Here is a 288,358-nt window from a genome sequence, read left to right as displayed (position 1 = left end):
ACACAGAGAGGGAATCTGTTTAGTTTGTAGGTTTTGAATTGCAGTGTTGGGAACAAACTGCAGAATTGCAAGGTGAAAAATATTTCCATTCAAGCTTTAAAAAGATTCTTAGGGAATGGTCTAGAAAGTAGTAATGGAACGGAACGCTTACTTCAAAAACATTAGCTGGTCACATGTTGTATGCAGCTGAACATGAAATCCTTGTTAGGAATATATTGTCTATTGCTGAGGGAAAATGAGTTTGATACTGCGATCATCAATAATATTAAACAGAAGAGAAAAGTCATATTATAGAAAGTGTAGTTCTGTTACCTCATTCTAAAACAATTACTTCAAGTCCTTTACTCCTTCAAGCCATAGAATTTCTGCTTGCTTTGAAGATTTATGTTTGTGTTGAAGAAGTATTTTCAAATACAGAAAGGAGAGATTTTAAAAGAAAACCAAAAAAACTACACTGAAGTTACTAGCCTACAAGAATACTCTCCTGTTGTAATGAATTTACCCAAACGTTAAGAAACTGTGTATATTAAATGTGTGTATGCCAAGATAATGAGCTTCTAGCTAGCAGGCATTTTTTGACTTTACGTTTGTGTTGTTATTTTGGGACTTTTCCACTGGTTTTTTTTTTCCTGCATCAGAGAACAGACTGTAACACTAAATCATTTTTTGTCGTAATACAATATTACTTGTCATGTTACTTGAAGTCATGGCTTTCTTTTGCTTTGTGCAGGTCCTTTCTACAACCTGCTGGATAACTGTAGTCTTGGAAGGGAAGTTAATGCAAAAAGTAACATATTTTTTGTGGGTGGGTGGGTTTTGGTGGCTTTTTTTGGTTTGGGGTGGGCTCCCCCCACCCCCCAACATAATCAACATAATGTCCCGATTTCTTATTGAAGTCTCTGTTAGAAGCATTGGGTTTTTTGTCAGGGACCAATAGCTGAAATATTTAGTAAAAAGAGATGTAAGTGGAGTCTTGCGATCTCCTGTGAACATGAAACACAGGCCTTTATTAGCTATGCTTATTGGTTCATTCTCCTGAAGGCAATTTTAAGTCTTTTCTGTACCATTTTTCTTATGTAGGGTAAGAAAGTAGTTCCATGCAGGCATGATTGGCACCAGACTGGAGGAGAAGTGACTATTTCTGTATATGCTAAAAATTCTGTTCCTGACCTGAGCTATGTAGAAGCAAATAGCACAATGGTGAGTATCTACCTTAAGATTCTTTTTTTTAATTCTTATAGCACCTTGAAGTCAGGAAAATCTGGCTTCTACTTTCTTTACAAGGCAGAGTTAGCATAAGAATCTCTTTTGAGTAACAGCTTTTTCTTGGCATTTGTGTTTGTTCAAGCATGTATAGTTTTTTCTTTCCCTTCTGTTTGGACATCTGTGCTTTAATATTCCATTTTTAAAAGCTGCAATATAATATGTAAAATAATATCTTTAATTTGACTTTTGAAATTAAAACCCAAGTGTGATGGATTTGCATCACCATATGTGTAAATAAGTATAGATTCATAACTTAATTGTATTTGGCTTAATGTAATTTAATATGGTTCTTCATGGTATGCAGTTTCACAGCTTCTAATATTAAAAAAAGTGTTGCAATGCTTCTCTGATTTCTTAATTACGCATTTAGAGAATATGATACAGCTTCCAGGATGTGTACATGGCCACTATTGACTATGATACTATATGAGAATCTGTTAGAATAGTTTTTCACTCCTATGCCTAAGAGACAATTTGATCTCTTTGCTCATTGCAGGTTCTAAGTCTTAGCATGGTATATTTTGCTTTAAAATACTTGAGGTGTCAAATGTTTTATTAGCCTGACAAAATTTTCTGTTGTTTTTCCTGTGAAGTTAAATATCCATATTGTATTTGAAGGAGAAAAGGAATTTCATCGCAGTGTGAAACTATGGGGAGTAAGTATAAGAATAATTTTTCTGCTCTTAAAAGAAACAAAACACAAACCCTCAGCTACTTCTCTTTCAATGTAGTTTGGTTTTCCTCATTATTCTGTTTTTTGAAAGAAATTTGCTTGCATGTCATTGAGTAATAACACTTAAATCTGAATCTAATACCCCAAATGATCAGGTTGATGCTACTTTGAGCAGCATGAGCGTGTGACTTCCTGAGGTCCTTTTTGATCCCAACAGCATGATAGTGGTGTTGCAGAAAACCCTTGACACTATATAGTTGCATGCTTATGTACGTGTTAGACCAATGTATAGGTTACACATGCTCATAGCTTGGGAATGGGAGAGGGGTGACTTTTCTAGGTAACAGGGGAAGCTCCATCTACCTAAACGTCTACTGAAATTTAGTGATAAGGTACTCTAATTTAATTCCCAAATATCTAGCAGTCTGTTTCTTAAATTGAAGTGGGAAATCTCTTTTTTGTTACAGGTAATCGACGTAAAGAGGAGTTACGTGAACATGACGGCTACAAAGATTGAGCTTACTATGAGAAAAGCAGAGCCCCTATTATGGGCAAGTCTTGAATTACCAGTATCCAGCACACAACAGAAAAAAGAGAATGCAGATCAATAGCGATTCCAAGAGACAAGTTCTTTCCCATTATGAAGTGGTGACTTGCTACTGTAATCAAATATTTAACTTTTATATAGATTCCCTTTTTTTTTTTTTTGTTAATGCTAGATCATATGCTCCATTCTACAAAGAAATTTGACGCACAGTAAGCGGGGGTGTAATCTTGAAGGGCAATAGCTATTTCTGCTCTTGCTCCCATGAGTGTATTTCTGCTAGTTGCAGTGTCTCCATGGGAATTTAGGGTAGAAGAACTATTGCCCTTGGCTTACAACCTTACCTACCACGCAATGACTGTCCAAACAGACGTGTTCTCAGTCAACGGTCTGTGTTAATTTTTCAAGTGTTCAGTTTAGGCTGGACTAAAACGTAGGTGTTTTTTTCTACTGGCTAGCACATGTTAAATTCAGCACTGTTCATTATGAAGTATACAGTAATACAGACACCAAAATCTGAGTTTATGAAGTGATTAGCATGCAATTCTACATCTAGAATAAAAAGGTACATAAACATAAATATGAAAGGACACTTGTAGACTTGCATTTTTGTCTTCTGAAAGTAAGGTTTGTTTCAATACCTGTTGGCTGTGGAGGGATGGAATAAGTGATATTTTGCTAAGGATTTCAGTACTTGCTGGTTGGTAACAAGGGATTTATGGGTTTTTATATTCCTGTACCTTCGGTTATTTGAATTGTTAAACATAAAAGTGAATGGACAGTGATATGGCCGAATAACTTGGAATCTCAGCAGTGGAGAATATACAAACAGCAGACTAATGTAAAATTACCAAGGTGCTGTATATATTTGACAGTCTTTAGAATGTATATTCTGTCCTATTTTACAACATTTAAAATTATGTGTCTCTTTTTTTTTAAAGTTGGTGGATGTGTGTAGTAGGAGAAGCCAGTGCACACTGTAGGTGTCTCAGGAAAATTATTTCCATGTGAATATGCATAGCTCTTGTTTCTGAGGGTGGTTATCTAAGAACTAAATTTATCTACAGGACAAATCTTAGAAACAAAAAGCTTTAAAACATCTCAAATTTTAATTGTACCTTTGAATTAAAATATTTTTAAAAATACTATGTCTTTTGAAGAGATGAAGCAATTAATTAGAAATCAAGACCTTACTTTTGTTTTCAGTTCTCCATCAGTGAAGATTGGTGGCTGAAAACAGGATAGTTTTAAAGATGAGACTTTCATCCAAACAGCAACACATGCAGTAATGTTGCTTTCTCTTTCTGCTTGAAGTAGTTTCTTAGTTTTGAGTTGCAGCTGAAAGGAAAACAGTTTTTGCATACAAGGCACGCAGAGTGTACATGGTTATTTGTTGTGCCAAAACTTTTATGTGTAAACAAGCAGTCCTTTGGACTGTTGAAATGTGGATGCTCATCTACTTACCTTGGTAGACCTGGAATGATGCCAAGAGAAACACAGAACCTAGTAAAGGCATTCTGAAGTTAAAAGATGGATTTCTAAGAATCTTACTGTTTTTCAGCAGGTGTAATTTCACTTGAGCTGAGAGTTCTGTCTTTAGCAGTACTTGAAATCCTACTTCATGCTTAAAGTAGTTGGAAATACATTACCAAAGAAACCCATCCGCAGACATCTAGAAAGTAATACCAGTGCTGTATTTACAGAACGTTCTTTGGTGCTTCTTTACCATCATTTCAAGATCCTGTTTCCTCATTGACTTGGAAGGAGTGTGGTTGCTTACTCCATTGGGCCTCTATTAAAAATTCCAGCTTTAATTTCTGCCTGAAAGATTCTGTTAGTCTCTAATAATGCCACCTTTTTTTTTTCTTTTTTTTTTTTCCTAAATAAATTTGAAAATTTCAGGTGCTGTGAAGTGATGGGGTACAAGCTTACAAAAATGTATGCCTGCAAATCATCCTCTAAAAATGGAACAGATGTTCCCTGATGTGTTCTGAACCACCCAGTGGAGCTTCTATTAGTGTAATACCAAGAAGAATTACTTTAGTGGGTAAAAAATTCTAGATAGCTGTAGTTACTAGCATGCCATCTGTGGGTTTGTATGCAGAACTCTGATCTTGGACAGCAAAATGAGCAGCATTTAAACGCCAGGATAAAGTTCTTATTTAACAAGCCAGTTCAAACATGTCTATCCATATGGATTTAAAATACCCTAAATAGCTTTTCCATGTTTTTAACATATTTTCAATTTATTTGCATCCTCACATGCACTGAGTTTACATCACATAAAATCAGTTTTAAAGAACTACAAGAGAAATGGAGTTTCCTGGGGAAAGCAGAATTTTGAGTTTTAAGGAAGTCATATTCTCCTTTAGTATACTTGACACTAAACGGAGGGAAATGTGGATGATGGCACCTTCTGCTGTTAATGCTGCAGGGTTTGAGACCCTGTAAGTGTTACACACTTTCAAACTACTTTCTGCTGGTAACTGAGTCAACTTGGCTGAAGTAGAAAAAGCTCCTGTAAATGTGGTCCTCAGTTTTGCTTTTGCTTCATTCCTCCTACTTTTTTTCTGTTGTTTACTTAAGCACAAAATTAAAGATACTTCAGGCGTTCCATAATAACTTACCCCATCAGTGTCTATAAAACCATTTTTAAAATTCACCTGTTCAAAAGAAGTAAGCAAACAAACAAAAAAAAAAAGCCCAGGTTTGATCAGGCAAGGAGGTATAGTTTTTACAAAGAATAGCCTACTTTTCTGTGGCCTGTGATGTTTTTCAAAATAAAAGGATAAACTTTCAGATGGTGTAGGCTGCTGTAAGTCTCTTGTTTAACTACATTAATTCTTAGCAGCTTTTTATAACCATATGTCTGCATCCATCATCAAGCTGCAAAAGCTGTGTCGCTTACTGCATCGGAGTGTTTGCAGCAGTTGCTCAGAACAGGCTTCAGCACACCGGGGTTTGATCCTGGCATTTTATGAAATGACATTTTGACATGGACCGTGGTAGCTGACACTTCGATGGAATATTGGCCATAACATTTACTAGTAAATGTGGGCAGAAGGTGAAACTAGCTGTAGTGTACCAAGCCAGTCACAATACTTTCTCAACAGCAAGATTTGAAAACTAAGTAAAGTGATTTTTGATTGCACAGGCTTTCACCTGTCTAATAATAGTGAAACTAAATTGCAAACAAGTACATACCGGTACACTTGCTGTTAAATTTACCCATGTTTCGTGTTTTCAGAAGTTGTGCTGTATTTACCAAGTTGGTTAACTTGATACAGTCTAGCTATATTTTTATAATTAACGAGTCTCTAAAAGCTGTAGTGTTATTTTGGTATGGGTTTACATGTGACACATGCAGACAGCGTATTATGTGTCTCAGAACTGACTGTCCAGCTGCGTGTGGAACTTTTCCTTCACAATCTGTTTTTCATATGAAAAGTTGCATGGTTATGCAAGTTTGTGACAGAAATCTTAATCTTTTCCCTCATGTATAAGCCCGTGTTCCTACCTAGCATTGCATATTATACCTGTAGCAACATTTCTTGGAGGAGTTGGAATTTATTTTTAATGTTAATGTACTGTTAAGCACTGGGCTTGTTTAGCTACTGTGATTCTTACAGGGCACCGATGTAACTTAACAAAAAAAATCTTCCATGCAATGAACTTCTGGAACATGTATGTTATCAAGTCACCATTTCAGTACTTTAGAGATTAGTTCTACTGGGAATTTTGCCTTGAAGAAAAAATCTACTTATTCTACGCAACGATGCATTTTTTGCTTGCATTCTTTAAACATGGCGTGAGTATTGGTTAAATGCTGTACCTGTTAATCACTGGTCCTTCCCAACTGCTACTAAATTTCTTTTATCTCTGTTCAGGAACAAGATCCTTTTTAATGCAATGAGTTACGTGTTTGGAACGCTGGGTTTAAGGCAGTAATAATTTTGCCATTATAAGAGTCTTGAACTGCAGTTGAAGAGGGGAGATGTCTTTTTGCATGGTTTGGTTCTGCGCGTTCATAAAACTTATATGCGGAAATTAATCTCATGTCTCCACGCTCTAGGGTTTTTTTCTAAATGTATTCAATAAAATTCTTCGTACATGCTGGTTGCATTTGGTGGAGTTTTTTACTTCTCTTGTTATGGGAGAGAACTTCCCTTTGGATGTGCAACACGGTTGTGAAAATCACAGACTGGTTTGGGTTGGAGGGGATGTTAATGATCACGTAGTCCCAAGCTCCTGCCATGGGCAGGGACCTTCCACCGGCCCAGGCTGCTCCCAGCCCCGTCCAGCCTGGCCTTGAGCCCTGCCAGGGATGGGGCACCCACAGCTGCTCTGGGCAGCCTGGGCCAGTGTCTCACAGTGAAGAATTTACTTAATATCTGATGTAAATCTACCCTATTTTAGCTTAAAACCATTACCCTTCATCCTGGCACAACAGGCTCTACTAAGAACTCTGTCCCCGTCATTCTTATAAGTCCCCTTAAAGGGCTGGCAGCTGCTCTAAGGTCTCTCTGGAGCCTTCTCCAGGCTGAACAACCCCGACTGTCCTTATAGCAGAGGGGCTCCAGCCTCTGATGATCTTTGTGGCCTCCTCTGGGCTTGCTCCAACGGGTCCGTGCCCTTCACACGTTGGGGTCGCAGAGCCAGATGCAGCACCGCAGGGGGTCTCGCCAGAGCGGAGCAGAGGGGCAGAATTGCCTCCCCCCACCTGCCGGCCCAGCACAGGCTATGGCTGGCTTTCGAGGCTGCAAGTGCACTTCCAAATGCGACGTAAGTGGGCATCTTCCGCGGGGCAGCCTGTGTATGAGGGAAACTGTGGCCAAGCAGGTTTTTTCCCCACCCTTTGCCTGTTGCTGGCAGACCCGGCAGCCCAGTCACGGTACATCAGTGTTGCAGCAATTGGGGTAAGTGTGGCTGCTTAGCTGGCGCCTGGCTCGTTCACCGAAATCGTTCTGCCCGAGAATTTTGACCTGTCACAAACTTACTGGAACAGCAGTAATGCCAAATACAATGTTTAGGCTGTTCCTAAGATTTAAGATTCCTCTGCTGCTTTTTTCCTATTTTCTTGGTAAAAAGGCAAAAGATACCTGTCAAAACCTCTGGCCTCCCACAACAGAAAGAAAACGGATTCACTTCTTGGGGCCTGATATTTTCCACAGTAATATAAAGCTTGGGTAGGTGTTTTAACCAAATATAACCAAAGCACTGTAACAAGCATTATAAACTAATCCACAGTTACTGTGCCAAATGACTGTTGGTCAAGCAAATCCAGCTTCTCCGAGTTTGCAAAACGAAGGGCGGGTGTTGGGGTTGGGGTGTTAGCAGCAGGGAGGACGGATGGGCAAGGAGCGCGGTTCTTAAGATTGCTCTGTCGGCAGCACAGATTTCAACCTGTGTTCGTAAAGTCAACCTTTTTCTGTTCAACTGCTGAACATTTTGTTTTCCTGACACAGCGTCGGTGTGACCAGGAGCGAAGAACTGTGTGCGACCGCTGTCATCTGTGCATTTGCAGTCAGTCCTGTGAACCTGAAAGGAAAGGGGCTGTAGGAACACCAGGAATCTGGGTGTACGAGAAGGGCATTAACGTCTTTTTATTTAGCTTCATTGATCAACCTATATGATGACTAATTCTGACCATCCAGAAAGTACAGGGTTTTTTGCAGCCAGTGTGCTTCTGTGTGAGCATCCTCCTGAATAAAATATTTTTGTTACCTACTGGAAACAAGTATTTGAAAACTTTGTTTGTTTTTAAATATTAATAAAAGCTGTGTTGCAACAGAAATAATTCAAAGCCAGCTAGAAGCAGAGCTGTTACCTTACAACAATCTGTGAAATATTTTTAGTTCAAAAACCTTGTTCTCTGAAATATGTTTTAAATTTATGAGAACTTTTGATACTGCAATATTACTGCTGAAATCAATGCTTGGGAGAAAACTAACCTAATGAGCTTCTAGCCTAACATGCTTAACCTATTTTGTTCTTCCTTTATTGAAAATCAGGCTCATGCATAAGAGACAGAGTTGACACTGTGCTGTTCTAGTCCCCAGGGGACTTAATTTATTTTTTTTTAAGGGCATGCCTTGTAATCAGGTTACGTTGTTGTATACATAAACATTAACCTGAACTTTAAATGTTTTGCCTTCATCTGTGAAAGCAGTTAACATTTGGAGCACCTACTCATGAGCAAAGCCTACAACAAAACTGTTCAGTTCAGACTTATTCTTTAATTGTATCTCTGCAAATCAGAAGCCTGTTGGCACTCCTGTTAGAAAATTTTTGTATTTCAATGGATTTATAACATAAACGGAGTGCTTAATCTTTCCAAGAGCAGCTAACAGCTGTAAAGAAGATAAAGCTGGTAAAATGGAGTGGAGGATATTAAAGTGTAGTTGAAAATAAATTTTTAAGGGAAAGGTTTTCATATGTTTATATAAAAATGAAATAGTTCATAAAGAACATGCTAAGATGGAAGGTTCATACAAAGAAATTACTCCAACTGTGAATCAGCCAAAGCACTGAAAGTTTACAAATCCCAGTATTTTATAATTTTTTTCCCATATCTTTATAAAGGTTCACCTTGTTGCTGTGTGCTATGTGAACACAGTGGCATTGTTATTTCTTCTCAAGAATATTTTACTTTAGAACACAGGCAATGAAGCTTATTCCATTTATTATTGAGCCGTTATATTGATGCGTGTCCTGGTTTCTGCTGGGACACAGTTAATTTTCTTCTTAGGAGCTGGTGCAGTGCTGAGGTTTGGATTTGGTGCTAGAACAGTGTTAGTAGCACAGATGGTTTTGGCTGTTGCTGGGTGGTGTTTGTACAAAGTCAAGGGCTTTTCAGTTTCTTGGGCCCTACAGGCAAGAGGGTCATGGGGAGCTGGGAGGGGACACGGCCAGGCCAGCTGACCTGAACTAGCCGAAGGGGCAGTCCATACTACTGAACGTCATGCTGAGTATATAAGGCAGGGGAAGAAGGAGGGAGGGGGGACATTCAGCATTATGGTGTTTGTCTTCCCAAGTCCCCGCTGCGCGTGACGGAGCCCGGCTGCCCTGGGGATGGCCGAACCCCTGCCTGCCCGTGGGAAGCGGTGGGTGAATCCCTTGGGTTGTCTTTGTTTGCATGCACAGCTTTTGCTTTACCTATTAAACTGTCTTTATCTCAGCCCACGAGTTTTCTTACTTAATCTTCCAATCCTCTCCCCCTTCCCACTGCCGGGAGGGAGTGAGCAACTGGCTGCATGGGGCTTGGTCACTGGCAGGACGGGGTTAAACCATGACGATGCACATTGCCTGAAGATCACAGTGTGGTTGAGACTTGTACAATCAAAAGTAGCCAAAAACTTCAACATGGTTGAGTGGCGGTACCGAAATGCTGAATGCACAATTCTTAAGCTAAAGCACGTGTCATTTTAATGAGGTTTTGCAGTTCACATTTTCATTATATAATGCACATATGTTTTATCTTAAACTGTCCCATGGAGGTACTTAAGTAAACAACTTTTCAGGGGTATGTTGCGATCTGCAGTGTTCTATGTCCTCATTTTCCCTCTATACATTGTAGGAATTCTTTACTGAAACTGTTAAGTATAGTTGTCTGCAGAACAAGCAGTAATCGTGAAAGACCTGACAGGTTTTGCCAGAGCTCCTCCATATTCTGGCAATTATGTTTTAGTAGAAATCAGGGTATAATACTGCCAGAGTCCTGCTGTTACACTCTGAATCCTATATAAATATTCAGTTCTCGGGCAGATTATCATTTATCAGACTGCAGATAATAAGAATGATGGTTATTTGCAAAACCAAAGTTCAATCAGGCTGAATTATGTGAACTAGCATGGTTTGGAGATGTAGAAAGAAAAGCTAGGTCTGTTTTATCCATTTCTCAGATTTGCCAGTACTAGGTACTAAGTATGTATACAACTATATATAAGTAGCTGTCCTTAATGATTGTTCTTTCAAAAACTTGGCATCTTCCCCACGTAGTCCCTGAGTACCGATCTCTGCTGACAGCTCAGTAAATACAGTATTGCCACGGGTAGTAGCAGGGCACAAGCTTTGTTCCGGCTCTGCAGGGTCTCCTGACTTGCCACGTTCACATTTTCTGAACTTCGCTTTGCCTCCCTAGAGCTTTATTTTAGCTTGTTTGGCTGTTACAAATTTTGTCATGACCGGGTGGCTATTGCCTTACTTGTTTTACCTTTGTATCTCACTTTATAGTTGTACATTATAACCGTATTTTGTCTATAGATACTAGTAACAAGCAGTTTTTCTGTGCAGAACATATTTATGAATCAGGTGGCAGAGGAATAGGAGCCTGATAGAAGCAGAGGCCTTGAAAACTGGGGTGTGGGATATGGTATAGAGGACCACGGGTGTGGGAGATTTAGAGAAGGGGCACGGGATGATGCTGGAGACCCCAGGAAGAGAAAGAGCTCATCATCATTTTGACTGCTCTGTTACTGAAATGTTTGTTTGTAATAGTATTTGTTGGGTTTTTTTTTTTTCTTTTTCTGTAATAAATAGAGACTAAACAGTCTTTGATTACACAGTTGAGATGTCAGGTGTTCTAAAAATTGACTTGCCTTTACTTATGAGGTGTGTTTCTTTCTGCCCGTGATAAGACAGGTGGGAAGTTTGTGTTTTACTCCGCCGCCATGGCAATGGGTGATGCCACGCAAGTGCCTGCACTCCTGCAGAGCTCCTGGGGCTCATCCTGCCCGAGCTGTGGGCTGACAATGATGGTTTAGTGCCAGAGCATGCGAGCTTGGGTGGAAAGAGTATGGAAACGTGGCTGGGGAGACAGAGAGAGCTGAGGAAGCAAAAGCAGTGCTTCAGGAGGGGGTTGTTGGTTCCAGGAATATCTGAAGGGCCTAGAGATCCCAGAGGGAGCTAAACCTTTCAGTGCTCTGTTTGCAGCTGACTGTGTTTCCCCAGCCCGGCGTTCTGCTGCTCGTGGGTTACGTAAGGGTGTGTTGTCACAACAGCCGCTGTGTCCAGCAACGGTGGCTTGGGTTTCCTTCTAAACGTACAGCCAAGTTTAGAGATAATGTGGATGACAGCATCAGGAATGCGTCAGCAGCTCACTGTCAGCCAGCTAGCAAAGCACATCTGGGGAAGGTGCCGTGTAAACACAGCAAGTCTATTCTTATCTCACAACCTCCTGTGAAATACTTTTCCCATTATCACCGCTCCCGTTCTTTCCCTTTATGGAAGGTTGTGACATGTTTGCAGTTTACTTGAACCAGGTCCAGCCTCTGCTGCATGAGGCGCCTAACAGAACAGTCCTCCTCCTCCAGAAGATGGATGTGCCTTACCGATTGGGTTGAAGAACAATAGCTCGTCCATTTTCCTGGGTGAGGAAGATGTTTAGAGGTGTAGGATCCATCAGGGCAAACACTGTGCTGACGCTGCCCAGAGCTGCCTTGATTTCACAAATTCTACCGGACACCAGCAGGTACGGAAGCAATCCATGGGACAGACAGCTCCTAAACCGTTTAGGCTTTCTGAGCCCCTTCTGCTGGCACTGATTAACAGAAGTAACTGCTGAATTTGACCAAGGGCTCAACTCTAATACACCATAGACCTGCAGCTAAATCACAGGTTGAACGGTAGCCATTCTTGCTTTACCGGAGCTACTTTTAGTCTCAGTGGCGTATTGAACCAGTCTTTTGCCTTAAAAAACAGGCTGCTCGCTAAATTCAGCTCCTGCTGGTTTCTTTAGGGACAGTTTCTGTGTAGCAGGTGTTGCTTATTGAGGAATGTGGCACTTTGCTTCAGCACAGAAAGGAACAGTATAGCAGAAGCAAGATGTCTGTATTTCATTTAATTAGTGTTGTCTTCTCTGCTTTGCTGTAGGGAAGTCCATGACATCCACCATCATGCAGCAATTTTAATGGCTCTCTTAACTGTATGCTAAAGTCTCATGAATGAAAACAGAGGAATTTAGAGTTAGAGGGAGGAAAAACAGGCCACGCTGACTATATCCCGATCCTACCAGCTGCGGAGAGGAGGGCCCCAGCTGCTTTTGATGCTGTGTCACGAGGAGATTCCAGCTTTGCCTCCTTGAAGGTTTCTACAGCATTGCCTAGGAGGTGCAGAAAGTCCTCGGTGGCTTTCAGTATCTTCCAGAATCTCATCCGGCTCCTGTTTTCCTTAGGAATAACGTGGGGTCACTGAAGTAGCTCTTCTCTGCCGATGCTGCAGAGCACCTCTTACCCTTTGAGTGACACCACCGGGGGACTATTTCTGCTTTCAAGCAATTTTGTTTTTTTAAAAAGACCCATGGTTGACATTTATTTATTATCTTGGCTTAAAGAGGTGAATAAGCAGCCTTTTAAAGATATCTTTATTAATTGTCATGGCTTTCAATCAAGCTTGCATGAATACAGGACCACCAGCAGCCCTTAAGGGGCTGCCTGTTCAGTGGAAACCACCACAATGGGAGGGTGCCGAGTACTGCCCTTCCCAGTAATCTCTCCATGACACATGCTTAAAGCAAGGAATGAAGCAGGTATGTTTTAATCCCTTCATGCATACATATGCTTTAATTCCCAGATGCTTTAGGGCCTTCTGAATGAAAAGTTGCATCTGGATCATTAGGCATGAGCACTCCTTGCATGCTTCTGATCCTTTTTTAATCCGTTTCACCTTTCACAAGCAGCTGTAGCAACGAGCTTCACCATCTAGTTACATGTAGTGTGAGTAATGCCTTTGTTTTAAACCTGTTGCGTGGTATTTTATTAGGCAGCACAGGCAGGAACAGCAATAGTTCCTCCACACAAGGAACGTGTTTCAGGTCACTGAGGGCTGCTGGCCAGGTGTTCAGGTCCTCTTCTGCTGCAAAACACTATGCACAGAGTTCACATTCTCTTGGTCTTTATGAAAATGCAGAGATTATTTTATAGGTTATCTATAGAAGGACAAAATAATAGAAATCAAGTCTGTGGAAAAGACGGCATACAGCACCAGTACTGGCTGTGATCATCTGCCTAATGGGCTGAATTGACTGACTGCTTTAGGAACTTTCTCCTGCAATGTATTTTCCTTAATAAAGATACACTGAGTTACACAGTGTGTTTTATTTTTATGACTACTGCAAAAGAATGACATTTTAGATCAGCTGCAGCAATTTAAAAGTTTGACCTGGACCTGACAAATTGCTTTGGCTGAACCATAAAAATAGACAAATCCAAATGCCCTGTTTTAACTGAACTGTATAGTTACTGAGAAGATTTATTAAACTTCTTCAGCTGGCATACTTGTACTTCAGTCATCGGGATACTGCGATAGAGAAATTTTAATTTCATTGCTCCACAAAAGCAGCCCCTCGATGCATGAGTCACCTTTGGGAAGCGTTGCTAAATTACAGGGTGTTGAGAGAAGCACTGGCAACACCTAATCCCAAACACTGAATCTTCAAAGGTTTTGAATTACTTTGAGGTTTTATTAAGCTTAAGATTTGCAGAGCTGTTTTTAGGTGTTGCTATTTCTATTGATTGATTGATTGAAAAACACAGCAGAATAACTATTTTAAGTTACTTCCATTTTTTGGTGCAAATGAATGAATTTTGTAACTGGATTGGGTTTATCACTTACTCTGTGGAGAACAGAGCATGTAGGTTATCTCCACATTCTTGCCATCACTAAACTGACCAAGTGTTACAGCTTGTTTTCTAAAGGCAAATTAAAATTAAAAATAAAGGTATTTCAGCCATAAGACAATGTGAAAGCAACTTCCTTTCTTTGGCACTTTGCCTTTGAAAACAATTTTCTAAAGGAAAATTAGCAAGCCAAATATCCAAGTGGTTTTTGGTTCATCCAAGTTTAATTTTGCCAAATTTTTTTTTTTTCAGCCCCAGTCTAGGCATAAGGGACTGTTTCTCCCAGATGTATGATTCACAAATTGCTTCAGCCAGGCTGAGTGAATGAGCTGTGCAAACGGAATTATGGAAGGACAGAGCAGGGGATCCGGAGTTACTCATTGGTAGAGCAGAGACTGAAAAATCCCCCCACACTTTGAAATTATGAGTAGGCAGAGCTACACAAATACAGCACCCTTTGGGCTGGGAGACAGCAGCAGCTGCTTGGTCGCCCATCTATAGAAAAGGAGATACTACTGACTGAAGCGGGGAAGGCAATCTCAGCTCTGAGTAACTGCTGCTTTCAGTACCAAGAATATAGGATTTTATGGAAATCAACTAGTATAAGCCATTTATAAGTGGTTTGGTTTCCTTATATGTAAGGATTTGGATATCTCTTTCCCTCGGGCAGAACTTTATCGGGAGGAACGGAAATAATTTAAGCTATTTTGTATCCTTCTTAGGATGTAGTGGGTCATGATGAATTGTACATTCATACAGTTATCAATTAAGTTGAGAAGAACAAAGCAATCTATGCCAGCTGTGCATTCAGCCTGATGTGAGCTGTAATTTATTCTTACAGCTTCAAACTGCACACAAAACAAGAAGAGATATCTTTTGCAGCAGCAAGGTAATGGCACAGAACTTCAAAGGCTAACTACCACCAAAAAAGTATGTTTACTGGTGAAACATTTGTTCACTGGTTTATACTATTAAAGAGATTTCTGTAAATGCAGGAGGAAGCACACTTTGTCAGATATTTCCCTTTTACGTGAAATTCCTTTTTTGTCTTACCCTCTGATGATCCTATGGCAGAGAACACTGACAGATCCAAAGCTGACTGCTGTTCACAAGGAAAAAGGCACTAGTGGCTTTTTTCCACCATCCAAATATCCTAACCCTCCCCTGGGGCACATGCAGTTACGGCCCATTGCAGTTAACAGATAGTTATGATGGAGCAGGAGGAGTGGGGGATTCAGGAAAAGCGAAGAAAAACCAGTGTTGTTATGTACCAGTCACTGTTCCCAAGGTACCGCATCCTTCAGAAACACCTTAAGCTACAGATGTGGAGGTGAACAACTTCATAACTTTGAGTGGCCCCAGTTAGGCAGAAGTTAAGAGAACAACAAAAATCTAGTCACTGTTCTGGTGTCCTTGGCATTGATGAATTATGTCTCTTACGTGCATGCTGACCAGGTCAGTTAAGCACTACTTTTTCCAACAGAAGAGGTAAAGCATGGACTGTGCAAAAAGCAATCCAATAGTGACTTATAAACGCAACATCCGTAGTTACACAGTCCTTTCTCTTTCAGAGAGGCTTGTTGGAAGTGATGCCAATGAAAGCCTCTCTTCTTGGTGGCATACACCCCCCCAAACAACTTCCCAAAGGACTGAACTATAGTAATTTGTTGTTCCCTTGTCTGAATTCAAGGCATTTCAGCTGAGAACAGCTCCTGTAGCCTAGCAATTGTCTTGTTCCTCTAATTCTGTCATTTTTAGTACCACATCTGTTCTATTCCCCATAAAACAAAAAGAATTTTATTCCCACAACCTGGTGCAATTTAAAGTTGTGAGAAAATCTGTAATATATTTTACATAAGAGAAGAAATTGGTTATTATCAGCTCCCACAAACTGGAAGGTGATTCAATAAAATTCTAGCAATTTTATTAGTTGTAAAGCATGTAGATGAGAAATACATTTAAGGGGAAAATGAAGCAAGAATCACATTTTTTACAAATTAACATTTTGTAGAATTATTCTTCTCATGCATTTCAGTTTCTCTTTGAATGTAAAAGCAGTTCCTGATGGGAAACTTTCTGCAGGTCTTACCTGAAGACAGAATAACCTCAAGCCCCATGCCCTCATGGGGACAATGTCCTCCAGCTCCCTCAGCTGGAAAGAAGGCATCTGCATGGAAGAGATCTCGCAAGAAAAAATAGGAACAAAAGTGCCACAAGGAGCAAGGATGTCAGCTTTTGGTTATTCCCCCTGAAATCTTTAATTTCCAAAGTGTAAATAAAGGAGTGCACAGTGACTTTTAGAGGGATGGACACTCACTCCCCAAGAAAATGCTTTTGGATTTCTGCATATAAGCAGCTGTTTTCTCTGATTATCAAGAATGGTTAGTAGTACTTTGGCAATCAGCAGGAGGGACAGTATTTTTTTTTTTTTCAGGAAAAGAAAGCAAATCTGTGTAATGAGCATTCACCAGTCCTGCAGGATAGATTCTGAAATACAGAGATGCCTTTGAATATCCTGTATTATAGAAGTAGTTATCAGAACAAGAAAAATGCACATGCTGAGAAGTGTATTTTTTCTCTTGAAAAATGTGCCGTTGATCACTGCTCCAGACAAGAATTACAGGTAGCTTGGCAAATAACTTGTTTTTAATTGGACATCTAAAATAATAGGTCCTCAAAATTGGTTGATCTTTCAGAAAACTCTAATTGGGAACTGATTCTTCCTTCTCTTCACCATCCCCCCCCCAAAAAAAAAAAAAAAAAATCTGCTTCCACTTAGGATTGTTCTTAAACCTACAGCTTTGTCAGTATCAGAGAAGCAGTAATTTCTAACTCAGGAGTTCTCTGGTACACGGAGCTCCTGCTCACCCTGCCAGCACGCTTACGTGCATTCAGAAGGTTGGCAAAGCAGCTACAGTAGGCAGTCAGGAGAGACTGGCTCACTGTAGTAGCCTGACTACACTGCGCTTCAGACTTTGCTGTTTGAGCTTTTGGAAGCCATCACCCTATGCTACTTCTTTCAGTGTCCCTGCTGCTGCCTGCACAGTGAAGGCTGCGATGGAAATCTGCCTCTTGACGTCTTCCCAGGCTTCACGCCGATCCGCTTTGCTTTCAATATCAAACATGGCATCGTAGATCCCCGGGAAGGACTCTCCAGCATACTTGTTGTGACTGCTCGGGGCAAAGATAATATGTCTGGGGGGAAAGAAGGAACGTATAATTGTACTAAATAAAAGTAACCATTAACAGAGTGTGTGTGTGTGGGGGGGGGGTGTTCATTGTAGGGAACGGTATGTGTGCTACATAAACCATCCATGAATCTCATCAAGATCAAAACTTAATAAATACACAGGAAATCTAGCTGGACCTGTCTTTAAAAAAAAAAGGAGAAAGCAGCCCCAATGGCAAAATCTGTGGGAAAGGGCACAGATTTAGGACAGATAGACTTCTCCTTGGGAAGAGATGACACATTTGTCTAATTAGGAATGAAACCTTGTTCAAATTTTGAAAATGGGAGCTCAACAAATCTGTTGAACTAATGCGACAGTGCGGAACAGGGTATAAAACTAGTTATGGCCGTACAATGAGAAGTGGAACAGAAACCTCAAATCCCCCCTAGGCAGCTGGATGATGGTCAGCAGGTCTGGGAAAGAAATGTAAAAAGAGGGGGTGTGGGGGGTGGGGGGAGGGGCGAGTCTATGGGAGAACTCTTGAGAAAAGCATGAATTCTTCAGAGAAGAAGTGATCATATTGCATATTGGAACCGAACTGTGCAAAATTATCAATTTTATTTTAGGTATGTTTTTTTTCTTAAACAATGAATAGTTGCAGATCTGCTTTTAAATTTATTTTGTTCACATGAAGTAGCAAAGCACATTGGTAGGATGTGAAAGAGTCCTCCCAAATAAAAATAAACATTAAAACGATGTTAATAAATGGAAGCAAGTAAAAAAAAAATAACAATTAAAAATCCAGACAGCTCTAAATGATATCTAACACCCAACAAGAAGAACTGTAGAAAACAACCATTTCATTCTTCCAAAAGTGTGAACAACAGTTTATCCTAGGAGGATGAAAGTGTGATTCCCGATTCTACCTGCCTGAGGGACTTCTGGCTTGGTGTGAAAGCCATCAGTCAGTGAGTCGGATATATCCATTTGTTGGCAAAAGGGGGATACGAGCGTAAAGTGAGGTAGTCACACCTGACACTGGAAGCTAGCCTCTTGTCAAGTGTTACTAATAAATGCACCGGGTTTCTATAAAGGGTATGGTGGTGCAGCAAACATTGCCCTTCTCCAGGCCTATGTGCTTGTAGAAAGAATATTTCAGGAATAACTAGCTAATGATTTAAGCCAATAGGAGCATCCATGGAAGCAGCCAAAGCTGGGACAGATGGGACTGCAGCGCAGTTCATGGGCCTTTATCTGTCCTGTGCTCAAAGGACTCTCTCCAAGCTCACTCTTCTAGACTTCTTTCTTCCTCTGACTCTCACTACACATCTGTTCTCATCCTCTTCTGCTTTTTACTTTACCCTCGTTTCTCCGTTCTTTTCAGTACAATTGATTCACCACTCAACCCTCACTTTGTACAAGTTCAAAAGAGCAAGTGGTGAGCAGAAGTAGTACTACACACCTGCAAGTGAAAGTCACAGAGCATAATGGCTAATAAAAAGAGTGACAGACCCAAGAAGAGGAATTAGGCACCACAAGACTGGTGCAGCCAAGTTCTCCTTGGGGGTTATAAACAAAGTCTGCTACTCACTGGATTGTGCCTAAAAGAACCTTTCGAGCTGTAATTCCTATATGAGGCCTATAGAGCAGTTCAACTGACCAGTCAGTGAGGCTGGGGTTCACCTGCAAAAATACAGTGCCTTAGACAGCTGGTCAAGAAACTTGTTCCCTCACCTGTAAAACTTCCTTCCTGGTAAGCCAAGAGGATCAATGAAAGCTCTTTCTAGAAACATCAGCTGATCGTTCATGATTCGCACTGCAACTGGACTGCAGAAAACGGAGACAGACATTTCACACAATGAGGCAACATGACTTCACAGTTTTATTTGAACACTTTTTCTCTTCTTTGGACAGAAAAAAAAAAAAAAGAGAAAAAGATGTTCTATGGTTTGAAAAAGGATGAGGATTTGCAAATGGAGATATTTAATACGTTGTATTAATGCATTGGGATTTCAGTCTTAGAAAACTCAACTACAAGATTTCATACCATGCCAAATAAAATGGGAGACTTTCTGAGACTGTCAGATACTTGCTTAGTATTAAATGGCACTAGACACATCCCACTTAACAGGTGGGAGAGGAAGGCTGAGATTTGGTCAAGATGAAGATAGCCAGATTTTGGTGTCCACCCGTAAGCCAAGTGTTGCCCACAAGCCAAGTATCCAAACTCCTGCTCTAGTCTATGCAGTAACATACTAAGGATGGGATTCAGTTGCCTGAACATCTGGTACCGCACTAGGTGCCTAAGGAGCACCTAGTGCCTCCAGCCGCTGCACTCAGAGGGCATGGGAGTCCCATAGGCCCTTAGGTTTGCAAGCATCATACGGATATCTTAGATAATCCGAAGCATTACCCTGTCTCCTTGAGGTGTGCTGAAAGTACAGATTCTGGCATCACCCACACCACTCAAGTGTAGGTATCTAAACACAGACCTCAGTCCAACTTTTAACTTTCACTGCTACTTACCTTTCTATGTATTACAATAATTTTAATGATAATCTGGTACTAGTAATAAGCTTTAGAACTGATACTATTTATCATGAGAAGCAAATTCATCTTGGCAGATATTGCCTGTCTCAGAGTTCAAGGGCTCTGTTCTACACTAATCAGAGAGACTCCTTGTGTAGTGACTGGAAAGAAAGAAGTGCCACCCTAGCTACCTAAAGCAGATATACATATATATATATATATAAATTTATTTATTTATTTATTTATTTATTTATTTATTTTCAGACTTACTCATTCTTGTCAACTTGTTCAAGTCTCCTGTGAAATTCAGCAGCAGCTTTTGAGAAGTTCACCACTGCGGAAAAAAGAGGATCTAGAAAAGGAAGGACTCTGTGAACAACTTCAGAGTATCTATTGAGCCAAATATACCATTCAGTTGCCCAGTGGGAGAAAAACTACTTTTGTTTTGCTTATATAATTGTGTTAATTTTGTTGTGTTTCCATAATTCATTAGTTTCCCTAGTGCAGACTTTAAAGAGCTTCACTACTAGCAGGAATAGACAAAGACCTTGTGCAATGAGGCCAACAATAAAGCAGAATGCTTGATAAAGCTTTCATAAGTATGCATCTTCCCTCCGCCTGGCAAGGAAAAGACTGGCTCGCACTGCAGATGGAGAACTCTGCAGTTTCCTTTTTTTACCAAAGGGACGCACTGCAGCACTTAGGTATAAAAAGCCTGACTTACATCAAAACTACCAGCTCTTCCAGCAGGCTGTGGAAGAACAGCAGGATTTCCCTCTTGGAACGTTACATCCTATTCATACCATAACAGAAGAGTGTGATGTGTATGTGGAATAGTATTAGGTAAGGCATAAAAGACACAGCTGTCAGGGGACACAGGGATAGACCAGGTAGACTAAGGCAGCCAAGTCCTGTGCCGGCGCCACGCGTGCACTAGTCACAGCATCACAGGTGTCTCTGCCACGACCCTGCGTGCATCCCGCAGAGCTGACACTCACATCCCGGGATTTTGCCTGCTATGCCTGACTGTGTGCAGGCAGGCTGGCGGGTCAGTCGGTTGCTTTTTCCTGCTCTGTTCCTGGCAGTACAGCCAAGCCGTGTGGAATAACTTAGCCAAAGAAGCAGCAGGCTTTTCTTTGTAATGACAATTTCAGCTGTGACGATTTTCCTGCGGAAGGGTCTAATTTAATACAGGCCTGGGAAAAGTATCAATTTATGCAAGTAAATGTAGAATAAGTAACAAAGAAGAACTTTGGGCCTTACCGAAATCAACTCAATTATAAAAAGGAAGGTTTACAACTTGCACATTTTGCCTACAAGTTTCAGAAAACTTTATGTAAACCAGAGTATCCTCTCTTTGACCATACAGGAATAAAGGCATAAGATTAGGTCATCTCCAAAATCCAGTCCTCTGTTGGCAACTACGGCCCTTGACTGTTTATAAATTTATCACACTATTTTAGTGTAATAGGCTTTCTGTAGATTTATCACATTATTTATTGACAGGCTTTCTGTTCCCAGAACTATTGAAAGCTGCTCTGCAGTCTCATTTGCTCTTCTGTTTCTAGCCGACACTTGCTGGTTTTTGTAATAATATTTCTGTTTAGTTTATGTAATTAGAAGCACAGATTTTATGTACGCAAGCTGTTTACAGACTGCAGTATAGGCAGACCCACATCACCTTGTCAGGGTCAGAATTTACGCCTGACCACGATGGTGGCAATAGTTACAAGTTTACCAGAGGACAGAGTTCTGCCCTGCTGACATCATGGCTATATCATGGCAACAGATTGTATTTCAGAATCAGTAGGAGGGGATTTAAGACAAAAAAGAAAGATAATCTGAAAATACGTAAGAGAATTTGCGCTTATGTTCACTGGCTATTTAGTGTTGTTAGTGTTGGTTATTTTAGAAAATAACACAACATTTCTTTTTTTTCTTTTTTTTTTTTTTTTTTTCCCCTGCAAACCTTAGCTCCTGGTATCATATGACTAAAAGTACGTATTTTATGAAAAAAGGTTTCCAGCCTTCATTTTTGCAGAACAGCTGAAAATGTGAATCCAAAGGCAAATAAAAACCTTAATCTATTATTGAAGGACAATGATTTATTCAGGGTTAATTAACAATTTTCTGACATGCAGTGTTGTTCAAGAGGCAATTCTATGAAAATGCTGAGTGAAATTAATTTGAGTCATAGAATCATAGAATGGCTTGGGTTGGATGGGACCTTAAAGCTCATCTAGTTCTAACCCACCTGCCATGGGCAGGGACATCTTCCACTTCACAGTATTGTAAAAACTGCCTATATATTTTAATGTACTCTGGTAAAATAGAATAAACAAAAATTAAAAATTATAGTTTTATTTAAAAATAATTTTAAACTAATCAGGTATCAAAGAAGAGCCATGAAAATAATGAAAAGATAGAAAACCATGCCTTGTAAAAAACTGGTCAAAATGACACCTCTAAAAAGTTATTAAGGAGAGAGTTAAGTGACATTTGGGGGGGGGGGGAAAGAAAAAAAAAAGATTGCTTCTAGAATCAAGGAACAAAAATAGCTGTATCGGTCAGAAGGTAGTTTGAGCAACTTCTAATCTGAAATGAGAAAGAAACTCAAACAATGAAAATAAATGATTTAACAGAAACTTTGGTAGATGTTCTACTACTGCAAAAAAAAAAAAATCCAGATTTGATGTTTCCTTACAAGATGTGCTGCAGTAAACACAGGAACATATTGTAATAAATCCTTGTGTCACGCAAAATCTCAGACCAAATGATCCATCACACAAGGCTTCCTCTGTCTTGAGTGGCCTTTTTACAAAAAACAATGTCTTTTCAAAATAGTCAAAAATTTTTCACCTAACTCATTACATGAAGTTTTAAACATCAGTTTTCATTTTCCCCAAAGGAAGAATCAGTTTGAGTTGCTTCTAATGTTTCACGCAAACCAAAGAGTACTGCATTGCCAAAAAAATAGTCTATATCTCTGAACCATAGGTCCATCAGATAGCAAGTGAATTAGGACTGAGTAAAAATCCTCCTTGGTACAGAAACACAAGGGAGGAATGAGGCAAGAAATAAAAAAGGAGGGAGATGGAGAGAAAGAAAAATTACTGTGGAAGCTCCCCTAGCCTGGGCTGCAGAGCATCCTGCTGCTTCAGGCTGTTTATATGCTTCATTGCAAGGTGTTCAGCTGCTCAGCAAACGGATATATTTATGCAGAGGAGTTAGACAAGTGCTCCTGTGGACTAAAAGTGGTAACCAGGCACTGAGACAGATGGTAAGCAAGTTTTCCAGGGTCAGATGAAGTCTTTGGCTGAGGAAGAAGGAGCACCTGTGTCTTTCAAGTTCTAGGCAGTTCCCACAAACATTTAACTTGTCTTCTTTTTTAAGCAGGAAAGTGAGAAGCAGGCTGATGTATCTCTTTATTCTGCATTTGAGGTGCATGACTGTTCATGAGCCCTGTAATAATGCTCATCATTAATAATATGCATGAAAATTTTTATAACCCTCTAATCTACACATGAGGTTAATGTGCGTCTACAATGTGTTAAGTCTGTGTTATGTTTAGGAAGAAAAACCCTTCTTTATCATGATGGTAGAATTGAAACACCTAAGGAAGGAATTAGGTTTCAAAACTGTAACAGATATAACGTGCCTCTGCATGATTCTAATTAATGCACTTAAGAAATAGTCTTGTGGTTATTACTCACCAAATGATACTTTGTAAGATTTCAGCTGTTCTTCATGTTTCTTGGCCAATTTATAAATTCTATTACTGTATTCTTTTAAGGCTTCTCCATAATCTCTACAGTCGAATGGAATGACCTGGGAATCTGCCAGTTCATAAACCAGTTTGCCTCGTAACTGGGCAATTGTTAGCTGTTTCTTGAAGGTGGGGTCATAAAATTTTTCCACTAACTCAAAGGTCTCATATACAGTGTGATAAACAGGATAATTGCTGAATTTGTCTGCTTTCTGAAAAAGAGCAAGCAAATTTGTCAGTGCCCCATATGCTAACAGCAGTTAAGGGATGTATTGATCATCAACAACTATGATGTTTTGGACAGTTTCCAAGTCAAAAATGCTAATTGCTACAAAACACAATTTACTATCCTTCCATTTTTGTCTGTTCATTTTAAGAAATGAAACCAACTTGAATCCATGGACTGCTGCGCAAGGTTGGGTGGGCTTCCTTCCTTCTATCTACACAGACCTGCCCTCCGTTCCATTGTACAGAGATCGCCTTCACTAAAAATTAAAACAATTTGGGGTTTGGGATTGCAGTTCTCAATCACGGCCCCTTTTTATCTTGTGTAGTTATTTCTGAACACAATCAGGGAAAATCTGGATATTGAGCGACCTGTTAGTAGCATGGTGGAATTACATATACACCTCCAATCAGATTCTATAAATACCTTTTTGTGAACTTGACAGCCTATAGAATATACACATCACTGTAACAAGTTTTATTCTCCAGACATTTAGGTTTCTTCCTCAATTAATAAATGACACTTATATAGAAAACATTCAAAGATTCTTTGAAGCTTTTTTTTATTAATAATGAATAAATGCTTTTAAAAGATGACTGCTCAACACTATCCAACTTCTTCAAGTAATCTGGAAGACTTACCCTGTTCTTGGTGTAACGGACTCTGCCTGCTGCAATTCCCAGTCGTTGAAAGTACGCTTCAAAATCACTGCCTGATCCCAGCTTGTTTATTCTACATGTACAAAAGACAACATCTTAGTGAGAGCACTTACTATACAGTATGGTAGTAATGTATGTCAAATGGAGATTTTTCAAAGAAATGGGGGTCAGTTCTTCTGGAGGGCACATGAGGGACACCAGTAAGATAAAGAGACTAGATGAACGGCAAGCTTAATTACTCTAATTTTATTCCACCACATTAATTCAGTGTCTAATAATGCTAGGAAGATCTTTTAAAGGTAGCAATTCTGATTATGAGACTGACCACATTTAAAAAAAATAAAAGTACACATTATGCACAAGCGCCATACAATTGTATCAGACATGCCTCTGCAATCTTAAAACATTAATCATTTATTTCCAAACTAATATGACTTGGGCAGCAATATGTGTAAAGACAGATGTGTTTATATCCTTAGCATATTCCACAGCAGAATCAAAGGCTGATGAATAATTTCCAATGCAGGAGCCACAACTAGTTACTTACAAGTAAATACTGCCATCTGCTGGGTAGGTGTGGAGAGACAGAGGAAAAGAAAATTTAATTATAAAGACAGATGTAATATTCTAAGTATTTTCAAATATTTATTTAAATTTTATATTAAGTTCCAGGTTTATCTGTCAAGCCTGCTGAATAATTGGTGTTTCTCAACTAAAAAAAAAAAAAAAAGAAAAAAGTTTCTTCTGTTCCACCAAAAGTTCTGTTAGTATAAATATCGACAAAGAACTACTTGTGTCAACTGACAAAGATTAGATCCGGTAGCTTTTTCAAGAGGAAGAAATCCCAAGGAGTCTAATGAATCTAGAAACTCATTTTAGCAGGGCCTGAAAGCCAGGGCAGCACAAGCAGAATATTTTGATCTGATCACACCAAGGGGCAGTCCTGTTTACCTTACGTGAGGAATGCCACATTGCGCATAAGATTTAGCCCCGTGAGTCATAGGTTCAAAGAGTGTTTTGGCATTTTAATACCTTCACACATGAAGTCTTAATACCCTCAGTTATAGATTTGTAATGTATTACATTTACATCCATTGTATACACAAAGAATAAGAGAACCACTCCAGGCAGTTTTTTTCACATGAGCATTTGCTTATCCTTACAATTTCGATATTATCTCATCAAGTAGGGTGACTAAACTACCCTGCTCTTTTTTGATTGCTTTCCAAATTGCTTTTCTACTAATAAAAGGCCTTTAAAAAGTGTGAGGTTTCATTTTATAGCACACTTAGATGTCACCATTATTAAAAAAAAAAAAAGTAATAGATTTTTTTATTTTATTTTACTTTAAAAGATATTGCTACAGAGTCACCTTGTACTAAAAGGCTTTGTATTGCTGTCATCAATAGCACATCTTGAAAAATTCTGGAGAGTAGCCATGCCATGATATGATTAAAATATCAGGAAAGAAAAAACAGACTAACAACTTACCTGGGATAGCTATTATTTTCAGTTGAAGGATCTTTCTCAAGCCAACTCTCATAAAGAGACTTATTTTCATAACCCTCATCAGAGCTTAAAATCTGGAAAGGAAAATATTATAATCTCATTGGAAGTAACCTTAACTCAATTAATTATCAAACGAGACCTTTACAGCTATCTGCATCATTCTTAATCTACAGCATTGCTGCATGCAGGGATGTACACATGCACTATTTACATTCGTTACATACATTTATGGGTCCCAACCACAGAAAGCATCTCAAAGGCACTTGTCTGGAACTAACCACGGACAGTGGGGAAGAGCAGGTTAAAAGTTCAATGACACTAGCTGGAGGTCATCCACTTCTGGGAAAAGTGGATCCCAGTGATTTCTAGGACTTCTTACCACCCGATAGCACTGTGCATGTACACACACACATAACAACACAGAGCTACTCCAGTAGCCAGGATGCCCCAGTTGCTTTCCTTCCAGCAGGCAAGGGGAGATGACAGCCCAAACCCTGTGGAGGTTTGCCCTGTGCAGCAGCAATATTGTCTCAACAGACTAAGCTTGAAATTTGACTGCTTTCTCTATAGGAAGGGTACGAAAGCATTGTGCTAGAAGGAAGGGTCAAAACCCATCATTAACTATATTACAGCAATGCCAAGGGGACTCAAACAGGACTGGACAATCATTGTGCAAGACACCATACGCACAGATGTAGGCCCCACCCTTCCATTAAAAAAAATTGAAAAGCTATATAACCAGGATGGAAAAAGTATTAGCACAGTCATCATACAGCCAGAAAAACTATGAAAGAGTATAAAATTAATTGACCCAAGCTCGTAGAAAATCTGTGGCAGAGGTAAAAATAGATCAAGACTCTGGCCCTGGTCTCCATCTACACTTAAACAAACTTTAATAGACATGGTCCTTTAAATATATGATCGGTCATGACGTGCAGAGGTTTGGGATTTTTTTTCCCCAAAGAATACAAAGCATAAATGTTCATGGCTACATACATGGTCCCGCAGTATTGTTGAGACTTAATTTCTGCATTGAAAAATATACAGACTCCAAATTGAAAATCCAGAGTTCTGACCTCTGAGATTATGTCAGCAACTAGCAGAAAAATAACAAATTGTGAAGCAATTGCTTGACTGCTGTAATTTTTAGGGCACTGGGGTCAAATTCTAGGGCTAAATTGGAAATGGCACATTGATAAGAGCAAGTTGAACTCTGACATATGGGAATAGAAGCGCTCCATGCTCTGGCAGAGATGTTATTCTGACAGCTCTGGTCATGTTAAAACCATTGGCCAGCTTTTTCATACACCGTTGAGAGCCTAGTAAAACATACTATTTGCCCTGACTCAGATCCAAACGCAGAATCTGCACAAGCTTGCTGCTACCTCAAGGGAAGATGCGGAGTCCTTTAAGTATAAATACAAAGAAGTGATGATCAGAATGGAGGAATTGGAAATGATCCATTGCAGACACCAGCTGGTGGTGACCAATTGTCTAAAGCCTAGTAGTAGAGAGAGGCCAAAAAAGACTTGTCGGCAGCTAAATGTCCCATCTGTATGCTAAGGACCACACCTGAATGCAGAACTCCTTGAAAGACAACACTACATGTATACGCTAATTTATTTTTGGTGAGGAGTGGCTCACTGAAAATAAGAAGAGTAAAGAGATCTTGGGATGTTGGATAGTTGGATGTTGGACTCTTTAACATGAACAGAAATAATTTTACTTTGGACATACATAATCACCCACAGCTGCACTAACCTTCTCTCACATACTGGGCTTCCTGCATGAAACTCAATCCCATGCAAAAGCCTAATACAAAGCATACGGAACATTTTAGTACCATTTGTGCTGTTTCCAAGAATTAACTAGGACTCCTGAGGTGGATAGGACTTCTCACTATGCCTGTTCCAGAAAATAACAACCACAATATGCAAAGATTTAATTGGTTGAGCCTTTGATGTGTATATCTAGCTTCCCAATGCAATCCAAAACCAAATGCATTCCAGTTGAAATAGCAAAACTAAGAATATAATCACTCTGCCTTGGTCCTTCCAGCCCTTACAGAAATCAGGTGGGTTTTTTTCAGATTAGTGGAAAGGACACAACTGATTACCAAAGGTACAGAATGTAGTCTTTGGTTATCTTTATAAGAGGCTACCTAAATGCAAGTGAATTAAGAAAAAAAAAAAAACAAAAACAAAGAAACAAATAAAAAACCCCACCTAAGCAGATCCCTCTGCAAAGCAGAGCTTCCCTGTTCTAGCTATTGCTTTAGTTTCTCTCCCTCTTTTCCTGATCCAATTCACTAGAATTTTTAGAGACCTGGAGAATAAAGACACTAAAACCCTTAAATGTATTTTATTCTGTGATGCTAGAAGCAGGGAGCCCAGTAAAAGATGTGCCACATACAGTGTATCAATCATCTGTACACAGGTTTCTATGCCAACAAAAATGGTGTTCTAGCTAGACGTGGTCCTTCAGCAAACACCCATTGGTATCCCTGACTTCTCTCAAAGAGTCCATCAAAACACCTTTTTCCTTGGGAAAATCCCAACAATCTCTAGGAATGATCTTACAGAAAAGTTCAAGAGTGGAAGTGTTTCAGAGAAAGATTTCACAGCCTGTGATTTACGGATCACTTGAGATCACTAGTGACCTCAAGCCCTAGTAAACAAAAGGTGGTTCAGAATGAAAACTATAGTGTTGAATCACTGTAGAAATGGAACCATGATTTTATTTTTCAAAAAGATGAGAGGTGGTTCCAGGTTTAGCTGTAAAAAAAAAAAAAAAAAAGAGGAACACAATCCTCTAGAGAAATGTGGCAAGGAGTACCTCACATTTATTTAGAAAGACTGTGAAAAAAAATGAGTAAAAATTAAAAAAAAGGATTTCAGATGAGATTCTTTGGGCAGAGACAACATGATAAAACTGGGGAAAATGCTCTTTGACTATGTACAGAAAACAGAGAACATCCGAGAAACAGAATGTTGTTGCAGAATCCTACTCTGTGGAACAACAGAAAACAAAAGTAGTTGAGGGTTTTGTCCACAACAAACAGAAGAAAAATGATCTAAGATGTTCCAACAGGAGCCCATGAAACAGTCACACTTTTCACTGACAACTCTCTACCATAAAATCATCTCCTTTATAAATGGAGCTATGAAAAACATAGATGAATGTAATGTACTTCTAGGAGCTTTTTAGTAGGGAGACAGCATGGAATTACGGAATAGTTGTCAGGTTTTCTATTGTTTACATTACGCTTCTATTGTTAAAACTTAAATAATACAATAGGAAAATTTTCAAAAAATCCAGTCTCAAGTACTTTGTATGGTACTTCAATGGAAGTTTTCTACTCAAATCCAGCAATAGTTGAATAGTTGACTGATGATCAAGAGTAAGGTGCTATTTTTAGCCCTGAGTATTTTATATTTTGCAGGAAAACATATCCCTGGGTAAGTGGATTGCTGCAGATAGAAAGTAAATTATTTTATCCAGGGGCCCTGCAGCACTAGGGACATGGCAATTTTTATAGGCAAAATGCCCTTCAGTGTGCAAAGTGTTACAGCTAACGTTTGAACAAGCACAGCTTCTTGCCCAGCGAGGAAGAAAGAGTAAGACAGGAAAAGCTGATAAGAAAATAAAATGTAGAAAGGAAAAGAAAACCATGGGGATAGCATAGATAAACCTCCCCAGATTCAAACCATGCCATTTTCAGTGTTAAAAAAACCCCATGTACTGCGTTTGAAAATAACTTAGGATGAATGCATCTAGTGGGATGGGAGACTAGTAGCTGAAGTCATCCTACCAGTGCCGTTGCAGTGGAGATTTTTACATTGGACCAAGTCACCTGGGTTCCCTTAATATCAAAGGGAAAAACAGTTTGAGAGTCCTGTATGCACAAGAGTAGGCAACCACATTTGGTCAAATGTATCTCATCCCAAAGGTGCCTATTTCTACCCACTGCCTTTAAAGGGAGCCTATGTTGCTTCAGTCAAGACAGAGATATCCTCTGTGAACTGAGGTGAATCCAGATCTGAGGATAGTGACCACGGCTCACACTAGGTGCCTAAGCTGGGTAACTCCTCATGCAGCCAATGAAGTTTCATACTTTAATGGATCACAATCTTTCAGCCTTATAATTAATCCTGAAAGGTGAACGCAATGCAGTCATTGCTAGAGCACTTGTAATCACGCAGATCCATACCGCTGGCAGGCTACAAAACCTGCTTGGTTCTTCAGTCTTTATGACAGTATGTCAGGGGCTCAGGGAGAGAGCTCCGGAAGGGAATTCAGGAGGAACAGACAGAAAGAAAGTGGTAGTTAACCAGTGTGAAAATTAATAGACATTCTTTTGCACATGAAATGGAAATTTAAAATGCAATTTATTTCATTGAATGCTTATCACTTTAGAGAACAGATTTTGCTCAAGTGTTTTATTATCTTGTTGTTATTATTATCATTTTTACTATATATTGAAAATAATATTCCACTTATGCCAGTGACACATTTCAGTCTTTCTAAGAATACTGAAGGACTGGGAGCCTGCACAGTCTACCACTGATGGGATGGTTTGCTATTGATTTTGGTGGAATCAAGATTCTTCCAGCACAGCAATAAGATAAATCCAATATTATTCAGTAATCTGACTTTTTCCAACAAACCTGCAGGTTTACATTCTCAGAAAGTCACAAATAATAGACACTCTTATTCTGTACCTCTTTGGTCAGATTATACACCAGTTTGTAGAGAAGAGGGGTGCAGTCAACTCTTAATGTGTAGTTACCTGAAAATGAAATAAAGACATTCATATTTTCCCTTTTGTGTAGCAGTGGCATTATCTTCTTAATGTATTAAACCCTGCAGTCCTTTTCTTAGACAAACTTCTTGATTCCAAGGCAGGAATTTAGACCTTGCCTCAGAATATATACAGAAATAGGCTACTTGGTCATACTGTATAAGCTACTGCTACTACAGGACAATGTACATTGGTTTTCATACATACACAGTAATGTAATTAAGCCTTCCCATAGTTCTAAAATATGCCTAACTAACCCTCATTAGCTACAAGACCCTGTCACTCATACGCTCCCCAAAGCTTGTGTTAAGCAGAAGGCAGTGTAACATCCTACTTTTTGTAGGATGTTGAAAATAAAGCTAGCGCATTCAGGAACTGTGCAGGAGTAAAGACATATTCTCTGCAAGATGTTTTAAAAAGTATTTCAATGCAGCTACTTCTTCTCTTATCATAAAGAGTTCTTTCTCAATGTTTTTGCAGACTGTGTCTGAAAGACAGGTCATCTAAAACACTTGCAAGAGATTTGGCATTTTATATTTTTCAAATAGGAAGCAACAAGGATGCAATGTTTTCATCTACTGTCTCGTAAACCTCTCCTTTTGCCACCATGCCATGGCTTCTACACTTTACACCCATGAAGTTTCCACACTGCCGGCAGGTTATGTTGAGCTAGGTAAGTATCTCATACCAAAGTTATCAGTTACAGCAGCAAAAGTCCCACCGGAAAGAAAGTATCGCCACTTTTGAGGCAGGCAGGAGTATAAACGCGTCTTCCCTACAGACTACAGCCACCAGGTAGCAGCTGGGCAAACACCTCTGCCCTCAAATACAGGTAACAACAAAGAGGGGAAAAGGGATGACAAGGCTGGAACATCATAAAACTTAAGATAGCAGGTAACACAGTTATTAAGTTTTGATATGGCTTTAGGCCTTTGTGTCATCTTTTGCACACCGTATACTCACATGAGGACTAGACTGACAATCACAGGAAACCCCACAGCGATGGAAAAAACACTAGATAATGTTAACGATGTTTCCAAGGACAGGCTATGTTTAAGAACTGGAAATTAAAGTCACAAAAGTGCTCAAAAGGATGACCTACTGTTGTTCTTTTCATTGCTAAAGGACAATTAACCAAAGTAATTTTCTGTCCAAAACACAGCATAAAAAGTGCCGTGGAGAATGTATGATGATAAACAATCGGCAGAGTATGTGGATGATATGGCTCTACAGGGGACTTTAATGCTCAGTCAGGTGAAAGATCTCCAAGAAACTTAAACCAGTACACTAAATATAGTGTTCTTTTCCTTATTACGTATTTCTTTTCCAGTGGTTTTACTTTCACATTTTCTTTAATGCATAAAGCAAGAGACATGTTTGAATAATCAAGCTTTAGAAGTAAATTGTTAAGGCAGCAGCACCTTGGCTGCAAACCAGCTAAAAAATATGTGTTAGAATCCATGCTGAGAATATGAAGCAGTTCTAAAGCTATTATTTCATTCGTGAAATCTTCCAGGCGTGAAATTCTGCTCTACTTTTTACACAGCATGTAGGCTGCATAATTGAAGGAACAGCTCTAACCCTCCCTATACCCCAACTCCAACCAAGCATTTAGAAACTGGGTTTGGCTTTTCTTTCTTTCCAGTCCTTTCATGACAGACAAAATTTTCAGCTGACAGGAATAGAAAGCGTTCTTAAATATGTCTGTTGATATCCATTTTATTCACACGCTTTAAGCCCATATAATTTGGGTTTAACATGGGAAGAGCAATGCCCTAAATAACTGAGGTTATGACGCAGGACTCCACCGACTGTTATTTTGGCACAGACAACAGCAAATGAAGTCCTTCTGTAATAAAGCTCAGTATAATTTAAGGATTTTGTGATTCAGGTCATAGTGTTGGGCCCAAAGTTCAAAGTCCAGTTTCTAAGCAGCATTCCTGTATGACAGAATCTTCTCATAATCTGAAGGGCATAGGAAATGGAATAACGGTGGATCGGTTATTTTGTGAAACATTCTTCAGTGCATATTTTCTAGAAAAGCCTTGCCATAACACACCCAAAACTCCCTGCATATTTTCCCTGCTCACAGTGATGAACAAAGGTGACCATGTTGGTCCAAAGCACCCAAATGGGTCCCACCCCCACAAAACGTAAGCCTAAGGTCTTGACACAAGTCATCTTAAGATCGTAATAAATTAGTGTCCCAAATACTGTAATTCCACAAGGAAAGAAGCTGGAGTGGCAAGCAGACAAGGAGCAGTCTGACATACATTAAAACTGTAGCTGTAAATTAAAGCTAGTGTAGTTAAGGGAGAGTTTAACATGCAGACCACTCAGTTCATTAGAAGACTAAACTCCTGCAGGGGAGACATTCTGGATGTGAGATACATGGGCTGCAGCTCCATGGATGGATGGTGCTACTTGCAAAAGAAAGACACGTGACAATTTAAACTGTTTTCCCCCTCCCCTTAGCTCTGTATTTGAACATGGCATTACCTATCTTCTGTTTGCCAGCTCTGGATGCAATAAATAATACAAAGTGAGCTATTAAAATTGACATCTGCGAAATAAGGTGAGTTAAAAACAAAGGACGCACCTTCTATAGAAGAATCTGTGTTGATGTAAGCAACCGCCCGTTCCTGGAGGATTCTAGCATTTTCCTGGAGTTGTAAAAGTGTAATTATTCTTTCAATTAGTGACATTTCATCAAGGGCATAAGTGCACTGTTTATTACAGCATTACCTTTAAGAACCCAGTCAGGATAAGTAGCATTATGTAACTTACTAATTATATTAATGTTTGAGGATGGGTCAATGATCTGGGCATCTGAAATTCACTTCAGCTTTCTGGGACTGAATTTGTTGTGGAAAACATCCAAAGAATGTCAGTGCTGCCTGCTGTATCACACAGGAGCAAGGTGGAACAGGAAAATTACCGAGCAGCATCGTAACAGGGTAAATTAAGGTTACACATGTATTTTCACCCTGAACTTGCAGTGCTTTTTAAACATGCAACATGTGACTGTGAGGTCAGCCAGAATTCCTCCACGCTTCTAATCCCTAGTTATTCATGTGAGCTCCAAGCACTGAACTCAACTTTAACAGTGATAAACCAAGTGTTGCTGTCATTTCTGCACTCCTCCATTTCAAAACCAAGTAAGTCAAAGCACTAACATTTCCTATTAAAAAGGATTTGACCGACGGTTTTGAGTCAACCAAGCATTGCTTTCATAGTGAATATATATACACACTTGTTTAATTTTTTGGCAAACTGGTAATTATGTTTGAAATTGATATTCTAATCAGTAAGTGGTACGTTACTAAGTCTTGGCTTTGTGATAGATAGTCTAATTAGATTAGTAATTGTTACTTGATTCATTCAGTTTATACCCTAGCTAATTATTTGTAAGTCACGTGAACTAAAAATTGAATTGGCAATTGATAACTTCATAATGAAATTAAAATCCTTAAACAGCAGAGGAGATTCTGCAAAAGAATCTGGATGGAGGGAGCAAGCCTGTATATGCATACATGAGGCCTTGCATATATGCAAAAGTATATTTGCAACATAAAGAAATTCTTTGATTCATGAGTAATGGAGACCATGTAACAAAAGGATATTGCCACAGTTGCAGAGTCTTTTTGTTACACAGAAGATGGTGAATATTACGGGTTAATTTTCCTCAAGATTTAGCACATGACAGATCTGGCAGCTGCAAAAAACGCGAATGTAAGCTGTGAGGAATGTCTCTAGAGAAACTGAATCTAATTGAGGTGTAAACGAGTAGGAATGCACAACACCAGGATAAAGCAAGAAACCAGTAATATAGAAACTCATTCAAGTTCAAATACGAATTGTGCTCAGGGCTGCCTAATCTACTACAGCTGCCATTTCATGAAATAATGGACAATATAATACCAGATAAGAAATTACTAAACAACAAACACTATAGAACAGCAGTAGCAATATGTGAACAAATCAAACATAAAAGGAACTCTTAATTTATTCATGACTTGCCCAAGAGAAATTGATCTTTTAAGTTTCACTGTTCCATATTCCTCACAGTTAAAACAATTGTTTTTTCTTTACAGCATCTAAATATGTGCACAGATACATAGAAAAAAAAATCACAAATAAAGTTTTATATAGTATACTTTTGTTACCAGTGGCATTCAGGTGGGATGAAACTTTACTGCCAACTCATTAAAATCTTTCAGTAAATGATTTCAAAGATAATTTAAATTATGCTTTCTCGATCCAATGTCCCATAAACCAACAGTAAGATGCAGAGAGTCTATTGCAGCTGGAAGCCAAACACTTTACAGGAGAAAGAACCTAAAGGAACAGAAATCTCAGCTTTGTTACCAGAGGATTCCCTTGGTGTTTGGGAGCGTATTTCTGGTTTTTTCCCTCCTCTGTCATTTTGCCATGTAATTTTGTGGTTTACTAAAATACATGCCAATAAACTAAAAGAAAAAGATTAAAATGTTTTCTTTTATAGATTTTGAAAGCTCTATCCATATATCTAAATATAACCTTGTAAATAAAGTTCTAACAGAAGAACAAGGCAACACATTTTTGTTAAACCATTCAGTACTAATAAATTGCTATAGTTCAGCACAGATGTGTTTCATCTGACATTTTTCTGCCTGCTCTATTTCTAGTTTGGGTTTTACAGACAAAGCAATGAAAACTCTTGTAAGATCTCTATTTTTTACCAGGGCTGAACAAATCCACTTACAGGATTAAAAACTGAATATGCCCAACAGGGAAAGGAAGAGAAAAACATTCAGAACCTCACTTCTGAATTTCCCAACATCCTTCTATAAGGCAGGAATATAGTCAGGGATCCCTCTGCAGAATTAATCGTCCTGCCCCTGAGACTTTACAACACTGGAAGTTTCATGGGGATCTGGAACCATAGACTCACAGATTACCTACCCTTTCGTTTGCCCAGGAGGATTACTTTCCGCACCAAGGGCTTGGTGTGCGTATGGCTCAAAGTTACATGACCTAGGCTTTAGTCTATAGGAACTAAGGAATTTCCCAAATAGAAAGTTAGAAAATAAACCAATTTCGGTTATATAAAATGCTATCATTCCGTTAAATGAACAGATAGATTTCCAAATAGACAGCACTGAGGGTCTATTAGCTTTGAAACAAAGTAGATTTTTAAATCTTGGAAGATATAGTGCGCTTATGTTGTAAGAAGCTGGATAGGTAATTTGTACAAATGAGGGCCTCACAGGACCTGAAGGAGTCTGTTGTGCTCCAATTTTACCTTGAAGCTATTGATTGTAGTGTAGGAATAGATGCCACTGGGTACTGCAGCTGCCTGCAACAGACTTGCAAGTTTTGCTTTTTTTTATTTACCTCAGCCCATTCTGTGGAACCCAATAATCCAAATTCTTCTGCATCCCAACTAGCAAATACAATAGTTCGCTTGGGTCTCCAACCTGCAATCACATAGCTAAACTTGAAAATTCAACTTAGAGTTAGAAAGTCTAGTGAAAGATCACAACAGCTAATTGAAATCACTTTAAAAATAGCACTTAATTGACGTAGCAGTAAAAAAAAAAAAAAAAAAAAAAAAAAAAAAGAGGAACACATTATTGCAGAGGCATTTCTTCTTAATGCAATATTTTCATTCCACACAACTAAGGGGTACTATTATACTGATGACAGACATGAAGAAATAAGTTCAGTCAGCTAAGATGCAATGCTGCATATGCATCTCTTCAATGAATTTGTATCTTTCATAATGAGAAATACAACTTTCTGTAGAGGTGAAAACTGAGTCAATGCAACTGCTTATGTGAACACAGTTCCTCAAAGCTGATGTTTTCCATATCTGTCATTTTATGTGTGTAATAATTAAGTTACCTTCCATCTTCATTTTACCAAAACTCCGTACAACCTCTTGTAGAACAGCTACACCCGTAGTTGGATCGATACCACCAAACACCCAAGAGTCTCTATGACCTCCTAAAATAATATATCTGTCTGGAAACAAACACACAGTATCAATCCTTAATTAAAAATGCATTTAGGTTACCTGTATATACTTTGATTGCATCCCTACTTGTGTCAAATGAAATACGAAATTTAATTCCAGTGCGACAAATTTATTTTTTAAGGTAATCTGCAATCATTTAATTACTCTACTTTAGTATATAAATGAAGACAAGAAATATTTTATATATATATTTCCACTTAAAAGTCTTTCATGTATATGACTAAGTATCAACAATAGTATGTTGAAGTCCCAAATCATCACTATTTTTCTGTACTTTGCATTGTGGTAGTTTTTGCAAAGGCAAAATGTATGAATGATGTAAGGGGAAACCTACTGTAAAATGACAAGCGTTAAAAACAAATTGTCTGACATCTATCATTCTAGCATTCTCACTCAAATATATTCTTGGGAATGCCAACGAAAAACAGTGTGACGGGTGGGACATTTATTAAGGGTTTCTCAGATTCCATATTATCTGACTATCTAAAAAACTAGGAGGTTTTTGCAACATGACAACAAGATCACCCGACACAAAATTAAGAGGGAATTAAAATCATCACACTCATGCTCACCTGGTTCTATGGCTCCTCTGAGGATGCCAATGACATTGTAAATTCGTGTTATTTTATTGTTTGTATGAACATGCATTCTGACTTTTCTGAAACGAAAAGCAGTATGGAGTAACAATTTCTGACTGAGAAGGCAATAAAAAGTTAACATTAATAACTTGTAAGCCAGAAAGTTTGTGTTTCTGTTCTGCTTTGTGTATTAGCACTGATCTAACCTGTTATGCTGTATCAGTACCCCATTTTTTATTTCAGGTTAACCTCCTGACAGAAAGATACCTTAGAAAAAACCCTATGGACCGTACCAATCTATAAACTTTCAAACATTTACAGAATTTATTGAATTGTTATTTATGGGAGTCAATTGGATAACTGTATATTACAGGAGTAAACTGAAAAGCATATACAGTAATTAAAAATACATTTACATTTTGACCAAAATTATAATGCTGGATACACATTTTTTTTACAAAGAATACACTCTGGTTTCCAGAATAATTCCATGTCATAAGATAGAGTTGGAGAGAAGGTCATTAGAAATATTCACACAGGAATAAACTGAAATCTCTGTTTAGGACAGCAGATCTAAGTGACCAGGATCTGTCAATCTTCCATCCCTACCCTGCTGCACACATACTCCACCCCCCCACCCCACCCCCAGTAAAATCTGCTTGTGAAATTTTATCAAAAGGAAGGAAATTCATGTATTAGAAGAGTTAAAAATAATGTAGTATTCAGCCCCTCTTAACCCGCAGAAGAAACAAAGCATCAAGCAATGCTTTTTTGTGTGTTTGGCAAAACCTCAAGCGTTTCACATTTGAAGTTATCTTTTCAGCAGCAAATCTGCATAGTTGTCAAAATCCAAACCTACTTCAGGACAGCTACTGGATTTTTGCCCAGAAAATAACTGACACTGGTGCCTTGAGTATGCATATACTTGCACACTTTCCATGTGCAAGTGACTTTCTAACTAGACTCAGAAGGTTCATTTTGATATGGAGCTACTCTGAGAAAGAAGTGTATGTAGGATTAGCCCACATTTACAAAAACTGTTACTCTATCAAGTGGGAAGATGTTAAAAAGTGCATTCAGAAATATTTCCCATGGATATATTTTGTGGATGAATCATATTGTTTCTTTTCTCACTGTTGCTCTTCAAGACATTCCAAACAGCACCTTAATTATGTCAAATATGCTTTCTTATTTATTTATTCCTACTTTATTCATTTTCAGCTAGTGTTAAAGCAGAGCAGAAAAATGATAAAATTGTATATCAGACATACTCTCATTTTGCGGGAGGCGGAGCAGTGATAATGATACAACATTTTTACACACTGTTCGTTGTGGTCCACTACCAGTCCTCACAGAATAGTATCTCATGTAAACGGAAAGTATTTTTATGTGAAAAAGTGATAGAAAAGTGATCTTTAGCTTTATGTACTGTAGCTTATCAGTTATAAAAAAGGAAGTACGCTATGACAGTCCCTGATCACCAAATGCAATTGTAATGCAGCTTGGTCTGCCGGAGAGCAACTCTTAGTTCTGAAGACTTGGAAAGCTGTATTTCTCTGTTAGAGCTGAAAAAACGTAAACCGTGAACAAACTGGTTGAGCTGGTCAAAGGATAGTTCCTCCCAAACAAATTAGCAAGATGTATGTGCCTTGGGCTCTTCTATCCTGTTATTGCTTTCAACCATGGGGCCTGCCAGCTTTGGGGCACAGTTAATGAACTCCCAAATAATTGCTACACTTCAAAGCTCTAAGTTCATACAAACCCTGGGAGGCTTCCAGTGGAACTTTCCCCTTTTTTTTTTTTTTCTTTTTTTTTTTTTTTAAGGGAAACATATATCCGAAAGAACTACTGAATTGTCAGTCCTTCCCTGTTGGACCGGTACAAGCTGGTTGTCCTATTCCCTTGGTCATCAGAAACAGAAAAGAAAAAACAAACTTGAAGTGAGGAGGGAGTTTTGTGTTAATTCAACAGCATTAAAAAATGCCTACTTAATTCTATATAGCCTTTTAAAAAAGGACCAGTGAAACAAAAGTAAGATTTAAAGTTGGGATGTCAGGGCTGGACCTACACCCTCTGAATCTCTCTAGCTATTGACACTGGGAACACTGAAAAAAACCCATAGTTTTGATAATTTATTTTTAAATTCTAATAATTATCACCAGGTGTTTCCCACTCAGAAGGAAGTGAATTTCTCCAGAATATCTCTAGATGCATTGTTTCACAGTCTTTTTCTTGTTGAGATTTCCACCCCACTCCCCAATATTTTATACATAGGCAAGTGTTAAAACGGACCTTGTAGAAGGGTTGTCTGCAAATCCTGGCCCAATGTTATAAGACACATTGAGACTTCCCTTCCAGCTGCTGTCTGGAGCTGCGGGTCCTCCCATTGCACTGCCAAGTGAAAACCAAGACAAATGGAGTTGACCAGTAGGCTAAAACTTAAATTCCCTTAATGATTACTGCACCTAAACCAAGATGAGTTTACAAACTTCTTAAAAACATATGCTAGAAACATATTGCTTTGAATTTTCCACATTTTCTGAAGCACATGCTACTATAAAAGAACAATAAGTACAAGTAACAGCATGGATTTTGCCATCTTAGTACAAAAAGTTTTGCTGCACGTTTGTGAATACTGACTTCTGGTGAAGAGGACTGATGTATACTCACCGTAATAATACTTCTGCGTCATGATATCCAATGGGATGAACTGGGATTTTGGGAATCCCTACACCTTCATTAACTTTATACCTGAAAGCATACTCTGAGAAACCAGAACAAAACATCAAGTTTGTAGTGCTCTTAGCACCTTTCACCAAACTGGAAATACTTTTGAAGAGTGCAGCCACACAGTAGCCACAAGCATGCATCGTTTTTTTTAATTCTTACATCATTTCTTAGATACTGCTTCTAGGAAACCAAAATGTAATGACAGAACAACTAACCCAATAGTGCATCTGCCCAGCTGTGTAAGAGAAGTCCCCACTTTTGATGCAAGGCTAGATTTGTTGTCCATCCATATTATTACAGCTCCTCAAAGCTGACTGTGAGAAAACCGAGCTGGTGTGTGAGGTGAAGACGGCCCCTGTGCAGCCTGCTGGCAAGCTGCAGAAGACATCCACAGATGCATTTACCTATGTTGAAGACAGTTAGTGTCCCTCTGAACCTGTTGGGTCAGACACACGCAATCTATGCTGGCTTTTTTCAGTAGGTTGTTGTCTTACGCACCCAAAAACCATCACACAAACCAGTAAGCTTTCCAGAAGCACCCCTGTATCCCCATCCCATCAGCAGACAGGACTGGTAGGCATCTTAGTTCAGACTGAGTTCAGGATGCCTACAAGCAGAAGACAAGCACATAGTGCCAAGTTTCAAAATACTCCAGGCTACTGTTATTTTTACTATTTTATATATTTTATATATATATATATAAAAGAAAAGAAATTTTACTCCCTGTAAAGACAAATTTAAACTGTTTTTCTGCTTGGAATTTAGGGTCAACAAGGAAACATACCTTCAAGCAAAGCTGTTACTCCTCTTTGATGGTAGACTACAATTTAGTTTAAACTGGTCCTCTTGGGAAACACAGATATTTAAAAATGGCTATAAATTCTTGCCATTTTCTGCTGCTTCACAGTCTGTAAACCTACATGTCCTGCTTTTCTAGAAGTTACAAGGCTGGGATCATACAAAGAGATTTTCCTAAACACTTACTTTCCCTGCCTAACTCAAAAGCAACCGATTGAAAGGACATACAGGTAGAATTTAGTCTGCAATAGGAAAATTAACTCCTGCTAAAAATAACTCTAATCAGCTCTTTGCTTTACATCTTTACTGAAAATAAATTATTTTCTAGTGCCACAATAATTTTCAGCACCAGTTTATAAATTACTTGATGGCCCAGGGTACAGATCTTCCACTCACCTTTTGCAGGATAACCTGGTGTTAAAGGGTCCCCAGCTCCATTCAGGTTTAACACATTTCCACGCTGGGCTCCTCCACCTGGAAGGTTCCAGCCATTTGGATAAGCCTCTACTCCTGGGGCACAGTAGTCAGCAGGGTCTGAATAAAGTATGATCCCTTTGGCTCCTGCTAATATGGCATTTTTAACCTGTGAAATTATTTGCCTTTAAGAAATGTCTTTTTGGGGTTTTTATCTTTTTGTCTTTTTTAATGTGGTAATAAATCTGAATGTTGCAATTTACTCCCATGAGGATATAGCTTTAGAAGCTGTGTATGTGGCAGGGTGAAAATGACCACAGACTCAGCAGAAGAACAAACCACAGTGAAGCACAGTATGTTCGTTATTGGTGTCACACCTTTACTCATAGCACAAGACTGAAATAAAGCACAGGACATAAAACTGAGGCACAAAAACTGATCACTACCCTCACCGTCCCACTATCACCAATTTTGTCAGAGTTGTTATCTAATGTCAGAAAAGTTAGTCACTCAGTCTGTTTGCATCAGACTCCTTGACTAATATTTCTTCCAAATATTGCAGTTCTATGGATACAAAGTGTTAAAAGCTTTGGCCTTACAAACTACTCAGTTCCCTAAAGGAATCTCTTGCAAGAACTGCCCAAGGAGTTTGCAGTCATCTCAGGCTCAGGAGATTAATAAATTCATCTGGTTTTATTGTTTTGGAAGTTATTCTTAGAAGGCAGTCACAACGGATATATTGCAGGCTTCCTTCTGCTCCTGTGCTCCAGCTTACAGCCCCCATTAACTCCTGCCAGCACTACCAGGAGCAGTCTCTGATCCACAGAGGAAAAAATAAAACACGATCCTTACTTTGTTTCCTCGGAAGATCTTCCCATATCTGGCAATGACAATCTTTCCTGTGCAGTTAATTCCCATGTCACGCTCCAGCTTAAAAAAATCTTCGATACGGCCATAATTCACATACACGAGATCTGCCTGCACAGGAAAGAGAAGCAGTTCATGGCAGCTGGTCATTCAACAAACAAAATATCTGCTTTCAGAAATACACAGTTTTGTTCACTATGTATGATATAGTTGTTGTTTTGCATTTCTACAAATGAAATTCAGTGCCCATAAAAACAATAGCAAAAGATATCCCTAATATTCTACAGCAAGCGCAGCTCACACTGCTGACATTTCTGTATTATCCTGCATTTAACATCAGCCTTATAAACGGGTTGGAAATTAAACCAACATACTTCGCTACACTGACAAACTCCTGTGCCCGTGAAAAAATAGTGGTATTCCTTGCATACACAAACACTGCAATGAATGCAACATCGCCCTGACTTGTTCCTCCATCATGAATTACCACATTAAGTGAGGGATTTTTGTAGCCTTTGAAGATACGCACTTAATCCAAAATGTCTCCTGAATTTATTTATATATTACTATTTGTACCTAAGACTTAAACAGGCCCTCTCCATATGATCAAGTAATGTGGAGTAATCTGAGATGTATCCAGAATTTTCCATAAAGATAAAAACTTTTCATTTATTATATGATTCAGAGTTCTAGAAATCTGAGAAAGCTTTTTTTTGTAATAGGAGACTTCTAACCTTCACACGGTATGTGGCCTAGCTGTCCTTAAGTGGTCTCTTATACTAATGGTTAATTAAAACTATTACAACAAATATTTTGAGAAGTTGGAGCAATCTACCCCAGCAAGTGTTTTGCAGAATATGACTTCAGCTAATAATAACCTTACCTAATTTTTTTTTTCTTACCTCTGGCACTCCTTGTGCTGAAAAAGCATTATAGGGTGGTAGTATATCAGTAACATTTTCATACCCTTGTGGAGGTTGTTCAGACAATGATGTATTGAAAATCTATCAATAAAGAACAGAAGTCTTTGGTTAAACACTCTACCTCCAGGCACAGGTTTGTAGACTAAGCTTGGCTATTGCAAATGATATGCCAGTTTCCATAAATTGTCAGCAAAAAATACAGTTCTAACTAGCACACGTAAGTTCAAACTAAAAACCAGCTAGAGATGCATAGCTGATTTTTTATAACAGAATGTAGATATGAATACAGAAAGACAGATCGCTCTGTATTTAGACTTCACTCTGTATTCAGAGATGTTCATCAGTCATTGCCTGAACCTAAGCAAAGAAGTAGCTCAAAATTGCCAAGAGGTGGTGGCGATCAAAACACATCTATTTCATCCATGCCATCACAGGTATTTTTTGTGATTACTCCCACCTGCATTATTACTATTCCCTTGACCTCTTTACTAGTTACACTCCTGTTAAACATGCTGCCTTTTATCACAGTCTGTTGTAACACATTACCTCAAGGTTCATGTCCACTCTGTCACCTTGTGAGATTATAGCTGAGAGACTTGGGGGTTTCTGGAAGAATTTCTCCATTCTTTCACCTCTAAGATCATGTCATCCCCGAGCACATACATATTCCTTAGTTTCTACCAGGGCTTTTTATCCCTACCTATGTGCTATAATGCTTCTCTAGCAGTCCCATCTCCTCTCCTTTCTCAGGCTCCCTGTCAGATTTTACATCTACTTCTTTATTCCCCTGGGTGTACAAAATGAAGGAGGTGATTATAAACAAACTGTTCGTTATTACTTCCACCACTAACTTAGGAGACACCATAGGAAGCCAGCAGGATCAGGTGCTTCATACAATGGGTAGTATCTGCGTGGCATTCTTTACCTCAGCATACTGTGGAAGCAAAAATTGCACAGATGTTCGAGCAGGGTTTGGATAGATACTTGGAAGAGAGATCTAATGAGGGCCACTAACAGGTTAAATACTTGGAAAAGAGGTCTAATGAACATTCTTAAACCCTAATTACATCATGCTCAGAGAAGCCCTGAGCTGAAAACAGCTAGACACTGGAAGAATTGCATGCCTTAAAAACATTTCTTTGTTCTTAAACACCGCTGTGCATCCACTTAAGGCTGTTTATGGAATATTGGATATTGGCCTAGGTGTATCCTTAAGCTGAGCCAGTATGGTCATTCTTACATCTTACTGCCTACTGGTGTTAATTGCAGCCTCTCCAAACACCCGCTCTCTACCGTATGAAGCACTGAGATTGCAGCCACTCTGCTCTTCTGCTGCACAGCCAGGAAAACCTTTTCTAAATATGAGTTCCCTTTGCACTGAATTTTTTTCATGCTATAAAGCACATGCTGCAGTGACTGGATGGGAAAACAGAGGAAGGTACTGCTTCTTTAAAGAAGTCTTACGTAAATACAGTTTAATCATTAAGTAGGATCACCTCATTCCCTTGATCATCAATTATTGAGATGTAGTTTGGCTGTTTTTCATTTGGGTACGAAAGAAGCACATCATAATGAACAAGTTCTGCTGAATCCAGTCCAAATTCCTTCCACTGGCCTTGAATTTGCTTGGCAAGAAGAAGATTCTGTTCAGTTCCTGCGAGGTGAGGCAACTTGGTAAACAAGCTAGAATAAAACGGAAAATTGCTAGTAAGCTGCACAAGCAGGGAGGCACAACAGCAAACTAGGATCGGTGTGTACAAAGCTTATCTTCATGCCACATGCACAGACAGTAAGGTCTTATAATTAAAGTCCAAGCTGTATGATGTGATTCTTTATCAGGGTCAATTTATCAGGATAAGCACAAAATGTATCAGAGCAGAGGATCTTTCCTGAGGCCTTAAGATGATTCAGCTGAACCCTTCTGTTTGCATAGCAAGAATAGCCACATCTATGCACAAGCAATGAAAATCAGTGTCAAAGACATTCAGCAAAAGAATATGAATAGTATCCAAGGAGCAGAAATTGATACAGAAAAGCTACACACTCAGAAAGGAGCCCTCCATATAATTCTGGTATCTGATGATGGGCTTGTACATTGTTGGCATAACATGTACTAGTAAGTTTAACTTGAATATAATTATGCCAAATTATCTGCAGTCATGTTCTTTTTTTTTTCTTAATCAGAAGCCTGAATAATAAAAGCCTTATTAAGAAAATTTACATCCAGATGAGATATAGCATATAATGTTGATAAATAGTCAGAAACAATATCCAGACCCTCTGGGCTACCCTACAGAAATCTGTCTACAATTTGTTTGGCCCACAGAACAAATGAGTTATGGTGAATGCTGATCAGTCAGCTGGGTGCTAAGCACCAGCTTCAACTTCCCAACAGGCTACTTTTGAATGTCTGCCCCATGGATATCAGATACCATTAATTACCGTTAATTAGTGGCACCATATACCATGATTAGTACTACTCCACCCTGTCCCTTCTGACTATTTTCAACCCACGGAAGAACTTAAAGGTGGGCACAACATCAGCCTTTTTCAGTCACCAAGGACCTCTTTCAATCACCAGAACTTGTCATAGACAGCAGCCTTGCAATCATAACACCCAGGTCAATCCCACCTGTGCCCCTGGATTGGCACACATCTAGATTCTCTAAGCAAACCACAACCTCCAGCCCTGTGCTATTGTCTTTCCCTCTCTTCAAACCGTGGTGGTATGCACCGTCTGGAAGCAACCTTTGCTGAAGCTGGTTGCCTGTCTTCCTCTCGCACATTAATGCTCTAGAGCATTTTAAATACCTCTTAATTCCTTAAGTACTCTAGTTTAAATAATACATGTGTTATCAGGAAAAATATACAGAACAACACGGGATGCCTTTTTTCAATTTTTCACTTCCAAACAGTTTCATCCTTTCCAGAGGTATGATTCAATGCTAAGGTCCAAGTGCATTTTCTGAGACTCATAGTTTGTTTTCCCCACTTGACAAAAGCAGATTTGGTAGTCTGAAAAAGTAAGAATATGGACCAAAATTCTCAAGTTCACATTTTTTTATGCTTTTAACAAACTGTTTGGATAGTATATTAATATAATTTTTCTGCAGTTCCTGCTTTGTATTTGAATCTAGGAAAAAAACCTGTATGATGCCTTTGGTCCATCATCTAAGCAAGCAGACAAACCACATACCATTAATGCCCGATGGCCAAGAAACTTTAGCATAATTGCAGTGCTATTTCATGCTGTTGTCAATCTCTGTGTTGCCTAGATTTTTACTCAAACATAATCTTCAGGAACCCTCCAAGCTACTGAGAGCAACAAAGACCAAATAAGATAAGGCCTATAACTTAAAAAGCTAATTGATGTTAGAAATGTAACCTTTAGAATAAATGTACAGGAATCAAATTTGTCAGTAATCCTTTGATGTTTTTGATGCAGCTGCTGGCTTACATGCTGAATACCATGTTACTAACCAGAGGTTATATTTGTTTACTTTTTGTGTGAATACATTTGTTCGTCTGTAAAAGATATAAATATGTACAATAATATTTTTTTCATTACTAGTAAAATACACCGGAAAAAAAGAGGCTATTTCTATATCCCTGGCATCTTAAATAGTTTGGAAAAACCACATGGATGCACTAGGAGACAAAAAAGTATATTTAAGACTTAACCAACCACATGCACATGCTGTGCATGAACGGAGCCCTTCATCTTCTGAAATAGAAGACAGGGTATAATGGGATCTCACGCACCCAATTAACAGCACGTTATCCAATGGGGCCACACCAAAGGAATTACCAGTTCTAAGTATACATGCAACCTAGTGCCATGAAAACTATAGCATTTTTAATGCTACATTTTTAATATATTCATTTTCTAATTAGACTGTAGCAAAATCGTCTCAGTCTGAAAGAAAGCAAAGTTATCTGATGTTAGAGCTTCAGACCTTGTGAGGAAAAACCAAACACACTGCATTAAATCAAGACTATGGAAAATCATAACAAAAAAGAATGATAAGCACTGGCAGTCATGCAGCTTGAGGGAAGTACACTTAACAGTACAACTACTCCAAAAAGCTAACTTAAAAACCAGGGAGTGGGGGAACAGACAGGCTGTGTTCCGTCACCTTCTCCCAGATATTCTGTAAAAACCAAATACTTTCAAAGCACTTTAACAGCTCTGCTTTCAGAGGCGTGTTCTTGAAGACGGTGTTATCACTTCCTGACTTTTGTGACTGATAAAATTATTTAAAAACCAAGATGCACAGGGCTTACCGAAGAAATTGCTTGATGTTTTCTGCTTTCATTTCAGCCACAAGTTTCTGTCTCACATTTTGATAGACATCTGTAGTGTTGGGGTCTTTTCCAGCTGGTTTTGTAAACCATCCTGAAACACATTTGAAAAGCTGTCTTCTTAGCAAGAACCCTGGCCCTCACATATTTGAGCCCATGTGCAGCCTGAAGTACAGGACAGTTTCATTAAAACCACGAGATGAACAGGGCTTAAAGCACCCTCTATCAGTATTTTCTGGCTCAAACACAGAAGCAGAAAAGTAAAGTATACTTCATTGACTGAATTGCCTAAAGAATGACATAATTAAAAGACCACACCTTAAAACTCTTGTAAATACTGTCCCCTTTTCAAGGCAGATTCACCTATCATTTATTTTAAAGTACAGTTTAAATTCTCAAATAACTGCTTGCAGTGTGAGGATATTGCTGATACTTTTGATGAAATTCCCTTATTTAATTTATACATATGTTTAAAGATATTTAAAGATATATTCAAAGATAAGATCTCGGATTCAATAGCCACCCTGACAGCATTATAATAGTTATAGATTTGGGGAAGGGTGGGGTTAGCCTTTTTAATAATTAAAAGAATAATGTTAACCAACCCCCCAGTCAGTTTTAAAAAGTTAAAGATTTTTCAGTAGCCATAAATCTAAAAGGAGTCTATCAACAATACAAATTTGTCTTAAAAAAAAACCCCAACAATTCTTTTCATTATTAGAGCTAGAAAATCCCAAACTGGGAAAACTGTCACAATAAAGCCAAGTATATATGCTGTCATATGCATAATATATATGACCTGTTAGACTTAAATGCAACTTTAGTAACACTCTGAACGTAACAGTGATGCTGGATCAGACCAAAGGTCCATCTTGCCTGGAATCCTGTTTTGGAGCATGGCCAAAAGATGAAGTTCAGGGAAATGTGTAAGAATAGCATAGGCACCAGAAATTTGCAGCTCAGGGATCTCCTAAATCAAACTAATGTTTTTTATATTTAATAACCCTCATGGGTTTTTCCTTCATGCTTTAGCCTTAGGTGTGTGCCACAACAGAAGTTTAAAAAGCACAGATGCAGACATGCAATTTTAGAATTAAAATCAAATGCTGCAAGTGACTGCATTAAATAATCTAATACTCTAGTGAAGTTCATGGTACATGATGAAAAATTCAGCAACTCCACTCTTGGATGTCAGTCAAAACTCCTCCTCCTGTACATTCTGCCCTTAATTTCTAAAATAGTAACTGAATAGATGCATTTAAATAGATCTTCAGTAAAAATCAGGAAATACAAATAAAATAAAAATATCTGGAGATTTTGCAACCACGTAAGTCTCAATTTCTTCTATTAAACTTTCCTCTTTGAATGGCTGACTGCCCGTTACGGGATGCTGTCAATTCACCGGGGCTCGTCTTGGGCTGAAGCCCACGGCCATTATATTCCTCACTCCCTAAAGACCAAAATTGCTAGAGAGAACATCTTCGAAAAACAGTAGGATGAATATTTTATAACATCCCTAAAAGCAGTGAAAGCTCCCTGGTGGGGAGTTAATCGCAACAGGGGTTGCACATAAGCATCCATAGAGGGCAAAGGCTGCAGGCTGAACCCCTGTGTCTCTGTACTCACCAGCAAGAAAGCCCAGCAAGAAGCAGCCCAGCAGCCCAGGGCAGCCCAGCCATGCGCGGAGGGTGGCCTTCCTCCTGGCCATACGGGCACCGGTGGCCAGCAGCTTTGCGGGATGTGAGGAGGGATGGCAAGCAGCTGCTTTCCTCCTCCTCCCTCTCCTCCTCCTCCTCCCGCCCTCAGCCCCAGGGCTGACCTTGGCTGCTGTGTCTCTCAGCTCTCGTTCTGCCTAACCAGCCTTAATCTCCAGATGACGATGATTTTCTGAGTGCAATAAAACACTTCTTCATCTCAATCCACAGGACAGTTTGTGTGTAGCTGTATGTGTATCTCTGTAACAAATATGCATCTAGACTGTGCGCCAAGCAATGCATAAATACTAATTTAAAGGTTAATTTCTATTAAGTATCAGAACTTTCCAGTTTTCAAAGTTCCTGTTTTAGGCTTAACCACAATCAGTATTTGTTTCAGTGGAAGTGGCCAAGAGATGAAATGGAGGAAGGGAAAACTTGTTTTCTCTTTACCCAGGAAGCTCTGAATTGCTCCCCTTTGTAATCTGTGGTTACATTAATCCTTGGCAAGTGATGAATACTTAGAGCAGCTCAGGATACAATTTAGATTAGCCAATGGGGACACTTCCAGGCATCCAATTTGCAGCTGGGAATAGTTGCAAAATTATTTTCTATATTTTCTAGCTTTTTACATTTTGGATTACAAGGTTCTTAGGATCAGGTTTTCCTAGACTAATTCAGCCAAATCCATCAGCATCTCATGGGAAAGGACAGAACTTCAGCCTAGGGAATAGTCAAGATAGTTTCATAGAAACATAGAATCTTCGTATTTTGTACAAACTTACCCTGGCCCTGCATGTTGCTCCCTGCTGGTGAGTTCCTGCACAGCCATACAGAAGCCAAAACTGATGCTTCTGGAATGGAGGACCTGCCCATCGTGAAATGAGTTATCTGACTAAAGACAGGAAAGCTTTTCTGGGAGCCTGCCCATGCTCTGAGTTCTTACCACTCACCCGCAAAAGAGTCCAAAGTAGATACATTTTGTGAAAGACATGGCAATGCTTCAAGTATTAAAACTTCCTTAAATACACTAGTTTGAGCTGAAAATATTCAGGAAGAGCTGAAAAGACTGGTTAATGTCCTAATTACTTCACTAAGGCTTTTCAGAGATTAGAGAAGAATTACACCACTTGGGTATCATGCACCAGTCACAGCCACTGTCATGCATATGGCTCGATGTCTTTGTTCAAATGATAAGCACGTCCAGTCCTGTGATCTGTTTTCTGTCATTTCCCAACTGCTCATAAGCCATCACAAATTCTGAACAGCAAGGACTTTTCACACCAACATCTCACTTGACATATACAAACCAGATGGAATTCCACCTACAGAACTTATAAAGAATGAGCATATTGATGTATTATTAGCATTTATATAGAACCACAGGTGTAGGACTGACACATAATAGACAGTAAAGTGACAAGGGCTTTTTGAGATTACTATCTAAATTAGACCTCACATGATGATAACATCAGTGGAGGAAGAAGGTAAGAATAGCAAGAGTGAGAAAGCATGAAATGTATTTATTTCTATGCCTACATATTTTAAAGTGATAAGGGCATCAGCAACGTTGAGGCTGAAATATAGCAGCAACCAAATAGCTTCTACCACTTAAAATACAGCCTTAATACTATTAGTTATTAGTTGTGGCATGTTCTTACATTCCATGGATTGGCCACTGGTCGAAGATATTATGTTCCATTTAAAATCAAGTATAACATAGAGTATAAATCTATGCCTTGAATCACACATTCTCCACAACAGGACAGGGGTGGGAAACAAGATGAAGAAGCTTATGGGTTGAGACAAAGACAGGGACATCACTTGCCAATTACCATCATAGGCAAAACAGACTCGCCTTAGGGAGAAATAATTTAATCTGTTGCAAATTAAAGTTGACTTTGGTAGTGGGAAACAACGACAAAAATTACAGCAGCATCTCCCACACAGCACCTGGTCTTTCCAGCTTAACTTTACTTCTCCACTCCCGGCTCCCCCACGCCGCAGAGCTGCCGTACCCGACGCAGGGATGCAGGAGGCCCCCCGGGACCCGGCCAGATGCCCGAGGGTATCTGCAGCGCTGGGAGCACCGGCACCGCTCCGCGCAGCCGGTGCTGGGTGCCGAGCAGAAACGCCCAGCGCCGGCCGGGAGCCCGCGGGTGCCCCGGAGCTCCGGGCAGGGCGCAGCGGCACGGGGCGGCGCTGGGCTCAGCCCTGCCCTGCGCTGCGCGGCGGCTGCCGGCCACGAGCCCTCCCAGCACCGACGCGGCGCTGCTGCGGAGCCGGCTGTCGGGGTGACGGCCCTGCGCTGCGCAGCCAGCTGTGAGCCAGCTGTGAGCCAGCTGCCAGCCACGGAGCCAGGGCAGCGCCAGCCACCACAGCCGGGACGACGGTAAATCTCCAGCGCAGTTCCAGAGGCCTTAGCGTGCCCACCCGGCTCCGCACTGCCCCCGGCGCAGCGCGCTGCCCTTCCTCGGCTTCGCAGGGCTCGGGCCGCCGGGGAGCCGGGGCGGCGCTGGGCCGGGGCGTTACACACCCGGGTGGCTCCCCCCGCGCTGGCCCCGGGCGGCTGCTCCCTCGTTCGCGCGTGTCGTCCCATGTGTCACGGCCTCAGGCGCAGACGGGGACACAGCTGGCGCGGGCGCTCCTGTCCCCTCCCTGCGCAGCCGCTCAGCCGGAGCGTCCCGCAGCTTTCTGCAGAGCCCTGGTCCGGGGCAGGGAGGCACACGCAGCCCCGGCCGGCCCCGCACCGCGGTCCCGCAGGCAGCTGGGCGCTCGCCGCAGCCGTGGGCAAGGGGGGCCCGCGACACCCACCCCCTGCGGCTGGAACCGGCCTCGACATAAACCTCTGAGCTATGAACCCAGGGGCTGCTTCTGCTGGTTTGGCGGGGAGCGCTGGGAAACCTTTGGGGGCTTTCCTCATGATCCGTGTTTCCTTATTAGATGTATACATACGTGTGTGTATGTGGAGATATAATGTGCAGTATATACACATATATAAATGCACTCATATTTATACACATAAAGTATGTCTGCGTATGAATAAGTATGCATTTATACACGTTCATACACCCACATACATATATATGTACACACAGAAATGTCTCTCTATACGTCTGCATATTGTTCTATATGGGCATTTCCTGATGTAAAGGAAGCGGGGAGCCAGTCAGAGGCTGCCCTGGGATCGTGAGGGTGTGATGGTTTCAGAACGTACTGACTGGTCGGTCGCAGAGCAGTAGGGAAACAGGCGGGGCGCGAGCCAAGAGTCACGTCCTGCGCTCAGTACGATGCGGAAGGACGTCGAGGGCGTTCTGCATGTGTGACACGGGCTCCACACAGACCTCACTGCCAGGTCATGTGCTGCCGCGTGCACAGCCAGGGTGCCTTGTGCTCACTCTCTGGTAATTTTCATCTGAGGCCACCAAAGGAAAACTTTTCATGGTATCTTAGCTGTTCTGTCTCAGAAAACCTCCACTGTCCATGGAATCCCTTACAGATTCACATGCAGATGCAGATGGCCGCTATTCTGAATTTCCTGATTGAAATGTTATCACACGTTGCATCAAAGCCAGGGCACACTTTTACCAAAGATCGTTCCTAAACTGACGTTCCAGAGATGTAAAAAACCCCTCCAACTGTCAGAAATGTGTAAGTCTAAGTCAATGTCAGTAAGACAATACTGACATCCTATTAATAGCTTAGTAACTTCTCAACATCACGGCAGAATCTAAGGTCTACCAAAGTATTTCAACCGATTTGTGTGACAGACGTCTGTGGGTAGACCATGTCATGGGATCGGGCATAGCACGCTTTTAATTCCTATGTAAGGGAATGTGTTTATCTGCTGCCTTACGGTGATTGCTTTCATTATTATTTGAACCAATAAGACCACTAATTACATAATACGATGCCATTAAGCTACACAATTAGAACACAGTCTAGATGAGGCTCTGAGCCTTAAACTTACAGGCAATTTCACATCTATGCAGCTGTTTCCTCTCCCGCTCCGGTTTTCGGAGCCAGACCTGTCCCAGAAATGTCCACAGATACAAAGGACGTGCATAAGACTCATGTTGTGTTACAAAGTCAAGTGGGATATTCTCACATTAATCAGAAAGTGTTGAGAAAAACTATTGATTTACAATAGGAAGAGTATTATAAAAGGCTCTGGCATGACAACTGTTAGTCCTGTTGCAACACGTGTCACTTGGAGTGGCTGAAGTAGCACCAGGACAGGTGCTTAGGGCTCACGGGGTCAGACTGGACTAGGCTGTACGGAAAGCTGCCTTTTCCCGGTCTGTCACCCGAGGATACAAAGTGCAGAGGAGAGACTGTTGACTTCGGTTTGAAGTAAAGTCCTTCCTCGGAGTGGAAACCTGATTCAAATCCAGACAGCTCAAGGTTAAGATCCTCTCATGAGCGATTCTTTTCTGACCTATGAGGCAAATCCACTCAAATCGTATTTTGACCCAGCTTGGTTCTTTAGAACTGTGAAATCAAGTCACGAAATCATACTAGGAATGCCTGATCATGCTGTTTCATTTCCAGCGTGGTCTGTGAAGCTGAGGTCTGTAAGGGCTCTTCCTGAAATCCGTGCAGGCTTTTGCTGCTTGCTCCCGAGCCCTGGATGTGGGGATAAAGAAAAGGCTTTGTTGGCTGTCTGGGTGCCAGGCTGCAGTGATTATGCCTTAAAATGTAGTGAGGAAGCAACTGGCACTGAATCTGGCTCTGGGAGCTCACCTGCAAATCAGTTCTGTGCACACCTGCCTGCAGTGAGGGGCTGCCCAAAGCCTCCCACAGCTTAAATCCTGGTCTGCGGAGAAGAGACCTCCTCAGGTGAGCATGGAGGGAGCAAACAGCTCAGAGGAGTGTGAAGTGGCTGCAAAGGTGCTTTGCTGCACGTAGGCACGTTCCGGGGCAGCACTTGGGTGGGTAAGTGATTATATATAGTATGTAATAAAGGACCTCGCTTGGGGTCTGTGCCTTCGTGTATCACAGATGTCTTGTATTTTTGTGGCACAATGTTGAAGTTTCACAGTCCTAGTATGGCTTGTGAATGTATTTTCCCTGGTTGTTGAGCAATTTTTGAATATTTTACTATATATATGCATATTTTACTACCCAGCCTGTACTAAATACCTTAGCAGATGTGCAGGGATTCTTCACAGGGCACTGAGCATCATTCAAATGATAAGCTAGAGGCAGGTTTTTGTGCCTTTGGACTGCATCCTTTATGACCCGGACTACTACATTTTATGAGTTGTTCTAGAAGCCCTGAATGCATTGCATTAGGTGTCTGCTAAACATATTGGTAAACCAGCACAGAACGGACTGAGCAGGCATGAAAGGTGGGTCACCTCATCCCTTTTAGGTACCTGCAATGCCAGTTCCCCACCTTCTGCAGCAGGCTTCCTACTCCGGAAGTCAGGGGTGAGAAATGTGTGCTTTTTAGGTACAAATCGTTTGACCTGCTTCAGACAGTGATTTAGAATGAGACAAGTTATATCTCAGAAATGTTTTTTTCTTTTTATCTGCTTTTTATAAAGTGAGTCTTGGGTATAATTTGGGTGTTAGGTACAGGAGGGTGACGTTCAGTGAAATGAGTCCCATCCTAGCAGAGTAGGAGCAGTATAAGAAACCCTACGTTGCACACACTGAAGTCTTGTTAACTTATTCTATCCATTTTTCTATTATAGTTTAGATTAACATTTTGCTTTATGCTGAACTAGAGCTGACCTTAATGTATGCTGTTGACCAGAGCAAAATGCTTAATGCCGTTAAAAGAAGTGGCTGCTCAGAGATCCTGGTGAATTCTCTGCATATGCAGTCTTCACAAAATGATGCAGATAAAAATGTTGTGCTGCTGTAGAAGATTTCTACAACAGTCATGAACAAGGTGCAGAAACAATGAGCTACAGTCACAGTTGTGGTGGGTTAACTGTGGCTAAGGACCACAGTCTCCCCAGCTGCTCGCTCACTCCCCTATTCTAAATATTCTAGATTCTAAATATTGAGCAGGTGGAAAAAAGCAGAGATCTTGGGTGCCCTGGACAGATCCATGCACTGATGGAAATGCTTTAGCAGTTTCTTTGTGTTTCCTTGGCTGCCCGATGGCTCAGACATGCCAGAGCAAGAGTGGGAGTTTGATACAAATGGCAGGGCAGTTTGTTACTCGGAAGAGCCCTGGAGTCGCAACATTCCCCTAAAGTGAAGTCCCCTGTAAAAACATCCTCATTCTGACTAGGTTGAGGTGCTGCAGCTATTGGCAAATCTGAGCTGATCTCTTCTCCCTTAAACTCCTTCAGGGCTTGTAAATGAGTGAAATCGTCACTTTCTTTCCTAGTGAATATCTTCATAATCCAGTCCTGCAAACTTAGCCAGTCCTATTTAAATCCATGCTCTTCATCAGGCATAGCAAAGTAATGGACTTCACACAGGTATCGCTTGAGCATGTTACCAAACAACTGTGCCATCACCTGTTCTCAAGGAAGTTGGTTTCTCAGACTGTTGTATTCCTGCTCCAGTATTGAATAAAGCCACATTCTGAAATGTCATAGTTTCATAAATTGGAAATTCTGGGTTCTTTCCAGTCCAAAATTCTTGAAAGATTAATTCTTGTCTCTGAGCCAAGTAAGGGATTACTTACTGCTTCTTCTGTGGACTGCTGGAGTGGGTCCAGAGGAGGGCCACGAAGATGATCGGCGAGATGGAACACCTCTGCTATGAGGACAGGCTGAGCGAGTTGGGAGTTCTCAGCATGGAGAAGAGAAGGCTCCAAGGAGACCTTATTGTGGCCTTTCAGTACTTAAAGGGGGCTTATAAGAAAGATGGAGAGAGTTTTTATTAAGGCCTGTTCTGACAGGACAAGGTAATGGTTTCAAACTAAAAGAGGGCAGGTTCAGGCTAGATATACTGAAGAATTTTTTTACAATGAGGGTGGTGAGACACTGGCACAGGTTGCCCAGAGAGGTAGCAGATGCCCCATCCCTGGGAACATCCAAGGTCAGGCTGGACGGGGCTCTGAGCAACCTGATCTAGTTGAAGATGTCCCTGCTCATGGCAGGAGGGTTGGACTAGATGACCTCTAAAGGTCCCTTCGAACCCAAATTATTCTATTCTATGAATCCGCTTACTATGCTGTGGAGGGCAGTGTTAAGGAGTGACATTACTACACAATAATTTTTGTTGCCCATCTTGGATAATACGTTTTATACATAGACATTTGAAATTGCTTGCTGGTATGTTGCAAAAGTATTCCTGAGCTATCTCATCTACTTTCTTCCTGGGAAGATGAGAAAAACAGCGTATAAAGGCTAAATAAATACCATTCACCCAGGCAAAACAGAAGTTTTGGCTTGATAACAGATTTTACAGATGCTACTTTCTTCCCTTTTGGAAGGGAGAACAGGCTGCAGCCATCCAGATGCTTTTTAAAGAATGTGAGGAGAGAGCAGCTAGAAGTAAATTTTCCAGAAGAAGGGAGCAGGAATAAAGCTGCTTACTCCTACACCCACTTCCATTTTCTTCAGTGCCTGGGCTGGAAGACAGGGTTCTTTTTAGCATTGTTTTGCTGCTCCTTTCTTGTCCCTCTCTTTTTGTTTCTATATCTCCTTTACTTTCTCCCCTTTGCTGGTACTACCAGTTCCAAGATGCGCAGCATAAGGAAGGCAGTATTTATCTTGCATGTTCAGTGTTTCTTCAGTCTTGGGATGTGGCCTAAATAACCCACTATACACATTACTAAATCACAAAGCCTAAGTTGTAGTATCATGTCTTACAAATGCTCCTCAGAATAACTGGAGCCAGAGAAAAATGAGCCCGACGTGGTGAGATCTGACATAGAGCATGCCTGGAATGCAAGTCATATTTGTGAGGAGGTGGAAGAAGCCGCTTCAAATGAAACCTCATGGCACTCTTAGCTGCTACTGAGCATCTCACATAGCAGACAAGGAGAAAACTCAGAGCTGTTATGACAATCAGTATCCCATAAGACTAATTTCTCTTTGAGTCACTCCCTGACCAAATCAAAACCACATCCGCTGCCCACTCTATTCTATTACACGGGGCTTTTCCTGCTAGAACTAAGATATTACCAGTGCAAGACACTGCTAAGGCTGATGCTCTGGTAATACTTGGGTATTTTACTCAATATTGAAAATACTTGCTTTAGTCTAAGTTGAATCAAAGTTAAGGCTTGAGGCTGATGGGAGATAAAACCCACCCTAAATAGTCACAAAAATTATGCAAAACAAACTGTGAAAGGATTACTAGGAAAATGGACTTCTTTTACCCGGTGACAAAACTGCAAAAAAGATTGAAAACACAGACAAACTCGTGAACATGCAGTACTTCTTTCAATTAATATCACTTTCAAAACTAGCAAGAAAACTATCACTTGCTGCGTAGGCCTCATGTTGAGCTTAGGAGTGGTGAGAATTGCTTGTGTTGAGAGCGAAAACAAAAGTAAGATTCAGCTGAAGCTAACAGAACTTGCAGATAGTTACATATATTCTACTTAAAAAATAATACAAAAATTTAAAAAACTCCAAACAAAACCATCCCTGGTAAACTAGAAAAGCTCAAAAAAAAATAATCAAGGAAACACATGCCGAATACAAAACTACAGACATTTGTGTGTTGAATGCATAATTATGCTATGCAGCCAATTAGCAAAACCAGCAACAGTATGTAAAAATGCATAATACGCAGAACAAATGCCAGGGCTTGTAAAGTGTAGGTTGTAGCTGCTCAGCAACTGGGATCCAAAGGTTAGTATCTGCAGCAAAAAATAAATGCTACTGTTCTGCCACTTGACCTAATGTTTGACTAAAGGTTGAACTTGTGCTTTGAGAGATCAAAGGGCTCTGGTTTGTGGGAAAGGCAGCTCTTGCAGGAAAAAAAGGCAACAGGGGAATGCTCAACTGCAATTTCAAATGAGTAGTTTCCTTCTGATTGTGCCAATTGCACAGTCCCCCAGAACTCTCTCACGGCCTCTGCAGTCTATCTGACTGCCAGAATAAAAGGGTAGTACATTTCAGTGCTTTGAATCGAAGTTTCTGTTATCTTTAACTTCAGGAGTCCATTATCAGATTCCAGCTAAACTAAAGTTTACATTGCTGGCAGCTGACAAGTTCAGCTTGTAAACTTTGACCCTTTCTTCTACAAGAGGAATGCACCCAGTGAGGCAGAGAGAGTCAAGGATTGTGCGTTGAACATAAACCAAACGGTATCTTCCAGCATGCGCAAGAAATTTCTGAAGAAGACAGAGCCAGCCTCCTCGGTGATGCACCGCAGGATGCTGAGAAATAGCAGTCGTGAACTGAAACAACAAGTTCTGTCTGGATATAAGGAAAAACTTTTCTATCGTCAAGGCAGTGAAGCAGTGGAATATGTTGCACAGGGAGGTTATGCAGTCTCCATCCTTGGAGATTTTCAAGACCAAACTTGATAAACCTCTGTACAACCTGTTCTGACCTTGGAGCTCACCCTGCTTTGAGTATAAGTTTGGCCTAGAGATCTTCTGAGTTCTTTTCAACCTTATGATCCTCTGATTGTGTGATACTTTTCCATTCCTGCCCTGGGGGAGCTGCTGTCCATCAAGTGCAAGAATACAATTTACTCCAGCTGCAAGAGGTGGCTGCTCTGCTCCACCATGGTATTCCCTGTAGTACAGCAGCACATTTCAAACTGCTTGTACAAGCAGAGATGAGCACAGGTCCCATCCCAAAGATCTTGACTACCAGCCATTGCTCTGCCTTAGCTAAAACAACACTTGAAAGTAAGATCTGTGTTGACAGCATCTTGATTTAGAAATTATGCTGCCAGGTGAACAGATTTTCCAGCCAAAAGAACATGAACATTGCTGGTGTCATAAAAGCAAGGATTAATTTTAATCCAGGTATAGTTTCTACCTTTTCCACACATGGGTATGCTTTCCTTTCATTTGATTTAGACTCTTAGGGCATGAGATGGTGACTGTATTGAGTTCTTTAGAAAACTTCGACAGCATCCATTTGTGATCATATGAAAGGAAGTACTTTATTTAAAAAAAACCAAAACCATTCGTTTTCATTTTACCTCCTGATTCTTTAATGTAATTGCTCAATTTGGATGCTCTCAACAATGCCACACCAGCCAGGCTCCTCCTTCTGCTTACTAAATACTTGTAAAGCTCATCTTGTAATTAAGTCATCTGCTGCTCTATATAAATCAAACACTGGCTGAGTTTGTCTGCAGTAACTGGAAAAGCCAAATCAGTGTTTGCAAGTAGCTGTCTGGAATTAGGACCTTAGTTCTTACAAGTACTAATTACAGCATACTTAGAAAATAAACAAACTGAAAGCTGATTATAGTAAACAACTCTGCTAATGGCCATCTCTAGCTGAAAACATCGGCAGTTACACTAACAACTGGCTCACGTTAGATGATCAATAACCTGTAAATTCAACACACTTGGTTGATTTTGAGGTTTGTTCCTGTTAATAACTGATTTATTTTTTTTTACTTAATTCAACAGTCTTTGTCAGCCAGTTACTAAGGAATAACAGCAAAGCTTGAAAGCCAAACCAGTTAATCTGGTCAACAGCACTTGGGAAGCATTAAAAGTGGGCTTCAACTCACTGTAAAAGTCTAGGGGGAAAATAGACTTTTAATGTTGTTTGAAGTTGTACTTCACTGAAGGAGAATTAGCACACAAACTTTATCTTGACTTCTTGCATAGGAAAGGATTTCGCACTCAGGGCTGAGTTAGGTAATAGCTATGCCCCTGAGATACCCTGGCAGATCTAACAAAAACCACAGATGCTTAAAAAGTAATTATTCCTGTAGACTTCTCATTGTCTGCCTTTCCTTAGAAGACTGCTTCATAGTGTACACCTCCTTGCTCACGTGGCTGGTTCAGACAGTTTTCTGAGCTCTAAGGATCAATGGACTGGAAATGTTTCTCCGTGCAGTTATGAAGTTTGCAAGAACATATAAACACACAGCGCTTTTAATGCCTATTACTTGTTTATTTAACAATTGTTCCCCACTTGTCTGGTAGGAACCAGATGTCTTCATTTGGTGGCACATGTAAATTGGTCTCATTTTGTTCATAAATGTGAAATGTCACCCTTGATTCTTTGTATCATCATGTGAAAGGCCATTTCTCAGTGCATGCACAACTACTATTTCATTTTTTGCTTTTGTTTAGAACTTATAATCCTAGTGACACATATAGGAAATAGACAGTTGCATAGGCATTCATGCATATATTTTGACATATGGCTTGGACAGTTGACTACAAATCATGTAACTTCAGTAATTAGCTACATAGGCTTTGCCCTTTGCTTTCCAGTAATGACACCAGCTACTTCTGCCTGAAATAGTCTTCGAGGAACTGAAGGCTGCAGTGACTATATCTAGACTCCACAGAAGACTAACAATAAGAAATTATTCAGGGAGAAGAATGTTCTTATTAGAATTTCCACAGAAGCTCCTGACGACTAAAAAGCATCTTTATTTTAAATTCAAAAACTGATCAAGAACTTTAGAATCGGCCATAATGTGTCTGAATGCTAGGTGCTGCCACATGTTAACTTAGGGCTTGCAGAATTATATAGCTGTGCTTCTTTTCTCACAGAAATGAAGGAGTCTGAGGTATACTCTTACAAGCACGGACAGCTTAACATGCAATACCTACCACGCTTACCACCCACTGTCTGTCCTCCCCCTTCTCAGCAAGTCCACGACAAAGATGCAAAGATGTCTTAGCAGCTTTTGAAGAACAGGTACAAGTTGCAGCAAAACCAGAACATGTGCTGGTTTGTCATAACAAATTTGCAAATTGTGGGGCCATGAACATCCAAGATGATGCTGGATAAGCTAGGGATAAGAATCACGGTGGCTGTCACAAAAGATGACAGCACCAAGTATTAGACTTCTCAGATTAGAGATCAGAAAAGCTTTATGCTGACAAGCAAGTGGAGAAATACCCCCACTGATGGCAAGGAGCGTAGGGTCTTTGACCTCCAATCATTAAGATAAGAGACTGGGTTAGGGCTTGGAGAAAGAGCCGGACCGAGACCATCTAAAGATACTCTTTTCTTAAAAAATTAAGCAAAGCTCCATTTTATTTAAAAATTCAACTGCTACATGTTGTGGTTTGCACTGAACAAAGATGGGTCACAAAGCAAACTCAAACCTGGGAGAAGGCACTGGACAGTTTAAATCTCACCTTACCAAAACGTCACATAAACCATCATAACCAGCTTTATGGATGCTTCCTCTCTCTGGACTAGTTAGCCTTGACTTTTTTGTATGCAGGGGAACAGAATCAATAGGAGAGAGAGAACTTCTGTCCCTATATCCTTTTACCTGCAGTGGTTAGGAGACAGCCCACCGATATTTTTTTTTAAATGGATGTTGCTGTAGTTTAAGAGTGTAACTATCTCTGCATTTTGTGAGGTCCCGGGCCCTGACATTGTATATTTTCTGCTAGCTGTTGCCAAAAAGGGCCCTAATTAAATTTAAATGAAACAATGCTATGGTTAAACCAGAGATTAAAAAGTTAAATCTTCTGGGCTGAGAGAAGAAGTTGCTGAGGAAGCTTACAGGTCATTTAGGGAAAGAACTCCACAATTTTGGAGTTTGGCACTTCAGTTCATCCTCCTAGGCAACAGAAAAATGCTCTTTTTAAGTCTCCACCTGGTCAACAGAAGCTGTTTATTGCTGCCCCCTTCTGTATGGTAAATTTATCATTCCTTTGATTCTGCAGACAAAATCATCTCGGTTAACCTAACTGATGATTTAAACTAACCTGGCTAATTTTGCCAGAGGTGGATTATAGACCATCATAATAAATTCTCCATTGGCAAAACAAGCGGTGGAGCAGCCAGCAGTGATAAAACAGCAATGTCTCCCATCAGCACAACTAGATTTGGGAGAAGACATCTCCATGGTTTTACTTCAATCACTTTCATAAAAACGTGAAAATAACTGGGCAGTAACTGTGGGTGTAAGAGCATTACCTATTATCTGGTAAACTGGATTATTTTAGAGAAAGAACAAGAGATAAGTAAAATAATGACTTCATTATAGTTACAAGCCTAAAGGGTTTTAATGTGAAGAGTAGAAATATTTATGAATAAATGAGGTCTTATGGAAAATAAAAAAAATCTACCATGACACTGAAAACCATCAGATCATGGGACAGCCTTCTAAAACATGGTGGAAGCCTCAGATAAAATGGCAGATCAAATTACACAAAATATTTGCAAGAAGTCAGTAATCCCCCAGCAGCAGTGGCAGATGAAGGAATCTGGTTTTCTGAGTCCTCTCTGTCTGATCTTGGTTGTTCCGTTGCAGTCTTTTGAGAAGTCGGTTATAAGAGTAAGCCGCACACCAAAATCAGAAATACAGACTCTACAAAGGTTGTAATTAATTGGTATCCTTTCAAACGAAGGACATGATGAATTTTTTTTGCTTCTAATTATCTTCATATTAAAAATACCTTGATATCAACAAGGCATAGCAGGGGTAGATTTTGGATAAAAGAATAAAAGTAGGTCTTCATCTCAGAAGATGTGTTTTGTGAGATGATTATACATCTGACAAGATGCACTGCCTTGTTTTTACTCCAGTGATTAGAAGGTTTCTTGCCTAATTTTATTTGCAAACAGCTGCAAGCCTCAGCACGTGAAGAGAAGAACATCATGGATGAGTATTCTGGGCTGGCTGCCCAAAACTCGTTATGATCATTATACATCCTGCACATGGTATGTAACAATTTTCCCATCTTCATACATGAATTTCTGTGTAAAAGGAGAGCTGAAAGGGCTATTTTGGAATATAATTATGCAACTCCAAGGTAAACAATAAAACGTCAACAACAAAATTAGAAACTGATAGAAACATGAAATTACTTCTGTTTTCCTGATGCACTATGAAGACTGCTACAACAATCAAGCTAGCAAAATTCACAGCTTCACAGCTCTGAAAATAAATCCAGTGGTTAGCAATTCTTAGAATATGAAGCTGAGAGAAAATCTGAAACATTTTTACTTTCACTTCAGATCATATCTAAAGCCTGAGCTGTCTGAATGAAGTACATTACCTTGTCACATTGCTAAATGCATTCCACTTCAGTATATTATTTGCAAAGAATAAGATTTTTTTTTTTTTTTATTATTCTGTATTCTTTGTAATAATCCTCCTAGTGTTTTTAAATACTCGGGTTTTCTGCAAACTGTCATACATAGTCTTCATTGATGATTATGTTGTTGATATTTATGGTACTTCTTTCAGTGTTTCTGCTGCTGCCTGCACAGTGAAGGCTGCAATGGAAATTTGTCTCCTAACTTCTTCCCAGGCTTCATGTTGATCAGCTTTGTTTTTAATGTCAAACATGGCATCATAGATCCCTGGGAATGATTCTCCTGCATACTTGTTGTGACTGCTCGGAGCAAAGATAATATGTCTGTAGGGAAGTTGAGGGGAAAAAAAATAGTATTCTGCATTAGGAAAATAAAACACATTACTTTCTGGATAAAATGAATCTGTTTCTATACCATCTGTTAAATTCTTTACAATGAAGATATACATAAGATTATTGCAGCAATAGTACCTATAATCTATGACGCAAGAAAAGAATATAAACTACATCATTCCATATGAATTCCAGAAATTTATAGCTAAGAAGACTTGAGATAAAGTTGACTAAAGTATTTTCCTTCCCCTCATTTTAGATTAAATGGAAAGGTGGGGGAAAAAAAAAACAGAAAAAAAAAAAAGACAGCTTCGTTTCTCACAGACATGCACAATCTCCAACAGATACAAGCATGCTTTGAGGTAGGAAAGCTGATGCTTTAATAAGAGACTGTTCTCAACAGAGTTTTAATCCCAAACTGTGAGAGGTACAAGGATTGAAGGTCTTAAGTTTTCCTTCCACACTTACTTTTTAGTGGAAGTTTTTAGTGGAAAGATTCCTGGTTTTAATTATGCAGACTGGTAGAAGGACCAAGAAGCTAGACTTCACTTGATTATTCTGCCTCTCAAATATTTACTTCTTGAACTGGATGGGAGGACTGCTGAATTCACTTCGCTGCTGTTGAAGTACTGCCCTCCACACTGTATTTCCTAGCATGACTGTTATGCTATAATTGATCAATTTATAGAAACTTCAATTATACCATATTTCACTTTCAAATATTAGTAACAACTTCCTAAAGATCCTTTACTACTGAAATTACTTAAACTGAGTCCAGGGCCAAACTTTTATATCTGTTTAGAAGACCAGTGAAATCAATGGAAATGCTGATCTGAATAGGCTTCCAACAAGACCTTTCCTCATTCTGTATAGTGTGTCACTGAAGTTTTCCCTAATGTTGTTTGCCCTTTTCAATCTTAATTGTCCTGTTTAATCTACTATTATGTTGGAAAAAATTACTACAATTCCATTTAGACACCTGTAAATTTTCAAGGCATTCTCATAGGGTACTCCAGGCAGAAAGTGAAAAATAAGCCTTTCTTACCTATAGAATGGCCTGCCAGGTAATCCAAGAGGATCAATGAAAGCCCTTTCTAGAAACATGAGCTGATCATTTAGTGATCTGACAGCAAGTAGGCTAAAAAGAAAACAGGAATATGTTAGCTGCAGAGCGTTTGGCCCACTCCCACCCCATGCCCCAATGTGCTCTGGATTTACGAAGGACAGTATATCTAAGATGTTGAACTTAAAGTGCAGCCGACAAAACACAGCCCATGTCAGCTAAACTGCACAACAGAATTATGCTGATCTGTATCATGAGACAGTCTTGTTCATAACCTGAAGGTCTCTTAAAGCTATTTTTAAAGCCCAAGGAATCGTGGCAAAGATGACAGATACTTTCAGCTATTTTATCTCATATTGCATCTCACCCCTTTATCTCCTTTTCATTAGGATGCTTAGGCAGACTGTTCTCTTCTTTTGTACAGCAGTTTCTAAAGCCCCTCTTTTCCACAAAGCCAGCCAGCCGCAAATTACTTGAATGAAATCACACTTGTTTTTATGTAAAACCACAACATCTGAGAAACGGGAACCTTGTGATGCTAGAGTCTTCTTTTGAGTCATCCAAGAATTGTGTTGTTCTGATGGCAGACTGTAAATTCCCTACAGCAGAGACCATCTGTGTCTGTGTGCTTTGAATAGCTCTGAATTTACTCTGATGCTTAACAAATAAATGAATTGCAAAGAGGATTATACTGAATATATGTGGTTTTAGCAGTTTCCATCCAAAATAACTTATTGTAGAGCTTCAAAGGCATTCACCAATAAAAAAATGGTAAAATCTATATCACAGCAAGCATGGAGTAACTCTACTACCATCAATGAAATTGTTTCAAGTTTACATTAGTGTCAAACGAAACCGAAACTGGTTGGTTGCATTAAAGCTTAGACTTAGGCCACCATCATTGAAACCATTTTGAAAATGTCACATACATGTCATAAATTCCATGTTTTACATAAGACTTTATTGTTAACTCATTTATCTTGAGAGTTGCCACCATTAAAAAGATGGCTTTTATGCTCACTTAAGTCTTGCATAAGGGTAAGCATATGGCTAAAATAAATTCTTTGGAAGAAATGTAACATACACATACGTATATACAAAAGGAAGTTTGGTTTGTCATTCTGGGCATGGCCTACAAAGAATAAATCAAGAATTAAGTCAAGTTCAAATTAGGCCTTTTGGCATACATAGGTGGTGCACAGAATTTTTTGAAAGCTCATCAAAAAGCCTGCCACAACTACAATCACGGTGAAGCTTTTTTTTTTTTTTTTTGCATTAAGTGGTACCATTACCTTGAAAACTAGAAAGTTTTCTTTTTTGTTTCCAGAAAAACTGGAAAACAAAGCCCATGAGTCAACACTTGCTCTATGATAATGCAGTGACAAAATCTTAGGACATACCTCTGCTCAGAGGGAGTTACACGCCTGAGCTGCCTCTACTTGTGCTAGCCAGCATTCTAGTCACATCCATGTATCAACCTGGCACTGCTCCTCAACTAAAAGCTGTTAAGAATTGACATTAATTAGCTTGAACACTTTTCAAAGCTAACATGGCTCTGCAGTGTCTCTGATGATCACTAATTCAACATTTCTGTACTTTGTTTCCTAGAGTAACCAGATCCTTCAAGACAAAAGTCTATAAGGACATACAATGAAACAAATGACTGACAGTCATTTGTCACCAAGGTTACTTGGGGGACTAAATACAAGTGAACACTATGCCCTCTGAGCCCAGAGAATTAGATCAAGTATTTGGAAGAAAAAAACCCTTAAACTTACTCATTGGTATCTACTTGTTGCAGTCTCTCATGAAAGCTAGCAGCAACTTCTGTAAAATTCTTCACAGCTGAAAAGAGAGCATCTGGAGGGAGCAGGACAGAAGTATTTAATTTCAGATTCTGAAGGAATAATTTAAAAAATCAAATTCTTCAAATTAAAGTTTTATCTTTCACTGTTATCATGATCTGTCAACTCCCACCGAATGAAAATCAGATGACCCCCTATTCCTACATTAAAAACTATGTAATTCTGTGTGAAAACCTCCCTTGGATACAATAGAAATCACTATTTTTCTGAATATAATTTATGATTTGCTACTTGAAATACCAAAAACTGGAGCATGGATTGCCAGAACCAGACTTTTCAGGTAGGTCTGGGATTTTATAAATCCCAACAACCCGTGTTTTACTGGTTTGTCCCTACACACACAGAGTTTTGAGAAAGCCTGAGTGTGTATATGTGTGTGCACACACACCTGATATCGGTCATTAGCAGACAAGTCCTAAACTGCATACTGTATAATGTTCTCCATAAAATAAAGGCTTCTCAGGCAGGAGGCATACTGTGAATCTCTATAACGTGAAATAAAATTTCACATGCAAGCACACGATCCCTATTGTGGCATAGGGATGAACCATTCCTGCCTAAGCAAGCCCCAAGGAAAACTTCTCATGGTGTTTGCACTTGCCATCATGCGCCTATAAACTGAAAGGCAAAGTTGTGAATGGATGTAAGGAGGATCTTTTTTACCCTGAGGACAGTCAAGTACTGTGACCCAGAGAGGTTCTGTAGTCTCTGTCCTTGGAGGTTTTCAAGACCAGATGGGATAAAGCTCTGAGCAACCTGGTCTGACCTCAGAGCTGACCCTACCTTGTGCAGGTTGACCTAGAGACCTCCTGAGATTCCTTCTAATGTGAATTATCCCTACGATCAGTGTTGGACAGAGAATTATCCAACACCATAAACTGCAAAGCAGTGTGAATTTGGGGGGGACCAAGACAAAGATATCCTGTTGCCAGCATCAGTGAACTGCACACAGGTCAAAAAACATGCAACTGGAAATATTAGATCTATCCAGTGAACTGCACACAGGTCAAAAAACATGCAACTGGAAATATTAGATCTATCTGGCGGTGGCATAGTCTCTACACAGACATACTAGTGACAAAATATTCAGATTTCAAATTATTAGGGGGTGTTGCTCTTGCTTTATTTACTGTTCCTACAGCACAAGGTAAATACCAAGTCATGAGTAAGACACACATTAAGGTAAGGCACCTCTAGCATTTACAGAGGAGTGCAACGAAAGACCGTACGTACCAAAGGACACATTGTACGTTGCCAGTTCCTCTTGATGATTTCTTGACAAATTATAGATGATATGAGCATAGTTGCTCACAGATGATGCATAATCTCTACAGTCGAAAGGAAGCACAACGGAGTTGGCCAATTCAAACACCAGCCCTCCCCGTACCTGAGCTACTGTCAGATGATTCTTGAAAGTGGGATCATAAAACTTCTCCACAATTTCATAGGTTTCATAGACACTGTGGTAAACTGGATAGCTGCTGTATTTTTCTACATTCTGAAACAAAGCGAAATAAAACCATTATTCAGCTGCGGATATTCAGGTTTGCTTGAAAACCTTTGCTATGGGATTCAAGACATTATAAAGTATTCAGGTCATACTAATCCTGTGTAGCAACTACAGACAATTGAATGAGACGAACTGCTCAGTGGTGGCTCTCTTAGACATCAACCTATGATGAGACAAGCGGTCATTTGGAGATGTCTCTCTCCATTGACCATGTACAGAGTCTAAAAAAGACAGTGAAGAACAGACACATAACTTTTAGTTGGTTAAATTAAGGTTAGATTGTTCTTCCTCTCTGCTCGGATCTCAAGAGTAATTTCTGTTTGTGCCGCTGGATATGCCTTTTCAGAGGAAAAGACCACATTGAATAGATTGCTCCCTGAATTAGTCTCATCTCACGGTATGCTCCAGAGTCAAACCCATGGTTTCCACGATACACGAGCCGTTTTGTCAAAGCTTCATAAGTTATTACAAGTCATTCAAACGTCATCATAAGCCACTCATAAGCCTTCATCAACCACAGGTAATTTTGAGCACATCCATTTACCCTAAGCAAAGGTCCTTACGTCTGACTGACACCAAGCTGACCATTCTTATTTATTAAATATTTGTGTTGTAGTAGCACATGGAGTTCTAGTAATGCACTGGGACTCCACTCTGATACATCAAACTGAACTACTCCAAAAAGCTGGCAGTCTAAATGGCTCACTTACAGGTGATACTATTCAGGCAGTTACAGGGGAGAGAAAATTACAAAGACACAAACTTACCCAATTTTTACTGTAACGTGCTCTGCCTGAAGCAATGCCAAGACGTTGAAAAAAGACTTCAAAGTCGTTACCAGAACCCAGTTTATTTATTCTTTTTAGAAGAAAAAGGAAAATACCTTGAGTGACAATACGTAGAGATATAATTTTCATTTGCTTTCAAGTACTGTGGCAATGATTTATTGTGCAGTCATAGTCACTACAGTCTTTCCCTAGTACGCTCTTTTCTGTCAACATACCATGAATTGCCTGTGACCCCTACATTACATGCACCTCATCAGCTGCATTCTCAGAGGAGCAGAGTCATCATTCTTAGTGTCAGAGAAATCAGACTCTCAAGAGAAGAATTTAACTCACTGTCTTTAATCACTGAGAAGACCCAACGCCCTTCCTCCCACTGAACTCTACTATCCCAAGCTTTCAACTCTGAGAAATCACAACAGTACCAGTGTGGCTCCATGGAAGAGAATCAGTCTTCAAGATTCCATAGAGAAACCCTGGTAAACTTGAAGGACAGTGTTGTAGAGTCCTGTTTGGTATGCTCCCCAGCCACCCAAACTTTGAGGCATTCTAGGAGCAAGTGCAAGGGAAAGCTGCTGTGTTAGCATCTTGTGTGCCTGCTGCTAGCTTGCGCGTACTGCCTTTATTTGTCTAAATTTCTATAAACTATGGGAACACTTCACTTTTCATATATAAAGCCTCCTGTACACGCTACAAAGACAGGTTCACCAAACTGTTGTACAATAGCTTATCAGCTGCAATCAAGAAAACTGAAAGTTATACCAGCTGAGAATCATACTTCTTTTAGGCACGTAGATCCAATTTTTCCAGTGGATCTTTCTTTAAAACCCACACTCTACAAGTTATAATAACTTTTGGCATATCATTTATTTTCTTTTCTCACTGACCTGGGGACCTCTTCATATTCTTTTGATGGATTTTTTTTATACCAGCTCTCATAAAGAGATTTGCCTTCAAACCCCTCATCAGGACTTGGTATCTAGAAAAAGTATATTGTAAAAAAAGACAAAGAGTACAATTTTAAATGTTGCCAAGCAACCAATCTACAACATGTCATCACATAAAGCCTATGGCTTTGGGCAATGAATAAGTCACAGTCTTAAGTCTCTCAACCTTTCTGCGTTTCCATTTTAACATTTAAACTGCATAGCAATTTCCAGAGAAATATTTTATTTGTACGTATGTATATATACACACACACACATATATAAACCAGGTAATTTTAGATGAAATAAAACACAGGGAAACGAAAATATTTCAAGTCAATATTTACATTCTGATACTTCTTTATGAGAATTTCAGCTATTTAAATATGCAACACAAACATCCATCACAAAACCAAAACTTTTTGTTTTGCTTTGCAGGAAATTTCAATTTTGTCTCTGTTTAATTAAAACCTGTTTCTCCCTTGGTTTAGTTCTCAAAAGTTATTTTCATGGATGCAACTGTAACCTTAGAAGGGCAAAGTGTACAGTATTGGGCATTTATGTCATCATAGCTGCTACAGAGGTATACAAACCATGATCATCCTAAAGTTCATTCCTACCACTCTGACTACTTTCCAGATGACTAAGCAGGTTAAACAATGTGGGTATTTTTTTATCTTTCCTTTATATTGGTGGTCTGCTGAGGTTTTATTATCTTTAATCTATTATAAATTTTTAATATCTATTATATTATTAATATGTGTATCTACTATCTATGAATTACTCCACAATAGGAATCAAAATAAAATTAACCTATTTGAGTTTTTGTCATGAAGCTAATTGTTCATAGAACGGCATTAACAGCCTTAACACTTTTTGCCACTGATTAAATTTGGTTGGGATCACACAGGACCCGCCTCCTGATCAGCATTCTCTTCAGACATCAGCTACCAACAAGATGTGGTTACATGCAATCATCAGCCTTTGTTGCTACTTCCCAGCTTGAGGAAGGGTTATGCAACCACGTTTACCGGTATTTAGGTCAACAGTTTAATGATGGCTTTTGGTGTCCAAACTCAGATTCTACCGACCTGATTTTCTGACTGTTCTGAACACCTGCACTTAGGACAGGTTACTATGGGAACTGCAGGTGATGAGCTCTCCTACAGTTCAGGACAGAATTATCTTTATCTGGTCACTTAATTTTAACAAAATATTATTTGATGTCTTTCAATTGCCAGAAAATTATTATACTGAATTACTACATTTCCTTTACTGTTGTACCAGTCTAATGACAGCTTTCAAGAGATAAATTATTGACTCTGGAAAAGACAGATGAGTGAATATATAACAGCAGATGAAGACAGATATAATAGATTCATAGAATATATACAGTAGTTGAATGTACATTATATATACGTATATAAAACACAAAAAAGTCTAATTAAATGTTCCATGCTTTAATACAGATGAACAGAAAAAAATCCCAGAAATAAAAAGCCCTCAGTGCCAGCCTCTAAGACCCACTCTCAAAGCAAGGAACATCATACATCTAAGATGGTGAGGCTATTTCCTGAGAAAGGTCCCTACCTTTTTATTTTGTGTGCCACACAAATATGTGTGAAAGCATCATGGTCAGAGCCAGTGAATATCTAACAGGGTACACTGAAGCCGAGCACATTGACTAAACCTGTCATTTCATGCTAAGAACAACGCTGTAGCAAGCGTAATTACTTCCCGTGCCCAAAGGGAGTCAGTCTGCCACTACCACTCTAGTAGTTGGACTGGTCAGCCAGGTTTGTGCTTGTTTCTGTCCTCTGGCTCATGGCATTTTTTTGTTCTTTCGTTCATAGAAGGAATACTTTCACAGGAGGAGCAGAAAAATCCCCTACTCCTGAATACCTAATAATTTAAAGGTATAAGCTTAAAACCCCTTTGCCACTCCTGGGAAAAAGCTCCAATTACTTAGCTATTGACTTTAAAAGGGTACCACAGTCACAGAACAAACAACTGACACCGTATTTTGTACATAGAGCCCCATCCAGTAAGTGAGCACTGAACATGCTGGCTAAAAATTTCAAGCAGTATTACCTCTTTAGTCAGACTGTATACCAGTCTGTACATCAGTGGTGTGCAGTCCACTCGTAGTGTGTAGTTTCCTGAAAAACAGGGAAAACTATTCAAAGAAGCAAATTCTACTCAGCTGAAACCTTGTGCCATTATTTGTTAATAAGAAAGGGAAAAAAAAGCTACACTCTCTACAAGGAACAAGCTGATTCTCCCTAAAGGAGAGTTCTCCTGTGATCTTGTCAGTGCGTTTGTATTGGTTAGGATTCATTACAGCCCAGCTTTTGAAGCAACCCTTAAGAGTTTTTCTTATGTCCTTGTGCTTATTACACACATTATAAAAGGAGAAGCTGACTAAAGTGTTGCCATAAAACTACTGACAGGTGCACACCACTTCTTGTCCCTCCCCATGACTTCCCAAATAATGTAGCTACTGTAATTGACTTCTTCCCTGAAGCAACAGGAATATCTAAAGGATACTTTATGATTCCAGGTCATGGTTTACCCCCATATCTACTCCCAAACTAATAAAACAAAATTATCCCATTGAAGCTTTCGTGGATCTCTGAACTAAAATGCCTCCCAGTCATCTGTATATACCATCACTATTCCTGTAAAAGACAAATCAGAACTATGTACCTTCGATGGAGGAATCTGCATTGATATAAGCCACTCCCCGTGACTGCAATACTTTGGCATTTTCCTATGACAAGGAAAAGAGGAAGAAAATGCTGATAAACATTTTTGTCCTTGGAACTACTTTTTTATCCACAGAAGTAACAGCTGTTTCATGGAAAGACATCATATACTGCAAGGAGCCGTATATTCTTGGTAGTTCAAAAACTTAAAAAAAACTTAACTAAAAAAAAAAGAAACTTAAGAGAAAGGGGGCGGGGGGAGAGAGGGAGGGAAGGAGGGAGGGAAGTGTTGATTTCTAGTACAGATTAATCAAAGACCTGCCACTGTGCGAACTTCTCTTTGAACACTATTGGTTTACCTCAGCCCACTCTGTTGATCCTAACAAGCCAAATTCCTCTGCATCCCAGCTTGCAAATATCACTGTTCTCCTTGGCCTCCATCCTGAAATAAAAGACCATCAAAATTGTATCAGAACTAAAGACTGCTTGTTACATGGCAACTAACATGAAAACAAATGTCATTTTTTTGGGTTTCATCTTTCATCCTGATCTGTGCTGTTTAAGGAACTTTAACACCAACTTCTTCAATAACCTAATCTAATAATGGTTTTCTAATTTTGTAGCAATGTCATTTCTTCAATATTGTGCCAAATAATGTGTTACTTTTCTTCTCTCAGCTTTAATTGCAAGAAGATCTTCTGAACTTTAAAACTCTGGACAAGGAAAAATAACATGCTTGTGCAAAAATTCTTGAAAGAATGCTTTTCTACTCTTTTTGCTGTGTTCAATTTAGTACATATTGCATACCAGTGTCTACTCTGACAGAAAAGTGTTTGGCATGTTTTCCTGTCTGTTAGTGAATTCTTTGACCTGTCCCAAACGCTGGATTTCAAAACCTAAGGAGTTCTCTGTATCTTTGACAGATCACCTTCAAAACAAAGATCTTTCACTTGATTTAAATCCAGGCCAGATGAAACAGGGTCTTATTGTCCTGCCCCTTTATCTCTGCCCAAAATTTTCTTTGAGGCTATTAGAACCTTTTCATTTCTTTCTCCCTTTCTTTTATACCTTTTCTTTCTTTCTTTCTTTTTCCAGCTTGCATTCTGAAGACAGTTACCCCTGGTATCCAATAACTGAGAGGGAATGGAAAGGAAACTAAACATCAGTAAGTTTTAAGTGCAATGGGTAGGGCAAATAAAGCTCTTCTAGTACAGTAACTGAGTTACATCAGAGCTTTTTTTCCACGGGATGTCAGATAGGGAGACACATTTGCTCTGACAGCAACAGAAATTTGGTACAGTTGACATTTGTTCCTATTCTAATGTAACCAGGCATGAGGTATTTTTAACCATTACCTCTGACTATGTTTGCACAGCTCATTCTGCATTACACAGAAATACTTTGTTTATTCTTGTGTCTGTCTCCAAACTACAGTCAAATGCTGAGAAGGCTCTCAATGTTGCCCTCATGAAGCCTCGATCATTCCACCACTGTATCAATCTTACAGGACTACTGAAACATCCAGTTTGTCCAGCCTCAAATACAGTGTAATCAATCGTACCTAAATGTCATATTTATTTCAGTATCCCTGATTTTGTGTTTTGTTTTCCTTTAAGTGTACTTTCTCTTGAGTAGAAGTACCTTACATATACCAAGGTTGCAATCGGAACTAGTCAACAGCTGCAAACAGTGTGCTTATTCCAGAGATCAGTTAGATACATGTGTTTAATTTTAAGCATAAACATAAAATCCCAGAGAAGTCAATGGACACTGCTGAGAGTAGTGGTTTTGGTGTGTTTTATTCTTTCATTACCTTACCTTTCCTTTTCAGTTTTCCAAAGCTCCTCACAATCTCATGAACCACAGCTGCCCCACTCTGAGGATCAATGCCACCAAATACCCATGAGTCACGGTGGCCTCCCAGGATGACGTATCTGTCTAGAGAAATTAATTAAGGAGGTGTACTTAGAAAAAACGTTTTTTTTCTGCCATAGAGAAGTTAATTGTAAGATATTTTTAATTTTCCATGTAAGTATCAGGAAAAAAAGCTTAATAGTTTGTAATACACACGACAGAAAGGCAAAAGCATTTTAAATCTCCAAAGACGTTTTTCTGTATTTTCGGCCAGTGCTAAAGAATTTGTCAAACACAATAACTTGACCCCATAATACTTAAAACTATTATATTTCATACTGTTACTTCTATTCTTAGAAATACTGCAGCTTTCCTCTAAAGATAGGAGCATCTTTCCATATTTTACAATAGCGTGTTCCATGGTAAAACTGATCCACTCATTGTACTTGTACAGCACGCCAACTCACAACATTAAGGTGCGCTGAACGCAGTATTTCTCTGAAAATATATATATATATATATATATGTAGTCAATCAAAAAAAGGGTTGACCAAAGCATGACAGAGATGTGATTAATAAGATCAAAGTCAGGCTAGATCTCTGTGCCACTATAATATGGTTAACAATTGTTTTATCAAGCAACAAGGAACTGCTGAAGTTACAAGTTAAATGATGTTATCATCACTCTAGGAATGTCAATGTATTGGGGTTTTTAGAGTGTAAAATCACACTGGTTACAAGAGACTGTAAGACAGACAAAAAGTCAATAGCAGTGGATATGATGTCTTCAGATGGAATACAAAATCCATTCTTGTGTCAGTAAGGAAGAATATCCACTTAAGAATACTCTTTGAAAGTTACTTGCCTGAAGACAAGTATTTTCATCTTGGTTATGACTCCCCCTTGAAAATCAGCATTTATACTGAAAGTGCTGACATACCCTGAACCATATGAAAGCTGATGCAATAAATATTTCAACACAAATGATCATGCAGTACAGTACTTCAGAGAAAACTATATTCCTTATTTCCCCCCTGTAACTATGAAGTGCATGTAGAGGTCACTGCATGCTCACATTACACTGAAGACAAATGCCTTCACCTGGTTCCACGGTGCCTCTGATGGTACCGATCACATTGAAAATCCTTCTTACTTCATTGTTGCTATGAATGTGCATTTTCACCTTTCTAGTGTATTGGGAAGGAAGACAAAGACAAATTTCACCAGATTATACAATAAAACATCTTGACACCTTTCAAAAGCGCACAATATAAACTGAAAGGAAAGCATTTTGGCCAAATTCACCTTCCATTAAACCAAAGTAAAAAGATTTTAGTGTGGTTTTTTTCCCTGGATTTATACTTGTGCAATTGAGAACAATATTTAACCCTTGAAAGCTATATAGTGTTATTCATGCCAGTAAGTTTTATATTGGCAACAGGCTCAGAACTCCAAATTCAAAGATTTTTTGCTAGCAGCTAGATTTAAATTTGGAAGAATGAAAGAAAAATTAAAACCACCTAATGTCAAAAAGGTGAATAGCTCTTAATCATTTAGAAGTTGGTGCAAATCAGAACTGACTCCAGCAGAGTCAATACTGATGTGGCATCTCTGGCAGCAAAAAATCAGACAGCCCGAGTTGCATCAAGAGACTTTGTTTATCTACAATACAACTGGAGGTGCAACAACTCATCCTCAAGGTTTGTCTGTATATTTTTCAGAAATAATTTTTCATGTGGTATAACTAAGCCATATGGAAAAGGTCAAACAGTTCATATGAAATCAGTACAGTAGCTCAGCCAATATTGAAACACCTGGACTTTAGTCCTAAACTGTAATAACTAAATCAGTTCAAAAATAATCCAAAGCAATAAAAATGATATTGTAGTTCAAGCTTTTTTTTTCTGGAAAACTTGACTTGTAGGTTAATACTGGTTTATATAAGGCAATAGGTAAGATCAGAAGCTGGACCCTCATGAATTTAAAAAAGACAACCAACAAATGCAGTTCTCAAAAAAATAATCAGTCTCATAAAATAGTTTGTCAAAGGTTAGCTGCTTTTCAAATGAAACTGGTTCAAGACTAGCTGGAAATGAAAGCAATTCAGTCATATTCACCCAATCAAGATGTAAATCTACTGAAGCTTTGCACTGAGAGCATTTCAGCCCAGGAAATGGTCATAATCAAAGGAATGATGCAAATAACCCCAAGTACTCTATCCTGGTCAAATTCTATTGCTCTAGTGTTTTTTTTCTCTGATGCCAAGCACTCTTTCCTTATGAAATAAAACTGACCTCGTAGAATAATTTGTTGTGAAACCAGGACCAACGTTGTAAGACACATTCAAATTTCCTTTCCAGCTACTATGTGGCGGTGCATATCCTCCCATATTACTATTATGAAAAATAAAAATAAAAAAAGATTATTAGTTACAGACATCTTACAATAGAGCCAAACACAAACGAGGAACCAAGAATCACTGTTAAGTCCCATGCACACATAGACCACAGTGATAGTCATTGTCTCAGGCAATTTATACTATAAGATTCCACAGGAGAATAATCTTTTTAGCTACATTAATACTAGCAAATTAACATACAGGAATAGTTGTGGGCATTGAGACTATCTTGGAATGGCCTGCAGCTATGTTGGAAAACAGAGTTGGCCCCCAAATGTTTTGTATACAAACTGTCTCTTGTAAAGTGTCCCTGGAACTTTCTACTGCCTTGAACTCTGTTTGCATTTGAATTAGCAGAGAGCGATTTGTACTATTTGAATAGTTTAACAGCATAGCCAGTTGTCTTCCAGTGCCTGTCCCTGGGCACTGTTTAATCTGGTAGCATAGGCAGAGTTGATGTGTTTCAAAGATGCCTAAAACTGGAGAAACGTGATCAGCCCAAGTGACTTTTTCTTGTTCCATTGTCAAAGGTGGGATGTTTTTTCTCAGTTAACACAACTAGAAATGCAGTAAGTCAGTGGGTCACAATAACCCATAATTATCACACATTCTAAAGGATTTACATTTTTTACATGAACTTCTGAGAAACATTAAAAAATATTTAAAAGTATGCTGGATGTTCTGGTTCTTATTAGGCAAAATATATTTATTACAAATGAAAGCATGTCTTTTACTGTAAATGCTTACTTCAGTCAAGCTTTATTACGCAGAACACTTCAGCATGTCTCCAAGTCCTCAGTAAATTTTTCATATAAAAATATGATAGCAGGAATAACTAGAAGTTATGACTCCTCAAGACAAAAGTGAAAAACAGGACCCAGTATTTTTAGAAGATTTAGATTTTATTCATAATTATTAAAAACAAGTTCTAGAATTATTAAAACTTATCGAAAAGAAATATCTAGCTACATCATATTCATACATAGTAATCTGCTCCACCACTACCAGCTGGCAGTGGGAAAAAGAGGGGGTTTTAACTGATACCTTTATCTTTTATCAGCAGTTATACTCATAACACTGATGACTGTAAAGTTTTACAGAGGAGAAAGTTTGAGATGTATTAGTCTGTAAAGTTTGGGAGGAAATAGGAAAAATAATAGAATAGTGTTAATGAACATCAGGTATGCAAAACCACCAAAGACAGTCAAATTTTGCCTCACATAAAAATAAATAGTTTCAGTACTTCAGAAGAAACCGGTATAGAAAACCAATGTAGAACATTTTTTTGACTCTGTATTCAAACAGAGGCATCAGACAGAGCAGAATGACTGCTTGTATGATTTAGATGTAAAGCTCCTATATAAACACCCAAGATTATGTTCACTTACTGCACTAAACACTTACCCATGGTACTGTAGCCAACCCTGGCATTTCCTGCTCTCCCTCTACAGTTGATACAGATGATTGCTGTTACATCTTTAGGGGAATGATACACTTGCCAACTGAATCACATCTTAGTTTTTTTTCAGATAACTTGCTCGATTTGTTGAGATAATTATGAATTTTAATTCCTCTGGCAAGCTGGTAGTCTTCATGTGACTTGTATGTTTAGTAAGCACACTTACTTACTGGTAGGTGACTATTAAATAGCCTATAATACTCCAGAATTTCCACAGTGCCCTTAGATTAGTTCGCTGGCATCATTTCATATTTAAGCGACATAATACACCTGATGAGAGAAAGCACACGCTTTCATTTAACAGGACAGTACAGATACTGTCCCATCAAACATGCACGGCCAGTAATTCCCTGGACAAATGAATGACTTCATTTGTGCTCTTTTTCACAAGACAGGTCTCATGCCACCTTCAAAAATTTTTGCCTTTATTCAAACTGAGAGGCACTTTATAACGTCAGTATTCTTGACTGATCATGATATATTACAAATGATCATTTCCAGATCGCTCTGCGCAGACCTGATATGTAGTAATAGCTAGCATGTTTACCTCCCACAGAGAACCTAATGACAACCAACCATACTATTTCAACAGCTACAGTAGAAGCACAGTGAAAAAGTCTTTTCCCTTTATTTTCAAATACTCTCATAACTTTCAACAAACAGTCTGCTTGAAATTCCTCATGTCTCCCATACACTTACCGCAGTAATGACTCGGCATCATGATAGCCAATGGGATGAACTGGAATTTTTGGGAGACCTACACCACTGGCTTTGTCTAATCGGTAAGTATATTCTGAAAGCAAAAGACAGATATTTTCATATTTAAAACTCTCAGAAGGAATCTGTACAGTTCGTAGCACAGTCCTAACACTGGAGTCAGGGATAATTATTTCACTGTCCTCAAAGTCAGGCTGACATTACTTCAGTGATTTCCTTCTTTATGCTTCATCATGTTTTCAGAGAGACACCAACAAAGGATCTCCCATAGCGTCTGCAGTCAAGCATTTAGAGCCAGCTGGAAATTTTAAAATCTTTTGTTAATTATTTGTGCTGAAATGTTTTTAGAAAGAACTTCAGACTAAGCCACAGATAAAGAACAAGGGCAAAGAGGAAGCCCACAGTCTGATGCTTAGAAAATTCAGCTGGGCACTAAAAGAATTGTGCCAGTTGATAAGAGATGAAGATAAAATCTTACACAGTGGGCTACTGAATATTCTGGTTTGCTGAACAAAATGAAGTCTGGGTTTTGTTTTGACAAAGCTCAAACACAAATAATGTTTGGTTTTTTACAAATGAGAATCTTAATTTTCACAATGTGAACAAAATTTGATGTTTGCAAGCCAGCAGATAAGATATGGAAAAAAATAGTTTCCTCCTTAATAAAACATTCACAGGGGCCCTTATTGAGAGAAGCAGACAGGGATTCACCTATCAGACCACTGACCCTTGCATGAGGAACCAGAAATCTTCCTCATGGTCTGCTCCTACCATGCTGCTGTTGTGAACATGGATCCTCTTCCAGCTCAAGTTGTGCTGGCTAGAGGAAACTTTCCCCATCACTTTGGGATGACTCTTCTTGAGGTGACTGCCTCCCTCAGACATGCTGGCTCAAGTGCTGTCATGAATGGTTCTTAATGCATTTCAGTCAAAATGATCTGGGTTAGGTGCTAAATGGAACAGCTTAGGCAGAGCTCAAATAAGCAGCTGAGGAAGCATGAGGTGAAGGTCATGAACCAGTGGGGAATGGTCATCTTCCCAGGAGCCTCAGCTGCAGCCAGGTGACATGAGTCCCAACATGAAAGATCTCAGCATTGCCAGCATGGGCTCTTGTGCAGTGAAAGCAGCCCAAATCCTGCAGAAAGGAGAACTGCAAAAGCAAAGAAACCCATGAGCTGTGCAGGTTGGCTCCTTGCTGACTTACTGATGAGAAGCAGAAAGAAAAGACCAGGGATTCAGCTGTTGAATATTTCTGTCATGATCTCTGGGCTAACTTGGGTACATCTGTGAAGTTAAGCAGCCCAGGACTGCACTGTGTGGCTCCCTTAACATCCCCTCACTCACTTTCTCTCATGCACCATTTACACAAGCGGCCTACTGATCTGAAGCCCAAAGCTGCCTCCTTTGAGAAACAGGAAGACCAAGAAAAAATGTGTTTTGTTCCAAGGGAAAGAACACCCTCACTAACCCCCACCCCTTTCCTGAAACCAGACCCTCAGAGCATGACTTCTCTAGTGTTACTCACCTTTTGCAGGATAACCTGGTGTGAGAGGATCCCCTGCCCCATTCAGGTTTAACACATTTCCACGCTGGGCTCCTCCACCTGGAAGGTTCCAGCCATTTGGATAGGGATCTGTTCCTGGGGCGCAGTAGTCAGCAGGGTCAGAGAACAGAATAAGACCCTTGGCACCTGCCAATTCAGCATTCTTCACCTGCAAAGCATATCTCTGGTCCCTATCCAGTCCTTTATAGCTTGATACCAGAGTTCAACGAGCAAAAGAAAGTATTATAAATTACAGTGATTACTCCTCAGGGCCTTTTACAGTGCTTGGGCTAAGAAAAGGGCCTATAACTGTCTTGTAACAGAAAATTTCCTGAAAATATATATGCATATATCAGGTTCCATAAGAAATTAAGAGGTTTGCTGCTGCTTAGATTTTTAGTTAGGAGATAACTGCAGTGGCACAGAAAACATCCTTCACAGTATTACTACATAACCTGAGTTTGTATTCTGTCATCCAGATCAAATCAATTGACTATTGAAATGTACACATCATGCGTGGAAAAAACCTTGTCTTTCAGTTAGTCATGTATTTACCTTATTTACCTAAATGATCTTCTGAATGTATCTCAGGGTTCAAACTACACAGGAAGATTATTATTGGAGAGATTGACACTGTCTTCGGCTGTTGACAAGACTAAATTAGAGTGTGTATCTTAGGCTCATTATGGCAGAAGGCCTGAACTGCATACTGTTTCGATTTTAAAAAGTATTCTCATGGTAGACTTTATGATTGTATAATACTGGTTGGTAGAGAGTGAGAGAGAGAAAATATATGTCATTCTGACATCCCAATCACTTTTGCTACTGGATATGACAGTGATGTATAGTGACTGCATGACAACTAATCCTTAACAGTTTTAAATTTGGGTATTTTAATTCAGAAATACCATAGCCTTTTTTTTGGAAACACAGTACTTGCCTTCATGCTCTATGCTATTCTTGCCCACCATTAGAAAGTCGGAAAATGTATGGTTCTCCAGATTTTATACAGGCTACCAAATACTTCAGTATATAAACAGTCATTACAAATATTCCTGTAAGAATTAACATATTGTCCCTTTGTGTCAATGAGGGCATGTAATTTCGAAACCACAGGACAACTGCCTTTCTAGATATTAGTAACTTCGAGGGTTTGTATTTCATTTTTAGAAAAGATTCATAGACAGCAACACTTTCTTCAATTTTTAAGTCTTTCCCATTCAGAGAGTATCTTTAAAAGCAGTAACAATTTTGTAAAAATGACCCAGGATATGAGTTACATGTCACTTTCACTGGGGAAAACTGATTTTTGTACAAGAGCCAAACACAGTTAAAATAGACTGTCTTCTCACATCCTCACTGAGAAAATAACTTGAATGTATGCCTCAAGCATGTACATGATTATGTCCTTTCCTGTCAGGCCATGGATATCTGCAGAAATCTTTAGTTTAAAAATATTTATATGATAGGGACATTGAATAAACAAATACAGAATTTAAAATAACCTCCATATAGTTATAGTCTCTGTCTAGTGTATAGAAACCATTACAAAGAAACACAATATAAGCATCTTAAAGCACAGCTGAACCAACCGGAGAACAGTTTAGTTCAGAGTTAAGAGTGCATTACCCAAGACTATTAGTAATATTTTGGAGCAATTTATAGTATGAAAATTAATATTAAAATATGTATTGTTTTCCAACTTTTTTACCTTTATCCTACAGATGTATTATATACATATCAAACATGTATTTTTTCCCTTCTACTGAAGGGTCATCTTTGAACACAGGTCTAAGAAAACTCAGTTACACTAAGTAATCTCCAGATCATTTTAATTAAGTGTTTCAGTCTCTTGAAATCAACTGAAGGACAGCACAATTAATGTTTTTATATAGAGGCATTACCTTATTTCCTCTGAAGATCTTCCCATATCTGGCAATAACAATCTTGCCTGTACAGTTAATTCCCATTTCACGTTCTAGCTTAAAGAAGTCCTCGGTGCGGCCATAATTCACATACACTAATTCACCCTGATAGAAAGAGGTAGAATTTGAAACAAGAACATAAATTAGCATGTCAAAAGGAGGATGTGATCCAGTAGGAGAATAAGCTGGGAACAATATGCTCTGGGACTGGCTTCAGTATAAATTCTTCTTTGATCATGAGACAAATATATAGGTAAGTGATTTCTAATGAATTTAGACTCCTACCATCCAAAGCTGCCAGACTTTGTCCACAATAGAAAATGTTAAGATATGACTTCTGAATGAGAAACTTAGAGTAAGTGCTCAGAGTATGGCACTTACTTCTTTTCACAGTCTGTTTAAGCTGTAGTCAGTCTTGGACAGCTGGAGGTATTTTGGACTCAGACACCACAGTAAATATCAATTGTATTTTACATAGTAAGATGTCAATGCCCTCTGAAATTCTCAGCGCTTAATTCTTATTCATAATACTGCAGAAGCTTACAGGTGGCTGCCTGTCAAAATAAATACACGTTGCACATGAATAAAGTATTCTTCATGATTTGTTTCAACCGTGCTATTCAATACTGGAGGTGTGATTCATCTTCCTTAATGTCAGCTACCTGAAAATTGTGTGCATTGCCTAAGAAGGTCCAGTAGTGCACTCCATAGCCAGTGAAGAGCTGGAAAATTCCCCGAGAACACCCTTTCTAGGCGAATTCACCCCAAACTTATTGTAAAAACCTATTTTAGGAAGGAATAAATTGCCTTCTGGATATACCTCTCATTGATTATATCTCAAAGACCATTTATTAAGAGTAGATGTCTCTAACAACCCTCAAAGACTGGTTTAGGGAAGATGCCTACAATTTCAGACAACTAAAATCAGATGACAGGAAACTCTTAGTGCATTTCCCCATATTACTAGTCACTTTCACAGAGGTCTTCAATTTAATTTCTAAAAGGCATATGCTTAAACCTCTTATACCAATAAATATCACGGACTAGACATTCAGGTGGTCTCATGTAACAGCATACAGCATGCCCCGATAACACTGTGGTACAGTCATTTTGACTGTAGTGGTTTCATCAGTAATCTGCTTAATTTGCAATTTCTTCTTAAATTCAGCAAAATTAATGCAGTTAGGAAAAATCCATTAAATAAAGGGGACTGTATTTAAATAAGGCGGTTTCACACCTAGTAAGACTGGTCTTCTCTGTTCAGAGAATTAATTCATAAACACAAGGATTATTCTCAGGTAGGCTTTTCTGAATTTATGGAATAGTTTTCCCCCCTCAGTAAAATCAAGTGTAACTACTGAAGTCAAGACAGTTCTTCAAGTCTATTTAGATTAAGCAGAAGGGGAATTTGGTCCCCCATTTTAACATAATTTCTTTAGAATATCTTGTAGAGAATACCTACGCTTGTAGGCTATTGTATTTTTTATGACAAATACAAAAATGTTGTTTTCAATAGTTTGGCTTACTTAAGTGCAGAACTGTAATTATAATAATTAACAGCAACCTGCAGGGTTCTCACATGCAGGGCCCTTGATCTACAATGAAGCGTAAAACATGAGAGTAACATTTTATGTTGAAAACCTGTTCACACTTTACAGGGTTTTTTTAAATAATGTCTTTCATTAAGCAGATGCCATCACATAAAGATAAGAACAGCTCTGATCTTTAGAAGCTCTCATAACTATACCCGATATAAAGTACATAATCTGTACTCATGGCATTTTCTGCGTGTTGTGCAATAATTAAGATTCAATCTCTAGATTTCTGAAACTACATTAAAGGTACTTATTTGAAGATTCTGGCAATATTTAATATATTGCATAGTAAATCAGGCTTTATTAATTAAATTCTTTTAGCATCTCTGAAAAATTTTCATATTTAACTTTCATTAACAGGACTATGAACTACATCAATGTAATAAATTTCTCAGCAGGGCATTGTGACAGTTTTGCGTCATAACTTCCTAGTGATGTAATAAAATCCCTCATGTTTATAAAACTATTACGAAATGCAAGGTTTGAGAATGTAATGTGGATTCATAAAATATCTTGTCTGGGCTCTTTTAGCATAGTTAAAGATCTCAATTACACCTCTCACCTGCGACCATCATTAACTAGATGGAAGTACTTCTGCAGTCACTTAAAAAGGAAGTGAAAAGCAGAATTTTACCATTATTTATGATGCTAAATGTTCAAAACACTACTATTGTCTGACAGAATTTGACTCTGCTACTTTGTCTGCTATCTGCTAAATATTTCTTTTAAAAGAATTGTCTGCTCAAAACTTAACTGTTTTCATCTGATTGTTTACTGGGATTTAGTTAAAACACACCATACAGAAGAAACATAAATTTGCTGTCCATCTTCATGACAGAAGAGGATATATTCCATGTTCCATCTACCGACAACCTGAAATGAGTGGGAACTACTTCTAAATCTTTGTGGGGTCTCACTTCAGCAGGCAAGTAGCTACTATCCCACTCTAGCAGCTACTATCCCACTCTAGCAGTATTTAACCTTCAAAACACAGTCACTGCCACTTATTTTCAAAAAGCAGCTGCAGGAAAAAGTAATATTGCTAGCAGTGCTGAACAGCATTTCCACAACTCCCTAATTATAGCACTCATCCAGAAAATGTGAGCTGTGTTATTGGCCTCTCTCAGTGGAAAGAACGCTGACCATTTCTCCTGTTTCCCAGGCAGGTGGCCTCTTCATGAGACTACAGTTATGCTGGGATGCAGGTACTTTACCGTCTTTTCCCTTCATTGAACTTGGTGCTTTATGCAGGAACCGTTTGCAAAATCAATGAGCAAAAAGAGAACCTATGACTGATGATTGCAGTTTGCAAGTTCCAAAGACCTCTCTCCACAACTTAGTTGTGGTTTTTAATAGAATGGGTTTTAACACAAAATACATAAACAAGCCTGACCCTGAACCCACTGAGTATTCCCGCTGCCGAGCTCCATACATGCTCCCTCCTGTGCTGTTTTGCAGTACAGGTGCAGACAACTGCTCACTGGAGACTATAATTGCTAACACTGCTAGCTAGGTACCTGGAGCTTTTGTTGAAATACTATGTAATAAGGTGAACATAAGCATCACATTTAAAAAAATAAAATCTGTTTTTTAGGTTTGTGGTTTGGTTTTTTTCAGAAACTAAGTTATTGTACTTAATTAAAATAAAATAATTTTCTAAGGAGGAAGCTGCAGCTTCTTAAACTTGTTTTTATTGTTGCCCGTACCCCATCACTTACTACAGCTCTTCACAGACCAAGTAAAGCAAGGAGGTTATTCTGTCTTTCTTTGGGGATATTATGTTACAATACAAAGTCAGAATCCATTTTCCAACTGCAATTCTTGAAACACTCAAAGGTCTCATATCCTAGGGCACAGACTATCTGCCTGATTCTCCAGCTCACTTTGAGTGCCTGAGGCAATTGAATATAAGATACCTTTTGTTTCCTAGACTTGCACAGCTTATTAACAAACTTCAGAAAGTACATGACTAGTAACGCACTGTGTGAGTAAAAGCATTGTTAGCAGGTTTCAAAGTCAGATCAAACTTTAAAGAAGAGATTGGACAAAATGACCTCCAGAGGGCCCTGCCAACCTAAATTATTCCATGTGTAGACAGGAAAGATACTGAGAAAAACAAAAAAACATTTCTAATCTTACAAAATATTAATTGAATCCACTAACAATCACAGGATAGAAGGCTCCTGTTACACAGTCAGCTTTATAAAAGAAAACCCATCAGCTGGTACCAGCAGCACAATATAGAAAGGATTAATGTTAAGATCTGATCACAGCAACACTTTTACTGCCTGCTAGAAATGGTAGCAAAAGCCATTTTCAATCATACTGTACATCGTGTAGTTATACCTGTCAGTGTGAGCCTTGGGCAAGCAGCATTTTGAAAATTAAGATTGTTCATTTGGCCAATAAATGTAACAGTCTTATTTGTTCACCAAGATGGGAAACAATGGTGCACAGTCACAGAAATACCTGGAGAAGCTTATAGCAGCTCAGAACATTGAAGATTTATTATCATAATTTTTAAAGAAAAGGTAAAAATAAAACCCAATTCTGACTCAAACTAAAGAAAAAAAATCAAACATATATGTAAGACTGTTCAATTTGAACATTACTCTATAGCAAAACTCCTAAGAACATCTGAGCTAGGACATTTTTCCTGCTGGTGATATGTCAGGTTTTGAACTAAAGCCTAAGATCCAGGAGTTTCACATTATTCTGTATCACTCTGCTATTTTGTGCTATGCTATGCTACACTATGCTATGGCATTCCATCTTTTCTATTTCTATTATTTCTATTTCTGTCTCTATTTCTATTTCTACCTCTGTTCCTATTTCTAATTCTGTTTCCATTTGTCCCTCCATTTCTTATACTATTCTACTATGTTACCTCAGGCGTTCCTTGGGCTGAATACGCACTGTAGGGTGGCACCACATCTTTTAACAGCCTCATATCCTGGAGGAGGGGGCTCAGATAATGATGTGTTGAAAATCTAACAGGAAAGAAGGAAAGAAAAAAAGTAAATCAGGCAACATGGAAAAGGAGTACTGTCTATTGGGGCACGTTTCACAGGTACTTGCAGTTTAAAGGACTCTAGTTTTAGGACTCTAAACAAGGAGTGGCCGATACTTTAGCAAGCACTGGGCATCCTTTTTAGTATGCAGATTCAATGTGTCATCTTGCAAATCCCATCTCTACCCTTGGCACAGAATCCTGCTTAAATGATCACAGGGTCCCTTAAGGTGGTCTCAGTTCAGCAGATAAGAGCAGGTTAGACCGTAATGGTAAAAAACGCTTGCATTCTGCTCATTCCTGGAGCTTCTATGAGCACTAGAGAAGCTCTGTAATGAACTGATGTTACTTGTGGTAGTACACGTCCAGGCCTAATCTCTAATCTTCAAGAAACTTAATTTAGCACAATCATCAATACCGTATAATGAATCAATGCAAAATAATGATGCTGACGGCAGCTGCTTTCCTAATTTTAAATAACAGAATATTAAAACAATTGTATAACATGAAGTAATTCTCTTACATCATTCTTCTTTAATCCATATGTCAGTGTGCTATATGAACCAGAGTAATTATTAGTATTCCTAGTACATACATTACAAAACAAAGATACAAATTATAAAAGCAAACAAGAATTCCTGATTTCTGTGTGCTTTGGATCAGGCCCAACGCCATTAACAGAGCAGAGGATTGCTTTCCCTCCCAGTCTTCCAAGGTATATGAAGGTGATTTTGTTCCCTGGTGGCAAAAAATGGTGTTTTCTGTACCTCGCTTCCATGCTCGTCAATTACTGAGATGTAGTTGGGCTTAGTGTCATCAGGGTAAGACAGCAAGACATCATAATGAACCAACTGAACAGAATCCAAACCAAACTCCTTCCACTCAGCTTGGACTTGCTGTGCCAGATGCAAATTCTCCTTGCTTCCTGCTAGGTGAGGAAGCCGTGTAAAATTGCTAGAGAAAAAGAAGCAACGAATCAGTATCAAGCATTGCACCTCATAAGCAGAACTCCTCTTAGCCTAGATGGAAATAAACCCCCTAGAGATGACCAGATGTACCCAGGCTAAATAAGGACCTAGACCCCTCTGCATCTATGCTTTTGCCTGTTATATGTAAACTGAGGTAAAGGTTTTCAGTGTGTCCTGAGCTATCACAGATGTTTGCATCTTCCTCACAGCATGGTTTAGCAAGAATGGCACGATCTCATCAGCTATGGGGTCTTGTCCCTTACTCCTTGTCTTCTAAGTGACGTTAGGCCAGTCACTCCTATCCATAATGAGACTGACCTTCCTTGCAAAGGGATAAAAGCATTGAGTGTCATTATTTTTTTGTGTTGAATTTAGAAATGTGCATAATTACCCTGATCTCTACTTTTAATTAACTGGATATTCTCTTTGCATCCCACTATTTTAGCTAATTTTGGCAGAAATACTGATTTATTTAAAAGTTTACTCTGAGTATGTCTTGCTGGCAAATAAGAAAGTGAGTTTACTGTGGCTTACAAACAAGGAACAGAAAAACTCAACAGCTTGTGACTTAAAAGCTATGCAGTGTGAAAAAAAAAAGTGAAAGATACCATAAACAGTAAGCAACCCATTGTCTGAAAAAAAACATTGTCTAGACCATCAAGAAAGTCCAGTGGTAAAGTGAGCTGAAGAAACTCCCAGCTGAATGAGGCTGTCATCATGATGACCTCATCCTGTCATATGACCATGCCATCAACATGCCACAAAAGCATGTGTTGCACCAGCTGGCATTAATGAAGGAAATTGCATCTTCAATAAGGAAGGGGTTTAAGACTGGGAAAAATTTTAATTGTTGACTTCATGTGAGAACAAAGCCATCCAACAAAGCACTTTGAAAGAACTATACACTTAGAATAGAACTGAACAGAACCAGACCATTTCATTTGGAAGTCACCTATAACAATCATTTAGGCCAACTGCCTGCCCAATTCAGGGCTGCCCAAGTTAAAATATGTTATTAAGGGTTTGTCCAAATGCCTCTTAAACACTGACAGGCTTAGGGTATCAATCACCTTGCTAGGAAGCTTGTTCCAGGGTCTGAACACCCTCTCGGTAAAGAAATGCTTCCTCATGTCCAGTCTAAACCTCCCCTGGTGCAGCTGTGAACCATTCCCACACATCCTACCACTGGATACCAGGGAGAAGAAATGAGCACCTCTCTCCCCACTTGCCCTTCTCAGGGAGCTGCAGAAAGCAATGAGATAACCCCTCAGCATCAGCATCCTTCTCTCCAAACTAAACAAGTCCTAAGTCCTTGGCAGCCAAATTCTGCTTGATAAAACCATGTTCTTCTGATAATGTCAACACCTAGTACCAACACCTTACCAAAAGTCCCTGTTACAGTGACAGTACCATTTGCTGGGTGACATACTGAACCATAAGCACAGTTACTGTTAGAGGCAAAGGCTGTTTTCTGTAAGAGCTAAGAATATTTAAGTCTCAAGTTTTCATCAAAATTCGAATTATGCAATAACATTCTCCTGTATTATAACCCCATTTAACTGAATGTTTTTCTTCATTTCCTCCTTTAATTTGTTGACTGTACTGGTAGTTCTGAGCAGTGACTAAATATCTGCCATATTTCACCACAGAACTGGTTGCATGCCAGTAAATGAGGCACAATGTTTCCTGCTGCACAGAGACAGGGAGTTGAGAAGTCAGCAGTCCTTTTACAGAGCTGTTTAACATTTGACTTCGTAGGAGCAAAAACACAGGTTAAGACTTTAAAAAAAAATCCTAAGTCATCAGTTTTCAACGTTTATATAGTCCAGGACATGACTGTTATATAGCAAGGAGAGTGTACTTCCCAACTAAATTATTTGCAATAGTTTATGGTAAGTGCATTTAAAATGGAATCAGTGGGATTGCCACAGTCTTATAAACCAAAAATGGTTTTTAAAGTAATTTAGCTTTGTACTAAGATACAACTTCATGCTATGTAGTCAGGCTGGGAATTTAAGGCAAACCCAAGCTTGTTGATTACTCCTAAAATAACCGATACTTTAACACTTTCTTTCCACAAACTATAATTTTTTATCAAAAAAGTGTGACTTCTAGTCTGTTATTGACTGGAATAAATTAATGCTTTTAACAAATACTATACTTTTCTAAGAGAAAATTAATCTGTTTACAAGATCCCTAAAGCAAACAAGTAACAGTACACCAGCTTCCTTGTAGTTAAAGCTTCTAAGTTACAGAAATTGCAAAATCAATTATAGTATTAAAATGCAATAGATTTTAAAATATATATATATTGTTACCTTGCATTGCTTGAATTTTCAGGAACAAATGCCAGCAACTTCGCTTACATGATTTAATAAATAAATAAAACTATATTTGAGATCACCTAATTTAAAGGGTAGATGAAATGAAAAAAAATATTGGGGAAAATAAATGGTCTTTAAAAAAAGACTCTAAAGGTTTAAGACTATTAGATGTATTATGAACAGTCTAATGTACCATGAGATGACACCAGGTATCTACCATGTCCTAGCTATTCACTGTGAGAGGGACAGAGCTTGGAAACCTATCTTTCTTCGTGGAAGTAAGTACAAGGTTGGAATGGTGACAAATTAACAGAAATTTGGTCTGGTCACAGCATGACAAAGTGTGAAGGGGAAGTAGAAATAAAGTACTAAGGCCTAACCTGTAGGAAGAACTAAAGGCTCAGACACTGGTATGATTTTCTTCTCTTTTACATTGACATGCTCTACTATTTTCCATTTAATCTCTTCTCATTTAAGTTCATTCATACAGCCTAATTTGAAGTGAATGATTTTTCCATAAAAAATAATGTAAGATAACGCTGTTGTAGACTGAAAAGAGAATGGCCGAACTTCCACTTCATTGTACAAGCATTCACTAAATGCTGAGGAAAAGCTTGGCTAATTTTTAATTGGGAGGCATTAAATAAAACCTACGTCTGAGAACCTGCACACCATCCCCTGTCTGGTGGCATCCTTGGGCTGGTTCCTGCTTGAAATATTTTTTTTTTTCTTTTTTGGACTGATTAATCTACACATTGCTTACTAAAGAAACTGCTTGATGTTTTCAGCTTTCATTTCAGCCATAAATGCCGCCTTCATGTCCTCATGAGGACTCGATGTCGTCTTTTCTGCAGGTTTTGCAAACCAACCTGTACAACACACCAAAATACAACAGTAAAAACACCAGTCCAACATTCCCATGACACACACCATTTCTCTTTGGCATCACAAGATTTTCACTGTGTATTTTACAACTGTTTTTCTCTCAGCACAGACAAGCAGCCACAACCTAATGTCAGCCTGCACTGTGATGGCAATGGCAGTCCCCCACACAGTAAGAGAACTCAACTTACCTAGGGAGATATTGAGGGGGATTAAAATACTATGTTTATTCATCACAGTTGTTTTACTGTAGATTCTAAGGAGACTTGACTGTCTCCCTTTAGCACCAGAACATCGTGCTGTCAGTCATGTCAGTCACCTCAGTAATAAGGCAGCAGCTTTACAAAAATGCACAGAAACACAGACACCCTTTGTAAGGAACAGATGTCTTGCAACTCCTTTCTCACTCTCTGGTCTGTCTGGCTCTTCGTCTGGAATCCATCCCTTACCGTGCAGACATTACCAGAGTAAGTGATGAGAGGAACACCTGGCTAGAAAGAAAGTGTTTCTGACATCTGTGGACACGTTCAGCGCAAACGCAGCAGCAGTGACATGGGTAGCGCAAAGGAGAGAAGTGGTGGGGAGCAGAGAGCGGGTAACAAGCTGGCACCGGCACGGCACTGGTCACTGGCACAGTGAAAGGCTCTTTCCACAAGACAGGAATTCAGTCTGGGCTTCCCGATGCCAGGAACCTCAAGTACACACCAAAAGGCATTTCGAAATACAAGTGGCTCTTTTGTTTTCCTTCCTCCCGCATGCCAATCCTGATCCATCTGGGTGGCTGGGGAGAGGAAATCCTGTGTGGCAGCAGCCTGCAGGCCTGCCGGCCAGGGCCGAGGGGGAGACGGGCCATTAAATTAAAGACTTATTTCATCCCTCCTGGAAGAGATGGGACATTAAATCAAAGTCTTATTTCACCCCTCCTGGCGGCGTTGCCCCAGCCCCGCATTTATCTTCCCGCCCCTCCGGTTTGGGCTGGTGCAGCTGCAGCCAGCAGGGTCGAGGGGCCGGTCTCCTGTCCCCTCCTCACAAACCCAGCGCCTCCTCTCACGCCCACAGCGTAACTACTTTATGTAAAAGGAAAGTGAAAGATAAGTCAAAAAGACAAAGGCCCCTTTTCTCTTGCGGAGGAGCTGATCACCCCAGGAGGGGTCGGCGACTGCACCTCCCTGGCACAGAGCCCCGGGCGCTGGAACCCTCCCGCCCCCTCCCGCCCCCGGCCCGGCTCACAGCCGTCTCCCCCGGCTGGAAGGGCCGGGGAGGGCGGGGAGAACCCCGCGATCCGAAGGACGGTTAGCCTGCACCGTACCGATGAGGAACCCGAGGAGGAAGAGCCCCGCCGCTGTTCCCAGCGCCACAGCCCAGAAGCGGCCCCTGGCTGCCCTGGGACTAGCCGGCTCCGCGACGCTGCCGAGCGACGACCACATCGCGGCGGCCCACTCCACCCGCTCGCCCGCTCGAGGTCCGCCGCGCCGCGGCCCGGCCCGGCCCGCCCCGGAGGCGGCGGGAGGCGGGCTCCGGCCACGGCCCGGCCGCCTCACAGGCACCCCCGGCGCCGCCCGTGAGGGCTCCGCTCTCCCCCCCGGCCCCGCCCGGGGACAAGGTCCTCCCGCCAGCACGCCCGGGCGAGGCTGGAGATACCGGAGCCGGCCCGGCTGCCGAAGCCTCTACCCGGGCGCTTGCTGAGGGATGTCAGTCCGTCCAGACGTGCACACCCTCCCGTGTACCTTCCCGCTCTCTCCCCGCATGTCTTAGAGAGCCTGCCATCCCCTAATTATTTTAATTTGCTACAAATGTGCGGTGAGGAGGGAAACGGTGATTGCCGGGGCTGCTACACACGGGGCCGCGCCACCCTCTGCCAGGCACACGCCAGCGGGGCAAACCTGGGGGTGGGGGGGAAAGTTAAACCCCATTATTTTAAGAGATTTGTTTTAAGAAATATTGTATCTCAATACCCAACGCCCTGAAAAGCTATAAAGACGCTTCAGAGAGAAATGTGCCCCTGTGGAGGTGGGTTGACTACCCCACATCTGTCCTCTGTGTTTCTTTCTGTTTTGTGGAGGTGTAATGCCGGAGTGTGGGTGCACCCCGGCTGCTGCTTTGAGGAGAAACCTGAAAATTTGTACACACTTGATTTTGCTGGAGTCTTCTTTTCCACCTCTGGGAAAAGCCTCTCCATTCAGTTTGCTCATGGGGATTTGGGATGAGGGCCATGACCTTTAGGGCCATGACCAGAGAGGAACTGCACATGGAGGGGACCTCCGGGGCTCTGTGTGTATTTTCATCCCCAGAACCTGGCTCAGTTGCCCGCTAGGGAGACAGCTGGTGTTTAAGGCACAATGTCTGTGGTTATTTTGTGTCCATATCCACATACAGTCTGGGCAGCATGTTCTCAACAGACTCTCTACAGGACTGCTCCTAGTGCACCACACTACTTGCTGATGCAGGCAAAATCTCGGATAAATTCCAGACACTGAGCTTTGACCTCACCTGCAGAGCCCGTTGCACTAGGAAATCTTAGTACAAGACCGCTAGATGGGCCCTGTGGCAAGCAGAAGTGTTTGTTGCAAACATCAGTATACCAACGTGGCAGTAGCATGCTGCAAAATCTTTAAGAGACAAAAAACTTCAAATGACTAGACAGATACTAACAAAAACGTCAGTATTTGTGATATTAGTCCTGTCTCCTACATAGACTGGCTTTATTGTGCAAAAGCCCAGCTTTTAATGGTACTTTGAGCAGGGTACTCTGCCACTTGTCAAGTCAAACCCAGATACCTGCCAAGTTGCCCTCAGCATGCTGGCTGTTGTAGATACCATTCTGGAATGCCCAGCTCTCCCCTATAATATACAGGGAACCTGAGTTTGGAAATGAGCACAGTGGAATGTTTTACCTCTACTCAGCAGTCTACTTTCTTTCCCCATTCTGTACCTGGAGGGGCATAATGTGCCCATGTTTGCTACTCCACCACTACTCATTGATGGAAGCTGAAATCAATGTGGTGTTTAAGATAAGTGGGCTGACGAATGGGCATATTTTTTGATATTCCTAAAAAGATTAATATGGACAGCGCACCTTTGGGCATAGAAACTTGGAAGAACTCCTGGATCAGCTTATTTCTGTTTGAAGCACTTGAAAATTAAGTTAATGAAGCACCATGGGACTAGGCACAGAGCAAAAGCATATCTTATCTCTTGATTAATATTCTAGAGGGATTTAATCAATCCCAGTGGTTTATCACCACACTTATTCAAAGTAAAATAAGATGGAAAGAAACAGTGAGGAAACTGAGATGGAAATATAGTCAAAAGTTTGGTGCTCTTTGTTCAGTACTCTGAAACTAACCTGCCCATAGCACTTAGAACTTATGAATTACTGCTTTGAGACATTTTATAGTCTTCCAGTGCGCCTGCAGCTTGGACAGGACATTATGACTCTTAAATACACAATAGCAGCAGCCAAAGGACATAGGAAAGCTTTATTCAAGAGTAGATTACAGTTATGATAAATGCATAAAATGCTATTCTTGTTCCTATACAGAATTGTTTAGGTCACTTTGCAGGCAAAGCCATTTCACTAAACCAAAAATGTTCAATAAACGAAAAGCAGAAAAAGTTAATGCTTCTTTTCTATGCTTTAGTGTAAAATCTTCTACTAATCAAAGTACTATTTTTTTTTTTCTTATTTCTGAGCTGGGAGGAATGTCTGAAATTATTTTTTTTCAATACATTTGCCTGAATAAACAAACTGGGTTTTGATATGCAAATCTTAGGCAATGTTTTGGTTACATATTATCCCTTCACATATAATTTATCATGACAGTTTTCCTTACGTCCAATTGAAACCAATTTCATGTGACTGTTAGGAGCTGTACTTGCAAGGTGTTGAGGAACCCAGTTATGTGTTAAGATGCTGTTCAAACACAGATAGAGTAAGATCAACTCTGTGCTGCTTTCTTTTGATATACCTGCAGGATTGCTCCTTTATTCTTTGCTAGCCCTTCAGCATGTGAAAATGTTGTCACATTAACTTACACAAATAAGGGTTACAAATATTGTGGGGAGGGTTCTTGATGTACCTACTAAATGCATCCTGTGCATTTACTTGTTTGGGATTTGGGAAGTGTGGGGAAAAGTTGTCTCAGTGGCAGTTTCTGCAGTAGCATTTCATTCCTCTGAGTCACAAAGCTAGTTTGATAGGTGATTGGGACAGGAGCTTCCACACTCTTTTGATTAGAGCATAAAGTGAAGAAGGTGAAACCAGTCATGTCATTTAAACCCACTGGAGGAACAGCCAGTTTAACGTGGAGGTAATGTTACTGTAGTGTCTGAGGACAGCTTATATGACTTGTCAAATACAGGTGTATTTACTTATGGCTGCCAGTCTCTGTTACAGTTTTAACTGTGAGAGGGTAGATGCAAAGGATATACTCAAATGCATGGAATTGTACTGTGGAATTGGTGATATGGGCCTGAGAGCCCATGTGTCAGGGTTTGAGAGGAGGCCAACAAGGGGACATTATGTCAGTCATCTGCTACTGGCTGCTCTCTCGAGGTAAGAAAATGGATGAAACCTTTTTCAAACAACTAGAAGCAGTCTCGTGATTATAGGTCCTTCATCACGAGATTGAGTAAGCACTGGAACAAGCTGCCCCAAAATGTGGCATATAAATTTTTGGAACTATTCAAAACACCTGAAGAAAGTCCTGTACAACCTTACCTAACTAGGATGTGAGGTGTTTTGAGCAGCAGTTGGTCTGGATTGACCTCCTAGGATCCCTTCTAACATTTACCTACAATTCTGTGGTTTTAATGGAGAGCTGCTTCTGGATTAACTCGTGGCCTACTTTATAAACGGTAAAGTCTGTGTTTCTCTGTTAGGGATTTGCCATACAGATGATAAAATGAAAAGACTTGCCTAGCTCCCAAGGGTTCTGTAGGATTAAATCATCTATTTTGGAAAAAAAAAAAAAAAAAAGAAATTAATGAGTTCCAATTAAATTTGAAGTGTTTCTGGTATAAGTTATTGTTACATCACGAGTGAATTACATTAGATGTATTGTTGTAAAGTGTCAATGCAAGAGCAGGAAATGAAACCTTGAAGACTTTTCACCTAGAAAATTTTCCTTACACTTTACTCTAGCTTTGTATTTTCAAACTATTCAAAATACCAGCTTCACACTTTTTACTTATATAAGGCATGCAGATGTTTGCTTTGCCCTTTTATATACTCTTCTCATTGTATTTGCAACAGACATTGCATACATAAAACTTTTCCAGGTGTCTAGAAATCATGCTGCTTTTTTCACAAGCTATTACAGTGCTTCTGAAACATCGCATTCTGCAAGGTGCCACATGTGCCTATGTACCTGAAACAAAACTTGAGTTTCTTAATATCTTTCTCCCTGTAGGTGTCTATATAAGAAGTTGGAATGCTGCCTCTGCGCCTACATGAAGCACTGAACAATCATAGAATAGTCTAGTTGGAAGGGACCTTTAGGGGTCACCTAGTCCAACCCCCCTGCAGTGGAACAGGGACATCTTCAACTAGATCAGGTTGCTCAGAGCTTGATCCAATCTGATCTTGTATGTTTCCAGGGATGGGGCATCTACCACCTCTCTGGGCAACCTGTGCCAGTGTTTAACCACCTGCATTGTAAAAAATTTCTTCCTCATATCTAGTCTGAACCTACCCTCCTTTAGTTTAAAACCATTACCCCTTGTCCTGTCAGAACAAGCCCTACTGAAAAGTCTGTCCCCATCTTTCTCATAAGCCCCCTTTAAGGACTGAAAGGCTGCTATAAAAGCCTTCTCTTCTCCAGGCTAAACCACTCTATTTGGCTCAGCCTGTCTTCATGGGAGAGGTGCTCCAGCCCTCTGATCATCTTTGTGGCCTCCTCTGGACTCGCTGCAAAAGGTCCATGACCTTCATATGCTGGGGACCACAGAGCTGAATGCAGCACTGCAGGTGGGATCTCATGAGATCAGAATAGAGGGGCAAAATCACCTCCCAGCACCTCCCTGATTTTAATTTTTGGTAGTTAAGTTTATTACCTTTCCATGTCGAGTCTGTGCCTTGTCCCTATGCAGTGTGCTTAGAGATTTGTGGAGTGATCACTGCAGTGATAACATTCCTTCAGCTGAGGCTCTGGTAACTGTCTGAAAAAGCAGGGGTGGCAGAGATGTTTTCCTACCATAACGGTTCACTCATTTGCCCTTCCTCTCTCTTCTGAGTTCTTTTTGTGTCCTCTTTCCTCCTCTCCCAGCTCTTAAAACTCTGCAAGGAAATCAATTCTTATGCCCTAGTGAAAGTGGTAATGAATTGGCTGTAGTAACTACCTGCCCAGGTGTGCTGTGCTGTTGACTCCCTTCTATCTTTAATGGTGACCGTAGTTACTCTATCAGAAGTAATTATGCTTCTGTCTTCCGGGGCTTGCTAATGAAATGCTGGAACCCTTTAGCTTCTACAGAAGTCATAGTAGTAAATATCCATCTATTTGCAGAAGGAAGTCTAGTTATTCAAATAATATAGCATTTAGGGTAGTGCATTGTAGAAGAAGGTACTGTGAACTAGTGTGAAGGTTCGAAGGATCTGTGCTCCACAGAGAAAGACCTGAGATAATTCTGAATTGTAACAGTCAGCCCCAGTGTTGCAAGATGCAGAAGGATAAAGCTAAATGAAGAAGCCTGCCCTGATTTAACAGCTTGTCATATTGAATGAAGGAGCTTTTGCTTCTGCTCTTGGTTTCACAAGTCAGTTCTCTCCCAGTCGTAGTGCTCACTGGACTGCTCGTGAACTGATTAATTAGGCTTAATCAGTATGGCACAGAAGAGTATTTAGTTCTCTCAAGTTCAGTTTCCATCTGGATTATGGTGTTGAATTGATCTGTGGAGGAGTCAGACAAGCTGCAGATATGGCAAAAGGTAATCCAGGGAGTATCTTCCCCTTTTGTGGCAGCAAAATATTAAATCAAGCTTCTCTGTGTTAATGTCACCGTGAGAAGATAAGTGGCTTGTTATTACTGTAGAATTAACCCCACATGTATGAACTGCTTTGAATGTTTCTATGGATTGAGAACAAGTTTTTATAGAAAGGCAGTTCCTTCTGTGGCTGTTTCCAGCTTTTTCCTTCCCAGGGCATTGATCTTTTGCATGTAGCAAGCACAATTTCTTCTGGCAAAGACTGGGATGTCAATGTGGAAAACAAGCAGAATGGAGTAGATTTAATGGAAATCCATGGAAATCCTTTCAGGTGTTAGGGCATAGTTGATGTTAAAATATGTGCCCTTCTGCTCTGAGAAATCAATAAATGCAATTTAGTCGTGTTGCAACTGCCTTAAGATGAGCATTCTGACCATTTTTGCTTTCCTCCTAGCTGCACTGGAGCGCTCTGAAGCCTACTAATATCCTAGATTTTGCGTGCTACAGGAGAAAAGAATAACAGGGTTTTTTTCTGCGCTTACCCATACAGACTTGAATTGTATTTTCTGTTAAATACCCATCTTTACTGATGCTGAGTGTCAGTTAACCAATTTGTATTCTTTGAATATTACAGAATAGTGGTGTTGGTGTGGTTATCACTGTTGTATATGTTTTGGCGATTTTGTGTGCTCCTAGCTGTTTATTCTTTAAGATCTTCTGTTGCAGCTGGAAGAGTTTTAGTATATGTAGTCAGAAGCAGGGAACCATTTCAATTCTGTCAGTGAATAAGACACAGTGGCTTTAAATTTTAAAAACAAGTTAAAAATAGGCACCACTGTTATGGACATTTGTGTTTGTTGTGTGATTGCATTGTAATGCAAAGTATGAAGCTCATTTTTTAATAGTTTCCTGTTGTGAATTTCATTTTCTCAGAAATGAGAGGCTAATAATTCTCAGTGGGATTTTTTTGTGGTCAGATGTAAGAACTGAATGTTTGCTCCAGAAGTTTACAATGGCTGTTTCAATTTTTGTCCTATTCAGGATAATTCTGTGGTTGGAGATTTCATGCTCTTTTATTTCTTTTATTATATGGAGAAATTAGAGTACTTGCCTTAAACAGCACCGTTTCTCCTGCGTGGTTTGAAGCACTTTATGCAGGGTCCTCTCTGTGTCTGAAGTGGAATCTTTCTAACTTGTCTGAGGTCATTGTAGTAGACAGGAAGGTCTCTGATTTCTCAGCCCTGGGTCCTGACCACAAGACTACAATAACTTCCCTGAATCCAAAGCCTAGAGTATTCCTGAAGTCTACATCTGATTTTCAGATGATGAGCTAATTAGTCCTTGGTCTTTGCAACTGCTGTTAATGGAAAGGCAAATTTGACAAAGTTAGTTATGTACTGTGAACATGTAGAAAAAAATGCTACCAGGGAAATTTCCACTTACTGTATCGTAATTTCTGCTGTCAGTAAAAGTGGCAAGGTTTTTTTCCCCCATTTGTCTGCATATTTCAAGCATTTCCTTGAAGAATATCCCAGTGGCTCAAATGAACTGTCCCTTAAACAGACACCTAAATACTTAGCTGATTTTCTGTACTGCATACAAATCTGTAGTGTTGGCCTGAATTGCAGGCGTGTTACTCTCTAATCTCTTTATAAAGAAACTGCACTGGTGTGAAATTGGAATGATACAGAAGTAAAACACACTCCTGAACTTTGTGTGATCACCATGCGAAGGACAAATTAAAGTACACTCATCCTCCAGATAAACAAAAAAACAAAAAAAAAAAAGCAATTGAGAGAGCAATAAAAGGATATGCAGCTGTAGAAAAAATATGAGCAAAGGACAGAGTTCAGATTAAAGACAGAAGCTGAAGAAAGGCAAGGCAAGAAATAAACAACTCTTTACAATAACTCGTGAAAGTCCTGGAGTGTAAGGGGGAAAATTCTTTCTGCTGCCCTGACCTCTAAAAAGAAGCCATCAGTTCTCTGAAATTCTGTGTGAAAAGGAAGTGCTAACAGCTGTTTCTCCATGTTCAGTCAGTGCATATGATGTTGTTTGAAGCAAGAAATTAACTTCAAGAATTCAGTCACGTTGGTAGTCCTACCCGGCAGTGTAAGCAAAGCCCACTTCTGCTGAACCCTTTTATGTTGAAAATGCATCATTGTAGCTGAGCTTAAAACAAGCACTAAACTAAATTGATTGAAAATAGAGTCTAGCAGATTGCAGGGTGAGTGAAACTGGATCTGTGGGGTCCATTTCTTACCTCAGTCACTACAAGATTAATTACTTCATTTGTAAATGTCTCTCCTTCTTCTTTTGTGAAGAGATACCATAATAATTCATATATCTCTGTGGTTCAGTTAAAATTACACCTATGTCTCAACTTCAAGTATCAAGTCAATGAAATCAGCAATTCTGAGGAGACCTCCCATGTTTATTTTTCCGTTTCTTTGTATGTGAATGGCAGGCATGAGAGGGCAGGTCCCATTCATGTCTTGGTCTGTTTTAATTGCTGAATATCATTATCATGTAAAAGATCTCCTCTCACATGCTTCAGTGGCTATGCAAGAAGGGCAAACCAAACACATTTCCTGCACCTCTGTAGTGGAAGACTGAAGTGAAAGGATGTATGGCAGTAGGTGCGGATGGGGTACTGACGTTGAGCATGTCCTGCCTGAATCTTACTGGTGACACAGACTTTAGCTCTGTTGATGTATTTAGTGTTACAGCCTTTAACTCACAGGTTCTGGCCCTTCAGCAGCTGCTGATGGTCAGTGAAATTGATGCAGAGTTTAGGTTTTGTTGCTAAAAGACTACTAAAGCAAACAAGTTGGTGAAAACTTACTGGATCTTTCTAGGATGCTAAGAAAGACCTGCAAAGGTTGTCTGTATCCTGCAACCAAACCTGTAAATGTGATCATCTGAATAAAATTACATGTTTTCTGTAGAACATACATGACATTTCATATGCTATGTTATTAATTTGTGTTATATGGGCACCTACAGCCTGAGATGGGGCTGGTGCTATGCATACATAGGGATACCTGTGAAATACGGCACTATGACTATACATACTTGACTGCAGGTTTTATATGAGTATTTTACCAAAATGTGTAATCATTTCTTCCTCACCTGAAGAGCTTAGATAAAGACAGTCTGACTTACTATAGCATTTCATTGAGTCCTCAGAGAAATTATGCTTTACATTCTGAACCCACAGGGTGAATCCTTTAGACAGTCCTGCAGAGGAGAGTTAAAAAAGAAATGTTGCCAATAGCAACTTGTTCTTCTGTTGGAACAAGCTGAAGTTATTTGAAAAGACAGCATAGAAATAAGGGAGCTGTGGAGAATGCGTGGAAAGCTTGTATATTGGTATTTTGAAGATATAAGTGACAAGGCCTTAAATTGCAGGGGTTTTGATAGGAAAATGGAAGTGAACATTCTCTCCTACATAGATTTTATAGAATTGCATCCTGACTAACATCACACTTCAGTCACCCGCCTTCCTCACAATGTCTGTATTATCAGTCCCTCTTCTGATAATCTTAGCCTCCTCAATATCAGCTTCCCAGACATGAAAATCAATCACCACCATCTGTTATTCTCTAACAATGTTGTCATATTCTACAGGATCTAGTGATGTGCTGGTACAGGGGTGGTGAGCGAGGCAATGTCTGTAGGGTTGGTGTTCTACTAGGCAAAGGGTGAGGACCACATGAGAATCTCTTGCTCTTCTACATGCAGTTACTTTTAAGTCTTTTTAGAGCTAGTCTGCAGAGAATTAAGTTACATGAGGGAGAGTGCCATAATTGATGATTTCTGGAAGCAAAAGGTAAAAGAGAATAATTAAATTTCTGAGAATTCGCAGATATAGGTAATGAATCTTGGACTTTTACCTACATATTACTAACCCCGAAACAAATGACACCAGTGGTAATGCCCGACCGTTCTTTAAAAATGCTAAGCAAGCACGCTGGAGAGGTGGGAGTATTTCCTTATTTTCCTGTACTATTTAGATGGAGCCACCAGATGGCAACCACAGCCTGCCCACCGATCTGAGCATCTCCACTTCCTATTTATGTAACTTCTATGACCCGAGTTCAGCATCCAACAGAGCCACTTTGCTTTCAAGGAAGTCAGCAAAAAGAAATACAACCGTAAAATTAACATCACGGGTTTGCTGCTTCTGATTTTCACTTGCTTTATGTAAATGCAGCTACAGCATTTGAGAAAGTGAAGAATCAGGCCTGCTACATTCGTGTGTGTGCAAAGATGTGCCTGTGTAATGCATTTAAATCCACAGAGGAAATTAGTTCTTTGACAGCTACATTCTTCTCACAATTCTTTTTCTGTTTGCGTCTGGTTAGGTCAGGTCAGGTCCTCAGCTTGCAGAAAGACACAATGATACATATTTAATCGAGTTATATTAGCCTAAGCTTGTGAAAACAATAGTCCTAGTTTTACAGCATCTGGTGTCATGCAGCCTACCAACTACACTGGCACTCGTTAAATTTCATACATTCAATGTGAGAGACTCTGTTTAACTTTCTTTACCGTCATTCATTCTTTCTCATGCCTTCTTTCTTCCCCCATCATGCCTACTGAGCAAGAGATACAGCAGTACTATAGCTTACTTAGAGTATTCCTCCTATGGGAACCCTGTTAGGAAGCCATATCCTTGTTTCAGCCCAGCCTTCCACTCTTGCATACTAATGTTAAAAAAATACCTCCATTCTTCCACTCTGACATCATCAGTAGCATGAATGTTGAAGCCTGTGTTATGTACCTTGAAAACAGATGCTTAAATTCTTCAGTCAGATGACTGACAGTATTTTGCAGAGATTGAGTTGTGCGGGACTGGACCCTTTGCAAATTTGTCATGGGACAGAACCTTAGAAGAAAACTTAGAATCTAAATACTGTGGGAGAATTATCACCAGGGTAAGTAGGGAGACATCCAAGATCTTTTTCAAGACAGAACTGAGAGAGATCCCAGGTATTCTGGGTTACTGGCACTATAGCATTCACTGAACAAGCAATATCACTTCAGTCTATTGTTTTCCTGAGCTGTTAGAACTGTTTTCAATTTTGGTGTAGTGGCTACTTAATTTAGTAATTATTGTCTAAGGAGGGCACAAGAACAGCAACACAAGAAGCTGCCTTTTCCTGTGAGCTGCTAGATGCGTGCTTTGGATTTGGCTTTTATTTTGCCTGTGTGCAAAGGTTGTTCTGAGCTGGCAGGGACTGGGGAACATACAAAACCCTTGCATTTTTATACCCTTGTTGCTCCAGTGGATAATTTGGGTAGGCAGCTGGGAGGGCCCATAGGTAACAAAGATGTGCACTAACTAAAATGAGGCCTAGTGGCTAAATGATATTTGTTTATTTCCAGAGGGAATCTTGTTATATTAGTGTAGTTTTTCTGGATTTCCTGAATGCAAAGAAGGGTAGCAAATGGCACTCTAAAACTAATTGGACTTTGGCCAGCCTTCAGGGTATTAAACTAAACTGATTGTGGGATTTTTATTTGGTTCCTTAAACACCTTTTATCTTTGAAAGGAAAAAAAAAAAAAAAAGAAAGAAAATAAGCCTTCAAAGGAGGTTTAAATCCAGAGAAAAAGTTGCATGGCTGAGTGGCCGGCAAAAAATGATGCTAAAACTCCACCAAAACTGCTTTGTAATGTGGAACGGTGCATTGTGGGTGGTATGTGTCCTTTCCTCTGTGGAACAAAAATTGAAGCTTTCTCCACAGCTAGGGATTTAGGATGTGATGGTGACTGGGGAATCTTGGGAATCTTGCACTTGTGTAGTCTGAGGAAGTGATAAGCCAAGTAACATAATTTTATTTTATTCAGTCACCGTGTGATGTGGATGAACAAAGAGGGGGGTTTCCTCCTTGCTGCAGAACTACTTTTCTGTAGACATCTAATTACTCTCCAGTATGACATCCTGGCCATCAGCAAGCTCCTGGCTCAGCAGGCTGTAGTGCCACTCTGAGGTTATTCCAGGCTGATGGAAATCAAGTCATGTACAAGCTCAAATGGAAAATTGTATTAAAGTACTAGGATCACAGTGTCTCATAGCAGGACAGTGTGCTCTTTAGCAGGGTCCTGTTGGATTGTAAATCTGTAGTTGAAGTACAGTGCCACAGGCTTTTCTTTTGTTCTGTTTACCTGATGGAAAGGTGCAGCATGGTAGTGGGGTGCACTGGTCAGCTAGTTGCAGCCAACACATTAAATCAATTAGCAGGAAGGAAGCTATGGTGATGTACCTAGGAGGGAGGTGAGAGCCACTTGTATGGGTCCCTTGTATTTCTGCCCTTTCTCTTACACATTGAAGGAGAGTGCAAGAGGCTGAAGCACGGTGCAGTCTTGATTCTGCCAGCAGCTATTTCAGTTTTCTTATCCTTGGTTTTGATCTGAGGACTGGCCTTCAAAAGGGACATGCATGTGAAGTTGATTCCTACGTAGCCACTTGTTTCAGTTCTACCTTAAACAGAAGCGTACAAATTTGAAATGCTACATGGATGAGAAATCGCAGGCCCACTTCTTTCCTTCCCATGTATTTCATTTGCTGGTATCTTTCCTGTTGGGCTTTACCATTGATTGCTTCTTGACCTACTTTATTTCACATGTGTAGACTGGGAAGGATTTCAGCAGTTACTGCTCCTTCTCTTCTGGAAAGAAAAGCTGGCAATACTATTTTTATTTTCATGTTAGAAAAAAAGAATGTTACTCGTGTCCTAAGGCAAGGTCATTTGCCTTCAGTTTAGGGTAATGTGAAAGAATGCTCCTATTAGAACTTTTGCTTTGAATATTAACTGCCAGTGCTTTACTAAAATAAAAGATGCTGCACCCTTATATCTTCAAGATGTTTTGGGTCCAACATGGATACACCCAAGCTTTCTGTTTCCAGTCCTGAAAATCAGGTGGTCAGTCTTGAATAGCTAAGCTACAGTTAATTTCTATTAGTGCTTTTGAGATTTCCTAATGTCTTGGAAAAAAACCCCAAAAACCAAACAACCCCCCCCCCCCCCAAAAAAAAAACAGCAATGCCACACAGCTGAGAGTATAAAACTGACCCTCTCTGCTATGAAACAATATCATGTTTCATAATAAAATAATTGTTTTTATTCAATTTAGTATTGCACTAGACAAGTGGTAAAACCTGACCTCCTAGAATGTATATTGTATAATTTATAGATCTGTAATTGCTGCTATATTATAGACTTCCCTGTGTATCCATCTACTGAAAGTGAAGAAGAACGAACATGTTATATTGCTATTACTTAAGAGGGACATAGACTACAGAGCACTGCAGAAACTGTAAATTACTTGCTAGAGTCCTTTGCTGCAAAACCAGTTACATTTTAAAAATGCATTTGCAATTGTACTGTCTATGGAATATTTATATTATGAAAGATCCTTGAGGTTGCTAAGTGCTTTGGTTGGGGGTGGGAGATATTTTTTTCTGTTGGATAAAGTACTTTTGCAATCTTCTTTACCTGGTATTTTGCTAGGCTGTTGGGATACTTTGTCATTTTGTGAACGGAGTCATTAGTAAGGATGATGCTGTGGTGCTTAGCCAGCCAGTCGCTTTTTACAGGAGAAATGTTTGTGAAGCTTAGTTTGACTGTTGGTCCTTGCCTTGATCCTACTGCTTCAGGAACTGGTTGTGCAAGGACTGTACCCTTGGAACTTTTTCTGTGCTCTGTGCTGCATGGCAACAGAAAAGCTCAGTGGTTATTTTTACCAGCTGTTATACACGAGGAAATTCCATCCTGCATATTTGCTTTTTTAGAGTAGAAACATCTTGAACTTTTATTATTATTACAGAAGATATCTGTTTATATTCCAGTGAGCAATACTGGTACTACTCCTGAGATCACATGAAAATGCCCCTGCCTTTACACTCCCATCAACTGTATCCACTACAATGTATGCTCTTATATCTTTGCCTGCTTCTCATATGCTACACTCGAATGCGTGTTGGGTGGAAGAAGTGTTATCTAACAACTGCAATAGAAACCTGTGTTAAGACTTTAAAAAATGGCTACTTATTGCAAGAATTCAATTTGAGAGAAAGCAAAAGACCTTATCTTTTTGTTGTTTTTGTTGCTGTTGTTCATCTGATTTTGCAGACAGGCATGAGAGTCTACTTATGGAAAATCAGTCTCTGAGCTGTGTGAAGGTTTGTATCTGATATTCTGTCTTTACTCTGGCTCTGACTTGCTATGTTAACTAGAAAATGATCCCCTTTAAAAAAAAAGTGTTATTTTGGGGACTCACTCTTTTATAGAATAAAACACAGACAATTTTGTTCAAGTTTCCGTTTCATTCCCATAAGAATATAAAGCAATCCTCAAATGAAAATCGTTACAGTGAAACAGGTCTTGTTTTTTTCACTCATTTGTACTCTTACAACTATGTAGAGGACAGCAGAGCAAAGGGAGAAAGTGATCAAGCTAGGAAAGAATGACTGCTTCTGCAATCATAGTGATAGCATAGCAATTGTACCTACAAGATTCTTATTGAATAACTGAATTATGCATTGGAACAAAGGGAGGAGGCAGAAAATGTGAGGGGTATAACTGAAAGGGTCTTTTGAACAGCCTAGATCAACAACAGATTGGCTACTCAGATTCACTGCCTTGAATGTCACCCCAGCATAATTCGGAGGGTAGTTTTGTTAAAGGACTGCAGTGTTTTCTGTCTGTGATACCATAATGAAAGCACTGCAGTGTTTCAGACCAATAGTTTGGAGGCTGTGAATGGTGCTATGAGGTTTGTGATGAGCACTGTAATCACATTAGGTTAAGGAATGTTGCGCTGTTGCATATACCTGTTTTCTAATGTGTGTGTCTGGTTTCTAGCAAACCCTAGGGTACCATGAGCCATACACTCCTCTGTGTATGAAATATAAAAGAATTCAGCAGAAGGTGAAAGAGTCTCAAACCAGAATATTGCCCACTACGCTGTGATGTGGCATTCTTTCCTTCTACTACACAGCTCACCCTGTCCCATCTCCACCACTGCCTCTCTCAGAAAACAAAGCTCCCCCTACCTTCACCCTTTTTTTCCTCTTTCTAGCCATCATTCACCTATATACATCACTGTGTCTTAGTTGTCTCTGCAGATTGTTCACAGGTACTCAGACATTTACAAATGAGATTCTATTCTATTTTATGTCAGCAAATCTAGCTAGGCTGTGGCAATTGCATTCCAGTTGCTCTGTGCTCCTGTAAAAGTTTCTGGCATAAAATTTTACATCAGGAAGATGAGAAATTACTCCTTTCCTGGCCACAACTTGTGCCATAGTATTTATAAGAGCTTTGAATAGTCTTATTAATTCTTCAAATGATTCAGGCAGAACTTCCCAATATTTGACTTTTAATTCTGTGTATATTCTTGTACTATCCTTGTCCCCATAAATGTCTGAACTCCTTTCAGTTAAAAAATAAGACTAAAGCCTGATGTCTCTGAGGCTCCCTGTTTTCTGTCCTTGGAGGAATTTCTAGTTGTGTATCCTATGTGTATCCTATCCATTGGACCATTAGGGCAGCCATAGTATTCCTGAATTTAATCTTTCTTCACACACTGCCTTAGTAATGTCTAGTAGTATTGTTGCATTAAAACCTTTTTCTATAATTCCCGCCCCCGCATTCTTGTCTGGATCTGGTCCTTTATTTTTAACAGACAGCTATGAAATTATAAACTTGTCCTCAAAACTGCTGCTTGGTATATCTCCCTTATAAAATTTGCATTGACCTTTGGACATGTATTCTGATGTCATGCTTGCAGAAGACTTTTCCTGGTGATTTTCAGAGCAGCGATATTTGGATAAACGACCTTTTTTTTTGCAATATTTTCAAGTAAGGGTATGAAGACAGATGATGCTTAGTTGCCAGATCGTGTACCTTTGTTTGAGATGAATCAGTTACATGGTTAGATGTCTGTCTTCTTGCATCATGTTTGAATTGTGTTTAGAGACTCGAGTTCCGCTTTTAAACTCAGCAACAAATCTCAAACTGTATTGAGAGTAAAGCTATACCTCTTTGTTTAGGACTTATTTTAGGATAGCTGCCAAAGCCCACAGACAATATAAAGAAATCTTAAGATGGTGTGGTCTGATGCCACAGTAGAAATTCAGGTTCCAAATTTTCTTATCTGTATCACATGCATACATTTTCTTGGATAGTTTTAAAAGAAAATGGTGAAACAGTTTGTTTCATTAAGAATGAAACTTCCCTGTGCAGTGTTTATAGCTCATAAATTGCAGTTCTATGTTCAGATGAGAAAAAAAAAAGTGAAACTACTAAGGAACAAATGAGCAATTCATTTGTAACAGCTTCAAATATAGAATTGCATACTTGGAGTAAAATCAGTTTGCTCTTGACAAACTAAGAAGCCAGGATTTTTTGTGGGATTAGAGCTCTACATTAGAAAATTCACATGTTTTCCTGTAAATTGTAGCCTGTGTGGGGTTATCCTTCCCATTATTAGGGTTCCCTAGGATGTTTTTTCTAAGTTAGATAAGAGTTTGATCAGATTTGATAGCCTTTTTGAAGAGCAGGACTAATGGCATTTACTCTCCAGTATTAATGTGTGTCTCATGAGTAGTTTAAGTTTGAAGATACTGTCACAAAGTCTCCATTATGATTAAAGCTGTCACTAAGTGAAAGCCTGGTCAATCTCAAAAAGATTTTCAAATATAATGTATCATGCTGCCGACATCCTTTTCTTGCAGGACATTTATACTTGTCATTATAGTAGCTGTCTGCAAAGAACAGCAGTAGTGATACCAGTCCTTTGTGAACATTGCAAAGATGTGGTACTTCCTGCTTTTCAGAAAGGGTAGCAAGAGTGGGAAGAAGTTCTTACTACATTGAGTTTGTTTTTTAATTAGCTTTTTTTCTTCTCTGGGTAGTGGGGCACACTGGTTAGTAAGAATTTAGGGACAATAAAGTGCCAGTGTTGCCATGTATAATGAAAAGACCTTTTTGCTGCCAAAATAGGTGTGAAAAATATCAATCAGCTTCCATAAGATGGTTAGACTCTAGATTTACCTGTTGTCTGTATTTCTGCTTCCTTCTGTTATTTTCCTTATTTTGCCTTGGGTGTCATACTAAACAACTACCTTCTTATGCCTCTTTTTAGGTAGCTTCTCTTCACTATTCAGCACAATTTCTACAAAAAGTAAATAGAAATTAGGGGTTGACTCAGTGCTTGAATCTTAAGCCATTTCAACCAGCATTTGCATTCTGTAGCATTTTTCTCTCAGTAGTATCTTAACTAAAAGTATTGGATTTTGTTTACAAATTTGTTAAGCTTGTCTTGGCATCAGATGGTTGGGTTACATTTCCGTAATCGTAATCAAGTGCCATTATCTGTCCTCCTGCATCTCTAGCATTCAGGTATGCACATTGACTCAACAGTGCCAGGAGACAATCAATGATAATGGTTTTGTTCATGAGAGACCAAGTATCTGAGATTTGTTTTCACTCACAGTTTGAAATGGGTGCAGTCCTTTCTGCAGCAATGTCTGTCGCTGAAGGGTATGTCCAGGACTTTGCTGCCAGCTTATTTGAAGTAAGCTGTATAATTTGAAGCAGGAATCCTGGGGCCTGGCCATTCCTTCCTGGGCTTAAAATGGGTGTAAGGGAAAGACTTCAAAACAAGACGACTCTCTGCTGCACATTTGACTGATGGCATCAGACAGAGTGGGTACAAAAAGAATGCCAGTACAAAAGCATTGAGCTTATAGAAGTGCAGAGAGCAGAAATAATGGTAAACTTAGATAAACCCAAGAAAGAGCTGCTTATTGGACTTGAGTATCTGTGTGCGATACACTGTGTACTCTCTCTGTTACTGGAATGCCAAGGAGGCTGTCTTGGTCGTTGTTCTTGTGGGAAAGATAATCCATCGCTGACTTTACCCTTTCTTCCTCTCAGTGTTGAAAAAGGGGCAGGCATCATATCGTGTGTGCATGTATATCTGGCTGAACCTTCCTCTGCAATGACGAACTGGTGGTGAGGCCAACACTGTCAGCGAGGCTTACAGGGCTTTTGGAGTCTTGTGCAGAAATCTTGCATGCACAGAAAGTCACCAGATGTGCTGCACATTCACTTTCACTCACTTGTCCTCAACAGCTGCTGTTAGGGCTGTTTTCTGCTGGGCCCTTTTAACGTGATGGGTCTAGGACTGACATGATCCACGACTGAAAACAGCACTGACAGACTGACTAACTCTGATATCCCAAAGCATCCAGGCTGACTGGAAAAGCTCAATAATCACTGGAGCTCAGAAGCCGTCACCCCAGGTATCTGCTGCAAAATGGCAAACCTGTAAAAATGCATGAAGTAGTTGTTTTACTCTTTGCATTGCTCTTGGAGTTGGTTAGAAGAAAACTTTCACAGTCTCCCAAGATCTCTTTGGAGGAGTGTAGAGGAATGAAGGCAGTGGGCTGATTAGCATTGATAACATGCAGCTGTGGCCTTGCCTCAGCGGCAGTGGGTTGATTGACACAGATGATGTGCAGGTGTAGCTCCTTCTGCTAAATAGTTAAATAGCCCTGAGGAGTGTGGGAGAGGGGGTTGGATGGGAGGAGGAGTGGTGTGGTCTGACCTGGCCTCTGGAGGAAGGAGAAAATAGCATGGACAGTAGAATCTGACTGATGGTAAAAGCCTTGTTGCAGCCTGGTAGTTTGTTTGTGGTACAACAATTGGTGCCTTGTGTGAGGCTGACTGAGTTGGACTCTGGCTACAGCAGCTGGTGCCCAATGTAGCTGAGACAAGTGGGAGAACCTGTGACCCTTACCACTGCAAGGTGAGCCGTTGACAACTAATCAATATGGGTGTATTGCAATATTTGTTGTCCATCTTAACTCAAATTGCAACTGAGGAGGATCCCAGTTCTCCCTTCGATGTACCCACAAGATGAGCAAGCCACTGTCATCAGGCTCCTTTACTTCTCGAAGGTTGGTATGGTGTTTATACAGGATATTAGATACCTTATGTACATACAACTTGGCAGTGCTTGTCAGTTTAGCTGACAGCACTTGAACAAACTGTGTGTATGCATGTGTATTTCCTTATCTGGTCTTCAAAATAATACTTGGGGTTGTCAGCATATCCTTCTGCAATTTTGCAGAAAGCCAATTAACCCCTCGGCACCCCTTTAAAAGGAGCCAGAAATAACTTGTTAATGTTCACTGAAGTGCAACTGCTGTACTCCTGTATCTTAAAATAACATTTTTAAATTCCTGTAGTTAATAGCTTCCTTAGAATGAAACCTTCCTTTAATCAAAATAGCATTACTGAAGCTTTGCAAAGTCATGTGCCCTTTATTTCCTCTCTGGAGCCCTAAAAATGTAAGGTTTTTCCCCCTGGCTAGACCACCTTAGGTAATGAAGCCCTTGGGTATTCCAGGGTGGGAAAGCTAAGCAGGTTTGTATTCTAAAGCTGGTTTCTATAGCTGCATTTAAACATAATATTTATGTCTTTACCCTTTAAGAACACTCATTTCAATAGAGACTTTCAGTCAGGTTTTTAATTTGGCATAGGTTCCTGTGTCATTCAAAGGCATTTTCACAATTTCAGTTTATTTTTTAGAAATACAATACACAAATGCCATCATATGTTATATTATGTACATTCTACTCTTGTGTATCCAATGTGAGAAGATAAACTATTTTCCCATGTTTTTAATTAATTAAACAGCAATAAAAAGAAACTTCTTAAGTTGGTTAGGTGCAATACACCTGTATCTAAACAAAGGGGTCTTAAGGATTTAATTTGCCTCCCAGTATTCTTTTTCTTCAAATATTTGCCAGGATTTTCTTAAGCAACACCAATTAAAATTTCTTTATTATTTTCCCCTTCATAATTTTTTTGCTCAAAGTCTTTTTGACTTAAATCCCTGTTTGTTAACTGAAGCTGTCCAAAGGGAGCCATGCTAGGAGAAGAAAAACCAGAAAACATCCAAAGAAGATTAAAATTAACTTAGCTGAAACCACCTCATAACTTGGCTTGGTTACTAGCTCTCAGCCCAGAGCATTCAGAAATCTGTGCTGCTGTTTCATTCAGTTGGGTATTTACTAAGAGGTGAACTTGGTTGTTTGGGGTTTTTTTGCCTTTTGGCAGTCCAAGAGAACTGGTAATTTATGCAGTTGCCTATCTGAAGTATGTCACTATTCAGAGGTCTTCAGACATCATAAGCCCACATCTGAAAATGAATGAATATCTATGTTGTCTCCATTGCATCTAATTTTTTTTCATGTCAAGGAAGTATGCCTAGTGAATTAACAACAGGCCAGTTGTACTAAATTGACACTATTCCATGTTACTATCTCCTTAGTTGCTTCAGCTGCCTAGCCACTAGTTAAAAGCAAAACTGCGTGATTCCATTTGAATACCTTCAGAGTATGCTGCAGAGCTGCTCTAGAATCTGAGAACTGTTCTTGGCATTCAGAAATCTTTATATTGAAATTGGGGAAAGTATTAGACTGCTGCATCCTCTGACTTAGCTGAGATATTCCTAGCGTCTTGTTTGCGGCAGAATGTAGCCATCTAAAGTGGTTGATCTTTACAACAGGCAGAGATTAATCAGGCAAATAAAAATAAAGAAGAAAATCACAAGTATGATGAGATGCAACTGCAAAATGAGGATGTTAGGTCAATGCTAATTAAGTAATGATTTTTAAAAGGCACATGAGCAATAATTTTAATAAATGCAACATGGTTTTTCTTACCTCTAACACCTGTTTATATTTGTAAATATTTCTTTTGCTAACAATCCTTGTCATCTTACATGTGGGAAACACTGTTGGCTTTTTTGTATATTGTTTGAAGCAGAAAGCAATATATGAAAGAAAGCTGGACAGGAAAATTCCTATTAAAAAAAGATAAAATATTTTAAATACTTTTCTTTCAAAAGATTAGAAAAAGCACATTTATAATTTAGGCAAGAGTGTCTTTGTTGAAATCATAATTTTCAAATTATTATTATTTATTTTTACAAAATCCTTTTTGCCTACTTGAAAATGAAATTGTTCCTAAACCAAAGTCACTAGTTTTAGATAACCAACTGGGGGGGGGGGGGGGGGGAAGAGCAATATAATCTTCTTCAAGCAGAGGAGGGAAGGGAATCCTATTGTACAAACTTTTAATTGACCCTTAGTTTACTCTAGGCAGCAATTACCAAAAGCTGGTGCTCAAGTGTTTTCCTGAGCCCAATTCAGAGCACACTGAAGTCTTTTAAGAGCCGTGGCAGCAAGTGGTAGTGGTGGAGATAGATGAAATGGGATAACTGGAACTTAACTGAAACTTAATTGAATGCCTTTGAAGCATTTCAAGTGATATTCACTACAATATAAATTGCAACGCTGAATCTTGAATTAACTGTCTAATTCTTCAGCACAGACTTTCCTTGTTCCACCTAAATTTACCCTTTTAGTGAATTTTAAGTTGCGTATAAAGAAAAAACAGTAAGCAGCTCTGGCTCAGTGATTTCCTAAATCAGAATTCATTACAGCCAGTGAGTGTAGTCTGAAGAAATACTACTGCATGTTTGTCTTGTTACACTTTTCTGTTTGTAGCTGTTGGAGATAAAATTCTGGACTATAAGGACTCTTGAGTTGACCTGGTATAACTTTTCTTAGGCAGTCTAATTAATTCTCTCATGAATGAAAAATAGGAAGAGGCTATCCACAGTGAGAGCATAATCTCCTTTTTTTGATGCTTTTAAGGACGGGTCACAAATTCATGTGCCTTTTGAGGGGAGAGGGAATGACTAAACAGGGTGACAGGCTCTATACTTCATGATTACAATGTCAAAAGTCAGGAAAATGTGCCAGAAAAGGGAAAGTGTGCTATTAGAAAAAAAAAACATAAACTGAAGTATTTTTCCACTTGTGCCAGTGACATACATCAATAATCCAGCTACTAGTGAAAATGTGATAATGGTAATGCCATTGTGGACTGCATTTGTGTCACAGATGTCCACTGCTCCTGGCCTGTCTCCGTATTAGAGAACAGGGAAGATGTGTTTCCAGGTGAGCTGATAATGCTCTGTCAGGCAGAGAAGCTTTATCATTCACTGAATAAGCAATAATATATTGATCATTCAGGAAACATCTCCTGTTGAGCTGCTTGCCCTGGAAAATCAATCTTTGACTAATTGATGCATTTTGTAGAAGCAGAATCTACAATAAGTCTTAAATCACTTGCATTTCATGTTCTGTACTTTCAGCTGGGTATGGTGTTTTCTTACAGAGCATGCTGAAGTATTTGTTCTCAGTGCACTTTTTAGTGTTAGAAAATTGTACTAAAGCCTTTTTCTTAGGTCTTCAATGACTTCAGATCTTCTAAGTTTCTCAGATTTTCTCAGAGTTGGGAAGAAAGTGGAGCTTAAGTAGGTAAACTTCCACTTTCACCTTACCATGAGAGATGGCTTCCAGTGGTAAAGAGAGAGACTGAGCATTAGGGCAACTTTGAACTTGTATATGTACTGAAACATTTTAATAAGCTATGTAAGGTACTGTAGAATACTTTCTCTTCTGTATTGGAGCACCCTTCTGCCCTTCAGCAAAAATACAGTTTGACTTATGTTGGTAGAGCTGGTGACTGTCCTGCTTTTGATTGATTAATGTTCTTCATAGTAGCTGGTATGGGGCCATGTTTTGGATTTGTGCTGAAAGCAGTGTTGATAACAGAGTTGTTTCCATTATTGCTGAGCAGGGCTTATACAGGGCCAAGGACTTTCCTGCTTCTTATGCTATCACACCAGCAAGTGGGCTGGGGGGGGGGGGGGGGGGGGCGGGGGGCACAAGAAGCTGGGAGGGGTCATAGCTGGGACAGCTGACCCCTACTGACCCAAGGGATGTTCCATACCTTATGGCATCATGTTCAGCATATAGAGCTGGGGGAAGAAGGAGGAAAGGGGAAGCATTTGAGGTGAGATGGCATTTGTCTTCAAGTCCCCGCTGCGCGTGACGGAGCCCGGCTGCCCTGGGGATGGCTGAGCCCCTGCCTGCCCGTGGGAAGAGGTGGGTGAATCCCTTGGGTTGCTTTGCTTGTGTGCGCGGCTTTTGCTTCACCCATCGAACTGTCTTTATCTCAACCCACAACTTTTCTCACTATTACTCTTCTGATTCTCTCCCCCATCCCACTAGAGGGGAGTGAGTGAGCAGCTGTGTGGGGCTGAATTGCCAGCTGGTATTAAACTACAACAGTGGCTGATTGTACTTTACAGTCATCATTCAAGGGTCTAGAGCAAATTGATAATAAGTCACCTGTGAACTAGAAGTATATAATGTATTGCAGCCTTGCTCTTTTCCCAGAACCGATTCAGATGAATCTTGGCAGCTTGGGATTTTCATATCAGATAAGTCCATAAACAGTTATTTAATTTTCTATCAGTTTTCTTTCTCATAAGGCTTTCAGTGGAGTTACATTTGAATTTTGTGCAGCAAAAAATATGGCAAGCAAGATAAGTATAAAAAATAAAATTGGCATAATCAAAATTCTGTGCCCTGACACTGATAGAGTGCTAAAATCCACTTATCACACAACCCCTCCTAGATTTGGTATTTATGTATCAAAATAGAGTCATTAGGTGCAACTCCATAGCTACTTTTTTCTACCCAGTCAATGGGAATGTCTAGAGAATAAAAAATGGCATATATTGGAGAGGCTGCAATTGCGTTTCAGAGCCCTAGAAAAATCTATGACTTAGACATCAAACAATGAATCTTCAACTGAAATGCTTCTTTGTATTATCTGAAAGTGGTAAAGTTGGAAGTACATCAGAACATAGACAGATGTCTAAGTGCCTTCTGAAGCAGACAGGGCTGCCTGAGAATGTTCTCTGAACCTGTCTTAAAGGGAGGACTTGATCACAGAAAACAGTTTGCAAAGGAGCACAGATAAAGAAAAGGACAGTATACATGCAGGTATACCTGAAGTAGGTGTACACGGGATGTATTTAATTTCTGAAAGGTGCCGAGCCAACAGTTCCTTAAAATCTTGTATGGTGGAGGTTCAACCAACTTTGAGAACTTATTCCTGTGCTTCATTGTCCTTATTACTAGGAAGATTTTCTTTTCCATTGTTGAACAAAATCTCTACTGCTGTAATTTAAACCATTAATTAATACTGGTTTTACTCATGGTAGGCATAGAGAGGAGTTTATTCCCTTTCACTTTTTATGGCTTCATATTTGAAAGTCAATACACGTCTCCCTAGCCTTCCCTTTCTAGAGAAAACAGCTCCATATTTTATTTTCTTCTAGTAAATGTTGGTTATCTTTTTATTAGTGCTGATCCATGTATTTTCTGGATTGCCATGAGGAAAATTAAGTGACTTTACATACCAGACATATGAAGAGGTATCCTGGAAGAGATACAGATGGTAGGCAAAAGTCTTTAGTCTGACAGAATGGAATGCTCCCATATTCATGCATATAGAAAACTGAAATGCAGGCATAAGTGAAGCTGTGCTTAATCAGTGCAACCACCTGTCTTTGAACTTCATTAAAATCTGATGCCACAGATAGGGTTGTCAGGCATTCCCAGATGATATATTGAATTCATCATGCAATTGATATATCTGGAGTCAGGTTCTGATGCACCAGACCCTTGTTAAGATGAGACTTGTGTGTTTTAGAAGGTATGAAGTAAAGTATGAAGTAGCTGCAATTTATTTTGAACAAGCTGTTAGCATCAATCAGCTGGATTACCGTGCTTTGGTACACTTGACTGAGGTAGCCATTCTAACACAGAGACATCCCAGGTGGAGTAATTGGTGATATACCAATTTTATTGTTGATTCCCTTACACTTATTAGTTCCCTCACATTTTGGTACTTTTACGAAACAACATGTATTTTGAGTTCAACAGCATAGCCTTCTCCTGGAAAATAAAAGCTTTTTCTGATACCTCTTAGAAACACCTGACATTCTTGTAAATTTACAGAACAAAAGATTCTTAATGCGATGTTGTGTTTGAGAAATACCATTCAATCAAAAGCAATGTTTGTTTGACAAGACAAAGGAGCTAGAACTGTGTTTAACTTTTTTACATTAAATTCTTTTACTGTGTAAACAATGAAGTACTTAAGTTTAAAAGGCTAAGGCAAACGTCACCGAATCATTGTTTTTCATGTAAAATAGCTACAGAAGACAGTTGAGTGTGTATTCTGCCCAAAAGAAGCTATGATGGTATTCAGTAGTTAGCATAACCTCTGTGAAGGATACTTGGTGTGCACAAAACTGAGGTGGAGAAAGGAGAGGTTGAACTGAGGCTGGAAGAAAGAAGCAAATCTAAATTTAGAAATGTGGAGAATGGGTTAGAAGACTGCTTGCTGTAAGCCAGGAAACTGCTTTTGTTTGCCTTCATCCCTTGTGTTTGAGAGGGTTCAGATGCTTATAAACCACCATCAGCAGCAAACATATGCTTTCACCTAGCTTTTCCACAATGTTGTAATCTGCCTGATTTTAAAGAAGCTAACTTAGCTTTTTTTTCTGGGCCAGAAGGCCACCTGAAGAATGAGCTAGTACTCACCTACAATAATGTGGAACAAATAGTTCTTCCAGAACTTTAAACAATGCAAAGACCATTATATCTTTATTACCATAAAGAGCAGGAAAAATTGACATTTAGTTGAATACTTTTGTTAGAACAATAAATGCAAAATGTCTAGGCAGGCTGAAATTCACAGTTACAAAAGTATTTTCTGTAATGATAGCAAAGCTTAGACAGAGGGTCATTTGGCCAGAGGTCAGCATGTCCCAGCTTACATAAAAAAGTGTAAGGATAGCTTATTTTCTTAGTTCAGTATTGTAGCACAAGTAAATGACTAGGTGTGAAAGTATATCTTAATGGCCAAGGTAAGTCACACAAGTCTAATAAAACTGAAGAATTTGTTCTCAGGCAAAAGTTTGGTCCAGAAGTGATGCAAGGTCCTGGACATGCAGCAGAAAGTAAACTAGCTAAAGCATGTCAAAAGCTAAAGATTGAAGAAAGTATCAACTGTCTCTGAGTTGATGGGGGTGAAATCTAAAGAATGCCAAGGACATGAGCCAGCAAACGTGCCCTTGTGGCAAAGAAGGTTGATGGTGTCCTGGGCTGCATTAGACAAAGCATTGCCAGCAGGCTGAGGGAGGTGATCCTCCCCCTTTATTCAGCACTGGTGAGACCACATCTGGAGTAAGTACTACATCCAGTTCTGGGCTCCTCAGTACAGGAGAGAGATAGACATACTGGATAGAGTCCTCTGAAAGACCATGAAGATGATGAAGGGACTGGAGAATCTCTCCTATGAGGAAAGGTTGAAAAAGCTAGACTGTTCAGCCTGGAGAAGGAAAGGCTCAAGGGGATCTCATCAATGTCTATGAATACCTGAAGGGAGGGTGCAAAGAGGATGGAGCCAGGCTCTTTCCAGTGGTGCCCAGCGAGTGGACAAGGGGCAATGGGTACAAACTGAAACACAGGAGGTTTCCTCCAAATATCAGGAAACATGTTTTTACCGTGAGGGTGACTGAACAGCTTGCCCAAGGAGGTTATGAGCTCTCCATTCTTGGAGATATTCAGAAACTGCTTGGATTTGGTCCTGGGCAACCAGATCTAAGTGACACTGGTTGAGCAGAGATGTTGGACCAGATGACATCCAAAGTACTTTCCAACTTCAGCCATTCTGTGATTCTATGACACTTGGAAAATTGAGTTTGCTATGGTGCTGAACATGAGAACAACAGAAGGTGAAAACCAATCATAAGTACAGCTCCATGTCCAGGGAAAAAAAGATTCTACCCTAGGTGTTGTGGTTTAACCAGTTATACCATCACTGAACTATTAAACATAAAGGAAATTGGCAATGCAAAAATTAAGGAAAGTAATTCCTTTAATGCCGGCAGTGTAAAAAAAAAAAAAAAAAAAAAAAAACCAAAAACCCACAAAAATCCAAACCTGTTTATGAAAAGGATCATTATAAATGCAAGGCTGGTTAGCAGAGAGCATCAGAAATATCCAAAGAAAGTCTCTTTCCTGGATTGAAAAACCTACCAATTTAAATGGATAGATTTGGAAGTGCAAGGAAGTAATTAGGTCTGCAGCTCAGTAATAGTATTTGGTTTTTTAAATGCTAAAAGGAGGAGGCAAACTCCAGAGAAACTCTTGGAAAAGGCATTCTGAAAAAATGTGGGAAGGGGGATGTTCAGAGCAGAACTGATCTAAATCAAGTTCATGATCCAAGAACTTGCAGTCACCCAAAAATGGGATGTGACTACTCAAAAATCCAAGAAAGAAGTTTGTGTCATGGAAAAATTGACTTGCATTTTAGCATGGCTAATAACTTTAGAGTCAGTCATATGGCAAGTATCTGCAAATTTGGTCTGCTGAAATTTTGGTCTGCTTTTTGAAAATCTGGCACAGGTTCAAGCAATAGTTTGTAAGCAATTAGCTTCCAGGAACTACTCTACTTCAGGAGAAAGTCATTACAGAAACCCCACTTTCTGTAATTTTTCTGTACCAAAAGAAAAAAGGGATCAAGATGTAGAAGTGAAGAAACAGTGAGAATCATAGTGCTCTGGCTGAATGTTTGAGCAACAACAGTTAGGAAAAAAGATCTGATTATAGAACATAGGTTTTGGCAAAATCTGTACATCTGTTGAACACTGGTAGAAAGGAAAATAGGAGAGGGGAGAGGATGAAGGTGAAGTTCTAAAGGTCTGCAGGGAATTTGTTTTTGTGCAAGGCCATACGATTAAATGAGGGACAGCAAAGCCATCAGGATTTTTGTTTGGGAATTATAGTTTTGACTCAAGGATCTGTGTCAATGCTTCTAGTCCAACATAAAATTGCTAACGGATATCCCAACTCATTAAGCAAACTCAGACTGTATTGGTAAGAACGAGGAATTCTAGGTCACTTAAAAAATACCATGAAGATTTCATTGAGGTTTTAGTCCATAGTTCTGGTTAAGTAAAAGGACAGGAGCACCAGACTCCCCATAGAATTGGATGAAGTAATTTTAAACACTTCTTGACTGTAAAATAGATGATAGCCTGGAGGATCTAGTAGGTCATCGCAATGTCTAACACAGTGTTAAAACTGAGCATCGGGAAATATAAAAAGATATCAAAGATGTTGGGTAGTAATTGTTTTTATAGCAGATAACTTGGAGATTAATTTAGGGCTGCACACCTGTCTGATCTGAGGCTTTATAGTAGTACTCTGGTGGCCTCTTAAAGGTCTAATAACATTGATAGGTCTGAAAGGGGCAGGTCTGACTTATTTGATCTCCTGTGTAAGCAGAATTTTATTGCAAGCCCTTCAGAAATCAGTGTAATGACCTTTGACTCAACACAGTTCAGATCACTAAAGCCAGTATTTCACTGCTAAAAGTGGAAGGATTAATCCACATGCCATTCCGCGCGCCCCCCCCCCCCCCCCCCCCCCCCCCCCCCCCCCCCGCCCCGGGATATTTATCCTAGAACAGTATAAAACTTCTGATAAAAAGTTGATGTATTTGTAGATTGGCAGTGTGTGGAGTTGAAAGTGGACAAAGTGAATCGGAATCCAAATAATAAAACTGGGTTCAGAGTCAGGAGGACAAAGGAAGATAGATACTTTTGCCAACAAAGAGATTTAAGGCTGTATGGAGCACAGCTCTCCATAAGCTGTTGGAATCTCTCAGCTCTCCTATTAAAGAAGGTTTGGACATTTTGAGGCTTTTTTTTTTTTTTTTTTGGGTGGGGTACAGTTTTGTTATTCCTACGGTGCTGCGTGGACTGAGCAAATCACTGCAGCAACTGACTTGATGGTATGTAGCACTTTCAGGTTGAGGTCTGTGCACACTATTTCTGTTTCGGACTAGCTGTGTTTTAAAAACCTTTTCATGTTAGGACAGCACAAGCCCTATTAATTTGGGGGGAAGTCTTGATGCAGGAATATAAATTATTAAAAGAAGCAATTACTTGCAACATTAAGAGTCTAAATTCCATGAGAGAGAACATTGAACCAGATTGATGAATTCCTAGAGTTGATTAATGAGTAGAAATAAACTTTGGTCGTCAGTTTTGTGGGAAGAGCCTTGTGAGTAGAGTCCCTGTAGAATTTTGCAGGGCGATTTGCCAAATGGTTAAGGAAACTGTAAAGCTGCTCTTGCAGCCAAAAGCAAGTGTAGGCACAAGTGTGGTAACTCTGATGCCTTCTTTAAGGCTTAAGTAGAAAAGAAAGGAGTTCATTGTTCAAGAACATGCATACTCAGCATAAGAGTTGTCCCTTGCTTTTTATGCATATTTTGCAGAGGTGTAAGTGGTGTTGGCCTTTTTGCTAAGACACTGATTGCAAGGCTGCCAGCACAGACTACAGTAATAGAAGTTTTGCAGAGGTAAAAATATATGCATATCCCAAGTCTGCTATAATGTAGATGCTTCTGTACTGCTGTTTGTGGAGCTTTGATTTACTAAAAGCAGCTAATACAATGAGTTTGCATATTCTCATGTCAGTTTAGGGTTTCTGATGTTAAAATAGATGAAATTGATTTATGCTTTTACCTGGCTTTTCCTTGCCTCCAACAATCTGCTTGTTTATTTGTATGTTCACGGCCCTGCCTTATTTCTCTTCCTTTTTTTTATATTCAATTTACCTGTTGTGATTTCCCTGGAATCTAGGAAAAACTGATCAGCATTCAGTCTCACACGTAGACCACTCTGTTAGAAAGCATGTTGATGAAGAATAGCCGATGAATTCCCAGCACCAGATGTTCTATCCAACTGCTAACAGTCAAATGAGAACTGTGCAAAAGTATATTGCCGAGTCATCTTTATGATCTAACAATATCTGGTTCATTTGCAGATGCCCTTTGCCTCAGTAGCATTATATTAAATCTGTGCATTGTATTGTAAATGTAACTATTTTGTATTAGGCTGTGGGGAAAAGAGCTGCTTTTGTCAGTAAATCAGTCTACTGCTAGCTGTTGAAAGAAAATGACTGGAAATAAACTCATTTATTTGTGGCTGTTTAGATTCTCAACTTCCAGATAATCCAGAAATTTCAGAGGCTGTTTTCTGCCTAACTGAAGTTTCCCCCTGCACAATTCTTTAAGGAAAAAAAAAAAAAAAACAACACCAAAACCAATCCACAAAAAAATCCCACCAAAACCCAGAAATTAGGTGCACCATTTTGCTTTTGTTGATTTTACTATTCCTGCAGATGCAGTCACAAGTTGTTAATCTCTTGATTGTGAAATTTCATAGTTCAGGAATTCAGAAAGTTATGTTTGTGGAAGATCAGATAGATAGTAGAATGTCAAACTGGACAAAATTTATCTGCAGTGCAGTACTTTGGTAGAGGGATATGAAACTGCCTTGTCCTATGCAATATTACAAAAGGGAAAACAGCATTGCTGTTAAATCTGTTCTTGACTGGCACGTGCACAAGTGATTCCCACTGCTGGCAGTCTGAGGCACCTCAGATTCACAACTTTGTGGTGCAGAATGGAGGATGGAGTAAAGATCCCCAGGTCAGTCCTGGTCTCAACATAGTGTCATCTCAAACATGAATTTTGTTACCCAGTTCATTTCTTCTTAGCTCCCTAGGTCCCATAGCTGATGTTGCCTCCCTTGTATCATTAAAGAAGGGAGCTACATTGGTAGCACTGATGCAGCTGGTACCTTAGACCTAGGCAGTGCAATATCTTCTTCATCAGTGGGGAGAGCAGAGGGAGCTGTAGGACTCCAGAATTGTAGCTGGGGAGCTCTCTCACTCTAATGGGATGTGCATTCCTACAGGTGCAAAAAGAAAGGCTGCTGTGAGGTCTAATAGAAGACGTTACAGCCTCAACAATAAGCTGTTTCTGCTGAGAATGGCAACAACTAAAACATCCCTATTGCAGGCAATCTAAAAGTGACGCTATGTTGTCCTTTCCTTGAAGACAACTGAAAAAAAAAATCTAAAATGAATTCTGCTTCTGTATACAAGAGGCCAGATTAAATTTTTCATCAAAATATGTGGCTTATCCAGGGTCAAATTTTGCTTGTGTTTATCATGATGTAAAGACTTTTTCCAGCAATCTAGAGATTTGCATCCAGAGATCTGATGGAAACACAATGAAATTAAATTCTTACTTGTTCATCTGAGCACTCTGCTTTAATTTGATTCACTCACTAATCTTCTAGATTAGTAGAACACAAGGTACCTCTACAAAGGGACATGCTGCTGCTTACTGCTGAAACAGGATTTTAGTAGTCTGTTTATTATGGGGCTTACTGTGATATCCCTTTTATTTATTTTGTTAGGTCTGTTCAAATACACAGAACTACTAGGGGTACCATAGTCTGTCCACTAAGCACCACCAAAATAATCCAATGAAATCTTGGAAGTCTAACTTCATAACTGGTTACATTGGTGCAATTACACAGGTAAAGTTTCCATCAACTGCAGCGGGAGCTGTATCTATGGGAGTCGATCTGAACAAATTCCAACTATGAGACAGTGAATACTGCTTGGAAAAATGAGCCATATTATCCTCTTTGGGAAGCATAAATGTGGTGTATATACGAGCTGCACTTGTCCAGCAAGCTGATCACTGTTGACACAAACATCTCCTTGTTGGCCATCTGGTTTAACAGCAAAAGAAATGCTCTGCTTAGTCCTGTTCCTCACTGTGTTGAAGTACTTTTTGTTGATGCTGCCTTTCTATTAGCCCAGTCTGGAGCGGTGTGGTTAGAGCAGCTCTCGTTGATGGTTGTTCTTCAGTTCAAACACCAAATAAAAGAGGCTTCTACGTAATTAAGCCTTTCAGCTCTGCAGTGAATATTGAGACTGTAGAGCAGTACTTGACATTGAGGGTTTATATACAGAACTGTGTATGAGATCCAGCTTCTGCCTCATTTAAGGCATTCTTGCGGCAGTGTAAAAGATACTCCTCCCAAAGAATCAATTAAAAATGCACTGCCCTGTCTTGCTCTTAAAGCCCTTACAGACATCTTCATGGTAACATGATGCACTTTCTGCAAATGAATTCACAAACACCACAATGAAAACACAAGGTTTTCTTCTTTGCTTCCCAGAACTGGTATCAATTAGATCACAAGCTCTTTTTACAAGATGAGAGAGAGGAATTTGGGTGTTTACAGTGTTGAATGCCTGTTAATAGCTTTAGAAAGAGCTGTTGTCTAGATGGGTATCTTATTTGCCAGTATTAACCTAAAGGGAAAAGCAGGCTTTATCTCTTAGAAATAACAGAAGGAAGGCAACCCAACGTGATAGAAAAATCCATGAGCTGTTGCTTGGTGCTTTTTAGACAAAGAACTTGGTTGAAATTGAGAACTATTTCTGTACATTTTTCTCCATTGGGTATAATGAGTGTTCTGATTTAGGCACCTTTTTTTCTATAAGCTCCAGTTGTCTTGGTGTGGTTAGGGTCATAGATGGGATTTTCTTTGTTAGTGACGGTGTGACTGACTCCTGTATGCTGTTTCCAGGCTGAGTTTCATATTCTGTGGGGAAGCAGTCTGTCAATCAGCCTGTCCCTCAGCCAGGACCAGGGCTGTCACTCAGTCCAGATCAGCCACCAAGCTCTTAAACAGGGAAGTGGTGTAAAGGATCTCTGCTTTATGCAGTTCTCCTCAGAAAGCATTTTCACAGAAAGCATAGAGATGTGTTAGTGTTGAACACTTTTAAATCCTCATCTAGAGATACAGCTTTGAAACTGGGCAGTGTTTTTATTTGTGCTGCATTCCACTCCCTGCACCTCCCTTTGTAGCAGGAAAGGACTGAGTAGCTTAAATGTGCGAAGATGAATTTGAACACTGTTAATTTTTGGAGCAAATGAATGGCATTATTGAGGGTTTTTTACTATTAGTGGTAGTGCTTTTTCTGTCTTGGGTGATATCACCTGTGGATAAGCATCCCTTTGTTTTGTAGGTGTTAGCACTAGTTCCTGTGTACTCCATTTGCTTTGAAGAATTTTACTCTACTGAGTTATATATCTGAATTAGGATAGCTGACTTAATGCTGGGTTTTTTTGTTTTATTGACTCATCAGACAAGAATAATCTAGACATATTTCCTCATAACTGGCCTATCTGCTCTGTAAAGAAAGGGAATTACTTTAATTATTCTATGTTCCTAAGTAAGTGTTCATAATTTCTTTGTATTTCTTTGGGGCAACCAAATGGACCTCTCCTGTATTGTCCTGAAACACCTCTTCCTATATAAGTTTGTTGTGTAGGTGACAAGAAAGGTTGCAGAACAGAGGACAATACTTTAGGGTTTTCTGAAGTTCTGCTGAGATTTGGGTTTCTTGTAGATTAAAAAATTGTTGCAGTCATGAATTCATTTTTACTTTTCCGTTCTGCTTTTCTTCTTGGCTGATGGCGTGCTTGGTGATTTAAAGTCAGAGGATGGGTGCTTAAGTTTAAAACGAGTGTTTCACAAACCTAAAAAATCTTAATGCAAGCACACTCTTTCTTCAGTGTTCAGCCTCTTCTTTGAGGAGTAATGCTAACAGCTGATTTGTGATACTACAGTCTCTCAGGGCTGAAGAAAACACCTATTACTAGTGTATCAGCAGGGGCTGATGTGAATCAATAGTTCCCCTGCATTGCCTAGATGTTTCTGAGGTGAAAGCACACAGCCAATGCATGGACTAATGTGTTCAGCAGAAGTTGGGGACACGTTCCCTGCACATCTGTTTTGAACACGTGAGTGCTTTGAAATCTGGGCAGCAGTTTGGGGTCATCTCTGCTTTGAGCCCTGTGTGTGTTTGAGTTACTGAAGTGGATGTGAAAGGCTTTCAAGGTGTGTAAGTGTGATTTGGGAGTTCTCTTACTGATAAATTCGATAGCTTGCTTTTGGAAAGCAACTTCATAATGAAACTTTAGTTTTGTGGCTTTTGTTTTTGAAGCATTACTCTAAAATGTCTTCTTTAAGTATCCTCAGAAAAAGAGTTGTTAAACTGCATGAGGATGGAATTAAAGCCTTTCAGGTGTCTGTGACTGATGTTATTGTTAGTATTTTTTAACTTTGGTATCTGCCTGAGTGGCCTTCTCAGAATAGCCATTTCCCTTTGTCATCATTAGAAGTTAGTCTTCTTGCTGTTGCTAAAGACTGGGGTAAGGTTTGTTGGGGTGGTTTTGCTCATTTTTCAAGAGAAAAGATAACGAAAGAGTAAAAAGACAGAGAGCCGGAAATATTGTCTGAAAACAGTATCTTTACTGAAATAACTGCTTCAATAAAGCTGTCTTTTCTCATTTCCAGAATTTAATTTAAATAATAATCCTATGGATAAAGCTGCTCATCTGGAGATTAGGCCAGTTGTCTGAGATGTGGGGAAATCCAGGTCCATACAAGTGCACTGCCTGGTTTAAAGTATGTATTTCCCATCTCCCAGGTGAGTACATTAATTTCATGGAAACACTTCATAACTGAAATTGCCCTTAGTTGCATGGCACTTTTTAATTTCAGCTTCCAAAGAACTTCTCAATGCCAGCCAAGTTTCACAATCCCTGTTGTTCTGGAAGATGCAATTGAAATACAAAGCAGACAGTGTGTCTTGCTGCACTTTACAGGGCGTAGGACTAGAGCCAATGTCTCTTAGAAAGCCAGTTGTCTCCTTAAGTACCCTCAGTTTTCACACAGTTATTTCTATGCACAGCAATATTAACAGGCTCTTAATCTGGAAATTATCTAGTGTATTCAGAATATTATTCATGAACAGGCATGTTAGTAGGGCACATCTTGTTTTGGATTATTTGTTACCTCTCATGGCAATAAGGATACTTGATTTGAAGACAAAATGTATGCATGGAAGATGTTGTGAAATTGCAAGGTCCGTGGGATCTAGTTCTGACTGATGTAATTTGGTTTTGTCTGAGCAGTTATTCCTGTGCCTTGGTTTCAGCTGTTCTGATGAATAAACTGTAAACAAGGTCTGGCTCAATTGGTGCTCTGAGGCTGAAAACAAAATAACTGTATAATGTAAAAAAGTGTCCTCATGAAGAAATTATTATCACAGAGCAAACAATGCCAGAGTTCTGTTCCTAGACTTGTTGTGAGACATTGGGAAACTCAGATGTAATTACTACCCTGCCTCAAAGGAATAACTATGTGAGGATAAGTATATTAAGACTTAAATGATCTGTGATGGTAGAAATGGTTAGCCATGGACTGTCTACATGGAATTTGAAACCAACCTTTTGTCAGCTCTTGAATTTGATTAAACAGATATAACTTTGTTCAGTGTAGAAGTCCCAATTCTAATGTATTTTTCCCTTAAATAGAAGAGACTGTACCTCATGTTTATAGAATAAATCTCAAAAAAAAATGTTCTAAGTTGCTTAGAGATTTAAATGTTAAAATCTGCTTTTTTTAATTACTCTTTTTAAATTGCATTCTTTGGAGCTGACTCCAGACATATTTTTAATGTTTGAGTTTGGCAGTCTTCTACTAGCTGAGTCGTTGTCTAAAGGTAAAATCAAAATAATATTAACTCTTAAACAAGGAAAATGTTTTATATAGCAAAACAAGTTTAAAACTGATGTCTTGCTAAATGCAATAGAAAGAGACTTGGATGTCACTCATTTCTGAAATTTCTCGGCAGAGTTTGAAACCATTTTTTTGACATGGTCATAATTTAACTACTGTGGAATTAGTCCCTGGTGCAAAGCAAGACTATTTTAATATATGGTAAAAAGAGAGATAACTAGTTTTCTTAACCTCATTTATCTCAGTAGTTCCCCAGTCTGAGATGCATCCTGGGGATGGCTTTTTGATTTAAATAATTACTTATTAATATATTTGAATTAACAAGAAAAACTGAGCAACTACTGAATTTCTGGATACAACAGACTGAATGCTAGTTTTAGCTCTGAAGTTCTGGTTATAACATGCTGTCCTGAAAATCAGAGTTCCTCTTTTAGGGGCTGATTTTACTGTTTGGGATATGTAGACTTTTATTCTTCTTGGCTGGGGGATATTCTTGTAGAAATGATGCAAGAAACTACCTGGGTATGACAAAGGGCAAACGTGGCAGTTTCCAGTTTCCTCCTCTAGCAGCCACACGTCCAGTTGCTAGATGTGCTTCTGCTGTTGAGGTTTTGTATGAAGAGCTGTCACCTTTCTTCAGAGAACAGACCCCAGGGGTGACTGGACTTAGGATAGAGCCTCAGTGGAAGCAAAGTTAAGTAAAAGGGAAACACTAGTAGCAAGGGTGAACATTCTTGTCCTTCTAAGATTGCTAAACTGTAGTCTCTGAGGGATTACAGGTTTGCAATGAACGTTGATTAAAAGAAATGGAGACTATAGCTTGGCTCCAACTTCCTGGTTTCTGAAGACACCTATAGATGACATGCTCCATCAAATATTGCAATGTGAATGATGATACCTTTATACATGTGATTTGAGTAATGAACAGAATATGATTCCATGTTGCAGCTCTTCAGTGTTGCTGTAGTCTAAATTAAGAAAAAGTTTGGCTTGCATTCTAAACTCCCATGTATCTTTCAATGAATTGTCAGAGGGCTGGAATCTGTTTAAATGCAACTCACCACTTGGATCATGTGCTTGAGGGGAAAAAAACCTGCCCTGGGCTGTGAACGGCATATCACTCCGAAAGACACCTCCTATCCCCAGAACAATGAGGGAGGTTATGGTTCAGCACAGTGAGATGAAATGAAAGGGCTTACCAGAAGGATTCCCCGCTTTCCAAAGCATACTTGTTTTGCTGAAAAAAGGCTGCCTGAAAACTTCTCTTTTAAAATTTCTACCAGAGGAAGTTGGGTTTTTATCTCCATCGGTGTGTTCTTGCTTTCCAAAGCTGAAAGTCTCTTCCTCTGAAGGCAGAAGTTTGGTTACTTCCCTAGTCTGAGAGAAGAAAGTTATTACCTGAACTGAAATAAACCTGTGCCCATGGATTCACAGTGCTGGGACCATTCCTCGCCGTAGCCGTCTGAAACCCATTAAGTGCCAAGATGATGTGTGCATGTACTGCAAAATCAACAGTGCACCAGAACTAGATGGCTTATTGCTCTAGTAAACAATGTTTAGCTGCTGTCTCAAAATTAGGCTACCGTATATATTAAAGCTCTTCTATAAGTCTTTTAGAAGAACATAAACATCCTTCCTACATGGTGTTTGTTTAGAATAATGAAATCAAAGTACCTGTCTGAATCATGTTTCATACTGATAACATTTGGAAATGTATTTCTTAGCTGAAAGCAATAACGAAGTCTATGCACTACCTAAATCTTAATTAAGCCCAGTGACACCAGACAGAAACAATTGTTTTCATTTAGGCTTTATCAGACTACACGTACTTAACTGATTTATGCTGTGGTAACTGAGGGCAGAATTTGGCCATTTACCTAAGAAAAAGGGAACTTCTCCTTAGAGTGTATACATAATCATATTTTAGGGCAACAGACCAGAGGAAGAACTAACAACTGTGTTCTGAAAGTAGCTGAGATTGTGGAGCTTGGGCACCTGGAATGCATAAACTGAACTTGGGAGTCCAGCAATAAGACTAAAACCACAGAACAGTGTCTCTTGCTGCTTCCCTTCAGTGTTGTTATTTCAGCCCCATGTTACAGAAACACAAATAGTTCCAAGTGGAATTATTATTGTTATAGTTAATATTATCTACCATGTTATAATTTTCAGAAAGCTAAGCACAATAGGGATAACTGGATGACTGCTCAATTTAAAGATAATATATGAAGCTATATGAATGTGGCAATGCTGAATGTAGGTGGTGTCCCCTGATCTTACAGCTGGGTCTTGTAATATGCCTACTTCATATAACATCTGTTTTCTATTATATTAAGTGTATTTTAGCTACCTAACTCCTTATAGTGTTTCCAGTTGTAAAAGTGTTACTTCAGCAAATAAAACAGTTTCAATAGGCACGTCTCTGCTAAGCAATGAATCTTGATCTCTAGGGAACTGGCAACAAGCCTTACCAACACTGACAAAGTTTGAGTAACAAGCTCTGTTTGCAGAGTGCTGAAGATAATTGCTTCCTTTTTCTGGACAAGGACAGCTTGCTTCAGTCCTAGATCTCTTGCTCTGCTTTCTTTTGCACCTGCTGTGTTTTGCTCCCAGTACCCACTTCAGAAGTGCTATTGACTTATAGCAGTGTGACCAGTGATCCTTCTGCAAAGGACAGGGAATGTATAATATTCCAGTTGTTGTTATATATCATAAGTAGTGAACATTGTAAGAAAGTGAAATTGGGACCAAATAATATTAATGGGTAAATATATGGGGTTTTGCACATTCAGTTCAAGTATTACGCACTGATTGCATCTTTTCAGGATAACCTGTCTCATGTCACTGGATGAGTTCTTGATCCGTAGAGGGCAGTGACAGTTTTGTTACTTTTATCAGCTTTATACAGAAAGTTAATGGTTTTATGAAGAGAGCTTATGAATTCCTCTGAAGATGTCTAACACATCCCATCTTGTTTATAACTTTGCTTGCTCTATGTATGGTAGAAAACTTCCTAGTAATTCTAGTGATTTCTAACCTACTTGTGTATGGACAGGACAAACATTGTAGAAATGTCTTTATAACTGTATTTACACATAGGGAGAGCAGAATATGGCTCTCGAGAAAACTTGGATAATATGACAGAAATCCATGTAAATAGGAACGTACCCTCTGTTGCTGTTAGTCTGCTGAACAGTCTGGTACCTTTCCTCAGTCATTAAGTCATCTTTTAACAAGGTGATGAAAGACTTTGATGTTACTGCCTTTTCTTGGCAGCTTAATTAACCAAGAAAACAAAATAGTTAATTACAAGAGATGCATCAGAAGTAAACATCGCTTCATAAATTTTATAACTTCTTCTATTTCCAGTATCGCTTGTGCTTGCATACTGGAATGGTTGGGCGAAAGGCTCTGTGTCTCACGCTAGGATGAGGACTGTACGAGATCAAATGCATTCCTACTAATTTTTAAAATGTATAATCCTAAACTATGTTTGTAATCTGCATTCACACACTATGAAGAAGGACGTACTCTGCACATCCCATACGGTAGCCAATTTAAACTTTGTGTTTAGAACAACTAATAAAGAAAACAGATTTACAACTGTTGACCAGAATTCTTACGGCTGTCTCGGCAATTCCTGTGGTTTCCTCATTTTGCCCTCTCAGGGTTACAGAGGAGGAAAAGCAGACATGGGCAGTGTGTCTGCCACAGATTGCTTTTACTGGGGCTTCTTTCCAGCAAAGAGACAGATGTTTGCGGTGCAAATAGCACCTACCACAATGGGAAGCCTACTCTGTTTGAGGTCTCTCAGCACTCCACAACCCATTTAAATTCTCAGCTCCACTCCATGTCCTTCTAGACTGAGAGGCTGGCCGCCTCTGATGCAAGCTGGGCATTGCCCTTTTTCCCATGGTATGGCAAGTTAATTTCTCATTTGCAAGTGTGCGAGGAGTTATATTTCAAGGAAGAGGCATCGGGGATGAAAGAAATACCATTTATGCTGGGATTGATCCTTGTCTATTTTGGATGCTGAGCATCTTCCACATTGTAAGGCAGTAAAAGGAATGTCAGAGTGGAAACAAATAGCAGGCTGAGAGGAGGTGAGAAGGTGAAGTAGCCAAGCATGTATGTCTTAATATGTATTTTATTTTGCTTGAGAATTCACATCTGTGGTGTAACATGGTGGAATACGACTCATGGACAGCCTTGTTTTTTTTAAGTCTCATGACATATGGCCTAGGGCAGTATTGCTGTTACTTCGCTATGCAAGAATCACAGCCATAAATCACTGTCAAAACAAAAATGGATAAGCAGACATGCTTTGGGATGTTAGCTTTTTAACACTGGGCCCCTTTTAAGACTTGTTTTCTCTGACTTAATTAAAACAACTACTACGGAGCTATTCTATTTTGCCTAAACTTCATTTTCCCTGACACCGAATGCATGACTTCCATGATATGCACTGAAATCCTAGAGATTGAACCAAGAATATCCTATGAAAAAAAAAAAAAAAAAAAGTAAAAATTACAGCTAGAATTAAGGAACCGGTGTTTCAAGTTGGTGCTAGAATTAACATCTGTGTTTGGTGATTCTGGCCCCACAGGGAGTGATCTAATGTGGAATTAGAATTCTGTAAATATTTGGGGGAGAGCATAGATCTTAACAGGCTAAGTATTTTCATGAATTCAGCTGTAGTACTAAGTTCCTGTTCTATTTTAGATCTCAGATATTTGGTTTTGGATCAAGCTTATTTAAAGTCAAACTGTATCAACATCTATCCTTTTATTTCCACATTTGATTAGTGCTAATACAGTTAAAAAAGATTGTTTCCTCAGGTCATGTCAAGCAAAGTTTATGAAAATCTCATGGATCAAATGTTCTGCTGTGAATCTGTCAAAATCCACTGTGTTCTGAGTTGCAGGAAGGACTGACTTTGATCAATGAAAGAAAAGAAAAAGACAAATAGACCATTAATCATTATTGGTTTTGTGCAGTCTTTTTCTTGAGTTCAAGATTCTGTGTCAATCTCATGTCTCCAAGGAGGCACAAATTGCTTGTATGATTGTATGTTGGATTTATTCTTTCTGATATGCTTAGGAAGTTATTAATTATAAAATGTCACTGAAATAAGAACTTTTAAGGGATAAGTGACTGCCTGGCCACTGGATAATCACCACCACCTGTAATATAAATATTTTTACCCCATTTACAAACTTCCGTATATACCATCCCAGGTAAAAAATTGTTTACATACTTGACAGATAAACTAATGTTTAGAAGGTTTATCTAAATTAACTGTATCTCACAAAAGCAGCAAGAGGGTCTACTTGTCCTAAACTCTTTCTCTGTAATCACTATATATTTTTAATGGAACAGGACAGGAAAAGACTGGAAAATGTGAAGAGCTCATGTTATCAGTCACACAGATGGCCTCAGAATATTATGCAGACAAATTACATGCTGCCTGCTCAGGTCAACAGATTGCACATTAAGGATAGATAATCTGATAATGATTTAGGATGCATTTGTGGGCAGAGGGGAGCAGAAGTTCTGGCCAAAGTTGTTCCCACTGACTTGGAATAATACCAGTGGATGACAATTTATCATCTAGAGCCCATGGAACTGAACTGAAGCTAGCTAGCTGGATATGCTACCTCAAGCTACCATGCCAGAAATGGACAGCTGTATAAAAGCCACTGCTAAATTGTACTCTGAGGATGCTCCGTGTTGGCTCTTTTCCATAGTCAGAATTGTGAAGGGCATGCAGTAAGTTTGCTACATCACTGTAAAGTCAGATTTGTACTTACCACTTTTCACATTGACATCTGTTCCTTTTTCTGCAAACTAAATGCTAGTGCTAATGCTGCTTGCATTCCAATCCAGGTGACTGATTTTTGGTTATCTGATGCTAGTGCCAAATGAAATCTTGCCTTTTAAACACAGAAGGCACAAAACAAGGGAGCACACCACTATCTAGCCTTAAAGTCCAGCTCCTGACTTTAATCTGTATGCTTGATATATAGCACTTGAGAAGGCAATTAGTAGTTTGCAATGAGCTAAGTAATAAAATCAGTAAATAACTTCTCTTTGGTTCAGTTATTTTATATTAGTAAATATCCTTATTTCTGGGTTTTTTTTGCTTATTTCATTAAGTGTTATCTCAACTGACAGAGATGGTATTTTATGTTGTGTCTTTCTAATGCTTATAAGACCTTTGCGCTAAAGGTCCATATTTATGCATTACTATTGAATATGAACAGTTATTGAAGTCCTTTTCTGTGTTGAAACTGAAGTATTTAAGTCATAATCCCGGAATGCTTTGCACTGACAGTTTTGCTGCCATCATGGTGTTAGCTGTTGCTGGCAGCATGTAATTCAAAAGACTGATCAAAATAAATTCTGAATGTGTTCCCCAAGCATATACTCTGTACTGGGGACAAAAGGTGGCTTTGAAACTGCATTTCTGTTTGGTAAGCCCTCTTGAAAATATTTCTACAGGTTTTCTGTTTCCTTTTGATTTATATGCTATTACAGAAATGGGATATTATAGGTATATAATTCCTATATTTAGGAATTATAGGAATGCTGCAGTACTGAACTGTGCCAGGATTGATAATGGATCCACGGATGCTTTCTTCCATTTACTAATGACACTAAAATAACTGGATCTGATCAGTTTGGCCTTCTAAGACTTTTGCTCTGTATGCAAAATAACTAATAGTCAGCAATTTCAACTTTTCAGACATTCAGACATTATTTTATTATTCATATAGTGATAATGCTTACAAACCTCTGATTAGATTAGGATCCCTATGGGCTTGGTACTATACTTCTCTGTTAAACTGACAACCTAAATAACAAAAATACAAAAATATCGCCCTCTTACACTGTCTCATCGGTATAATATGATATATTTTAAAATATTTTATATGAAAAAAATTTATAAACGCTATAAATCAAACAACCATTAACATCATAGTCTGGCTGAGAGAATTAAAACAATGACATAAAGAATGAAAGCAAAAAAAGACTTGCTGGCATCCAGGGAGTTGTGACTATCCTGTGTAAAAGATTCACTTGTCTAGACTTACTCTGGGTGTCTGGATCCTCAAAACATCCAATGTAATTTAGATAAGACATCTGAACGAACACAGCTTCTTTTGTTTCTAAGGCTGTGTTCAGATTCTCAGCAGGAGAAATTAGCCTGTATCAAGCTCTGACTTACTATGGCTGGGCAGCCTCCCGCAGGCAAGCTAGCTCGTTTTGTGTACGCGCAGTGGCGGAGTGCAATGTAGATGTGAGGCCGAGACCACAGGAATCCTTGCCTTGAAACTTGTGCCCAGAATCTTGAAAGTCTGGCCACAGAATTAAAAATCATTGGTTCTGTTGTGGTTTCTACCTGCCTGCTGAAGAAGGGTGATGATGGACTTGATAACCAGTGTTAGATGTCTGCAGCTGAGAATTAAGGTGCCTTAGTTTTATGACTAACATGCAATAAAACTGTTACGCTGCAGGAATAAAATCACTTTTGTATACATAGCCTTATCCAAGCTGTTCTTTTCACACATTGTATTGTATTTTTTTCACTACATACAGTAGGTTTAAGAACAGCACAATGTAAGCGCATATATACTTTTTTTTGAAGTAGCACCTATCCTTCTCATTTTAAAAAAAGTATTGATGCTTTTGTTTTTAATATTAAATATAAAGGTAAAAGTTGCAGAGCTCCTTTTAAAGCATGAGCCAAATCAGAAAATCTGTAAGAGAGCCAGGTATGATATTCAGCCAGGAGACACTCTTGGTAGCTTTGGGACTGGGAATTCCTGATACTAAATAGTTTCACATGAATTGTTTCTCTAAAGAAATCCTATCTTTGAGAATAAGGCAGACAGAAGATGACATTTAGGCTGACCTTCCAAGAAAACAAATTTTGTTTTTATTATTTTAACAAGAGCTACAAATGTTTATCTGAACATCTGCTAAATTTACCCTGATTTTAACTTTGTTACAACACATGAATGCTCAGTACATTCATATGAATAAATAATAGGGTTTTTTAAGTAAAAGGGAAGTTTTGACCCATCCTGGGTGGGCAAAGGCTGTAAACCCCTGACCTGTGCTTCATCATATTGTGAATCCAATAAAGTATTACTGTAATGTTAATGGCATGGCCTCACTTTAAAGTGTTAGTGCCTGTAGTTAGGAGTGGTTCGGTTACTTATTTCATACTGGTGTAAAATCTGCAAATTGCGGCACCCTTCAAAAACTGCATGAAAGCTAATCAGTGGCCTGGAGAATCACACAGATGCTTGTAAACATGAGTCATTCTGGGTCATAGTAACTGAAACTATGACTAAATTAATGTCAACTATTTTTTTCCAAAATGTGCCTGTTTAAAAAGGAAAAAACAATTCTGATTGCAGTCACAGCATTCCAGTCACCTTAAAAATAAAATCTCAATCTAAGAATGTGTTAAAATGCTCTTAAGATTCCCACATTTTATATAAACCCGTGCATTAACTAGATGGATTTAGTTCTGCAACCTTGTGAATTATTTTAGTCATAGCAAATGTATTAATGAAATTCAGGTGTCTTAAGGTATTTCTGTGTGTGGGTTCCCTTGGCTGTCCATGGACCTACTGAAAATCACATAGGTCCCAAAGGGAGTGAGTCAGTCTCATAGAAGAGAACCATAGAATGGTCTGTGCCAGGAGAGACCTTTAAGATCATCCAGTCCCACCCCCCTGCCATGGGCAGGGACCTTCCACCAGCCCAGGCTGCTCCCAGCCCCGTCCAGCCTGGCCTTGAGCCCTGCCAGGGATGGGGCATCCACAGCTGCTCTGGGCAGCCTGGGCCAGTGTCTCACCACCCGCACAGTGAAGAATTTCTTCCTAATAGCTAATCTAAATCTCCCCTCTTTCAGTTTAAAACTGTTCCCCCTTGTCCTGTCACTGCCTGCCCTTGTAGAAAGCCCCTCTCCAGCGTCCTTGTCGGCCCCTTTAGGCACTGGCAGCTGCTCTAAGGTCTCCCCGGAGCCTTCTCTGCTCCAGGCTGAACAACCCCAACTCTCCCAGCCTGACTCTATAGGGGAGGGGCTCCAGCCTCTGATCATCTTCGTGGCCTCCTCTGGACTCGCTTCAACAGGTCCATGTCCTTCTCATGTTGGGGACCTCAGAGCTAAACACTAAGGCAAAGCTTGGGACAGCTAATGAAATTACAGCCTTCCATTGTCCTTTGGGCCCTGCCACACAGGGGATGGGGGTCCTAATGGTTTATCTCTGTCACTCTAAATAAATTAAGGTGAATTGGACTCTTAATGCATGAGGCTAATTAGTCATCGGGCCACCTAAGGGGTGGAAGAGGCAATGAAGCTGGAAGCAGTGACCTGGTCAATGATGGCGTTCCTGCTTTCGCCTAATTAGCTGAGAATAATTTACCAGAGCAGCATGGAACTCATTGCTGTACAAGCAAACAGCCTCAGTCTTTGTCCTGCTTCATGGTTGAGACTGTAACCTTGTTGATCTCACAACCATTGTAGCCTAGCGAGTCTGGCAATGGGATTAAAAGTTAGAAATGTGTCCCATAACTTTAAAAAAAATATACTCATCCTGTATTACAAAGTGCATACTAGTAGGCTCAGTGTTGGTTTTGTGGGTTTGAGGGCCGGGGGGTAACTTTGATTTGCCACTGGAAGTTTACAGATTGTATAATTTACAAAAGGGAAAAAAGGGGGGAAACCCAAAAATACACATATGCCTACAATTTCTATAGTTTATGCACAAATGAACTGGAGGTCAAGGTCCCAGTCATTATAGCTGCTTGGTTTATTTATTAAGGGTAAGAGTTCTCTCTTCCATTCTGTCCCAAATGAATTCTGTCTCAGAAGAGTTTCAGATTCCAGAAACCTGTGCAATTAGTGCTCAGCAAAGAGTATGACAACGGTAGGAAAAGGCATAGTGGCAGATTGCCATTTGCCGAGTTGATATATTCCTGCTGAGAATCTGCTGCAAAGACAGATCAACAGCCTGCTGCATTTTCCTATGAGAAAAGACCTCTGCTGATTCCTATGCGAACAGCAGTCTTGCGGTACTTTTCCTGAGTAAGGACTACACTGATTAGGCTGCTTCTGGTTTTTCCCAGTTCAGAGCAAGGGCTGTATAGCAACTGACAAGTGGTGGAGCACCATCTGGGTTGAGGTGGATGCGCAGCATGGAAAGAAAACATACCTGCTGCACCAGAAACAGAGAGGATGCATCCTTACGTTCGCTGAAGGACCTGAGCCATTGCACGCGTAATTGGATAACATCCCATATTTGTTGCTGAAGCTGAAGTTACACTATTATTAACAAGGGTCAGGAAATGTCTTCTTTCTCTCTCCCTGCTAAAAGATAAAAGTACATAATTTTGGGATATGTTTGTTAGCTCCTCCCTTCCAAGGGATTTATGATGGGTTTAGTGGGATGCTAAATGTTTTGATTTATACTCTGGGGTTAATTAAACCTAATTTCAAACACAGGTTTGAAGATGACGGGCCAGATCTCTGAAGGGCACATGCCTTCTGTTCCCTCAGTTAGTGTGAATGCATGTTAATTGACATTTTGGTAATACCTCCTAGATCTGCAGTTTTAAGGTGAAGCATAGAATTGTCTATGCAATGTTGCCTGACAGGCCCTTTCGACTTATCAACTCAATGTGTCTGGAGTGAGAACTTTGGTTTTTTTTCTTTATGGTGCTTAGTGGCTGAACCTTAAAAGTAAGGATTATGGGTGGTAACATCAGAAGAACATTCCATTATTATATAACAAATATAACAGGTTCCAGCTTCAGAGGACTCCAAAAAAACGTGGGAACAAGTAGAAAGAAAATAAAGAATTTCAAGGAAATAGAGTTCGGTTCTCATCAGGCTTCTAAAAGCAAGGCAGATCCTGAGAAGGAACAATTCCTAATTTTTAAATACCACAGGATAACCAATCATAACTCTTAATTTAGAGCTGAAGAAAGGGATTCATATCTTAGTATGCCTGTCCACTGTAGGTTTATTCATCTGATTTGTCAGTATTTGTAGGAGTTTGAATTTCATGGAACAAGATCAGAGGAGGCTTGGATGAGGTAGAATTTTTCCTCCTTTGCTGGGAAATTTTTACTTTACAAATATGATAACAGAGCATGAATATGTCTTGGACCAGAAGAACTGCTGAAGCGATTTTTCCTTCTAGTCCCGTCTAGTAAGTGACTTTGCAATATTAACAACACCCAGTTTTTAATGTAATAACTTTCATTAAATACAAAAAAATTCCAACTTTTGAAATCATGTTCTCTTTCTACTAAGCCAAACAAAGACTGAATGATCAGGAGATGGAAGAGAATATTTTTTTTTTTTTTAATGAACTGGAAATTTTTCTCTTCCCTTCACTTTGCCCTCTCCACTTTGTTGGAAAGGATTGATCAGTATTGAAAAAATGGCAGAATGATCAGGGAAGAAAACTACCCTGCTGAAACTGTATTTTGAAAGAAAGCAAACTTTTCTCCTCCACTTCATATTTTTTTTCCTTAACATTTTACACTGGGAAAACATGGGGAGTTGAAAATTGAGCAAATTGTGAACTCTTTTCCTTCTGAAACATGAATTCCTCCCTTCTTCACCCTTCATCTGCTCTAGTTAATGTGCAAGCTTTCTTGATGCTGTAGTATGATCATGATGGAATGGTCTAAATAGTTATTCGGGACTTTAAACTTAGTCTTATACTTTCCTGTGCAAGTCCTCCAGTCTCACTTCTCAGCTGCTTGTCTCTCTGGAAAGAGGTCTGAGAGAAGTAAGCAGAGGAAAGCATGAGAAATGGCTTCCAGGACCACAGGGTGCCAAGCAAACATACATGGACTTGTTTTTAAAAGTGTTCTTGACTTTTAAGGCCTCATAACTTCTGAAGGTTCCCCCTTGTTTCTGAAAAAGAGTCACATTTACTGGCCTCATCCTCCTTATCTGAAAAATTAATCATTTGTGGGGATGTCTTCTTGGACAGAGGGGATGTTTCATGGATAAGGCTGAGATGGGACAAGGGGAGCTCACTGCTACTGGGCTGGAGGTGCCATTGCTTGTTGCACCCCTCACCAGCTCCCTGAAAATGTGCTCCTGCTGTTCCCTATGTGCTGTCTCAAGAGTTTGCCTCATCGACTAAGCCAGGTCTGTTCTGTAACTCCAACATTTCATGTGGATGGGTGTCTTTTTTGCTGCCTTTAGTGAGCACTACCAGCTCATGGTGAACTCAGGAAAGCGTAAGTACAAAGCAGCACCTGAACACAGAGGAGACAGGAGTCCTGGCTGCTTTTCAGCAATCCCCTAGATTTGACGAGATTAGCTGTAGCATAATTTTTACTTTATAAATTTGCATATTCAAACAACCACTGTGTTTTCTTTAGAACTGAAAGTTTTGGAAGGTGATCAATAGGAGCAGAGATGCATCAGCTAGACCAAATGCAAATGTAATAATGACAAAACTGGACTTTTTCCACAGTCACCTTCACATTTCTTTCATGTTAATTGAGACTTCAACCCTCTTGCCAGTTAACTGAGGTAGAGGAATATGAAGAATCTTGCCCAAGGACACATAGGAAGGAACTAGTAGCTCCCAAGAGTCTCTGCCTTGCAACAGTGAACATCCCTGCTGGAATTAGAGGAAACAACAGTGCTGCTTAATTGAATTGGCATTCTGTGCACCACTCTATTCCCTGGAAACTGCGGAAGTCTAATATCAGTAAAGGCAAAATATTCCTGCTCTCTGATCCAGGATTTTATTTGAACCAGATGCCCTTTTTGGTCCCCAATGAAGTCTTATTCGCTTTGGGAATAACTCCTTGGCATATCAAAAACTGTTTTGAAGGAAATGCTTGGCAGGTCCCAAGAGGAAGCTAAATAAAGAGAGAGAGGGAATGGGAGAGAGGTGATGTTTCAAAGCAAGGCCAGGCTGCCTTGGAAACCTTTTCTACCCTGCAGCTGAAGCCTCCATCATCTGAAATTTGGCATCCTTGGGTGCTGATGGGGTGTTTATTTATTTTTGAGTGGTATTTTATGCTTTACGTTTCAGAAATGTGGAGTACTTTGCAGATTACCCATGAGAAATTGTCTCTTTTCCCAGGCACAGCCCAAGAAGCAGGTTTGTTGTTTTGTTTTCTTTTTTAATATGACTGTTGGCTGTCATTGTTTATCTTTCACTGGCGACCTTTCAGTCCCAGTACTGCCTCCAATCTGCAGTTAGTTAACTGTGAATATATTTAATTAAAGCTGTGTCTCACAGCAGGGGAAGTATTAGCAGTCTGTATATCATTAGGGGTTTTTTGGTTTTATTACTCTTAAAGTGTTTTAGGACTCACTATGAAAATATCATGACATTCCCATCTGCTTTCTCTTGACAGAAGCTGTAGCCAGCTACAAAATGTAGACTTTGTGCAGTTTGTGAGCTAAGAGAAAATTGTTCTCTCATCAACCTTGTCTTAATTGTAAAGCACTGTGACTGTGTTCATGCTTTAGGTTTGTGTCACCATGTTTAGTACTTCCTCATGTATCATACTTTAGTGATTGAAGTTATAGTAACACCTAGGGAGGAATAAACCCAGGCACCAGCAGGGGCTGGGGGTGACCTGCTGGGGGGCAGCTCTGCGGGGAAGGGCCCGGGAGTGCTGGTGGGCAGCAAGGTGCCCGTGGGCCAGCGGTGTGCCCTGTGGCCAAGGGGCCAGTGGGACCCTGGGGGGCACCAGGAGGAGCGTGGTGGCCAGCAGGTCGAGGGAGGGGGTCCTCCCCCTCTGCTCTGCCCTGGTGGGGCCGCACCTGGAGTGCTGGGTCCAGTGCTGGGCTCCCCAGTTCCACAGAGACTGGGAGCTACTGGGGAGGGGCCAGCGGAGGCTACAGAGATGATGAGGGGACCGGAGCATCTCCCTGATGAGGGAAGGCTGGGAGAGCTGGGGCTGTTCAGCCTGGAGAAGACTGAGAGGGGATCTTATCAACACCTACAATTGTCTTAAGGGCGAGTGTCAGGAGGACGGGGCCAGGCTCTTTTCAGTGGTGCCCAGCGACAGGACAAGGGGCAATGGGCACAAACTGCAACACAGGCAGTTCCATCTGTATATGAAGGAAAACTTTACTTTGAAGGTGACAGAGCCCTGGCACAGGCTGCCCAGAGAGGCTGTGGGGTCTCCTGCTTTGGAAACATGCAAAACCCACCTAGATGCAATCCTGTGCAACCTGCTCCAGGTGACCCTGCTTTAGCAGGGGGTTGGACTAGATGATCTCCAGACGTTCTTTCCAGCCCTGACCGTTCTGTGATTCTGTGAACCCCTGTCAATGACTTGTGTCAGCACAGTCAACAGAAAATGGGAAAGAGGGATTATGAAACAGAGAAAAGGCCATATAGAGATTTGGAGGCACCAACCAAAAAACATCAATGTTACCATATAAGCTAACAATGGGAAAAAAAGATTTTATTTGGAGATGTAATTACCTGACAGGACTTCATTTGCTTCCCAGTCGTCTTCCCCCCACCCTTCCAAACACACTCAAGGAATTGCCACTGGTGTTCCCTGCCTGGGAGTTGAACATCTACCTGCTGGTTTAGGCCATACTCTTCCACCTGTAAATCTCAGAATCCTTCAAAACCCAGGTATGCACCCTCGTCATTATAGCCTCTGTCTGTCTTCTGCTGCATTATCAATGAACTTTCATATCAATGAAAATATCAAAGAAAACACTGTTACAATATTTTCACCTTGTACTGACCTTGTAGTAGGACGATAAGAACATAAGCCAGCCCCTACATTTACTGGGGATTTAGAAATGGCATCTAATGTGCTTGCAATTTTAAGAGAAAGTGGCAGAAGTCTAAGATACTGATAGAAATTGTCATTGATATTGATGTTTTAAAACTTTCAATTTATCTAGATGCATTGCTATGCATCAGATTTGTAATAGGCCAACACTGTTAATATACTAAGATAAGTAAGTTTCTTTACAAGTCGTATCTGAATGTAATGGAAATTCAAAATGGTCAAATTGGCGCAAAAATGGAGTACCGCTTTGATAAACCACAGCTTTTTTTTTTTTTTTTTTTTTTGGGGGGGGGGGGGCAGGGGAGTCATAGTCTAATGAAAATAATAAACTCTTCTCCAAGGCTATAGACTTGACATCATAATTAGTGAGAGTCCTAGAGTACTCTAAGGCTAATAAAAACAGTAAAGGAATTCTGTCTGGTGGATGCCTGCAGAAATGTTGGCTATGAAGGGGTCAAAGTCAAGGAATTATTCATGTAGATACACTATTTCCCGGCTCTTTCTCAAGTTTGTGGTGTTCATCCGTTCCCTTTTCAGGGCATCTTTTTGTCAAAGCCATGCAGTGTCTGGGATTAGGGTAGGTACTGCTTTTCAGGACCACCATGACGTTTGAGTGCACCAGCAGGCCTTAATTGTCCTCACTGACCTCACCTTGGGACCTTCACCCCATGCATCCCCTGTGCAGTTCTCCGGGAGCTCTGTTTAAGCTCAGGCTGTGTACTTACGCCTTGCCCGAGCTGTACTTTATGTATACATTTCTAGCCCTGTCTCTTGTCTGGATTTTGGACATATCTTGCTGACTTGCCTCTAGTCTTGTCTCTAGCCTGTCTCTTGCTGCTCTGGACCCCTTATCTACATGCTGGATCAGATTCATCACCTTCTTTTGTCTGGGACTGCTGATGGATCCTGTTATCAGTATCTTGCACTGCTCAGATGTGAGGGACTTGCACCATGCTTCTGCTGTGGCCACCTGCAGCTTCCAGCTCATCCTCCCTTGTGCGGCAGCCCTGCTCTTGCTGCTTCCTGACATGCAAAACATTTGTTTTCCTTCCTGAAGAAATTGTAAGTAGTAGTTTAGGTATTATCTTATGAACTGACAGAACTCAAATTCCATTCAATCAATGTCTTGATTAAATTGGTTATGAAAATTAAAATTGCCAGAACTGAAGTGAAAGCTAATCTCAAGATGCTTAGCATCTAAAGGAGAGAGTGTATGTATGGGGAGAGTGAGATAATTATTCCAGAATTTTGTTACTCAGATTACATTAAACATGAATGTATTAGTGAGGATTATTGTCAAATGGGGTGGGGCGGGGAGATGGGAAAGAGATGTTATATGCAACTTTTAGAGAGGACAAAACAGAATTTGAATGTAGTTGACTGAGACAGAATTTGAATGTAGTTGACCGAGTTGGTTATATGAAAAATTTTGCTGTGTAATTTGAAGAAGTAAATCCTTTACCAATGGGATGGTCTGTGGGAAATGCAGAAAAAGGAACATGAATTTCCCAAGAGCAAAAAATATTCAGTAACACAGCCATTTTTCCTGATAAGATTTCTGGGTTTTGCTAAATAAAGGAGATGCAATAAATTTCCCCTATCTTGCCTTCAGTAAAGAATTTTAAAACAACAAACACAACGTTGTGATGTATTGAACAACATATTTCCACCAGAGAGAAGGAAGTTTTGATGCCATTGACCAGGGCTCTGGAAACCTGTCTGTGATTGTGGTCTCTTCCCAGCAATGAGTCATAACTCACCCTTGATATATACCTGGGATGCAAGACTCCAGACTACCCCAGAGAACATCTCTTGTTTCATGTTTGGCTAAGCAAAGCAGATCTTAAGCGGCCAGGTGATGGTGTTGGGAAGGAACAATTTAGAAAAAGAGAAATTAAATTGATAGAGAATATTGGAACAATTTCAGGATGGATTTCAGAGAACGTAAATACATTTAAGCTGGATAACAGAAGAAAGTATCTAGGTACCTGAAGAATGAAGCTGTATGATGATCATTCAGAAGTAACAGGAGCAGCAGAACTGAAATTAGAATGAAATTTAAGATGAAGCTTAATCAGTTTATGAGATAAACCTCCCTGAATGGTTCCTCAAAGGTCTGATTACACTGACTGAAGATGTTCCTCCCAGTCATGTTGGTTCTTTTCAGTGGACTAAGAATGGATTGATTTTGACAGAGAACAAGACTATTCAGCAGTTCTGACAACTGTCATTTCTACTTTATACTTTATACTTGTATATGGCCTATTGTTTACTACTGTGTCCTTCAATTTCAGACTATTTGATCTTCCTCTGGATAATGAGAAATATTTATGTTATGCTGAATTAGCTGATCCTGTTTGTTGATTAATGAATGACTTATGGAAAAAGAGATCTTCCATTATTGAGTGGTGGTAAGACTGTGTCCACTGTGATATCCAGAAAGTCAACCAATGCAAAATTATGTTCTCTTTTCCAAACAGATGATCATACCTATTTTCACAGATACTTACCTTAAAAATACTTTCCTGACTACCAGCCTCATAGAAAGTTACAACTTCTGTTGCCTTCTTGCAGCATTTGAAGAATTACAGCAGCAATATAGAGCCAGGACAAAGATTTAGAATGAGCAAAATTCTAACTGGCCCAAATGTCTCATTTTAATACACAGGCAAAGAAAAAAAATGAACTTATAATTTTCTGCTAAGGAAAACATCTCTTCAAGTACTAACATGAGCTATGATGAAGAAGTATATCATAAACAAACCATGATGGGACAGTTAAAATTTTTCAAACCATGATTAATGTCCTAAGTAGTTGCAGGTTTTTTTTAATTCAAGGAACTGACATTTCTTTTAAAGCAAAGAAAAAAATATTTTGTTTCTTATTTCCATGAAATGAACCAATTAAGGTCCACAAAAATGAAATAATTTGTTTCACTGTCACCCTAAAAATTAAGGTCAGTGTGTGGTGATATACAGTGGTTTGACTCCTAAGTCTTGTGTGTGAGGAACTTTTACTTATCAGCAGAACTTTCTGCTTTTGAACTACTGCAAAGAAACAAAAAGACATTTGAGATCTTTCTACTTACATTTTTCTGCCTGTACTTGAACTCAACCAACAACCTATTGATCCATAGGATACCACAGAAATATTGCTGCTCACAGAATTCTGCTGATAAGCCCTTAAAAGCAAATATAAAACCTCACACAGTTGCCAAGAATGGACCTATTAAAATGCCCAATATTAACAAACTGAGGTTTCTTTTACTGAAGGGAAAGTAGAACCTAGGTCCTAGTCTCTTGAGCCTGAAAATGGAACAACAGAAAATTGAAGCACAGTAAAGTGCCACATGAACTTCCACGAAAATGTGCATCATAGATCCAAAGCAACATTTTTTGTAAATGCTGAGGATCTTACAGTTCTTCTAGAGCTAGGAAAATATAGCTTGAACTCCCGGGATGACTTAGAGTTAATGATATCTACCAGGGAGAAGATTTATGTTCAGGTCAGTGCAAAAGTCTCCTTTGGTATGTGTGAGGGAGTATCGGGGATTTAGAACACAGGCATTAATGGCCACAGGATTTGCCTGGCAGGGGAGGAGCAGAGGGGCTGGGAGCTGGAGCAGTGGGAGGAAGGCGAATTAACAACCTGCCTCAGGCACTGAAATGCCTCAGTACAGCTCTGCCACCTCTAAACAGAGGTATGATGCCTCCTCTGTAAGAGGAAGAGAAGTGGAAATTATTCCAGCTCACTCCTACACCTTTGCAAGATGAGGGTGAGAGGGTAGCATCTCTGTGAAGGAACTGAGCTGCTTATAAAAGAGAAATTCTTGTAAGGGTGCATCAAGGTGTCTGGCACCCTGCGCTGCTCAGGAGCATATAGGAAGCAACAACCTCCCATTATATAATTAACTAATTATGTTTCTCAGTAGAATTAATTATATTTAAAATTCACTCACGATCATAATTTTTATGTCTCTACATGGTAGCTATGATTTTATTCTATTACAGTTTGAATTATAGCACCGTAAATCTGCTCATTTTTCCACTTCTGAACACTTTTCATCCCTTCATGTCTTCAGCACAGCTGCTATTTCTGAAGCAAAGGCAAAAGGGGAATACAACATTTTCCCTTCTTTCTATGACTTCTCAGAACTGTTTTATTGCCCCATTGGGAAAAACATTTTAGCAAGGCTACACATTATGCATAAATTGTTTTCTGTTTTCTCTGGAGGAGAATGCTTTCTGCTTTATGATCTAGAAGGTGATTCACTGTCATTACTGAGCTTGTGTAACCTAGAAACCTTATGTGCAACATAAACCTCTGCCATTACATGCAGCATCTCATGGCTGAAGGCTAGTTTTCACTATTAGAGATGAGGATGTGATGAATGAGGTACTTAAAACTCTCAAGGGGTGGGGTGGGGGAGAATCAAAATGTATTAGCTAGTTATGCAAGTGCATTGAGAATTTGTCAAAGAATCTTTCAGTCACAATATGCAGCCCTTTTACCTTCACCTCAGCTACTATCTTCCTGTGAGCATATACCCTTAGTGCAAGACAAAAGAGATTTGGTTGCACAAGCATCCGTGTACATGGGAAACATCACTTAGACATTTGAAACCAAACTGAATTTCATTTGAACTGCGGTAATCTAGAGAAATATGAATGAGTTAAATTAAATTGATTTGGATTAGACTTTGGATTAGGCAACAAAATTTAGCTCAAAGCTTACAAATCTTTTCCCTAAATTACTATAATTTTTTTCGCATGTAAAAGGCTACCAAGACGAAATCATTTATATGCCACACAGTGTTGTCTTGATTTAAAAAATCCTCACAACCCAGAATCCCCAAATAAACACCTCTGAACTGAAATAACTTTTCATTTGTTCCTTTAACAGAAAATATTATTTGCAAACCTAAAATATTTTGGGGAAATAAGTTCTGCTATGGTGTTCTGTCAGAACATTGGAGAGAGCTTATCTCTGTGTTGTGACCCCATGCTTCACTGCAACATGGAGAAAGATGTAGCCCCATTGCGGTCTGGAACCCCTGTGGTTTTCATTTCCTTTAAAAAAGGAGAATTCTGTGTCCCAGCTTGGTGGAGAAATAACTTTGTGCTGGAATCAATGCGTGTGAGCAGATGACATAGTTCTGGATGTGCATAACTACAGCCAAGAAGTCTGTTTCAGCTAGCACATCGTATGGCCTTCTCCCAGCTTGCTAGAAGGGTAGTCCTGGTTAGCCTGAGAAGGTTTTTATCGGGAAGCAGGTGAGGGATACAGCTTGTTTGCTGAAACTTAAGAAACAACTAAGAGGAAAACAGATAAGTTAAGGCTTGGACCAATGTGGCAAAATTGACTCTTGTCAAGAGAAATAGTCAATAAAGCTGAATGCTGTGTGGAGCTTTGTGGGCTTGGGATACTCATCTCAGCATGCTGGAGGACAGGAACGAAGTGTATGAACAACATAAGATGAATCTGCAGAGACACCCTCACCAGAAAATAACTTTTAGATTAGCACTTTTTTATTTTAGTTTAATTTTTAAAGCAGATTTTTCCTTTGTTCTCCTTAGAAGAGAAAGTCAAAGCAATATTCTTGTTAAATGTGTCTTAAGAAGAATACAGGCATTCAGGAGAGAATTTATTTGCTCTGAATTGTTCATAACTTTCCCTACTGCAAAAAATATCTTGGATAATTTATCTTACTGCTTACAGTGCATATGATGATATATTCCTTTATGATGTTAATCATAATTCCTCCTTAATATTTCTATGGGAGAACTAACCTTCTGGTCTCCTTTAATTTTGGTGCATTTTAAACTTCCAAAATATCCACTGTATTCATATGGAGGAAAAGGAACTGCATTACCCCTCTTAATGCTAAACTTGAGTTCTCCAAAGTGTTGCTGGAGCAGATTCATGGCCAGCTCACTTCTTACAACCAGCCGACTCAGGCAAAAATAGGATGAGGTCATCTCTTTCGAGTGTCTGAACATTTTATGCTGTGCTACTGTCCTGAGCACATCTTCTTTTCCCTGAGGTTCATGTGCATCTCTTTCCAGACAGGCAAATATTTTTAAAAAACCAAAACAACGAACAACAACAAAGAAAAAAACCCAAACCACCCCCCCACCACCACCCCCCCCACCCCCCCCACCCCCAACTCTTAAAAGCTGGTCTAGCAAATCAAAAACAGAGAATCTTGCCAGGAAAAAAAAAAAATCTTCATTATTCAGTCTCTGTTTATCTCAGTTGGAATGACTGATGACTGTTTTTCTTCTGCTCTTTGGCTGTTTCCTCTTTTCAAACTTGAGTTTAAAAACTTCATAACAATGTTTAAACTTCAAGTAATAATACTATCCAAACATCCTAAATCTTGGAGTGCAAATACTCAAGATACTTAGCTTAGTCTTCAAAATTGCTCACTGGGCAAGTTTATTAACTTGCTAAGAGTGTCTCCAGGAAAGCAATGATACTAGTTATGTTTGATACATCGATAAATTTTAATTGTTTGAAGACTAGTTAAGAAACTACACTCATATGTGCGTAAGCGCAGCATATATTGAATGATAAAAATATTCTTATTTTTCTTTAAGAAAACAGAAAGCATCTGATTTTTCCTCATGGTGGTGTTGGCCCAGTGCTTCTGAACAGGTTATTATGGCTCAAAACATCCTCAAATGAACACACATGCAGTTTTCAAATAAGATGCAAGTTGGAGGACAGGTCAGTCATACCAGTAGGTTTCTACAGATTGATATGAAGTGTACCTATGAATAATTTGCTTCTTAATAAAGTTATAGGAAATGCCAAGGGAAAAGGTCATATACCTATGATGAGGAAGTATCTCCTGGAAAAGTGATTCTGAGATAGGAGCTGGGACACGATCCATAGCAAATCAAGTGCAAACTTCAAGTGTGGCAGTGTAGCTGAAGGTAAACACTGTGTTTGGATCTAACATGACAGGAACTTCAGTTAGAATAAAGAGGTGTTTTAGCCATGGGCAGAAGAGAGAAGACTACTGGAATATTTTTTCTAGATCTGGTTACTCTCTTCAAACAGAAGTATCAAGCAATTCATAAGCATTCTGAAAAGAAGTGAGAGATTTTAAACTTGGTTTCAGGTGTGATAACTGAGCCTAATTAGTTTACAAATAGAAATATTGCAAAGCTGATAAAGGTACCTTTTGAATATACCAACAGAAAAAAAGAAATCCAACAGGATTGATCTAGGAGAACAAGTTGTGCCCAAGATCCAGTCTTTAGAAATTGATGACATATCAATTCAGATTGAGAATGGAGTGAAACACTTGAACAGGGATGTTAATAAGCTACTAAGAACTATTACCAATGGCTGTGGAAGATTATTTATTTATTTATTTATCACTTAAGTGTTTAAATGAAAGTGGGTATAAGAAATTGGCTTTGGCATTAAGTATTTATTCTATATGCTTGCTGTAGGAATTGCTGGATGAAGTCTTTTAATCTGTGATACTCTGAAAGTAGGGCAGAATGGCCTTAATTGTACATTGCTTTTAAAATGCTGGTTTTTGAGAAGTAGTTGCTGTTGAAATCCCCACTCTTGTACATCAGGTTTGACAGAATTTCTCAGCTGCATCTCTGTAAACCATTATTGGCCAACAATGAATGGCATCTTCTGTTGGAGACTGTGATTCAAGCCCTCTCCCAATCAAAAGCAAAGAATTCCAATACTTCACAGCAAGTCCTAAAAGAACGGAGCTAGCTGTGGAAGTAGACTGGGAAAAGACCATTGAAACCCAGCTCTTTGAAGAATGTGAAGATACAAAAAATTTTAGAAGAGATGTTTCCTCAGAAACATGTTGTTGGGGAAAAAAAACAACCCAAAACAAAAAACCTACGCATAATGATTTCTAGAAATCCCTGTTGATGCTGAGGGTACTGATATGTAGCCAGTATCATTATCCACTAAATTTTTCTGAGTGTAAAGTACTTTACAACATCTTAAGGTGAGCATTATGGACACAGCAATTGGTGATTCTTTTATGGCTAGTAAAGAAGGGAACAACTTACTCTCTTCTTCCTCCTAGGTCTCCCTTAATGAATCCTTTTTTAAAAAAATGTTTTCACTTGCCCTCTGCATGTCCTGGCTCTATTCCTGTCACTTGTGCATTGACCATTTCCTCTGTCACTGCAATAAACATGTGGCACACAGTGGAGATCCCGTGAAGCAGAGGGAGAGTACACCTACAGCAATATGTTATCGCAATTGCTTGCCCCCCAAAAAAGTAAGATGTCTTTTATTGGTAAGATTCACCTGAATTCGTTTTAACTAGAGCTCAAAATGCAAACAGTTTGATTTGTAGCAGAGCAAGAGATTCAGTTCTTGACTGTGAAATTATAAACACCATTTCAAAAGAAAACCTCAGAAGTAAGAAGGCGTAAGCTGCAGAAACATGTTGCTGATGTCTTGTCCCACCTGGCACTTGGTGCAGACTTGGACTTGCAGGTTTCCATCTCCAGGAGCCTCTGCACATGAGTGTTATAAGAAGGCACTAAATGCAAATGAGAATTCAGAGCAGTTCCAAGGAACGCACAGTTCTTTCTCCGTAACAATGGAGTCTTATTATACAATGACTTCTATTAACCTTATTCTTTGGGAGGACAAACCCACTCTTTTATTCTGGATCTGAACTGCATTTTGAAATGCAATTAGGCTTGGTTGTGTTGCTTTCTACCTCAGGATGACTTTCCTGTTATGAAGTCAATTGCATTATAATCTGATCTGATTTTTTCCCATCCAAATGTGATTTGCCTTGTGAAACTTTGTATGGCTTCAGAACAACTGAAGATAACATAAATATTTATCCGTAGATTTTGATAATCTTTCAATCCTTGACATGTCTCTGGCTTTGCAAGAAGGACCCTCGTTCCAAGTTACCGATATAAAATCCAAGGCAGTCTTTAGGGTGGCTTCGCTGTAGTGTTTCAAGGTTTTCTCCTCCTGCCTGCAACTTTTGGTTGATTTTAGGGGCCAAGCCTGATGACTCGCTCTACGAACTTCTGCAGCACCCTGATCCTTGTTTTTATGCTTTCTGTGGATTGTTTGTTATGTTTGAATGTTTTACAGAATTAAACTTAATAAAATCCCATTTAATAAAGACAAGGACTGGGAGTTCTTCGTCTCCTTATTCCCATTTCTCATTTTTTAAAATGTTGTTTACCATTTTCCTTTGGGTTTTAGCAGCTTCACATTCTTTCAGATGACCTTTCTTCTATTTGTCTTCAGATGTGGCTAAAACCAGCTCTGTTGAGATAATTAAATCATATCCATTTTCCTCTCTTTCCCAGTCCATGTTTAGTTATCTTCTGTGCAGCTATGTGATTGGAGCTGTCATTCTGCAGCTTCTTCCAAGCTGGGAGTAACATTTCTCTTCTCACTATTTGCTCACATATTATTTCTTCAGCCTCTTTCATGAGATCCCCAAAGTACCATCCTTCTTCAATAATGTCTCTTTTCACAGTTTGTTTCTGCATTCACATACTTTTTGATGCTGCTTATTATTGCTAAGGCTTCCTTTTCTTTAGATTTTTGTTAGTTTCTCCTCCTGTTAGGACACACTGTACCATCCACTAAGTAGGATTCTTGATGGGATTTGACAGGTAGCTAAGTGGCTCAGTACCATCCAAAATATTTGTAACTTAGGTCACATCTTTTAAGGATTCCAAATCAGCTTAGTTTCATCACCTGCAGCTCTTTGATGTTACTTAAATGTTGATGCATATCTTTTCTAATTTAGTCAACATTTTAAAAAAAGGAAAAACCCCAAGCTTTTATTTTCTGTTGTTCATTTTGTTTCATAAATTTGAGCTAAAGTGTGACATTATTCTTCTGTATTTTCTGTAAAGTTTTTCTCTGCATATTTACTACAACCTTTACACATTATCGTATTTTTTCTTGGTTTTATTCAAGCTTTAATTGGTCCTATTCTGACTAAACCTGACAATTGTCTTAGTTGATTATACAAATCTGTTGGCACTTCTAAAATTCTTTGTTTCTTCAGTGTAAACCTTTATTCCTTACATATATTTGAATTACAGAGTCCAGAAGCAATGTCAGGCCTCTGTTGAACCAATGCTACACAGTGTCCACCTCTTTCCAAAAGGTTATAGTACTACTCAGAGAGCAACAGAGAAGGCAACCAATGTGATTTGAGTTTGAGAAATAACTTATAGCAGAACTGAGAGGTATTGTCCAGAAAGAAACATACCTTTGGGGAGGAGAAGACATTCAGGTCTTCAAAATCCTGAGTGCTTTGATAAAAATCAGTACAGAACAATTGCACTTCTAAAAGAATAAGCAGGAAATGTCAGATGAAACTGGTAGGTAAGTGGTCTTAAGCAGGTGAAGAAAATACTCGTTGATCTAGAGTTCAGCCGTAGAATTTCTTAGCAGTGGAGGTAGTGGTCACTGAAAGTCTACATGGTTCTTAAAGTGATGGACAATCAACGGAAGGAAAAACACCTTAAGGATTAAAATAAAAAAAAAGACTGACTCTCAGGAACTCCCTGGACCATGAATAGTGAGATGCTGGGTGAGTATTCCGCAGAGACATCCCTAAGACTCTTGCTGACTTCTTCTATTTTTTTCTTAGGCATCTGACCCTGGCCACTCTCAGAGACAGGGCAGCATATAAGGCCATTTGCCTGACCTGGAATGGATATTGCATGCTAAAGCATTCTTTTCAGGCTTTTATAATCCGAACTTGGATGCTTGGAATACAATAAATAATAATACAAATTACTTGTTGTCTTTCTGCATTTTGGCTCACTTAACATTGCACAGAGACTGGAGCCTCCAGGACAGTCAACTTTGAAAACTGGAATGGGTTTGCCGTGCTAGAGAGATGTATCTGTTATGTTTAGTCTACAGAAATAAATGTACTTGTGGGCTACAGAGCACATAGTCCCTACAGCAATTCCCTTGTGAACTGAATCTGCCTGTATGTTGCATAGCCTAGAGAACTATTTTGAAAAACTGGAGGCAAAGCAAAGGTAGTAAGTCCCAGTCCAAACTTTCTTCCCCAAACTGCTGTTTAACTAATACTTGACACATGCCTGGCAAGATGGCCAGAACTGCAAATTCTTTCTCAATCTGTGTGGGAAAAAAATATCTTCTATCATCCTGCTTTGTTTATTTAGCACTGACAAGGCACAAAGATGAGAAGGGCTATTGGTCTTGTAAAGCTTGTAGTGTAACAAGTGGAAAGCCAACATAATCGGAGATCAGGAGAGGGAAAATGGAAGGATGTAAGAATCAGTAAGCATTTTAGGGGACAACCACTCTAGTTTCTTACCTGTAAAATGAGGACATGTCACAAGGCTACGTGCAAATTTGTGAAAGTTAGAGACACTTATTTTCTGCAGTAATGCACACAATAAAAAAGTTCCTTAGGAAGCAGAGTATCCAGTGTGCAATGCAATGTGAAGAAGTGTGAGGCCACACACTGGATGGAGAGGATTAAAAAAAAAAAGAAATAAAGAAATAAAAAGAAAATTCCAAAATGCAAGATGGTTCATTTGTTAAGCACCCTCCATCAAAGGGTCTAACTTAATAAGAACCCCAAACAACAAGAGCTATTAAAAGTAGACACAGTCTTCTGGAGACAAAAAAACCAGCCTGATTAACACATCTTGTCCTACAGTGGGTCTTAGTCAATGGTCAATGTGAAAGGATGGCATGTTCTTTTGGTTGGTTTCTGGATTTATTTTGGTTCAGTGTCCCATCCCTGCCCCCCCCCCCCCCAATGGACGGGATTTTTTATTCTTTTTTTCCCCTTTTTAATTCTCTTAACTAGTCAGTCTGGTACCATATTTTTAGGGATATGTACAGTCTGTCCTCTACAACCTTGTGAGGTTTCTGAAGTCTTTTTGGACCTTGTCATGCAAATGTCTGTTCCCTGGAGCTGTCCCCAAACTGCATATTTTGTTGGTGCTGTGTTAGTTTGCTCAGTCTTTGTGGTTATGGTTCTGGATGCTGAACATATGTGCATGGCCCTAATTACCACAGTTCTGACTCTCCTTCCCTGCACAATAAGATGATATCTCCATTTTATCTGAGCTCAGTCACTTATTCATGCTCTTTCAGATGCATCATTTTAACACTGGCAATTCTCAAGCATCTTAAAGGTTGTGCTTCTACCCAGGCCTAGGTATCTCGTTCCCAGCAGGAATCAAGCTGTCCATTACATAATCTCCTCTGAAAATTGTAATGACAGCTGGGCTACATCTAGTAGGTTTTGTCAAAACTCTTTATCAAACTGGGGACTTTGAAAAATGCTATTGGATTTTTTTTCCCCCTTTCAAATACAGAGTAAGATGATACCTGTTTTCATTCAGTATTCTGATGGTGCAAGCATACAAGCAAGATGCTGAAAGATTTAATGGTGAAAGTACTCCTCAATCACAGGAAATTAAACTCACCCTACACGCTATGTGGGAGGGTACTCTAACTACCAGGCTGTCAGGCAGGCTGGGCTGGAGGCAATGTCTTCCCTCTGGTGATGTTGTGACACTTGGCTCTTCTACAGAAAGACTGTAGGATTTTGTAGGGTAGAAGACAGGTCTCTGAGCAGAGGAGGAAAATCTAGCAACCTCATTTCCAGTCTTTGCTCTAAAGTCTTTGATGTCTAAAACATCTGACTCGTAAAACAGAGTTAGAGGGTTGAAAAAAAAATGTTGTCTTATAGTCAAAGTAGGTGCTTATTTTTGAACTGCCTTTGACTGCTACATTAGTGAGACAGAGAACCAGTGTATTAATCTCACCAAAAGCCCCCCCGTCACCTGTTTATCTAGGTTTCTATGGCTCTGATCTCATTAGGATTAGCGAAAACAGTAGTACTTCCTGCATTACGTGAATACTGAAAGATCAAGGTTCTACCACTGATCTCCTTTTACAGACAGGATGCGAATGTACTGCAGCTTGTTCCTGCCACCAGTGCAAAGTTTTTGACACTGAAACTGTCTTTCTTCATATGGAAAATTCCTCTTTATTTTTATCAACCACTGTGGTGAATTGCTCCTTTTCACTGACACATCAAACATAAAATACTCGGGCTATGAAGTACCTTGGTGCTTATTACTTCTCATCTGCTATTACAGTGTCAATCACCAGCTTTATTCAGCCAGTACTGTTGACTTTCCTGGTCCAATTAGTAAATTCAACAGCAAACATAAACTGGGCTTTTCCCATTTTGCCTTCCTTGCTAAAAGAAGCTTGCTGTAAAACTCTTGAAAGCCATTTCACTAACCTCCTTCAAATCCTCCAGTATCATGCTTACAAAAAAACTTGACCATGCTGGTGGGCTTGTATCACCTATTATAGTTATTAATGTCCTTGATATTAATTGCCTTGACTTTAGTCCATCTTCTTGTGTGTTTTCTATCTTTGGAAAGTCACAGTCAAGGATGATGTTAGCCACTGATGGTGATATTCTTAACGTAAGTGGTTACTTAGATATATAACAAACACTTATGTCATTCTCCTCATGTATCCACTCATTGAGAATCTTTCTTTTAAGTGTGTTTTTTAGACATAGACTCATCAATCTTGGTGTAAACTAGTGATGCCTTTTTAGATACAATATTGTCAGACCTTTTCCATATTATGTTAGCATGATCATCTCTGGAATGAACGCAATTCAAAAGCAAACTTTTCAGCCCCCAGGCTAGGTTACCCCAAGGAACTGGCATGTCTACTAAGTTTGTTGTGCTGTTCAGAGTTACTTCAGATTTGTTCATTGAAATAACAGGAAGACAATTTTAAAAGTAACAAACAGGTTAAATAACAAACAACTCTAAAAGCTGTATTACAAAATGGTTTTGGTTTCCTTTCTTTCTTTATGTGGCATGATACAGGCACTCATTATACGTCAGTTTATGGCTCCTTCATGTTTCTTTCATTTAAGTGGTTTGATAATCAAAGCATGAGAAATGTCCAGCTAAATTAGAATTGCACTGAGCATATCTGACACTACTTTAAAATATGACTGTCTAGGCTAGCTTAAAAAACAGAAGGGCAACATTTGTGATTAGAAATGCTATATAACACCAATACTTTGTCAATTATTCTTGCTGTCAGAAATTCGACGTGCTATATGAGTTGTGTGAACTAATGCGCAGCAGTATTTCAAATCAAGTATTTGTGTTATTGTAAAAAAATTCTACAACTCTGCACAGGTAAGGTCACTCTTGCTGCCTTTGTTCCTGAAGAAGGCAGACTGAGTGAGGAAGCACTGTTTCTCAGGATGCACGGCTATTTGCTTCCTTTGAACAATGGGGTTTCTAAATTCCAGTTCTTCATTTCTACAGCAAAGACAAATAATACAGCTTAATGGGAAACCTAAAGTGAAATGTTATCTTGGCATTCAGTAGGCAATTGTGAATTCTAGAATTTAGCAATTATATGGAACAACAGGTAAACAAAACATTCCCCAGTGAGAATGACAGTTTCTCTGTGGTAGGTACAGATTCTTTGATGAGAACAATTATATTCCGAAGCACTGTGAGTTCTTTATTTAAAAATATAAAGTGTATATATTTTTATAGCTACAGCAGTCATAAAAAGGCAATAGATACAAAAAGTGTTCCTATTAAGTACTTAAAATTTAAAATAATGATGCTTACAAATAATGTGGGGCATAAAACAAATGGATAAAAATAAAAAATGCTATCAGGATCTTTAAGATGCATTTTCCAATCTATCATTGCAATGTTCTCTTTGGTTTTGGCTATAACAAAGAGATGTTACTTTCAGTAAATATATATTTGTGTTTATACATACGTGCGCACATGTACTGTGGATTTTTATTAAAAGAGGTTGACATTTAGGATTGTGGCTATACAAACAGCACTCATATGATGCACAGGTTTGCCTGGAAGATGGGACGAACTGTTGTATCTCTCCTGTATTAGCACTGCTCAGTGAGTGATGCCTATTTTTGTGTCCTGGGAGATGTGGTGACCACCCAGGTGCTCAGCACTCCCATCCAGGTATGACTGTCACCCTTGCAGTATATCTTACCTGAGACCTGGCTGATTGATGCATAAACAGATGATGACTGCAACATGCTAGTGGAATTACTGCACTCTGCTAAAAGGATAAATATTTGTATTAGTGCAACAGATGATACTGTTTAATCTTCTATGAGATACACATATATTTATATATTTAGTAATCCTACTAAACCTCTTAGAAACGGTTCGATAGGTTTTGAGGTGACTCTGCCTGTGCACTCTTCCCCTTCTTATTTCTTGCTTCCTTCTCTGCCCAAACTTGCTAAGACACCAAAATGTTCCTTGAGAACTTGATCTCAAGGTAAAGGCTGCAGAAGGTTGCTGGACTCTCCGTTCCTCATCCACTTTCCTAATATGCAGGACCATCCCCGCTCTGCAAGCATCTACCTTCTTCACTCGCCTTTTGAGGTTGCTAATCTCAAATGCTCAGCAGCACCCCTCTAGGGAGCATTATTCCTCAGGGAGAAGGGATGTGTGGTTTCCTTCTAGTGCAATCTCCTTCCAGTTGCAGGATAAGGAATTTTGTGCAGATACCAGAGGGGACTGCAAGGAGATATAGATGTAGCACGGGCAGTTGGTACAGAAGTAGAACATAGGCTGGAAGTCATGGATTCTGCAGTAGACTTGGAATATATCTATGCTGGTACTACTGCTACAACAATATTACTTTATTGCCCACCACTGAGTTTTTTTAGAGGTTGTTAAAAGAAAGGAAAAGGGAGGGGAGAGGTCTGTTTCACAGAAAATATTGGTATTTTTAATCACAATGAAAACTATCTTCAAATTTGTTCCAAAGTGGAAATTATAAAAGTCTTGTTTTGGAAAAAAAAATAATGGCGGGTTTATTTTTTATAGTTAAATTTTGTAATGCCTTGTTAACATTTATCACATCTTCTTGAAAAATATCATAGCATGTCAGAAGAAACACTGTAAAATTCTGTGTCTGAAATTACAATAGTCATTGAATACTAATAAAAATATCTGATTTTCTGAATCCATCTGCTTCTACTGCAATAGTGTGGCATGTCACACAAAAGAAGGTAACCATCTGGTGAACTAATTTAAGGAGCAGCTTTTCTCAAGAAGTTGTGTTATCTTGTTAATGTGCTGCTCAGCAGCAATGCTAGGAGCTGGGACTGCAACTGTGAATTTATACTTTCTGTTCGTGTTCTCCCATTTGTGGCAGAGTCCAGATATAACTTGTGCTCTTATTCCTTTTTGCTGCCCAAATTTTGCATCATTTAGTGCTCTGGATGAGAGTTTCAATGCATATCCACACCCTAGCCACCCCTGGAAACTGGTGGTAGGAAAACACAGGTCTAAATCTCCTTGGCCTGAGGACAAAACACCTAGGTTCAATGTCAGATGCCACTCAATGATAGGGTCTAGATCTAACGATCATCATCAGTGACCTGGGATTTGCTCAATTGTTTTCTTACTTCACTACCACCATGAACTATGTTTTGGTTTCTTGGGATGAATTGAACATATGATTCAAAAAAACCCCTTCATGAAGGACCTATTTCCAAAAAGGAGCTGAAATGTTTTCAGACCTCAACCATTATAAATTGATCAAGTTGATGTATGTCTGGAAATTTTAGATGGGTACCAAAATCCTCAGTTTCCCTCAAGAGAACATGTCTTGGTACGAGAAGATGTATCCAGGTCAGTGTAGATGACAGGTAGCGCTACTACTGGTAGAGAAACCTGATGAGAATGTACCTGTGATTTCCTTTACTAACGTGTAGCAAAACAAGGGAAAGAGAGAAATGTTGAGAATGAAAGTGAGCAGCAACCAGCTAATATAAACAGTTTTCTGCTGAACTAGTTTTTTCCTATCAAAAGCATTAATTCTTGTCAAATAAAATCTTACGGATTTACATACTTTAAAATGCCAGTACCATAGTATTTCAGCACTCTCCTTGTAGATGCTGGGGAATGTTATCTGATGAAAAACTCTGGCATTGAACTGAAAAATTTATTTCCTTTGGGAAGAAATTTAATTACAGAAAAATGTTTTTCATTTTCGCAGAGAGTTGACTATATCTTTTTTGTTTATTTCTTTTTGTCTCTGTTGTCAGTCAGTTACCTTTACTGGCACAAAAATGTAAATGCATTTCATTCCTGGCAAGCATATTTCACCTTCCCCTACTGTCTCTTAATCAAATAGAAAAAATTGCTTTGTATTAAATTATTGAAAAATTATGCTGTTTACTGACCTTTGGTTTTTAAACATCTTTATAAATCTTTCCACTCTAAAGTCCTTAAAATTAATTAATATTAACTGTTTAGTTGATACTGTAATTCACATTTTTGGCTTCCAAAGTACATGATGATAGCTTAAATTCCACTGAGGGTATAGGGTAATGAAAAGAACATCCAAAAATCTGCTCAAGATTACTTGGTATATCATTCATTATTAAAATGATTTAATGTGCTTCAAACTGTGTATGTGAGGGATTTTTTTTTTTAAATAACATTTAAGGATTGAACCTGCTTATAGGCCACTAATTACCAAGTAATGAGGAGTTACTGCTGTAATTCCAAAGGCCTAGCATAATTAAAAATAGATGTTATTAATCTATTCTAGTTTATAAAGTGTTCATAATACTATAAACATAAAAGGATGGGTTATGATAGAATTCTTACTTCAGGGAACATTTTTTTCAAGTTAGTTATATCTTATATATTTTCCCTGAGATTAAAATTTGAATTACTGAACAATTCATTTTGAATGTACATGAATTGAAGAAACTTTGTCATTATCTTCTACAGTATTCCTTTATTTTTTAATCACTGGGGCTAGACAAGGAAAAAATGTTTGAAGAAAACATGTATGAAGAAACAAAGCACTTCCTGATACAATAAATATTTGCAAAAATGTTTGTTCATAAAGAATGTACACTTATATTTTCCTAACAAGGGACCTAGTAAAAAGAAGATTGTCTTTGTATGTGCTCCATGCTTTTTTCATCAGCTACAGATCTTGGTACTTTTATTCAAGGTGTCTCTGCTTCTGTGTTTCTTCCATTTATTTGTTTTGGGTTTAGCTTGCAATACTTTCATATGCAAATGTAAACTTTGCTCTTCTAAATTGCTGTGTAGCAAACCCTGCCCTGTAATAAATTCAGCCTTGGCACACTTGCCTTTCAGAGCAATAACATGCTCTTTTCTGAGGATATTTCTTTTCAACAACCTTTTTCATTGACGGATTTCAGCGACTTCTTCTTATGCTTCTCTTCAATGAGAGAAAACCAGTGAGTTTGGTTATAGTCCTTAGTTTCAGTGAGGCTTAACATAATCCACTGTGGCACTGTTCTCAGGAGGAAGCCTTTGGCAAGCATATATTGGACCTGCAATATAGAAAGGTGACTGCAGCATATTTTTCAGAGTCACCACATAAATAAGGAAAAAGAGAACAGTGCTGTCATAAAACATGGCTGGGGAATACTAAACCATTGTGGAAATAATTTACTTACTGTGCAGCTGAGAGGTATGACTGCCATGCAAGAATATTTATTCCTTAGTTGCAGAATTGGTCTCACAAAAATTCAAGACCCACCTGTCATGATGCTGTTCATTGGTTCAGTTTAAGCAGTCTCACCAGAAACTGTGTTTCATTAATTTGCAAGGTCTTGTGGAATGCTTGTGGCACCAGAGGAATAAAGAACATTCACTTTAATATGTGTCCTTATTATACAATGAGGAGACCTTCAGATTCTCCCAGAAGACTGTCTAGTAAGAAAGCCCAAAATAGTTTCAGATAACTAAAACCTGTCCTAACTTTCTACCTAGATATTTTGCAAAAGAATCCCAAGGTCTGAAAAAAAGTCATAGCATCACTTAGTAAGCATATCTATCTATGCAAGCAAATCATAAACCTCTAGATATTCAATAACAATTACATGTGTTATTAAAACTGTACATACATATAAAATCAAGGTTTTCCAGCCAGCGGCGTTTTGTGTCACGCAGTTACATAACGGCCATCTCTAATAAAACTGGTTCTGCTTACTCAATACTGAGGGGAGAACAAGGAGAAATATATATATATTGTGTTCCCAGTCTAACTGGCATAATTCCATGCATTTCAGTAATGTAGCTTCTCATTTACTCCTGTGCAAGATTAAACAAAGCGCTTACATACGTGGTGAAAGCCCTTTCTGAGTAAAGAAATCCCTGAACTGTAAGCAAAGTTAGACCAGACCTCAGTGCTTGAGTTTTTATTCAAGTTAAATGTGTGCCTAAGACCTTTACTGGATGAGAGCCTAATTGAATAAAATAAAGGATTTGAGTCTATCCCCAATAATCTTCTCCATCATGTTCACAATCTTTCTTCTCTAAACTATCTTGCCTGATACTGTTTACCTTGTCTTAGCACTAAATGCAACATGAGCCGCAGAAAGTTCTACATGTTGTTGGGCTTTATCAAGCTGAACAGGGGGTGGGGATCCTCTAACATTGTGAGATTGCCTCTGTAGGTCACAGGAAGCAAGGAACAGGAGTTAAATTTGCAGTGCAGTTAATTGCCAAGTAAGAATATTAAGTATTACTTCTACAAAAATAGTTGAATCCTGGAGCATGGCCCCATAAATGTGACAATAATAGGCACATTCTCAACAGTGTTCAAGAGGATTTTCATTAAGAGAAAGAAACATTGTGTTCAGTATTAAATTGAAAATAAACCATCAGAAATAACTTTGCAATTCTGACCCCAAAAACTGCCACTAAAAACGGAGGGAGTGGTGAAATCAGGACGGCGTCTGACTGTTGGGAGCCCTGGGGGGCAGTCCCCAGCTGTTGTAATGATTGGTGGAAGGTGTGTTTGGACTGGAAAACATTTTCTGAAACTTTAATCATTTAACAGTCTTCCACTTACTCTGGAAGATATTATACAATCCTTTTCATAAAACAATAGAGCTCTAGCATTTAACAAGTGGTTTTTTCCCCACTACTCTTAATGGAAAGCTGTTCCAGCACTTCATTGCACCTCATCTAGTTTCCAGGCTAATTGTAATCATGAACAGGGTATAAATATTTATCCACGTACTGGTGTTCCCCTTTATTTAACGAGTGGTAGAGTACTTTGCCTCATTAGCGTTTGCATTTTTACTGCCAACTGTAGTTGCTTGTTCTGACTGAATCTCAGACCATCATTTCTCTCCAATCTAAGCAGATCTTGCTTTTTCACCATACTTGTATTACTCCTCAGCTCCCCAGCAAGTGCAGCTGTATGGCACACTCAGCTTTTTTGCCTTAAGTTTATACTACTGGTCTGGCAGGTTCCAGTCATTCCTTATGTGTTGAGGTGTTTTTTTTTATTATTATTTTTAATTTATTTTCTTTTTATTTCTTTTTTTATTACTTTTTTCTTTCTTTTTTTTTTTTTTCTTTTTTAAATTGGTGCTGTTACAACCCTTCCTCTTCATGTGAGCATTTGGACATTTTCATACCTCTGGCAACAGCATGTATTGCACTTCAGATTCCCTATCTGTACAGACAGCAAGATTCGTCTTGGAGGCAGCCTAAAGGCATCCTTCAGGAGGCAAATTTTTTTAAGACAATGTCATTAGAGGAGAAGCATCTGAATAGCTCTTTTTTTGCATTCCCATGGGAATTCCTTTCTCAAATGTGGAGACAGCAGCGATCTTCCACGAAGTAGTCTACCTGAGTGATTTGAGCAAGTTTTACAAAGACAAATGTAACCCCAGATTAAATAAGAGTAGTAAAGTTGGCTGAGGGACTTTTATAAGAGGATTCTGATGTGTGACAACGTGAATAGACAAAGAACGAACTCTTCCTCAGCTAGGAATTTATAGTATCTGGGATATCTGGCCAAAATATGGTAACTTTTAATCTTGCTGTATCGAAAGTTCTTTCCTGATTTAACTTTTTTCTTTCTTATCATGGATAAAAGTCGGCTTTACTTCTCAGAGCTCCTTTGCTAGCTTTGTGCCCTCCTTTGCCCTTGCCTTTCCAATTTTTTTTCCTGCCCCACTAACTGTGTAGTAAGAGCACAAACAGCAGTTTGGTAGAATTAACACGGAAGAACGTGCCAATCTTGGATCTGCAGTCTTGATGCTTGTAACTTTACACTCTTTGGAGGAAATTTTTTTTCCAAGAATTGGAAAATTATGACTGTTTACTCAATGTTGATATTTATGATGCTTACATAAGTATGTTGTTGGATGTTGTACTGTAATCATTAAGAGTTTCTGTAAACTATGTTCTGTAAACTATCAGAACTGTAGTTTGTACTGTAGTTGTTTAAAATTTTTCAGTGAACAGCGACTGATGGGTTCTCAATGAGCCTGCTGGGAAACCTGGATATTGCAGATTATTTGGTACTGACCTTTGTGTCCTGGCACCACATCAGGATGCCCTGGCACAATGTTAGCATGCTGTACGTCACTGTGGGATGCAAGCTACTGGAGGTGTAAAAGACAGTTTTATTTCTTGTCTTCAGTTATTGCTGTGCACTCGTAACCAGCTCTCCCCTTCTATCTGAGAAATGACTGTGCTGATATGAAGCATTTCTTGCCCACTTTTTACTTATTTCATGGATAATTCCAAAACTCAGTTATTAACAATCCCACTAAAGCTCTGGCCTCCCTTTGAAGGATATAACTTTTTTATTTTATTAAGTACATATCACAAGGGATTGTTATTCAGTGGTAGTGTATTAGTGTGGTTGTTCAGTAACATTTTTTTCCACACCAGCTCTGTTCAATAGCTTTTATTCATGGTCTGGAAGCACCAAAAAATTTCAGTGCAGTGCTGTAGCTAAACTGGCAAGCACATTATCTTTGCCTCAGTCTTCACTGGCCAGTGCTCCAGCCACACCACCCGAGCTGCAGAAGGCAAAGGCAGGGACTGGGAGAATGAAGAACTGGCCACTGTAAGAAGATCAGGTTAGAGACCACCTAAGGAACCTGAAGGTGCAAAGATCCATGGGACCTGATGAGATGCATTCACAGGTCCTGAGAGAACTGGTGAAGTAAGTGGATAAGCCACTATCCATCACATTTGAGAAGTTCTGGAAGTCTGGTGAAGTTTCCACTGACTGGAAAAGGGGAAACATAACTTCTAGTTTTAAAAAGGGAAAAAAAGTTACTCCAAGGGAACTAAAGGCCAGACAGTGTCGCCTTGGTGCCCGGCAAAATCATGGAGCAGATCCTCCTGGAAACCATGCTAAGACACATGGAAAATAAGGAGGTGATTGGTGACAGCCAGCATGGGTTCACTAAGGGCAAATGGTGCCTGAAAATTTTGGTGGCCTCCTATGATGGGGTTACAGCACTGGTGGATGAGGGAAGAGCAACTGACTTCATCGAAGTGGTCTTGTGCAAAGCATCAGATGCTGTTCTGCGTGACATCCTTGTCTCCAAACTGGAGAGACATGGATTTGACAGATGGACCACTCAGTGGATAAAGAATTGGCTGGATGGTCACAAACAGTTGCGGTCAACAGCTCAATGTCCAAGTGGAGACCAGTGATGAGTGGTGTTCCTCAGGGGTCCGTACTGGGACCGGTACTGCTCAACATCTTTGTCAGCAACATGGACACTGGGATCGAGTGCACCCTCAGCAAGTTTTCTAATGACACCAGGCTGTGTGGTGCAGTCAACACACTGGAGGGAAGGGATGCCATCCAGAGGGACCTTGACAGGCTTGAGAGGTGGGTCTGTGTGAACCTCATGGAATTCCACAAGGCCAAGTGCAAGGTCCTGCACATGGGACAGGGCAGCCCCAAGCACAAATACAGGTTGGGTAGAGAATGGATTGAGAGCAGCCCCAAGGAGAAGGACTTGGGGGTGTTGGTGGGCAAGAAGCTCAATATGACCTGGCAACATGCACTTGCAGCCCAGAAAGCCAACTGAATCCTGGGCTGCATCAAAAGCAGCGTGTCCAGCAGGATGAGGGAGGTGATTCTGCCCATCCCTCTACTCTGCTCTCATAAGAACCCACCTGGAGTACTGTGTCCAGCTCTGGGACCCCCGGCATCAGAAGGACATGGACCTATTGGAGCAGGTCCAGAGGAAACCACAAAGACGATCAGAAGCTGGAGCCCCTCTCCTATGGAGACAGGCTGGGTGAGTTGGGGTTGTTCAGCCTGGAGCAGAGAAGGCTCCGGGGAGACCTTATAGCAGCTGCCAGTGCCTAAAGGGGCCGACAAGGACGCTGGAGAGGGGCTTTTTAAAGGGCAGGCAGTGACAGGACAAGGGGGAACAGTTTTAAACTGAAAGAGGGTGGGTTTGGATCAGATATTAGGAAGAAATTTACTGTGAGTGTGGTGAGACCCAGCCCAGGCTGCCCAGAGCAGCTGTGGGTGCCCCATCCCTGGCAGGGCTCAAGGCCAGGCTGGACGGGGCTGGGAGCAGCCTGGGCTGGTGGAAGGTCCCTGCCCATGGCAGGGGGGTGGGGACTAGGTGATCTCTATGGTCTTTTCTGACCCAAACCATTCTATGATAATATGATACAAGCTGAGGAGTATCCCATGATGTATTAAGATACTTGCGCTCTTACCTATACCAGTGAGCCTGGTTTTGGACTGTTGTGTGAAAAGAAGGGGGTTCCTCTTCAGAAAGGAAGATGAAATATCTACTAAAATCCCTCCACCTCTGGAAACATTGTCTTGGAGGGAATAACTAAGAACTAAATGCACAGCCTATTCAATTAACCAGAAAAAAAAAGGTAAAAAGGTGACTTTATAGTAAGTTACTTGAAACGGAAGAGGGATTTCTGAGGATAGACTAATTTACATGTAACAGCAAACTACATGATAATGCCAGTGCTCCCAAAATGGTTTTAGTCCTGTTTGGTCTAAAAATAATAATAATAAAAAAGCAAAGAATTATGAATTAAGGGATCACTTAGCTTGGTAGGTTTTGTGTTTATTTCCTTCTTCAAAGGTTTTAAAATAAAGTTAACAAACTTTTGTTGTTTGTTTTTTTTTTTTTAAAAGATCTGTTCAAGCTGAAACAGAGTTGATTGGCCAAATACAGAAATAATTGGTTGAGAATCTCTGGAATGCCAGTTTGGGGGAATATAATAGTTCCTTTGACTTCTACATTAAATGCAATATACATTTTAAGCCCTGTACTATTCTCATACCTGGTCTCCACTCATAGAAAAATCAAGGAAAGGCCCACAAATTCAGTGGAAGATGGATTGGACCTAAAACTTTTTAGAAGGTGCAGGATGCTGTGTGTTAATCATCCATAGATATGTAGTTTAATTCTGTAATAAGTGTTCAAGAAAGTCTTACAAACATTGGAAAAATAAATATAACTGGCATTTCTCTCAAATTGTCACGGAATGCACTCCAGCTGTATTTATTATACACATTTTCCCCATGTGCTATGTGCTTGCATTCTTTCGTGATGAACGATGGTGCCGTGTGTTGGAGTTGTCATGATATCTTTCTTGTTCCAATCAGGGATGTGTAGGAGGTTATTTGAGGACAAAATACTGTAGGACCTCCTGTCATATTTTTGAAGTTGTAGCATGGGACTGAGCAGTGGCTGAATGGCTTGGTTTAGGAGAGAGTTTGTTTGAATTGAATCAAAACACAGCCTATTAATGCTGCCAGGGCACTTGTGTCTTGCTGCCCATTTTGCTGCATCTACAAGATTCGAGGATCAGATCCCCATCTGCTGTTGTCTGACTTTTCATTTTGAAGTCTTTGGGCATAAATTCTACTTTTCTGGAAAGGTAAAGTGTGGGCCTGGGCCATGTCTGATATTCTTAGACACTACAGCAGAGTAAATAATGCATTATCGTGAATCATTGCAGCTTCACTGAAATTAATAAACTTGGCTGTCACCCAAATCTGGAGAAGCATTTCACCCTAGGGAGGCCTCCGACTCCATCAGGGAGCATACAAGAAAGCAAGTTGATCTTGTGGTATGCAGCAAATGTAAAGATCCAGTTTCAAAAAAGGAAAGAAATGACACAAGATGTAATGCCATAAAAACCATATGCCATTACATAGGATATTACTCACAAGGCGCAGATCTTAAGTGACATACATTTTGATTGTCATTTTACTCTAATGTTGTGACTACACACTAGAGTTATAGGAAAAATGATAAAGGCAAATGACATGTAGCTTAAGTCTAATGTTCTAAGAAACATAGGAAGTTAATCTGTGGGGAAACCTTTCTGATTCTGGTTTCTCCTGTGATTGCAGTTTTCTCCTGAACATTCTGAATTCAAAATTTGTTCCACATTTTTTCTTCCAATGGAAACAAAAAATGAACTAGCATCCCAAAATCTCCTTTTCCTAGATGATCTTTTCCATCCACCTAAGATGCATTCCTTAGATGCATGCTGCTGCCACTTGGCCAGCATCCCTTTCTGATTTTCTTTGACCTCTCTCTTGCATTCCTGGCTGCACAGTGGCTCACTTGGAGATTGTTTCCTTCTTCAACCCCGGTGAAAGGCAGTGGTTAGGAAACTTTCCTGGGATGTGAATACAATGGCTGCAGTTCTTTGAGAAAGGTCCAGCTCTCCCACTATTGGGCAAGTGCTCTAATCATACTTGGCTGTTATGCAGAAACCACACTTTTCCCATTCTCTGTAATGAAATTGGTGCCAACATTTCCTTCTCTTCCCAAGACCTCAGTGTTAAGGGTTGGTACTCTAAGAAGTCATGCTGGATCAATCCCCTTAGGGATGCACGCAGAATTTAAGGGCCCATCTGCCTAAATCTAGATTGCAACAGAGCAGATCAAGGGCCTGGATCACTCCCCAGACTGGAAGGACACAGTGTTGTGCTCACAATATGTGCAGTCACTGCAGGAACTTGCAGGATGATTACGATATGCTGAGAGGGAGACAGCTAGGAGTTTAGGTGATTTTACTCTGGATCAATCCCAGGTATGTGAGGAAAATTTCAGTACCAGATATCTTTTAAGCTACACCTGTAACGTTAACTACAACACTCAGCCAAGTGTTGTGAAGTACCTGAATAAGCTCTGGGAGAGTAGATCTGAACATAGTGGATGCTGACGTGAAGTAGACTTCAAAGGTAAGTGTGCGGTCAGGATGACTTTGCTGATGCAACAGAAGCAACCTTAGCAGATCAGTCTCTTTAGAGGGACTGCCTGCCTTGACATTGCTCTGAACAGCTGGTAGGACAAAGCACAGAGGTCATCATAATTGGAGGATGGATGCTCACAAAGCAGGGGAGACATGAGCTGGTTCTCAAATGATGTTTGAGATCATGTTATAATTTCTCTAATTATTCAGGTTATAACTAGCATCTATGGCCATTCTGAGTCCTCTCACCAATAAGTTTTAAACACGTGCTCATATAAACCATCTGGAATGGTTTAAAACAAAGAAGGAAGACAGAAAACTTCCAGAGATCCCTGGGAAGGCATGATTTAGCCACCTGCAAACTCAACCTTTTCTATGGAGGAAGAAAAACTTGTATTGGTTGTTTCCAGGGAGAAAGAAAAAGGGGGTGTTTTCCACAAAAACACTCCTTGCTCTGTACCTAGATATGATGTAGGATCCAATGTTGACTGAAGCATGACTCATATACTCCACATGCATTGCAGCACTTGGTAAGTGGGCAGTGAAGTACCGTTTCTGGCTCATGAGTCATCAGCTTCATGTGAGTGGGCAGTAAAATCCTGCATAAGCTGATTTTTCAGAGACATTTCTAAGGGTATTTTGAAGTATAGCATATGGCACGGGCAAATTATTTTGGTTTTGTTTGTGCTTGCTGCAGCTTCAGCTTTGGCCAAGGCCCCACATTATTAGGCCTGACATATCCTACAAGTTTTATTTTCTGTCATTCCAGCTTTGACATGCCTGTCTAAAGAAGTTTCATCATCTGGTTCTCTGTAAGCAGTTTCCATTTCTCTTTACAATCCAACAGAAACGAGCAAGTGAATGGAAATAGCAAACAAGATAAATAAAATGTACTATTTCTTCTGCTGTTAGAGCTGCTTTGGCATGAAACTATGGTTCTGGTGAGTCCTAAATTTGAACTATGTATGTTCCCTTTCACTATTCTCCTTTTAATGTCATTTGATGATATGAAATAGCTGTAATCCTCTGTCCTGCTGGTCCAAAAGTTTACCTGGCATGTCATACAACTGCAGAAATCCTGCCACTTTCTCAGACAGGGCTCTCACTGCAGCCACAATAACCCCAACCAAGTTTCACAGGAGCCATGCCCTACTTCTACTCTTTATGTGTAGGGCCACATATGGGTCAGATACTCCCTCCATCTTTAACTGCAGAAAGATGGTACGTCGCTTCATCCCAGTTTTCTCCGGACCCTTGGTACGTGGCTCATGAGGAACAAGAAAAATGCCAACTTTCAAGTTGTAAGAGAAAGACAGCCAGCTCAAGCTGCATTGGATGAGACTGCTCGGCACTGCTCCTTGGACTTGGCAACTCCTGGAAAAACAGCCTTGCTCTGCTGCCAGTTATCATTGCTGCTGCTATCTCCAGGATCAGCCCTGTGTACCACGATGCCTGGGTTGGAGTGGAAGCTCCCCTGGTGACTCATGAGGGTGTTGTATGTAAAAGCTGCTAGCAACAAGGGGGTTGTTAAAGCCATTCCTTAATATGAAAGTCAGCACCCGGGGCAACTTCCCCTCCAAAAAAAACTCACCCCAAAACCCAACACGAAGCCCGCCACAAAAAGCAGCCTGGTTGCAAAGCATAGCAATCGGGAGTGGGGACGTGGTGGATGCAGAGGTGCCCACAGCATCCCTCCCTGTGCCTGCGGTACGGTAGCACCCGCCGTGCCCGCACACTGGGCACCGGCGCCTGCCAGCAGGGACACCTGACGGGGCTGGAGCAACCTTGGAACATGCCCGCCTGGCCCTTCCCAGCTTTCGAGGACCTCACGTACAGCCCCGACGGTAGTTCCTCGGACAGCCTCTTTGTTTGCCCCCGGATCGCAGCACAGTTGCGCGCACGGCGGCTCCCCCGCTCCTCCTGCTCGCATTGCAGCCGGGGCGGGGGGCACGGGGCAACCCCACGGACGGGACCCTCCGTGGGCAAACGCGCTTTGCAAGACGGGGGCGGGGCGGGGGGGGGATGCGCAGCCGGCCGCACCGCTCGGCGGCGGAGGCCCCGGCGATCCCGAGCCCCTCACTGGGGTGGCTCCAGCCGAGCCCCCGGGGCAGCGCCGCGCACAAAGCGCGGCCGGCGGCAGACAAAGGGGCAGCGCCCGGTGGCCGCAGCGGGGCCGGGGGGGGCCGGAGCGCGGCGCGGCGGGGCCGGAGCGCAACGCCCCGGCGGCCGGAAGACAGGGCGGGGGGTGAGGGGTGGGGAGAGGGGAGGACCGGCTCAGCCCAGCTGAAAAGGAGGGCTCGGCCGCCCCCCTACCCCCCCGGGTCCTGCCCCGCAGGCGTCCGGCACCATGGCTCTGTCCTGGAGGAGCTGGCTGGCCAACGAGGGGAGCAAACACCTCTTTCTGGTGAGGGGGCTGCCCCCCGCGGGGAAAGGGGGGGGTCCCGGCCGCGGGGCTGACCTGCGGGGAAGGCTGGGGAGGGGGGCGCGGGGGTGCTGGCCCGGCGGGGGCACCGGGGAGCCCCGGGGGGCGGGGGGGCGCGGGCAGGGATGCGCGGCCGCGGTGGCTGGGATGCGCGCCCCGCGGTGCGGCTGGCCCCGGTACCCGCCCGTGCCGTGGCCCGGGGACGGGGCAGGCGGCCGTGTCCTGCTGCGGCTCGGCACGCGCTCTGCCGGCCTCCGCTCTTTGTTGGAGCCTCTGCGGGAAAGTTTGGGGGAGAAGATGAGGCTTCTTGGAGGTCAAGTTCTTCCTGCCTTTGTCTTTGTCTCTTTGTTGCTGGTGAGTCCTTAACCGCGGTACCTAACTGCAGATTTGGGGTAGCGTTTCCCATGCAGAGGGTTGCCCAGCTCTCTGCACTCTTGGGTCACAAAGGTAAAGTTTTGTGAAGTTCAGTGAAAGTGAAAATCTCTCCCATAGAGGCTGTTGCTTTTAATATATTAAAACGTTCCATGCTTCGAGTTTCTTTCCCCGTTCCATTTACATGTTTATGAAACTGCAGGCATGTGGGTTTTATGAATGAAAGAAATTACCACTGAAAAGTTTGCACATGTAACTTTCACTTACAATCTCTTGTTTCTGTTTCATTTTAGGTTTTCTGGCTCTTCCTCAATGTATGGCTCTTCTGGAAAACCTTTCTGCTCTATAATCAAGGGCTGCAGTATTATTATCTGCATCAGATGTTAGGGGTGAGTGACCCAGACAGTACTTTTTGCCCTGGAAACTGGGATGCTGGGAGATGGGAGGGGGGCAGAACGCATTTGCTAATCAGGGATGACACAAACTGCCTGTTAACTCTGCAAAGTGGGGAAAGATCAAGTCGGAAATTACTGGGATAGCGTTGACAGTTGTTTAGGAGTAGAAAGTGAACAGTGTTGAGAAGAAAAAAGAGCCAGTCAAGTGTGGGACAGCTATTCTTCCCCCTCTGCTCTCCTCCTCCCGGTGTTCCCAGCTGCAGGCAGGCTCACAGGAACAGAAACATGCTCAACAGATGACTGGAGCTCAACTTTGTTGTCATAAAAATGTTAGCCAAGCTTATGGGCTTGTGGTGGCAAATTATTTCTAATCTTGTTTTTGTGATACGTATTTGCTGAAGGAATTCCTTTGATAATTCTTAGTTCTTTTCAATCTTTGGCACCCTCACAGATCCTCCATTCTGTGTAAATCATTGTAATCTATGTAGTTTCAGTTTTGTTTTCTAATAATAAAGTTTTTGCAATATGAATGGTTTGATGAAGATTTGGCTGTTTTGATTTAGCAAGGGTAGCATCCACCACTACCAGAAGGACCCAGAAAGATAATTTGGGGAAGTGAGATACTGGTCTGTCTTGTGAAGTTACCCAGAGCTATGCCATTGCAGTTGTTGGAAATGATTTCTGTGCAAAGGGATAGATTAAGGCTTAACGGCTTTCTGGAGGATGCTTTAGGGTTGCTCAGAATTTGAGAACCCAGGAAAAAGTAGGTGAATAACATGATGCTTTGTAACACTGTGTCTTACTCAGGAATGGATTCCAATGGGAAGTTGACATGGGGTTAAAGCACAGATGATGCACACCCTAACCTGTTGTAGAGCCTCTGAGTTTTATCTTTGGTAGATCCAGGATATATTCTTTTATATGACTGATATCATTGACATAGCCAGCCAGTTCCATAAACTTTTGTGAACTTGGTTGAAAGTAACTTGACCTGATACAGGTGGGTTTTTTTCTTTTCTTTTTATGGCTGACTCAGATGTGTTCAAGGAATGAATCTTAGCAAAGGTAGTGCAAAAAGAAGGGAATGAAAATACTTAAATTGTTCACGATGATGTCAGGAAAAAGCATGAAAACATTTTTAATTATACCATAATCTCTAATGGCTTTGTAGCCCAGTGCATCCATTTGAAAACTGTTTGTTCCTGACAGAGCAAGTGGGTTGTTCATAAAGCAAATGTTCTTGGTCAACATGTTTGGCCAGATTGTCAGCTGGTATCAATCAGCAAAATTCCTCTCAATTCAGAAGACTCATCTGCCTTCTGCCAGCTCATTGTCTGGGGTGTTCTTACACTTCAAAATGAAAGTCACATACAAAATAACACAATGTGTGTCTAGGACCTGTGAGATTATTCAAGCAACAGATTCCTTGTGCTGATCAGGAGACGAGGACCAGAAAGCCATGTGTTTGAGTTTGCCTAGCTGTGTCTGCAACTGTGAAATACCAAAGAAGTTTATAAAGACTTTCTACAATGAGGTGGCAAGTGAAGAGCTAAGTCTTAAGGATACTTTTGGTCAAAGTTCTGAAACTAATTTCAAAAGTTTGAAAATATTAAAGACTGTAAAACATTCTTGCAATTCACTTTTTACAGTTTGCCTAAATATCATCCCTATACCCCCAAGTTAGCTTTCTCCCTTCTCTATAGTATATTTGTATATGTGTATATTTATACACATGTACAGATTATTTTGCAGGGGTTGGGAAAGCTGAACCCAATTTTAGTTTCCTCAGGAAACAAAGTAAGCATATCCATGCTAGAGCTGCTGTTACCTTCCATGGGGATTTTTGCTCCTCTTCTGTACTGGTTTGTGTAGCCACTGGTCCATGGCCCATCAGCGCAGCCAGTCTCCTCGCTGTTCTGTTTGTGGGTGAGTGGCTTGCAGAGTCTCTGTGTACCATTTCTTGATGTTTGAAGATTTTGAGATTTAGATTAAAATTCTTCATTTATAATTCAACAGTTGATTATTTTTTTTAGTCTTAACAATTTTACAGGTGCTTGCATGGTAATTGATTCCTTTTTCCAGCAAGTTAACAAAAAATGGCAAGAAGGAATGGCATTTTTCCAATAAAAAAACATTCTCTTTTTATTAGTGAGGTCTGCTAAGGAGTTTTTTTTTCTCTCTTTGTATGCTATGATAGCCGAAAATTCTCTTAAGAACTGTACTTGCAGCACTGAAAGATTTACCACAGGTAATTTTATTGTTTACTGAGTAACAGGATGGAGAACAAGAAGAATTGCTGTGTGAAATCAGATTGTGATATGAAATAAGATCTTGGGCTGAATAGCCTGCATATATTCAATATTGCCGTGTTCTCATGCCATGTATTTTCTTTCTGATGTGAAGAAGGAGAAAGAATGAGGTTAGTCTCTCATTCAGTGGTCACTGAGGTGGTTCACCTTCCTCCAGCCTTCTAGAGAAGAAGGAGGCTCAATTTTATGCTTTTCCAATTGCATCCACTGCAATGTTAAGCAAGATACTAAGCATAGGATTTAAAATTTATTTAGGTTCCCAACTGCCGCTCAGTCTTTCCATGACAATCTTTCTGATCCTTAATGCTGTAACTGTAAAAAGACACTAAGACCATGGTGGTGTCCTGGAAGTACAAAGAGAATAAACAAGTCAAAGGTACTGATGTGCTAGGAGGAGGTTAATTAGCCTATTCTATGCTATAAAATGTAGTGGGTAAATTTATGTTGTGTCAAATGTCACTGCTTTGCTCAGTTTGAGTCTTGTTGATGAGACTACAAACTCTTCACTGTGGAATCTCCATTCCTGGAGATTTTCAAAAAGTAATTGAGCAAAACCCTGAGCAAACTTAGTCTGAGTTTGGTGTTGAACCTGTTTAGAGCAGGAGGTTGGAACAGAGACATCCCAAGGTCCATTCCAACCAGAATAATTCTGTGATTATACGATTCTTGTGGTGTAAGGTCAACCAGAACCTGGTGGATGTAAACCACTTCCCAGTACTTTTGCTTTGATGAACCATCCGTTTAGATACTTAATTGCTTGTAACACTACAATCATACTCTTACTGCATGAATGCATTCATTGCCACTGGTTCAGCGACATAATTCAGATAAAAAATCTTAGTTTTTCATAATTTAGAATCATAGAATCATTTAATTTGGAAAAGACCTTTAAGATCATCAAGTCTCAAAATAACATTTAATGAATGTTAAATTGTGGCATTGCATTGCAAGAAGAAGATAAGCCTTGGAAACACTGAACAGGCATGAATTTCTTATAAAAGGAATCTTCTCATCTTTATGTTCATGACAGATACTACAAGATGTAGTAGGCATGAATTAACAGAAAGGAAGATTCATAAATCAGGTGATGTGACTCCAAAATATTCATTGTTGGAGGATTTGTGTCTGCTCGGTCAGAGAAATTGTACAGGTGATTAATTTCTTTGTAGACTTCAAGATTTCTCCCTCCAGATTAGCTTGGGTGTATTTTTTTCAACAAACTTGCTTGTGTCTTACTGAGAAATTCAGTCCGAAATTCAGTACCGGCCTTATTATAGAACTCAAATCTTGCTTTTAAAAGCGTTAAATGAAATACCTGTTTCTTGTTGCTTGAGTTCCCCATGAACAGAAAGAGCACCGGGCTCATTTTGTCACAGCATAAAAGGTCTCTCTTTCCCTATTCCTTCTCTAGTCCCTGCTCAAATTAATGCAGTCACATGGATGCTAATGCAAGAGATAAACTGGGTTTCAGACCAAAATGAAGAAAATGCATTCTCAGAAGGATCTCTTTGGGAAAAGATTGAATAACTGGAAACGGGACTGAAAAGAAGTGCTGCCTCACTTATCTATAGAGTTGCTGCTTACGGTGCGGTACTGTGCATCAGTATTATGTCATCTTTATTCACTACTTGGAATATGTTCCAGATGTTCCAGTAAGTTGCATATCTCTTCTGGCTAGTAATGATAGAGATTTTACTAATTGAGGCCAAATTTTGCTTTCATTGATCCTTAGACAACCGCACTGCCGTCTGCTTCCCACACAAATAAGCATTGGAGGGAGTTGTGTATCTTGACCCTTTATTTTCCTTAATTCAGCGTGGTTTTGCTATTTAATTGTCTTGTAACCGGGCAATTTGGGATCTGCTCTTTAGAGTGTTACATGTAGCAAAAATGTCTAATAATAGATTTATGTTGCTATGGAAGCTATACATATCTATACCTATGTGCAAGATCCCCTAATGAAGACTGAGGGTGTTAATCCACAAGACCTTACCTTGATAGTCCCCTTGAATTTGCAAGTAAATCTCTCCTTGCATTCGCTTTACCTCATTCTAGGTTTTTGATGTGCCAAAACTGTTTTTCCTTCAACCTTTTGGCCTTCCTGGACAACCTACAGTTCAGCATCACTGAGTTTGTTGTCAGTTATAAGCCAATGAAGATCTAAGGCTTTGCACCATATAGCTCTTCTGTTTTGTTCCTTTCTCTTTCTTTCTTGTTTGTTCTTTCTTTCTTTCTCTTTTTCTTTTTCTTTCTTTCTTGCTCTTTTTCTTTCTTTCTCTCTTTCTTTTCCTTTCTCTTTCTGTCTTTTTCACTTTCTTTCTCTCTCTCTGTGTCTCTCTCTTCCTTCCTTTTTTTTTCTCTCTGTCTTTTTCTTTCTCTTCCTTCCTTCCTTCCTTGCTTCCTTGCTTCCTTCCTTCCTTCCTCCCTCCTTCCCTCCCTCTCTCCCTCGCTTCCTCTCCCCCTCTCTCCATCTGTCTCTCTCCCTTTCTTTCTAGCTCAAATGGCTGTAATCCTGTGGAGGACATCTACGTTATCACTAATTATGGGAGAACTTCCACCTCTGAGAAGTTCTTGTGAAACTGTCCGTACTGGAGGCTCAATTAGTAGAGGTACATCTGAAAAGATTAACTGAAATTTTTACTACCGTATCATGTAGGCTTGTGTTAAAAAGTGTCATCTTGTTGTCATTGCTCCTTGTTCTAAAGATGATCACGGCATAATACTCTGTGTAGAGCAGAACTGAATTGCAGCCAAAATGTTTCTTCGGCATGTTATTAATTATATTATGTATTATTGCATGCTTCCCATGGTAGTCCAACAATGGCAGGTCTTAAAATAAAAATAGCTGCATTACACTGCAGAAGACTGGTTTTACAGACCATATTGCCTACTGCGTTGTGATAAGGGGAAATAATTCAGCATAAAGGAAGCCCTTAATAGCAGACATTGCATCACTTCTGTGTAACTGTGACTCAGATGTGACAATAAACAACTTCCTGATCTGGCCATGAGTTGCACTGTGCTGTGAATCTCTTGGGGGGACTTGGGTACCCTTAATCCCTTGGTTCATGACCAAGTTTGTGAAGGTTAGGTCATGCTGCATCTTGCAGGATTAACCATTCAAGCTCTTGTTGCTTGTTAATATATAAAATACTGACACTTTGTGATGTTGTTACAGAAGGATGCTCTGGAACACTCAAATCTGGAAGATAACTTCAGTTTCCTTCCAGTCTGTGCAAGTATCATTCTGTGTGGTACAAAATGAAACCTGTATCTCAGAAACACTGACAAAAGTATTTTTTAAAATTGTATTTCCTGGGGTCAGGATTCTAACAGATTAAATTAACTGTTAGTAGATTAATAAAGAAGAACATTTGGTCTGAAACCTTTTAAGTGAATATGCTTTGGAGATTATCAAGAAGTTGGAAGCTAATATTGAATTCCAGGTTAAGATCGTTGCGTTCTTCAGACTGAGCGATTGATTTAAGCAAAAGGAAAGTACACCTAACACAAAGGTACTGTGTATAAAATGAGAACATGACATGACTATGTGGACAGAAAGAGAGGGAAAACCTTCAAGGAATGCCTCTTTGGTGAGTTTCAAGTCACCAGTGAGAATATTGATTCTCAGTAGTGCAGGGAAGATACCCAGCACCTCATGAAAGAGCTAAAACTTGTTGTTTCTCCCTTTCTGTAATATCATACCCAACTTGTGATTCATATATTGAAGCAGAAGACTGATGTTGAATTAGCATAGAGAATTGGGCTGCTGATAAATCCTCTTGTAGAGAATTGCTGGGGTTTGTCGTGTTTTTTTCATAATGCTTAATATATTTTGTCAAACATGATTCATAAATGTCACACCATTGAGTCTTAATTTTTAAAGGGTTGCAGTACATGAGGTTGGGATTTACAGAGTCCTGCCTTGAAACCTTCCATCTTCAGGAAGAAAATCAAGTCAAACTTTTGTAGAAGTTTTCACATGTGTCAATGCTACCCTTGCATTTTCCTTCCTTTCAGCTCCTTCAGGGTTTGGTTTTTTTTTTTTTGTTTTTTTTTTTTTTTTTTAAAGATATATATTCCCAGAAAGATTTGGCAGGCCTAGGGGGCATAATTACTAATCTGTACAATTGAGATCTGGCCTTCATCTTAGATTATCTGTGCTCTGTTGCTCAAAACAATGAGTACTCTATGAAGAAAAGGAAGTCAGGTCAAAAGGATGCACACTGTGCGGCACGGTTTGTCCCACTACAAAAATATGTTAAGCTGCTCCAGTACTGATCTGAGGAGGTGGTCTGTGACCTGTGTCTACAGAGCAGCATGTGGCTTATGAGTCTTCCCACAACCTTTCAAGTTGCCCTGAACCATGGAAGATTGAAGAAGTTTAAGGAAAGGCCTCCAGAGAGAGCATCAAGTGTGGTGTCTCTACTGCGCCATGACCTGCTTAGGATTCTTGCTTGTAGGTGGGGAGGTTTTGAGAAACAGGTTCACATCACTTAGGTGTGCAAGTATTTATGGTATTCCAGTTTTTTTCCTACAGGGTGTGCTTAAAAGATGAGGTAGAACAGTATTTATTGAAGCGTTCCTGCATTCTGCTGTCCCGTATGTTTTGGAGCCATATGTAGAATATTAGATTTCTGTGCACAGCAGTTGCAGGTAACGTTCATCTCTGTATTTATAACTGATGAACTGTGGTGAATTTTGTAGTACACAGTAAGTTACGAGCCCTCAACGTAATACTGAAGTAATTTACCTAACTACAGAGAAGCTAATTTCCCCTGCTTTGCTGCCAGCAACACACAAAACATCTAATGAGAACTGACTTTTTGCTCCTCTGTCCTACTTTGCACGTTGTATGAGCACCAGGAGTCCATCCTGATTTCTGTGGAACTGTGCATCTGACAGGGATAGCTGGAGAACTTACCTTCCCGCTATAGCTCTGGAACCCTTTCCTGCTGCTTTGGAGAAGGAAAATATGTTGGTTGCTTTGTACTTGTCTGGAGGGAAAATCTACACTACTTTTTAGGATCCAAGTTTGTAATGAGACCGGTTCCCTACTATCCCTGCCACAGGTTTCCTCTGTGAATTTGATTAATCCTTTAGTTTTTCTATGCCTCTTTGCCCCTCCATGAAATGTGGTAACAGCGTGTGTGGTACTGGGTAGGCAGAGCATAGAAGGGGGTTGGCAGGTGCTCAGATTTGATAGCAGCAGAAGTGGATAGAAGAGAGTGTCCAGCAGAGATTTTGGGGGTGTTTTTTCCTCTCTGATTCTACAGAAGTTTCACATGCTACTAACATGAAATAACACATTATGTTTTGTTTTTTTTTTTTTCCCTGAAAACAATAATAATCTTATGAAGAAAAGAGGACTATATTTCTCTCATTTCTTAGCTACTTAATAAGAATATATATTCCCTTCTAGAACCAGTGAGTTGCCTTGGAGCAAAAGTCATCTTTTATTGTACTATTGTTTAAAAATCCAACAATGCACTGTGTTCATTTGTTACTATGCCACCCAGGCAATGTGAGGAAGTCAAGAAAGAGACCACTTGAAAACCATTTGGAAAGGATTAGTTTCATGGGGATATTTTTAGCCTTTGCATATATGTTAAGAGTGAACTTAGTACTCTGTTATTCTTCTGGGTCATGCATGAATTATGATTCTAAGCATTGCTAAATGTATTGCGTTACCATTGTTTTCAAACTGGTCATGGACTTCTTGCAGCAAACATTGCCCAAATTGATTTCTTCAGTATAAAATCTTAAATGAATCATTGGTGGAAATATTTCAATTGCATTTTCCTCGAAGTGCACTCCATATTTGAAGAAGTTGTTTCCTGCTCTTTCTCTCTCTGGTTATTTTTTTTTCCCTTTGTGCAGATGCTGATAAAACGGAATTAGAATTAATGTAAGGGCATTCTTCAGTAGCAATTGCATTATGAATGAATATTTACTATTTGTTAAATAGTGGCATGGAAAAACACAATGAAAGGTTAGTAGGGTAGCTGCTTCTGCTGATTATCACTGTTTTGTATTTTTTGTACCAGTTGAATTGCTTGGCATTTTACTTATTTCTTACCACAAATTATTTCATTTATTTAATACCATACAGTGTAGAATTAATTCTGTTCTAGACTCTTCGAAACTAGACTGCTTTATTCAAGTTTTGTAGGAAGAATAGTTGTTCCTGATAAAGGAATTCTTGGGTAACTGATATCATGCCTGGTTTATGTTTAAACTCAAAGACAACATAAATTCTTGAGGAAGTAATGATGCATCATGTTTTTGGATTGCTTATTAATTGTATTGGAATTTCTTTCAGCTGTTGGGTGTTAGTCAAGAGCTACAAAACTGATTCAATTTACTTGTGGGTTTTGTGTAACATTAATTGTAGATAATTCTTGGGTTTTTCAAGTCATGCTCATTTAATCAATGAAATACTGTAGCAAATCAGCAAGCTGTAATAAAAATGTTTAGATGTGTTTAATGATTATGTTTTTGAAGTTATTGCTTTTATGAGGTGTATAGCTAATTTTTAGCTTCCCTTTAGAGGAATAATAATTACTGAAAATAGAGACGGTCTTGTATATTCAAATGGCACATTACAGAGACATTTTACTTGCCATTAAATCCATTAATCTAAGGGTATTGCCATTTTATCCGATAGCCCAACAATATTTATGATGTTCTGAAGTAACTTTAAGCTACTGTGGACAAGGATAGATAGAGAAGTACCTATTTTGGTTGTTGACATACGTGTTTTTTAATAATACTTTGAAGTGGAAAGTGACATCAGCTTTCAGTAAGATCACAGCTGAGTTGCTGAGGTTGCGTCCATTGTAGCTGGTGCTCAGTTGTAGTCTTCGCACTTGGGCTCTGGACCAGTTGTGAGAGTCTGGAGTGAGGAGGAGAGCACGATCTAATGTCGGAAGAACATGACTTGTGAGGGAGAAGTAGCAAGAATAATCTCTTATAGTGCTTGTGAACAGAGTGTGGGGTAACAGCTGAAACGGAAGCAAGGGAGGTTTTATGTAAGGAAAAAAAGAACTAGCAGTGCCTTAGAAGAAGTAGTGGAGGAGGTCTGGAGGGTGGGAAAGAACTAAGTGATGTGGTTCATTCCACTCTTGTTTTCTGTAATTCGGTAGGTTAGAGATGCCTGTGTTGTAAGTGCCCCTCCCTTTTGTGAGGTCTGCTGGCAGGATGTTTGCCAGGAATCCCACATTTACATGGCAGGGGACAAGTCAGAGTGCATTTTGTCAGGTAATTGCCCGGGCAGCTTCTGAGAGAAGGTGATGTCTGGTGAGGAGGCCCCTGGCACTCAGGTCTAAGTAGGTAATGTAAAGCAGGCAGAAGAGGAACGGGGTTTAGGGGGAGGGCTTGATGCTTCAGGTATATTGAACATCTTTACCTTCTGTTTGCCTTCTGGTTTTGAGCCCAGATGTACTGCAGAGAAGGTGGGTGTTACTGTGAGAGCTGGCAGTTTTGATGTTTTATAGTACTTAGAAGCTCGTGTCACGCTGTTGTGCTTGTGATCTTGCTAGACATGCTGAAGTTCAATTATTTTGTTTACTTTATTTTTACTAGTTTATATATTCATCCATTTCTGCGACATGTAGATACGTCTGTAAAAACAACTAATAACAGTTAGAGATTGTGAAACTACAAGGCTTTCGTGAAACTACAAGGCCTTTCTAATAATTTTGGTAAAAAAAATGTTTCCAAATAAATAAATAAATAAACCCTTTGTTTCTCTCCATAGCTTTCTTGATAAGCTATGAATATGTGTTGCACTGTTGAAGGTTTTTTTTGACTGAGAAATAACAAATATTCTGGTTTTGACCTAAAGTATCATTTTGAAAAAGTAATAAATCTTCAGTAATTTATATTAGATAATTTGTACCTGTTCAAATAATTCATATAGCTCTGCAGTATTTGAGTTATCTTATAGTATTATAATTTTTTTTATTATTTTTTTCAGGAGTTTAAAAACTTGGGCTTTAGAGAACATTGTAAGAAATATCCTTCTAGAAATCTGTTGACAGTCTAAAAGCCTCCTTTATGTAAGCTAGTAAAATGGTAATTCAGCCTAATAACTAGGAGAACAATGGCATTTTGCTAACTTTTAAAAAAATCATAAATGAATGAGAGAATATAATAAGATTTGAAAATACAGGGTTATGACATTAATGTGTGCTTTGTTCATTTATTTGACAAGTGTTTTTGTTCTAATTATGTAAGTTCCAAATATACCAGTAAAAGCGTTAATGAAATTAGATTTCGTTATAGTTCTCAGCTACTGAGTATTTAACTGAAGAAAAGCTACTTTTCTTTAGGTCAAAATATGGCACTGCATAGTGTGAATGGGTGAGGAGTTCCGTGCAGTTCTGTAAAAGCCCTTGAAACAATATTATCATTTCAATGTGATTGAATCAGTATAATTTTTTTAACATTCTTTCCTGGCTTGTTTACTAGAAAATCATTACACTTTACCTGAGTGGCTGTCCAGTGTCTTTACAGTATTTATCCCTCTTTCTTATTTAATTATGTCTGTTGAAGCTTTTGCGTAGTTTCGTGGTGGACACTTACTGTTGTCTCTGATACTTTGTTCTCTGTGGCTTTGATCACTAATGAGGATGTTGGTTCTTTCGGTAGAAGGGTGTCATTTGCTGGCATTATTGCTGACAGATTTAATATTGAATAATTTTTGATGCAACGGTGAGAGCTGTTTCCCTTGGAGAACAGGCTAGCAAGCTGTGTGTACAGTGGTTTTTCCAGTACATGTAAAACATCATGAAGGCCTGATGTTAAGAGAGCATGGGAACTGCTTAGTTTGACAGCAAAGAAAAGGAGGTTGAATACTGACACCTGAATCATTAGAGTGTCTTTTCTCCCTGTAATCTAACTCTTGCTATATTTGTTCAGCTAGGATTGTGTGTTAGCAGAGCTTCAGCATCTGTCCTCAATTTCAACTGCTGCCTGGTCCTTCTACCAATGTGCCGTGTTCTCCTGGCCTTCCTGCGAGGATCTCAGAAGGTAAGAACTGTTGTCAAAACACAGCAGTTGAGAAGGAGAGGGCCCTAGTCTCTGTTTAGTCTAAAAATAACAGGAAAAACCCTGTTATACCCCTGTTCATTATACAGTATGTGCCTGCATGGTGCAAGTATCGGGCGTTCAGCCTAGATTCATGACTCCTTTGAAGGCAATGCCTTGGTTGGAATTGGTTTCCTTGGACCTGTTGTGAGGAAGGTTTCTTCAACGCATTTTTGAAGGACAGGACGTTGCGGTGGGACTGTAACCAGATGAAGTCTCCTCCTTCCTTCCCAACTCTAATATAAAAGATGTCTGTGTCCTCTCTACTGCTTCCTGGTAGAATCCAATAGAGCAAAAAGAACTTTGTCTCTGCATGACCAAAAATGTCCTGCTAGAGGTGGCAGGACTTTAAATAAAAATACCCAATGGGATACATTCGTTATCGTGGGAGAAAAAACATTCTGGCAAAGCTAGGAGGGTTTCTTTTCTGTACCAGTAGTCAGTAAATAGTTTAGCTTGTTTGTGATTTGCCTGTTGCTTATACAGAAATATAAGTAAAGCTTTGAGGAACATCTGTGTGTTCTAGATGGTTGCAGATCGAACCTGTGAGTTCTGTTCATCATGTGACAGTACCTATGAGATTTGATGCATGTGTGTATGCAAGTGTATGGAAATAGATGTACACATATATGTATGCAAATACATCTTTCCCTCTGATCCTGCTCACTAAAGAGCCAGTGATACCTACAACTATTAGTGCTGGAACTCCTAAGTTTTAAGGCCAGGAGGGACATTACTTTATGTGCTCTTGACATCCATGTAATACAGACCCAACTGTAATTTCTTCATTAAGACCACAAAACTTGTTCATTGACATAATCCTGTAGTTTTTAAATTTAGGTACTTCGCTTGCAAGGGTGTTAAACCTAGTAAAAGCTAGAGCTGCTATTACATCAGCTCAGTTGCTGTTATATTTTTTTCATTTGCTTTGTTTTGGAAGAGCAATTGCTTAAATTATTCTCTTAATAGGTTGCCAGCAGGAAAACCAGAAGGCTGCTAGATAAAAGTAAAACTTTCCATGTGACGTGCGGGTTTACAATATGCGTCTTTTCAGGTGAGACCTCGCTCTGCTGAGCAGTAGCTTGTTTTGGAAACATATTGAAGCAGTAGTTTGTGGTTTTTCTTGTACAGTACATTTGGAGGTAGTCTTGCTCTGTGCTTCTGCATCTTAAATCGTGAATACTTTCTCAGATGTGTGTGGGGTTTTGTTTATTCTTCCTTTAAACACATGCGCTTACATTCTAATGCCAAACCTTTCCTTAAAATTCCACTGTCTAAAAGGACAGGTATATGAGATAAGTTCAAAATCTGACATTACAAGTGATCCCTTACTGTGCCTGAGCAATTTGAGCAAAGAAGCAGGGTGCTACAGGCTTACTTGCAGAACAGGGAGCAGTAGAGACAAATAGCAATCACCAATTTGGTGAAGAAGAAATATTCTTGAATGGACACCTTGGAATGTTGTCTCCCAGCTGAAGCATTGCAGTATGGAAATGATTGCTGTAGTGTTAATAAATACTAAAATGCATACAACGTTCTGCCATGAATATCTATAACCTGATTTACTTCAGAAAAAGAATTCCTTAGTCCCTGATGCATCTCATACAGGTGATGTGATTACAGCTTGGCATCTGGGTAGCCAGTTTTCTTTACTTCAGGATGACGTCTACCTCTTGTTTACGGATCTCAGCTTTACTCTCTTTTTTTTAGTCTTACATGTTGCTGCTCATCTGGTGAATGCTCTTAATTTCTCTGAGAACTACAGTGAAGAGTTTCTGGCACTAAATGCAGCAAACTATCGCGGTGAGGTGAGCCAGCTGTCCTTTCATATTTTACTTTTGAGGATATAATTTAAATATATGATTATTTGTATATTCAGTTCAGTTGTATGATCCATTGTACAATCTATACGGTGCAGCTGTTTTGTGCACTGAAAACTCACCATCATGTGGATTGCTGTGGATTTTACTTCTTTTTCTGGACAAAGCATGTATTAAGCACTTTCTGTTCAAGCCAGCAGGATTCAGTCCTGTTGGATTATGAGGTGGAGAATACGGTTGTCCTTTCACCTTGCACCTTGTTCTCCTGCTTCTCTTCTGCGTCTCTCTGTTCCTTGGATGGGCCTGGTTCAGACACTTCTGCTGCCGTTTGGGAAAATACATTTTGCATTTTCACTATTTAGAATATAGTGCTATGTGATGTATACTGGGGATTTGGGGACAGTGAGATTTGAGATTGATTTTGCATTTTTAAACTGCAGTAGAAACTGCAGTATATATATGCTAAGAGTGGAATTAGTTATCTGCATGAACTGCACTGGAAGCTGAATTTTACTTATGAAATACTTCATTTCCATGACTCCTCTGACCGTGACGCAGATATCTTGCAGGCACATCAGAGTCATGGACCCCTCTCCAGGTGCTTCCTTGTGCATTTGGCGCTGGAGAGATATTTGCAGATTTCAGGAGTAAGACCAGAGTCCGGGACTTCTTCTTTGGGCTACAATCAAGTTCTCTCTTGTTTATATTCATTCTAGTCTCAAGTCTGCATTTCTTTTCTACCAGCTTCATTAGGAAAGATTTAGAATGACCCTATCCCATCTGCATCCTTTCCTGGAAAAAGGAAAGCTTGACTCAGCCCAGGCGCATAAGGACCAACAACCAAGGTCTTCCACTCCCTGGGTGAATGATCTAATCACCAAGCTATCTATGGCAGACAAACATGCCAACACCAGCTATTGTGCTGATGGTCTGGGCTGAACTCTAGTGTCTGCATGTGTTAGGAGTGGTCTGATAGACTTAACCTCCTCAGGAACATTAGCAGGAGCTTGCCTCAGGCAAGAATGTGCCAGGGTGTGCGTGGCAGCCTGTAGTAAGCAGCCTTAGGAATTTTGCAATAGCAAATGGCAATAATAACAAGTTTTTACTAACTCTAGGATCAAAATTTCCCAGATTTTAGGTAGCTCTTGAAACTTTGTGCTTCAATTCCACTTAAACCTTTTTTTTTTAATTGTGGTGGGCAGTCTGGATGCTACTGTCATCTTCTGTATGTGGGTATCACACATCTGGATGCAGACAAGGTCAAGGAGAGGGACACTTCATTTTGCCTGACCTGTATGAAAATTGCTCACCTCCCCTCACTGCATTTACTGCAAGTTGTTTTTTTTTTTAAATTATCCCCAGTGAAGACGTGTCACAAGGTGTAGGGCTCGGGAGGTGGGAAGCAGTTTCCTGTGAGGCTGACATATCCCCTCTTCCTTTCATGTGTGGTGAAGGACACAGGAACATCTGTTTTTATATTGGCAGCTCCTTTGTGTCCAGTCCTGCTTCACTAGAGTCCACTGGGTGATCTAACTGGCAGAAAATGCTCACTGCTTGTCTTTCATTTAAATTAAAAATCTCTCTTTCTTCTGCTGCCTTCTGACCTCCCAAAGGTATGAGGTAACTGAGTAAAATTAAGCTTTCAAAAAAATAATCATCTGTAAAATTATCTGGATCCTAGTTTTTCATAACAGATCAGAATTGTCTTCCCGGGGGGAATGCAAATTCTAAAGGTTTTGTTCATGTTGAATTGCAGTCAGTGTAAACTGTTACCAGCTACCAAATCCATCCCTGCATCCAGATTTAGGGATTGCTTATGCCTTCAAGTGTGTGAGCTTTATGAGCTACTTATTACTATTACATTATTCATATAGATATAAAATCATGTTATGTTTTTTTTGTTTGTTTGTTTTTTTGTTTTTGCCTGTTGTTCAGGACCCGAGGAAGCTGCTTTTTGCTACTGGTAAGTAGGTTGTGAAAGAGTGAGAAAGTTTGCTGCTTCTCATCATCGTTCTGGAGACAAAACATTTTGATCCTGTGTTTGCATGCTCCGTGTGTTGTATGTCAGCTAGGTTGAGATGTGTTGTTTGTGTTAATGTAACCTGGGATTGCTTATCCAGTAGTCAGGATGGAGGAGTTATGTAAGCCCTGTAGTAGGATGAACAGCATCTTCAAAGTTGTTGTACAGATGAGTCAGTGGAAAATCATTAGTTTCAAACAGAGATTCTGCATAATATTAAACCCAAATTCCTAAATGATCCAATTTCTAAAAAAAGAAAGAGAACAAAAAAGCGGTCTCCTGGCTTCAGCTGGTTTATTTAAGGGTTGGTTTGACATAAGAGCAATCTAAACTGTTACACAGGAATCAGGCTTCAGCACTCATAAAAAATACATAAGCAAAGACATTTTTGGTGCAGGAATTTAGAAGGGAGCAATGTTTGGGTATGGAGAGGTAGGCACAATCCCGAGGTGCAAATGCTTTCACAAGCAGGTAAAGGTCCTTCCTGATGTCAACTGTCTTTCACCTTTATTTAGATTAAACACAAAAATCCCAACTTGGTAGCACTTAGGGCAAGGTCCAAAGGGAACTATCCAAAGGACAGCAATGAGTGGGGTTCTAGATCTGTCAATCCTGATACGTTCGTTAGAATTAGCAACCCATGAAGTGCTTTCCAGAAGCCCTAGGGAACATTTAGATCAATTGAGAGTAGAGGAAGTGGGAAAGTGAAATCACAGAAATAGACACGTAAGTTAACTGCTAACTGGAAATAGGTTCAGTGGTGGAGGCTTGAAAGAGGGTAACTGACAGAGGAGGGAGTTGAAGGTGTGGAGGGATAATCAGAACAAACAGCTAAGAATTATATTTTATATCTTGGATAAAGGAGAAGGACTTGGGGTAGAGAACCAGTGCAGAGGCCCCATCAAGTATTGTCCTGGCTTCTGGGGACACCTTGAGATCTCTAGCTGCGCAGAGGACCTGCAAGGTGGAACTCCTTTTACCCTCCGACAGCCGTGGAAATCCTGCATTTTTGAAAGTTTGAGCACAATGCTGCAAAAAGCAGTGCTTCTCAGTCATCTTACATTTAAAAATACTCAGATCACCCCCAATCCTAACAACTGGTAACTAACATTTATTATTTGTGCTGAAGAAGTGCCCAGGCAGGGACCAAGATTTTGCTGCACTGGGAGTGGTGCAAATAGGCAAAAAATGGTCTTTTCCTAAACTAGTCCAGAACTAGGTTTATTGGCCGATTTTTTTTAACACAATGAAAAGAAGGAATAAGGAGTTTGAAGGATTTATAGCGCCTTTTCACATCAGTCCAGGAAAGAACCTCCTTGTATAAGGGTGTGAGGCTGACAGGGGGAGGAACAAGTATTCAAGGTGGTAGAGGTAAAGAGAGATACGGACAGGGAGGAGAGGGAACGCTAAAAATGCACTGATGAATTGGGGCCAGGTTGTGAGTGATTTCACGTTTGCAGTTTGATGGAGAAGAGAATTGAAGAACTGGATGTAAAAGGTGACCTGTGGCTTGACTGACAGTGTGGGAAGCTGGATCAAGTTCTGTAATGCAATTGGATTGGAAGTATTTGATATATAATCAGAGGGGAGACTGATTGCACACTGCATATCAAATAAGATTAAGAAAGAAGAAGAGAAGAAGCAGGCAACAGAAATAATATGCACGGGTTTTATTGCAGCTGTTTTTAATTGTAACCTGTCCATGAAAGGGTGAAATTATATTTCTTATGCAGTCCATGACAAAACTTCCATTGATTGTGGGACCAGGATTTTTCCTACAGTTTGTAAAACTGAGGGGTGATTTGGGATGTATCAGACTTTTCAACAAGAGGATATTGAGAAGTTTATAAAAAGTTAAGATTTGAAATTGTCTCTTTGTTGCTGAAGAGTCTAAAATCCCAATTAATTATTTAAAAAATTGGCTTGTTCTTTACCATTAGGATATGATCCTGTAAAGGATCCTGAACTATAAAAATCCGTGGTTTTGCCATTTACATCCATGAAAGCTGGTTGAGATGTTTATTTTCTGACTCTAAACCAGCACTTACTTAGCTTTGTGCTTGGTGATTGCCCTGACTTTGTTTGAACCCAAACACTTCGCTTTTAGGGTGGCCAGAGACTATGCTTAAAAACTGTCATTCTTTTTGACGTAATGCTTTATGGCTTTTAGTTTCTGAATTCTTAATTCACATTTCTTAGTTCCTGGGATTCCAGTTTTGAAGATAAGGTGCTCAGAAGAAGTGGTAGCTTTGGGATTTTTCTGATTTATCTTTAGGCTGATGGTTTACTGTGCTTTATGGGCAGGATTCTACTTCAGGGTGAGATGAATCATGCTGTAGAAATACTTGTAACTCTCCTTTGACTTAAAAAAAGCTGAGGATAGACTAGTTTTGGTACAAGTCTGCTTTTGAGAGGATGAGTCCATCTTTAATATTGTTAACCTTTCCTTCTCAAATGCTGGCTGTAGATCCCTGTCACAGACCTTGCTTTGTGGGCAACTTCAAGCATGATACAATGCTATGGAGAGTAATTTCAGGCACTTTCTCATTCCAGGATGAAATGGGTTGGCAAACAATTGTAGTGACAGCTTGCATAGAAATTGATTTGCTTGAAATTCTGCCTCTGACCAGGTTTTTAATTGTTGTGTTCAAGAGAGTTTAAGGTTTGGAAAAAAAGAGAGATATAGAAACTTGTACAGTCAGTCTTACAAATAAACAGTCAGTCTTACAAATAAACAAATAGACAGGATTTTTTCTTGGTGACCTGCTTAGAGACAAATGTCATGTGCAAAAGATTACAGGAGCAAAGACTGATAGGAAATCAGTGATGCATGGTGAAATGCAAGGAAAAGGGTGGTTTTCTCTGGGAAGGTGGGAAGTTACACAACAGCTTTTCTTTCTTATCTAATTTAAAACATGAGTTGTCCTCAAGAGGTAAAAACATGCAAGAGTTTGACTGAGTCATGATTTGTATGTCTAGCAGCATCCACTTTCTTAAAAGGTCGTAGGAGACGTACACCTCTTCGCAGTTCAAATGTCAATTACCTTATGTCCATTTTAGTTCCAGGTCTGACTGGAGTCATTATGGTGTTAGTGTTATTCCTGATGTGTACAGCTTCTACGTATGCCATCAGGTAAGGCATGATCTGTTCATTATACTGAAAAATGCCATTTGAGTAATCATATTCTCGTACTGATTAGAGGGAATGAAAAGTAAATGCAATACAAGGCAAGAATTATTTAAATTAGTGTTAAAAATACCAGTTTTCTTGCCCTATTTTTTTTATTTTTATTTTTACTAGCTTGCAGGTAAATTAGCACAGTGAATTTTGTATTCAGAAATTATAAAACCTGATTAAATTGCCCTCAGAGAAAAATACTGTGTGAAGAATGTGCTCAGTTAAAAATCTAGACCTTTACAAATTTAAATAGTTCTTTTTTTCCTCTTTGTACAGGGAGGCAGTAAACTAAGCATATGGGAAGTTCTGTCCAATGCATAAATTAAGTCCACTGGAAGTAAAATTAGATGATATTTTTATCTTAATTATTTTCACCAATTAATTGCAACAACAAACTGCAAAAGAACAGCCCCAAAAACCCCATCGACGAAACAAATCAAAACAGAATTGTGCTACTTAAGTAGAATGTTGCCTTTTTAAAGCTCTGCTTCTGGTTGTCAGATACATTCTTTTTCATGTCAGTTATAATTCGAAACAGCAATGCAGTATTGGCTCAGAGTAGCTGCTGGGGTTTCCAAAGGTTTGGTCCTCCAGTGGGTTCACATTCTGCACCAACATTATTGAACACACATAGTCCATTTGAGTGACCGGTACCTTGGAGGATCTAGCCCAACATTGTAGCCTTTTTAAGGCTTAGATTCTCCAATTGAAGCGTATAAAATCCCCCTTGATGTTTTATAGCAGTCTCTTGTGAATTCAGAGACTGATTACGTAAATGCATCATCTCAATTCAGTAAACACTGAAGGATATTTTAATTCCGTATCTTCAGACATTAATGGTGCTCCACTGATGCAAGCTAGATATGTGGTTTTGAACTTTGTTGAACTAATTCGCCTTTCCTGAGTAGTAATATTATCAGGTGCTGATTCAAGAAAGTAGTTCAGCAAATACTTGTGCACTTGTTGTTGACAAAGGTAATTCCAGGGTTGAGACCTTTGTGAGGCACTGTAGGCTGCAGAAGTGCAGGATGAGACTTCTGCAGAAGATGTCAGACATGGCTGCGCGTTACATAGTCCACACAGATGGCTCTACTTGCAAAAGAAAGCCAATTTTAGAAATATGGAAAAATAAAACAATTACTTCACTCTGCAGCAGAGAGCCAGAACAAAATCCTGTTTTCTCCAAGGCCATGATAAATTAGAAAAAAAAAAAAAAAGAAAAAAAAAGACAAGAACAGCATTTCTTAATGATTGGGAAACTTAGGAAAGTATATGTTGTTACAAACACATTCTTGGAAATAATAATTTTGGGGTTCTTGCACTAAGGTTTTCATCTTTCAAAGTTACATGCTTGTTATTTCCTTCTTCAATTACTCTGAGTTCAAGTGCTTTCCTGTCTTTCTGCCATCTAGCCTGCAAAATCAAAGCCCTTAAGACATCATCTGCATCTCCTGTTACTCTAGCTGTAATTCTTATTTAGAAATTTTATTCTGACTTCTCCCTCAGGCATGTGGCTCAAGCTTGTCTTTATAGTGTGTTTTCCTAAGGAAACAAGCTTCCACGTGCATATTTCTGTCCCTTTTCAGTCTCCTTCTCTGTGGATTCTCACTCACATGCCTTATGATGGCTGTGGTCACGCTATAGTCTTAGGAAAATTAATTGTAATTGTTCACTGCTTGTCAGAATCTGTGCTTTTTAGAAAGTATTTCGGAGGCTATTATAATTTCTTGGATTTCATCCCTAATCTGCTCTTGCACATTGACCTGCTTAATAATTCCTTCTTTCGTTTGTTCTTCTTGAAATTTTTCTATGCATGATTATCCTGTTATTTTTGTGCCTTTACTTGTTCAGTAAACTGTGTGAATAAATATTAGGAGGATTGAATTAACTGCAGATGTTTTAAAAGGGGAAAGTGAGTATTGTTTGAAAAATTTTCTAAAGTTATGTCCTTTCATACCTGAGAATTAGACCAACGTCTTTTATTCGGTAGTTGTTTGTTGGTAGGGTTATGAAGATATTAGAAAATACAATAAATCCTGTGAATAAATGTTGGCATTTTTACTAACTTTCAAATTAATGTTGATCAAGAGTATTTCCATTAAACACAATCACTAGTGACTTTGAAAATTGTATATTTAAAGGAACATTAATTTTTAGCTACTTCAGTGCCATCCCTTTTGTAGCCAAATATTTCAGCCTTCAATTTCGTCTTCTAAACTACCACATATACACTCTTTTTCAAAACTAACTGTAACAGGGTTAAAAATATTTTTCCAAAACTGTCTTCTTACTGTGTCCCTTTAAAGCATGTCGATCTCCCCTTGTATTTTTCAGCAAGTTAACTCCTGCAGGTGTTCACCTCCAAAATTCTAAAGCAGGTTAACCAAAATTAAAATTAAATATTCAGCTAGCTTTGAAATTTTCAGGACTTTGTGTTTCCAAGAAATGCATTCATTTGGTCAGTAATGTCTATTTTAAGCCTTACGAAGAAGGGAAAGAAAGTAATAAATGTTCTGTAAAACTGTAAAAATATATATGTAGTAGTAGGGAGGTTGAATGTATTCAAATACTGTATGTATCTGTAGGATACACGGTTTAAGGATACAAGTAAGAAATACATAATTATTAAAATGTTGGAAAATATGCTTCATGGTAAGAGGTTCAAGGATCTCCATCCCTTTGGTTTAAGGAGGTGAAGTTGAGAGGACTTCATTACCTTTAGGGAAACTTGATACATATGAGGAACCAGGATTTTGTAGTAGAGGTATCTGAAGGAATGCTGAAACAAGGATAAAATGCTCAACTGGCTGGAAGCTGACATTCAGACATATTCAGACAACAGGTGTGCAGTTAATTTTAATCACTAATAATAACTAACTGTTGAAAACAGCATGTCAGAAGCTGGGATTGACTTTCCATCACTGAAATTTTGAAAAATTGATACATTCTGAAAAAAAATGCTCAGGATCCAATATAAATGAATTCGGTGTGCTGCTTTTGGTGTTGTAGCAAGATACCAGATTTAACCAGAGCTGCAAGACCTGTTTTGGGCCTGGGGGTAAATGTTACTCTCTTTGTCCCTTCCCGTTGTGCTTCCACTCCCCACACCATCATCCTTTACTTCAATCTTGCTTATATAGTTCGCTCCCACAGCTCCTTACAGATAGAGATGAGTGACTGCATGGAAATACCTACCAGAGAGTGGGTAGTTAGAAATGGTTTGAGCAGCCTCAAGGAGGAAGAAGTGTTAGTGTAGTGCTGAATGGGGGAAGGATGGCAGGGGGAAGGGGGGTGTCAGAGCCCCCTGCATTTGTTGGGTTCCTTAGAACTGCCCTTGCTTGGATATTGTTTTGGTGGCCCTCAGATTGTCAAAATTATTTTTTCTGTCGTGAGAAAGAAAATAAGTCCTGTATTGACAGAAACAAATGCGGGGTGCATTCCAGATATGTTGAAGCAAGGGTAGTTTGCTTTTTATGTAAAAGGCTGGGGGGGGGGGGGGGGGGGCGGAAATTCTGAAAAAAGTTAGCTATGTCAGAGGAGTAGCTTCTTAAACTATGTTCTCAGAGTTTAGGTTGTTTTTTTTTCATTTAATAACTGTTTTGGCTTATAAATGGGGGTAGGTTTTTTGGTTTTGGATGGGACTCTCCTACCATGCTGTGTAATGTGAAAGGTATGTTTGTGTGCTATGAAGTAGAGTATTTTCTTAACCATTTGGTTGTTGTTGTTTTTTGGTGACTATTTTACTCAAGCAAAAAACAAACAAGCTTAACAGAAAACAGTTCCAGATGGGTATTTTCTTTGGTCTTGATTCTTTTTATGTTACCTAACCAAGTACTGATGAAAGGAAGCCCTCTTTCCCCTTCGCCTCTCCTGATCCTCACAGTGGTAATGTTCTTCTTGCTCCTCCCAAGAACATCAAACCTAGAGTCCCACGGAATGTGGCCTTCTGCCCCAGAAATTCTCCTACCTGTCCTCTTGTTGCCTTTTGGCTGTAGTTCCCTTTCCTCCTATATCTCCTTCTACTCCGTACCTTCACAAGTTTCTTTTAGCTTTGTCACCAGCCCTTCTGCTGCTATGCTACCTGTTTGTGTGTTGTACCGCAGGGACACATCAAACACTGCAGCCCTGTATTGGGGCAGGGAGGACGTGAGGAGGCACTTGCTGTAAAGAGACTGAGTTTTGAGCCTGGAGACTGAAGAACTATTCTACCTATAAGGATCTGATAGGGTCTAAGTAGGACCTATGGAAGCAGTGAAGTCTTCTAATTGAGGAGGAGTTCTTTAGCTGGCTCTGTACTTTTATGTCCTTCGTCTCTCTTCCTCAGCTTTTTACTTCTGTGCCAGTCACCTGTTCTTCTCAACACTTAATTGCTGGCAAGCACAGTGTGCCTGTAGGAATACATACTGGGCTTTGACTATCCTACATGACTGTGTGGGGTGTATAATGATGTCCTGTGTGCACAGATCTGCTTTTAATGAGCAGTGATTCCATCTGAGTGAAACAGCATTGAAACATGGTTTATTCTTTTCAGGGTTTCAAACTATGACATCTTCTGGTATACGCACAACCTTTTCTTTGTCTTCTATATGCTGCTGATGCTGCACGTTTCTGGGTAAGTAAATGGAAAACACTGTCCCTTTTCCTGAAGCACAGGCAGAAAGAGCAGTTCCCTGGATTGCTGCCTTTCCCAAGCTTGCTTGTGCACAGTGGGCCAGCTTCTTGACAGGATGATATTCTCTCCAGGTTTTTGACAGGGGTTTGTTTAAAACACGTTCAGACTGTAGGTTAGAGAATTGTGTGTTGCTACAGCCAACCAGCACAGACTTCTTCACTTTCAAGTTTATTCCTTGTCCATTTTACCAGTTTCTAGGGGGAAATCAAGAAAACATTGTTGTTTCTTTTTTACTCCTCTTACCTGGCTGCTGAGAGGAGAACATGAAGCAAAGTTGCTCATCCCTTTCTCTTTCCTCTCTACCTTCCATTTTGAGTCCTAAGGAGAGGAAAGGAACGGCCTCACCCTAATTATCTCTTTCTCATTGCTATGATACAAAATTTAGTACTTTTTCTTCTTGTTTTCAAGAACATCAGACTAGTTTTCGTGTGCCAGGAAGCTGATGGTCAGGTCTGTATTGGGCTCAAACAAGCCCAGCTCTACTGCAAGGTAGAGCAGCTTCCACAAGTTACACTGGGTGAAGATCTGGTCCATTAATGGCTCTGAAGTTTCCTTCGTGGATGTAGATGCAGACAGAGATTGGTATAGGAAAGGGAAGGTGTATTTCAATGGCGTTTATTTCTCATGTCATCAAACATCTACTGAAACACAGGGTGCTTTAACGTCTGTGCGACACAGAGTACCGCTGCTTAAAGCAAACAGGGAAAGGTAATTAGGCCTAGCAAGGTCATGGTAGGAATATATTGTTGAACAAAACAAACTCAGCTTGAGGTCTGGTGAACTGAAATAATGAGGTCAAAACAATTGAAACTCCTGGACATAATTCCAGTTCTCTGTGGGCTGGGGGTTTTGTATTGTGTGTTTGTTGGGTTTTTTTTGTATCTATGTTGTTTGTTTGGTTGGTTGGTTTTGTTTTGGTTTTGGTTTTGGTTGTTTTTTTTCTGTGACATAGCTGTTGTTCTTAGCTGGGGAAGATGGATCTAACCTGTTCTCCCCACCCTGGGCCTGGATGACCTTTTACTGTAAAAGTTATTCTTGACGGGTGTTTGTCTAACTTCTTGAAAACACTAGTGACCGAGATCCTCTAACCTCCCTAGGCAATCTGTTCCAGTGATTGCCTTTGGAGTATTTTTCATGTTCAGTTTAATTCATCTCCTTCTCTGTATTATCCTTTGCTCATTGTATTCCTAACCGTGTTGTGACTTCGTGAAGGAAGAGGTCTAGTTGGAGACATTTGCAAACCAAGGCTGCGGTAATACACTGAGCACTAAATAGGCGTCTTGTATGCAGCCTCTTTAGTTTTGAATTGGAAAGTCTTTCAGTGCAAATCTGAAAGAACTGAATGTCAGTTAAAAGTGGGAGAAGTATGAGTCATGGAGAGTGGGAGTCAGTTCAAGATATATAAATGTAGGACTCCACATGTTTTCTAAGTGTTTTTTTCCATTGTAGTCTAATGAGTGCTAATAAATACAGTCAGTGGAGCCTGAATGGTGCTTCAACCAACTTGCTGCTACAAAGACCTATGTTCAAGTGAGCTGCATTGATTTCTGGGCACTGTTGGTGGTATTGATTAGAAGATCACTTCTGAGAAGAAAGGAAGCTTAGATAGCCACGCTTAGGTGCCCAAATGACTCCCGCATGGCATGTCTTAGAGATTTGCAGGCTCATGGCCAGTTACTCCACAGAGCAATGCATCTCCTGTGGCTGAACTGTGCAGGCGGGTTGGGCGAGGATTTACCTGTCTTGTAAGACTCTCCTTTTCGGTATTTCACAGTATTCCTGGATTCTTGTTTTATTTCAAACTATTATGGGTATGTTCTTACAGTATCCTCTTCTTCAGGGTAGTCAGGTTCTTCTCGGCAGTGTATAAAGTGGTATGATTCATCTCTCATGTTACTCGTTTGTTCTTTCAACCCTACCCCAAGGGAGAGGAGAATCTATCAGGGAATTATCCTTAAAGACTTTCATTGCTCTCGTACTTCTTGCAATGTGACTTTCAAATATTTTAGTGGCTTAAGGCTTGGTGCATATCTACATTAATTTATCTGTATTTTAAGCCAGTAATAGCAACAACATAAAATTGTTTACGTAAAATAGAAGCTTGATGTTTCTATTACCAACGTAAAGATCTATAAAATGTACAAAACATTTGGAGCCAGATCCTCAGTGGACCTGAACTTGATATTAATGTGGAGTTAAATGGGTTATGTTGGTTCACAGGAGCTAAGAATAAGACCTTTGTGCTGTCACTAGAGTTATCCAAAGATTTATCTTCCAAAGGCTGAAAATTCTTGTGATTCCACCCACACTGACCTTTAGCAGACCCTTCAAGCAACTCACCTTGAGCAGAAAACAGATGAGAAGATAGGAGCAGTGCCGTTCCCCATAAGAATACTTAGAACCATTGGCCTCTAGCTTATCATCAGAAAAATATGAAGAAATAGTGATATATCATTTCCATCTCCAGCCAGAAGTGAATTTTGTCTCTGTTTTGGGGATGGAAAATTGGGGCACATGTGCCCATGCGAGTCTTGCATGCTGTGTTGCTCAGCTCATAGGACACTTTCACATGACTTATCCTTTTTGTCTCTCCAATTTTTGTTTGCTAAAGATGTCTGTCTCCTGCTTACTGACATCCACACTGAGTTTTAGGTATACAAGTGTTGCACCAAATAAATATATGAAGATATATCTTAGGCTTCTTAAGAGTTATGCAGAACTCAACCTTTATGGGAGCCGGTCTTGGGTGTGTAAGACAACTTGCCTTTCCTTGACAGCCTCGGAAAGGGGAATCATTGCAGCTGCTGTTAACAGGCAGGTTTGTCATTCCAGTTTGCTGCTCAGTTAGCATGTTTGTAATAGTTTAAACAAAATAGATATCACTGGAGAGAATGCTCATGTTTGCAGTTCAGCTATTCATGTCTCAAGGAAAACTTTGAATCCTCTTTTGGGATGTTGTGAGAGCAGAGTAGCTGTGGGAGCAGCTGGCAGGCATGCATACAAGGTTGATTGGAAAAATATCACATGTGCTGTGACTTCCAACTAAATCCATGAGGCACTATATCATTTGTGGAGCAGGGAACTAGCCTAATGCTAGGGGTGTCTGTCACTTTGTAGATATGCAGTGACCAACAGTGATGCCAGATGAGGTGATCTGCATGATCAGACAATAAATGCAGAGAGAAGCATGGGTGGAGGTGCACAGACACCTCCCAAGTGATTCTCCCAGGGCTGAACGTGGACTTCAGAGTGAGCGGGTTCAGCTTCCAAGCTGTACATTATTCACTGGACCATGCGGGAAGCATGTTACTAGCTGTCAGGACTGCATTTCCGTAGGGAAGATTGCCAGTAGCCTGTTGGAGCCCATTTAAGTTGGGAATATTGCAGATGTCGTACTTTGCTTTCTTTTTGTGAATTAAACTCTGTCGCTGCTGCTGCTGTGTGTGTACATTGAGGAGAGGAGGGGGGACCATATGTCCTTATATTTGATTGCATACTTGATGAACCTTCACCACATGGCCTCACCGTGCTCAGAGGGCACGTCTCACCAGACATTGTGTCAGTGTGCATTATTTTCCAGCCAGCACCTCCTATACAGCTGTCATTTAGCCCTTTTTTTTTTTTTTTTTTCTTTCCCAAAATATTCCTTCTTGTGGTTTTACTGTCATCTAATCCAGATTTGGAGGCAAGTAGTACTTCTGAGGATTTTCATTGCTAGTATTATTGTTTCTTCCTCATTTTCAGTGATTTGTTCATGTTTGAGATACCTCAAAACATCTCCTGTTTCCATTTCTTTCTTTATTGTTTCTAGCTGCAGCTGCAAAGTTCTCACTTCATTTTACTATAAATTTAACTTTAGCTTAAAACACAAGCACAGACCCCACAAAATAATATGCAAGAAAGGTTCCTTACCTACCATGCAGGACTTTCTTTTTTGGCTTCTATTTGAGAAAAATGATACTCAAAGGAGCAAGTTACACTGTTGTGTGCAGACCTAATAAACACCAAGTAGCAGGAACATTCCTGCAGTTTATGAATTGGCAGCTTAGGCCACTTGTGATACAGGTTGCCTTAAAAAACAGGGCTTGCTGACTGTAGGGAAGACAAGGAAAACAACCTGGGTGTGATTGAACTGGAAATGTGATTATTTACTTTTTTTTCAAGGCTTCCACAATATCTTCCCCCTTTCAAGCAGTATTAAGCTTGAGGCTGTTCAGTGGGGGAGTGCCAAGTGAGCTGGAAAAGTTAAACCTTGCCTCTAGTAACAGAGGGCTCTAATGTTGCAAAGCTTCGATCTCTTTGAAAGTCTTGAAAACAAATGTAATAGAATTCTTACGGAAGATGAGCCTTGTGACCACTTTCTAAAACCGAATTAAGATAAGTTGCTTAGTTTTGACTGTTATTTCAGTGTCTTTGCTGTTTTTATTTTCCTGTAGGGGAGTGCTCAAGTACCAGACCAACTTAGAGGAACACCCTCCTGGTTGCTTTAATCCTAACAAAACACTCCAACAGAGTATGACGGTGCCAAAGGCTTTTGAAGAGCCATTTCCTGACTATACTACTGAGCCTTTCCCAGAGGACTTACCAGTACCAGAACCCTTTGTACAAAATAACTTTATGGGAATTTGTTCTGAGGAACCCAAGTTCCAGTCACACTTCCCAGAGGTCTGTATGATCCGACGTTTCAGGTATTACAAGCCATGCCAAGTCTTTCAGTCAGCCATAACCACTAATTATTGCTTTTCCAGACCAGATGTTTTAATAATGGAAAATATTATTAAAACCTTTTCAGGCATTCAGAGATTTGGTGGGGAAAAAAACAATCTGTATTAAACCTTGAACTGCATTACAATGTGGTGCATAGAATAGGGTGGAAAAGCGTCAAGAGGTTGGCTGTAATGTTCTTTTTTGTTCAACATGATAAGAGATGTATTGGTCTTGCTATAAATGTGACTTTAAATTACAGCGTAGCACTTCAGAGCAAACATTTATATAACATATTCATAAAGTCCCCTTTGTAAGCATTGTGAGGCGGTAGTTAATTGAAATAATCAAACTTCATTTGTTCTTTTTTTTTACCATGAGGATGCAAGTCATTTCTGGGTTGCAGTTGGTTGTGGTTTGGCTTTGTATAGCCTGTTGTTTGCAGACAGGCTTGTTTTATATGTGGCATGGGTAAATGGGTATAATGACAGTGGGGACGGAAAAGCCTTTTTCTGTTTTGCCTTTTCCTTTTGTTTCTTTATGTTATGTGGCAGCAGGCTTTTTCTTCATCCAAATTTTCTCTTTTCTTTTGAGAAAAGATGAGCTGGGCTGTATTGGCAGGTAGCCTGAGGAAGTTTGGGAATACAGAGTTCACAAGTCCAAGGCCCACCATTCAAGGTGGTCCCATAACAGACCTCACAGGAGTTTTTCTTTACTATTATCATTGTTTTCTATAGAACACATATGTCCCTTACTAGCTGCAGTGGGAACCCATTTTCTATGGATTATGTAATCATAATAAGAAACAGTCAATTCTACATTCAATTCCTCCAAGAAATTATTTGGATTTGGTTTTTTAGTAATACTGCTGCATTACAAGCATCAATTTATATCTGGCCCCATATTACCCACAGGACATCAAACAGCCTTCTTAGGGACTTCAGAGCTTTTCAGAGGAAAAGAAGATCCATGGAAAAAAAGAGCCACTCAGTGTTCTCCTGGCAGCTTGTAACATTATTTAGAACTTTTTTGGATTTGGAAGTGTTTTATGCACTTAGCTATACCAAGTCTAAAAAAATAATAATAAAAAAAAATGAGGCCTTAGGTCTTGTGAGCTACTGAAGTTTGTAACACCAGAGGTGCTTGAGGAAATTAAATAATCTGCTAGTTGAAAGAGATCCTGATGTGTAACTTCAAACACTGGGGAAGGAAGATGGATGCGGGTCGAGGGCACTTCAGTGCTGTGGCTTGAATGACTGAGCACATGTGGAATTAGTAGTTAGCTCTGCCATAAGCTGTCAGTAATTGAGTCGTAGGGTCGGGATGGGATTTAGCTGAGCAGCTGCAAATGTCTCTCTCTGAGGTAGTCACCCAGGGCTCCCCCTATAATCAGTGCAGAGAAACGGTTATTTCCAGGGCATTATTTGCCTAGTGTACACATCTTCCACAGGGGCAAACGAGTGGTGATTCAAAAGAGCCCGTTTCTCTCCCTTTTCTATGATTTTACACTAGTTTAGTATAAGCATAAATTCTACAGCACAAGAATGCTTCTTTCCTAGGTTTTTGCTTGTACCCAAGGTGATTAGAAAAAGTTAATAGTCAAACAATATTGCAAGTCAGACAGTGTTTTTCCATAAAGGTTAACCAGTTTTACAGCACTCTGGTCTGTTAGATTTTGAAACAGTGTACGTACTGTGTCAATCACTGCTGAAACCAGTCGCAGTCTAACTACATAAAACCAGAGTAACATGGTTGCAAATGAGGTCATTAGCATTTTGTTCCTGATGAGGTTTATGATTGAAATTGTTTGTGCTTGTGGATGCTGCCGCTGGTTGGACTGATTAAGCCTCCATAATGCGCGTGGATTTCTGCATGTAGAGAGATACAGAGGTTACTTGTGACCAAAATGCTGTTCCACAATAGATGTGAAATTAGGTCCTGCAAGCACTCATGTAGTTTTGAAATTAGAAAACATAAAATGAAAAGTCCTTGAGGTAACATATTTTTGTTCCCCCATAGACCTGGTTTTGGATTTCTGGACCTCTGTGCTTGTACTGTGTGGAGAGGCTGTACCGCTACATCCGCAGCAATAAACCAGTCACAATAACATCAGTGTTAACCCATCCCTCCAACGTCCTTGAAGTAAGGATGATAAAAGACAACTTTAAAGCAAGGCCTGGTCAGGTGAGTTAATGTGCCCCTAAAAAATTACTGCTCTTTGTGTAGCGTTGTCTATGAGGATGACTTTCACTCTGTAGGTACTAACCTGTCGCTGAATGTTTTGAACATATTTCTTCTATCATTTTATTTTCTCTGGCTGATTTTGTTTCAGTATGTTATTCTACATTGTCCAAGAGTGTCTGCACTGGAAAGCCATCCATTCACCCTTACAATGGTAAGAAATACAGTTTTTTTCCATACTTTCCCTTTTATTTATATTTGGTAAGCAAATGGTCTTTATTTCCTTCAAGGTGAAAATTCCTTCCAGAAGAGCTTATGTTTTCATTCATGAGGGTACCAATGAATTCAAAATGGGATGATTATTATGTATGACAGTACTCAATACATATTTAATTTTCTCCACTGCTGAAAGAATGATAATGGGAATTTTTTTGAAAGTCTTCCATAATTGAAAAGCAATAATAAATAAATAAATAAAGCCCATGTGATTTTGATCATTGTTTCATTACAGAGGTTTCAGCCATTTTTATAGACCTTAAGACAGAATGAGCACAAATTGCAGTGAATTTTCTGTTGTCTTTCCTGTTCAATGAAGAGATATTCCTGCAACTCTCTTTTCCAAAGTTAGAAAAACATCAAGATTAAAAAAGAAATTTCTAAGTGTTCTGCTTTATTTTTGTATTAAGAGATATATTGATGAAAGTGATACACCAGTGAAGTCATACAACATTGGGATTATTACTTACTCAGCTTAATTGATCTAGAATGGGAACTGGACCCCCTGGAGACAGACTGGAATACAATGAAATTGTATATGAACAGACCTGAAGTCCTCCAGGAGTGAGCAGTGCAAATGCCTGGGAGATGCTACCAAAAAAAAATCACTGTGCTGCACTGGCTGTACTGTTACAAAAAGCAGAATCTAAGGTTAAGTATTAGTGGCAGCCTTTTCCTTCCAAAGGGAACAAAGGCTTTATGATTGCCTGAAACGGATATTCTTCTTCAAGAAGACCATGGAGATAAATGCTCAAAGTTGAATTTTTTCTTTGGACTGATAACTGATATCTGGACAGATGACTGCTGTCTGATGCCCACTGAATTGTACTTAGTGCTATGGAACGGCTGAGACATTTTACCTGAGATAATATGTGAAATTCAGAGGGCACAAGCAGGTCCTGTCCACTTCCAGTTCTTTGGTTTTGTGGGGTGTTTTGGTTTGCTTTGTTTTTTGTGGTTTGGTTGGGTTTTTTTTAGTTTCTTTACCTATGTGCCAAGCCAGGAGGCAATTGCTGTCATGGGGGAACCCGCACTAAGTTCCACCCAAAATAAATTTTGTGCTATACATCTGAGAGTGAATCTCACTTAAGGGAAACTGCCTCTGGGTAGCTTGGTGAAGCAACATTGGCACTTGCATAGCCTGATTTTTGCAGTTTTCCTGGCTGTTCGCCTTACCAGTAGAAAGCAGAGGCGTGTGGTTTTTATCTGCTGATAACTCCAGAGGACAATTTTTAAGCCTTCCCACTGTATAGTGCATAAAGATAGCAAGGTGTGCAATGCTGAAAGATAGTGTGCATTGGGTATGATGGAATGCTAGCTGTTTTTTTGAGCAGAATGATTCAGTCAGTATTATTTACATTTTTTATTAGTTTAGTGATCAGAGGATAAATTTAAAGAACTTAGTGTAAGTCTCCGATTGCTCTTTACATTCATTTGGCCCTAGCGTAGCTATATTTGATAAAGTTAGCCCCGTTCTATACCAGTGGACACATTTTATTTAAACATTAATCTCAAAACATCATGTTTTGAATTTGACTGTTCAACTCAGTGGAAATTAAAATAATGGTAATAATTTGATCAATTAGTATTAATTTCACAGTTTGGAAACTATGGGACTGTATAAAGATTTACTCCTATATTATAACACTGCTAAAAGCATGGATTGTGTGATTTTGTTTTCCAGAAATAATGCCATCAAAGAATATTAGGCCAGGTTCAGTAATCTTCTGTGGCAAAACTTACTTGTTATGAGTAGAGGTTTTATCAGAAAAGAAACTGCTGACATGGACCTACTAAGTTAGATCATAGGATTAAGTTGAATAAGTTGTTTTATTGAAGTCAGATTCTTCGCATGAGTTGAGGATTTAATCTAATATTTAAAATGGCATACTATAATAATGCATGCTATGAAAAATTATTTTTGTATAAAACCTCCTAGATCTTGGAGCTATGGAAAATATATATCTTGTTGTGAGTCTGAGTTTTCTTAGTGAATTTAAGTAGCTCATTTATATTCAGATAATGTGCAGTATATCTCCGATACATAAGTCTAGTTGATAAATTACAGTTTGTGTAATTTTTACAGTCACGTATTAAATATGTAACATTAGAACTAGCAACATTCACTCATGCACAAGACATTATATTTTAAGTATGTAATACTAGACCAGGCAATTTCTGTTCATACTCAGTGCATCATACTTTAAAATACAGTGATATCCTTTGGCATAACAGCATATCCTTCAAGACTGCATATATATTTTAACTGTTACAAGATATGAAATTACCACTGAGTTTCAGAGCTTCATTTTTATTGCCACAAACAAACTTAAGTAGAACATCAGCTATGCTGGAGAAATGCTGTTATTGGGTAAATGGCTGTTTTACAGCATAATGAGGATTTGAAATGTCTAAAGTTTATGAGTCTTTTTGCCCAGCCTAAGCAGGGGCCAGTCATTTCCACACGTCTTTCTAGGTCATACAGTATGCCTTGGGCTCCTGTCCTGCTTAGAAAGCTTTTCTTTTTTGTTGTTCAATATGATGCCAAACATGGGACTGTGCTTATAGAGTGTGTAGGCAATAGCTTAACTCAGTATTTGTTCGGCTCCCATCTGACCTACTTGTAGTTAGCAAACGATCTGGAACACTACTGCTGTTTGTTTTGTTGGATGATGACAATCTCTGGATTATTTTTCTAGGCTGTTGTAGGAGCCTAGTAGAGCTCCTACTGTAGAGCCACAGTGAGAGCTGCATGAGAGGCACGTGGGGCTTCAGATACTGGAAGCGCAGTGCAGTGGTGACTGCAGCAGAGCTAGGGGAAAGACCACAGCCGCCTTCTGGCGCTGTTGTCCTGCTTGGAGTCATAGAATGGTTTGGGTTGGAAGCCACCTTTAAAGGTCATCTAGTCCAATCCCCCTGCAATGAGCAGGGACATCTTCAACCAGACCAGGTTGCTCAGAGCCCCGTCCAACCTCACCTTGAATGTTCCCAGGGATGGGGCATCCGCCACCTCTCTGGGCAACCTGCGCCAGCGTTTCATGACTCTCAGTGTAAAACATTTCTTCCTTCTATCTAGTCCGAATGGACCCTTTTTTAGTTCAAACCCATTACCTCTTGTCCTGTCGTAACAGGCCCTACTGAAAAGCCTGTCCCCAGGCGCTGTGTCATGGCCTGTTTAAGCTGATGAAGCATCTCACTGTACCTGGAGTATGCTTAAAAGACAAGAAACGTCCAGTTCAGGCATATCTTTGTACTCTAAGTGAGGACTATAAGCAAAAGTGGAAAGGAAAGGGTAAGTCAGCATGAAGGAGTCATGCAGATATTTTACTAGTCCCTTCCCTGTTTGAGGTTGTGTAATATTTACAGTTTAGTTCAGTTTCTTACATAACACCAGGGTGGAGGAGAACACTGGGAGGCTGTGTAAAGGGCCTGAACCCACTCCCATTGCACTCTGGCAAAGCTCCCGTGTGTTTTGCTTGGAGCCAGAGGGAGCTCTGAGTCGTAACCAAGTGAACATAAAGAGGTAGGCATTGTTCAGAAATTTGTGCAGTGCCGTTTATTTTCTTTTCCTTTTTGTCATTTGAAAATGTTCTTCCCCCCCTGCTGATGGAAGGAATGAGCAGAAGTCATTGGTGCAAAATGCACACGGTAATTTGGAGAAGCAAAATCCATGTTTCTCTGAACTCAGAACGGCTAGTCTGGTTTCTTTGCTAAGCTGTGACCTGGCTCTACTGTCACAGAATCACAGATCGGTTGAAATTGAAAGGGACCCCTAGAGAGCACCCAGTCCAACCCCCTTGCTCAGACAGGGCCTCCTAGACTCAGTTGTTGAGGACCATGTCCAGATGACTTTTGAATATCTCCAAGGATGGAGACACCACATCCTCCTTGGGCAACTTCTTTCAGTGCTCAGTCACCCTCACAGTAAAAAAGCATTTTCTGATGTTCAGAGGGATCCTCATGTGTTTCACTTTGTGCCCATTGCCTCTTGTCATGTCACTGAGCACCACTGAAAAGAGCCTGGGTCCATCGTTTTTGAACCCTCCCTTCAGGTATTTATAGACATTGACAAGATCCCCCTGAGCCTTCTCTTCTCCAGGCTGAACAGTCCCAGTTCTCTCAGCCTTTCCTCATAAAGACACGTTCAAGACCCTTAATCATCATCATGGCCCTTGGTTGGACTGTGTCCACTATGTTCATGTCTCTCTAGGAGTGAGGAGTCCAGAACTGGACACAGGTGCTCCAAGCGTGGCCTCACCACTGCTAAGTAGAGATGAAGGATCACCTCCCTCAACCTGCTGGCAGTGTCACTTGTACACTCTGAAGTTCAGGCACTCAGAGATCCCAATTTTCCCTCATGATCTATGTGGAAGCTGGCATGTTTTTAACTCCATTTTTGAAGCATGCTTCCACTTTTTTATTAATTTTTTCCCCCACTTTTTTTTATTCACTTTGTATGCACTTCTGTGATTCCTTGACTTGTTATCCATTGGGAAGGCTGGGAATGGTGATGAAGGGATGACCCAACACCTGAGATTCCTGCAACTGACCAGCTGGCCAGTTCTAGGTAGTTCATAGTGGGCTACTTGCTTCATATAGTCTTCATTGCTCCGTTAACTTTGATTTTACTTTAACAAAATGCTTTCTTTTTAACATGTTTTACCATGCTTCTTTCACTGGTTTCGATACACAACTGTACACAACTGTTACTATGCTGTGTAAAACGCTGAGTAACATTTTCAGTCCTGTATGCCCTTGTGTCCAATTTACTTACTTTAGATAGGACATTTTTGCATCTTAGGATTGAATCTGAGCAGAATACAGTCAGCTCCAAGTTATTTTATTTTCTGTAAAAAAATATTTTAGTTAAGGGTTTGTAAAGGGACAAATTATTTTTGTGTGTTTCTACTTGATGCACTTTTTAAAGGTGATATTTCTTTCAGACCGAGTGTATAGTATGGTCTGGAGATCAGATCATCCAAAGAAACATTAGGAATTTTCTTTTTAGTGCTATGCTTCCCAAGACTGACATTTCTTCACACTTTTGTGGAAGAAAGTATGGATCTCATCTGCTGTGGAATGCAGTTTAAATGTCATTGGCTATAACAATCTTTAAAGCCCTTGGAAAAGAAAACAAGCGTTAGCAATAGTACAGATTTCTAGTAGAAAGGATGGTCCTTCATCTTTTTTCTTTTCTTTTTTTTTTTTTTTTTTTCTTTTTTAACATTTTGGAAAGTGTTTGTTTCTTCTGACTTCATTCTGGTTGCTCTTTGTTTTAACCTGTATGAACAAGAAGAGACTAAGGCTTCCAGCTTACTATAGCATTGGTTTTCTTTCCATGTCCATGTTACATTTTCCATGTGGTGTTGAGTTCCCTCTCCTTCCAGACATTTAACCACACTACCGATTATTTGCAGCAGCGTGAAGCCATAGTATTGACCATTTACGGCTGCATGCTTCATTTTTTTCGCTAATTAATGACTTCAGAAGTAGTTTCCTATTTAGAATACATGTTAGTGTCTTACCAGAGAAGTCACCTTTTCTGCTATGTTTTTGGAATTTCTTGCATTGGCATGCAGTGTTTGGCAGTAAGCCTCATGGAAGTAGCCTTGTGTTTTGCAGATGTTAAGTGCTTCAGAAGATGTGCTGGGTCCTTTCATGCAGCCTTTGCTGAATCTACTACAGAGTCAATGCAAGCCACAAACTCTCATGGGCTGCAGTTTAGGCAGCTTGGCTACCAAAAGATTGGTGTCTACTCCCAGCACCTCATAAACCTTGGTAGTGTTGTTGTTTTAGTAGTGTTGATTTGCTGGTGGCGAAAGAAGGTAGGAAACAATTATATCACTTCATGTGGAAATTAGATTGTGATGTCCTTGGAAATAAGGACAAAACCAAGAGGTGAATTCTTCTAAATTTGGAGATGGCTCAGATCTGAGGTTTGGTGAAACTTATACTCTGCAACAACCATACACATGTCCAGGATCAAATGATCTGTTATCCCAAATCCTGGACAGTTTTTGTTGTCACTGGCTGCTGTCACACCTCCATTTCCCTTTGAAGATCAAGTCTGTGTTGCACAATGATAGGAGCTACCGTTCCGCCGTTGTGGCGTGAATCAGAGCTTACTTAAACTGCTGCCTGAATAGCTTAAAGTTTAAAATCCTTCCTTCTGGTGCATGCATGGAAGAGTGCAAACTGTTCAAAACCCTTCTTTCGGCGAGGGCCATCTCTAAACTAGAAATACCACTTCTAAGGGGAAAAGAAAACTTAATCCTGATGGTACATGTAGTAGTGAACTAAGTCTTTCATCAAAGCTTCATTCCTGCTGTTTTTCACAGTGGTGGCTACTGAGGAGAGCCCAGTAGGTGCTGTGGTTGTTGAATGAGTCAGTGCAGTATCCTTTTTGCTGAAGTTGAAGTGCTGATGGAAAGGCTTCATTAAGTTTTGTTTTACCCAACAGCGTAGATCTGCTGTTTTGAATAGTAATTTATTTTTTTTTCCCCAGCTAAATTACTGGGAGTCAAATGATTGCCCTCTTTCATTTCTGACAATTGTGTATGTATAATAAATTATCTTGTCAGGTATTTTGACACTTCACTGTAACAAGGTACCCAAAGTATTACTTTAATACCCAAAACATGAGATATCAAGAGTTTTATGCATTATATGCAGACATTGAGACAAAACCTCCTGTAGACGGGCACTCGTGGCACGCAAAGCAGACGAAGGGAAGTGCTTTTGGCTACTCAGTACTGCTGTAGTATGAGGGTAAGAGACTTTTCCAAGAGACATTCAGGGCAGGAGCCAAACTTAAATCCTCTGAGCCACATTATTCCATTGACTAGAGAAGGTGCTAGAATTAGTCCCTGGGAATCCCCCCTTGGATGCTGTAGGTGCTGGGGAGGAGGTGCTGGGACTAGATGATCTTTGAGGTCCCTTCCAACCCAAAGCATTCGGTGGTTCTGTGATTCTGTGATGTAGATGACTGGTTATAGTACTGTACCTAAATGTCTCAGAGCTATTGCTTATTCATAGATTTTCTACCTTTAAGATTTTTGTTTTGTTTTGATTTGATTTTTTATAGATTGAGTTTTCCTTGTTACCTCGTCACCTCTCTTTAAGTCCATTTGGTGTCTGGATTTAGGCATGATGGGATTAAAAAGATGATGAACCTGATCTATACATTTACATTTGTGGCTGTGATGCCTTGTCAAAAAGGTCTCAGCAAATAATACATGAGTCTAAACAATGTCACAAGTAACACACTGATTTGTAAGAGAAAACCAGTGGTTTGTAGAGCCAAGGTTGTCTTTATCTCTGGATAATCCAGAGTTTATTTAAAATCAGTGATGGTGTCAACAGTCTAGCAGTGAAGTTTTAACTCTAAGCTTCTTTTAAGCAATGTACTTTTGTACAAGGAGCAAAACTGGAGATGATGGAGAAACGCATGTCCTGTGCTGTAAATTTGAGAAGTAAACTATCCACAACAGGAAAAGCCTAGGAGCCAAATTCTGAAATACTTCATTAAAAAAAATAATCGAAAAGTTGTTGGAAGTTTGCCTGAGTAAGAAGTATGTAAGGACATCAAGAGAGTTCATACTGACAGATAAATACAATAAAACCAAAATCTAACACGATGACATATTAATAAGTTTTTTTTTTAAATATCTTGTACAAATGGTTATGAAACTTGTCTTTATGAGATGATTTACAGAGCATTTAGGGAAATGCAGATATTGTGAAGTATCTTGCTGGCAAACTAAAATCCCTAGAGCTTGCTTGTTCTTCATAGAAGTAGAAAATCTAGCAGCTGTTTGACAAAGAATTCAAGTAAAACAAAAATAGGATAGATTAATATGTCAGATGGCTTTAGTACTTCCTTGCATTTGTTTGTTTGGTTTTTGGGGTTAATGGTTTTGGAGTCTGTATAAAAACCCTAAATAAACCTTGACTTTAATTTAAACTTAAAAATCTGACCCTTGGATCAAGGTAACGCAGAAATTGTTACATTCAAGTTCACTAGATCCTGAGTTGTCCTTCAGCAGATACTTTAAACAGAAGATCCCTCTCACGAGCAGTATCTTTTTCTGATGTTATGAAAGTAAATTTACAATATATAACAAGCATCTAGTGACTTTAGCAGAGACGTGAGTTTTCTTGCATCAGAGGTGTTGCTTCTAGGGTAGCTGCTAGGTCAGGTTGGAGAAATGTCTAGGAAGTGCAGGAGAATGTCAAAATGAAAAACAAACAAACAAACAAAAGAAAACCAACCAAGCACAACTTTTAAACATGTGTCTGCATACCCTTGGAGGACTTGGAGAAGCAGCCTTGGGCAGAAACATTGATCTTCTGGCTTTTACTCCTTCAGGGACAAAGCCTTGCGTCCTGAGCATCCTGTGAGGTTGTGGTTTGTTTTTTCCACTAGCTAGCAATTTGAAATGCATAAACTATATGGGTTGAATATTGCTAGGATTGAAAAATTTTCACTGTGTTATAGGGAATTGGACTTGATGATCTTTACAGGTTCCTTCCAACTTGTGCATTCTGTGGTTCTGTGATTATATGAAAATGTAATGAGTCTGCTGGGGTGGAAGGGTAGTCAGCAAGTTTTTGCCTTGGTTTTGCTGGAGTGAAATACTGGCTAGGCTGTAGGAGTGTGTCTTTGTAGCGGCAATAGAGGAGCAGCTGGGCTATTACAGAATTACTGGAAAACAAATAAAGTAATTTCATTTGATTTATTTCCCAATTTATATCTGTTATGCCACTTTATATGTATTTCACAGTTATAAGTCTGTTAGTCTATTTGCAGTCCTAAGATACCTATTACAGTAAAGACTTGTGTCGTCTTGTGGTGCAAGAGTGAAATCAAGGAACTCAAAGTCTGAGATAGAGACCTAAAAAACAAAAAGATTGTTCTGAACACAGCGTAATTTAACAACAGAGGCTTCAGGGAATGAAGTTGCAAATGCTGAACGACAGACTCACAGCAATTAGTGGGTGTGGGTTTGTGGTTTGTGTTACAGAAGAAGTTAGACCTCAGATGACCAGAAGGATCCTCCTTGACACTGCAGCTCACCAGTGATGCATCCTGAGCACCCCACAGTGTTATGGTGTGTTTTTTCCACTTAGCTAGACTGCAGGTGTCTTACAACCAGGAATATGGGGAAAGGGAAAAAGTGTTTGGGATGTATTTCTGCAGCCAGGCTTCTTGCAAGGAGTCACCTCTACAACGGGAGGGCTCTGGCTGAAGCAATAGGTATTCAAGACATGGTGGTCTCTCCATCATTCAGACACCCTTGGTACTTAAATAGTGTTCCACAGTTAGGATTTCCCCACGCTCAGAGATGTTATAATGTCTGCTGATGTCTGCCAGTTAAGTTAGGATAGCTGTAAGACAAAGTCTAACAGGAGAAAGTTTTAGACAGTATCTGATGTGTAAAGTAACATGAAACAGAAAAATAAACAAAGCCATTTCAGAGAATCTCCTAGCCTTTGGGGCAGAAATGTGTTTAAAAGAGTAACTCCTCTGATTAACTTTTTTTTCCTATGAAATTTGCTTCTTATGGGATTCATTAGTTAAAGCAGGGGTAGCCAGTGTAGCAGAGTTCACCTCCTGTGAGTCAGACTAAGTCTAGCTACTATTTTTTGGCTACCTTTATATAGCGTGTCTGTGTTTGTCATCACTCCCCTTGATTTTCTAATGTCGGGATGAATCATTTTAAGAATGTTTATATCAGTTCTGTGTGAAACCAGACAAGCTACAGCTTACTGAGCTTCAGAGGTTCACAGCTGAAAACCTTTTCTTCTTCTTGCTGCCCCCAGCTCCAGAAGGGAAAGTTCAGTTCTTCCCCGCCCCGTCCCCCCCCCGCCCCGTCCCCCCCCCCAATTCTGCTGCTTTCCCAAACATGCTAAGATTTTAATGTGTTTTTCTTGATGTGTAAGGGTTCATCTGAGTCTGGAGCAAGGACGGGCTGATGACACAGGGTTCGCAGTGCAGCTGGATCACCCTGGCAGGCAGACAGAGGCACGGAAACAGATCAGGGGCTCAGCAGTGGTTGGGGTCCCTGCCAGGATATCTGCAAATCCATATTCGGTTCATATCGTGGGTTTTTCCCCCGAGATGAAAGCCTTCTTTGAAGGAGTTTCCCTTTATTTGAACAAACTCCTCAATCAGCTTTTTAGTTCCCCAGTTCAGACAAAGATGAGGTTTCACTTTGTTCTTCCCGCTGTGGCACAGATCTTTGAAACCTTGGGCACTGTTCAGGCTACCTGCTACAGCGCCAAACACAGAAGCTGGTGTTTACTGTGGTGCATCAGCTTGAAAGCATTATCTCCACATGGAACTCGTAAGGAGCTTTATTTGCAGAACCACATGGGGGCACATAACTTGGGTATCCCTTGCATCTCCTTTTTTTCTGATGATAGGTATTTGGCAGTGTTATCCTGGTGTATGCATCAGCGCTTCCGTGGCAGTGCTGTAATCAAGACCGAACGTCAAGAGTCTTCTCAGTTCTTGTGGTAGAGATGTACAAAACTGGAAACTTTCAGGAAATAACTTTCTATTTTCTTGCTAGATTGCTGTTGACTCATCCCAACTCCTTGGAACTCGAGGTCTAAAAGGAGTGTTTACAATATTTCAATAGTATTTAACACCATTAAATTTCAGTAAGGCTTGTTCTGTTTCTTGATCTGGCCAGGATTCTTGTCTGGGAAGAGATACCAGTAATGTTAAATATCCAGGGTATTCTAAGATGGAAACAGATGCTGATAACATAGATTTCATTTGCTACATGTGCTCTCCTATGCGCGGATTCCTCAACTGCTCATTGCCTCCAATAGATTTTTAAACGAGTATAAATTGGGTGTAATAGTAACTAGTGCACTCACTTTGGGGTCATATGAAAGCAAGGCACAGAGAACAACTGAGAGTCATGTTCACAATGTAAAACTGATAAATAAAATACATTTCAAGTCTGTTTTAATCTAGTAGTGCATTAAACATAAAATAGTTAAATTATTAAGATTATTAAAAATGTTAATCTTTTTTTCTCATCATAGAGGTGAATAATAGAGCTACAGCTACTGATGAGTGCAATTAATTTGGTGGTTTATAAGCATAAAGTCCTCCAGGGATTGTTGCAAATTCCTTGTGTGATAATTTGCATTTGTATTTCAAGTTAGCTTGGAAAAAAAGGAAAAAAAAAATATGGAAAGGTGTTTTTTCATCAAGATATAGAATAATCTGTATTCCATAATTTTTTCTACATATAAAATACTATTCTCAGTGCTCTGATTGTGAAAATACTTACAAACCCACAGTAAAAATAGGCATTGTAAACTTGCTCACATAGGATTAATAACTCTGAGAAAATCTACCAGCTTTCCAATGCTGAGAGCGTAGTTTGGTTTCTCCAGGGGTGGAAATCTGCAGAGCTCTATTAAATTTAACAGAATTCCTTTGATTTCGAGTTGTTTTTGGAGGATGGCCAGATGCTGGCAGATAACCTGATTAGTGTAGACGTTCCTACCTGTAAAATCTTCCTTTTTAAAGGTATAGATAGCTTGAGGTTAGAATAAGATTAACATAGCTTCATGTAATTACACTATCTGCCACAGTTAATTTGTGTACTGTAGCATTTTAATCAAATGACTGTGGCAAACAGGGTTCATTTAACTCTTCAAAATGCGGAAAGAACTACTGACAAATGCACTTGTCCCTTCTCATGACAGACTTTTCAAGTTAGTGATTTACCTGTTTGGAAAACATTATTTAAGGTAAAGGAGCTAAGAGAAAGCCTTATATATATATATATATATATATATATATATTTTTTTTTTTTCAGGTTTGCCTAATCTTTACAATTTGCTTTTGAGCAGTATACTGGGCAATAAGGGAAAAATAAGGGGCTGCATGCAGCTCTTGCCACAATACGGTTAATAGTCACTGGATTGTTTCTCAGGGCTCCCAGATTAAAAGGAGCAAGGGGAAGTTCAAGTATTATTTGCCAAAACACATTTTAAAAACAATTTTAATTGTTTTTGTTCACAGCTGCAGAGAGAGGACATCATGCATTGCTGAGGCCGCTTTGATACGCCTTTATTTGACCGAGGCTTATGTGCTTATTCTCATGTTTTCCAATTCAAGAGGGTGCTTCAGCTTATGCTTGTCTTCATAGAAAATAAATAGATGTCAGTTTAAATGTGTGTATGAGCTGACTGTAATAAGGATCTTGAAACAGCGTTTAGCTGCGCAGTGTTTTAAAGATGAGATGTGGCAAATTAAAAGTAAAATAGGTGATCAGGCACTTAGACATGTAAAATGAGAAAGAGCACCATAATTCACAAGTTTTTTGACACTGTTTCTCATAAAATCCTCATAGATAAATTGATGAAGCGTGGAGTAGGTGAATGGGCAGGGAAGTGAGTGGAAAACTGCATGAACTGCCGGGCTAAAAGGATTGTGATCAGTAGCACAAAGTCCAGCTGGAGGCCAGTCAGAAATGGTGAAATGGTCAGAAATGACCTCAGGGGTAAATACTGGTTTGCAAATTATACAAAACTGGGAAGAGTGGTTGATACACTAGGTGGTTGTGCAGCCATTAAGGGAACTTGAGAGTCTGGAAAATTGGGTGGACAGTAATCTCATGAAGATCATGAAAGGGAATTGCCAAATCCTGCCACTGATGAGGAATAACCCCAGGTACTAGTACACGATAAGAACTGGCTGGCTGGAAAGCAGCTCAGCAGAGAGTTGACCAGGAGGTCCTGGTGGACACCAAGCTGACCATGAGCTAACAATGTGCCCTTGCAGCAAAGAGGGCCAACAGCCTTCTGGGCTGCATTAGGCAGGGCATTGCCCGTAGGTTGAGGGAGGTGACCCCTCTCCTCTGCTCAGCACTGGTGAGATATATCTGGAGGTCTGTGCCCAGTTCTTGGCTCCCTGGTACAAGAGAGACATGGACATACTGGAGCACAAAGGGCCAGAAATGGAGCATCTCTTACATGAGGAGAGGCTGAGATAACTGGAACTGATGGAGGAGTGAAGAAAACAGAGCCAGACTCTTCTCAGTGGCACCTAGTGACAGGACAACACAAGCTGGAATACAGAGGTTCCATCTGAACATAAGAAACCCCCCCCCACTTTTTCTGGGAGGGTGAGACAGGTAGCTCAGAGAGGCTGTGGAGTCTCCATCCTTGGAGACATTCAAAGTTCAGCTGGACTCTGTTGTGAGCCACCTGCTGTTGCGGACCCTGCTTGAGCAGGAGATTGAAGCAGTCAGTCTATAGAGGTGCTTTCTAGTCTCAGCTATCCTATGATTCCGTGATTTCATGAAGAAGGTTAAATATATAAGAGGATATTTTCATTGCATTTCATTACATATGCCCAGTGGTCTGATGGGAAAGTTTACCCACTTTCATGATTAAACTTCTGAAAAACTGTCTTTGAGTATTTTCTTAAGCTTCTGGAATATATTCTCTAACAGTCTGGAAGAAGCTACAATTTGGAGACTTAATTGTGTTTACAGAGATGAGAGAGGTAAAGTAAGGGTTCTGTACAGTAAAAACATAAATACAATTTTCAGAGTTAAAATTACAGTCTATAGGAAAGTCTTAAGTTGGACAAGGCCTCTGGAGATTGTATGGTTCAACCCTCTGTTGCAAGAGCCTTAGGTTAAGTTACCCAGGGACTTGTAAACTGAATTAGCAAGAGAAATTACACCATTTCTCTGGTTACCTATTCTGTGATGAAGAATATTTTTCATATATCTAGATGAAAGTTCCCCTGAAGGCACTTGTGCCCTTGATTTCTTGTCCTGTCACCGTGCGTGGTGGTAAAGAGAGCACCTTCGTCTTCTCTATAGATTTTTTTTTTTTTTGTATTAGAAGACGGGGATCTCCCTGAGCCTTCTCTTCTGTGCATTACACAAGCACGTTCCCTTGTTGACCTCTCTTTGTGTGTCAGGTTCTTCAGTCCTCGCATCACCTTGGTGGCCCTTCACTGGGCTGTCTGCAGTCTTTCTTTTGAGCGGGGGGAAATTCACTCTGTGTAGCCTAGATAATGGGCATGTTTCTTCTGGTAAGATTTAGCGGCACAATAATGATTTTTCTAGAACTCTCTGAGGAACTCTCATATCCAGTTACGGGTATCAAAAAAGTCTTCCTAAAGCCTGAAGATAAATTAATCTCTTTTTTTATCGGATAATTTTTCAGAGTAGTGCAGAAAGGAGTCAGTCACAAGGGTAATAAAAAGGATAACGGGTTTGGACCTATTCTGGCTGGAGCCAAGGGGTATTCTGCTATAAACTTTAATGGAAGGAGGGAATGACAGACACTTTTATAGAAGGTATGCTGGCTGGGGCTGTGCCTAGTTGAACTAAGAAAATCACTCAACCTCCTATGAACAGCAGAGAGCTCTGGGACAGACCAGACTGAAAATGCGCTCTGCTAAAGGCTTTTACAGAGGCCCCCAGGAGAACAGATGTTTTTGCTGCCAGTATGCAACTATCTGGCTGAGAGGCTGCTTACCTGCTATTATATGGAGAACTGGTCTTCACAATTTTATTGGAAGACATTGCACCTAGCCACAGCAAATACTGGCCTCATGTGAGATTGGCCTGCATCCCTCTCTTGATGCCATTTTTTTGAAGCCTGAGACTTGCTGCAATAATTATGACTGTTACGTTTGTGTACCAAATTTTTGTAAGAAAACTTGAAAGATGACAAGAAACTAAATATAAGTATGTCTAGTAATCAGTACTCTTAACAAGAATGCTCTTCACCTTCAGGAAAATGGAATGACTAGCAGGGACATTGTATTCCCTGTTCTAGGTTTGCCAAGACGTAGAGAATACTGACCTTTTATCTGTTATGTTTATGCTGTTAAGTAAGGAACCGATAGAAACTGATCCTCAGCGCTGAGGCCAGTAGTTTCCCACTCCACAAGAAATTATCTTGGGAATGCTAATCCTACTGGTCCGGAACAAAGCCAAGAAGTGTCTTCACAAGCGTGGTGGATAGTTGAGTATTTGGTGCCTGGATTCACTATCTGAGCCTCCTTTATTTATAATCTAGATGTGTTCCTTGAATTTAAGCCCTCTCCTCAGAATTTATATTTGTCTGTAGCAGTATTAAAAACCAGACAGGAGCATCATCTGTTGGGTGTTGGGTTCATGATGGAGCTTGGATCATCTTTAGTATTAAAAGGTTCTAAGGCAGGCATCAAATCTCAGTATTAATATCTTCTATCAAAAGAAAGGAATGACATTGCTTTATAGAAGGAAAGTGAACAATCTTGAGGAATAGTTGCTTGTCCTGTTTATATATGAAATTTGGTGTACCTGCAAAAGCTGTCCAGATGGCGCATTTGAAATCTCCTTGTAGCTAACAAGGAATGAAACTGAGGAGGCTCCTTAGACCTTTGATATGGCTTAACTGGAGATTTTTAGATACCGTAGTGTGGATAAGATTGTAATTAATATTGTTCCTGTGTTGACAGCCGCAAGTAAGTAGCCTTGAGGTGAGGACATAGGTGCAGAGTGAGAGAATTGGTGGCTGCAAAATGATTTTTAGCATGTGCCATGCAGTCTGGTGTTTTTCCTTTGCAAACTCTAAACTTTTGAGAAGTGCAGCAAAATCTGAGTTTCCGTTTAGAAGAAAGCACGAGTTTTGTGCGAATGATCAGCTTGAAAAGATGTGCCATGATATTTAAGAACCAGAAGTCTCTTAAGTGCCTTGATGTGATGGAGAGTGATGGGGCAGTGCCTGATTTTGAATGAGAATTGTCAGTAACAGAGGGAGTATTTGTACTGTTGTATCCTCAGTTGGTATCACTGCTGAGTAATGCTTAGCGAAGTGGCTGTTCCAAATCACATCCCCAGACAAGCCCATCCCAACCTCCTCTGTGACCAGAAGAAAGGGTTAAAACTGAGAGGAGACTAACCATGCTTGAGTTCCTGACCTGTACTGGTGATAGGCCTGCTTTTTAAAGGGTATAGCTGCTGGTATGGCTGCTCAGGAATGACCTATTTACACCAGGTTCTGTCTTAACAACTGTACTTTGAATGCATTTTGTTATTTTCTTGTTACTCAGAAGTGGTCCTTAATATATTTAATATTTTTAGTGCCCTACAGATACCAAAGCAACGTTTGGGGTCCACCTTAAAGTAGTAGGAGACTGGACAGGTATGTAGAAAAACAATTCCTTTTCAGAGCCAAATACCTTTGCTTGAACTGTTATCCCTTTCTGGCTTCAGCACAATTGTTCCTTGGTTGTAGTGTATTCTCACTACAGATCGTTCATGCTTGTTTTCCCAAAGTTGTTTTTATTACGTTCTTGATGCAACCCCTGCTTTATTCAGATGTGCATTTCTTCAGATAACATATTTTTCCAACTACTAACAGATCCTGTGATTGCAATGTAATAACTTCCAATGTTCCTCTGTTTCTGCCTCTTTTTCTGATTCTTTGATAGCCTGCTGCCCCTGTGCAGAGCAGTGCCTCTGTGCGTAGTAGTGTCTGCAGAAATCCTGAAATGTGCAGCTCCCAGATAAACGGATTTTGGTGCCAGCAGTTTGGGTGGCTGCCAGGTTTATTAATGCCTGTAGTACACTGAGATTACAGGTTGCTTTCATGTTCTTCCATGCTCTTCCATTGCTCTTTGAAGGGCCTCCAGACCAGGGGTGTAAGCCAGGATTCCCTGCAGAGGAGAATGGTAATTTGCTGCTCCCTGTGACAACAGTGGTGACAGTTGTATACTCAAGAGATAGTTGTTGTTGTTATTCGTTGGTGGCTAACTTTATTCCTTGCTTATCATAGCATTTCCTTGTAAGGAAGACAAATACACACCACCACCTTGTTCAGTTCCTATGTGGAAACATTTTCCCTGTTAAATTTGTATCAGCTTGTGTGTTTGTGGAACCGAGTCAAGTGAGTTTGCCTCCCTGAAAGGGATTTGACCAATTCAGGAAGAGTAAGTCCATGAGTATCTGTTGAACTTTTGGCCCGGCTGCATACATGGCTGTGGGAGTCACTGAAACGTTAATAGGCAAAGGCTGGGAGGGCAGTGCCATATGCACGTATGCTCCATAATCACCCTGATTTTACGCTCTTGCTTCAACTATAGGATGTTGGCCAGAGGCAGATTATGGACCTAATTAACCTCTGGTCAGTCGCAGTATGGTGTCTCTTTTGTTGTGGCTTGTTCCTACCTGGGAGGGTACAGTGGGTTATTGGGACAAGTGGGGTGGGGAACTACTAGCTAAATGAGTTTTCTGAAAGAAGTGGCATCTCTGAAGTTTTTTTTGGTTGCCTCTGTGGCATGAATTGTTCTCTCTTAGCATTTAAATGTTATTTTCCCAACTCAGTACCTATATTCTCCATTGAGGGATATTCTCCATTGAGGATATTGAATACCTATATTCTCCATTGAGGGAGATCTGCCCAGGTAGGACTGTGTAAGATGCAGGACACTGTCACATGACAGAGACCGTTTGTTGTATTAGCTTTGCTACACAGGGATCTCTTTCCCGGGGACAAACGTGCTGCTGAGAAGCAGGCAGTTTACCTAACCCTTGATGCCCCATCTGTACCGTGGAGCCCAGTTCTCACTTGGTCTCTTAAGCCCTGTGACAATTAATGGTCTCTAACCCACTGACTGTTTGAGGAAGGCTTATTATATTTGCCATGTTCCTTACAATCTTGCTGAAGCGTGCTCTAATGGCCACTTCTGCAGACAGGATATCGGGCTGGCGTTTTTATGCGACATACTGTCGTTTGAGCTCTTCTCATGACCTCTTCTCTCAGCCTTTATCCTATTTCTTGAAATTCGCTTTCGTATTGCCTTTTCCCATTCCTGACAGGTTGTGCTGATACCAAAGACAGTTAACAGCTTATTTCAGGGAACTCAGTTACGAACCTAAATCAAAAGGCTACAAGAAGAGTGCAGTGAGATATGCTGTGAAATGTGACGAAGAACGGGTTAGTTTGAGACATTTCTCCTCTTGCTTGGCTTCAGCTGCTGCTGCCTGCACCTGGGAGATGAAGAAAAGTGAAGCAACAATTTCCTGCCATTAGCTGCAAGGACTTGAGGGGGAATACACAGTGCTGAGAATACACAGAGTCTTATGTTTTGAAACCTTAATAGAATATCTCGTGGCCTTAGTGACTTTTTTTTTAGGTTGGGAAAGCAACTGCATATCAAGAGAAAAGATAAGGGGTAATAGATTTGTCAGCTCCTGATGAGAAGTTGCTGTTAATGGAACTTTTATTGCTCATATCCCAATGCATATCGTTTTAGGTAGTCAAAAGAAAAAGCTGCAAGAAACTGCTTCTGAAAAAGCAGTCACTCTAGAAATAATTTTTTGCATAGGAGCAGGTATTTAGTAGGTCTTCAGGCAACACTGTTACTTGCTTTTTAAAGCAATTATTTGAATAATGGAAAATGTAGGACAGAAAAAGTAGGGAAGAGAAGAAGAAACCTCAGAAATGGTAGCTCTGAGACCCTTGCAAACTAAATGGTAATCCAGACCCCTAAGTGATGTATTTCTTTTTCTGTTGAAAACAAATGGCTTTATCTGAGGTTAGAAGAGCTGAGAACCTGCTGTTCTGAGACGGAGATTTGGATAAAGGCACAACATTACCTCCAATTATATAGGCAGCACCATCTTTAGATAAATTTCCAATACAAATCTGAGCTCAAATTTATTGTCTGCGTTATGGTGGTATTAGTAAATGTATTGTGCTTAGCTTTCATGTGCATCACAGAAAAGAGAGACATACAGTAGAGTCTAGATACATACATCACTACCTCAGAGGGAGGTAGTTTAATTAATTGACAGTTCTTGTGATTTTTCCCATGAAAAGGTTTCTAACATGATTTTTCCATCTTTTGCTGTGTGCACTGGGTATTGTGAGTAGTGGAACAGCTATTATAGACCTCTTTAGACAATGTTTTTTTGATAATGTAATTACTGTCTTTGTGCTGACATGTGACTAGTGAAGCCAGCACCTATTTATTAACAAAATGTTTCATGGCATTGTGGTGGCTCATACTATTAATGCAATTATTTTGTCATATGACAGAGGTGAAACTATGGCTGTAGACCACAGCTTCGTTACCCTGTCAGGACTTAGACACTCAAGTTATGACAGGTTTGCAGTGGTTGATCTGTGGTAGTTGCAAACGTGAAGCCCTGCAGGTTGGGTTAGCCCTGTGGCTCAGAGCTAAGTCAGTGTGTCTTCTTCTGTGGCTGCCTGGCAGATGCTGCAGCTAAGCTGGTGGATGGCGACTTTAAACCCTACAGTAACATTGAAGTCCCTGCAATGGCTCGTGCCCGGATCAGAGATGTGAGATCCATGCATGTGCTAATAGGCTGATCTTGCTAGTAGCCTGCCCTCTAAAGAGTTTTTTTCTCCTTCTCTTGTGTATCTCTGTGGTCACCTATTTCTGCTTGAGCTTTGAAAAAAAAAAAAAGTTGGCTTAGCATGTACAAAAGGGATTTTTGAAAGTTTTTTTTTTGTCCCATGTACTGTCTAGTTTGTCCTCAGTGTTGTCATCTATCAGCCTTATGCTTTTTCTGTCCTTGCTGCTGCCTCAAGTGCTACTGCTTGTTTAGTTTTAAAGCCAACATTTCATCTGGCACCTCTGGAGGGAAAAAAAGAGGCTGTAGGGCACGCCTCGTGTCCAACCACTTGACAGCAGTGAAAAAAAGCCATGGCAGTGTATCAAGACAATGTGTCTCATTGACTAGACAGGCTCCAGGGTGTGAGACAGACAGTGATATTGATGATGCCGAAATAACAGACTTCTGAAGCCGTGCAGCATGTGTTTGTGGAAAGCAGATACACAGCACTCAGAGGTATTAAGGTGAACTACATGCCTTAAGGCAATAAAACATTGCTGTTACATTGCAGTGTGTTGCTGGTACAAATTGATGAGGGACCGTGCTTAGAACACTGCTGCTGTTCTGTGCTCTACAGTAATTTTTATCTTGTGGTGACATCACCCTGCTGCGTAGTTGCATACGATCCTAGAGACGTTCACAAGGCCCGTCCACCATTCTGAGCAGTATGGTATTTATTGTGGGGATGCTCTAAGAGCACTTTAATACCACCCTTTGAATCTGAGACTTCTGTCCTGTAGTCTTACATTACTAAATGTCATGGCAGCAGGAGGTGTTGGTGTGTGTGGGGACACTCCAGCTAGAGCCAGAACAGATAGATCATGGAATACCAATATGCATCACCCTAGTAAACTCTAGGTCTCATCAGAAAACACACACCTTTGCTTAATTCTTCCTGCTAGAGATGAGGATATATGCTGTCACTAGGTCATTTAGGTACTGACTACCGTATTTTGAATCTGACATGATACAGTGTGAATTTTTGTCTGATGTCGTAGTCCTTTTTCTGGAAGATCCAGATGTGAAGCAGTTTCAGGGGAAAAAACAACAACCCACCAACATTTTTTCAGTTAAAAACAATTTTCCAGAACATAGCAAATTTATGAAAGCATGGATCTTGTTTAACTCCCTATGGACTAAAACCTGAGACAGCGAAGAGTACATGCCCCATAGTTCTAATTTCTAAACAGATAAAAATTTTAAGGCAATTCTTTGGGATTTTAGAGGCTGACTGAGGATTTTTTGCATGCTTACCAGAAGAAAATAAACAAACCTTTTGAGTGACTCTGAAGGAAGAATGATCCACAGTTGCTGGGCTGGGAGGGTTTGTCAAATTGGTCAGGAGTATCTACATGACCTTGTTAAGCCCTTGCAGCTCCAGGTTTAGAGAATGCCTGAAGCATCCCCAGGTTTGCTGTGTACTGCTGTGCTTAGCTGGAATTTATCAGCAGGCATAGGAGCTAACAAAGAAGCAATATTTTCTTTTTAGTAACCCTGGGGACAGTTTTAGAGATATTGAAGTAGTGGATCATTCAGTTTGTATCTGCTATATTCATACCAGCTCTTAATTCAGACTGGAGGAATGTGTGAAGCAGAAGATGACAAGAAGGAATAATAAGACTACAAAGTCTGCCTGCAGGATGTGACAGGGTTGTTCCAGGATCACTATAACTGCTACTGATTTTCTTTAAAAATATCTAGTCACTAGCGACGAGCACTTGGTCAACTCTTTTGCTGTTACCTCAAGCTCTGTTTGATTTGGGCCTTTTTCATTCCATAGTAACGTGTATTTTGTTGTGTTTAGTTATTCCATGAGATTCCTGGCAGTGGGTAAAGACGTTAACGACGTGGTACTGTCAGTTGTTCCAGCAAAATCAACATGGCTTTGGAAGCAGAAGACAGAGAAGGGATAGAGGTTATTTTCTGCTGTTAGATCTTACGACTACCAATTCTTATATTGTCAGTGAATCCTACTGACACTTCTGAGGAAGATACCAGAATTGGCTGCTAAAAAGGTCTAATCATGTTTCTTCACATAAAATTTGACATTAGTAATAAAACTAATACTGTTACATTACTGGGAAGTTAAAATGCCTTAACGATATACTCAGGCAAAGTGCCATAAGGAATGCTAGTTTTATTCTTTATTGCCGTTAATGTTCATTAATTTTTTTTAATTATGACTGAAAGCAGGCTCAATAAAAGACAGGATTAAGAGAATGGAGAAAAAGGAGAACAGATGTAGTTTACTGGCTTGATGCTAGAAGCCCCTTTCCTCTGATTAAAGAATTAATGCCGAAGGTGAACACATCTGAATTTTTGGCTCCAGACCTGGATTGTTTTACATTATTTGAACTCCAGCTGTCTTAGTACCAAAACCAGTATAACTTGAGTCAACTCTGATTTGAACAGTTGGTGAGTTTTGCCTCTACAGGGAAAAAAGATTCTTGGGTGAGAAAGTTGCCTTGAAGGAAATTTTCTCCTACTTTGAAGTCCTTTCTTCATGCATCCTGTTATTTCCACCTGTTTGCGTATCCCAGGCTCTTTTTAATTATGGAATGATTATTAAGAATGACATGGCTGAATGATGTAAATTCTTTTTATCCTTATATAATATGCACAGGATGTGTGGATGTTGGTGTAGCTAAGAACTGGTTCGTGAATACAAGGTTGAAGGATTCTTTGTCGTGCCTCAGATGTTTCGAGTACCCTTATGAACTACAAGATTGTAACTTGTGGAGCACATTAACATGTAGTGGCTGATGGGATCTAAACGAATGTAGTGAAAAAAAGCAAAAAGCTACTTTCCACTTAGGAAAGAAAGTCAGAAGATAGAAAAGCTCTAGGACAGATATTTGAGTTTACTGCCAGGCAGATTTCTGGTTTTGTAATCACTGTTTATATGCTGTGTTTATTTAAGAAGGCAAAGTTGCTGTTCTGGAGTTGCCCGTGTGTCACCATTTTTCTATTAATCCTTGCTTAGGGAGGGAAATCTTTGCTTAGCGTCACCATATTTCTTTTAATCTTTGCTTAGGGATGCTTAGGGAAGTCCTGTTCTTGTGGTAGTTTCTGCGCAGAGGTACATGGCTGCTTCAAGCAATGAGTATACAAAGTCTGGCTGGACTTTCTGGTTCCTTTGTGTGGGCACCTTCAACAAGCTCAGGTGTGTAACGGTTTCCAGAGAAATGGGACAGTTTGTATCCAAACACCAGCTCTTCATGCATGCCTGCACTTCCCGGGGGACAATAGCGGACTCCTCTAGATGCCACTCAAGTTTTGCTGAATAATCGCTACCAAACATCATCTTGTTTTGTTCCCAGTTCATTGAAACTGATTTGGCAGAACAAGAAAGCACACACTCCTCAGACTTGGAATTATGAGTTACCACAGTTTAAATAAAAAATATCTGGAAAGTAGATTTGAAAGGTTTCTTTTTGGGGATCCTTTTCTAACAGATTATAAAAGTGATGTCTTTAATTAAGTAAAACATTGCAAATTTGGAAAATTTATAAAAAAAAAAAAGGAACTGTTGATATTTCTAAACTTGATGATCAGAAGAGACAGTTACCTTTATGTGCTCCCAAGTCTTGCATGATGCTTAGAATTTCTTACAATAAGTTCTATACAGAAGTTAACATAAGCCAAGCCCAAAACTTGGGGTTGAAATAGTCTGCAGATTTTTCAGCTTCAACCTTTGGTTATCCATGGGCTCTTTCTGTGCTGTTTGTGAAAATGAAGCTCAGCCCTCTTTACTCCTTCCTTTCAGGACACAAACCACCCCTGGAAAATGTGTGCATTTTAGTTGTTGCCTCTGTCTGTGTGCAGATGCTTACAGAACATGAGCGTGGTACCTTTGTGCCTTCTGTTTGGTTCATCTGTTTTACCGAGTTCAAGTTTTGAGAACTTGCATTTGATTGACACGTTGCTTTCTTCACCCTCTCCACTTCTAACTTTGCTTTTAAGTACAGAAATGGGCTTGCTTTGCAGCGGAGGTCCCATCACTGATTTGGCCTGTGGTGTGATTTAAAGTGTAGCTTTCTTCTGCCATGAAGACCACCAGCAGTGGTGATTGCTGGGCTGTTCACAAGACTACCTATCATGCTACCTTGTATTGTTCCTTATTCCTTGGTCTCTCCTACCTGTCTCCTTATTCCTACAGGTGCTTTGTCTAAGCTTGGATCAGAAGGGAGGAGGGCCATCAGTTGCTCAGAATTCATTCTGAGCTCAGCAGTTAACTTGCGTAGGAGTTAATTAAAACTCCCACAACATTGCAAATGTCGTCATGAGCAAATAACATAGTTAAATGACATTTTCACCCTGTTTACACAGCAAATATTGTATAACTCCTTGTAGGCATTATATTAATGTTGAAGTTCTAGTTAGGATATCCCATCTCCTTTATTGCTTTTAAAAAAAATTATTATTATTCCTTAAGTATATTTACCCCACTTTTCACCAGCTGCATGTCCTCAGCCCGAACTTCAGACTTCCTTGAAACAGCAACTGCTTGTTCCAAAATCTTTCTGCTCCAAAGCGCATTAAAATCAGTGCTGTCCTTGTTCATGTGAAGCAAATCCTACACCCGAAATTTTAGCATCAATTCCCTGTAGCCCCTTGCAACCTAGCTTTGCATTCATGTGCCTCACACACCTTCCTGTTGCTCCATCCAGTTCTTTGACTGTTCTATATACGTTGTTTCTCCGATGCATCAGGCACTAGCTGGAGAATCTGGGGTTTACCATAAGGAAATATAGCCAGTGTGTGATCCAAGAATTTTTGAGGGGCATCTTGCCAATCAGAGCTTTTCTTTGCCCCAGTTCTCCCCTGGAGCTCTGTCCCATTAAGTCATAAATACCATTAATAAAAATCTGCCACCAAGCAACTATATAGTTATCAACTGCAAAAATAGGAGTCCTGTGAAAACAATATGGGTATGTGACAGCTGCAAAAGTATTACTTCTTCCTTTAGGGAAACAACCAAACCTCAGAACTTGCCCTGAAAGAACCATGTTGTGACAGTGGGCCAACAGCAGGTTTCCACAATTTGTCAAAATTAGTATTTTGGTATCTGTTACAAACAGAATAAAAAAGTCTAGTTTAAATTTTTTTATGGCTCCGTATTTTATACGTACTTAAACCACACACAAAAGTACATGCTAATCACAACTCTGTACTGGACTATGAACCTTGTGGTCCTGTGCCTCAAAAAAGGAGAATATGGAACACAGATGTGGGGCAGTTCCTGATGGGAAAGGAGTCAGACTGCCAATGCAATCCTTTTTTTAATATAAACACATCCTTTTGTGAGTGTCACTCCACTAATTAATTTGTAATTAAAACCCAATTATTTTATTTTTTATCAGGCTTTGAAATTTCAAAAAGTGGTGAGGCAGAAATGCCTAAAATATTCCATAAAATTTAAGAAGCTACAAAGTAAATGAATTTCTAGTTCATCCAGATTCTGACTGAAATTTGAAAGGGTGGTTGCTACGTGCCGAACATGGCATTTCTTAATGAGACAAACGACTCAATTTTCTCAGCATTAACTATAGCGCTGTGAGGAGAAACTGTAGGAGGGAATTCAAAGGCTGGAAATCACTTTCCAAGATCTGAATGGGATTGCAGTCTTTCCCGTTGTGGTACGTGGAGCAGAGTGTGCCGTGACAGCAATAAACGGTGCTGTGGTATGAGCTGCAGCAGCTGATGGGCAGGGTGCCGCGTGGATTTTGTTTCACTGACATTATAACCCACGTTTCTGCAGCTCAGGCATGTTCTTGTTCTTCCTCTTTATTTAAAGCACTTTTTGCTCATAATGGGGATAAAGTGACAGAGCTTGTTTCAGAAAGGATATCGCATTACCTCTTATTTGTATGGTTTGTGACATTTGTAGCAGATTAGACCAAAGTACATTATAATGAAAATAATATTCCATGAGAGGCAAGTTTTGTAGGGAGCGGTAATATCTTTTATTAGATAGCTGAAACAGCCGGAAAAAACAGGTTGTCTTTCAGGCATGCAGTGCCTTAAGCAGGGTTGACAAAGAGGCAGTGAAGCCAAAGCAGAGAACAGGGAATGAAATTACATTATTCCCTGTTACTTTATAAAGCAATTTTTCCCTTGGAAATATGAGTGATAAAATAGTCTGGTAAATTAATAGAAGATGCTTGCCTTATTTTTTTTTTTTTTTTTTAAAGAAGTTGGTTTACCTTTTCCATGAGAAATATTGTTTGTTTCCCAAAAAATTCATATGGTCAGAAATACTGTCTGAAAGCCAAAAATACCACTTGTAAATGCTCTCCTCGCTGCCTCTTAGGATTTGTATGTCTCCAGCTTTCTTTATCTTCTCTTGGGTGGCTTCCCAGTTTAGTGTATATTTGCTGTAATATGTCATGGTCTCACTCTCTCCTGGAGAGAGAAAGCACTGGCATCATGGCAGATACAGTCTGGCTGGGAGCTCTAACTGGGAAAAAAGATGGGCATGTGGGAAAAGTGTACTGTGACTTGCACGAAGTGCCGCAGTGTATTTAGATATATATGATCACACACATCCCTAAAGTTTCAGCATTTGAGTGTGTTTTTTACATTTTAATATTTTCTCTCTCTTAAAATCTTAATATCCTATCTAAAGAACATTTTGATTGAAAACGTTTGACCATCTATAGAGAGGGAAATTTGGACAATGCTGTACTCAAAGCATCACTGTGCTTTTAGTAATTTGCAGGGACCTGTTCTATGTGTAGAAGCCGATAAACGGTGGGTGACCGCTTAGCTTTGTGACTTACCTGGAACCGGAAAATTTTAAGTTATGCTGTAGTAAATACCATAATCACGAGAAAAAGAGAATGTGTCTCTGCTGAGGATTGAGCCTGGAAAGCCTGTGGATCCGAACAGGCACATTTGTGTTTTTATGTGTGTTGGACAAGGGGGGTTTCAGTGAAGAGTGGCATTTAGCAAGGGTTGTTGACACTTTTTTCAGTGTTGAAGGGGGATTTTGGGGAGAGCAGGAGTTTCAGAGATTATTGGCTATTTTGAGTTTTGATGGAATAGCTGCTCTGATGGTTTTACTGTACTGTTGGCAATAATTAGCGCATCTACAGCCTCCAAGAAGCCTCCTTGTGTTATGTGGAATGAAAATCAGTGGGCAGTTGGTGCTCTTCATTGCGATAAGCAGTTTTAAGGACTATCTCTTGCCATGAATTTAACATATTCCCTTGTTCATTAAGCACACTGTAAGTGCCGTTTCCTCAAGGAAAATATCACAGACACCCACACAAATTTTCAAAGAAGAAGCTGTGATCCTTTGCTGTGCTTTGCCAAGCGGCTGGTGCCAGCCTGACGGCACAGGGCTTTCCCTCAAGGATTTCACTTCACTGCGTTAGCTGAGTGTCTCTTGAGCTTAGCTGTGACTGGCTTGAAAAAGGCAACATTTATAATTAAAGGAAGGCATTTTTATAATTTCTGTTATTTGATGTTTGCATTTTTTAATGTGTTGAGGGGATTATGCTAATTGTGCCCCATTATTAACAAGCATGGCAAATGAAATTTTCTCAGTGCAGTTTCCAAATAAAGGAGCATTTCTTTAATCCAAAAATTTGTTTAGAAATAATATTTCTTTAAGTGTCTCCCATACTTCTCAACACCAGCATGTGCCATTTCTGCATGAAGAGGTGTTACCATTTCTGTGCTGTTTTGTATTGCTGATTTTGTGATGGTACAAGGCCTTGCTGTATGCCATTACCAGCCATGACTGGTAACTAAAAGAATGAAAAGATAGATATTTAATGACAGCTTATAGTTATAAGAATTGGCAAAATTCCTTTTTCAGAAAAGTACCTACCAAACCATTTCCTGACAATGTTGTAAGGAACTTTGTGCTCTAAATCACATTAAACCACTGGTTCTTTGTTCTAGAAAATAGTTCCTGATGTAGTGTATTACATAGTAACATTTTCAAGTTTCTCTCTCTCATTCAAGGCTAGGAATACTTTTTCTGTTGACTTGAGTAGTAACAGACTTCATGTCATGTAAAACCATGTCTATTTAGCATCATAGCATCATGATAGTTGAAAGATGAAGACAACAATCTGGTAGAAAATCCCACAGCATTTGGAGGAGAGTCTACACAAGAGCTAGGGCTAAGTCAACAAATATATGTGTTTTTAAGAAGTTATTAAGAGTAAGCGAAACTACCCAGACTCGGTTACGTATAGTAATTTATATTCAGGGAGTGGGCTGATTTGCGTTCTCAAGAATGACATGTCTCATTCAGATGTAAAAAGAAATAGAATTGTGCATATCGGGGTGAAATTAAATGAAACTTTTGATACATTTCTTGATAGACTTGTGTGCATTAGGTTTTATTGCCTACCAAAAAAAAAAAAAAAAAAAAAAGGAAAAGCCGTATCTAATGGCTCATTTCATTTGCCAGTCATTCACATGATTTCCTGCTTCAGTTTTGATATTGCCCTTTGAGAGATGTTAAAAGAAATGGAGCCTCAGATGTGATTAGATCTTTGGAAAACACGTGCATTTCTTCCCAGTGGATCATCCCCAGCTGACTAGCAAAACTTACATAGAAAATAGGATCCAGCTGAGTTCTGATCACTTTATCCTGTGTTACGCCTCAAGTGCAACTAGTGCTGGGAGCACTTTCAGAGGAAAACTTGTGTGTTCTCTGAAAGACACAGGCAGCTGAAAACACAGGAGGAATGTTTTTTATATATAAATGGAGTCCCTTAATACCCCATTTTTATTTTTTTTTTAATTTTGTTGTTTTGTTTCGTATTTGGAGCCTTGTTACTGTTATTTCTAGCATTTTGGTTTAGTTAAGCAACAGGCGTTTCCCCCGCAGGGTGTATGTGTATCAGTGCTGTTCTGTCTGAGCACTGTCTCTAAGCGTTCAGCATATTTCAGCTTTCTGTCTGGCCCTCAGCACAGACCCTGAGAAAAACTTAGCACCTTCTGTGTCGGTATGCACACAACTTAGCTGCGAGGAAGGAAAAGTTATGCTTTATGACCTTACTACATCAGCTAAGCCTTGGTGATTAACAACACCGTTCACAGCTGCAGGTGGAGGGAAGAGAGCTGGGCAGTCTCACCGCTACCTTACATTACAAGGCAGAGAGGGAGGATGTGTTTTTCTATTTCGCAAACTCTTTTTTTTTCCTTTAGCATTTTTGCTTTCCTTCCCATCCCTGCCCCAACGAAGAGAATCCAGCATTGAACCTGCCCAGCATGTACAAAGCCGATGGCAGGGCAGTGGCTTGGCTCCATGTTTACCAGCTGTGGGGACAGTTGGCTCCTAACTAGCTGCCTCCCTCTCCTCAGACAGACATCGGTTTGCTGTGTTAGCCAAAGGTTGCAATCAATGGAAACAGCACAAAATATTGATATTCATGTTTGGTTTTTTTCCCCATAAGCAGACCTGCTGGTTTTATCTGTTAGTGAAATTTTGGGTGACTGTTAAGAAAGGGGTTGACACAAAGAACAGGGATATACTTGGCTGTGTTGTGTCCGTAGGGGCATCCTTTGCTAAGTCAAAACCCGTTAGCACTTCTCTTCTGTTCTGTTCTAATGGAGTTACAGTGTTTTCTATGAGACTGGCCTGTTGTGTGTTCTGGGTATGCAAAGCATTCTGTGCATCACCCACCTCAACAGCAGTGGCCGAAGATAAAATACAATCTTATCAGCCTGAAATTGCCCCTTATGTTGCGCAGGGAAAAGTTCATTAGATCTTGAATGCAAGTCTCATGGCATGTTCCCTTCAAAATCTGCTTACTTTTACCTGGCAGGGAATAAAGCAGACAGAGCCAGGCTTTTCTCACCGGTGCCCAGTGACAGAACAAGAGGCAGCGGGCATGAACTGAAATACAGCAAATTCTTTTTAAACGTAAGGAAAAACTTTTCCACTGTGAGGGTGGTCAGACATAGGAACAGGTCGTTCAGAGAGGTTGTGGAGTCTCCATCACTGGAAATACTCACCACCAAATGGAACATTGCCATGAGCAACCTGCTCTCACTGACCCTGCTCAGTGCAAGGGGGCTGGGATAGATGATCTCCAGGGATCCCTTCTATCTTCAACTGTTCTGTGATTCTGCAAAGTTATTATGCAGTGATGTACTTGCATGCTTGAGTGTAATAGTGAAACTGTTTCTGTATTAGTAAGAGGGTGAAACGGTCCCATGCTTACAGTCTAAACTGAGAGCAAATATGAATAAACAAAAGCCCCAGAGTGAGTTCCCAAGGACTGGTGGTGATTTTGTTATGATACAAATTTCAGCCTTGTATGCGATTAATTCCATTATTTTGTGACTGCCATTTAAAAACATTTAATTTAAAGTTCTTGTAACTTGTTCAAATATAAAAAATAGATTACATTTGCAAACCTATTTATAGACCTGGCTAAAAATACCAGCGCATGTATGCATTTGGGTATGTACTGATGTTTAATATATTTGGTGACAAACTGATACACAGGGCTGGAGATGATGTGACCGTGACAGCCCAAGAATAACATTTTTGGAGTCATGATAATTTTTTCCATGAAGACTTCAGCTCTGTGCTCAGCAGCAATAAAGAGAAAAATTATTAGGAGAAAAGTAGAGAATAAAGTGGAGGAGATCGCTCTGCAGCTGGGTATTTCTGTGGTGTTCCCAGGACTTGAATCCTGTGTGCAGGTTTGGTCCTCACCTGTCAGACAGGATACTGGACAGGGTTCAGGAAGGAATGACAGTGAGCAAAAGGATTCCAAACACAGGACAACTGAGTATGCAGGGCCTTTTTAGCCTGGAAAAGAGATAATTCAGGGGGACATAGCAGTGGTCTGCAAAATCATAGGTAACACTGGAAGAGTGAGTGGGTAGAGCATGACTATTCATGGTTTCTGCCAGTATCAGAACTTTTGGCCATCACATACAGTCAGAAAGACACTATTTCAGAGCAAACATAAGATGATGGGTCTTCATATGAGACACATGGAGGCACGTGGAACTCCTTATCAGAGGATGTTGGATAGATAGGAGGTTTACATGGGGAACTGGGCAAATGCTTCAAAGAGAAGTCGGGGCACATCTAGTAGACAAAGCACCTTAGGCTAAGGAGACCCACTGGGATAGAAATGGTTGGAAGCTGGGAAGGTGACAGCAGGAGAGTCTTGTCTTCTGCTGATTCTTCCGTAGGTGTCTGCATGTGAAGCAAGATGTTAGGGTAGAGGGGACCCTTGGTGTAAGTCAGAACAGCCTGACGAACTATGCCTTTGCTCAGCTTTTTAGAGGCATACCCTGTGGAGCTTTGCAGAGCTGGATAGTATTGTGGTAATTGCATAACTGGATAGTAGCTCGATTTCAGTGTTAAAATACAATGTAGTGTTTGAAAGGTTGGGCATTCTCTAGTTTCTGTATCAGATTACAAGTTACAAAGAGAGAACCAGCTGAATTCCCCCCCCCCTCCCCGCCTTGCATAATTGGAGTCTTCTTTTTTTTTGTGAATCTAAGGGCTTTCTAGATCAAGTGTCACAGCTTTACCTTAAAGCCAAAAAACTATATACTGGTGCCTCATCATTTTTTCTGACATGTGAAAGAGGAAAGTACACCACTAGTGAAGAAGGTGGGAGTTGAGCCTCCTTACATTGGCTCGTGGGGAGTTCAAACGGAGCAATTGCAGAAATCAGTGCTAAAAAAAATCTGCATAAATAACATTTGTTTCAAAGTGTGTATTTATAAAGATATTTTTTAAAGTTACCATTTTGTGTTGTTTCTAAACCCTGTTTTGCTGTTGCACTTTCTAAGTGTAGAGCTGGGAAATGAACTCTACTGTCGTGACAGAAGTAGTCTGCAAGTATAGCAAGTACCTCTGAGAACAAAATAACAACAGTTCCTTAATGAAGACATCAGTTTTGAACTCCAGCAGTCCAGCTAATCCTCAGCCCTGCCAGGGAGTTGCCGTGTAACCTGTAGAAGGGTTTCTAACAGTCCTGAGCATCGAGGCTGCTTGACTTTGATGTTATGTCCACTTCTCTTCACTGGCTGGCTGGGGAACCTGAGTCTGGCAGTGTAGCTCATAATTGGCAGTCTGGGTCATTCACTGCTGCCTTGTCAAGTTCGACATACAAAATGCAGTCTAAATATGGTCCTCAGCATCTCTCTTCCCTGGTCTGAAACAAGCAAGTGATGTTTTTTCCTTCTCATCATTCATTTCCAAACTTTTAAGGTTCCTTGGACAAGAACTGCCTTTTGCTCTGTTTCTGCATCGGCTGAGATACAGGTATACACACATAAATCATGCAATGTGTGATTATAGTGTAAATGAGGGAGGTGTAGTTAGAAATAGATCCGTCCAAGCTAATTTTTGACATAGTAGGTAGGACATTTAAAAGACAGAAGAAAACACCTAGAGTTCCAGCAGGGAAAGGATCTGCTGATGCCAGAATTGGGAAGGGAGAATGATTTCCAGCTGGTAAGCACACAGCTAGAGAAAGAGAAGGAGCTGACTACATTTTAGGGAGCAAATGCAGGTTAAGAGGGAAAGCAAGGTCTACCGAGACTTTCTTCAAAGAAAGGACCTTCTGCAGGTCCAGAGTTACTGAAAGGTTCACTGCTGGCCTCTGTAATGATTAGTTGATTTTCCTATTTTTTTTCCCTCTGCTTAAATAAAGTAAAATCCCACAAAAGAAAATGTTGAACAGAAGGGTGATCACTGTTTCTTTTTATTTAGCTGGCTTAGAAAATGAAGAGACCAGTTGTCTTTTTGTAAAAGCTTGTCTATTTCCCTGAAGTAAATACAAACAGCAAGTTTTTTATATAATTTTCAACTTTCTGGGTTGTTAATAGCTTTTAATATTATTTTTTTTTAGTACCTCTGTCAATGGTGGAGTCTGATTAGTCTTTCAGATGACGGATCAGGAGGGAAGGAAATAGTAGTGAAAACACGGAAGAATTAAACTCCATGAGGCTTAATGGACTGAGAATCATGGAAGTTCAAGCAGTCAAAAAGCCTGTCTCTTTGTATCAGCAAAATATGTATGTTTCAGGGGAATTCCTGGGCTTATGATGTAATAATTTTGGAACCTTTAGCTCATCAACATTACCTCATCATTGTTTCCTTTCCTTTTAGTCTGATGGAGGTTATTTGTAGCACTGACTCTTGAAGAGGAAAGAAGTGACAGTTCCTTAATTTCAGAAACTTTGGCCATTAATAAGCCACAGGGCAAACTAAAATACTGGACGTTTCAGTTTGATGCCATCTTGTTGCTCATCATATTTTATAGCCCTTAATTGGCAAAGATTTCTTCTTAAATTCTTCTTAAATGCCTTTTTTTTTTTTTTTTTTTTTTTAACAAGGCACTGAGGAACTACTGATGACAGCATTTCCAAATTTACAGAGCTTGAAAACAAGGCAGATCAAGTCCTTTTAAATGCCATTAGCTGTTTTAGCACAGTTGATTTATCTATCTATCTATCTGTCCATCTATCTATCTAACTATCTATCTATCTATCTATCTATCGATCTATCTATCTATCTATCTTTCTATCTGTCTATCTATCTGTCTGTCTATCTATCTGTCTGTCTATCTATCTATCTATCTATCTATCTGTCTATCTATCTGTGTCTATCTATCTATCTATCTATCTATCTATCTATCTGTCTGTCTGTCTGTCTATCTATCTATCTATCTATCTGTCTGTCTATCTATCTATCTATCTGTCTATCTATCTGTCTGTCTATCTATCTATGTATCTATCTATCTGTCTGTCTATCTATCTATCTATCTATCTGTCTATCTGTGTCTATCTATCTATCTATCTATCTGTCTGTCTGTCTATCTATCTGTCTATCTATCTGTCTGTCTATCTATCTGTGTCTATCTATCTATCTATCTGTCTATCTATCTGTCTGTCTATCTATCTATCTATCTATCTATCTGTCTGTCTATCTATCTATCTGTCTGTCTATCTATCTATCTGTCTATCTATCTGTCTGTCTATCTATCTATCTATCTGTCTATCTGTGTCTATCTATCTATCTATCTATCTATCTGTCTGTCTGTCTGTCTATCTATCTGTCTATCTATCTGTCTGTCTATCTATCTGTGTCTATCTATCTATCTATCTATCTATCTGTCTGTCTATCTATCTATCTATCTGTCTATCTATCTGTCTGTCTATCTATCTATCTATCTATCTATCTATCTATCTGTCTTTCTGTCTATCTATCTATCTATCTGTCTGTCTGTCTATCTATCTATCTATCTGTCTTTCTGTCTATCTATCTATCTATCTATCTGTCTTTCTGTCTATCTATCTATCTGTCTGTCTGTCTATCTATCTATCTATCTATCTATCTATCTATCTATCTATCTATCTATCTATCTATCTATCTATCTATTACCGCGAGATGCTGAGGAGCTATTCATGACACAGAAGGTGTTCTGGACCACTCTGCATTTTACATAAAACTAGGCAGATTTTTTTTTAGTTTGAAATTGCAGGGCTTGGAGGTATCCCATGTGGTGAAAGATGGAACTGAGATTTGTGTCTCAATGATTGCCGAAGTGCTACAGGTACAGAAACATGACTGTAAAATGTCCCAATGCATAAGCGTGACACTATGGATAGACCTTTTGGTAGATGGCTAGGCTTCTGCACTGCAGTGTTCTCTACTTTATTCTATTGATGAGGCTTTCTGGTCTCCCATTTTCTGGTTGCTCTCTTTCAGTTTATTCTTACTAAATTTGATTTAAAAAATAATCTATAAAACTGCTATTAAAAATCCTTATCCTGTAGAAAGCAATTAACATCAGCTTTACAGTGTTCTTAGTAGAGATGACTGCTTGCAGTTCAGCCTGTTTTTATTAAAAACAGTAGTATCTCAGACTTCGGTTATATACTGCTGTGTCCTCATAGTTACAGACCCATCAAACTCTGAAAGACCTAGAATTTGATTTTTCAAGACCCTTGGAATTCAGCGGAGTGACTTTACTGTTATTTTCAGTAATGTATTTTGTAACAAGAAGGAGCAAGGAAAGAAGAGCCACAAGACCTGACTTGTAAAAATCAAACCTGACACAACTGCAGCACATGACTTCTGGCATCATTTTCAAAGTGCTAAAGCAATAAGAGCTCCAGGGATGTGACAGCTTAAAAAAAAAAGGGCAGTGCTCCCTATAATATGTCTCTGTCACAAAATGTGAATAATGCGTTTTAATTCAAAGGGACATTCTCTACAGATATTTTTCTTTGTTTTGACAGCCCCATATAGAAAAATACTATAATAAAGTTTCCCTTTGCCTCTCTTCCCACCTTTCTAATAGTGTGTCCTGAAGAAAGGAAACTGGACTGTGTAACCAGCTGGAATGGGCTTCAGACCATGCACCCATTCTTGCTCAAATTTTTCTAGCATTATTGTTGACTCACCAAACGGAGCACAACCCCATTCTGCTTGAAAACAGCAATGACATGCTTCTAAACATTTCAAAGGGAAAAATTCCCTCAAAATGCATCCTTCTGTCCTTGTAAATTGATAACTGGTTTGTCATAAGAGGTATTATAAAGGTGTTAGTGGGTGTTTGTATGACATTCCAGTAACTGACTTGTATGTTGAGCTGAGAGTAGAGAGGAGGAGGAAAGGGTAGAAAAGAAGGAAGAAGAATTAGATGAGAGACAGGGAAAAAAGGTATACATAAGAGGACAGATTAAATCTCTAAAGCTTTCAGTGGCAGACTTTCTGTTCTCCTTCATAGTCTACAGCCTTCCCGATTTAGGAGGACAGGGCATAAGATTGTGTTATTGCATCCAGCCCTTGGTCATGGCAGGTAACCAAGCTACAGATTTAAGTAAACTTTTATGATCCCAGTAAGACTGACTAAATTTAACTGAGGACTTCTCACTGATCAAGGATTTGGAAGGAACCGTATGTTCAAAATGAAAGCCAGGAGGAAGTGGAGACACCCAGCATGTTGAAAAGATAAATTTGAGCATAAGAACGTGACTGTGCACTGAGAATTTTGTCCTGTGGTAGACTTATGGGAGAGTCAGTGAGACATGTCTGCAGTGTCACACTCAGCAGAGTGACAAAACAATCAATGGCATAATTGATCTCAGAACACTGTAAGAATCATTAGGAGACTAGCTAGTACAGACTTAAACTAATGTAAATTGCAAATTGGATAGAATGAGGGATAGAGAAGATAATTGCAGATTTTCAGAAGTAAGCCTCTTAAAACTTGGTTAAGTAAACGTTATTCATGTTTTGGTAACAAACCAGACCAACGCCTAGACAAAAGCATCACACTTCAGGTACTAAACTGTAGGAAGTGATGGAAAAGACTCAATTTTGGGAGATGTCTCTCTAAGTGAGCCAGGTAATAAGATTGTGTGTGACTTGGTTTGGTTCTTTTGATCAACTAGTGATTGCAAATCAAAATAATGTAAAAATGCTCTAATTGTTAGTTTCATCAGTTCCCAAGTCTTCAATATTGTTGTAACATGGATTAGAAAAGAATCTTAGTTTTTTGAACAGTTTCCACTCTTGGAAGGTATCATTGGGATTTTTTTTCTTGCAAATTGAAAAACATTCTCTTGTCAAGTGTTAGGCTTCTGGTACTTTTGTGAAAACACCAAAAGTACCTGTGTTCTGTCAGTAGCTGCCAAAGCTCTCATCACCTTTCTCATCACTTTGCTGGACAGTCCTTAAAGGCAATAGTGCCATTTGCACCAGCGTGACTTTTGTACTGTGCACTCATATATTTAATATGAGAATATCATAGAACTGAAGGGTGAAGCATGTACATAATGGTCCTATGGGACAAATTAATCCTAAAGGCTTCTGTTCAGTGTGCCATTTCTCTTAAGAGAATTTTACAGGACAAGGAGGCTACATGTGCTGGAGGAAGTTGTAGGATGCATTTGAGATGACATGGAACGCTACCATATAGTGTAAGTGTTGCCATGGAAAAATGAGTGAAGTCATATGGTAAAAAGAAAATACATCTGCCTGGAAAATTTGCCGTAGCATAGGGGAGAAAAATAGAAGTTGACTTTTAACTAAAACAAGATCCAGTAGAGAAGCTGTTTACGCCAATTTCAGATGCCATAACTTGGATGCTTTCACTCCAGTACTGGCCAGCTCTGTCACATTACTATTCAAAATATTTTCAAGATTGTTGAATTGAGTCCTGGGGTGCAGTCAAGTGGCCTAGATCAATGGGAGAGGGCAGCAGTACAAGAAAAAGAGTCATGGAGTAGGTGATACAGACGGAATATGGCACCCTGCCATCCATCTTGGGCAGAACAATGAAGCAGGACATGTCTGCACCCTCACCGAGATGTGTTTTATCTCTCCCAGAGAGTCACAGGCCCTTTGCAAGATCTGCCAAACCAGCCTCACTCACTTACGTGTAATTATGTGGTGTTGTGCCGTATTGAACTGAAGAAGAGCATGTCTCCCCATGCTTTGCATTGCCGTTGAACCTCGTTGTAGGCCCTCAAACTTAGGTAAATCAGACCACTCCAAAGACAAATCCTTAGTCGTGGTGACTTGCATCATGTTCTGGAGGTCAGAACCCTTAGATCGTGGAGGGAAGTGTTATCATTAGTGTTTGCCATTGAAAACTTCCTCTCATTCCTCCACCATGCATGCATGAAGGCTGTTGTTCTTACAGAGCCTTTCTGTAAAGGGTTCCCAGAAATGCACCAGCAGCTTGAGTTGCCTTGGGAGATTCCTGACGTAGGAGTGGAAATTAATGTGCTTTCTTTGAAGCATACACAGTTGGGTATTTTGCACCAGTGCAAACTTCCTGAAGCCTCTCAGTACTTATCCAGTGGCTTTTGAAAATCATAGCGTATCATCTCTAAGGATGACAGGGCATGCCCGCCTGCAGTGTACTGCTGTGTACTGGAGGTCTGAGAAAAAATAAATAAATCATTGCATCTTCCTGAAAACTAAAGAGGAAGAGAAGTAGCTGTAATGACAAGCTTTTTGACAAGACGATGAGCAGGCTGTTCCTTCCCAAAAGGTGCTCACTGAGTTTCACTTCCATTTTTACAGCATTGCATTTATTGTTGTTGGCTGCATCCAGCCTGTGACCTAGTTAGGTACAGGGAAAGCCAAGTTGCATTGTGAAGATGCAGTAAGAATCTTGGAGGTACAAATTATTCTTTCAAAATTGAATCTGAAGAGGTGTAGAAATAAAGGAACGAAGACACTAAGTATTGGCCCTTGTTTCTTTGGTAGATCCTGCTATCTTCTCCAAGGTGTTTGCAAATACATCTTAATCGGTGGAGGAAAGACTAGATCAGACCATCTGAGATAACTGAGCTTTAAAACGGAGTCCTTAACAAGAGGGTTATTCTTCTGAATTTATTATGCTTTCTTCAGAGTATTATAACTTTATGAAGTGTGGGTTTGGGGTTTTGTTTCCACTTTAGAGGCTCTGTAGCAGAACTGTGTCCAAAATAATGAAGTTTAGTTACGACAACATAATAGTACATAAAACTGAACGTTAAGAAAGCCATCATGTACTAACCTGTAGGAACTAAGAAAGCTGCTATGGTTCCTTTCTGGAGCTGGGAGATTCATATTTTTTCTCCAATGATTTTCTTTCCCTTGATTTCCTTATCTGTAAACCTGGGGTTAGAGGATTTTTTTTTGAGATACATAGGGATCTAAGGGGAGGAGGGATTACAAATCCTCATGTTCAGTTCCCAGAATGAAAAACATATGGAAGAAGTAGCTAGTTTAGAGAAACCCGTAATACAGCTACTACACACAACACAGGCTACAAACTATGGTTTAGCAGCTGAAGAATAAAACATGTAGCTGAGAACTTCAAGCCACAGTTATAAGGTATTGAAGGAAGAGCAGAAGATGCAAAGGTGGGAGGGCATCACCAGTACCCTAGGTTTCTGTGAAACTGGAGGGCTGGTTAAATAAAAGTTGCAGGTGATGGAAGGAAAGAAGGAAACGGAGCAGGTCCCATACCATGGAGAGCTACAGGGTGTGCTAAGGGGATTTGACCTGGGTGGGAAATTTGCTTCTATCCTTGAATCAGGGTATCAAGTGAATTTTGAGGAGATTCCCATCTTCCAGAAATGGAGAAATTGACACTGGTAGAAGCTTCTGTAGATCCCGCTTACATATTGCATCTAACCACCTCTAGAAAAAGGCATCAGGGAAAGGCAGCTACACAAACCACAGCCACCCCTTCACTTGGTGGTTGGTGAAGCTAAATTACAAAAAACTTACCTACAGCAGCTGGTCCTATAGTGCAGTTTTTTAAAATACATACTAGTGAACAAAAAGCGATCCGGTCTTCAAACCATCCTTGAAAATACCAGTGAACTAGTTACCCAAGGACTCATACTGTTTTCTAGTTTAGATTAATTAATTAATCTATGTTTGTTTAGAATACTGTGATCCTTGAGTGGCTGGTGAATTGTTAGTGTCTTCTTTCTATTTAGACTAAGCTCTTCAAGGCAGGGACTGTTTATGGCTGTCTGTGTATGATACCCAGAAGGCCTGTAATGCAGACCTCAGAAACTTACAAGCACTACTAGAATTCAATATTGAATGAAAGAAATGACATTTTAAAATATTATTAAAAGAGTTTGCAGGAAAGAGTGATTTCTAGCCTTAGCAGCAGTTTTGTATGAATATATAAATTTTATTCCCTATATACTTAGATTTGCCCTCTGGTAAATATTGCTGGAGAAGAGAATTGACTGATATTACTGCTTGCTTTCTTGTGGCCTGAACTTATAATGCAGAGTCACAGTCTGGGTTTGTTTGTTTGTTTGTTCCCCTTTTTTTTTTCTTTGTCCTGACAGAAAGATTTCGGGATTTACTGCTTCTACATTCAAATCAAGATACAGAGATTCTGCCCATCTTTCAGCAGAGGCGCTATCCCAAGTAAGTAAGATTGTCTTCTTGGGAGAAATAAAATCTTTATCTATTTGCAGCAAGGGAAAGTGAAGCATTTATAGCACTGTACATGCTTTTGGTGTGAAGTCCTAAGACAGAGCTGTCAGGGAGCCACACTTGCACTGAGCTTTGCAGTCTTTCAGCGGAGTCAGGGAGAAGCAGACGTGCTTTGCAAGCTTGCCCAGCTGTCAGTGGGGAGGTGGTGGTGGAGTGCAGACATTAAGTTGCCTGGATTAGTGTCTGGTGGAGCTTTGTTTCACTTGTTGCTGTGTTGACATAGGCAGATGTTTTGTCAGGCTAATCCACACTCTTGTCTTGTGGGATTCCATCATTTATGGTGACAGATTCCCTTGGATTTTAACAGGCTCCCCTCTGGAAGCCTGTAAGCACTATAAAACATTTTTTCTGCCCTATTTAGGGATACATGTGCAGGCAAATCAAAGGAGTTTGTTGTGTGTTTAGGAGGTCTTGCATGTATTGAGTATTCTGGACAGAACCTCTTCTCCTGAGTGACATACCTGAACGAAACAATAAATGCTCCTTGTTACTACATGGGTTAAAAGAAACAGTCATGCGTCTTGAAAAGAGGCAGTGAAGGGGAAAGAAGAAGAAATAGTCCTTGCATTAACCATGACCAGACTGAGCAATGAACGAAGGCTAGTGCAGGATGGACAGAGGGAGGAGAAGGAAGAAAGAATGTCTGGAGCCAAGCCAGCAGTAATGATGGAATAAGCAAAGTTAATTATTTTAGTTAATTTTGTTAATGGGTTCCTGAAATAAGAAGCCAGTGTAGCTAAATGTTAAATACAGGTCTTAAAATTTGATAATCTGAATTTTTTTAAGAGCAGGCAACAAACAGAGGGGCTAAGTGCAGAAAAACAGTCACCTCTTCACTGTGAATACTTGAAAATAAAAGCACTCAAGGGTGAAATCCTGATTCTGAAAATGGTGAAATTTTGCACTGACTTCAAGGAAGACGGGTTTTTATCCATCTGAATTTACTGTTTGCATTATCCATTGCCACTGTTTTTCTGGAATACTATGGAGGTACAATATATGAAACTATGGGAGGCACCTTACATAGGTGGACTGGTCTGTTTGTTTCACTAGGACTACCACAAATTATGACTTTCTCCTCACCCGTTGGAGCATTGGAACAATTATTTTTCCATGGCAGTAGAATGCTTTACTTGGCTTAGATGTGTTCACTTATGGTATGGACACTGTCAGACAAGGCTGAGAATCTAGTTTATCATCCTTCCTCAGAGAACATTATTCTTATTTCTATGTAAGTCATTCCTAAGGTGCCTGACTTTCCATTTCCTTACAGTTAAATTATTGCTAGCATTCTTGGCAAGTACAGTCTACTAGCAATATTACAGATTGTCAGATTCATGGGTGAATGAGTGCCTCTTGTCTTCCGTTCGATGGATGCTTCAGCTCTTTGAAGATCATACAACAAATACCTTATAGTATGGAGCTTTATTGCTATTTGAAGTTATACTGGCCTTGCATCACAAAACAATACGTGTTTTCAGCCACATTACTTGGCAAGATTCGACTGATTCCTCTAATAGACAAAATCAGCCAAACTTCAACATCCAGCTGAAAGAGAGGTTTGCATGTGTTCTTAAATCCATTAGATTTCGGTTTATAGCATCATTAATTGGTGCAAGTTTGCTTGCTTGTTACAGAAATTTATCCTTCATTACAGTTGATTTAGAAACTGGTTGAAGACTATTGGCGTGTGCTAATTTCCCTAGGGGTTGTCTTTCAGCTGAAGTATTTGGGTTCAGCAAGGTAGAAGACCTGTTCATAATATATTTTATCTTAATCCCATGTCAGTTTTTTCCCTTCCCTCTGCTTGTTTTCCTTGAAAGGTCAGTTAACAGAAATGAAGGTAATGAACAGACAGATCTCATAAATCAGTGTCCCTTCATTGACTTCAGCTGAGCAATGGCTGGTGTACTACATAAGAATCTAGGCAGTAAGGTCATTTTAATGAGACATCATGGGGCACAAGCTGGAGTTTGTAACATTGAAGGAAATCCTAAGAATATGGAAGGCTATAAATAGAAGAGAAATGTTAGTAATGGCTTAGCTGGATAGCTTGACTAAGCAGTGTTTAGGTAGAAAGGGCAAAAGTTTTCACATATTTAAGACACTTATGTCCAAAGTAAGGAGATTGGATAGGAGGATGTTAGCATCTCTCGGGATACTCAGAGTGATAGTAATAAATATTGAAGGCTAAATGAGCAAGCTGTAATCCATCAATTTTTGAAAGAAATTGAAAGCTTGATGTTCTGGCCTGAATTATGTTCTTGTACATTTATTATGTTAAGACCTGAACTCTTTCCCAGAGAACAGCAGGATAATTTTGGGTACGATTTCTCAGAGATGCCTGTGCGTTGAAATAGCTGGAAGAAATTTTCTAGAATATGTGTGCACATCGTTCTGGATTTGTTTGGACAAATGCGTCAAAGAAACACGCTTTGCACTCCTGGTTGATGAAGGGAGAAATGCAGGATCTTTTTATGGTCCTTGTGTTTGCCTGAGTTTATTCTGCTGGTTTTGGCTTAACCAGGGAGCAAATACATACTCTGGCATGTGGAGGTGATAGAAAGGTTTGAGATTACAGAGATTAAGGATCATAAAGGCACACAGCACAACACCTTGTCTTCCTTAACTTGCCACTGTGTGTCCACAAGTTGTGTGGCATCACACGCACTGGTTTGCGTCGTGGCCTGTGGGCTGACACGCGGTCCTACGCCAGCACATCGGTACAGCATCCGTCCAGGCAGCCCAGCCTTCAGTATGTGCCCTCTCACTGTTCTTTACAAGGTTGCAGAGCAGAAGGAGCTTGGCTTTTATCTTCGCTTCACTCACATGACAATGTAACCGTGTGTTGAAGAAATTGTAGTTACTGGGAAAGGAGTATGGAATGATGTTCTTCCATAAATGCCTACGGTAGAGTTTCTTAATGAAACATCCTGCACTGCATGTAGTTACAAGTTACTGAGCTCGCAAGACCAGTCGAATCCAAGCAAGTCTTTTTGGTACCTCAAGTGACTGTCCCAGGATGAAGGGCATGGTTCAGAAATCAGATGTCACTAGACCGCCCCTCATCCACCTCATCAGGAAACCCACCCACCCACAGAGAGAAGTGTTTTCAGGAGAAAATCTGTCTCCTAGCTGGCATGAAGTCATTGCTGTGTCCATGAGGATTCACATTCCTGAAACTAAGAATAAATCCGCAGCTGTGGGCAGCCAAGTGGGTTGGGGTGCGTAGCTGCCTCCGAGTGTACCCGTCTGGGAAGAGCCTTTGCACGCGAACCAGATCACAGACATTCTTGCAGCTTGTTCCTTCTCTCTTTCACTCCATGAGTGTGCTGAAGTCACCGAGGTGAGTTGCACCAACACGATCAGGCCTGTCAACAACCTAAACTTGTTGCAGTGAGTCTTATCCGGACTCATTACTTTGGCAATGAGCGTTAGGGCTCTCATGCCTCATAAAAAACTTTTCAGAGTTTCACTCTCAGCATATTTCTGCAGGAGCTTTTCTCACATTGATATCAAGCTCATGCTTTCCTTGGTTGCCCACTTCGCTGACGGCGTTCCTACTGTTTTATCACACAGATTCGCTTATAAAATGCAAGAACTGCTAAAGTGCTGACACAGGGGATTGCTCCTGACGAAGACGCTGTTATGCTTATTAATTGGACTGTAGGGTCCAGCTTGTGACAGGGTGGTTGGTGCTAGCAGTGGGGGTCTGGGTCGCTCCATCCCCCCAGGGTCTTTTGGTCTTTTCCCGCTGACTCCACTCACAACTCGTGACTGCCCATGCTGCGTGCGCAAGGGAAGGATGCGCAACTGCCTTGCAACACCAGAGAGGAGGGTCTCTTGTAGCTGGGCCTGATAATGTGAAAAAGAAAAAAAGAAAAGGAACAGATTGGTAAGGGAAATGATAAAAGACATGTGATAGTGAGAAATGAGGTTGGTGGGTGAAAAAGGCAGGAGAAAGGCTGACACTGCACGAAACAGTGCTTGAGAGGGAGACATCAGAAACAGTACTGACTTTAGAGCTTTTTAGCAAATTTTTCTGTGTACAAGTGATTTGACGGTTCAACTGTCAACATTGCTGAAATCCTCAAATAGGTATGTGGGTTATTTAGGGGGATTATTTGCTGCTTCCCCCCACCCCTCACCCCACTTCATCTTCATTCTTATCTGCTGTGGCTTTGGTGAAAAAGTTCTTGGATGATTCACAGATTTTAAGAACAGAAGGAGCTGTTATGTTCCAGCTAATTTGAGTCCCTTCTTAACATAAGCCATAGAGCATTACCTGATAATCCCTGCAGCAAGCTTCTGGTTCAGCTGGAGCACAAATTTAGAAAGACATCCAGTCTTTAAATTGAGATGTTACAAACTGGAAAATTCACAAGCCTTTAGATCAGCATGTTTCAATTGTCAACTACTTCACATATATCACATTAATTTCGTTATCTTCAGTTTCCAGTCTCTGCCATCTCATTGTACCATTTTCTGCTAAACAGTAAAGTCCTGTACCATCTAAATGACACCTGCGTAGAAGAGTATGGAGGTCCTTTAAAAGCTTACCCTTCTCTTGGACAAATTAAATAAATAAAACTTTCTTGCGTGGTAAGGTTTACTTAAAAGGTCTCTATCTAATGTTTTGGGGGTTTCTTTTTAAAACCTTTCCAATGTTGTTTGCTTTTTTGTTTTTTTAAACATGGACAGGAATTCAGAAAGTATTTTGTTAACTGTTTCCATAATGTGCACATAGAGAAATAACAGCACTTGTTTGTACTCAAATAGGGAGACAATGTAAATTGAGCACTGTCTTATTATTTAAATGGAGTGACAAAGTGTTGAACTTCAGAGGAAAAAAAAAAAACTTAGAACCTAGCAGATACAATGAAATAACAGAGTATTCCAAATACTATCAGTCATAAACTTAGAACCCTTTCTTTGGCATATATTCTTAGTAAATTATAGTAGATTTTTTGTGTATGCACAAAATTTTGGTTATTTTCATGGTCACAAACCCCCTGAAAATACAGGATCTTGATTTTTATATATATATATGTATCTTCAAATGTGTATTTGTGAAGGTCATCTTTGAAAAGCTGGTGAAAGTGTCAGTTCAGAGAAAGCCAAATGGTGTTATTCAATTCTCATCATGGAGTAGTCTAGACAAATAGGCGGCAGAAAGTTAGTGCCCTAAACCATTGTGCCATCTGGTTCCCAATTGCTACTCATTTTAATGGTAATGGATCTGTAATGGATACATGCCAATTTACTACAGCATGAGATCTGAGCCAAGAAACCGATATTATTTCATAAATAATACCCCAGAAATAAACCTTGCATCTTATTTGTAACTGTCTTGAGAACATTTTTCTTTTTAGAGGGAAATGATCTGTGTCTAAGAAAAGTAAGTAGAGAGTTTGGGATTCTGAAAGTGATGATGCTCGGACAGTGCATCCACTCAGATTCCCCCTGAATCCCAGATTTCAGCATGCATGAGAGCAGCTAGCAGGATCATGGCCTAGAAATCCAATTCAGTTTGCATTAGAAACAAAAGCAACATCTTCCTTGGTGTTCAGCAAGGGGAAAATCATGACCTCCACGTTCATCACTGAGTCTTCATTGTAAAGGCAGAGATTTTTAATTTCAAAAAGAGGTGGAGAATTTTCATGGAGTGATTTTCTATAAAAGGCTTTCTGTGGAGTGCTTTACAAAAGATGTTCTCTGTTACAGAGGAGAAACTGAGGCATGGGACTCTGATGTGAGTTACCAGTGTCATTCAGGAACAATTCTCCTGGGGATGAGGCCAGAAATAGAAATCAGGTCTTCCACAGTCCTTTCAGTTGTGTGCAATTGGTGCTTTCATCTAAAATAACATCTATCCTGTTTTCCACTGCAAAAACTCGTGGCCTGCCCATATTGCTGCAATCAGACGGGAAAGTGCCAAGTGAAGGAGCCTTTCAGAAGTGCCCACACAAGCACTTTAAATGGTTTGTGTAGCATTGTACATTAAGCATGAAAATTACTGTTTTTGAAGCACTCCAAGATTTATTTCAAAATGCAGGCTAGAAGCTAACTATCTCACCAGCAGCACTGAGCTCTCAGAAAACCTGAGTCTCAGAGAATTTTTATTGCTTGATTAAAAAAAAGAGATTTAAGGAATTTGTAATGACATTTAAAAGAAACTCAGGATGCTTATAGAGAAGAATGTTTATAGGATGTTTTAGTGGTTTGGGATTTTGTCTTTCTCTCTTTTTTTTTTTTTTTTTTTAATGTGACTTGCAGGACATTATCCTGTAGACTTTAGACTTTTGCAGACCAGTGCAGGGTTGACCTCCATGACAGTAAAACCTCCACTATAAGTAAAGGGCATTTTCCTGTCATTCGGGATTTTTACCAAATGGTAAAACCAACAGTGACGATGGGGTAAAGACTTCTAGCTGTTTTTAAAAAATAACTACCATGTTATAGGAGTAAGTGTGTCACTAAAAATGCAAGAACTTAATCTAGATTGTGTTGAAACCATAATGAAAATGGGAAAATGGGAAGAAAGAGGACAGTAATTCATACTGTGCAGTATGTGTTTGGGCTCAGATCCTACAAAGACTTGTGTAGACACATCCACGTAATATCAAACAAGACCAAGTCAATATCTTGAAAAATTTAGGACTGCACATTAAACTCAAATATGGGTCATAAATTCCTTGAGACAGAGGCTGGACTTGTTTAGAGTGTCAGTACAATGCCCCAGTAACTTCTTGTGCAAAATAAAGACACTTTTGTTCCCTCTCCAAAGGCCTCGAGTTCAAGTGCTGACAACACAGAGCAAACCAGCCCCCTTAAAGTCAAGGGGAACTTTGCTGCTAACTTCAACAGGGCTTAGACCTGAAATCTGAGAAGCTTTGAAGAAACAAGGACAAATCTTTCAGATGGAGAGAGATGTGGGGGAAAATGTGTTTCCTCTGAGAGATTTGTGCAGCAACATACATGCAAAACTGAAGCTCTGTGTGCATATATATGCTTTTTTAAGTACCAAACAATCTAGAATGCAAGTTTAACATAGCTCTGTTTATCATAGCATAGTTGTGGCTCGTTAGCAGTCATGAACTGTTGTTTTATGCAGAGCATTGCAATACTCCCAATTGAGAAGAGGAAAGAGTTGACTAAAAAGATGCCTAAACCTTGCAAAATATTTGGGAGATTAAATCATTGCTTTGTTCAAAGTGAATGGTATAAGACGAAACATTACAGACAGTTTTCATTCTGCTGTTTGGGAGCATGAGCGTGGTAAAGCCTGTTGATTTAATTGCTGTGTACTTGCCTACTACTGAGCAGCAGTGTGAGACTGGGGAGTTATCTGCCACCAGATGTCTTGAAGGTTGTTTTTTTTTAAACAGCTCAAACAGATGTTGGCATAGTTTGATGCAGAAATTATTAGTGAAGTTCTTTGATTCATTATGCAATAGAGAGTTACAATGACCCCTTCTGCCCTTACATTGAGTTTTACCATAGTTTTAAAAATAATGTCTTCTACTAGTTTAAAAATAGTTTCACAATTATCACAGTTTTACAGAAATCCAAGCAGCAAGGCTCTTGAAGAAGAAAAAGAAGTGCTAAAGGGTTGTGGTTGTTGACAGTAGTGACTTCCTCCTTAACTCTATGGATAAAGGGAACAGCATCATTCATTCACTCCTATATGTGCTGTTCACTCCTGTACACTCCTAGGACCCATTAAAGGAGGCAGCATCTTTTGTTAGTTTTATGAGTCATGGTGAAAAACGGAGAAAAGAAATTCCAGCTCTAATAAAGGAGGGAATGAACAATATTATGCCCCTAAACACATGAAATAACCAGAGAGGAGAAAAGGAGTTGCCTACCATGTTATTCTTTATATTTAATATAAGACATAAGCAAAAACTCTATATTCTGGTCTCTAAGGAGGGCAGAGATCTAGCAACACTCATTGTTCTGGCTCTTCCTCAGACAAGGTTAGAAGAAGCAGGTAAACTGTTCGGTAACTGTCTCAGCTGTGTCCCAAGTCCCTCTTAATGCTGTTTAATGCTGCAGAAACCAGCATACACTGCTGCTGGCCCTGGGGCAGCAGAGCATAGACTATCTATAGAGAGAGAGTATAATTGCAGAGAGAAGGACAAATCTTCAGGCCAAAGGAGACAGTTATGATGTTCTAGTTTTGCATTAGATGGGCAAGGATGGCTTGTTCTCATCAGAGAACGAGCCTAGATTTTTGGCAACCTTTTGGTGGGTGACACTGGTGGAGTGCCAGGCTCTTCTGTATGCATGAGGGAGATGCTTCACATTTATTTTTCACACAACAAGTTGGGCTTTAAGCTCTTGGTGATACTCAGGGGCAGCAAGAGGCCCGTGTTGATCTAACAGCCGTCCCCTGCCTCTTCTGAGAAATGGATAGGAGATCTGGTCTGTGGGCTGCCAGCTGGACCACCCTGAATTGAGCATCCCCAAGTAAACATGTACGTCAACCCTATTTCGTGGAGGAAGATGTCTCAGGATCTAGGCTAGAGCTCAGCTCGGAACCATCTATCAAGTCTTAAAAACTGGCAGTGGTAGACAATCCATCTCAGCCTATAATATGTTATTCCAGATGTTAATTATCCTCAGTCATGGGGACGGGAGTTGGCTGTTGGGAGATTGTGCCTAGTAGGCCAGTCCTAGCCCCAAGGAAAGTTCTTCCATGACCACGTCAAGTGGTTTGTAAGAATCACAAATGCGCTTGAACGGCCAGACAGCCAGCAGCTGGAACACATTGTTAGCAGCTGCAGAACAGCAACAGCCCATGATATTAACTGCCAAATTCTTTCCGAGTGTTGCCTAATCAGCTAGCTAAGGCTGCTCATGAGCAGAATTGGAGACTAAAGCAGGTAAGTCCTAACACAAAAGCTGTTTGAATAGAAGATATGTACTGAGTTGCTGGATGGTGAAAATAAATTGGATGATAGTCAAGAATTCCTGGTTGTTGTTTTTTAGTAGAAGAATTTGTGGATTACAGATGTGGAAAAAAAATTACCAGTCTAAGCATCTGCATCTAAAGTGAGGCATTACATGTGTTGAGTGAGGTGGATAGCAATGCTCTTCTTTGGTACCATGAATGTAGTGATGTTTTTTCCTCCCCTGAAAGCAATGAGAGAAGCTGTGTTATAGGCACTGACCAGAAAGAAAAGATACTAAAATAATTTGCCTAATAGCTTTCATGTAACATTTTGCTTTATGACTTAAATTTCCATTGCTGTCAAGGTATCTTTGTAATATGAGGTTTAAATTAAGTTTGTGTACGGGTGAAGCTCGTTTAAAACCAAACTGCAAGGAACTTTCCTCATTCATCTGGGAGCTTGTATAAGGCAAAGTTGCTGCACACTCCAAAAATCCACGTGGGAGCAGGGTCAGTCTTCCTACTTCAAATCCACTGGACCAGTATGGAAATGGTAAACTATACTACAGCCTTTAGAGTTGTCAGTGTCGATGTTCTCTCTTTTCAAAAAAGTACTGAAACAAATCTAACGAAAGCCAAATACCTGAGCACTTCTGAAGACCAGGCTTTTGCTTTCCTCCGCATGATGTTTTCTAAGGATATTATAGCTTTGTATATCTCTTCACTGTATACCATGTCTTCAAGACTTTAAATAGTATTTTAGATGCATTATTGTTGGTGGGTTCTAATACTGACGTTTGAGATATAATTACTTCCTGTTTTAGACAATTCACCATAAGAGACTGAATTTCTTTATTATATTGATTTCCCTCTGCTAAACCAATTCTGAAGATCTTAAAATAGATTAAATTATCCTTTTTTGCACAGATAGCTGAAGCTTCCTAAACAATATTTGAAATGTGGGCATGTATTTCCAGTGTTCCCTCCAAAACAAAGGTATTTGCATCCCCTCTCAAAAGACTTTGAAAGCTGTTTGGTTTTTGTGCTATATTTTTTATGTTAGGGAAAATAGAGCAATGGAAGTGGTTGGTGACAATTTCTCCATCCTTTGTTACTATTATTACCAGAGCAAGACCAAAGAAATGGTGGCAGAATTGGGCCATACATTTTCTTGTGCTTCATCCCCAGATGTATTTTCAACTTGGATGAGGCAAATCATGTAGCTGTAATGTTATCTTGTGAAGGAGTCACAAACCTGATGTTCTGGGCATTTGGGCACTGTGAAGATGAAACGCTGTGATCTTAATAATATACCAAGAGTATCTCCTGCTACTGCAGTTTTCAAGGGAAGCAGTTCTAGGATTTCGGCTAGTTGCTCCATCAGTAAGTTTGAAGTGTTTTGGGGAGATCCCACTCGCTTTGCTCAAATCTAGGGAACTGGCACTTTTTTTCAAGCTGGTATATGATAAAATCTAGCAGAGTTGTGAACTGAACTCGGGCTTCCCATAATTTTTTAGTATAAGCTGCAAGAAGGACTAGAAAGCACGGCAATTCACTAGTTAGGGTGATGCGGTAGGTGATTCAGTGGCTGTGCCAGTGTTTGGGAGTGGGAAAAGCAGGGGCTGCTGTCCTGAAGGATCACAGCTGATCTGAAGAGTGTAAAAGTCACTGGTTACATATTTCAGTTATGTCCAAGTGAAATGCTATGCTGATTTCCATCCAGAAAGAGCAGACTTTTTGTGAAGGACAATCATTGCGTGCCAGCCTCTCTGTCAGCCCTGTTTTGTTTCAGGGAGATGACGTGAAATTTTGCTTCAGCTCACAGATGTCAAACTTGGTGAACTGAAGGAAAAGAAGAAAAAAGCCAAAAACAACTCTTAAGATAAATTTGGGTTCTGAATGGCTTGGAAGGGAGCAGTGATGTTGAATATTGTGTGGTCTGAGTGGGAGGAAGGGAGGGAGGGAAGGAAAAAGAGCTGGAAGGAAGAAAAGACAGATGGAGCTTTCTGTTTTGTGCACAGTCTGCACGTTACATGGAGAAAGATACCTTAATTCAATAAAACAGGATTATCTCATGAGGTCAGCAGAGCAAAATATAATGAGTTTGTTCAGCTGCACAGGGCTGCTGTGATTGTAATGAGAGCCTCTGGGCACTGCTTTTCTGACAGGCAAGTGATGCTGGCATTGGTGGGCAACTTGAGTTCCTTCTGTCTTGTGTTGGGGAAGAGGGTGTAAGGAATTTCTTGCCAATTTATGTGTGGGTTGCTGTGTCCCCAGGAGAAAACAGGCTGTGGGTTCAGCATCTCCAAGGCTTCTTTCACCCATGGTGCCATTACCATGCACCTGAGAATCTAATTCCAAGCTCTAAGTGCAGCAGAAGAGCTGTCCCCTCCGGCTCAGCCCCTGCTTCCCTCTTTCAGAGTCAGCACAAGCAGCATTTCTGTGATGGGGAGCTTTCCTAGCTTTTGCTGTCCCATCTGCAGCAGCACTTTGCTGTTTGAACGCAATTATGTGTGTGTGTCTATATGCATTTTGCCTTCACGTTATTAGATGGCAGTAACTAGTTGAGTAGTGGGTGATGGTTAAGTTTTCTTGGTGTAGATTCGCAGTACAAGTAAGGAATCCGCTTTCAGGGATTGGTGCAAACGGTGGTTATCAAAATTTGCCCTGGCGCGCTCAAGTCAAAATAGCAAAATAGGACAGGTTGGCTGTAAGCAACTCTAAAGAGCATCACTGGAGCTTAAGAAATCCATTTCTCCCTGCATTGGCTATGGCAGGGATACATGGTCAGATGAACCCCCCTCACTGAACTGACTTTGTTGTTAGTTATGTGGCCCTGCACTCAGATTTTGGCACCGGTGGATAGCATCTGCACTGTGTGGAAATGTTTTGGCAATTAAGGGCCCATTAAATTTGGCTTGTTCCCTTGTTCCGTCCTTCTTACGATGTCCAAGGGGAAGATTCATAACTGAAATATTTAACATCTATTAAAAAACAAAAGGGGTGTCTTGATTTTGCTGAGTCTGGGGTCTGTTTTTCTCTGCACTAAAGATCCCTTGGACCGTGAAAGTTCAAGGGAACCGTAAAACTTGTTCACAGAAAAAAGTATATCAAAAGTGCTTCTATATCATGTATAGTTTTATTATCATTGGGGTCACTGGTGGTGAGTTTAACTAAACTGATGAAATCAAATTAACAAGGAAATAACAGGGCTGGTGCCTTTATCCACAGTCATCTTTACCTTTTCTTTCACTTGTTTGTCTTGGCAAGACTTCTCCAATGAGATATGAAGCTATCGGTTGCCCTTTCTTAAACTGTGTATCAGTCAGGTCTCCAGATAAAAGATGTCAGTTGGACAGATGGAAACGGTAAAACAATGGATCTCTTAGAAACACTCCTTTGTGTAATGTTGTCCTTCCTTTCCTTTTATTTGCTTATTAAGTACTGTGATCCATATATTGATGGGGTTTGTGACCACTGTTATATACGTATCTATGGGCCTCATGGGCTTTTCATAAAGTCATTGCTGCAGTGCTCTTCTCTAAGAAATATAAATATTCTTGTCTAAAGGTAGATGCTGTCACATGGTGTCAAACTGACTTGCCAAAGTTTTCCTAAGGAAAGTATGACAAAGAGCAGGTTGGATCCCAGCACAGCACCCAGGCTGCTGCATTCATCCTTCCTCTTTGCGCTCCTTAGAAAATTCCAAACCCAAGGGGGAAAGTATCTTTTGATTAGGGGTTGAGCACATCCGCAATAGGTGCAGCAGTAATGACACTAGCAACATGTGGTGGTAGTTTAGCGAATTGGTAATGAATGCAACCATTAGGGAAAACATAAATGCAGTTTTCAGAATCTCATAAAGGAACAATTAGGAAGTATTCACCTGTCAGTCCAAGTTTTACTTTACAGTTTGTTTAAATTACAATTGTTAAGGGAACTCTTAAGCAGAAAGGAAGTAAATGGTATGTGGAACACCTAAACCACTGATCACAGCTGATGGATACAGAGTGAGTTCTTCAAAAACATGAGGTTTGCTAGATACACAGAACCTTGAGCACTGGGATTTCATCCATAGTGTGCTGCCTGTGTCCTGGTGTATTTTATTGCGAATATAGGTACCACAGCAGGATAAATTGTAAAAAGTAGACTTGGTATATATATATACGTATATATATATATATATGTATGTATAGTGGATATCTGCTTAATAATATACCTTTCAGTCCTGTGGAACTAAATCCTGCTATCATGGAATTCAGTGGCACTTTTACCATTTGTTTTGTCCTGGAATCAGGTAATTATTTTTTTTCCTATAGAGAATTTAGCAAAGTATTTTCTAAATAAGAATACATACTAAAACCAAAAAAAGTCGGTGCTGACCCATGGCAAGCAGCAATCAGTTCTTAAGCAGATGGTTTTAAAAGGGGTGAGGTATCAAATATGCAGCAGTTCATCTTGGGACTTGTTCTTTTCAATATGTCAAATAATGAATGACAAGGAAGGCAGTGTAAACACCAGGTTAATCAAATCCTCAGACGATATTGAACCAGAAAGGATTTTATATTTCAGAGTAGATGGAGAGAAATTTCTTAATGATCTGGAAAATTTCAGGAGGTGGATGGAAGAAAAGGAAGATGAGTTGGAATAGGCAGAAATGTGAGTTCACCGAGAGAAATTATCATCATCAAAGAAGAAACAGTGTGTGGGGTGGGGGAAATGTTAGGATCATACTTAGCACTCCGTAACAGCCTTTTCTCTGTGTATATCAGAGTATTAGACATATTAAATGTAGAGTTCCTGGTCTTGTGGAGGGGAGGTCTGAGAAGGTGTTGCTTCCTGCTCTCACCAAAACCAGGAGCATTTCTGAAGGTGTAAGAAGCATTCTGGAAAGGACAGTGGATCAGCATGAGGGAGATGGGATTAAAAGGCCTGACTTCTTTTCCTCTCTAACTGATTAAAACCGGCATTTGAGGTCAGACCTGAGGCACAGTCCTGTGAGCTGCATTTCACAGTGGCAGTGATCAGCTTGGCTGGCGTGGAGCTGCAGGACACTGGTTTTGTGCAAGAAATCTCACAATGCAAGATTTGCTGGATGTCTCTAGAGTGACAAGACCAGTCACACGCAGTGGGGTTTCTCTGTTTGGTCACTGAGCAACTTCAGGGCGGGCTGGTCAAATGAACTGGTATTGGACCTACAGGAGAAGCTCCTTTGGCTTAGACCCTGACTGTGTTCCAGATGTATTCTGCTGTGATGTCCAGCCTCTGTTCTCTACAGTGCCTTATAGTCATCTTGCCCTACAGCAGTGTTTCATACCCGGTGGGGTGTCAGCCTCAGGATGTTTGTGAAAAGTAAGGATAGGAAAGGTTACGAGAGGAATTATATATCTGAATTATTTAAACACCAGTCCCCTCTCTCTGTCTCTCATGAAATCACTTGCTCATCTGTCTTGTGCAGGGTCACCTGTTCTCTAAGCTTCTTAAAACTCATAGAAATGTTAAAATTAAGACTCCTCCTGTTATCATGGATATTCTTACAGCATATAGAAAGGTAAGAGCTTGAAGCCATTTAAAAATTAGGGGGATGAAAAATTATTTTCAATAACCTAAGAGGGCTGTACAGAGGCATCTTTGTATGTCTAGAGTGGTAGTAATAATGACAGTACCACTTATGAATAATAATGCCATTATATAGAGCCTTGGCAGGACAGAAATTTGAACACTGCAGACAATAATTGGCCGTTCACTGCAAAAAACTGAACTAAAAATAAGAAGCTGGAGCATATTCAGAGAAAAACAATGAAGAGGTCACGATGGTCAGGGCTGCACTGAGCTCACCTACGATGTAATGCAGTATATTCTCTGGTAGCTTGATAAGCTTCTGCCCATGAATCTGTATGCAGACTCAACTATAGGCTTATGATGACATCATGAATTCTTTGTCCAGGGTGGGTGATCTCATCCTTAATCTGCCATTTTACTGCAACTGTGTATGGTTCACTCTAACGCTCGGCAGGTATTCTTTCTTTCCGTGTCAGCCTTGCCAGTTTTCTATATCCCTTTCCAGATAAGAGACTGTCTGACTAAGGAAATGAACTTGTCTGACCATCGCTGAACATCTGGAAGCCATCTGAAGTTGCCTTATCATTACCTTGCAGAACTCCCTCCTCAGGTGTCAGAGCACTATTTAGAGAATTTCTTTCTAGACTTCCTGGTGGTCAAGTCCAAGCAAAGATATTTTACAGCCCCCACCCCCCACTCCCCAAGACCAGTAATTAATTGCTTTATGAAGCCTCCCTGAAGGAAACCTACTCCTATAGGCACATTCACTGGCCTGTGTAGAATGTGAGGCTCATGGAGAGTGTCTTTCCTTAAAGGAAGTGTAGCTGTGAGAGACATTTCCTTACAAAGAGAGTTTTCCAGAGAAAGGATGGGCTTTTGACTGGACTATGTCGTTTTGCTGATCCAGAGCACACCCTAAGACAGAAAAGAGTCAGGAGTGAGGCATGGCAAATGTTTCTCGGAGGTTTATTAAATTTTCGTTAGCATAGTTGTACTTAGGTTTACTATATATTAGGGATCACATTTTATTTTATTGCAGGAATTCATTCCATCTGCAGAATTTGTTGTGAAATTTGTCCTTTTTCTTCTTATTTTTTTTTTTCCCCCTCCATCTTATTCTCTTCATTTTGAATTCTTCATCTCTACTTAATCTAGTCCAAAGAGCCTGAGTGGGCTGCCTTTGGAGGGGATCGTGATATGCCTGGCTTTGTCTTCAGATTGATTTGCTGCCAACTTTATCTTCCAGCACTCCCTACAGCTGCTTCTCTCCTCTCCTTTTGTCTCTGCAGATACCTACCTAGGATTTTAATTTCTGCACTTGTCATCCTTGGGATTTGTCAGTAGGTGCCAATTTTTCTTTCCGCGGCCCTAAGGTGTATTAAAGCTTGGCCAGGACAGTCTACTGGCAGTGTGGATGTCTAGTTAGAGTGGTCTTCTTTCCCCCCCCCCTGCATACTCTATCAAAAAATGTATTTTGACCTTTGGTATAATAGGCCCCCTGAGTATATTTGTAAGTGCAAAGCAGCTGCCAGGAGTGGAAGACTACTACATCTGCTATATGTACTAACTGTCAGGTTTTCCTGAGCCCTAAACTCCCATGTAGACTTTTCACTTAAACTGAAAATACCCAAACCCTGGCTGAAGGACCTGCATTGGACCCTCCAGTGCTAGTTAATATGTAATAATTAGGGGTGTAAAAAACTTGAATCAGCATCTGAAATCTGCAATCCAGTTGCATCAGTATGCTTTGTTATGCTTCGGGTGCTTCAGGAATCCCATAATACCCTGAGATACTGATGCTGCAGCTATTTCCACTGATGTGGGGACATGGGATGTCCTGTCTTAGTGACTACAATTTACCAAGGGAGGAAGAGGGCTCACTAGTATCAGCACTGCTTGTGAGAAAGACCCATGCCGTCTGTTAGATGGCAACTCTGAGATGACCACCAAAGTAAGCAGTATAGGCAAGAGAAAGCTTCCTGTAAATAATGAAAGAGGCCAAAGGTCAAATATGAAAGTGGATTGCTCTAAAGTAGAAATACTGTTCGCAGTGAGATGGTCAGTGAAGGAGTTGTGGAGAAAAACATGGTGAACCCAGTCAACCTGATTGTGATTGCTGGTCTGCAGCATCTTATTGTTTGATGTAACAAACTGGATTTTCAATTCAAGCTGCAGTAGGTGGCGCAGGCATTACAAATACTCTTTATTTTACTTTATTAGCTGAGGCAAAATAGGCAGGAGACAAGTTTACAGAGAGGCAAGGCACTTCACAAAACAGATACTGTTATTGTGAGGAAACAAGTGGAAAATTCGATTTCTTGTTACAGTAAAATTAAATCATGTGTAATCTTTAATCAAAGGTATACATTGTGGAAGCATTTTATAAAAATGACAGTAAAAAGGCTGCCATGGAGAAGAACAAATACAACACTAATTAAGAATATTGACCCAGGAATTTGGTACAGAAAGTACGTGTACTTTCAGAGAATAAAGTTGTCTGAATACATAATTGTACTTGATTATAGTTCTTATAGTAGTTTTACAAACCTTTTTAATGAAGTCAGTGAATAATCTAAATTGTTGCTTCTCTCACATGACAGTGAGAAATACGGGTTCTTCATAAATACGCTGGGCAATATTTATAGGATTTTATTCAATTCTGAGGAAAACTAACTTGATTTGAGAGATTGCCTTCTAGGAGTCCTGAACGAGGAAGAGCAATGCTTGTAAGGCTGTCCATCAGTTGTGCAAGTCTGTTTTCTATTGCCTTCAGTGGAAGTTCTGTCTCCAAACTTTTTCAAAATTTTCATTCATAGTTGTGACGTTCTTTTGTCCTCTTCTACCAGCCCCCTCACTCCTCTGTTACAAGTCCAGCTCCCCATAGGTAGCCGTACAACTGCTGCTGCTGTAGTGTTCCCTCCTACTACAACGGGATCTTCTTTTCCTTGAAAATGCACTGTGTCTCAAAGAAAAACATGGATCTCAGTTCGGGGTTTAGAGAACGAACCTTATCCATGAAAATGCAGTTACGTGCTCTGCTTTTCCACTTTCTTGCCCTTATCGTGCCTTCAACATATTTTGTCTTGCTAAGAGTGTTATGGAAATGGAAATTCTTCCATCATCTCTGGGCCCCTGAGTTGAAGAACAGGTGATTTCATTTTGTTTTGCCCAGCCAGGGAGAAATAAATTGAATTGAGATGTTCTAAAACCAATGCATTTTCTAGAATTTTAAAAATAATTATAATTTGGCATGTTTCTATGAGAAGAAGATCTGATCCTAATTGGTTCTATAGGTTTTTGAGCTATCTACATTGTTACAGTTGGATGTTTCACTAACTGATAAAGGAAGCAACTTCTGTAGAAGAAAGGTTCTGCAAGCTCTAGTATATATTGCATTTGAAGTTTAAAGGAAAAACAGTGAATAATCAATTAGAAATTAAACTCAAGCTGTTAAAAAAGGAGAGGATGCCTAATGATATCTGAATTAGAATCATAACACTTTGCAGTCTTGTGCAAAATAGTATATAAAGTTAATTGGACCCGCTGGGTTTTGCAGGCTTACTTGTCTAAGGGGCTGCTGTTTTCTGTAATGAAGCCATCATCCTTCACAATGTCAGGAGAACACATGGGAATCTCTGTTCTCACATGCCAGATGTCACATTTTGTTACACTTTTAAACCTTGAAAGCCATTGTAGTTTCGGAAATCCATACAAACGAAGGATGATGTGCTGTGTTTGGTGGTGGTTCTTCGTCTGTTAAAGGCTGTTGGTACTGAATTTCTGTCAATAATCACAAGCCCTCTGGAAAAATATTATTAATTGAGGCTTAAATAATGACATAAAGTGTCATATGTTGACTTCAAAAGATGAAGCGGTTGTCTTGGTTTCTGCTGCAGAAGATACTTGAAAATCTTTGATAGTATTAAGTGCAGCTTCTTTGAAAAACAAAATCATGTAATTTGTAGCTAGATTTTCACTGACAACTGTGAATCGAGCCTTGGACTCCAAGGTGGCCTGGAACACTTCTGCAGTCAGTTGTTTTCTGCAAGCCTTCCTTCTGCAAGATTCCTTCTGATACAAGGTTCCAAACTGGATGGTTTCCAGTGATTCTTTGCTTACCTGTATTATCTTAGTGCCCTGGAGAAACAGTCACACATCAGGAAGCCATCCCTATATGCACAGTCACACAACAGAGAGACTGTCTTGGCCCAACCAACTTTTACTAGAAGAACAAGAGAAAACAGGTGGATTCAATCAGCAAAATTCAGGGAAACCATGAGAGTGTACTGGGCAGAATATGACTGAGCGAGGGTGAGCCCATCGGCAGCCTAACTACTGTCAACTTCTGGTTCATTGGGTTTTTTTAGATATTAGAGGAAAGAGGAGTCTTGAGAAGGAAATTGAAAGGAGATGATGAAATAGCTCTGCAGATTTTCCTCCCAGGCATGAAGGTCAGTGTGGGAGGAAGATGAAGGCACTTGTTTGAATATTGATCATGTGGGGGTGGAGGCTGGTATTGTGAGTTATCAGAGGGAGGTGATAGCATCTCTCCGGTGCATAAGAGTTACAGCAGAAGAACAGCATAAGGAGACTGTGTCAGCCATCAGACAGCTGGTTCCTTGGAGTTCTTAGGCTGTATCTATCATGGCAGTACTGAGCTGTGGTTTTGGTAGGACAAGTTACAGAGAAGAACAAACATGAGAGGAGGGCTGTTAGTTGATTTTATTGTGATTTTGGAGAACTTTATCCAAAACCTATTGAGGTCAATGACGTGGGCTTTTCATAGGTAATCGTGATGGGGATTCAGCTCCAGCTGAAGACATCTAAATGTAGGTGTCTGTGTGTGAGTTAGATGTCAAAGCTCCAGTTATCTCAGTGGATATCTAGGTCTGGATTCAGGTCCCTCAGGCTCAGTGTCCAGTGCCACTTCAGTTCTGCTTGGCCTTCAGCTGCCATTCCAGAGGGGTGGATCTCTAAGGTCCTATAGGATTGAATGTCTATGGTCAGTAGACATAGGCTGTGGACACAGGCAATTCGTCACACCCTGAATCTCTCTCTAGGCTCTGTTAACTGTACTGACTGCATCTTCTGAGTGCATCGGGGGCCTACTCAGTATGCTTACACAAAGATACCTACACATGGGTCTTAGTAACAAACTGAATACTGCTCCAAGGATATAAAATCTCGTGCTGCTGTTGACATTGTTACGAGTTTTGTCACAAACTTCAGTCAGCCTAGGACTTCACTTTCTGTGCTCTATGCAATACTTTGTATCTACGCATTTTGATCAGCTTGCAAATGCTTGTACTTGCTTAAATAAAATTTCCTTCAGACTTTTGAATAAACTCCCCTATCCATCTGTTATTCCACTAATATCCCAGATAATGACTCACAGTAGCTCCCAAAGAGCCTGGAAAACAATATAATATCAGCATTTACAGTTGGATAGTGAAGTACAATATAAACATTAAACTTTTCTAAGGGCACCTACACCCTGAAGTAGAGCACAGCACTGAGGTCCAAGTCAGACAGAGGTGTGAGCAGGTGTCTCCGTACATCACTATGCAGTTCCTTATGGAAGGTAATAACTTGGATCTCAAAAGCAGTACAACTGCCTGTGTCCCTGAGACAGTGTCCCTTGGTTTAGGGACAGCCCCATGTTAATTGCAGTTGCGTTGCCCAGCGCTGGAACAAATTTTCTTGGTGCTTGCTGGGATATTGCTGTACTGCTGTACTGTGGAACGTGGTTGTGCTTCAAATAGAAAAAAATGTTCACCAGCTATCTGTAAGATGCATTGTAATAATGTGCTCTGTTATTTTTTGTGATATATTCGGTTTGGAGGAGCTTTGTTTCTGTTTATGAGCAAAGAAATTTTGCCGGAATAACAGAGCACTCCTAAGACTGGAAATTAATACATGTGAAAAGAACAACTTGTTATTTGAATAAGTTTGCCTGAAGGGGGAATTTCTGAACTTTCAGTATAATTCCATTCCCTTCCATCATGATAATTAAATTAAGGCTGGGGGATAGGAGAGCATAGTATGGTAGTGTGATGTATGTGGGGCACAACTAGAGAAACAAAAAGTGATCTTAACCCCCTTGGCTTGTCTGTCTTTTTATTGACCTCTGTGCAATTTCATTTGCAATAATGAACTGCTTTTATGCAAAACTTTTCAGCACTACCAAATGAAAGGAACTTGTTGACAGGAAGCGAAAGCTGCATGATCTCTGCAAGAGTCCGTGACTGAATCACTGCTCTGTTCATCACCGTGCTCTTTGATATGGCATCAGGAAGTTTCTTTTTTCCACTGACTTGAATAAAAGAAGGATCAATTCTTAAATGACCACTCCCATTAAGACATCAGCCCTACCTTTATTTTAGTTATAAATTATCCCCATAGCAAAACAGGATTAAATACTGTATGTTTATAGCATCCAACAATATCTTCCAGGGAGATCATATTATCCTTGGAATCGGTCTTTTCAGGCAGTCTTGTGGAGTGGGTTAATGCAGTAGCAATATTTCTCCAACTTTTTCCCCATTTCTCTTTCTCACACTTGGAAGTGGCGACTTCTGGCTGTTCTGTGCTGGACCACATGCAGACGCAGCAGGAAGCTCTTGGCTTCTCTGACTGCATTTGCTGTCCAAACAACTGCTCCTCGCTCCCTCAGAGGAAGACACAGTGGGCAGACAGAAATATTTTGAAGGCCAGATGGGGCTAATGGCCCACAAATCAGAGAAATCTGACCAAAATACATACTTAATTGAAGGTTGTTTCTTGAATTTCTGGCATGGAATTATGCACCATGCTTGACTGGTTTGCGGTGACCAGATCTAGTTTTGCATGTTTCAACTCCTGATCATGTCAATGGTATTCAGTGGTGCTCAGACTTTCCAGGAATTGCTTAGTCCCTTCTGAGATCAGACATACATAAATACATACTTCAGACAATCCTCAAGTAGGCTCAAGTGCAATTCTGCTAAGTGGCACCCCTACTATATATGACTATTGCCTCCTCCACTTTGGTAGTTTCTGGAAAAATCTGCTTTGCTAGTTTGCTTTTGCTTTGTTTGCTTGTGTTTTCCCCCAAAAATGTCGGCTTTAAGTTTGTATCTCCAAATGAAAGTTAGTGCTGCTTGTGCAAAATGCAAGGAATTTCCCTCAGGCCTGTGCTTATGCCCCTCGTACCTTCAGGAGTGATTCTCCAGGTTTCACCAGCTAGGCAGGTAACACATGTATAAGAGGTATGCCAGGAATGACAGTGGACTTTTGTTGCTGGTCTTCATTATCCAGTTTTATTTTTTTTTTCTTTTTGCCCTACACTGATATCCCAAAATCAGATCTCTGTTGAGGTATACATCTGAGACCCATCACATTTGTGTACTTCTCTCAAAATGTCCTCTGGACCAGATTCATTTCAAAGTAATGACCTGCTTCTCTGGATTTCCTCTGTTGCCTATTTAAATAAGAGATGCTCCTTTACCTCCTCAGTCAAATGGCAGTGCAACGTTTAGAAAATCTATTAAAGCAGCTGGTTCTGCACTCTGCATCAGAAGTGTTATAATTTCATTAGCGGAAAATACATCCTTGTTAAGCAAATGGGCTATAAAGTGTTGTGTAACAGGAAACATTTAATGGCAAGATACTTAAAGATCTGTTTATATTGTATGCACCTGTCTGGTTAAGCTTTTCTTGGCCCCATTGTGCAAAAGAATTTATCTGTCCTAAGTAAGGAGTGAATTTATTTTTGTAGCATTCACATCATGCTGGAACTAGCATACCTGATGTTGAAAAGCTTTGAGATTCTCCAAGAGGACATTTGTAAAATACTCTAGTGACTCCAGAATATAAAGACAGAAATAAGAATAAATGTATCTAGGGTACAGATTGCTTAGTTATGAATATCAGTGATGAATTTTGGTTACTTAAAAACATCTACTGCCAGCACTTCCAATGCCTTATGATGATGGCTGTGTCTGGCCTAGTGTCTTCTCCCTTTCTTTCCAGGTAGGACACCAAGATCCAAGAAAGGCCTTTATAAGACAGGGCATAGTTAAGGATCAGTCTGTTTGCCTCCAGACCATCAAAAAGCAGGGTACTTAGCTGCTGTTTAGAGAAAACACTGTAGAAGAAGAAGCCTAACATATGAGGCATCAAGATGTCAGCAACAGCAGAGGTATGGAAGAAATTTCCTAGAAGGGATCATATTTGCCAAAGACACCCAGGCAAGATGTTGTCTTGACTGGTAAGATGCCAAGGGTCAGACCACAAAACTAACACAAATTGGATCAGACTGAGATCCTAAGTTATGGCTAAGCTCCATCCCTCAAAAGGAAAGAATCAGATGAGAGTCGGAAGACTTTGTCTGGGAAAAGAGATGTCTCCTCTGCCTTTAATTCTCTGGCTGATGTTGTAAAGAAGCTCATGCTCTTTCATTAGACATAGAGTATGCATAGCTTAGTTGTGTAATAGTACCAGTACGCGTATGTATAAAACTAGTATATGTTGGAGCTTTTTTGTGGACTCGGGCCAAAGGTTGATCTCGGTCAGCCGAGCTGTGAGCAAATACCCAGTCACTGAGCTGCCGAACACAGCGCTGGTCCCACCACACTTCGCTTTATTCACCAGTCACCTAAAATTTGGTGATTCAGTGAGGCACTCAGGCACAGAATAGACCTTGACTAAATGTACTACTCAAGTTCTCTTTATAATAGTTTCTAGAAATGAATCTATTACTGAAGTAAGATATGTAGTTGGCATATCTTGGTAGATATAGCTGGTAGAATAGGGGGTATGTGAATCTTAGTAGAGATATTAAAGCCCGTAAATTTTGAGCTATCTAGGGATGACATTGGTCAGACTTTGAGAATTGTAGGAAAGATCTGGAGGTCAAACTTCTGAAGGTGCCTTAAAGCTCATTTTTAAATTATAGTCAACTGACTTTCCATCAGTATCTGAAATACTCAAAATGGTTTGGAAACAAGACTTAGTCTCCTAAATGATCTTTAAAAACAGGTGGGCAAAACTGTTATAAGAATGAGAGGCGTGAGTCAAAAGAGATCAACTCAGAGATTTTTCTCCCTCTTCAGAACTCCTGTACAACTGGGGTAGATCATATTCCTAAGGATCATACTCCCAAGGAGTAGACAGATGTTGATTTGTTCCTCTTGCACATTGCAGGATGGAGATGTGTCACCTCTTATTTATTCCTTGGAGCCTGTTCGAGAGCATTATGAGAAGCCAGGAAAAACAGGGTTTTTTTAATCCTTTGTACATCTCAGCTGTTAATGATGTTCAAGAGAAGAACCTCCTAGTCAGGCGTAGCCAAACTCTTTTTCTCCCTGTGTATGACCCACCAAGTTGTTGCTGTTTCCAATGCAGCACTTCCGTTGCCCTCTAATACCAGACACGAAGGGCAATCATAATTAAGTCATCTCCACTTGTTTGATTAAAAAATAGTTTGTCTAATCATGGAATGTGCCAAGAGATTTTATATAACAGTTTTTCATACCACCTGTACATTGGTTTCTTTCCACATAAAGCTTTCCAGGAAAACGATTTGCACATTCTGCATCCCAAGACTAACAAAAAATTGCAACAAATTATTTGTAGAGTTTTCATTCCAGCTCACTTTTCCTCTCTCTGATTGTAGCAGCTTTCTCTAAAAGTTTTCTTTTTGCTTTTTTCTGCAGACTGTATGTGGATGGACCTTTTGGAAGTCCCTTTGAGGAATCCTTGAACTACGAGGTCAGCCTCTGCGTGGCTGGAGGTATTGGAGTTACACCATTCGCATCAGTACTCAACACACTGCTGTGAGTAAACTTAGGCCTTTTAAAGCAATTTCCTCCCAATTTACCATAGCAGTGCATATCAGAAAAACTTTCAGAGTATTTAAAAACTTCCATTGGCACAACATAAGTGAATGATCTTCCATAATAAGGAAGGAGGTAGGGGACTGGGATGTGCCATGAAGAGCATAAATCATCTCATAGAGGCTTTGTAACCCAAAGAGTTGTGGCAGACTTGTGCCGTTAATGCACCAGAGCTAGGACAGCGTCACTAGCCTTTATATCCTGCCACCAGCCTGGCCTGTGATTAACGTAGTCACAGCCCTTCAGCAGGTCTTGTTCCTCTAGTCCCAGCTTAGATGAGGCTATGGACCGTGATAGTGAGCTTTTCAGAGTCAGGAAGTTGTGACAGTCTTTCTGCTGGAAATGCAGGGCCAGCTCTCCTGGTCTGTCTGTAAATGTGTAAGATTAAGGTTTTAAAGCAAAGAGATCAGCTTGGATTCAGATAGCATTTGGGTGTTTAATTCCATTTGAAAAGTTTATATTGTAGGTATGCTTTTTTTTTTCATTTTCTTGTTTGTTTCTCTCTTTTCCTTCTTCTTTTTTTTTTTTTTTTTAATTTATTTAAAGCCTTTGCCATTCTATTCAGACCAGACAAACCTTTTACCTCTTGTTTCTCTGGCACACTGGCAAAGCAGTTAACGTGGCTCCCACCAAATCTTACACTGTGTGAGACAGGCTTGCTTTTATGATTGCTATTGATGTTTTGTGATTGGTTTGTTGGGGTTTTTTTCTCAAGTATTGAGTAAGGGCTCCAGTCAGGTTAAGCACCTTTGTTTCATAGGCACTGTATAAAGAGCCAACCAAAGCAGCAAACCTTTTCTGAAGTGCTTGAAAGGCTAGCTGGCTTTGCAAGGGTTTCACAATGTACAGCTGAAGCGTTTGTTCTAAGACGAACATGCCAATGGCCAACTCTTAACTCAAAGGTGAAGTTAAAGCCTGGAATTTAGATGCTGTGCATGTTCTTCTGTCATTGATCTGGGCTGGACCTGACAGCACTGTTTCTGAAAATTGTGAGTCCCACCTGTTGCATAGTGCTGCAGCCCTCAAAGACCATCTTGGGCTCCCTCATTTTCTTTTCCTGAGAGTGTATTGATCATCATCTCCAAAAGAGGGTAAATTTTTGCTGAAATCTGGGGCCTGGGTAGGTAAGATGACCATTTTCCTTGTGATGGATTATCCTTGACAATGTTTAGCAAAAATGACACAGGCCATAATGATGGGCCAGCAGCAGGTAATGAGGTGTTTGCCTCTACCAGTGTGTTATCAGAGGCTGTAGGAACTTGCACAGACATTGCCATAGAGTGTTAGCATATACTTTTGCAATGTCCATTTATCTGGATAAAGCCATAAATTGGCTTCCAAGCAGCCAATCCCCTAACCTGCTTTTGTAGCTGATCTTCCCCTTCTGCACTGTACAATACACAGGGGAAACATTCTGTGAATCTGGGAGAAAGTAACAGTCTTAGCCTGCTTCCCTTTTCAGTATTTAAATATCAACAAAGCTCTGGTTTAGTGGATGATCTGCCTGTTGTCTTTGCCCTGGCTTACAAGCAGGAATTGACAGGTGCGATACGTGCAAACTGCCTTATGATGCCAGCGCTGCGGAGCAGCAGGGCCGGTCCTGTTGTGTCAAGGACATGCAGGTCGGGGGGAGATCAGACCCCTGTCAGCATAGTCATTTGTTTCCTGTTGTATGTACACAATTTAAGTCCTGGTCCTGCTCTTCCCTCCACTCAGCTGATGAACACTATGCCCTATTTTTAAGAAAATATAACTTAATATTAAGGAAGGCTAGTAGCTTTCGGGTAGAAGGGTCTGTAAATAGTGGCTGTTATTATGGACAGTGGTAACGCAGAAACACGCAAGTGTTACATGCATGTGGCACGTGGGTTTGGTTGGGAGGGGGGATTGCACCTTTGCTGCACAGTCAGTCCTGTTGGAGATGACCCAAGGATATGCGTCTGAGGTGCTATTTTAAATCTATCCTTGTCTTGTTTCATGAAGTCTCGCAGCCAAGTCTCTTTTCTAGCTGCAATGTTTCATCACCGAGAGTTGTGTTTTGTAACTGAACTACAACACTTCCACACAAAATGCCTTCCATGTTTCTCCTCCTTTGTTCTTCTTATGGTGAAAGGCACTTACTCCCCCTGCTATTGCTCATGGTTATCTTGTCGCATCTGACCAGACCGTGACCCTTCCTAAGGGCTTGTCTTAGTATGAGCAGTCAGAAAAAGATGGAGGGAATTCTGCTCTGCAGGTCAGCAGTTTACAAATAAAAAAGCTGAGATCAAGGCTTGAAAGACACTGTACTCCTCAGTCTTAAAGCACTTTTTTTCTCTCTGTGGGGAGTTTACACGAAAGGTGAGTTCTCAGCCTCTACATGCTGCTGAGAGTATTTCCATCCTTGCTTCTCTGGCTGACAGTGGAGGTTACGAGTAGGGGGAGGGAAGACAGCTGTTGGAGCCATCGCTAATTTAGATTTATTAATGCTATACCCTTGCTGGATATGCTGACCACACTAGAGTTTGACATAATGCACAGTGGGTAAGGGGAGGTGTATCATGAAACTTTTCAACTGGGGTTGGGTCCTGGGACTAGCGTTTGAAGTTGTCAGGATATGGCTGGCCTTCTCTATCTGAAAATTATTTCAGAAGGAAACAATCTGCACTGACCATTTCAGTGGTCAGAACAACAGAAACCAACATTGGACAGCTCAGAGGATACTTCCTGGATATTTGTGCTTTATGTGAACTCATTAATCATCAAGATCTTTTTCACCTCTGTTGTCTTTCCCAGTTCATTCCAGTCCTTCCTTTGTGCTGTATTTGTGTTTCATTTGAATTAGAAATCTGACACGCGAGTCCTGTTTTTCTAAATGTAATGCCAGAATCTGCCCATGACTACATTTCATCCACCAGCATTTTCTGAGGACTGTAATACATCACACAGTTCCCTAACACAATAGAGTTCTGATTTGATTTGGTCTTTGTGATTTTACTACAGTATTAATTATAATCAACCAGAACTTTTCACATATAAAGGCAGAATTAAGTCCTGACATTATTGCATTTGTCAATATTTTCCTATTACGGGTCACTTCATAAGCCTGATAAATAATTGGCATAATGCACTTAGAATTTGTGCTTTACTTTGAAATAGAAGTTTGATGATGCATGAATCCATATTTGCTGCCCAAATCTTCTGTATAGCTGACAACTTCCTAAAGTGAAAAAAGTATCTGTGAAGGGTGTTAGCTCTGTGCAAGAGATTTAATATTCTCAGGATCATCCTAATAGGCTGCGTTGGTCATTTCAGTGTCTGATGTATCGTAGGGTGAACAACAACTTAGCAGTTAGCTTCTAATGGAAATTCACATTTCCACAAATATATATAAAGCTTCTTAATTAATGTTTTCTTTTTATATTATAATTTTTAATTTCCCAAACATTTTATTTTCAAGTGATGGCTGGAAATGCTACAAGCTCAGAAGACTCTACTTCATTTGGGTGTGCAGGGACATCGAATCTTTCCGCTGGTTTGCAGATCTGCTGTGTATGTTGCATAACAAGGTAATGGGTGTTGCTTGAAGGGATACTGACAACTTAATAAATGCAAGGTATGTCCCCACCGCGCAACTGGCATGCTATCGAGAAAGGCAGCTTTGCTCAAAACAAGCAAGCTCCAGCAGTACTTCTGCTTGTGCTACCTGACCCAGACTCCGTTTATTCTTGGAGTTGTGCAAAATAGTTGAAGTATCTGTCACCAGTATTTTACTGCACAGTGTTGCCATGTACCGGTAGTCTGGACACTTACCTGTGAGATTTATGAGATGTAAAAAAAATGTGCAGGCTGGGGGACCTGAGTGTGAGTGGCCTTTAGCCATTTGGCTAGTAGACAGATCAAGAAGGGATGGGGGTTTACAACTTCAGGTGGATTTTAAGGGCAGTGTAGCTTCCTAAAATAATATTTTGTACACAACTTGATGTGCAACATCCTGGAGTTCACAAAGGGGTGCTATGCAGGCGTGTCTTCTTCATTTAGAAGATTACTTCACCGATGCTGAAACCCATATCCCTCAGCACACAGTAGGCACAAGTGAATTTACACCACCATTAAGAGAAGGGATATTATTTCATTAGCTGTTTTTTATCATCCTCCCAGCTTTGGCAGGAGAATCGACCAGACTATATAAATATCCAGCTGTACCTCAGTCAAACAGATGGAATACAGGTATGTGGCTAAACGCTGTTTGTAAACTGAGCTAGACCTTGGAGTAGTAGACGATGCAAACTTGTCAGTCAAAGGCAGAAGGGAATTACTGCAGATGGTAAAACCAGGAAATGAGGCCATAAACTCAACTGATTGATTCATTGCTAGGGCAAGAGAGCAAGTCCGTCCCCACAGCCTGAAGAGAATGTAGCCTAGTAGCCTTAACTTGATTAGATGTGGGCAGAAATCCATATCTTCCTTTTCTAGGAAAGAGGTCCTTCCAGGCCAGGCCACGGACCAGACAGTTGGCTGTGTTTGATGGGAAATCTGCATCATTTCTGGGCTAAGAGTCAAAACAGAATAGTTCTAGGAGCTTGCAGCTGAAATCTTCTTTTCAAATAAATATTTTGAGAGAAAACGGCTATTTTTAAAACTTTTGGATTTCTTTGCCTCAGATATAGACAAAAGTTACAAATTTCTTGGTGACTGAGACTGGAAATTATACTGAACTGTTGATTGTCATGTATTGCCAAGCCCAAAGCTGGGCTAATTCCCCAACTCTTGGCATCTCCTGTAGCTATTTATGCTTACGATCTTCATTTTACATTATCTAGCACACGAGCCTAGTCCTGATTCTTCACCCTGCTGTGTCTGGAAGCTTTCTATTGACTGCAGCGGGCCCAGAACCAAGCCTAACAATTACTACAAAACATCAAATGCAGTGAGAAACTGTTCCCAAAGGATTGTGATCTGCCTGGTATCAGGTAGAGAGAGCATGATATTCACAGCTCTGGTAGGAGCACTATGCAATACTCTAAATGATGTGATAGCTACAGTAGTTAAGAAAGCACACCGCATATTTAATGACTGGGCAACGTATGTTGATTGAAATGAAGTGCTTGAAAATACCAGATTGATGAACCCAGTATGTAATGGTTAGGTTAAAATTTAAACCCAAAGCAGGACTGCATTGCAATGACACAGCAAGACTGTAAAAATAACTCAAAGCAAGTTCCCTAATATTGTGTATCAAGCAGCTACTGAATTTAAGTCAGCTTTGGTTTGAGTCTTTCTTCCATGGCTATTCAACAAAACTGGCATGAACCATAATGCTGCTCGTGACTTTTCAAGGGGAAATTAAACTCAAATCTCCATTGCCCTGCAGCTTCTGTGTCCACTGACGTTAGTCCAAAGTGCTGACTGCTCCCCAAATTAGGGTAGTTTTGCTTCGTGCTCCCTTTGCTCAGCAGTAGCATGCCTGTGTGACAGCAGGGAGCCAAGCCCATCCTTCGGCAGATGCCTCTTGAATATAAAAGGCTAACGGAGGATGAGTTAGCCAGTACTCTGTGCTTGCATTGGTATGAGCAATGTTTCAGGTTATTCAGCGGCAGGGTGGACGTGGGAGCCTAGATAAGATGGAATTTCTGCCTTTCTATCGCGTGAGGACAGAACCAAGGAAGGGTAATGCCCTGCAGTGGAAGGGCATTTGACCATATGAAAGTGCTGGTGAGTTAGCATTGCTGGAATGGGTCGGGTTCCATCCAGGGAGCAGTTTTGGCTGCTTTCTGCTGTTACGGCAGCTCAAAACAGCTGGCAAACTACTCTCAGGGAGAAACGTAAGATTTCCCCTGTTACTTTTCCAGACCTAGTCATCCTCTACAAAGTTAAGAAAAGACTTCAGACAGAATTATGATTTTTGCATCAGCAGTGTTTCTTCCAGCTTAGCATTAAAAGCCAATGAGGGAATGAATAATAGAGCGTGGTTATTGTTTTATGGCTTAAGTAAATTGGTTTAAAAGTAATGGGGAGATTAATGAGCAGCTGCATGAGGAGCAATGTATAATGAACACCAAGGAGAGCCATTGAAAAGGCGGTGAGCAGAGGTATCGGTGCATGGAATGGCTGCAGTTTTAATCACAACTCTCTGATAACTTGTGCTCAGGTTTTACACCTCAGCGATATGTTAAGTCAGCCAATGTCAGAAATGGGAGCCCTGGGTGATATGAGGCAATCTGCAAATCAGGCAGAATGGAATTTTTTGTTTCTTGCAGAAAATAATTGGTGAAAAATATCAAGCTTTAAACTCAAGACTTTTGATTGGACGACCCCGGTGGAAACTCCTGTTTGATGAAATAGCAAAGTGTAACAGGCGGTAAGTACCAGTCCACTTGAAGGATGCCGCAGTTCAAAGACTGGGGATATTATCCGTTTCTAGCTACATTTGTACAAAAATATTTTTTGGTTTTATATTAGAGTGTAATGTTAAAGCTACTGATGTTGAAATTAGCTAATGTTTTTCTGTGAGAGAGCCTGTACAAACTAAAACATCTTTTTTACACTCGGAACAGTTCAACTTCTCATGCAACTAGGATGTTCAGTGGCCCAAAAAATAAAAGTAATAGATTTCCATCTCACTGCACAGGGGTTGCATATGTTTTTATCCATGGTAATGTCTTGCTTGCAACATATGCTGGTTTTATATACAAAGTTGCATTTTTTATAACTGTTGACTTCTCCTATAATTTTCATCATTAATATGCTGGTTTAAAACCAAAATGTGTAAGGAACAGTCTGACTGTCCTGTATTGTTTTTATTCAGAGGATACATTCTCTGGAGATTCTTGGCACTTTTTTATTCTTTTTTAAGACCTGGCAATGCCTTTTTACTGTGCTAGGCAGTCATGTTATGGTCTGAAACAAAACAGTTGTAAACCAGAGAAGACATACAATTAGACTATGGAATGTCTTTGTCCAGATCAAGCTTCATTGGTTGAGTATTACCCCCCCACTTGTGAGTTTTCTGCCTCACAAGCCGATTTGGTAGAAGGGATTGTGTGAACATTCCCTAATCTGCTTCTGGCAAAGTCAGCAGGGTGCGAGCAAACCACCTTCAGTAGCTGTTGATAGTAACCTGGGTGCACCAGGATGAGAGGCGCTCTCATGTTCACCTCAAGTCCCCTTAAGAACTTTTGGTCCCGTTTCACTTGCAAGCTAAACATCAGTCCATGGCTTATTAACTCTTCCCGTCTGAGTCTGAATATGCTGGGGGACACTGAGCCCTGGCTCTTGAGAAATAATTGAGTGCCAGCATGTATCACCATTGTCAGTGTAAGCTGCTGACAGTGTGTATCTTGGATTCAGGTCCTAGAGAATGCTATGGGCAGGGTCCCTTGCCAGGATGCTACAGAGGAACATCCCTAGTAGGGCTCTCACACTGTGGAAACAAGTACCACTTAGAGAAAAGTTTTGTAGTAAAGAACCATGGGGAAAAAAGGGGAAATAGAGAGATGGGAGAAGCAAGTTGACTCTCTGGTTCAGAGTCCTCTGCATAGAGGGCTGCTGTCCTTTTACACTCCATTCTAATGTATTTTTGTTTAACTGGGTGAATGCAGTTTTAAAAGGTAAAAATGATGAGGTTTCTGCCACTTCCTTGCAAGGCTGTAAGTGCACCTAATATAGATGAAGCTATTAGTGGTAGTCATACTTGCTTTTTCTTTTGTGCTTTCCATCACTTTACTCCTAATTAGATTTCAAGTACCATTTCCTCTGCATTTTCACATCAGGTCTTTAAATTGTGCCACTATTTCCAAGCAAGGTGTCTTTTATGGTACCTAAATATGTTCTGACTTGATTATTCTGCAGCTTGCTAAGATGTAGGCTTCCTCACCCTTTGTCACCCCTTTATCAGGGTTTACAGATACAGGTCTGTATCTATAGAGGTAGTTACACGTAACATGATGGACAGTAGTGTAACCTGTAACTCAGCTATCCCACAGAAATGCACCTGTTGTAGGTAAATATTCGCCTCATTTCCCTGGATGAGATGGGAACTTCAGTTTTTCTCTATAGTCCAATTTCAAGGACTCCTGCTAGGCTTTGTTTGAGTTCTTTCTTCTCCGTAACTTCCAATCTAAATGACCCTGCTGCAATAAGAAGGCAAAAAAAACAAATCCAGACAAAGAAAAAAACCCAAAACAGGGCAACCAGGTTGTTTCCAGCATCTGGAGCCAGTGTCCAGGCTTTTGCATGTATTTGCAATCATCCCCTTGAGCTTGTTTATGGGCAGCCAAGCTATGTTCCACGTTTTATCTTGTGATTTTTGTAAAAACTGTGCATAAACAAACATGCAGCTGGCAAACCTCTCATCAGTTCAGCCATCTGATGGGTTTGTGGTTTGTGAATTGTTGCTGTTGTTGCTGTTTGGGTCCCAAATAAACCAAGTACATTTGTAAAGGTCTGAGCTTTGCCAGAGCTTCAGAGCAGAGCCTTACATGGGACAGCACAGCATCAGGTTCCTGAGCTTTCTTCTGGGGGAAGCGGAGCAGCCGCGTGCCATCTACTGTTGATATTTTATATGACACCTGCAGTCACAGCGGTGTGCGTTGGGACGGTTTGTATAATTAATAAAGTACTGCTCTTGGTTTTCCGGGCTGTCTTTTGGGGGATGGAGCAGCAGCCTTGTTCCTGCTCAGTTGTGCCCTGAATGAAAAGCTTACACCATGCCTTGGCTGTCAGGCTTTCTCAGTTTCACTTAGATGAGGTGGACACATGCTTTTTTCCGGATGGAGACCGACCTAGAAAAAGACATGAATATATGTAGGAGAGAAAGGCACTGAGCACCATGATACATTTCTTGTGCAGTCTAAAGGAGAAACGTCTCTCTAGGAATGAATGTGGGATTTGAAACTGGAGCATTTAGAGTCCTGACTGTCCTCTCTAGGTAGCAAAGCGTTCACCTCTCCATCACCTCCCCCTGCTCATAAAATGGATGTAAGAATACGTTCTGACCTACTCATACCATAGGAACACAGGAACATAGGAAACAGGAGTTGTTTGCTTAGTGCTCTGAATGAGTAAAATTATGTATTAATGTTCAGATTACTACAAAGTAATAACATACTATACATATGTATATGTATAGTATATACATATATATATGCCTATAACATAGTTTTCCTGCTTATAAAAATGTTAGTGATATTTATAAAGATTTTCAGACATAGCACTACTAGCTGCCTGTTTGCATCTGAGCAACAAAGCGAGCCATTGACTCAAACAAGTGATACACAATTAAAGCCCATCAGCTCAGGGTAGTAGTATGCTGCTCCATGTAGTAGGTGCTTTCAGCTGCCTGCCCGCTTGTGTCACAGGCACTGGGCAGGAGACAAGCAAGGCAGGGAGGAAAGTATCTGCAAGCAAGGAAGTGAGGGGTGTAGGTGGGGAAGGACGTGGGGCATCAGCTGTGGGAGGTAAGAGACACGTGAAGGGATGTCCATCATCGCTGCTGACGGTGGGTGTCCTGGGAAGGAAGGTTGAGAGCTTCTGGCTCACCGCATAGGACAGTGGCTCAGCTGGGTTTCAGGAGACCTTCTTAGCCACAAGTCTCTTGTGTGACCTTAGGCAAATCACTTAGCCTTTCTGTGATTCTGTTCACTGGCCAAAAATTTAGTGTACCTTGGAAAGATGTTGCCGGAATGGGAATACATTAACAGTGTGTGCTGCTTAGACATGTGTTGTGGATTAACCCCGGCTGGTAATTACGTACCACGCAGCCACTCGCTCACTCACCCCTCACCCCGAGGGCTGGGGAGGAGAGTTGGAATGGAATGTAAAACTCAGGGGTTAAGATAAGAACAATTTAATAATGGAAATAGAATAAAAATGAAAGAACAATAATAACAGTGATGGCAATAACAGTTATAATGAACAGGGGAAGGGAAGGAATAAAATCCAGAGGGAACAGAAGGAAGGAGCACATGGTGCAGAACACAACTGCTCACCGCCCGCTGACCGATGCCCAGCCAGTCCCTGGGTGATGATCCACCTGCCCTGGCCACCCCCAGGTATATATACCAGGCATGATCCCCGTGCTATGGAATGCCTCTTTGGCTCGTTCGCGTCAGCTGTCCTTGCTGTGTCCCCTCCCAGTTCCTTGCGCCCCTCCAGCCTTTTTGCTGGCGAAGCCTGAGGAACTGGAAAGCCCCATCAAAGCCAAAACCCAGCACCACACTAGCTCCTGAGAAGATCATTAACTCCATCCCATCTGAGACCAGGACAATGTGTATGGGCTTTGGAGGGTATATATATGTAATGAAAGGGAGAAAGATGGACAAACTTGCTGAGTTTTATTTATCAGTTGTCTGTACTAATAAAACTAATGAAAAATAAACCCAACAACATTAATTCTCTCAATTAATTACACAGTAGAAGACAGATTCCTTCTGGCAGCTCATGCACTGTTTTTCTCCACTGTGCATGGATTAGAGAGTTTTCAGAGTCTGCAAGTGCTGAGGAATCTTATTTGAGAGCAACAACCAATAGCAATCTCATTATTTCTGCAAATCCAGGCACCAACACAACACCCCTTGCCATTGAAAGGAGTACTACCAGGACGGGAACGTTGTATAGATACACATAAGGCTGAGCAAAATACGAGTTACGAATGTTTGCCATGGATTGATATGAGAGATGTAAATGAAGGCAACTGAAATCAGTGTTATAAGGTGCCTGCACAAGGGCACCGTTGCAGTTACCTGCATAACTTTGTGATGCTTTTTGATGTTTTGACTCCTCAGTTGTACCATGCCAGTGTTGCTGCGCACTGGTATGGCATGGACTGCCACGGTATTTGAGCTGCAGCCTAACATCAGGCACATACACTTCCATCAAAGTTTTCTTCTTGTACGTATTATTTCCCTTCTCTCACCAAACACATACACAGGCAGCTTTGTGAAATTGTGCCTTTGATTATCCTGCATGTGATGAGTATTTTATATTAAATAGTCACTGGATAAAATACTGAAACCGTCCTGGAGGCGGGGACCGGAACTCAAGTCTCCAGCCTCTTGGTGAGTGCTGTAAATTGCAAGAGTCATGTTCCCTCTTGCATGCTGTTTCTCCATCCTGGTTAATCTTTAAGATCTTTCTCTGTAGTGGCACAATTTCAGTAGGAACATGAAGACTTATTTTTTTCCCCGTGTTATCAAAGAGACAGCACTGCATCCTCTTTCCCTGCTCCTTTCTTTCCCTTCTCATCTTTCAGAAAACAGGGAGATGATGAATATCATAATGGCTCAGGCCCACTGTTGTGGATATGCCCTGTTCTGATGCTGGCTACTGTTGTGAGCCCTTAGATGCTGTATGACTGTAAATCTGACTTACAGCCTGTGTTTAAAGTGACCAGAGAGCAAAGAGCTGTTGTCAGTGGAGTGGTGGTGTGAAAAAGTCAGGTTAACTAATGAACCTAGGCTGATAGCTTTGGATGATGAACAAGTACCATATTCTGTATTTGGCTTTTCATAAGACTTTCCGATATAGCTGTTGAAGGACAGATTGCATGCTAATGTAAAACTAAAGCGGTAAAATTATTCTGCTGCTGCCAGAAATAATCACGGGTTAGTAGTGCTCTGTTTTCATTAGTGTAACAAATCACCGTTAGTGACTAGATCTCCTGCTGGTGTAAATCACGAGTTACACTAATGAAGTCATTACAGTGAGACACATTTTTAATAAAAAAATGATTAATCATGGAAAAAATTAGAGTGAGAAGTAGTAATTTTTCATCACTTGGTGTCTTGAGACTAAGATGTGGCACTTTTTTCTGAAAGTTGTCTTAGTCAAATAAGTAATATGTCTTGTGGTGGGGATACCTGGGAGATCTGGTGCTTTCGGTAATGCTAACTACACGATCTAGTGAGCTGTTCTCACCTTAAAATCTATGCGTGGTTGACTTATGTATGATAGAGTGAGGCCAGAATCCAATTCTGTCTATTGTTAGAAATTACTGTTTATTTGCAACATCATAACTTTTTTCTTTTTTTTTTCCTTTTTTTAAAATTTTTCTTTCTTTTTCTTTCTTTTTTTTTTCTTTTTTTTCTTAACAGGAAGACCATTGGAGTTTTCTGTTGTGGACCAAACAAAATCTCTAAGATACTTCATAAACTGAGCAACAGCAGCAACTCTTATGGGACAAGGTTTGAGTATAATAAAGAATCCTTCAGCTGAAAGTCTGTTGGACTAGCAAGACTCTCTGGAAGATAAAAGTGCAATTTTTTGTTTGTACAACTTAAAAGTTCAGCTGTGGTTTAAACAGAAATGTACCAAAGAATAGCACAGATTTTCTTATTTATGATTATTTAAGACTTTGGAAAATGATGGATGTGGCAGTATACCAACAAATAGTAAGTGCTTAAGCTCAAACCCAAATGCGCTCGCACGATATTTGTGGCAGCGGTGATTCTTTGGAGTTGTTTCTGTTAATTAAAAAGTACAGAAGCTGGGGGGAGACACAATTGCTTTAAAAGCTGACAGAAGAAGAATCCGTGGAACGTTTGAACTTCTTCCACTTCAGTCCTCTGAAGCTGGATCAGTAAACCAAACCCCAGGTTAATCCAAATGACAAAACATAGTGTATTGCAAAGACTATCGCTTTTGTTGGTATACAGATCTCATGGCTTTGGGGTGAAAACACTCCGTATTAAATATTTTATACATTGCAGAATTGGGATTCTGTATTTACAATAATGACTGTTACTCTCGCTAGTCTACTTCTGTAATGGATGTGAATATTCCTACCCCAAATGGAAGAGAGTGGAATATCGGGAAAGATGTAAGTTAACCTATGGAAAAGCGAGCACAACTGTGTAGTACCTGTGGGCAGACCCCTCTGTGATGTAAATCACAGCCTTCTGGTAAGCAGACAGCTGTATGTGGAGAACTCTCTATCTTGCATCGACTCAACATTCAGTGAGTTTGCAAAATCAGTGTGATTTAGGCAGCCAGAAAGATGGAACAGGAAAAGCAATTAAAAGGAGGAGGCAGGATATGATGTTTTATTATAGCACGTGCTCAGTGTGGAAGTTGCACTCACTCTGCACTCACATGTCCTGCATGTCAAATGCTTGAAGCATTCAGATGGTCTTACTGATCATTTTATAATGCAACAGGTTTAAATACAATTTTAGAGGTCCCAGCGTGTATTTGGTTGACTGTGATCCTTTGAGTACCTTCCCTGGAGTCACACTTCTTTGCACTGATGTCACTGAAGGCAGGATCAGGCTAGATCTACAGCAGAGTAAGAGCAAAGCCCTCATTACTGTGGCTCTTTGCATCATGTGTGCAGAGGGAAACCTTCCAGGAGCTACAGTGTGCTTTCAGTATGTTCCAAAGGGATCTGAAACACGCACATTTAAGATCTTCTCTTCTCCTTACAGCTGTCTCCACTCTGCTCATACTTGCCATGGAAGGGCTAGAGGTTATGGCAGGTACTTTATAACTTTTTGGTTCTGAGGAGCAAGGTTTTTTTCCTCCACCCAATAGCTAATCCAACTCCTTTTATTTCTTCTTTACCCTTCTTTTGCTGAGAAGAGGGCATTTAAGCAGGAGTCAAACACTTAGCTGGCATAAATGGGCATCATTCTAGTGCATCTTAATAGGGCAGCATCACTTTACACATGCTGAAAACCTGCCCCTCTTAATCTCCAGCAGAAGCTTGGGAGGAGTACTGTGTAATGTTTGCAGCACACACAGACATAAGATGGCTCAGCACCTCTCACACCCGTGGTTCACCTGTATTTAGCACAGTGCATTTGATTTGGTTTGCATATTTCCAGCGAACATCTTGTTGTTTTAATAGGAAAGGCACTAATTTTCAGCTCACAACACAGGCCCTCTACAGGGATCTACAAGTATCAGAATCTGTTCAGAAGGAAGCATTTTTCTGGTAGGTGGTGTACAGGCATGTTGTATGTGTAACTAGTGAAAATGAGTTTGGTCTTTGTCTTGGCAGCTTCTGCTCAGGAGTTGCCCTCAGTGGAGCAGCAAGGTAGAGGTGCAGCAGCGAAGCCATGTGGGGGGGTGTTCCTCAGTGTCTGGACTTTGCACTGAAGTTTTTACCTCTGGCTGTGCCCGATTTGAAATTTGGGGGAAAGGAAAGAGCCAGAGATGGGCATACTCATACTGTTGAGAATTCTCAAAGCAGCCAAGAGGGGAGAAGACAAAATAGAAATGGAGTGTGAGACGGGAGCCTACATTGCAGCTACTGATTTTAATTTCTTTTTTTGAGGCTGGAAGGATCATTATTTTCCCATTGGATCTCGTTCATCCATCACTGTAAAACCGGAGGTATGCAGCAAAGGATTAGAACGTTTTAATCATTAAAATTATTTCCAATACTGCCTGTATGGGGTTTATTATAAACATGACACTGATGGCAAAATGCATAGTTATTGGATATTGCTGATGCTGCAGGCTTTTTTGTTTGCTGGCAGTTAACTTAAATTATGATTGGAATTGTGACTGTATCTATTAACCACAACCAGACAGTGATCTTCTTCCTCCTGTTTTAGGGTCTAGTATCTAATTTTTTAAAAAAAAATACAGTTTAGAGTCATCTAATCACAATGTTGTTTGTCGTTTCACATCTCCTGTCTGATAGATGTCGGTTCCATTACCGTATAATGAGCAGCTAGTTTTGTAGTTAGCTCTGTGCTAAAACAGATTATATTTTCTGGCTCAGCTCCTATATAGGTAGCGCTTTAGAATTAAAATAGCAATACTAGTACTGTGCTCTTGTTCTGCATTGTAGCAGGAGCTGACGCTGTGTGTAGGATTGTTAAATGCCTGTTTTTACATTAAGCAGTGCTGTCAAAGTGAGATATAAGCAGAGACAGGATCTCCTCTTTTTGCCTTTGTCCTGTACCAGCCTCAACTGACCCACTTCTGAAACAGGCTTGGGACTGTCTACCTTTCTGGAGTGCTGTGAGGCTTAATTAATGTTTTGGGATCACTTCAGTGCATTGCAGTGAAAAGTTCTGTCTAATTGCTATGCAACCGTATTTGTGTTTTGTTTTGTGTAAACCTTTCTATTGCCGATATAAGCAATTGCTAGACCAGGTGAAGGTGAGTTTTGGGGAAAGTTAAAAGCCTCAGTTGTGGTTGGTTTGTTTTTTTTTTTTTTCCTTGAGTAATGCGTTTTAGAGAAGCAAAAAGTTTTAGGGTTGGTGACTGTGAATTGGCTTCAAGAGTGGCAGACGTTATGATAAACGCTGTCTTCCTACAAGCTGCATTGTACTTGCTGTTTCTGAGTACGTCTCCAGCTTGTAAAACCAAACCAACCCCTCTTTTAAAAAACTCCATAGCTTTTTTTATCTGTAAGCCAAGCATACATGAAAATATAACTTGGTACCAGACAAGAAAGTGAAGGCTGACAGAACTTAATTCCACATTTGCAGATCAACCGGATTTATGTAGTTCAATGTCTCTTAATGCTTTAAACTGAGTCCTGTAAGTGAGTCTGTCGTAAGTGCCCTCCCGCAGGGGAGGGATCCCACCATGTATTCTGCCACTTCTCACTCAGTGTCTGGCACAAAACTGCAGACTGCTCAGTGTTTGCTCAGTGGGATCTTTGTGTTTTAGTCATCAGAAGTGTTTCAGGACTCCAGCCCTTGTACAGCAATGTGAGACTTGAGGCTTTACACAGCTAACAGCTGGATTAATCAGATTTACCCGAGAAATCCTGTTCCCATAGCACTGAGATTACTTGTGTGAGTAAGCGTTCACTGCTGTAGCAAAGGACTGCCGAGGTGAGCCCTGCTGGAGCGTGGGAAGGCCTGATGACGAGCGACCTTCACCTCTCTAGTCTGCAGTGCAGCCTGTCTCTCCATGATGATTATTTCAGCCCTGAGATTGGAGCAACACTGCCCTATTTCGATATATGGTATTAATAGCATGCGAGTTCTTCCTTGGTTCTTTGTCTGTTCTTCTAGGAGACAGATCTGAAAGGAATACAAGAGATCACAACATGCAGCCTTGAACCTGGGCTGGCCAAAGGATACCAGTGCATACCACAGACGCCTAGCCCATGACTGCACTGCTTAGGCTAGAAAGTTGATTTTCCTGCAAAATGCTGATTGTTTAGCCACAACAGACTAGGGAACAGTTGTGGTAAAGGGAAAAGAGATAAACCCTCTTGCTGTTTGACACCTGCCACCCACGCAAGCCTGATGTGGAGATGTGTATGAAAGCACTGCGCACATTCTGCTGCCACTGCATCCCAGTCGTGGGCTTACTCCCTCAGCTCTCAATCCCCATTGTTTCCTTTGGTTGCAGATCTTCACCTGGCTTGTTAAGCAGATGTGCTTTGCAGGTGAGAGAAGTGCTCTATGTACTTCCATCCATATGTAGTCTGATATAAGCATGGAAGCAACCTGTGAGCACACTTCACAGACAGTGCAAGCTAGTGCAGTTGTCCCTTTGCTTCTAATACTTCTCGCACACAGGTGAGAATGATTTGGAGCTGACTGAGAAGGGGCAAATAGTACGAGTGGCGGACCACTTCATTGGGAACAGTAATGTAGCTGTAACACAGCCTGACAGAGCAGAGAAGTGATGGCTTGGTAAGAGATTTGCTTTTAGAACAGCAGCCTAAGAGAAAAGCCTCTACTCAACACTAATGTACCAGGTTATAGTTTCAGACTGCAAGACATCGCTTAGAGAAGCAGGCAGGAGGCTAACTAGTCATTGCCTATAGCAGTTCAAGCCCTGCAAGTCAGAGAAGAGACATAGTTATTAAAACGCAATGTTTACTTGTTTAAAGAAGAAAAGGGCTTCTAGGAAGATTAATTTTCACTTCACCCTGGCAATCATTTCATAAACATGCCAGTGTGATTTAAGACAAGCTAGGTCTGTTCTCCTCTGGATTGTGCATCTGATTTGTCTGCAGATTACCCAGCTCTCACAAATAAAACCAGTTTTTATTGTTTTAGCAAAAAGGATTTAACAGTAAGGTTTAATCAAAATGCCAGTGGTGCCTGTGCTGCACTGAGCTTTTCTATAATGAATGTACATTTTCCAGGAATGTATATAACATAGCTGGTGACTCAACTGTGAACAGTGTTTTGGGGTTTGCATCGTCTCTGCTGCTGGTGTGTTTCTTTAAGGCCACTACAGTGATGCACTGGTGAAGTGCATGGAGCCGAAATGAAACTCTTTATTCCCATAAATAGCATGATATTTCAGTGTCTGTACTAAGCATAGTAAATCCCAGAAAGTGGAATTTCTTTTGTGGGTACAGTAGATTAATTAGCCAGCATCTTCTAGGATTGAACCTGAGTCCTCTACTGGACTGACATGTAAAACACATGCTGTTACACAAAGGTTCTGACCAACAGATGCTGCTCCTTTAAAGGGCTGTTTGAGTATTTGTGAAGGTTTACTATGCCACTAATGGTATCAGCCATGGTGTAAGAGAGAAGGGATCTGGTTTGGTAGTGAGGAATGCTGTGCAGTTCCTCTGATCTTATGAATAGGTCCAAACTTGCAGCGAATGCTCAAGGTTTGCCATACCTGAAGAGTTACATTCTCTAGAAGGATCGGATTTGCAAGAGGCAGCTGCTGGAGCTGTGCAAACAGCAGTGGATCTGTCCCATTGTTACAGGGGCATGGGGAGAAAGCTGGAGAAAGCTACCCATCCCAATTGTAGATTGCCTCTTAACAGAACCTTTGGATTTCTGAGGGTGTCAGACCTTGCAAAAAAAATTTACATGCTATCTGCATCTTCCTGGCAAAGTCAGTCCATCCTACAGCCCAAAATCTGCACCTTTGTCCTAATGCTCTGTACTGTTACAACAGGAGAGGGAAGCCAAGAGTAGCTCCTGAAGCTTCAGGTAAACTGCTGTCTATTGAGGAGCAAACCGAGAAGGGCAAGAGAGGATGATGAATACCAACAGTGAAGAGGATTAATTATTTTGAACCTGAGAGCAAAGGAGAAAGAGAGAGATGTTCTTCTTGGCTTCTCAACTTTAGAAATAAAAAGCAAGTCCTATTGTCTACATGTGGATACAAATCTCCCTGGGGTTTGAGAACTAATACATGTAAATACATCGCCTTTCTGTGCACAACTCCTTGCTAAAGCGCAGAAGAAAACTACTATATTTTAGCATCTTGGAAATAAGCAATTTGTTTGAAATAAATCCACCACTGACTCTTTCGAGTTAACCTGTTTCAAAAACCATCTAATTCTGCAGCTTTGGGGCTGGGAATGGCCTGTTAACAACTTTTCACAAAATACTGCAGTGTATAGTTCTCTGTGCTAGATGTAAGTAGCTTTGACAGTTCAATAAATAAATTTTGCGTTTGTTGCTGCTGACCCTAGGTAAGGACAGCCTTGAGGATGGGAAGCAGTGTTACATAAATGTCTAGTGTACATAGCAACACTGAGAGGAGAGATGCTGCTGCATTGCTTTTGGTGCACCAGTCACACATTAAAATTCTGTCATTGCAAGGTCATGCTGCTCATCTCATACTCTACAGCCCCGGGGAAGAAATTTGGCTGAGAATTGGGGGAGGAAAAGCAAAAACTTCATTGTGCTATAACCAAGAATATATTCATCGACAGCAGGGCAGGGAAATCTTTTCATTTCAAAAGAGCATGTTATTTCTTTTTCAGGAATAACGGGTTCCCTCCTAGTGATGTGTAGTGGTGTTTGCATGTTAGAAATGTAACACAGCGATAACGGGTTGTTTCTGAGTTGAATAAGTAATGCCTCTGAGCCTTTTCTTCTCCCTTTAATAATCTGAGAGAAATGCAAAATGCCAGAGCGCATATAAAGTGGACTGTGTCCCGAGCTGCACTCACTGCAGCCTGGTTAGGAATGCTGCACAGAAACTCTGCAAGCTGCTGGAAGAAGCGAAGTTTAAGGCAAAGAGGAAAACTGTTTTAAGGAGAAACACAGCAGTGATACATGATCTGTAGTCAGAATCAGGTCATGTAACAACATTGGCTGTCACATCTTTGAACAGTGCTGAGTCAGAGCCTGTCTTAAAGGTACACTTTGGCATCAGGGAAAGTCGAGGGCTCTCGGGTTGGATCTGCAATGTGAGATGAAAAACAGGTTTAAACGCAGCCAGGCGAGCCACCTGTGTGCACCTTCCAGCTTGGAGTTCAGACCTGTCATATCTGAGGGTGAATTGTGTAGACAATGAGATGCTCTGAGTCCTGAGTGCAGTCTCAGTTGTGTGGTTAGCTGAGGGTATGGACATACCCTTTGTATTTCTGTAGCTTTGTAGCAGCACGTTGTTCAGGGACTGGGGAGCAGGGGATGATGTTGTACCTCGTTAGGTGTTAGTGCTTAAAGCATATACTGTCTGGAACAGATGAGGATGGTGAATGCCAGCTTCCACTGACAACTGAATATACCCTGCCTATGTTTGCACTATTGTTCATGAGGAATAAATGGCAAAATCTCTGCAGTGAAGATACAAGTGCTGTGTTTTTCCTTTATTGCATTTTTTATGCAAATTTGAGAATTAACTCGCAAAAAGTGTTTGCTAAGAATGTGAAAATTCACCTATGGCATTACTCTTTTTGATTGCTTACGTGCTTTTAACAGTTTGATAGACACTTTTTGAGAAAAACATAATGTCCCCAAGCAGAGCTTAAAACTGTGGCTGAGGTGCAACTTTGCAAAGGGTCTCACCTGATAGTGAGGTGTCATTCCCTGTTGGAGCTGGATGCTTTGGTGCTTTTGTTAACCTTAGTCTACTCCCTCTCTGTAGATTAGCTTTCATACCCATCTCTTCCTTCTGCATTACCTCAGCCTTCATCCCGAGATGTGCCCTAACCTTTGGATCACTGGAAACATCCTCATCCATGTGTCACGGAGTCCTCCTTTGTGCTCTTCCTTCCTCCATAGCACATGATGTGTAAAGAGGCTCCTCCCACCTTCTTCGTCCCTTAACTCGAGAAAACACCACTTTGGGAAATGCAGAGGTCCTCAGTTTTAATCATAGCATACACCAGCCTTTATAACGCTCCTAGTGTACACAGTCAATGGGGATCTTTTAGTCACTCTGATTAGCTTTAGGAAAGTGATGAGTTGCAACATCCCAGTGCGGGAGATGCTTTTTAGAACGAGACAAGGGGCAGTGCCACAAGGACAGCTGTGAAGAAAATCAAGAAAACTCATAACAGCAAAGATTATGTCATCTGCTGAATGAGAATCAGTGATTTTGTTTTGTGAAAGCTGGCTCATTTGTGGCCATCACTGAAATTAAGTCATGTTTCTGCTTTTACACATAGGCATTTCAGGACAGCGGGCAGTGATGGAAAGGATTGCTTTTTTCAATTACATTCTCTTATTTCCATACAGCCCCTAGTTTATCAACTGCATATAAATTCCTCTTTTCACTGATTAAATATTTCCTCACCTGGTTTCTTTGCTTCAGGGAGCTTGAGAGCTCATTGTTTATAAAGGTAAAGAAGTATTGTGCTGTTAAGCAGACAGCTCCCAACTCATATGTTCTACTCTGCATCTTTGAGATGGAGGCACTGATGCTGTGGTGCCTGCAGAAAGGCAGAGCATTCACTGAGATTCAGATGTGACCAAGACCCTCTTCCAGGTTTTGTATATTGATGAAGTTCTGGGCTTATTAATTAGCCTTTTCTGAAACAAGTAGCCTTAGCTCGTATGTGCCATGTTGTGAAACCCTTAATCCCACTGAGATTTTCTCTCCCTGTGTTTCTTCTGATCACTTGCAAGAGCAAATTTGATCAAGCACATCTGGGTAAGATATGATTGCCTTGGTCTGTGATAATTGAGAAGTAAATGCATAATTGTGACATTTTTCCTCAACTGTTGTCCAAAAAGATATTTTGACTGTGCCAGCTATATTAGTTGCATCATGTGTATGGTTTGGGGTTTGTTTTTTTTTTTCATGTTCTATGGTTTTATATTGTTTATATAAATATATTTTCATTTCAGAACAACAACAACAAAAAAAACCCCGCTCTTTTTACTTGGGAAATGTTACCATGTTCAAAACATGTCTGTTTTTAAAAAAAAATCTTCCAAGATGCTTAGAAGGACAGCGGAAACCAGGTGAAAAATGCTATTATTTTCTAATGGCGAAGCATACTTGGGGTGGTTTTTTTTCTTTCCAACCTTTGTTATTGAAAGGTACTGTTCAAACTAAGCAATATTACCACAATCTGAGCTTTGACAAATTAGTATCTTCCTTTTAAAGCAAAGCATGTCTCTAGGATCTTGTTTACACTGTCACTGGAACTTTCAAGGCAATGTCTGCGACGGGCCTAGACTTGGGCTGCTCCATAATTTGAGTCCAGATGCTGAGCCAGCTGCTGAGAGCTTGATGGACTCTTGGGCACACACCAGCCATCCCAGGAGAGAGCTGTGTGTACTGAGGGCAGGGAGCACATTGGGCACTTAGCCTTCTTTAGCCACAGCTTAAGTTATCTCATAATAGCTTCTGAGGTGATGAGGATATAGGGTTAGGAATTATCTTGGAAAGGAAGGAGACAAATGATCCATGTTTTTCTCACTTTGAGTAGTTATTTGGTGCTCATAAGCCATATGAGAGTTTGACATGGTAAATGTCTAAGAACTGGGCACACTACTACAAACATGGGTATCCTGGAAAGAACTCAGCCTGTGATCCCACTAGTCAAAGGACTTCTTTGAACCAGAGTGCTACACAGACAGAAAATAATAAATTAAAATCCACTCTTGGGAAGGAAGATGCGTACCCCAAATGAAATTGTTGCCATCCCTAAAATTTGGAAAAAGCAATAAACTTAAGTTCAGCTTTCCCATTCTTCTTTTAAGAAGTACACCTTGGAAGCAGTTATTTCCAGTTAACACATATAATGTAACAGAAAAAATGAATGCCTTGTCCTTTCTGAAGTTGAAGGTCTTGACTTCTTCACTACTGAACACGTTCTTCCCTTGCTGTTTCCTGTCCCAAAAGAAAGAGCCCAGAAAATTTGTTCTGAATTCTGTAATTGATTATTTTTCCACTAGAGCTGAAATAAAAACAATGTATTAAAAAGAAGGTGGCATTTACTTTTTAATCTCTATACGATATGCAAGATAACCATTTTGGAAAGTACTAGCATAAAAGTCCACAATTTTGAGTACTCAGTGTTCTTTTCAGAGATGCCTGTTTACATTAATGTAATTTCAATCTGTTCTTACGGGTTTTTAGATGAGGATGTGGTACAATTCTTTGAAGAGAAATGTCTGTTTAGTTTCCAAGTGGAACAGAAAGCAAAATTTCATCCTAAACTTTCATTTTGAATTTTTTTCCCTAGGCTTGACTTTAAGAAAAAGAATAGTACTTAGTGGGTTTCTGCCCATAACAAGTCATACTCCTGTCATGTGAAACAGCCCATTTTGTACCTTCAGCTTGCTGCCACCCAACACAACAGAGGAACTGTTTTACTGGCTGGAAGGATTTAAATAGGTCACTGTTGTAACTGCATGCCTTGTGAACCCTCAAAGAGCTTCAATAAGCTTTTCAACTCTTCCAGTTCCCATCAAATGAAGCAAAGCTTTTACCAGTTAGCTGTATAATAAGGCAGAGCTAGAAAACAGATCGTAAATAATGTTTGGGTTGGGTTTTTTTTTTTCTTCTCTCTTTTTCCTGAGTCCTTTTCTTCTCTTTTTCCTGAGTCATATGCAGAAATCTTTTACCATTGTGTCCCTTTCTTAATTATACAGCCCTGTGACTCCAGTTGCAAACCATAGGGTAAAAAAGGGATCAGACAGGGAGAAATCCTGGGGTTTATCCCACAGTCTTCCGGTTTCCTTACAAACCAGTCACTCTG

At 40.0% G+C, this 288,358-nt stretch overlaps 4 protein-coding genes across 6 annotated transcripts in view; 2 read left to right on the top strand and 2 right to left on the bottom strand.

Annotated features, from left to right (window-relative positions):
• CHORDC1 (cysteine and histidine rich domain containing 1) overlaps positions 1 to 6,605 on the top strand; it is a 20,715-nt gene extending 14,110 nt beyond the window's left edge. Inside the window, exons 9-11 of the mRNA XM_080377058.1 lie at positions 1,081 to 1,200; positions 1,860 to 1,922; positions 2,407 to 6,605. Of these exons, the coding sequence (XP_080233184.1) occupies positions 1,081 to 1,200; positions 1,860 to 1,922; positions 2,407 to 2,550 (327 nt within the window). The 3' untranslated portion in view covers positions 2,551 to 6,605. The remainder of the gene's footprint in view (positions 1 to 1,080; positions 1,201 to 1,859; positions 1,923 to 2,406) is intronic.
• Positions 6,606 to 15,607: 9,002 nt separating this feature from the next.
• On the bottom strand, positions 15,608 to 51,417 carry LOC308059548 (N-acetylated-alpha-linked acidic dipeptidase 2-like). 2 transcript variants are annotated; one of them, XM_080377056.1, is made up of 19 exons: positions 49,016 to 51,417; positions 47,372 to 47,483; positions 44,584 to 44,770; positions 43,067 to 43,168; positions 42,150 to 42,275; positions 41,280 to 41,466; positions 40,026 to 40,119; positions 39,648 to 39,746; positions 37,350 to 37,435; positions 36,645 to 36,764; positions 36,135 to 36,217; positions 33,358 to 33,421; positions 30,679 to 30,746; positions 25,940 to 26,031; positions 24,431 to 24,521; positions 23,511 to 23,775; positions 20,068 to 20,149; positions 19,003 to 19,095; positions 15,608 to 17,293 (listed from the first exon to the last, which is right to left on the bottom strand). In XM_080377056.1, exons 1-19 carry the CDS (start codon positions 49,095 to 49,097, stop codon positions 17,104 to 17,106), a joined length of 2,223 nt encoding a protein of 740 aa, XP_080233182.1. In that variant the 5' UTR covers positions 49,098 to 51,417; the 3' UTR covers positions 15,608 to 17,103. The 2 variants fall into 2 exon arrangements, with proteins under 2 accessions (XP_080233182.1, XP_080233183.1); XM_080377057.1 differs by having other exon boundaries at positions 20,068 to 20,131.
• Positions 51,418 to 61,178: 9,761 nt separating this feature from the next.
• On the bottom strand, positions 61,179 to 92,520 carry LOC308058796 (putative N-acetylated-alpha-linked acidic dipeptidase). The gene is given in 20 exon segments (XM_080375145.1): positions 61,179 to 63,541; positions 64,596 to 64,688; positions 66,392 to 66,473; positions 67,712 to 67,976; positions 68,756 to 68,846; positions 69,661 to 69,752; positions 71,791 to 71,858; positions 72,406 to 72,469; positions 72,764 to 72,846; positions 74,223 to 74,342; positions 75,360 to 75,445; positions 76,553 to 76,651; positions 78,815 to 78,908; positions 80,358 to 80,544; positions 82,280 to 82,405; positions 86,783 to 86,833; positions 86,835 to 86,885; positions 87,673 to 87,859; positions 90,961 to 91,066; positions 92,389 to 92,520. Coding segments are annotated over 20 exon segments (2,253 nt in total). The 5' UTR covers positions 92,507 to 92,520; the 3' UTR covers positions 61,179 to 63,351.
• Positions 92,521 to 97,889: 5,369 nt separating this feature from the next.
• On the top strand, positions 97,890 to 283,731 carry NOX4 (NADPH oxidase 4). 2 transcript variants are annotated; one of them, XM_080375146.1, is made up of 21 exons: positions 97,890 to 98,003; positions 126,259 to 126,391; positions 140,571 to 140,639; positions 152,942 to 170,808; positions 171,492 to 171,587; positions 182,825 to 182,935; positions 183,962 to 184,046; positions 184,703 to 184,800; positions 186,748 to 186,775; positions 189,893 to 189,965; positions 194,542 to 194,622; positions 199,119 to 199,347; positions 201,406 to 201,570; positions 201,719 to 201,781; positions 217,965 to 218,025; positions 241,065 to 241,146; positions 265,369 to 265,488; positions 268,988 to 269,096; positions 269,689 to 269,757; positions 271,788 to 271,888; positions 277,620 to 283,731. In XM_080375146.1, the coding sequence occupies exons 4-21, from the start codon at positions 170,752 to 170,754 to the stop codon at positions 277,738 to 277,740; spliced, it is 1,749 nt and encodes a 582-aa protein (XP_080231272.1). In that variant the 5' UTR covers positions 97,890 to 98,003; positions 126,259 to 126,391; positions 140,571 to 140,639; positions 152,942 to 170,751; the 3' UTR covers positions 277,741 to 283,731. The 2 variants fall into 2 exon arrangements, with proteins under 2 accessions (XP_080231272.1, XP_080231273.1); XM_080375147.1 differs by lacking the exons at positions 97,890 to 98,003; positions 126,259 to 126,391; positions 140,571 to 140,639 and having other exon boundaries at positions 170,772 to 170,808; positions 182,829 to 182,935.
• Positions 283,732 to 288,358: the final 4,627 nt, after the last annotated feature.

The sequence above is a fragment of the Falco punctatus genome, assembly GCF_963210335.1.
Source record: "Falco punctatus genome assembly, chromosome: 2".
In the NCBI taxonomy this organism is placed as follows: domain Eukaryota; kingdom Metazoa; phylum Chordata; class Aves; order Falconiformes; family Falconidae; genus Falco; species Falco punctatus.
Note: the sequence above shows the minus strand (reverse complement) of the source record. Positions and strands in the feature narration are given on the sequence as shown.

Bases quoted from the DNA above. Each gene is read 5' to 3' on its own strand.
- NOX4 (XM_080375146.1), top strand. From the start codon at position 170,752: ATGGCTCTGTCCTGGAGGAGCTGGCTGGCCAACGAGGGGAGCAAACAC. The intron at 184,047-184,702 runs GTGAGACCTCGC...TCTTTTTTTTAG, and splicing joins TACAATATGCGTCTTTTCAG to TCTTACATGTTGCTGCTCAT. The intron at 201,782-217,964 runs GTAAGAAATACA...TAATATTTTTAG, and splicing joins ATCCATTCACCCTTACAATG to TGCCCTACAGATACCAAAGC.
- LOC308059548 (XM_080377056.1), bottom strand. From the start codon at position 49,097: ATGGCCAGGAGGAAGGCCACCCTCCGCGCATGGCTGGGCTGCCCTGGG. The intron at 39,747-40,025 runs GTGAGTATACAT...TTCACTTGGCAG, and splicing joins GACGCAGAAGTATTATTACG to TGCAATGGGAGGACCCGCAG. The intron at 24,522-25,939 runs GTAAGTTGTTAG...TTGTACATGTAG, and splicing joins GAAAATAATAGCTATCCCAG to AATAAACAAGCTGGGATCAG.